Genomic DNA, 288,358 nt, shown 5'->3' with positions numbered 1-288,358 from the left:
GTAAGAAGACAAGAAAGTAATTTTCAGTCCCTTCTGCAGCTCAGCAGTCATAAGCCTTCCATTAGTTCTTGTTATAAAGAGATGATGAATTAATTAGGTTTTGCCCAGGGCATGTCACTTTAATTAAATATCTATTCAAACTAGGAAAACAGGAAAATGGTTTATTTTCTTTCCTAATTCCTCAGCAAGAGCTGAGTATTTTCTTACATCATCTCAAAGAATAACAAACAGTTCTTATTAGGACTGAAGTCTGAAATCCTTAATGAGGCACAGAAATTAAATCAAAGCACAGACTTGTATAATACACAGTTTACAAAAATTAGTCACATGTTAGATTGACAAACTACCAGCTTGTTTAAATGCTCTGTATGTTATATTGGACATGAAATGAAATCCCCCACAGTACTTGAAATACCACAGTGCTTTCTGCGAGCCTTCACTTGCAGAATTGCGTAGTGATTGGTGCCATAGAAATGCTTCCAGGAGGATCTGACCTGCTTCAAAATAGCAACAAGACAGACTGCCAGGTAGAAGCAGAGTTCATATTGCTGGGATATGACTCAGCTGGATTGTTCCTATTGACCTTGGCTATAAATACAGAAGCTGTGGAAGGATCCCTTTCACATCCAGATCATTAGGTGCTTGAACTAGCCCCCTAAAGTAAGTGCCAGAGCTCCCCACCTAGAGCACAGAGAATGAGGTAGGTGTCCTCAAAGGTCTTCAGAGGAAGAGGAGTCTGCCTGTCCACACCTGCCTTAATCGGCACTGACGGCAGGCAGAGGTAATATCCCTCTGGAGATCCTCAGATTAAAATATTACTTGACCTTTGGGGCTTTTTGAATCTCTTCGCAAGAGTACTTTGGTACAATCTCTGTTTGGCGTACAGAGAACAGTGTCTCTGCACAAGTGGCCTGCCTGAAAAGGCTGTTCCTGCCTCCGTTGCTCTACCTACCTTGAGATACTGCTAAACATCCAGAAGTTACCTGTGGGGAGCAGAGAGGAAGGTGTCTGTTCAGAGGAACATAATTACAACTAAGGCAATATGTGCACAAGGTACTCAAAAGCCAGACTGCTTCACGAGCTGATCATAGGTTTTTATTTTGTAAACTAGAAAGACTACTTTGTTCTTCTTCGGTTTCACATAGCACCTTGTGTAATGGAGCCAGGAATCCTACAGGGACATCCACATGAGGTAAGTGATGAAGTCCTAAACCTGAACTTGCACAACTCTTCACTTTTAACAGCTTCCCGCTGGCAGGAACATGCAAAAACTTTAAAGAGAAAATAAACGTGCTTTCTAGGTGTTCTGTTCTCGTGGCAGGGAGGGGGGAAAGAAAGAACAGGCATAAATATAAAAAATGACAGTCACTGGTTAGAATAAAGTTCTTCAATGAAAGCTGAAAAGGGCCTGTCCAAGGAGGCTGGTTACAATGTGTGATTAAATGCATCTTTTCATACTTTGCTTTTGTTCTTGTGTTCTGACATCACTCATTTGGCCCTAGCCATTCATGCCTTTCAAAAGGCAGTTTCATTATTTGTGTTTACTCGTGAGCAAGGGGACTTCAGTAAACTCATGAGAAAAGAAACTAAGGTAGTAACTTGAACCTTTTGGATCACGTAATCAAATCTGTTCTTGCAAGCTGTGCGTGAAAAAGACTGGCAGCTCAAGGCTTATGACGAAGATTAATTCATTTCGCCACAACACATCAACCACTGACATTTTTCCCATGCATTTATCAGTAGGGAAGCTGCACAAAATCTTGTTTTTTGTCAGTCTTATTAAACTAGCTAACAAAGAAGGTCATTTGTTAGCAATGCAGATGAGCTCTGAAACACTCCATCTCTTTCACCAGTCATTGCAATGTTGTGAATTTGTGCAGGAAGTTTCCTCCTGAGGAATTTCAGATATATAAGAATGTTTTCAACAGTGCTAACCATACGCTATTGTACAAAGAGAAAAGCTAGCAATGCCATTTCTCTCATGAATTTATTGTATAAAGACATTATAGGTGTGTTTGATGCATGTAATGGTACAAGGTCACACCTCCACTGTTAATTATGTCTGGCTCCGCTGGGATAGAGCATAGGAGCCCAGCCTGCACCTAGCTAGCAAGTAAATCAGGGCTAACCTATTTTTTTATCGCTTTCAGCTTTCTCCGCTTTCTCTGACCCTCTGGCTTCCCAGGTCAGTAAGCAAGAAATCAGTCTCATTCCTCAGCACTGCTCTCATCTCTCTGACTCCACGACTAACTGGTCTTCCAGCAAGACCCTTCTGCTATTCTTCACCCTTATTCTCTCAACTACATACCACAAAGCTTCAGTAATCAAGAACAATTCAATGACACCTCAACAGCATTGCATATATCTTCAGTTAAATGAAGGAGAACAACTGAGAGTAATGCACGTGTAGGACATGTTTTTGAGCTCTGCCCAGGTAGGGACAAGGTGGAGTTTTCTCAGGAGAGGTTTGGATCCTGCTAGAGGGTCCTTGAGAGGAGCATGGGGACTTTCTTGGGGGCACCTGGGAGAGGAGGGCTTGTGACCTGTCCTTCAGGCAGCAAACTAGGGAGGATGCACAGGTTGGCAGAGGCACCAGGGATATTCCAAAGCAGAAAAGGTTAGAAACTAATAAAAAAACCTACAGAGTTCCTGGGATCACAGTAGGAACTCAAACCTACATGGCTTTGTCCATAACACCTCGGCTGCCATTTCCAGTGTATGCCAGAGGACAAATAAAATGATTTTCTAAGTAGGTGGGTAACTCCTCTCTGAAGCTGATTGCAGTGTTTGGTGCTGAGTATCACCCTGTGAGTTCACCTTGCTGTGCAGAACAGCCTTTCTGGGTTTGCATTCAACTGATGTCCTGTCATGCTGGCCAGGTCCTTTCTGCTTCAGGAAAGAGAGGATTCGCCCACCTACTTACAAAATCATTGTATTTGTCCTCTGGTGTACACTGAAAATCACAGCCAAGGTGTTTTGGGCAAAGCCACGTAGGCATGAATTCCCACTGTCATCCCAGGTAGGCACATTATCTCTTGTAACTCTAGTGAAGTATTGCATCTGCATGCTTGTATGCTACCAAGAGATTTTGGAAAGCAACACTCCACAATGTATACATAAATGTTAATTAATCTTTTTCCACATCTGTACTTTGTTCCTGTTTTTATGCTAGTAGGTGATCAAGTCAGTGAAACCCCAACAAGGTACAGTAAAAAAGAGTATGTGGGCTCTTGAAATGGAGCTGGCTCTGAATCAAAAAAGAGAAAGCAACTTCATTTGAATCACTTTTATTATTGAACCTTGGCAGATGTGGTGAGAAAAGGGTGAATTGCATCTTGGAAGGTTTTGGGTTTCAAATCTGAGAGATAAAAAAAGTGCAGCATTGTCTTACGTGGAGTCTCTTGCATTCTTTTTTGTTCTAGAAGCAACATCCTTTGGAAACATGTGTCTTGGCCATGATTCAATGCAAGGAATTGTATAGTTAAGGATGTAATTGTGCCTTCTGAAAAAGTTACAGGGAAGAGGAAAGAATATTACTTTTCTCTTTTGATTAGAATGTCTGTCTTTAAAATTATCTACTACCTATAATGAAAAATTCCTCATACAGAATAGCACAATAGCCCCCGAGATAATAGTGCTCACCTCTTAGGTTAATCAAACCAGGAATGCCCCCCACTGAATGAGAGATGGCAGAAGCATGCGTAGGATTTTGTCAGTTATTTGCAGAAGTGACAGGGTCATATACTTGAACATGACCTCATTACGTAGATGTCTTAGGATTATGATAAGAGATAGATTGCCTGCTAGAAACAACATAATACATCAAAACTCCTTTTTCTACTGGGCACTGTTCGTGACTACATACAATCAAAGCTGCTTCTTCCCACCAGGTTTGTAAGAATCCTGCAGTTCAGATGTACAATTTGTAAAGTGTAAGGGATCCAGAATCAAATCAGCTACCTGTTTTCAACACAGTTACTATCTATACCTGTACTGGTAAGACACAGTTGAATCTCCATTTGCAATCCACCTCTGAACACTCTGTGTGGGAGTCAACCAAACAAAAGACCTGACATAACCTGCAGCATTTTATCTCTAGTAACTCGGAGGATAGGAGTTTTACGGTAGAGATGTGCAAAATTTTCAAAAGCAAGTAGTTATCACAGATGTCTCAATTCTTTGTGTCCAATTTGAGACATTTCTTACAGCTATGATGTGAACATTTTGCTTTAAAAGCAGGTCACAGGCAGGAAACCTAACCCGTGAAGTGGAAATAGCTGCTGAATGGCAGTTGTTAATTTTTGCTGTTGTGCATGCTTGACCACACATGCAGAGGAGATGACCAATCTCAACAGTAGCAAAGAATTGGTTTTGAAGAATGACCAGTGAAGGAAAAGATTAAGAATAAGCTAAACCATGTCTAATATGAAATCGATGTTGACCACGCATTGAAAAGGAGGCTGAACTAAAGACCTCCTGAAGTCTGTTCCAGCCTGCATCATCTATGATCCTGTGCACCATTCCTGGTGATACGTCTGCCCAGCTCACATGGCTACAAGGCACAGGATAAGGACATTCACCTCAAATCAGCTCAGAGCAGCAACTCTCGCTAGGCACAGGGCTTGCCAGTGCACTTCTGTGCAAATGGAGAACTGGAGGGGAAATGGATGAGGCCAATTAAGCCAGGCTCAGAAAGGATCTAGAGCTCTCGGCACACAGGACATATCTCCAAGGGTTGGGTCAACTTGCAGCATGAATGCCCTGACTGACAAAAGGGTCAAGGTAGATATGGGAGAGAAGAGAGGCATGGGAGGGAAGGAAGACTGCCCTAGACAGTGCTTCAAACTCTGACACTTTTAACCTTTAGGTTTCCTTGAGGAGCACAAGTGCTTTGTCTTAATACGGCACTGCTTAGTGACCTGCAGTACTGAGCTTCCTGAAGAGAAGAGTGAATTGCATTTTAGTAACAACCAGCTTTTAAAAGATAAAATAATAAAGCTACTTTTATTTGGACACAAGCCATCTCCCTGAACAAAAAAGATGATTCCACAGAATTGGTATGGCTTTACTATGAGCTTCATGCTGCTCTTCTACTTCAAACTCCATTATACTTGTTTAAGTTTGATCCACTGGAGAGTAAATATGTATTTTATGTGAGATGGAAATTAAAGTAATATTCTTAAACAACAAAGTAGCTTCTGATTTGGTTTCAGGCAATCTGAGAAGGATGAACCCTTCCGTGAATACTGCTGGTGAGAAACCTTTCAAAATTAAATAACGGAAAACAATCTATCTGGTCTGGCGCTCATACGCCATAGGTGGCCTGAGGAAAACTGTTGTAGTCTTCTCTTGGAAATACTTCTATAGAGATATCTTGGACCAGCCAGACTAGTTTTAAAAAATCAAACTTTGAATAATTTCTCTTATTTTAGTAAATCTGTCTTTGTGTCTGAGCTATAAAAGATGGATGCATCATGTCTCTGCTATGTCAGGGAATGCAGAAAGGACTGCCTGAAACCTGAATGAGCAGGTTTCAGGAAGGATGGAAACTGTCTGAGGCTGGGACCCACCAAGAAGTGCAGGTGCCCTGCACGTGCAAAGTGAAGCACTGATCTGCAATCCTGAGGGCCTCCACAAAAAAAATATGTTCAAAATGAATCACAGATTAGAAAAATCTTAAGAAAAACTTCTGAGATGTCATAAAATGTATGCATGCCAGTTACTAAAGTATTATTTTTCTTCATGTCATTAAAACATTGAGAAGAAAACCAAGGAAGCCAAACTGTGTTGAGTGGTTGCCAGTAGCAGCTGTATTGCTCCAGAGCAGGGAAACAAGTGTGCACCTCTACAGTTGTCTCTCCTATCCCATCTTGAGGAATGGAGCTACTGCCAGCAACTAGAAATGTAGAGGGTGTTGCAGGGTCATCTCAAGAAGAAAGCTGTGGTGGAAAAGGTGTTAGACTTGCAAAAAGTTTGAGGAATACTAGTTTAGACTATCAAACTCATTTGGATGCATACTTAGAAGTAGCAATTCATGCATCAACCAGTATGATTTGTCACCACAGGCAACAGACAAAGTTGAAAAAGGTCTTAGATCTTGTGTTTTCTTAGCTGCCTTGCTCACTGTTCTTCTGGATTATTATGTTAGGAAAGTCCCTTTTAAAGTGTGGGGTGCCTAGACAGTCCAATCTGCCCATGAACTGGTCTGAGAGCAATCAGAGGTCACTGGTTGCTAGTGAAGTGGACACCCAATGAGGAGACTCTTTTCTGATACCTTTTTCCAGCACCTTTTTAAAAAGATGTTGATTCCAGAATGGTACCTGACATCCCAGTGTAGGTCTGACTGGTCAGGCAGTGGTAGTGACATGTCCCAGTTTGCTGGTGACATCAAGGGGCAGGTCCCGTTCTCATCCCACCCTGTTACTCTTGTAACCTTAAAAAAAAAAAGCATTAAAAATAGAAATAAAACTTGTAAGTTCTAAAGTAATTAGACTATCTTGGTGTGTACTGCAGAGCAACATTTCAAAATTACAGCAGTTTGTAAAGGCCGGGGCATAGGACCTTGTGGACTCTTCCACCCCACCCTTAATCAGGGTCAAACCTTTACACCTGGCTGCAATAATATCTGTCTTTTTTTTTTTTTCTTTTCCTTAATGACAGGAAGCAGTCCGTTTCTTCCTCCCCTCTTAAGCAGTGTTTCAAAGCAAATTGTCACCTGGTGCAGCTTTATAGAGCAGCAATTTTAGTGAGGAGTTTTACAACAGATGGAAACCATGAGCTTTTTCCCCTTTTCATTTCCTTAGTTGGAGAGTCAAGACTTGCTGTAAAACACAAAGAAAACAGTAATTCAGTAGGATTTAGCCTTGTGCCATCATGGCGACTGGGAAAAGGAAAGAGCAACAAAAGTCACCAAGGTCAAGAAATACACAGTGTGTTCATAAAGGAAACTAAAACCTCTGAACAGTTCTAAGGGAAAAAATCTTACAGATGTGGGTGGGTCCAAAAAAACCAAAGACATATGGGGTAACTTGTCAGTCTGTTCGTGGCTGTAAGAACACAGACAAAGTCAACACGAAGTAAATAAACCCGGAAACTGGTTTCAGGATACACTTCATTTCTTCAAGCCTCATTGCTGCCCCAAGGGAGAACAGCCAGGGGACATACAGCAGTGTCCTGGGGAAGTTGTGACAAATGACACAGCAAAGGAAGCCCTGTGCAGGCTGCATTTTACCCATCCTGTTCACCTGCTAGTATTTAATCACAAAATTTTATCGTTGGGGTTTTTCTGCCTTAGGACACTCACCTCACTCACTGCATACATACCCTGGAAGGCCTGCAGCCTATGAACAGCGAGTCAATGTATTGTTCTCTTCTTGTTGCTCAGAGCTCACCCCTTGACACACAGCGCAATATTTAAGCCCTGCTCTGACCACCAAGATGTTTGTATGGACCCATCATTGCCACGTTGATCTCTTTAAAGCCCCTTTGTGTCAAGAAAGCATTTTCTCATTTCACAGGTGGGAGGAGAAGCCACAAGACAAGACACTGGGGGACATCGCAAATTCCATGTCCTCAGGCTGGGAGACCCAGAGTTGGATCTTTGAGTGGCTGGCACTAAATAACACTTTACATGCACAGTCCAAAAAACCATCTCCCACTGACCAGTTTCAGCTCTTCGCATGCAGGCTCTGGGTCACAGTTCAGCTATCCAGAAAATAAGGAGCATGTGAGCAGGAAGATGCTCTTCTGAAAAACATTCACGTGTTGCATCTACGGCAGCAGCAGGGTCAGGAGGCAGCTCTCCAAGGAAGTACTGAGGTTGCTGCTGTGTGCTCCCTGCTTTGGCCATTGCACATCAGCCAACGTCTCCTGTAAAATGCAGTTTATAGATGTGTCTTTATGAGCTTTTCAGGAAGCATTGCAGAGATTTCGTCTTCAAGTTTTATATGTGAAATCCTGGAAAATACGTATAAACCATTCCCAGCTGACATTCAGTGAATGCGAATATAGAGTTCCCTGGTACGATAAACATTTATTGCACAGATAAAAATGGGGAAACACTTCTAATATTTGGAAAACATGGGAATAATTGGGAATAATTCTACCTGGGTTCCTCACATAGCATTAGCCTCAGCCACTGTTACACAAACAGGTAGTTTGAGCATAGCACCCGTATTTCTTTTCTTTGGCAGACAAATATAAGCATCCTCTGTTTTTCAGTGGTGACTGCTCAGTTCTTGCACTGAGACCATGTCCCCTGAACTGTTTAGAGATGGAAAGGATCTTAATGTCTATCCTGGAGACACTTCAAAGGCCTCTCAGCACACACACATTTGGCATCTCTGTGTCCAGTAGTTTCTCAGTGCTTTACTTACAAGGAACGTGGCAAGTGGTTACACTTCTACAGTAACCCAAAATTTTAGTCTTGCCTTGGCAACTGCAGGACAGTGGAGGCTTTGCCTGGACCTCAGTGTAGTTTTAAGCTGTGCAGATATCCTGGGATTTGCATGCTTTAGTAGATCACTTATTTCTTCATCCATTTGTGTGAATAATACATGAGTGAAAGACACTTGAGGTTCATTGTGCCATAATGAAAATACGTCCATTATAGCTTGCTGGTTGATTCTTGAATCTCAGCCTGGCAACCCAAACAAACAAGGTAAGCATTGGAAAAACAAAACCAGAGCTTATCAATTGGCATTCCTCCACTGCCTGCCTCCCCAGACCAGTACTGACATTTGTGATTATTGCTGCAAGTCTCTTTCAACACCCTCATCTCGAGTTACTATGTAGACTTTCGAATGCTTTCAGAGATGCCTTATTATTCACCGAATTAATTACTAAATAACATCCTCAAATGCCATTGTATGAACTTTGCATCTAAAAGCATCTATTTATTCAGTCCAACAGCCCACTTGAGTACATAACATTGCCTCTCTTCCCATGTTTGCAACAAAAGAGACACAGGAGAGTTACCTCGAACTGTCAGCCTTGGATTTCCATGGCTGCTGTAAAGTCCTAATGTGAAAACAGGGAGTTGTATAATTCATGACCATGAGCTGTCTCCATTTGGAATTTTCTCAGACAACAATGCAAAAGGCAAAGCTGTTGCTGTTGCAAAAGCCTCATCTCGGGCTGGATGCAGAAGGTGCAGATCTCCCTCAGCCCCCTAACAAAGCCGTGCTGAGGAATGAACTAACACACAGAAGCCAAGAGTACTCATGTTCTTCAATGAGGCACCTGCACCATGGGAATGAGAAGTATCACTCTGAGTTACAAGTCAGTGAGCCCGCACAGCACACTGGAAACTAAACATGGTTTTATAATCCTTTTGAGTTGTTGTTGCGTAATATGTCTCTGTTTTGAAGGCATGCTCATGCAAATGATTTCAAGCACAAGATGCTGAGAAGCCCTGGACACTACATCAGTGTTATTAGCTACATTCATCTTACCTTTCAATAGCAAATTTTCGGCCTGTGTAAGTGCTCAAAGCAAGCCAGCATACGGTGTATGCTGCACCACCACTTCCTTGTATTACCCACAGTCAGGTTGTTGCTTTTCAGGCAAATATTCTTGACAGGGGATGTGGCTAGTGCTCTCTACTCAGAGGGAGCTCAGTACTTGGAGAAGACAAGAGCTGCCCTTTACATGGGAGCCTTGCAAGCCTGAACAACCAGCAAAGGGCACAGCAGCTGCAAATGCACGAGAACCTCCCAGCTCCTCCTCCTTCCTGACCCCAGCAGGTTCCTGCATCAGGGTCAGTGCCTCCAAGCAGCTGTCAGCAGTATCTTCCTTCTGTGCAAGGGTCCAGCTTGCAGTCATGCAAGGCAACAGCTCCTGCTCAGACCCATGGCAGCTCCTGAGCCAAACCCCCATTCCAGCATTGTACCCTGTACTATGTTCCATGGCTTAGTTATCCTGTCCTATTCCTTTGGACAGACAGCCCTGAGGTTTTAGGTTAAACATCCTGTTGGATGTACAGGTTGAGGAAGGTCTGTACTTGGCTGAGAACACAGGACAGAGGAGATTGCCTGAAGGCACCTTCTGTCTCCTGTTATCACAGGTCTCCATCTCCTGAAATATCCTTATATATCAGGATATTTCAGTTGCAACATCATCATAATGCAGCCTTCAGAGCCAGCCTTTTCCATGGGGTAAACGGCTAGCGTTGTGTGGATTTTTTTTTTTAGTTATTGTTGACTGCAAGTTTTTAGCGAAAATGAGAAAGGGACAACATAGGTTCCAGCCTTTTCAGGTTAAAGAGGACTTAGAGGTTTTCAGGTTAAAGAGGTCTCTTATTTCCTGAGCAAGGACTCAAAAAAATTAATAAGAAGTATCCAATCTTTTCTTACACCCACTCTTCTAAAGAGAAGAGGAGAAGACCCCAACTTACGCATATCAAAGAGCAGGTAGACAGGAATACCTCCAGTTCTTTTTCATTTCCCCACTCAGACTGATGAAGGATGCTAATCCTGCTTTGAGGCACCCAGGTCTCCCTTCTTCACTAGTTATGTGTCACTCAGCCTTGTGAATTCCCCTCTTGGAGACAGCAGCTCTCTTCTGGGTACTGCAGCACTTTGATATCACACTGAGAGTCCGCTTTTCACACCTTTCTTCAAACAGCCATGGATTTTTATTTTTGATGCTAAAGATGCTTCTGACTTGAAGTATGCTGGCAAGGTCTACCAAATTTCATGCTACAGGGATGCCAGTACAGAAGATAAAAATTCATGAAGTGGCTGAGAACAAGACAAGACTCTGCTTTAAAAGGAAATAAAGAAGCTGATTTAGAAGAATACCCTTAGTTCTCCTGGGTGAGTGGGTTCTTGCTGCATTTTTTTTTAAATGCAGATTTAAAATGCAGATTAGACATTATTTCCAGCTGTCAGGAAAATAATATTGTAAATGCAAAGACCATTCTGGACATGAATGGGGCAGGTGGCAGAAGGAGATAGAGGAAGGAAGAAAGGGAGAAAAAGTTGAAAAGTAGAGGTGAACATGATGTCTTCTTGTCCATACGCAGAAGGCTCTGTGCGTAAGCACTCACGTGGACGTGTATTGCAGCAAATACAAAGAGCCTTTGTCCAGCTCTGGCAAATCCAGCATCTGATGCAGTCTCACCCCTAAAACCATCCAAACCTGCTGGAGTCTCCACAGCACCTTTGTACTTCTCCACAGACACAAATGGCCCATAATCTAGCCCCAGTGGAGAGAGCAGATTGAAAGCAGAACAGTATTGAAAAAGCCTCTCTTCACCTTGCAGCCTGGATAGGGTGTAGGGAAGGGTCTCCACTGTGCCCAGGGCTCTTTGGGTGCCATCATAGTTCCTTGGCTGCACTGATAAGAGCAGCAGCTTCCCAAATGCACAGGCAGCTGGGTGGGGGAAAGCCGATCCCAACAACAGTATTTCTCCTTTTCCAGTTTCACCCACCACAAGTGCCGGGGATCTTTCCCCCCAGCCATCTCTTCCCCAGCAGGTTCAGCACTGACCCAGAGACTCAGCATGCTTGTCTTTCAAAACACTTATATTTTAATAGTAAGGCATCAGATTATTTCATGCACTATTAAGGGAGTGATTTTCTTCTTCTCTCCTGCTGTCAAACCTAGATGGTATCTGGAAAAACTCAGAGGAATGAATGAAGGTTCACATACAAGAAAATATCAGGGTTCATAGGGAGATACAGCAATCTGAATGAGTTTGGGTGGTGCTTTTCTACAGAGACTGAGCTACCCGGTCCCTTCTTCCCCTAAGCAGAGGGATTTAGAAAGAAGGTGGCTTTGCTAGTTTGACTGCATCTCTGCACCTTGCACCAGGCAAGGCACTAAGTTTGAGCAACAAGGTAGAGTTAAACATTGTCAGCAGCAGCAGCTTTTCCTCAAGGTCTACCCATTCCTGTATCAACAATAATATTGTTTAATAAATGTAGCAATTAAGCAAGGAAGCACCTAATATGCTCATTTGATCTCCCTTTCTCCCTTGTGCTGTGTTGCAGCAATAGCTGGAAGTTTCCAAATAATTCCTTCCTTATGCCTTCCTTCTTAATAATGCTGTCTGTGGGCCAGTTTCAGTTTTCATTAATTTCCTTTCTTTCTCCATGGGAAGTTACCTTCTCACTGCCTCTTTCCAAAGCATGCTTTGGGTTATTGTGCCCATAATTTCATTCTGTGCTAGTTCTTTCGGACCATAATGCACGGTCCCCTTGGAATGGAAGAGCTGTAGCTCTTTGAACCATCTTATCTAGCTATTGCTTGGCTTGGCTGCACTTAAAGAAAAAACTAACCCGAGGGAGCACACAGACTTGGAGTCCTAACCTCATGCCATGTAGTGTTTCATTGCATTATTCATAAATAACGACCTCCTGCAGCGCGGTCAGGAGCAGAGCTGTACAGATAACCTGGGATGTGCCACAATGACGTAGCGAGGCTTCAGCACCAAGAACCTTAGAAAAACCTTTAAGAGGTGAATTGGCACTTTGCTGATGGACAAAACTGATGGTGGGGAGATAGTGGGAGTTCTAGGAAATCAGATTAACAGGAAAGCTGATGAACTAGAATTAATTAATTTAACTGTATAGGAATTTGATCTCCCATGTTTGACTACTTTTTTCTTTCCCAGAAAATAGGTATTTCTTATTTATTTTATGAATTGTGAATCTTTCACCACGTGAGTGAAAATTACATTGACTTTATATACAGGACCCCAGAAACCCAGTATGCCATGAAACTCTAGCAAAGTAGGGTAGAAATCCTCCAGTAACACTAAGCACATTAAAAATGTAGCTATTACTGAATAAAACATGAAAATGAATAATGTAGTCTGAACAGTATTCCTTGTGTTATTAACTTGATGGTAAGTTTAATTAACTTAATGCTGCCCTAAATTTTAATTTTCCTTCTGCTGCAGAATCTCGGGCTAGAAACACCAAAGAACTTTACAGAAGTTTTAGAGAAACCACTGGGTATTGGTGTGGGTGGTGAAGAGGGGACAGCTGGAGTTGCTGGGGATGCAAGGCACGGGCAACTGTGGGAGGGTGGAGTGAAAACTTTGGTACGTGGATCTTCCAAAATCACCAGTAATTAAACAACATGCAAGGCTAATGGTAGGGGGGCAAAAACCCACATCATTTCTTTCTTCCACCAGCTGGGGTAAGCTGAGGTATACTGGGAGGATATGGAGTGCCCCGTGAGCTGTGCTTAAGGAGGGTTGCCAGCTGACACGTCTGTCATTGGAGTCACATAATGATTACTGTTTCAATGAAAATTTACATTTCCGAGCCCAGTTCGGTGGCTGACTCATCTCAAAGTCCATGAAGCTGACAGGTGTCAGCAGGCAGCATGAAGGGCAATTTTTATGAGGAGAATCTCCAAAAGAAAGCATGCTCTAGCAGCAAGGATTATCATTAATAAAATGGTCCCTTCCCAGTTGCTTGGATATCAGTGCCCCGCTGACGTGGCCTCCAAGCTCTCCGCAATGTCATGATCTGACAGGTTTTATCTCCTAGACAATTTGCCCACAGGACTGCAATCATCATTCTGCAGCTGGCCCCGGTGTCTTTGTGTATTTACAGCCAGTCACTGAAGATCTGCTGCAGAGAAGCTTTTTCACTCACTCTCCAGGCAATGGGATGCATCCCAGCAGGAGACATTTAGGAAATTACCTTTTATGTATGTATTTATTTGGCAGTGCCCCGGGTATAGCAGGCTAGAACTAGTCGACTCTTACACAAAGGGCAAGAGCCCGACTGCCTTGAAGCCAGGGAGGTCCAAGGTGGCCCAAGGGCTGTCAGTCACAGACAAAAAGGCACCTCAGGAGAGGAGGGACCAAGGTAAATGCAGAGTTATTCTGCACACTAGTTATTCTAGCAGCTAGATCTTGTATGGTTCAGTAAATCTGGGTACACAAAATACATTTCTATGCATCTTCAAATTTTTCTTGGATTTTCTGTTGCATGAAGGAGAAACAGTTTGCTGTATCACAGACCTGCTTTCTAGCAAACTTTCTCCATTTCATCAAAGTTTTCATTGGTAAATTAAGTAGCTGTGCTGCTGGCCAGCTGCCAAGCAGCTCTTTTCATTTGCATCTACAAAACAGGATCCTCCTAAACAGGAGCTGTCACTGACAGCCGAGAAATTACTTTTGTCTAGAAAACAGTACATTTGGCTCTTTGACGAACTAACCTTTTGCCCCTGTTTTCCACGCCAGTGGAGCACAGTTCCAGCATCCTTACACACATCTGCCTCAGTGGGTTTTGATTCCCAGCCTTCATTCTTGCAGCATCACAGCACAGATCCTTGGTCCCCACCTGACAGATGGTGCACCACTGTCTCCCAGGCCCTCCCAAGACTGGGGCTGCACTGTGAAGGAGAAAAAGCCACCCCAATCCTCTCCCTGTTCCCCTCCATCATGGTATATACCTCTCTGAGACAGAGAAGGCCTGGCAAGAAGTCACTTAGCCCTAGATGGACGCTACTTCCATGAGGCTAGGCAGGGGTCCTCACACTTTTTAACCAGGGGGCCGGCGCGCGGATGCAGTGGCAGGCAGCCATCTGCGGCTGCTTGGTTTCCCCCCCAACCCCCGGCGGGGGGGTCTGTAAATACCGGGGGCCGGACTGAGGACCCTGGGGGGCTGTATCTGGCCCGCGGGCTGTAGTTTGAGGACCCCTGGGCTAGAGGGTACCATGATGCCTGGTCTGAGCCAGAAACTAGTGATAAACCAGTCACATTTCCTTCTATCAGGTATGCCTGACAGCTTGTGCAGTAATAGAAAACATAAGGTTGAGAGCTTAGAGAAGTTTCACTTTGCTATTTCCACCTTGCCTTCTCAGGGACAGAAGAACCTTTCAGCTCTTAGTGGATTAATGATTGTTCATAACCTTATTGAGAACCTAAGAGGACACCTGATCTGCCACAGGAACATAAGTGTTTCCCACATGGAGAAGGCATGACTTTTGCCATGGGTTAAAGATCCATCAGAAGTGGGGGTGAAAGGGGAACCTGGGAAAGATTTAAATCCAAAGGGGCTTCCATGAAGACCTTGAAGAAGGGTTTAAATATTAGCATATTTAATCAGTTTGAGAGTGAAGAGTGAACTGGGCAAGCAATCATGGCCAAGGAGACACAATCTTAGAATAGATCAGCAAAATGAAGTTTTCTTTTGTTTTCCTAACATATTGTTATAAACCTGTATGACAGACTTCCCTGGTTTAGGTCATTAACTAGCTCCTTTTATTTGCTTTAACTAAAACCTGGTTTGGCTTCTGGGGGATTTAATTCCATTTCCACCAGCAGAGAGAATGGCCTTTTGAGAGTGATCGTGTAAAGCCCCTGAGGTCTCTCCCAAGCATCCAAGGGCACCACATTATGTCTCCACCTAGGTGGATGATCCACAGGGATTACCTCTGCTTCTGGTATTTGGTGTTCCCTACGCCCAGTAAGGACCAGACATTTCTTCAGCAATTGCGTGTTGTTCACAGTGAAACCAAGAAGGCGCAAAGGGTCTACCTGTGAAAGGTAGTTGCCTACCCAAATATGCTGCCAGGCAGTAGTAGCTTCTGAAATCCAAGAGTCATTAAGCCTAATGCCGACAGTATCTCCTCTCATCAGTAGAGACAGGCGCCTCCTAAGCGCAAACTTAGGACAGGGGCCTGACCTGGGAAATCTCGGGCCCCTTTAGAAAACATGGAGGGAGGCTGCTGCTCCCCTTGATCAAGCCCAGCTTTCCCCTCTGATTATCAAGAGAACCAGAAACTGGCCTACTGCCACTGAAATTAGCTTTTCATCCATTCCTTCTCTCAGTATGACGTCTACCTGCAGGTATAGACAGCTGTACAAACTACAGTTCTGTGCAAAAAGCCATAACATCTTGAAAGCAGATTTGAAAAACCTGTAACGAATATATTCTAACTCATTAACATTTAGGCTTACTACAGTATTAACTCCAGCATAAGCAAGAGAACATTGAGGCACATCTTTGCTTTATGTATTTCACAGAATCATAGAATGGTTTGGGTTAGAAGGGACCTGAAAAATCATCTAGTTCCAACCACCTTCCACCACACCAGGTTGTTCAAAGCCCCATCCAGCCTGGCCTAGAACACGGTCAGGGATGGGGCATCCACAGCTTCTCTGGGCAACCTGTGCCAGTGTCTCACCACCCTCACAGGAAAGAATTTCTTCCTAATGCTTAATCTAATCTAAACTACCCTCTCCTGGTTTAAAACCATTCCCCCTTGTCCTATCACTAGATGGCAAGGTGCCATTGTAAAAAGTCCCTCTCCAGCTTCCTTGTAGTCCCCCTTCAGGCACTGGCAGGCTGATATAAGGTCTCCCCGGAGCCTTCTCTAGCCTGAACAACCCCAACCCTCTCCACCTGTCTTCACCGGAGAGGTGCTCCAACCCTCTGATCATCTTTATGGCCCTCCTCTGGGCTCGCTCCAACAGGTCCATGTTCTTCTTATGTTGAGGACCCCAGAGCTGGACACAGTTCTCCAGGTGGGGTCTCACCAGAGTGGAGCAGAGGGGGAGAATCACCTCCCTCGGCCCGCTGGCCACGCTTCTTTTGACGCAGCCCAGGGTTCGGTTGGCTTTCTGGGCTGCAAGGGCACATGGCCGGGTCATGTTGAGCTTTTCAAATGCTTCTATTTGCAGAGTCATAATAGCATTGGTCTTCCTTAAAACAAATGACTGTCACTTCTGCCCAAGTTTATTCTTTTCGTTCAGTTCCTTTTCCTAGAGGCTGGTGGAGATTTTTTTCTCCTCACTGCTTTTACAGGAAGGTGAATAGCTCCCTCAAGTGCCCCGTTCAGTCCCTCATCTGATGGAAAGGTAGAGCTGACATCTCCCTTGGGAATCCCTCGATCTGTTCTGCAATTCCAACCGCTTCTTATGACCCAGCAGCTGGAGTATGAATCAAAAACATAGCCCAGGAGAGCAATTACTGTCCAAGCTGCACCCTCTCCCTCCCTCCTGTTTAAGTGCAATAAAAATGAGGAAAATATTCATCCAAAAATCTGGAAGTTTAAAGAAGAAGAGTAGGTCTCTAAATAGGCAAAAATCCCCAAAGAATATGCTTTAAATTATTATTTAATTTCAATTACTTTTTCTATGCCTCATTTTGGAAGTTTTTATTCTGTGAAAAGTGACATTACAGACATCAGTGGTGTGAGAATCCCGTACTTCATACTAACCTTTTTTGGTCCAGTAGGAAACTGGCAAAATAGATATGGCAAATAAATACTGCTAAAAAAAGCAAGCCATTTTCTCATTGGAAAAGTATTCTTCATTTCAAGCTGAATTTACCAGCATGTCAATAACTCTTTTTCACAGACACCCCTTTCACCAAACAACCCTAGAGGTTGCTCAGGGCTATGACCTGGCAAGTTTTGAATACCTCCAAGGCTGGAGATTCTACAGCCTCTCTGGGCAACCTGTGCCAGAGTTTGACTACCCTCCTTTGTAAAGAAAAGTCTTATGCTTGAAGAGAATTTGCTGTGTTTCAGTTTGTGCCCATTGCCTCTTGTCCTGTCCTGCCTAGGCACCATGAGATGAGCCTGGCTCCTTCTTCTTCACTCTTCCTATCAGGCATTCATCCACACGGATTAGACCCTTGAGTCTTCTCTTCTCCAGCATGAAGAGTCCCAGCTATCTGTCTCTTTCAATGACAGATACTCCGGTCCATCGTTTTCATGGCCTTGCACTGGACTCACTACAGTAAGCCTACATCTGCCTTGTACTGAGGAGAGTCCAGCACTGGATGTGGCACTCCAGATCTGCCTCACCAGTGCTGAACAGAGGGGAAAGATCCCTCGACCTGCTGTTGATCCTCTGCCTAATGCAGCTAAAACACCAGGAAGACGCTGGTCTTTGCTGCAAGGGCACATTGCTAGCTCATGGCCAGGTTTGCTGTCCAACAGAAGCCCCAGAGCCTTTTCTGCAGAGCTGCTTTCCAGTCAGTCTTCCTCCCAGTGTGTACTGGAGAACGGGGCTGTTCCTCCCCAGGTGCAGGACTTCACATTTCACATCGCTGAACTTCATGAGGTTCCTGTCAGCCCCTTTCTCCAGCCTGTAGAGACCCCTCTGGATGGTACCACAACCATCTCATGTATCAATTGCTCCTCTCAGCTTTTGGACTGTTAGCTGATAGAAAATAATGTCATGTTCTCCCTGCTCTTTTGCCTGCATGCAACAAGCCCACGCTCTGCTGCCAGGCACGCTGCTTGAACACGGGAAAACTGAGCCCAGCAGCCATGCTGTCCGGAGGGGTATGTGGCCACGGAGAGGTGGCAGCGGAGGCAGAGTGCCAGGGCAGAGCCAGAAGCCCTCAGACAAGGTCACAGCTTCCCACAGTGAAGGACAGCAGAGCAACACAAGCCGGGAAAGTGGGAAAGACTTCCATAAAACTTTTGATAATGCAACTCAAATATGATACAGCTAAGCCCAAGGGTCATCCAGCTGCAGCTGCAGTCCCCTCTCTCCATTTTTTCAGTATTATTCTGTTTTTACATCACAATGGTTCTCTCTCCCGTTAAATCCTCTTTAATTAGGGAGTGCAGACTGGGGTTTTGAGAGCAGCAGTCTCAGGGGACTTGAAGAAATTTGATTTCTGCTGTCAAAGAGACTAAAAATTTGAGGAAGGCAATGGGCTTCCCTGCCAGGTAGGAACCAACGAAGCGTTTTTGAACAAGGAGGGATGTGTTTCAGGGAAGAAGTGAGATCTAATGTACGTCTGTTCTAGCAAACCAGATCAAGCTGAGGACCCCTGACTGCCCACCCTGATTACTTTTTAGATCACTGCCTTTCTGTTTTGGACTGCTCTAACCAGCTTTCCCCATGACATATCTGCCCTGGAGAAAAACAGCCCGAAGAAGGGTTAATGTGGCCATATCCCTGACTTTTAATTATGAGCACAGACATAACTATGGAGGCCAAGCTGTCTTCAGCAATGCCAGTTCTTGGAAAACAAAGCTAGTCCAGAAAACACTAAACACAGCTTCATCAGGAGGCTTTTCAGGAGCTTCTCAACCCCAGACCATGAAGACCCACCTGTGCTACAGGCTTCGTCTGGAGGATAGACACACATCCACCCCCACAGCTAAGAACATTCCCCACATCCCATAAAGAAGGGAGCTAAGGAACAGTGGGGGATTGCATCACCACCAGCAGCAAGAAAATGGTTTCTCACTGCAATTAAACACGGAAAAACAGGGCTGAAGGGAATCTGGTGAGGTCTAACCTGCCTCCCCCTCTACCCTGTTCCTACAGGCCTCTACAGGGAAGACTCAGCAGCGCCTCAGGGCAAGGACTGCAAAGCACTGGAAGGACACTCTCCCTAGTGTCTAACCACAACCAGAGAGGTTACTGTTCAAGCCTGGAGTTCCTCATCCTATCTGCCTCAAACACGGAGAACAGGTTATTCCTTAAACCTTTTCCTTTTGTAACCTTTTGTAATGTTTGTCAGCCCTCAGCCACCTCTTCTCTAACACAGCTTCAGTGTTTCTCTCTCTCCTCCAAGGTCAGGCCTTCCAGACCTCAGATCACTGACGGTGGCCTCCTCCTTACTCTCTTCAACCAAACTACATGTTTCCATGTATGCTGAAAACTGCCTGTCTTACTCCATTAAAGATACCAAGTTGAGCAATTTTCCTCTTTATTCACCCCTTTAAAATGTATTACTTTTTCACAATAGTCACAGAATCACAGAATGGTTCCGGTTGGAAGGGACCTTAAAGACCATCTAGTTCCAACCACCCCGCCATGGGCAGGGACACCTTAGCTATCTTCCTTTCCATCTTTTCAGCAACTGCTGTCTGGCCACTGGTTCCCTGATGTTTGTTACCACAGTTCAGACTCACATTTTGTCTCTCACATTTCATCCTGTAAATTAATTTTGTTCTTGTCTTCCAGTGCACACATTGCCTCTCCTAGCTTTATGCCATCCACACATTTAAGGAGCACATTCTCCCATCACAAATGCCATTAAGGAAAACACCAGCTAAGAGTCAGATCCAGGACAGACCACAGCATGACCTCACAGCCAGGGTCCTCCCACACTGCAGCAAACCGCTGTTCCCTGACTGTGGGCCTGCCTGGCTGCTAATGGTTTCAGCAAACCAAGCTCTCTGCCTTGCACAGTAAAACATTGCGTTGGACAGTGCCAGAGCCCTCGCAAGCAGACCAATGCCCAGTCTTGGAGCAACAGTCAGCTTGGAAGACAAAATCTTCAGTGTTATGGCCAAGCATGATATCATAAGGCATGGGATATCCTTTTGGTCAGTTGGGGTCAGCTGTCCCAGCTGTGTCCCCTCCCAACCTCTTGCTTATCCCCAGCTGCTCACTGGGGGATGCTGAGTGGGAAACAGAGAGCCTTGACACTGTGCGAGCACTGCCCAGCAACTGTCAGAACATTGATGTGTTATCAACGCTCTTCTAATCACAAATCCAAAGCACAGCACTATATGGACAGCTCTGAAGAAAGTTAACTCCAGCCCAGCCCGCTATGTGTTAGTAACAGGAACATTAGATTAAAAACTCCTTTGCAGAAAACAATAAATTAGGTACTACCTAAGGACATATATACAAGGATTCCTTAACCAGCAAATGATGCTATGGTTCAGAAAGTGGGATTATGTCATTACTTGTACTAGACTTCATGTATGAAAGCACTGCTTGACAGACAGCTGGGGGGGGGAAACAATCAATTAGCAAAGCAACACGGTAGATGTGTATAGGCAAGCTGCCAAGAAGCGGTGGAGAAGTCAAAGGAAAAGGAGTAAAGGAGAGCAGTCAGCTTTAAACACAGAAAATGCAGCTAAGCTGCTCCAGATGCAAGGAACTAATGCCAGAAAATCATAATACATGGTTAAAAAGTCAGGGGACAGAAAGGTTTTTCTTGTTTTCCTTTTTTAAAGAAGGGTAATATCAAGCTGTCAGGAAGTCTCTGACAGACAGCTGCGCTGTACTGGCATTAGTTTCCTTCCAAGAACACCAAGGACAGGAGCTGCTTTCAATCCATTTTCTTTGAAATGCGTTTGCTCCAAGTGATTTGGTGTTTCAAGGACCCCGTCTGATAACAAGTCATGGCCACAATTGCTCTTGAAGGAAAGGAAATGGCAGGTATCAGAGGTAATCATGTCTGATCACTGCAGACACTGGTCATGGCGCTGCTCTGAACTGCGACAGATGTGCCATGGCAATGACAGGTCAAGGACATGCCTGGAAGGTAAAGGGTACATTAGCCTCGTTACAGCAATGAGGGCGCCATCCAGTATCCCACAGCTGCAGGTTTTACCTGATGTATGTTCTTTTCTTCTTTTTTTTGTCCCTTCTAATGTGAGGACAGCACCACAAGCTTTTTAGGATCGTAAACAGGAATGCTGCATCTTGCTTACCTTTGGGAACATGGTAAATTAAAAGAGAATATAAGGAAAACACAGGAAGCATACTTGCTATTCCCCTGAAAAAGTTAGATGGTTAGCTCAGAGAAAACAGGAAAGCAGCTAGCGAAGTCTGAAATTTGCTGCTGAAGACTGCCAGCTAGGAAGCAGCTTTGGTCCCTCCATCATCAGCCAGCTTTGCAAGGACCATGAATGTTGTCTACCTGCTCTGCCACAGCGAGCCACAACATCAGCTCACATTCCACACCTGGTGTGGCTCCTTTAGGTGAAAGGACTTGGCATTGCCTAGCATAGGAAAGGTCAGAAGGGTGGAAAAAGAAGAGGAAAGAGCCTTCTTACTGCTAGGCTCATAGCACTGAGGACCCCCAGGTTCTGGTTCTGTCCCTCAGGTTATGGTATTATTTTTCAATGAACACAACTCCATTCTCTCTACAGCCTGAACTTAAGCGCCGAGTGCATGGCTTGCTCCCAAAGCTACCAACAGCGCTGCTGACCCAGACCTTCTGCGAGCAGCACTTAAAACAGGAAATAAAAGTTAGCAGTAGCAGAGAGATGCACAGCACAGCCACAGTACATCACCTCTTCCTCTTAGGTGGTGCTCAAAACGGTGCTCAAAACAAGAGGCAATACTGGTTCTTTCCCCCAACCAATACACCTTTTCTGTTTAAATGGGCCATGAATAATGAGAACACTTACCATTTATACCATATACACACACATATAAAACTACTGGCATGCTCTCTCAGCATCTGGATGAATTACAAAAAGAATACAAATGGTAGTATCATGGTATATACAGTCAAGTCTTTTATTCAGGTTGTGCCCACTCAGATCTTTCTCATTTCCCTCCACGTTGCCCCTCACCATCTGCAGAAATCAGCCACCATTATGAAGGACAGGACAGGGGAAGATTTGAAGCAGCAGCAGAAGCTACAGCAGGAGACAGAAACTGTGGGAAACAGGGACACAGACAAGGCTGCTCACAGTGGGTTTGAACTTCAATGCACATGGAGACAAAACAAGATCATTTTAGTCTGGAGCATGACACAAGCTCAGAAGAAAGTGAGAGGGGACAGGGGAATCAAAACCAAACCAAATTTACTTAATTCCCCTTAAGGAAACTGAATTACTAGAAAAGGTGGAGAGTCTAATACACAGCACCTCAGGCTCTCTTCCTGCACTTTGACTTTCTGCTTTCCTACAGCCAAGGAGCTAATTACAGCCTGTGAAACCAAAGAGCATTCCAGAAACTGTATGCCCTGCAGACACAGAAAGACCACAGCTCTGTATTAGGAATAAACTATCTCCGTCATTGTGTATCTACTGCTCACACACCATTCCCTCTGTCACTATAGACATCTGTAGAGTTCCTGGTATTTTAACACATGAAATTTGGAATCAGGAAAAAAACCACACAAACACTTGTCAAGAAGTCCATTCTCAGTAAGGTCTGTCTTTTAGATTTTATTTTTGTGAGCAAAAAATGTTTACTGGCCTCCTATCGCTCACCACACCCCAGTGACTTTACTCCTCTGTTCTTCATGGGAAAACACACCTGACTGCCTCATCGTTCCCTGCTTACAGGAGCATGTTGCCCATAGTTGTAAACGGGAGAGGAAGAAAGCTACAAACCAAGCAGTTGAACACCTGTGTGTATAAGCCCTTCATTAGGTTTCTTACACTTTAATACACACTTGAAGAAAACCTTTCATTACATTTTAAGGACTGCTTAATTATGACATACCATCTTACAAAACTATTTCAATTAACTAAAAAAAAAAAAAAAGTAGTTTAGTTTGCAGGGTATTTCAGCTATTCACCTCCAATATAAATAAATGCACCTGAGATGTGCTAAAGCTCACCTGCAGAACAGGAACTCCAGGGCACCGCCACCGCCAGCTCTGAGTGGTTCTGCCTCAGTTGTGTCTACCTCTGACTAACAATACTCCAAACCCCAAATCGCTGCTGACTGGGAGAATATATTTGTGAGATGTCATTATTACATATCCAGATCTAATGCCTTTCCCAGGCATGCCCTACAAGGTGAACATTTTACCTGACCCATGCAGTTGGTCCACATCATGCAGAAAAGCAGTAACTGAGTATCAGTGGTATTTACAGTTCATACTAAAAAGTTGTGCCAGCAAGTACACGCCAAGGCTGCCGATGTCTATCCAGGCTGGCTGGAACAGCAATGCTTCAAACTGTAATAGTATCAAACCCTTCTCTTTCTTTCTCAGGTGCTTGGTACTTCAGCTGACTGCCACGTAACTTGCTGGCAAGAACAGGTAGCTGGTGTCTCCTCCCTTCCCTTGGGTCCAGTCTCTGTTCCCAGGGGGGTCGAGCTGGGCTTTCTCTCTTCCCTACCTCCCCTCAAAAGATGAAAACCTTATGGCACATTCTTCATGGAACACTGGCAGTACAGAAGTTTTCTTACATTGCAGCTTCCCATGATTGGGATACAGCAGTTATTAAAGATACCATCTGCTGCGACAGTCTGTCAGGCAAAGAGGTCAATCGGGCAGACTGACATCACGACTTAGAAGCAAACCTTGGTACACCAAGACACAGGTTCCCCACCTCAGAGTAGCAGCAATTCACTACCCTCTGCCTACAGTCCCTACACAGCTCAAAGGTGAGCTGTTGCTTCATGCACATCCTACATCGACCTTCTCATTTGTTCGTATCAGCTTGACATTTGAGCTCAAATATTTGTTTTAAAATAGTACTATTAGATTGCAACTAAGCCTCCATTAAATCCAGGGTTACTCTTTCACCTGCACAAGGTAAGAAGCTAGCTAGCTACTTGAAGATTAGCAGTTTCATGAAACTGGAGTTTCTCTCCTTGCTGCAGGGTGTTCTTCAGTGGGTCATTCTAAAGGCCTTCCCTACACTTAACGCATTAGACCTATTAATAATCTGAAATACAGCTTTTTTCCCAGCTCTTTGAGAGCTTCCTTTTTTACTTTTCTTTCAAACTGTTCAACATTACAATTCTAGCATAAGAACTGTTTTAACCATATCTGAGTATGTCCACCAATAGTACCTATACTAATACTGTTTAGAATCTTGTAGGTCAATTATTTCACTGAAGTATCACAGTAGAAAGTGGTTTGATACATTAAATAGAAACTGGTTCAGTAGATAACCTTAAGAAAAATAAAATAAGACTTAACCTTTTTCTAATACTTACGGAATAAGATTCACCCTTCACGTCCAGAGCTGTCTTCAAGCACGCTGGCTGCAACGCGTCACAAGCCTAACACTTGAGGTAGCTGTGGAACTTGGGAACAACTGATTTCTGAATGTCAAGGTTTCCAGTGGTTACGCTCTTCTTACACAGAGGCATTTGCTTTTAAGGCATCTCGAAACAGTTACAGTAGTCTGCATTGGTAACTTGTTGCCTTTTATGCAGTTGTTATCTAATACAAGCTCCTTTTACTGACATTAAAATTCCTGCTCCTTTGAAGCTCTTCTTCGTAAGGAGTTGTTTATACATTTTTTCATGTTCTGTTTACTTTGTTTACCTTTGGCTGTATAGACTAATTTTCTTAAGTTTCCATTCTTACACATCTTTGACTATTAATATTGCAATACAGTATCGATAACGAGATTGTTTGTAAGGCTTTAAGTAGATTCAGATAGTTCCTGTATCAGCTTTGGGCCTTTAAATTATGAACTACACATACAATGAATTAACGTGTTTTGGTGGCAACATACTTTGATTTAGGTGAAACAGTCTGCAGAACAATTAAAAGATACACATAATTAAAAGGTCCCTAGTAACAGGGACTAGGTAATAGCACTCCGGTACCTTGATAATTAAAGCAATCTCCACATGCCTACTTAGTTCCAAGATCCTTAACACAAATCAGTCAATCACTAATTCTGTTTCTTCATCAAGTGAAATAAAAAGAAATAATGTTTCCAGACCCCTAGTCTTTGGAAAGGGGGATGTCTGCCACCTTTATATGCCATCCTGGTCACAGTCCTTCATATTACTGTTCACACTCCTCCCAGGCCTCCCACCCTATCTGCGACACCATATTCAGTCCCTTACACACTGCTGTTTCCAAAAGGAAATTCAAGTTTTTCTAATAAGGAAGTATTTGGATTACAAAATGGTAAGCTTTGTTGAAGTAACTTAAAGCAACTATCTTCCACTCTACAGACTGTTATTTTAGCATTGAGTGATTTCGTACATTCTGAACACTCTGGTCAGGAAATTGTACACAGCCACCTTCCTATCCCACGCCTATTCTCCATCCTTTGTTAAAGGAATACTAAAGGCTTTAGGATTACCCTAACGGCAAAACACTGCTTTCTGTCAAGTCTTATTACTTGTGAATATGTTGCTGAGAATGTTCATATTTTCCATTCCTCTCAAAGACAGAAATGACGTTGCCTTGGCTCCCTCTCCCCTACTCAACTACATTTAACAGTTCAAGGCAGGGGATAAGGAAATTCTGAACTAGCACCAGGATCTAGCTTTGTCTCAACTCTAGTCCAATATTTGTACTAAAAAAAAAAAATAAAAATCTACATTTGTCATTTTTAAGTCACTTTAGACTTACTGTTTCTCCCTCTGATTTAGAAAGTATTAGGTCAGTACATTTAGGCACGTTTAAAAAAATTACCTCCTTATGAACCTGGAACATTAGCATTCCACACAGCTTTTAAAAACAAAAAAAATAAGGCTAGAAGCAAACCCACATACTAGAAATTAATTACATTCTCTAAATTATTCAATGCTTAACAGATATATTCAAACTAGTTATCTCTGCAAATCCATTCAAGGTCGTTGAATAAAAGCAATTCCAAGCATACCCACAAGCCCAATTTAGCATGCTGGATCAACAGCATGCAGTAGTCAGCTGTGAGAGACCAACCAGGATCGAAAACAATCCCGTTCAAATTGAGTGAGTTTAATATATGCTGATTTTCTTTAGTAACACCAAAAAACTATTTAACAACATGATTAATTTAAACTTTCCTCATTTATCACTAACTACCTCAAAACTGCACATGATTAACTAAGTTTCCCCACACTTCTACATAATCCTTTTAAGTCCTTAGTTCATTATTTCCCATTTTGAAATTCCACTGTAGAAAAGTCTTCATCACTTCCTGATAAAACTATGCTATCATTAGCCAAGAAAACAGCATTTTAAACAAAAAAAAAACACCCTACAAAACACAATCAAAAAAAGAGTAGCAGCAACATTGTTTAGAAACTAAGTGGTAAATGGATCATAATCCAAGTTCTATGTAATGCCAAAATCAATGGCATTGTAAGGTGACAAAAATTAATGGTTGATACTAGGTTTGTAAAGAGAAGCAGCATTTCCTCAAAAAGCAACATTTTCCTGTGTATTTGTTTGTGCAGAGATCAGTTCTGGCCACTTTAGTAGTATGCCATATGCATGCTATCTGCCCAAGCTTTTCTATGCAGAGTGAGCTCACAAGATTTTAATCATGCAATGCAACTCAAAGAGGAAAAAATTAATATATGTGCTATTGTAAATTTACTCCTAAAAAGCTTTTAGCTTGCTATCTCAAATCATGGTTTAATCCACGAGTATATGCAATTTATCAAAATGGTGACATATAAAGAAAAAGACAGTAGAAGCTTTGGGAGACATTTTATTAATGTATTCTTTTATTAGCAATGTACAATAGACATTTTAATTCTCTATGTATTCTGTCTCCTTGAAGTTTGGTAAATGCTTGTTCATATATAAAACTACACAATGCCTTTTTTGTAAGGACCAGAAATTGTGAAAATCTAAGTGCTACAGTATATTTTGTAGTGATTAAACATGTTGTCCAGAAGAGTTACCAGCCACTTCAGTGAGGAACTTCTAAAAATGTTTCTGATCAAGTTCAAATGCACCTGTTCATAAATAACGATTGGTTTGCTCATGTCCATTACACTGCTAAGTACAACTGTCTCCAATATAAAATACCGTTTCAATACATTTCTCCATATGGACAACTAGATAATCTAGTCATATTTACTTTTAACCAAGGCTAATACAAATTTACAATAAAGTAACTTCAGAACTTATTCAGAAAAATTATTTTTCAACCAGAAGCTTTACTTTGGACAAGGCAGAAGTATATTGCAAGTGACATTCTGCAGCAGAAGCTGGAGGCTTGAGAACAACTAAGGACTAAATATCAGCAATACAGACTTTTACAAGAACTCTGACCATTCTGAATGTTAACATTAAAGACCAGGTATTTCAGTTTGTGCGCCTGTCAAACAATCATAACCTCTGCACATAAAAAGATGAAAAATATCCCACAGAACACAGTATTTCAGAGAACATGTTATACATTGGCATGACACTTCTCAGATCAAATGGGCAACTGAAATTTAACATCCACCTGTGCTTGTTTTGCTAAGGTTACTATTTCAGAGAGTTTCACCACCTGAAAAAAAAAAAAAACCAAAAAATAAAAACTTAATTTCAAAACAATCCTAACCTGAGTGAGCTGGACCAATCTTTTTAAACAAAGTAGAATCAGAAAATCATTAGCAAGATCTTAAAAGGGCAAGGGGTGGGGGGGAATTGTTACTTAGTCCAAGTGCATCTTAATTGTTTTTAAATGAAAGATCAGTCAAGTCTTTTAGAAAACTTCTCACACAGTTACACAATGTCTGGTTCTCATTTACAACTAAATATCTTGATAAAATGTTAGTAGTTTTAAACTTCATGACACTTTTTTTCTTGGGAGGTGCTGGGGTACCCACTCACAAGAGGTTCTATATCTCCAGAAGCTATTTCTCCTCTGAATTTTTGTTGCAAGCACCTCTGGATCTTATTTTGATACCTTATGGAGCCTCAGCTTCTCTTGCATAACAACTCAGAACTGCTACGAATTATTTCCTGCTTTGAATCAAATGTTGTAACTGACTTTCGGAAAAAAAGATTCAGAACCCTAACTTCCCCTATGACACAAAATCCACCAGATGCCCTCTAATTTTTTGCAGATGAAAGTTTTTCATCTTCACTGTTATCTACACTAAATTTTCATCTTCAGTAAAATACTAGTTATCTAGAACTATTTACAGACATCTCTTGAATATTTAGGTAGAAAAAAATACTTTAACATAACAAGTTTATAAATGCTCAGTTCATTACTCTGATCTATCCTCATCCATTTGTTTATCTCATTCATAGTATCATCTTACATAAATCTGTTCAAGGACAACCTAATCTACCTAAGGACAACATACAAAAACAACTATAACCCATTCAAAGAGTGCTTCTACAGATACAGACAATTTAAGATTATAAAACTAATTTTAACTCCATTCGCATGGCTCCATGATTCAGCTGAGAACTTCAGATTCAGCAGCAGCTTTAAAAGATGCGTTACGTAGATGCAAGACAGCTTAAAGACCCACACATACTGCTAGGGAAGATTTCCATTGACCTAACCAATGCTTGATCAGCCTAGCAGGAGTTAATACTATTCCTGAGAACAGAGGGCCATAAAGTCAAGCTAAGCAAGTTCCTCCTCTAGGCAAGCCACAGCTGCTTCTACAGCTTCAACCCCAGGAAACAAAGCAAAAGAAAAAAACACCACCCAAACACAAACCACCTGTCTGAACATCTAATTACTTCATGAGGCAACAGGATAATCAACTATGCTTGGTTTTAATCATGCACACTGAAATACAGTGGTCTATCAAAGGAAGTGTTAAATTGAGGTAGTTCAAAAATGCAGTGTATTTTCTTCCAGTTAATAAAGCTAAGCTCTTAGTCATGCCCCTACCAAGCAGAGTGACTGATTCTGTCCTTTGCCTGGATTTTTTGGTGTTTTTTAACCTGCCTTTTGGTGGGGCATGGGGGTAGACAAACAAAAAAAGAAGTCCCAAACACAGAAATTTCTGGAGTATAATAGCTTCTGACTACATAGTTCTCCTTATAAAATATGCACTTACTCATTTATAAAACATTTGCTTCAGGCCCTGATAGTAACTGGCACTGTGATTTATCCTAAGCTACCTTTAGTTGAATGAACAGAGTTTCAACTCTTCAATATTCTGCAACAGATGCTATGTTCTGAAAAGAATATTCAGAGCCAGCTATCTTACCATTTTTGCAGCTTCATCCAAGTCATCACACGCAAGGATTTTGAGGCCACTAGCTGTTATTAAAGCCTTGGCATCATCAACTCGTGTACCTTAAGAAACAGAGAAAATGCCGCTCTTATTGACCTACTACCAGAGTAATTCTCATATTTTCTAGGAAGCCTGTTCCAAAAGTAAATTAGCAAATAAATTTAAAGACAACAACTTTAGTAGTTATAAAAGCAAGAGATCTCTTTTTATTAACTTGCCAATCCTCACCAACTAAATTCAAGGTTTGCCTTACTTTTCCCCACGGCCTTCATCCTACAGGCAACTTGCTATGCAACACAAGCTCAAGAACATTTGTCAGTATGGACAGAAATATATTTAACATGTACTGAAGCACACTCACCTTGCAACCGAACCACAATTGGTATTTTTAGGTCCAAATCCTTTACTGCCATAACGATACCTTGTGCTATCACATCACATCGCATAATGCCACCAAATATATTTACCAGAATAGCCAGTACCTACAGAATCAACAATATTCTTGTTAAAAACAGCCAGAAGCACATCAAACAAAAGCACCACTCAGCCTTTCAGCGTAAGAAAAAAATCAAGCTCCATAAATGTAATAAGGGACTCTGTGAAATACAGTTCTAGAGAACACCAGTCACAGAAGTACAGTTCTATAAAGTCACATACAACAAAACAGTTACTTCAGGAAAACAGTACTGCAAAAATGCCTGTCCCAGGAAACTTGCACACTGTCCTTCAATTCAGCACAAGTTGCAGACAATTGCCATTTCTCCTACTCAGTGTGTATTCTGTGTAGCTACTTGGAAAGACACACACCCATCTTCTGTACAAAGCCAACAATGTATCTTATTTCAGAATATTCTGAACACGATGAATAGAGAGCTGTTTGAGTTTCTTCAAGCAAATCAAACAGACGAAACTTCAGTAATTTAATCACTTAATTTGTCAACTGTTTATCTTTCCTTTTACAACATTGCTCCGGCAAAGGTACCTCCCACACTAGTACGTCCACATACTGAAGAAGTCATGCTAAAGAACACAAAATTTTACAAAACTCATACACAAGACACTGTTTATACAGTTTACTTAAAAGCTAGCATGCTTAGAGGTAAGCTATCTGAAATATATTTTAATCAGGAGCACTACGCCTGAGGTTAAGGGGAAGTCTTTTCCTACTCAAGTGGTGGCAGGAGGGGTAAAAAGATCACAGTCAATAGTGAAACATGAAATAAAGTAGGAGCAAAAATAGGTAGACAGCCTTGGAGGGCAGAATAAACTTAAAAAGACAAAACATTAATGTGCAACTGGTTAATTAACAGTAGCTCGGTTTTCATTATCTTGCAATTAGACTAGCTCATCTGTGTGGCATCGTTCTTGCTCCTGCTACTAATGGGTAGCAGCAACTTAGGCTGGCACCCCAGCAGGCTGTTCCAAACAACCCCCAAACTGAGCCCATCATGCCAGTCAGAGTGCAGTCCATGACACCAGTGAGCTGTACCACTGTTTGAATTTCAGCACCAGGAATCCCAGCTACAGTCACTGTTTTTTGATAAAAGCATGTGCAGCTGAAGGAAGGCAAAAAAGGAAAGAATATATTAATAAGTCTGTTTGACACCTACCATCAGCAGAAAATTGGCATTGGAAAAGCCTGTCCCAGATCAACAGCCCCTAGATTCTTCCTTGATTCGTCTTCTCTTCTCTCTGTAATTCAGGCGCTCTGTGCCTGTGTCCCTCACTTTTCACATTCTTTCGGCAAAGCGAGGGAAGACAGAAAGTCTTATGAGGAGCAGCTGAGGGAACTGGGGCTGTTTAGTCTGGAGAAAAGGAGGCTCAGGGAGACCTTATCCCTCTCTACAGCTGCCTGACAGGAGGGTGTAGGCAGGTGGGGGTCGGTCTTTTCCCAAGTAACAAGTGACAGGACAACAAGAAATGGTCTCAAGGTGTGCCAGGGGAGGTTTAGACTGGAGATTAGGAAAAATATCTTTACTGAAAGAATCGTCAAGCATTGGAACAGGTGGTCCAGGGAAGTGGTGGAATCTTCATCCCCGGAAATTTTTTAAAAGACATGTAGATGTGGTCCTTACGGACAAGTGGTGGACTTGGCAGTCTTAGGTTAACAGTTGGACTTGATCTTAAAGGTCTTTTCCAACCTATATGATTCTATGATTATAACACATTCTTGGACTGTGGTAGACTCTGCATTTGTTAACAAAAATGTCTCCAAGATTTTTCTGAACTCCTCTGTAACATCACTCATCATTTGTTTCTGGCCCTCTCCAAAGATGAGCAAGTGGTGCATGAAATTCTGGTGCAAAAGCGGCATACCATTACCAGATCCTGCAAGTCACTCCCACCTTTTGCAGTTACATCTTCTTCATATTTTTTGTTCTTTAAAAAGTCCAAAACTCCCCATCAAGCTCCCACTAGGGTAAACAAACACCTCTACATAGACCATCAATCCGGTCCTTACGTTGTCATTCTAGCATGGTAAAGCTCCTCCTCTAGTTTCAACCAATTTGTTATTTTAATAATATTCAAACACTTCTGATAAACTTTGGCTAGCATGAAACATAAATCCTTTCCAAGCCCAAGGTTCTTTTACCTTACATTACATATAATGAGTACCTTAGAAACTTGGTTGTGCACAGCACAGTGAATATTCATTTCTACAACTCTATGCACAAAACACCCAGTCAAAAAAAAAAAAAAAAAAAAAAAAAAAAAACAACAAACCACCAAACACAAAACCCATCTGAACACTGATTTCTGACTCAAAGATTTCTGGAAAGATGAAAACAAACAAATTCAAAGCTGTAACTAACTGGAGGATGCAAAACTGCCTACTCAGTACACAGCCAAAGAACCTATTTTTAAATAAGGAGGGAAAAAAATGAAACAGGTTTTCAGGCTACCTTCATTTGCACCAGGATTAAGCTAATATCTCCATTTTCTTCTCTTTTTAATTCTATGCTCATAAAAACACATTTTCTGAAGAACATGCACGAAGCACTGTCTTTCAAATCGCAGCACATTTTACCACTGTGTAGGACCTTGGTATGCCAACTCTTCCCTCACCTTTTTATCAGAGGTAATAAGCTTAAAGGCTTCTGTCACTTGCTGCACTGTAGCACCACCACCAACATCAAGGAAGTTTGCTGGAGTTCCGCCGTGAAGTTTAATTATATCCATTGTGGCCATAGCTAAGCCAGCACCATTGACTATGTAAGAATAAAGATAACATTTAGGAATTCAGTTTATAAATCCACTAGGCCATTTAAAATTCATTAAATTAAACATACCTAAGCAGCCTATGTTTCCATCCAATCCTATATAGTTGAGATCTGCTTTTGCAGCATCCCTGTCTCTTTGATCTTCTTGTGTCCAATCCTGCATATCAAAGATCTTCTTCTGACGATAGGCTGAATTACTGTCAAAGTTTATTTTAGCATCCATACACATCACTGAAAGAAAAAAAAATCATTTCATATTAGAATAATAGCTCAACTGCTACATGAATATGTGAGAAGTACGTTAAGTCAAACTTGGCAGCTATCTCAGGCAGTCCAAAGTTTTGCTGAAAAGACACACCTAGCACTGCATGTAAATACAAGATTCTCTCCAGTTTACCCACACAATGTTAAGTCCCTTTAACTGCACTAAAAGGGAAGATAATTGTATTTCTTGAGACACTCTAAGAACAAAGCAGCTTACAACGAGCTGTTTGATAAATCTGGGCAAATTTTGCTTCAGTAATTAGCATAAAATTAATCTCTACAGAAGGGCTCTGGTTTGGGTTTTTTTAATCCCTCTTAGTTTTCTGCTTTTAGATTATATATATATAGTGTGTGCGTGCATGCATTTAAGCACAGAAACACACTGAAAAAATGTTCGAGTTGGAAGAAAAGGTGTCAGAAGAATACACACAAAAGTTTCACTTAGATATCACTGCTGACATCCAAACCCTAGAGTATTCTTTACCTCAGAACTAAGTTGCTGTCTGTACAAAGGTAAGGCTTCATTTCTACCCCTCGCTACAGATGATATAAAAATGACAAGGTACGGGAAACAGATGTGAGAGATTGCTCCATACTGTTCATTTAAGCAGTATCATTCAAAAATAATATTAATAAAAGAACAGTAACAGTAGAGTAACGGTAAGCTTTGACAAAGGAGCTACATTCACGCTTAAGTTTAACACTGTTGTACTTGAAATCAAGTACAAATATTCTCCACAGATGTATTCTTTGGTGAGAGGGCAACTGGCTGTGATTGAATATTAACTCACTATTCTGCAACTGGATATGCTAAAAACCTGATAACCATCCAGATATTACTTAAAGCACCTATAGTCTTTCAATACATCAAACATCAAACTCAATCAGTCATTCTGATGCCTGAGTAGCAAAGGCAGAATTCTAGAAGATGCTGCTCCTCTGGTTATCTTTTCAGTACCAACTCTGAATACACAAGATGGGTCAAGTTTCAACTCATGGATTCTGCAAAGACCCAGTTTCCAGAAATACCTTATCCTGGGTAGCCAAACACTCAAGAGTAGAAGATGTGTTCTTACTAAATAAATCGAAAAGTTTAAAAAGGAAGCTATTTAAAGTTAAGATCCTACTTAGCAATTAAGAGCAGGTATCTACTATGCCTAGATTCTCAAATTTATATGCTTTATTAAACTCTGTTTTCAACATACCACATTAACGCTAAGAATTCTTACTGTATACAGCTGAAGTTTTAGCAGTGTGAAGCAACTAAGATTTACAAAAAAATCAGGTTGTTACATGAAGAATATGAAGAAGAAACATTACCAACTCCTGATGCATCTTCAACCATAGGATTTATTTCTATCATAGTAGCATCATATTTCAGGAAGAGATTATATAATTTGACCATATTTTCAGCTGCTTCATCCACCAAATTAGGAGGAAATCCCATTTTTTGGGCAAGCTGAAAGTAAAAAATTGTTTATCTGTTAACTGATGTTCAGGGTTTGATTTATTTACAAATTAGGAATTTCACAGCTCAGCAATTATTTCAGCATCAACTGAATTTATAAACGCAGCACCTCCCCTGTCCTCCTAGGAAAAATGTAACTCTTCCATTTCAAACGATTGTTTTCAATATAAAACACCGCATTTATCCTAAAAATGAGCTAGTAAAAAGTCATTACCCCATGCCTTCACAAAGCTGTATAAAAGCTAGATAAAGCACTGCCATGCACAGTTGGAATTACATTGACTATCACCTGCAAATACTTAAATATCTAGTTCAAAACTATTTCAAAATGTCAAAAGGGTTTAAGACAACTCAGCGGGTTGAATACATGCACACTTAACAAAATTTAGAAACAACCCTCCCATCCTCAGTAATGTGTACTTTTCCACATTAACAATTACCCTAACAGCTTGCTCCTTTTTTATGCCTTCTACTATATCAATGGGTTCCTTAATTATCGCATCAGGATTCTCTGCAGCAACATCTTCAATATTAACACCACCCTGAGAACTGCCTATCAGCACAGGACCCTAGAACAAAAAGAAAAAAAAAAAGCATAAGTAATTTTAATACCACACAATTGAAACTTAGTTTTTCCCATAATATACCTCACAGAAGTAAAATCTTATTGTTAGTTGGAATTTTTTTTATTTGGGCATTTTACTTGTATGCTCCGAGGAGAACGTTACTATTTATTCAATAAATCTATATAAAACCTTATAGTAATACTTTCCAAATTTTAAGGTGTACCTTAGGTCCAATTTCTTTTAACAAGTAAAATTTTCCTTTGAATACACTGTAGCAACAGATCAATTAACACAGACATATTATTAAAATTTGATAGAAAGATTTAACTTAGCAGCCACATGCATTTTATTTTCTAGGTTGTCACCAGAAAAAGAACAGCCTTATCTCCCTTTCTTCTCCGCTCACCCTTACACAAACACACATCGAATGCCAGACACTCGTTTATTCATTCTGCCATGCTTCAACTCCAAGGACAAACCTAGATCTGCAGAACCTAGTGACAAATTACTGCATACTCCTGTTCAGTAGAATCACAACAACTACAGCCATCAGGGAAAGCAAGTCACAGAGTCCTGACAAAACATCACCCATTTATTCAATAAAAGAAATTAAGAAACCAGAATTGGTAACATTTGCTGCAGAGATTAAAAAAAAAAAAAAAAAGCAGCTATCTCAACAAAAGCACCAGGGACTCACTACCATGGAACCTACAAATCTGTCTCCAAGGACTCGCTACCACGGAACCTAAAAATCTCTCTCCATAGGAACAGTCTTCCAGTTTACAGTAAAGACATACTCACTTGTATCGTCTCAACCTACCTTCCCTTATCACCACCTGGTGCATGGATCATGATAGCTGGTGTACTAAGGTAGCCTTTCATATCAACACAGGTCTTAAACATTAAACAGCCTTATAACTGTTGACGACTAATTACAGAAAGCATGACACCGGTTCAAAGAACACGCTTAACCACAGCACTTCCTTCCCACCACCATCCTTCCAAATGGAAACATAGATGGCAAATTATCCTATATCTAATAGCAAGGTTCAACACAATGAACGTTTCTGGATATTCATATCCTGAACAGTCAGAAAGCTAAAAACACATTAGAAAAATAAGTGAACCATTTTGCTTAAAATTTAAGTGGTCTTGCCCCCATTGGTGAGTAACATCCAAGACAGCAAGTTCCACTTTCAATTATTTTGCACACTTCCCCCCCTTAAAGGAAGAGGTTTGCAACAACATCAGAAACGCACACTGTATGCTGTTCAGCCTTCACACCGATGCGGCATTTCCTCACCATAAGCATCCTAGACAAGTTAAAGCAATTACAAGCACATCTAAAAACATGACTTAAAGTCAGCAGTAAAAGCAAAGCACATCCCTATCAAAAGACAATAATCCACACAGTTATGCTCCATATACACTAATAAGATTTATTTTATTATTTTTTTTTACACAAGAGCAAGAGCAAGTCAGGAAAATATGTTTCCCTTCTTTATCTAATTTGCTTAAAGCAGCTACAGTAAATTCCATAAGGATGCTTTCTTATTGATACCACAATTTTAAGCATATAAAATCTAGCCATTTACAGTATTTTAATGCCACCTTGTGGTAAACCTGGGGTGCATACTGTAACACTTGGATCTTCCCTGCTCTATAATACAGTACAACAGAATGTAGATGCCCCAGTCACATAATTGTACTAAAACCCAAAACAACTGATACCTTCACATCAAAAAGAATGCTACAGAGGGAAGAGTAAGGAAAAAATACAGTATTTCACTCCTAATTTTGCAAGGGAAAAATAGAAGTGTAAGACTAGCTTACTCATTCCTCCACATAAAATTATTTCATACTCATGCCAGAGATACTCCTCTAATTACCAAGAACAGTGCCTCTGCAAACTCTTAAGCATCTGGACAGACCAAACTCAGGTTTTGTTGAGCTTCAGGAAAAAAGTTCCAAGATCTGCTTTACTCTGTTTCTGTTGAAATTATTTAGCAATTCACAGTCTGTGCTCCATAATAGAATACTACTCTGTCAGAAAACACACTGACACATTTAAGTAACTGGGTTTGAAACGTAGCCTAAAATCTATATATCCACACATACAGAATGTACAAACTGGAGACACTTTGGCTTTCAGCCTCCCAAAAGCTCTCAAGACAGATCTCTAGGCCTAAACTTTCTTACCAGTTCCTGCAGAGTATTGGCATAAGAAAGCTACCAGCACTCTCAAAACTAAGGGACACACCTGTGCACCTCTAGGAACTGTCACACATTGGAGAAAAGGAATGTTTTATTTATCCAAGACCACTGGCTCTTCCAAAAGACTTTCACTTATCTTGTTCCTGACACTCTTAAATGGTGTGTACATGTACATGCACACACATAGCTGTATTTTTAAACTAAATTCTAGTATGAGCATCTGGTAGATAAGTGCAAACTAAAACCAAAATGAAAACAACTCCCTCATTCCACCCATCTCCCCTTCCGCCATATGACCCTGAACTTCAGTTGGGGCTATCAATACTCATTTGTTATTCCTTAAGCTGTAGCACTACATCTTTAAAGCATTTAAACACTAAGGCACTCATAGTCAGAGATACTAGGAAACAAAATTTAGCTCATGCATGTTTCTGATTTTCAAAGTTACCAGTACAGTAAACAGTTCTGTTGTTTTGGTTGGTTTTTTTTTTTTTTTAATTCAGCTATAACAAGTTAATTAGTTTACTTCTATTTCTGATATTACTCACTTGAAAAGACCTTTCCATTGTTATTGCAAAATAGTATTCTCTCCTGGGATATCTGCGCTCACAGATAAATACTTGATTGCATATCCTGCCCTTTTCTCCTGTCTGCTTGGTAAACAACTTCTTTCCAATCATTTTGGAGGAGATATCTTTTGCTTCTTCTGGACTAGAATAAAAGAAGCTCAGAATGTAACAAAGAAACTGCTGGAAAAACAGAAGTAGCATAAAATAAAATCTTATCTCATTTTTGTTATTTTAAGGTTAATAATTAAAACACTGATTTTAAACTAAGCAGTAAGTTAAAATCAGAATGTTTTTCCACTCAGATACTTAGAAACAACTTACGAAAAAACTATTTTCACTCCTCCTTTGAGGCCACCTTCAAATGTTCCTTTTCCTCTACCACCAGCTAAAACCTGTGCTTTAACCACAAGATCCTTTGAACCTAGAATGAAAGAAAACCCAAAATTTGTCATCTGCGACTACTAAAATGAATTGCTCCAGGCAGAATAATAAAGGCTGGTTTCATTTTATCCCTCCTCCTCTGCCCCCACCCACCCAACACCCACCCCCCAATTCAAAACACAAATATGTGAATACAAAACTGTAATGTAACTCACAGAGCTTATTCCAAGAGTCACAAACCATCCACAAAGCACAGCTTAGGCTGTTCTGTGAACAAACCTTGGTGAGTTAGCATCCGAAAGTGTTGACACTTTGAGTGTTTTGATTTTTAGCATGTGTTTGAATCACAAATGATTAAGCACCCAGTAAGAAATGGTATCTCAAAGACTATTAACAAGATGAAACTGAATATGTGACATACTATAATTAAATATTTTCCTCAATCAAGTACAAATACCCCATATGTGTAACCACTATCTTCTCAGCAATGATATGTAACTAAGGCACTTACCCAAGCCAACTTGCAGGTCCGCTACAGTTTCCATTCAACAGAGCACTGAGCATATGCTTGAGTGCTTTGCAGAAGTCAGAGACCTAAGCAAATCCACTATTTTTCCCACAGTACGCAAAGTAAGCCCTTTAGTTGGCTTTAACTGTTTAAAAATCTTTTACAAAATATTCTTCCAGGTAGGGGAGAATGTGCATTTGGGTTTAAAAAGTAAAGTACGAAAATATAATCAAAATCAACTGCAATATTCTGAAGTGTCATTAAAAGAGAAAAAGCAAAGAGAAAAGTTAAAGTCATTTAAGGTGATAAAGGAAGAAAAACAAAGCCCTGAGTTGTTATTCAAGTTCAATTACACTGAACACACTGCAGAGAACAAATGGACTGCAAGATGTTAAGAGCTGCCCCATTCACATTTGTGTGGCACATCCCATCTTTTCTCATGCTACCATTAGCTGAGCTACTCTGGTCTTTCTGAGCAAAGAAAGAAGTTGCTGTTCTCTTAGATGTGAAAAGGCAACCATGGAAAAGCCTAAGAAAAATTACAGTACTCAAGAAAAACTAGCTGCTATGCATACTGAAAAAGATTATGGAAGAAACAAAAAAGTTGTGTTGATTCCTTTTTTGACCTGTATCCTGCCTGGTCAGATAAAATTAACTTGCATAACATCACAAGCTAGGGTGGCTATAAGCAAAGGGAATGCTCAAGTTACTACTCCCAACTAGCTGCTTGTAGATTTTACTTCTTGACTGTCTACTAACAACAGATCTCTGAAATCACAACTGATATGAAATTCTTTGGCACAAGAAGCATGAAGGTTATAAAATTCAATATATTTTGATTTACTATAGTCTATTATCTAATTCAGTTCCTGAAGATAACTTTTTTATAGCTATTAAGTGCTAGCGAACAAGTAAGTTAACATGCTTTATAGAAGCCACACAAAACAAGACTTAAGTTTTATGCAATTACTTTAAGTACAAAGCTTGCTTTAGATAACACTAAGCCTCAGGTATGATTAAGATTATAAATAGTAGCTTCATGGAGAAATGAAGCCACATACTCAAACATGCAAGCTTAAAAATAAAATTCCATCAATTTGAATACAATTTACTTTGTACATACATACAACCACAAAATTTGGAGGAGCGTGACTTCTTGGTATTAGCATAAAAGATAGGAAAATACTTTCTTTTCTGTGAAGAGATTAAAAAAAAACCAAACAACCAAACCAAAAAAGAAACCCACGTAAACAAAACACCACACACACTCCCTTGCTCACAGAGGATCCCACCCGGGCTCCTTTACAAGGATCTGGACTCAAATATTTAAGATTTAAAATACAACAGCATTATTTTACTATTTTGAGCTTTCCACATAAGTTTTATATTTGACAGATTCAGAACTGATATACTTAGTAATAAAGACTAAAAGATTTAACTTGCAGTCCACTAGGAAGTTCAGAAAAGAGGGTCCTATTTCTTTCCTACACTAAGTCCAGAAGGCAAAAGCTGCTTCTGTAGAGAAGCTTTCAGGAAAGCCATAAAGTTCACCCACTGGCACCTTCTTTGTAGTGCTCCTCCTAGCACTAAAGACCAGAATCTGAACAAGTCAGAATCTGATGCCGACTAAAGCTCTAGTACAATCTCAGCTGGAACATTACATTTAGCTTTGGACGTGATGATAAATGTAATTTTCAATGGGAAAGACTGGTTACTTATGATGATCACTGAAATGAAGAGCTTCTCTTACAAGAGCTTGGTACTACTTTAAATCTATCAAAGGAGAATGATGCAAGAACATGATTATGGTCTTTAGCCACCATACCTGGTGAGGGACATAGCAAGAACACACAACTACACGTGCATCGTATATTCAGTTTCCTGCTCTACACCAGCCAAAACCAAAAGCCACCTATCAAGGGAAGTCAATTTTAGAAAGGATGCTGGGGAGAAATGAGGGATATGAACTGCAGAAAACAGCCAAGCTAACAATCTCCCTGAATAGCATGCTATTTTGTGATGACCGTGAGAGACAGAATATTGGGCTAGATGAAACACTGCCCTGATCACATAGGATATTTCTCAAGAATGTAATTGCATGATCACACTTTGGCAACATATAAAAACACCCGGAAGAAAAGTGTGTGAGAAACAACTTTAAACTTCCTGCAGTCAGTTTTGGCTATAACAAAGTTGTCATGGACTATCCCTTATGCAACAGAGTGCAACAATCATGGCATTAAATGAGCAGGACAAACGATTTGCAATTTATTTTCCTACAGCACTGCAAGCTAACTAGCTGCTTGACTGCATAAACACAAAACACTTCAAGGGTTATTTGACCAGCTATGTTTACAAGCAATTAAGCTGCACAGATGTACCTGAAACAAACATGTCCTGAGAAAACCTTAACTCATGCAGAAAATTTATTGTTCAATAAACCCTTTTTCCTACAGCTCTTATTTAAAGTGACCCTAAAATCAGAGGATAGAAATGTTTGGTCACACACCTCACCTGCAGTGTTACAGCTGCAGCACTATCACACAACCTGACACAGCAGAGACAGTAACCCAAGAAAAAATTTGGAAACCAGCAGATAACATAGTTTTCTACTGGGTGTCAACAGTTGTGCCCTTCTGGTGTACTCACACTGCTTTGAAATACTGCTAGGTTTTTGTTTCAATGAGCAGGTATCCACGTACAAAGTTAGACAGCTTATACCAGTCAACACTACACCACAGCAACAGTCCTGTCCTGCCTCCTGTTCCCTGTTTTTCACTCCAGTCTTCTTTCTTGTGCCAGCATAAACATTTGTACAATCATGCCTTGAAGCATATCAGAAAAGTGACTCCACTGAAGGCAAAAACCTTTTGCAAGCCCGTGCACCGTGTGACAAGCACACACACAGGGATACTGAAGTGAGCAGGACAGAAAGCAGGAAATCTTTCAGCAGCCATAAAGCCCTAACAGGGCACTGGAACAAAATAACAAACATTTAGGACAGCTCTCATGTCTCAGGCAAGCAAGCCACAGACCAATGCACAAAACTCAGAACAAGTATTTGTTAAGGCCTGCACTTCCATATTAATGGCAGTTAGCACTAAAAGCAAAACAGCCTGAAAACAATCAGAACACATGTAGAAAATTAAGAGCAGATACCAATGAAAACAGGTGCCTGAAATCAGCAGAACACTGAGTTAGTATCTATCTGTTCAGGACAAGAAAAATTATACAATACTAACACCTTCAACAATGGTTTATTAACTAGACAGCAGAAGAGTCATTCAGTCAGGAAACAGCCCAATCTTTATTTCTAGAAAAACTGATACTTATTCATTGGAACAAACAATTTTTGATTCCATAACTTAAGCTTTCAAACTGGGAGAAAGGTCTCTTTCTGCTTGCATGCACGCATTGGTCTACATCAAATACAACCTTATGATAAGCTTATTAAAAGGCAAGAAGGCTTTTTGTTCTGTTCTATCTTGGAAGTTTTCTGTACAAGTAGGTAGTCTGATGACTAGGGGCAGACAAACTTTATTAAAATGTTCTGTTTTACAAGTTTCCATTCCAACTTTTGTCAAATCATTTCAATTGCCAATTCTCTACTCAGTATTGACTGTAGTAGCACTACTGCTTTCCACATACTAAAAACACCTTCTCGGTAACTATGCAAGCCTAATGTGTTCTGACAAAACAGACAACAATAAAAAGCAGTGATAGGTTAGTTACACAAGTGCCAATCAAGTTCTTAACTACCTTAACTACTTAACTGCAAACTTACCCTGGGAGAGAGACAGAGACGCATAACTTTTGCCTCAGTTACTCTGTATTTACAAGATTTTAATACCAGGAAGAACATCTCACCATTTATAAGGGAAACCATTTTTTTTTCTTGTTGCACAGATATAATAAAAACTCTTAAGTTTAAGCAAAATAGTTGTCTTTACTGGAATTAGGGAGGGAAAAGATGGGCTTGTAACTAACAGCATATTATCAACAGAAGTCTCAACATAAAGAGTATGCCGACTCTGCCAATACTTGAGAGTATACCATCTGCTTTTTGTTAATAAGTATAGTTATTTAGAATTTAACTTCAAAATTACATTTTTTTCGGCATTTGAAACTGTTAGAAGAATCACTGCATGCAAATCAGAAGTATGACTACTGAAATAATCACGTGCCAGGAATCTGCATACTTTCACTGAAAAGACCATGACAGTCAGGATGCTGATAAGAAAATAGCAAACAAGATGTTTCACTACTACAAATACTTCCTGACATTGATCAGCTGCATCAAGTTTTTCATCAACTCACAACAGAGATTTCGTTTTGGCAATAGCTTAAGTTAAGTGATTAAAATACAGTGGTCAGAATGTGAATGTGCTGGTTAGACGAATTATTTAATTAGTGAATTATTATCAACAGTATGCTTTGATATTAGAACTTCAGAGGAGTGAAGTCCTAGAGAAGAAAGCAAAGGTTGAAGAAAAATGTAAGCTTCAGATGCCAAAAAAGAAGCGTTCACCAGAATTCAAGTCAGCATTTGGTTTCTAGACTACTACTGCTGGTTATCTAGAGATTTTGACCAGGTAAGCAGGAACATAATCAGAAAAAGAACTACTTAACACTGACCACTACAGCAGTTGTGTTTGTTTTTTTTAAACACCTGGGAGATTTCTGCACAAGGTTGCCACCTTAGATCATCATCCATGTCCTACCTACAGCATCTGAGCAAACACTGGAGCTTCAGACTCTACAGATAACCTAAAAGACATCACTCAACATAGTCAAGCAGGTAATTTACAGAGAAAACTGATAATGGCAAAACAGCCACAAAGTATTAGGAACAAAAAAGCTAGATGGGAGCTTTCAGTGTGACACAGAACAAAGGAAAAAAAGACTTAATCAGACTACCGAGGAAGGCGTGGCATACACTAAGGAGAAAACCACCCCAAACTTTTCTGCCTGAAACACCTATTCTTTTGAAGAGCTACTGAAGAAAAAGCTAGTACTTTACCTAAGAAAATCACTGCACACATTGTACTAAACTTTGGTTTCTGACTAAATCAAGCATAAGATCAATCAATCTATTTATAAATCTATCCAGGTTTATATATTTTACTTTTCTTAACAGATACAGGTTGTATGTTTGAGCAGTAGGCAGAAAAATGAAACAGTAACATTGAAAAGAACTTAAAAGGTCTGAAGAGATACATCTATTAATCACGAAACTGTCTGCAGGAATACAGCCAATCCAATTACTTGAGTCATACCATAGAAAGCATATCAAAAAAGATCATTCCTTATAAACCACAATGATAAGGAAATAGACTAAATCTTTTAAACTTCTTAAACCACAGACTCCATTGCTTTCAGTCTTCTTGCAAGAACTCTGGTGTAAAAAGGTAAAATGTTACACACTCAGATTCTCAATAGTTCCTATTCCGTACAGCTTTTTATTTTACCAAAATTTGACTGTCTGCCACGAGCGTAAAGCTGTGGGATGCACTGTATTAAAATCCTACAGAACTACGGGAGCAGAAGAGCTGCTTCAAGATATTAAACATTTCAGAAGTCTTACCTCTCAAATAATCATGAATGGAAATATATGCTATGAAAGAAAAGCAGACTTTTCTACAGACACACAGTATGTCACTCCCTTCCACACAACTAACAGAAGGAAGTGTCAGGAAGCTTCGAAACTGCAGTTACAGCAATACATACACTTTCATAGGTGCTGTCTCAACAAACAGCAATACTATACATTTCAAAGAGTGTATTCTGCTAAGCTATCTGCTATCATATTGATGAAGCATCTGTTCTTCAAGAAACAGTCTTTAGGTTCATTAGTCATGTTCTTGATAACAAGTATCAACCTCTCAATCAGCACCAGTCACAGTGCTAACTGGAATGTACACATAGGCTAAGAGTAAACCATAAACTTAGAGGCAACCAAGAGATCCTGCTGCCTCTTACCAATGCTGTGAAACAGAATTACTCAGCTCACTTGTTCAAAGTTTAAGTGAAATGCTCACGTAAAATATGAAAAGCCACAGATTGCAAAGCCCACAAATATCTGAAAAGACTTTTTTTTTTTTTTAAATCAGTGAAGTCTTTAAAGACTTCATCAGATGCAAGTCTTCTCAGCTCCGAGTAGCAAAAGTGAGAACTAGAGGTCTTGAATGGAGGCAGTGAACTACTGGAGGAAAAGCAAGCAAGCAGTGACACTTACATGAGGTCTAAACATACTCCCAGGGACTAAATCACTGTAGGAGTTATGTTAAAAGCATAATAGTTTCATGAACCAGTATGTAGTAACAATTTACTTGAAATGAGATGGAGGGTTCTTTATAGGGAAAAGTTGCTTGTGATGAGAATAGTCATGGGGATTTATTACTTAACAGGCAGACAAACATGAAAAGAAAAAGCTATAGGCAAACCGATGTTGTAATAATTACAACAGCCAACTTCCCATGGCACAACAGAAGAGACTTTAAAAAGCAGAAGCAAAACAATAATCACTTGCAGAATCCAGCCTGAACAGAAATCTGAGTTGAAAACAGCACTTTAAGAAATCTGATAGCTGCAGCAGAAATCACATTTAAAAAAAAAAAATTCAGTTTTTTTTTTCCTTAAGAGTCCAGATAAATGTAATAGGGAAGAAAACAATGCAAGCTCAAATACTGTACTTCACATGGGGTAAACAATATGCGCTTTTTGTAACACTTCAGCCTTTAAAAGAAAAAGTACTTAGTACAAGAAAGACTGGGGGAAGGGGAAGCAACCTTTCTAGCTTCCAGACCTCATCTAACTTTAGACCTCAAGATAAGCATAACTACAAACGAAATTCTAACAAATTTCATTATTTTGTTATTTAAAGAATATTTAGTGCACTGTTCTAAACAGGCTCCATGACAAACTGCAACATTCATATGCCTCACCTTGATTTTACCACACACTAGTTACCTAGCAGTGATAACAATCCTCAGTATGGTTAAGCTTTGGCTTTGTTCATATAACAGGGTTACACTGATTTAGCTACAGCCACAGCTAAATTATGATAATCTCTGTTAATGAGAAGGTTGTATTTGTTATACATTGAGATAAAAAGTTACCCATTCCTAAATGAAATTAGGTATTTGCAAAAGGAAAGAATTCCAATGCCAAACTCAAGTTTACAGAGAGCAGGTTTCTGACTAAAGGTTATCAGGAGTATGTGAATCAGCACTAGGGAGACAGAGCAAGCAATATTTCCAACTATCTCTGTAGCGGTTTAGACAAACATTTGAAAAACCAGTTTAACACATAAAAGGAAGCAAAGGATAAACTGGTATCTACTGGCAGCAGCTCTTACACAACAAAAATAAACAATGAACAGGTGGACAAAAAAAGTGAGACCTTTTTCATTCTGCTAGAGATTTGGCTTGTTTGGTTTGGATTGAAGTACATACTAAATGAAAACTATAGAGGAGAAACTGCTACAATAACAAAAAAATCCAAAACACTGGAGCAAAGGATAATATGCCACCATTCAGAATGAGTTCTGAACAACGTTCGAGCAATGTCTCAAGAACTCAAGCTCCTTTAGTGCATTCTCCTTTTGAGATGAGAAAGGGAAGACTTCTGAAGTACCAAAGAAAGCCACAGCATCAGATGCACACCAGCTTCAACAGAGTACATGTCTGACAGCCAGAAGCCCCAAATTCTTTTATTCTAGCTTACTAAAGGTTGCTGACTCACACATTTCACAACTTCATTTTTCTGACCCCCAAGAAATTGCACAGGGTTACATGGTCCAAATAAAAGGCATACGTATGACAGCTATATAAACTGCTATAAACCAGCAGACATACCTACTTTGCTATAGGACTCCCCTCTGAGCAAAGTGTTTAAGCACCAGGCAAAGGAGATTGGTTGCTTTTTCATCAACAAGCCAGGAATTTAGCATATAACTACAAGGCAAAGTTCCCCCCTCCTGCATTTGTATCTTCTGTTCTATATGAAATCTTTGACTACAGAAGCTTTACCTGCCACCAACACTGAAGCTGTTCATACAAGATTTCCTCTAACCTTGCTTTCGAGCAAAAAGAAATCCAGAATATGCGCAGAGTAGAGTCTATTACTCATCTCAAAGAAGTTCAGGTAGTTGTATTAGTCTGGGCTAATACAATTTATACCTGTCCCTTTCCTTCTAACCCAGACTCACAAGTTACAGGAAAAGTATCTGCAATATCTGGGATACAGGGATGACGATGCTTGAAATATACCTTCACATCCAGTGGGGAAGGGCTTGATCCTATGTTAAAGGAATTTCAAGGACACAGTTTAGTTTCACAAACAAGTCTCAACACACAACCAAGAGTGTCTTTAAAATTAGGTCACTTCACTGATTTCACCGCGTGCTTGTGCACTGGGTAACCTTAAGCATTAGAAAACTTCACATTGAGAAAAAGTAAACACTCAAATCTGCAAGAAAGTTGCATCACAGGAAAGGCTCTCTTAAAGAGCAGGTATGTTCAGAACACCAATAAATGTCTTACCAGGAAAGACAGAACAAGTAGTTACACCTTGTATCAATCCCATGCTTATATTGTATATGTTTTCTTTAATATTATACCTATTTCTTTTGCTATTTTGTAAGCTTCGTCTGGTGTCCTGGCAACCAGTCCGTGTGGAACAGAAATGCCAGCCTCCTGCAACAGTCCCATACTCATGTATTCATGTAGTGACAGCCTCCTCTGCTGCTGTTTTTGCACCTGGAATCCATGATTATTGAGTATTCCTGGACTTCCACCAAGTACCTGAAGGAAAAGAACAGAAAATAAAAAGAACAAAGAACGTGACTGTGATGTGAAAAAATACCTTCTCTGTTTAGGTTAAAAAAAAAAAAAGCCTACCTATTAAACAAATACAGTTTAGTGTACCAATCCAAACACCTGAACACATAATCCTACACTTGTGCATTACCTTTCCACATTAGTTACTCGTGTCAGGTCTAGAATGGGGTTTTGTGAGGTTTTATTGGGGCAGCAGGAAATTGCTGGTGAAGCTGCTAGCACTGACAAGGGCTGGCAGGGTTAAAACACCCTTGAGTATTTGGTTAGCATTTAAGTACTTTAAGGAATGTATCTGTAGGGAAAAGAACCTTGAGGACATTTGGAAGCACAAGAGACAGAGAAAAGCTCACAGAATAGGTTTCTTCAAAAGTTTTGGTAGATTGCCTCTGTCTATCAAACTAAAAAACTAAGACCTGGGGAGGAGGGGTAGCAGAGTTAGACCACCTTCACTGGCTGTACCTGGTGAATTTAATTTGCTACAGAACAGACTACTTAGTCTTCATATGACTATCATGAAACAGAAGAAAACTAGCTATGACTTGTTTCAAACATCTACACTGAATCAGAGGGTTGCCAAATGTGCAAAATAACATTTCAAATGCCAAGTAAAATATAACATGCCTAATATCCGATACAAGAAGTTCCAGTGTGGAATGAGTCTTAATTTCACCTGCCGAACTGACATACAGAACTCCACAAATTTCTGATATGTATTTTGTATAAAGAGAAAAACTGATTTTGATTATAAAACACCAGTAGTACTACTACAGGAGTAATGACTTTTTAAAAAGAACATATACTCATGGACTTTAAGACAAGACAGACTTCCAAAGGGTACCTTGTAAAGTAACTGTATTTCATAACAAGAAAACTATTAACATACGTAAAAAATATTTGCTGCAGTTTTCACATTTCATGATATAGGAACAAGACCTTAATTTTATACACATACGGAACAGCAAACCTACTGAATTCAGCCAATCCATGAACATAAACTAGCACTGAGAGATTCAAAGCAAAAAGACTACAAACCAAACTTAGATACAGGCAAAACTCTGCATTTATTTTTACTTTTTCAGCATGTACCATGGGCACAAGTACCACAAAAATCAGTCTGCATCTGGAAGTTTCACACAGACAGGATTTTTAAGGTTTTGTTTCATTTAAAATCAAGTCAGAACGCAGATGACACAAGAGCTTTACCAGGGCACTTCAAGCTAACTGAGAGAACCTATTTAACCTCCAAGGGATTCCTTCTGCAAGCAGGAGGCCCCCCTCCTTGGCATGAAACCCCAGCGAGCCGCGCTGACGGCTGCGGCTCCTGGCACCGTGACGGCCGGGCCCGGCAGGGTAACACGAGAGGGGGACGGCGGCGACCGCGACCTTCCCCCGGGCGTGGAAGGAGAGGCAAGGCGCACGGAGGGCCTGCACCTCCAGGCTCCCCGGCTCTGCTGCCTGTACCGCTTTCCGGGGGGTCTGCAACCGAAAACAAGCCCGCACGCCGAAAAGGCGTTCAGGGAAAACAGGAGCGGAGGCTGGGAGATGAGCTGACCGGCACGGCCCGACCCCCCGTACGAGTGAGGTGACGGCGGAGATGGGAGCGCTGGGATTTCCAAGCAAGTCAGGGGAGGGGGGTGTGAAAAGGAAGGAAAAGAGGACCACGCCGGGAAGACAAGCAAGAGCAGCAGCGGGGCGGGGGGGGGGGGCGGGGGGCGGAAACTGTACACCACAGGCGAGCACCCGGCTGCCCGCCCCGCCGCCGCGACAGGGCAGGGCAGGACGGCGGCGGGCCGGCAGGGGACAGCCGCTCCTCCGTCGCCGCTTCGCAAGGAGCGACCCCGACGCCAGCCGGCACGGCACGGCCCTGCCCGCTCCGGCCCGCCCCGCTCCGCTCCCGAGCTGCCGCTACCTTCGCCGTGGCGGTGCCCAGCGCGGCGCGGATGCCGTTGCCCCTCAGCCCGGCCGACGCTCGGCTGCAGATCATGGAGGCCGCCATGGCTGAGCCCCTTCGCCCTCCGCCGCCCCTCCCAGCGCGCAGGCGCCGCCACCGAGCCGGGGCGGGCGGGGCAGAGGGGACGGGGCGGGGCAGGAAGCGCTCGCGCGACTCCTCTCCCTCAGCGACTGGCGCCCGCGGGACGGGGGGAGGGGCGGCTCTATGGTCTCCCAGGGCCCCGCCCAACGCGCCCATCGGCCGCGCTGGAGCTGACCGCCTTCCCAGCCTCTCGGTTTTCAACTATTTTGTTCTAAATAAAACAACGTTTGTTTTCTGCAGGGACCCTAAAAATGGCCGTAACCCACTCGCTGCCGTCCCACACAGGCCGGCCTCGGCTGGCGCCGTGTGCGTCAGGCACGAGGAGCAGGCCCCAGCTCCCTCCCGCCGCCCCCCTCAGCCCAGTGCTGCTTCAAAATGGAAAAATTGCGAATATCTTTACTGTGAGGAATTATTTTTTTTTTTTCGTATTTCGGGGTGTCTCCGTGCAACAACTCAAACATGTCCGTTATCAAACTGAAGACCCTGTATTTCTAGGCACCCGTTTTGCAGACCCCCTTCACCGCCCCCCAAGCAGGCTCCCCCCGCCATGACAGGAGAGCCCTTGGGCCTCACAGCCCAGAACTGCGCCTCCGCCTTTGTGCTTTAGTACCTGTGCATTTACCGTGGTGGCCTTGCATCACGTCACTAACGAACCAGGGGACAGACATCTCTGCAGAAACCAGTGAACGGGCCTTGTGACTCACAAGCAGGTGAAGCTTTTTCCTTTCAAAGGAGACAGTAATTAGGAAAAGATTAGTGGCCTGGGAAAACAGAACGGGAAATGTCCTCTACCCATAATGAGGAAAAATGCAGTTATTTCCACATACCATGAACATCACAGCTAGATCTGATTTGAAGGAAAGCCATGCTAGAGCTGTTACCCTCCTGAGTTTTGTAACAAATTACTGCATAATTAATAACCAGATAAGCTGCATTTTTTGTGTTCTGAAACGGAAAGTGCACTTACAGCTATGATACTGCATAGCTTCTCCTTGGGTGAATATTGCAAAAGAGAGAGTAACTAGCCATGGTTCAGTTATTTTGCTTCTGGTCCTCTGCTGTCCTAGTGTTATTGTCACCTGTGAGCACTGCAGCGAGCTCAGCAGTGCACTTCCCTCTGCACCTCTTACATCCAGACATGCAATGCAGGAGTACATGTCACCGAACCTGTAAGCAGCTGCAAAATTTTGATAGTCCATCCAAATTTTTCCACCACAGGTGACAGAAAGGCTTCCTTCTGCCAATGGGAAAGAAAACAAAAAAAGGCACTTACACTTTGTGCTCTTCCTCTCCTATGCATGCACACTGGCTCTGCGCTACTCACCCTGCCTGCAGCTCTGTCCCAGGACAGTACTTGTACACACTTACACAAACTTCAGGAAATGTTACTGTAACTCTTGAGAGACTCTCCAAAATGACCTCCCCCCTGGAAAGGGGCAAAAAAGGGCATGCAACAAAGTTTACAAAGACAATGTAAGGAAGCTTGGCAGAACTTAGAACCTTAAGCTTAAAAGCCCTAAGCTACTATTCAGAAACAAGTACTGGCTGCGAGTCAGGAAGGAACTTACATCCTGACTCAGTTGCTCACTACTGCAAGAAAGATGGACAAATCTCTGAGCTTATAATTCATCCTTGCCGTAGCAAAGAGCTGTAAGACATTCAGAGTACAACTACTATTGTATTTTCTTCTCACTACACATGACTTCTCCTTCCCGTTTGAAGATGCAGGTTTTTACCTTATACATCAAAAGAAGAAATGTTACATATACAAGACATATTACAAATGGTCTTGCAATATTGGCAGCTGCTGCCATTGTCTCTAGTCTGATACACAGCTATACGGAGAGCTTTAATTGTTTGGATGTTGCGTTGTCCCATTTCCTTCTCGGCTGTGAGAATTCATCCAGCTGTGATGCGCTGTAAAAACGCACGGATTTCTGTCTGTCTGATCACCAGTGCCACCATCTGGCTCAGACTGTCAGTACAGTCGGCAGTTAATGCAACACAAACCTGAAAAAACATCAGTTCTTGGAAATGACACATTCACCTGTTTTTGCTTTCTTAGAGAAAAAGGAAAAGACAACAATCTCAGCTAAACCCAGGCAAATTCCTAGTGGGCCCGGTTAAACTAACTCAGGTTTGCATACTCTCAGCCTAGCTCAATCCCTGACCTACACTAGGGGAGACTGCAAGGAAAGGGGAATGCGCCGTAGCATTCTGATAGATATCCAGATATTTTGCTTAATCTCCAGAAAATTCTAGATACAGGTTCCTTCCTATTCGAAGTTTAAAACAGTGAGATTTCTTGCTGAAGTCAGAGTAAGCTTTTTAACAAGGATCAAGGCCCTCTCTGAAGCTGTACTTAAAGCTATAAAGAAGGAGGAAAAAGGTACATTGCAAATGAGGTAGAAGGAGCAAAGATGTTTTAACAGACAGATAGCTGTTTGAGGCCAAATAAAGCATCCCAGAAGGCTCAAGCATTGTAAAATAGATATGAATTTGCTTTATTACATAGTTACCACATCTACCTAGTGACAATGGTACAACCCAATTTGTTTCCCAGCCCTTGTAAGCTCCACTGGTTGCTGTTTAAGTCGAAAAACATTAGGACAGAGAGTCTTGCCAAGAAGGACATCTGAGCAGAGAAAGCCAAAGCCTCTGCCAAGGTCATGAGTTTAGAGGGCAGAAAAAATTCAAGAAAAAAAGAAGAGATTTAGCAGGTGCTTAAAAAGCATCCCAGTACCTGTGAGGAAAACTTCACTGAGCTTTCTAGAACACTTTTAGTTGAAGACAGGAGGGAGGAGCTCACTGTTTCAGTATGGTAGGTGAGTAAACCGGTTCAACTGCTGGACCAGCCAAGGTCAGAGCAAAGAATCTGACTTGAAGCAAAGTAAGAATAATCCTTCAGTGGTGTCTACATTGCTTTACATAGCATGTCTTGCAGCCAGTGAATTCTCTCTGCATTGCTTGTCTGCAGAAGTACCATTGTGATTAACTCTGGACAAACTGCAGGCTGCTAAGCAAACACTCCGGAGCACCTAATAACATGAAACTATTCACTGCACCCATTTTCAATATGAGCAGGTTATTCCATCTGTCCTGATGACTGTCATACAGAAAAGGCAATCCAGGGTCCTTGCCTGAAGGTGCTCCAGTGTCCCTCCTTCAAGGACTCTGACATCTTCACCTGTCCTTGCAACAGGCATTTAATGTACACGCTGCCAGGTCTGGATGGCTGCAGTTTTCTGCAGGGGACAGTACGAACATTAAGCACCAGCTCACCATCTCTCTTAATACAAGAAGTGGGAAACACGAGGGAAGGCTGGCAGGTGAAAGGTCCAACGTACACAAAAGGATTTTGTTTGCAAAAGTCATTTTTCACATAGCTAAGCTGTGGAGCACCTTGCCATAGATGCTGCAAATGGTGGAAGTTTACATGGGCTCAAGAGGAGTCTTGGTAGGTTTAAAAAAGAAGAGAAATGAGAAGAGGGTTAGTAAATACACAGAAGCCACCTCTGCCTTGAGAAGTCACTGAGCCACAGATGGCTGTAGAAGAGTAGTTGAAAGCCCTGCCATGATTTCTTGCTGATTATATTCCAGACATCCACTCTGGATCACCAAGTACTGATTTTTGTCCTGAGCTAATGGATACTTTTATATTCTTCTGTCTCGGTCTGTGCTGGGATTGAACACACCCAGAAGTTTCATAGAAGCTGGAGCATAATACATCTTTGGCAGCCTATGAATTGCCCAAGGTCACATAAAATATTAATGGCAGAGCTACAAATAAAACAGAAATGTCTCACCACCTACACTCATTCTGATGACTCAGTCTTGTCTGTACACAGCAGAGCAAAGAAATAATTAACAAGCAATGAAGACAGTAGAACTCTCAACACAGTACAGCTCAAATTTGTCCTACTGCTCTTGCATATGCTCACCATTATTCTCTATGAAGTGTTGTGAAGACAGTGACCACTTTTGGGCTGACAGCACATCCTGATGACAAACAGTACTCTTAATGGAACCAGATATGAATGATAATTCCATCACTGAAATACAAAAGAATATTCGGGTATTAAAAAACTACAGGAGTTTATGATAGTCAGTGAAAGTTACAGGAATCAACGTTTTGTTTTTTTTTCCTCAGCCAGGCCTTTTCTGAAGTATGATATTAAAAGCAAGGGTTTTCTGTTCTATGGTAAGAAACTACATAATGTAGAAAAACTCACAGGTCTCAAATTCTGATATGAAAAGGTAGTGAAAAAAAATTGTTTGGAGTTCAATGTGAAGCCAGGATGGTGGAGAATGATGCAGACCATAAATTTATAATCAAGGTAGGGTCAGGGCATATGCAAAGGTAAAGTAGGCTAACTTCTTCAAAATTTCCTTTCTGTTATTTGAAAACTCTTTTCTTAAGTAGAAGGATCATTTGTGGAAATTCCAGTATTTCAGCTGTGGGTGAGCAGTCTTTATTTCTTTTCCTTACTCATATTCTCCATATAAGTATTCTCCATAGCTTTGTTGTTGGTCACTCCATCAAACCACTAATTACCTTGACAGACAGGCCAGTGGCACACTGGGAGTAATGTGAACCCTTGCCTACATTTTATCCACAGATTTCCTAATGAAGATGCTTTCCAGCAGTATACTATTTGACAGCTGTGGGAAAAACAAGACCAAGTTTAGAGGCAAAGCCTGGAAAGGAAGTCAGGCCACATGGGACCTAACCAGTGACCTCACCACATCAACCCATCTTTCTTTTCCTCCACTTCCCAATAAGTTCAGGCAGGCAGATCAAATTAATTTCTCCTCCTGCAGTGAAACTTGGATAAGCATTGCAGCACTGAACCATGAAGCTGGTCTTTAGCATCATAATGCACTGACTACGTCTTTAGGTCTGAATCCCATCTAAGTTCTGAAAACTCAGATCTGAGGTACATAGCTCAGGGTCAACATTCAACAGCTCACTGTTCACGCTAAAGTAAACTGTCTATTTGTAGGTAAGAATCAGTGCAAGACATTACTACAGAAGACCTGCACAAGTTCTAAAACCAAAAGGTATTACTTCTTATGGTTTCGGGGTCTTTTTTGAAAAGAGTTGAGCAAAACCTGTTTTCTCCCCCATCTTCTTTCATTTTTCTTTATTACTATTAAAATGAATTTTGTGGATTTCAGGAAATTCCAGATGGAGACTTACAAGATTTCAAATCTTTTATAAACTGAAGGGAAAACAAAAATTATTTGACAAGCAATTAATCTAAATTATGAGTATGAAAGCATATTTGCAATTGCAAAAAACTAATATCAAGGAAATTAAGTGAAAAGATCTCAAATATAAGAAGGCAAACTAAAGCAGAATAGATGTATTGTCAAAAATCTAGAGATCACAAGAGTTGTTTGCCACATATAGAAGAGGGCAAAAAAGCATGGATTTAGGGATCAAAAGACAACACATTTTTACATGGGGTAGTGTATCTTGGCTTAAGAAATTGCATGACAAGCTACTGAATAGAAAATAACTCCTGTCGGCTACTCTGTGATGTTTTACACAAGGAATATATAAAATATTCAGACATATCTTGCAAAAATCTGAGTTATCTTAAGTTATGTGAGAGCAAAGAGCAAAGTCCATTTTACTGTTGTAGAACCAGACTCTACTGGAGAATCCTGTTTTATCTAAAATCTCGAAAGCACTTATTGCACAATACCCTAGTAGAAGATAGATCTACCAACTTCATGCAAGACTCCGCTTATAAATGTGGCAGCATTTATTCCTGCTGAATCAGGACAATTTAGTGATGGAATCTAAATGGAAAAGACAGCCCCAAAAAATTGCATTTGGTTTCTCTCCTGTTTTGTCTAAAGCAGCTACTCTATACATTCAGACACCATATAGAAAAAAACCAACAAATTAAATGTGTAGGTAAGATTTGCATTAGCACTTTCAAGTGTAAAGCTTTATATCCTTATTATTATGTGTCTCTCTAGTGCCACTTCATATGTTTCTAAGATAGCAAGCCTGAAGAGAAAAAAAGGAAAAATATCAATCATACTGTCCCATAGGAGGAAGCAGTAGATTACCAGCCTCTCCTAATTACCACCTTTCCTAATGTTAGAAGTGGCATAGCTAGCTGGAGTGGTGCTTCGCTATATTTACCTAGTCAGTGCAGAACCACAGCTGCATAAAGCAGGGTGGCCATCCTCATGCAAAAGGCTCTGAGACATGACTAAACTAAAGCCGAGTATCATTAAAACAGCCCAGCAGAGAAAGGGGACAAGAGCTCCTGCCATACAGCATCCTACTGTAGTAAAAAGGCAGGATTTTCACCCTGCCTCTGTCTTCACCGGAGAGGTGCTCCAACCCTCTGATCATCTTTATGGCCCTCCTCTGGGCTCGCTCCAACAGGTCCATGTTCTTCTTATGTTGAGGACCCCAGAGCTGGACACAGTTCTCCAGGTGGGGTCTCACCAGAGTGGAGCAGAGGGGGAGAATCACCTCCCTCGACCCGCTGGCCACGCTTCTTTTGACGCAGCCCAGGGTTCGGTTGGCTTTCTGGGCTGCAAGGGCACATGGCCGGGTCATGTTGAGCTTTTCAAATGCTTCTATTTGCAGAGTCATAATAGCATTGGTCTTCCTTAAAACAAATGACTGTCACTTCTGCCCAAGTTTATTCTTTTCGTTCAGTTCCTTTTCCTAGAGGCTGGTGGAGATTTTTTTCTCCTCACTGCTTTTACAGGAAGGTGAATAGCTCCCTCAAGTGCCCCGTTCAGTCCCTCATCTGATGGAAAGGTAGAGCTGACATCTCCCTTGGGAATCCCTCGATCTGTTCTGCAATTCCAACCGCTTCTTATGACCCAGCAGCTGGAGTATGAATCAAAAACATAGCCCAGGAGAGCAATTACCGTCCAAGTTGCATCCTCTCCCTCCCGTTTAAGTGCAATAAAAATTGATTTAATGGAAGCATGAGGTGTCACAGAAATATTTCTGCTAAAATTCATGTGAGGAAACAGTTAACAATGTTGAATTTTATTTTTTCAGTATTAGGGTTCAGGATAACTACCAGCTGCTTGAATGTAAGCAAGGGAAAAACCATATATCTTCCAAGCTCACATTTCACTCAGCCTGCTGGCAGGACTTTGAAGCCATGCACTGCTGTCACATTCTACTCAGCTTCTGAATGCCAGCTTTGATATGTGAAAGATTTAACATAATCCTTACATCTTCCAGCTCATACTTCTGCTAAGCAAATGTGAATATGTAGTAAATTCCACAGCCAGGGAACTGCATGCATGAGATTCTCAGAAAGATGTTTTCTGGCTGTGTAGCTGCTTTTCAAGCAGCTTCTGTACACTGTGTGCTTTTCTGACCTGCTTTCTCTCTGTGTAGGCTGTGGAATGGCTGTGTAGTCATTTCAATCTGACATAAATCTGGCCTGTCACTAACATGGTTAGTCCCATCATTCTTGATCCCAGCTGCTCATACTTGCTGCCTCCCTTGTGCCAATTCAATAGCTTGTGTACCTGAGCTGTAAATCGTAGCAGGGAAACCAATCCTGCTGAAAAAATCATCTTTCCTCCCAGTTTGCAGTTAGGTTTGGCTTCATGCTATGTCTAATCTGATCTAAATCTGTCCCATCCTCTCCCTGTGCTGCCCACAGCACACTAGGAAAAGATCTCATTAAAAATAATTTTTTTTGAGGCAGAGCCGTTTGCTCATCCAGTTCACTGCACAGCCACTTGAATAACAGTGCCAGCAAAATGAACAAGTGCTTGGGCCTGAAAAGTGCTTGCCTCTCTTTCAATAGCAGCCTGGATGCATGCTGGTTCAAACACACTGTTTTAGCCGCTTATTTCACAAAAATACTTTGTCAGATGAAGTATTAATAAACAAGTTTATAAGAGCACATAAAGCATAACCTTGCAAGCTTTTCAACATACTACCATAGTAGAAGATGCATTTTTACCTTCTCATTCTTGGCTTACTCTCATCTTCAGCGGATGTCTGTTCACTATCAAACTCAGAAATAGTGGCCTACATTTACTTCATAACCTGTGCAAAATCCAACTGCACACCCATGTCCTAAATAAATCCTAAAGCAAAACTGATGAGAACAGATTCAGCCAACAAAGTATGGTTTATTTTCACACAGTATTCTTTGTTAATGACTGCAAATGTAAGATGAAAAAATTGAACCAATACATCAGAATAAAAGCAGATTTCAAAACAAGCAGATATCAAAAGATACAACAAAAATTATTTTAAATTCCTGAAAAGGAATAATACTTTGCATCCTTGTATGAAATAGGATGGTAGCGAAAAAGGGTAAATCTTAGCCTACTGACAAGTATTACAGATGATTATGAAAAATACGAGAAAAAATTATATGCTACGTAATTAACTTCATATAATGTAAGAAATTGTATCCTGCTACCATTCTAACAACATAACAACTGTATAAATATTAAAATAAAGTGGGCCACCCTCACCCTCAGACTTGTTTGTAAATGCTGTTTGGTATAAGGTACAGGAAAATGGTGTACACAGAAAGCAGAATTTTTCATTGTTCAGATAAACAGCCTTGTGGTGTTTTAATATATTGTACCAGAATGAGCTTAGTGGGTGAGGACGAGTCTTTGATAAGACTTCTGTAAGATCACTGTCATATTAAATTGTAAATACAGAAGTGACATAACTGACTGCTGTTTAATGTGGAGATTAGGTTACTCCAGCTGTACTGGAGGGCAGATACACATGAATAAGCTTGGTTTACAGGAAGTCAGGTAGCTGGGCAGTATGTCCAAGACTCTATTTTTTTGTTTACTAATGTCAGTAATTCAGGGTGTGGGCTGACATTACAGCTACACAGCACAGCCAACTACCAGCAAAGGGCAGCATTGCTTCCAGCACGCCCAGCCACACACTCCTGATGTTGCCTTCATGCCACTGGGACTCATCTGACACTGCACAAGTTCAGGCAATTAAACCTCAGAAAACTATCACATAAAAAGCAGTGATTAATCTTCACACAATTTGGCCCTATGACCTTCACAAGTAAATAAAAACATCTGTAGCCAAATATTTTGTAAGGTTTCAAAATCTTGCAAAGGAATAATAGTTTGTATCTGTGTTGTGATTAATAGGCTAGAGAAGGGAAAAATCTAACAAACTTTACAGTTGTTTAAAAGGAACATGAATTTTTGTACCTTATGTTCTATATAATCGTATATCTGTAATTAAAAAAAGTGAAAATGAAAATGAATGTTTACTAGCAGGAATGTTGATGTGTTCCTTTATCAGTCAGGAGCTGCCATTCTGCCAGTGGGGCTCTGCTTCGCCAAGTTTGTAGTTTCTTTTTAATAATTCCCAAGTGCCTCTCCAGAGCCGGGCCGCCCCCGCTGGCACCGCGGGCTCACCTACGGGCCGCTCGTAAGTGCCAAACAAACCTGCAGGCAGAGACAGGCGGGCACCGCGGCCAAGGGACTGCGCCCCACCGGCTCCGCGTCAGGCGCGCCGCGCTCGCACAAACGCCTTTTCAGCGCCGAGTGCCCCGGCCAGGCCCGAACAGCGCCCCCGCCGCCGCCCGCCCCCGCGCCCCGCCCCACCCGCCGGCGGCGCGCGTGCGTACCTCGCGCGCCCTAGCACCCTCCCCGCCCCCCGGGCAGCGGCCTCCCGAACCCAGGCCGCGGCCCCGCTAGCCCAGCCGCCCCCGCCCGCTGCCGCCCTGCCGGGCCGGGCCGGGCCGGGCCGAGCCGAGCCGGGAGGAGCCTTCCGTAGCGCCCGCGGCTGTCATGGGTGAGACGGCGCAGCCCCCGCGGCCCGGGATCGGCGTAGGGGTCGTGGTCACCAGCCCCGCGCACCCCAACTGCGTCCTCCTGGGCAAGAGGAAGGGCGCGGTGGGGGCCGGCACCTACCAGCTCCCCGGAGGCCACCTGGAGTTCGGGTAGGACCCCCGACCCTCCCCCTGGCCGCGGGCCCCGGGGCCGCGCAGGCCGGCGCCGCGGAGAGCCGTCTGCCCGCCCCCTCCCCTGAGGCGGCCCCGCCTTGCCCCGCCCGCAGGGAGAGCCTGGCCGAGTGCGCCGCGCGGGAGACGCTGGAGGAGGCGGCGCTGCGGCTGCGCAACGTGCGCTTCGCCTCCGCCGTCAACTCGGTGTGCGCCGCCGCGCGCTACCACTACGTCACTGTCCTCATGAAGGGCGAGGCGGAGCCGGGGGCGGAGCCGCGCAACCGCGAGCCCGAGAAGAACGAGGGTGAGGGGGCGCGTCCGAACGGTGGCTTGAGCACGTCTATAGCTTAATTTATTTTATATCGGCCTCTGCCTGCGCGGGCTTTGAGGTAACGAGGTGAGGGGTGGCCGCGGGTCTGAGGGAACGCGCGTGTCCCGCAGGGTCGGGACTAAGGGGAGGAAAGAAACATTAGAAAACAACTGCGTGTGCCCCAGAGAATGTGAATTCGCGTTGGTAGCTTATGCACGATCCACCCAGACTTGCAGAGGCAGGATTGTGACGTGATTAATCTTATGCTCGGGCTTTATCTTTTGTTTGGTTGGGTTTTTTTACCTTACAGGTTGGGAATGGGTTAAATGGGATGAATTTCCTCCAGCGGATCAGCTCTTCTGGGCCCTGCGCTGTCTGAGGGAGCAAGGTTACAATCCCTTTTCGGAAGAGCTCGATCATCTGAAGGGGTACACTGGAAGTCACCAACTGACGTAACAAACCCAAGGACAGACCTGCTTTTTTGAGTGAATGAGGAAAGCATGTACTGTGCTCACTTTGCCCATGTGAAAATGTTACCCTTCCCAAAGCCAAAATGTTTCAGTGCTCTTACTGTGTTTCACATGACAGTTGTCTCTCATTCCACAGCTATTTCTAGCTCTAGTGGTTAACAGTTGATGTTTTCTTTTATAGAAAACTCATAGTGTTTTATCTGGTTAACCTTTACATGGATGAATAGCCCTTCGGATGTCAGAACTACTCAGAGAAGCTTACTCACTTGGAAACAGTTCCAGCACCAAGCCCAAGAGAAACTTGATTTCCTTAAACTACTGTCTTGCTTTCTGTGTAAAACTACTTTGTATACCATGCTGCTTTTCTGTAATTATAAATCCTGGGCCAAGTTTTAAACTTAGCCTTGACTCATAGCTTCAGTTAAGGCACTGTCATGAACAAAAGTCACATTTTACAAACACCTCATTCTCCTGCAGACAGTAGTATATACTTGAAAATCAGGGCATGGTAAACATGAAAAGCTTGTGGTGGCTTGTTGCAAGGAATGAAAAATCCTGAACCATTCCTGCCACCCCCTTTCATAGCAAAGTTCTCTCTGCTGCCACAGTTACATTCAGATTTATCTACAGAAGTGTTTCAGATCTCTGCAGTTGATCTGAATGCCTGATCGTGTTACTGAACTTGTAATAGTTTAATGGAAAGGTGCCTATAGTGTTCTACTAGGCTGACACAAATAGCATTGTACAAACTAACCTCATGTATAGGTGTAGCTCTATGGCACAGGTGTACTTTTTGGCTGAAGAGGGCTGCCAGTATTAAAACAGCACAGACGGGTGTAATTCTGTATGGCTACTGGGATTGGATAGCATTGTCAGGTGACTAAATGATTGAATTGGTAGCGAATGAAATCATGGTACACACAAAGATACATACAAAACCAATGAGTTGGGGGGGGGTTCAATTTTTCTAGAATCTGTAACCAAATTTGATTCTTATCCAGATGTAGTCATTAGGACATCAATTAATTTTACGATGTGGCTTTTAAAAAACCACCAATTGGCTCTTTTTTTCCCCTCTTCAGAGTTCTTCTAAAACACAGGTTTTGCCTGTTTCATCTAGATATACCCCTTGAACAAAATATTCTGAGAGAACTTAAATTTCTTTTGAATAAAACATAAGCACAATATTGAAAGATTAAAATTGTCTGAAATTATGAATTGAATTGTCAGTTCTTCAAAGAAATGAGCTTGAAGAATTTAAAGCTCTTCTTTACTTGGCACATACATTTTCTTAAATGGAGATGGCTTTTATTTGCTGAGAAGCAGAGTGAAGCGAGTTAGAAGGATGGTACTGATGATAGCAAGCCTCCTGTTTAGAATTTGAAGTATTAACTACACACAATTTCCCTTAGGACAGATACTCTTTCTCTGAAGCGAAGAAAGATGATAACGCTATAAAGCAGCTTTGAAATGGGAACCATCACTGAAAATTCTTTTACTACTGTATCTTTGTAAAAAGCTTATTTTTTCTATTCAAAAGTGGAGATTTTCTTCCTGAAAGCAACTTTATGTACACAAAGTTATTCCATTCAGCTGTCAACAAAGAGGCTGTAGGAAGAGTTGACAAATGTCCTGCCCGTCTGTTCCAAATAGTAACGAAAAAAAACATTAAAATATTTTAATGCAATTTTAGAAAGCATCTAGCTCATGATGGGAAAACATGGGTCACTGTAAAATGGTTTGTCATGCACTAAATTCTTGGTTTCCATTAATGGTTTTAGTTGTTCTGTCTGTTGTAAATACACAAGTAGTTACTGAAATGAGGACACAAACAGTATCTCCATATGTCAGGGTTTCTGTGTGCTTTCTGAGTGGACTCTTGATGATTACAGTGCATTACTGCAATCAGCTGTCAGCAATCCCTAAATTAAATAACTTGTTCTGTATGTGTCATGCATTTATACTTCCTCTCCCCACCCAAAAATTTGATTCTCTGTAGTTCTTGGCTGCTAAGACAGTCCTTTCAACTCAATGTTACATTTACTTTGATTTTAGTACTTGTGTATATAATAGATTTTCCTATTTAACAGATCTAAGCCACTAACAGAACACGCAATTAAAAATTTGTCATTTGTTAAACTGCTTTTAATAGAATTCATTTAAAATGGCATTATAGTTATCCAGCATTGAGAAAAATACTCCTGAACAGCATATAGTTTGGAGCACTGATACAAAGAAACTGATTAGGGTGCATCTTGCACCTAGCATCTGATTTTCTGCTAAGAGAACAGCAGGCAGAGACGACATCTTATGTAATGCATTGGTCCCATTAATAGACTAACAAACAATCCAGAAAAAGAACTGGTCATTGCTTCTGTTCACTGTTACTTATGTCTGGAAACCATCACTCACCTCCACTATATTTCAGTTAGTGTATCACATGATACAGCCATGCAAGAGTTTTGGCTAGACTGTACATTACACTTTCCATGACTCTTAATTAATTATCTCCATTTGTATTTCATTCCAAGAAAAGAACATCCTTATAAATGAGAAGACGAAAGAGACTAGCGAGCTGTGGCTGTGTGCTAAGATGTGTTGAGAGGGGCATTTAGGGAAGAAAATACTAATCCCACAGTAAAAAGCATTAACTGCATTTTGCAATATTGTGTATGATTCTGATTGCACATGTTTAAGAAAAAACAATGTGAACTAGAACAGGGGTAGCCAAGGTTAACTAGGATGATTGAGACAGGGCAGGCATATTGGAATTAACATGAATTAAAGAGGAAATACAGTTCTCTATAAAGACAGTTGGGGTAAACACCAAAGAAAAAGATGATACTGAATAAAGGTTAAAATATATATGTATATGAATAACTTTAGTAAAATTTCACCTCTGTTTTGCAGTCTAAGTCTAAAAATACTTCCAAAAGGAACAGCCGAGACAAAACCAAATTCCACATTTCTATTAAAACAAAAAACACTGCCCTGTATTGCGTGATTGAACCTGACCGAAGTCCTTTTCATTTCAATATCCTTATGGGATTTGTACATATGTTGGTCATATGTGGTAGCATTACTACAGCAATACTTGAAAGATTGTCTGAGCAAATGAGGAAGTACCTGATTTATCAGGTATTTCCTATAAGGAATCTACAAAACGGAACAGTGAAGAGAATTGTGATCTCTGCTTCAGGAAGCCTCATTGCAAGGCAGAAACCTGTAACCGTCCACATTAGTTTTCTGATTTGATCAGAGGGTTACTTAAGACAAAAATGGCTGTCATAAAATGACTCCTTAAGCAAAACAGAACAAGGGAAGGAAAGCCAAGCGAAGTGCCTTTGGAAAGATGAAAGAATATTGTAGCTGAGGCAAGAAATACAACTGCTGAAGTAAACAGATTAGTAGGTTCAAAGAACTGAAAAAATTATAGAGGACAAGAATAAAGACTGTGAGCACTTTGAACTAAAAGGAGCTGAACTTGCAGCATGCCCCAAAGCTTGTCAGCCCCAGCATCCCAGGATGTTTAACCAAAGTATTTGGTGAAGCCTTGCGAATGGGCACTTTACATCACTGCCTCAGGATCTGCCCAGTTATGTGTCTACCTGATAAAGCTTGGTTGAAAAGGAATACTTTCAGTTCCTGACTCCTCACCTGCTTCCAATACTGACTTGGGATCTTGCAAAGGGGAAAATGGAACACAAACTTCTGAAATTCAATCAGAATTCAGCCACATACTGGGATAAAATGTGCTAAGTATTGAAGTTACACAGTAACTCACCTAAGATTTAAGTCTGCAAAATGAAACGTGAAGTTACATCAAAGCTGAGTTTATTTATGACAAATCATTCATGATATATTACAATAATTACAAACTTTTTTTTTTTTACACTTTATTGCCATATTTTTGTTCTCGGCACACAGATGACCAAAAACATTGATTTAGCCGGTAACAAAAAAAGGATATTAAAATTACAAATTTCACATCTCATTTCTGTGTCATAGAAAAGGCTATCAGCAAAAGAGTGAAGTGACTAACAAACATACAAGGGGATTCCCCTTACACCTCTTTTCCCAGGAACATTTTTCATCTAATGTATAGTAAATATATATATACACACATCTCTTTCAAACATACACATTCACACATTTACATAATCACGGGAAATTTGACATCTCTCCTCCAGCAGAAAGCCTCCTTTTACTTGAACATCTAATGGAAAAAAATTCTGAAGTCCAGATTTTAAGTTAGTCACCCTATTTCTGAGCCAGCTGGTACCTTCTCCCTACACATGGGCCACCAGCTTTACAAAATGATATAGCCGTTTCCAATGAACAGCATCCAACCCACCTTCACCACAGGAAAGGTCTACTAGGGATACTGTCCCTCTTGTACCTAGTCTGAGTCACTGCTGCTACTTGAGGAGTCTGTTGACATAACTTCTACATCATCTTCATTCTCTTTATTGTGTCCTGGAGGCTCCAACATGAAATCATTACTATGATTAGGAGGTAGCATGTTCATTGACATATCACTTGACTGCCAAGGATACTGAGGAGCAAGCACATCTGGAAAAAAGGGGCATAATCAAACTATCAGCTTCATACATCAACAAATTCAACAAGACAGCTCAACCAGAACTCCAATTTAAAATTAAATCTTAAAATCCTTCCTTAATTTTGGACAGATGAAAGCCTCCAGTAACAGCTGGAAAAATCTCATGAAGGAGCCATTCTATCCCTTTAAAAGCCTACTCTGCAAGAGACACCCACTTACAGAGTGTCTGTAAGTTCAAAACAGGATATATTTATACAGAGCTTTTCACCTTCAAAGCACAGTTTTAACTGACTGAACATTCACGACGACTGTCAGTAATGAAAATGGTCACCCTATCAGGATGCAAAAATAGCTTAAAACATTAGATCAAGAAAAGTACTTAAGGTAGACCATATAAATTCAGAGTAAAAGGTTTTATCCAAATTTGACTGAAACACCTTGGTTATCGGCAAACAGTACATAAAGTGCAAAGGAGAAGTGTCCTACTACAAAACCAGGGGCACGGACAGATACCCGAGGGTTGGGAATGCCCCACTGTGCCCCAGGCCAGGCCAGCCCGTTGCCTCTGACTTCTCTGAGCATTCACTGTTTCTCCTACTTCCAAAACCATCCCATACCGTACTTCCTACCAACCTACCCTCCACCCACAACACTTCCGAGTCCCTCCCTTCCTTCCTTACCTGGAAAACAGCTCCCATTTCAAAGCTGCAGTACACATCTATATGCTATTTCTGCTCCCTTCCTTTTAATTTATGCTCCTGCTGCTTTAGTTCTTCTCCACTTATTACCAGGCACTGTAGATCAGTCCATCCCAAAGAAACCAGCCGTCTCCCACTTACAGCAAGCATTAAAAGCCCACCCACGTGGGACTTTGAGCACAGAAAGCGGGCACTGTCTAAGCAGGGGGTCATATATGGTAGACTTACTCTCTCGCTCAGGTGCTGCCTAACTCGGAAGCACAAAGACTACACACACAGGGCAGCTTCTGATCTTCGAGTCTGGAGACACCCGAGATTCCACATATGAACTACAGCCACAGTCCCCTAATACCAGAAGCATTACCTAGGCGTACAAATCCAACCCACCAGCAAACATGAGAACATAACGCAGCCTTCATGCCAGTTCTGTGCCCCACTTTAGGAAGACCAACAGCAGTACCAAGCGGTCTCATCCCAGCTGTGGTGAAGCTAACCAACTTTATTTGAACCAGCTGAGACTCTAAACCAGTGTTTTACATCCTGTGACCATGACTCAATACTGGAACCAGTCCACTATTAAACTAGGCTGAATGTGTGTGCTAAGCAGGCTCAGAGTTTTGAGGCTATAATGCAGCGCAGTGGCTACCTTGCAGACTCGGTAAGGACTCAGTAACTGGACATCTCTCTGCACAAGTCTCTAAAAGGACTAAATCCCACAATTAACATTCTCAGAACATGCCTCCACACACCAACAGATTCAGGATCCCTACACAAAACACTGGGGCAGCCTCTACTGTCTTTTAAATGAAGTTTTGGTGTTTCCCTCTTACTTGACAGTCCAATAATTACAGAATTACCCTGACATAGGAGACCCAGATTCAATTAACAACTTTACTTGAGGAGTTTAAAATCCCACACTTTCCAGCTTCTCAAGGCAAAGTCCTAAACAGTGGGCTTTCAGTTCTTACAGAGACAGCACTCAAAAGTAAAAGAAGCTAGACTGCATCCCCTAAGGCAGAGGAGCCAGCCAAAACGGGCTCTACTTATGCAAATAAATGCTCAAACTCCATGAGGAAGCCACAACCTTCACGTCTCTGACCGTACTCCAAAAGAACAGTAAAGATACGTGGGCCCACGCTCAGCATTCCCCTGATAGGTTGCTTTGGACAGATGTCAGGGTCCCACTCCTACCCAGCTTACTGGCCCATTTTATCCAAGGCCAGAGATTTAGAAAGCGGTATGATGCAGAACCTCAAGTCACTTCCTAAGAGGTGACAATAGGATTAGACAGATGATCAGATCCAAGTTTACAATTTCTCCAGTGAAGTTACAATACAGGGTTTTTTAATAGATTCAGTATAATTTTTGAACACAAGCTTTCTGTAACACCTGCAAGTGGCTTAACGGACAGGTAAGAACTGTTACAGGCCTCCTATAAATCCAAACTGAGAATTTTTCCACATTTTAGTCTAACCATGGTAGACTAATACTGCACAAGTACAGAACCACTGAATTCTTGATTCAGTTACTACAATTTACTACCAAATTCTATTTCAGCATGAGTGAATGAATCCCATTAAAGTCAACGGAAGCACCCATTTCACTAAGCAAATTAACAGATTAAAGCTCAGTTCCTACACTCAAGGTACTACCTCACCAGTTGTCCCTGCAATGCCTCTTCAATCCAGAACTAATCAGTCTTGCTATACAGAGTGTAGACTTAAAGAAACGTAGGGGATGACAATAAACCTCTTTTCTTCCAAATACAGCTTTCACAATTCCATACTTTCTGTCATCACTACTAAGAAAAGATTGCTTTGAAAATGCTTCTTTCTAACATGATTTGTTATCACTTACTTTACAGCAATTCAAAATAACTGAAGGGTAAAGAAGTGAGTTTTGTTTATATAGATATAGTTGTAGTGTCTGCAGCACGATTTAGCATAAAATTTCTAATTGTTAACTTTATTTACTAGATCTTCACTGCTCAGGAACAATATTAGCCGTAATTTTCATTATTTTAACTCTGATTTGCCTTTGCTAAGGGAAATGTGTAATTGCTGTGACTGTACAAGGAAGAAAGAAAAGCAAAATAAAACTGAATTTCTTTTACCTGGCAGTCTACCTGCTGCAAGTGCATCCCCTGGTAAGTGTCCATTAACTCCATTGGTGGACGGATTGTTCATCTGACCCAAGAGCCCACTCCTCATTTCCAGATCTGTAGGATATGGCCTACGTGGGTCCCCTTTAAGAAGAAAAGCAAAAGGATGTGTTTATATATTTACTTGTCTTGCAGACATCAATTTTTTCTTCAGTGCCTAGCTTCCTGACCAAACAAAACCCAAAATGAAACATACTCTGATTGCTTGGATCAGCAATGAGCATCACACCTGTTTTGTTAAAATCCAAACCTGTGTCTTCCACTTAAGACCTTCTTTGTTCATTCAAACTTGGCATAAAAAGCACATTAAAAGTAATCAAAACAAAACCAACCTCACATTTAGAAGATATCTTTGCTTTCCCTGCTACTTCACAGCTAAACAGCAAGGGCAGAGATTAGAAAAAAAACACATTCCCATTTTGGACAAGGAGGATAGTTCCCAAAACTGAAACCTGACAAAACGAAAGCCTTGCTTCTGACTCCACTGATTACTAACATCCTCTGAAGAAAATATTATAAGGGGCAGGAGGGAAAACAATCAAGCACATGGAAAAGACTTCAACATACTTGGTTCTAACTTACAACTGGGGCCAACGTTCAGAGGAAAAAAGCGAACAAAGGAGAGCAGAGGAGGCCAGTCAATTAATGGAAGCATGCAGTTTCATATCCTTTTGAAGACGTACAGGACTTTTATATCCATTTTTGTTGAAAATATTAGATAGAACAGCTGAAAACAATGTTACTCTAATAAACCCCAGTGTTTTTCACTGTATAAGCATCCTAAGACCAGATACTGACCATGCTTTATTATTAGAAATAAAAAAAGTTTAAAAATCTGTTGTCATAAACATGGTAAGTTACCTGGTACCCACGTCAGAGGGGCACAAACAGCATTGCTAGCACTGATCCTATGGGCATATTTAATTATTTCTTCAGAGGAAATGGCACCTGGAAGAATGGAAGAAAAGTTACCATATTGTCAGGAGACTGCATCATTATATTATTTCAGAAGACTGCACACTAATATCTAAAAGATTGGGAATGTATTTTTGTATTTGAAGCATGCTCTTAACGTTTGACAATGACTGCTTGGAGGATTCTTAGACTATGTAAGCGTGAGCTTCAGTGAACTGATTTTACAGCCACGTCAGCAGTTTTTCAACCTTGTGAAAAAACCAAATCAGTCTCCTAAGCAGCGTACTTGACAAGCGCAATTTGCAAGAAAACTTCAGGACCTGCTCTATTATGGAATTTTCCATAGTAAAGAAATGTGTTTGTCTAGTAAATGTAGAGCATACAGGTAGCAGCCCTTCTAAATATATGCCTGTATTACAGTAAAGAGAAATTTTACATATTTCTTGATTTTTCTAGAAGAAATATACAAAATGTTAAGACACTATAAAAAAACACCAAGAAAAGGCCTCCTACAGGAAAAGAAAAAAGTCAGTTTCACTTGATAGGCAGGAATTGCTACAAATACAAACCAGAGTCACCAGCTAGCCAGTCTTTCAAATACAATGGATATGCATACCAACATTGTCTCCCTTTCCTCAGTAACCTCCTGAGGTGATTTGATGAGATACTTAAGTTAACCAGATACACTATTATCAGTCCAAGAAGAGTACTGAAATGCTTTAAATTTAATATTAAAGATATGCTTACCACAAAAAATAATAAATTCCTGCCTTTATTGAGTTATAGGTTCATAATGAAACAGAAATTTGTTTACACATAAAGCATCCAAAAATCTGTGATGATAATTAAAAACCAAACCAAAAAACAACCCTAACTTCAGCTCACTTGCAACATTCTTTACAACTGCATTTATGTAGTATGTGCAATCATGGATACTCACCTTTTCTTGCTTTTTCAATTGATTTCAGCTTTTCCTTTGCTTGATAAACAGCTGTTGCCTAGTTGTAAAAAAACCCCAACAAATTAAACCAAATCTTCAATGCATCTTTAACTTGTAAATTTCTACATAAAGTCAGTTCTGTGAATAATTTTTTGCATTTACTTGCATTTTAAGAGAGACACTATTCAGTGAACATTTTCAAAATACACAAAGTAGGTTTGGAAGAAAATTAGCATTATAAAACAAAACTGAATAGCATGATAACAGTATTTGATTACTGGAAAAAAAAAACAAATGCTAAGCTCTTATGAAGTTTTAAATATTTGTATCTTCGCAACTTAACACACCACTTCCTCCAGAACAACCACAAGTAGATGCTCAAAAGCAAACACATCATTGTGAACTTACCAGTATATGCTCTGCTTCTTTTAGTTGTTTCTGCAGCTGCTGAATATCATTATCCCTCTTTTCTACTACCTTTTCTAAAAGCTGCATTTCATGATGGATTTTCCCCTGATCAACCGCCAACTTCATTAGTTCTTGAAACTCACCATCTCTCTGAATCAGCAGTTCCAGGATCTATTGAACAAGAGTTTTGTAGAACTTAATTTAGCTAGAGTAACAACACACCCGCAATTGTGCTGCAAAGGACAGCAACTGACATCCACTGGAGTATTTCTGTTTGCACAAAAAATTAAAATTTCTTCCTCAGTTTGCAGAAACAGCCTATGAATCATACAACTAATAAACAAACAAAAAACCCAACATGAGGACCAAGAATGCCTTTGTAATGCAGCCAAAATCCCATCATCACCACTAGTCTGAGTATAGACAAGGACAAAGAAAGAAAAAAAAGGGGAAAAAATTACAAATAAAGCGTTGTGCTTACCCACAGAAATACAGTTTAGAAAGTCAGCTTACCTGGCTTTCCTCTCCTGGTTGTGGAAGCTTCTGGTTTCTAGAAATTGCCAAAATTTCAATCAGTTCCCTGAAAGGAAAACTCTGTGTTTGCATAATTTTCTACAGCATTATTTGTAAACCACATCAAGTCACCCCAAAATTGTCTGAGTACTGATATAATTACAAAGGTATCCATGGACTTGAGTATTTTATAGTACAGTGTTGGCATGGATTTCTCAACTAAGAGTAATTCCTTGAATAAGTCTCACAATTGGAGAATGTTTTCTTCTTGGTGCTCAAGAAGTGTTCATGTATTTCTACTCATGAAATGCGCTAAGTTCCTGCCAAAATATATAAGACATAAGCAGAAGCTGAGAGAAGAAACAGCACAATGAAACGCATTCATACCCTACTTCTACTGCCTTTGCTTGTTGTAAAAGGGCATGAAAGTTGTCTTCACTTTTTTACTTCTCTATTTTCCCAACAGAACTAGTTTCATACACAATGAAATCTATCCTTTCAAACACCTAGAGTCTGTTGTGAAACTACTTTTACAACAAGTATTTCCACATATTATACTAGTTGCATATCAAACACAGAAAAATACCGATAAAACTAATAATATTCTGGTGCCAGTTTAGAAGTACTTATCAAACAAACCTCTTGATCACACTTCCAGGTACCCATTTACTTTGCCACCACTCTGAAAAGTCACGAAGAACCCCAGGGGGGACTCGCTAAGCAACAAGACCACAATGCAAAAAGGTGTTTTCTGTAAATTCAGCTTATTTGGCTTCTAAGGCTATGGCAGCTCAATGCCATGAATGAATAACTGTCTATCTGAAGACATCATCCTTGGAAGAGTACTGATTCTTTGCTTCGTCCAGTGCAAGGAGCTCAGTGGGATGTAGGACTAATACAGCAGTGGGACCAGAACCTTAAAATGAAAGCAGGTACTCTTTCAAAATGTCAGAAAAAAACCCTCACCCGTGAAGCTCTAAATAGCATCTCAGTCTATGTCTCTTGGTCACTCCCAAACACTAAACTGATTTAAAACTATTAGAGGATAAAGAAACTTGTCATTATCACTAAAGCTTTATTCCGCCTGAAGAACGCTGAGCAGTAGCAAATAAAATCTGTTGTAAGAATGTCAACTACCACTACCAAGGTGGATGTCATGGAGGGTTTTAACTGTCCTGCGTTAGCCAGGTATTGCACAGACACAAAACTATAAGAAGGCTATAGATCAGACACATTGCTTAATTTCTGTCCCTACCACCAGCCCAGTGTCACGACTGTGAAAGGCCTAGCTCCTCAGTGCTGCGGCGCATTGCTGCTCAACAGGAAGATTCACTAAGTGTTTCTGAGGGTGGCTCTGCATCCACAATGGTAGAATATGAGTTCCAAGATTTAAAAATAAGTTTAAATAAAGAGCAAGTTTTTTGGTTTTTTTTTTAAATACACAGCAACCCATATGTCGCAATAAAATCTAAGACTGAAAACAAAACCTAACCAGAAACAAGAGCAACTGACCAATATATCTTCCTTGTCCTACCAGTGGTAATCGCACAGTGCCCAGGCACACCGGTAGTACGGGGTTTTCCCTCTGGAAAAGTTTTCCTAAGCTTCTGCTCTCCTCAATAGGAGGAAAGTAATTAGGAACGCCTTCAACTGCGCTGCCAGCTGTGCCTCCACAACATGGTGGGCAACTTGGATGAAGGTTATCAGCCCAGCTTTAAGAGCATGGACTCAGTACCCGAGCACTCGCACCGCTCCCGGCGAGCCCCGCAGCCTGCTCGGAGCGGGCGTAACGCTCATACGGGCAGCGACCGGCACGGCGTAGGCCACGCAACACCACCTCCGAATTTCTGACTTAAGCATAATTTTTAGTGACTAATAAAAAGCCTAAAACCGGGGGTGCGGGTGCATTTCACGGGAAACGCAGGCGCCAGCCACGGAAGGCGAGTGGAAGAACAAGGAAGCCCTCCCGCTCTGCGAGCGGGGAATAAAGCGCCGCCGATGCCCCCCCTCCGCGGGGAGAGCGCCGGGCCGGGCCCAGCCCCCGCGCAACCCGCAGGGGAGCAGGAAAACGCGGGTGCACGGGCCAGGCCGCAGCCCACCGGGGCTCGGCTCAGTTCCACACCGCCCCCGGGGCCCCCGCTCCTCCCGCCGCCCCCGCCGGAGGCTCCGCGCTCGCACAGCGCCGAGCGCCCTCACCCCGCCCGCGGCGCCCCGCCGCCGCCCCCTCGGGCGCGCCCATTCGGGCACCGGGTGCGGAAAGCAGAGCGCGGTACCTGGCCAAGAGCTCGAGATCCTCCAGCGCCGCCAGGAGCCGGTCCCGGGTGCTGCTCCGCTCCCCGCCTCCCCCAGCCGCCGCCGCCGCCGCCATCACAGCGCCAGGCGCGGAATCCAGTGCGACCCACGTCCCGGCGGCGGCGCCAGGCCCGCGCGGGCGGGTGTCCAGCAGCGCCCCCGGCGGCGGAGGAGCGAGCTGCAGCGGCCTGGCGGCGGGGCACATGCGCAGGGCGGCCCGGCCCCCGGGGGGCGGCCCCTCCCTTCCCCGCCCTCCAGTGGGGCGCGCGGCGCGGCGGGGCGGGGCGGGCGGCGGTAACGGCTCCCGTGAGGCGGGCGAGGGGCCGGCGGCCGCGGGGGAGGAGCGGCGGGGGACGCCGAGGGGCCGTGGGTGTGAGGGGAAAAGAGGTCACGTCTGCCTCGGCGTGGCCAGATGCGGTGTTTGTCACCGCCCGCTCCTGCAGCCGGGTCGTTACGCAAGGGTCGGCGCTTGTTGCCCTTCTGAACGCGTTCCCAGCCCCCGGGTTTCCACAAAAGAGCCTCTAAACGAGACGCAGATGTACGCTACAGATACAGGAAACGAAGTGCAGGGAAAGGGCTCGCGACTAAATCACGTCGCATGTTTGTTAACACATATTTTGTGTGTCCTGATGTCCAGAAATCCCTTAGGCGCTTTTTATCAGATGCAGGATGAAACAGTGGTTTACTAACGGCTGAAGAATGTTAGGTGTCTGATACTGGTAGCAAAAAACCCGGGCTTCAAATGAGGCAGAGCCGAGAGCTTTCACCGGGCTGTGAGGTGGGGTGGCCGTGACCTGCCTCAGCCGCCCGCTCCCTGTTCCAGACCCTGCCCGTGGAGGCTGAAAGCGGCTTTGCATCCATTGGAGGTGTCTGCACGTGATTATCAGGGCAGGTTACAAGGTGCAAATCCTGCCCCAGATCCTACCAGCAGTTGAGCTATAATTAAAAAGTAGTGCTTGGGTTTTTTTAAGTGTTCCTGCACGTGGAACACTTGTCCTTACAGCTGGTGCTGTAAGCGGGCCTCTGCCTCTGGGTGGGGTCACAGTGAAGCCAGTGGAATTTTTTATATTTATGAAAGTTTCAGTAACGTGAAGAAACTGAGAGAGAAGCCAGGGTGGAGGGCAGATGAGGGAGCACGGAGTGAAAGTTAATCTGGGGCCAGGGTTTATAACCGGGGCAGGCACTCCCACAGAAGAGCAGGGAGTCCCCAGATCCCAGGCCCTTCTGTCGACAGGCAGCTGCAAAACCTGCCAGCAAACAGCAATTCTTTTCTCTCCTGATTAGAGAAAGCACTAGATGAATGATGACATCCCTGACTGTTCTGGTATTTACTCTGCTTATCTCTTTACCTTCCGCAGTATGTCCCTGAGAAATTTACGCTTATTAAAATTAAAAAAAAAAAGGCAAGAAATTAAATAGTCAGTGATTCTTTGAATTGTAGTTTAAATAAGCGATTCAGCATTGTGAGATTTGTGATAAAGCAATGAGATCTGGCAACCCTGAGAAGATAACTCTGCCAACGGGAGTTATTTAAAATTAATTTACAACATACAACAACCCTCAGTGTTCTGATTGTAGAGAGTTTGAGAATTCTCTTTAAACTACATAGCAGATAAAATCTCATCAAATAGTTCTGCCCTTTAAATAACTTTTGCTTGCTTTTTTTCCCCCGCTACGTTTCCCTGATTTTGTTCAAGAAAAGACGTAATCAGCGATGCTGTCTGGTTGTGCATCCAGTTCACTGATTTGTTAGTGTTTGTATGGGTGCAATAACAGAAAGAAATAGCAACTCTGAAAACAAAGCAATCCTTCTGCTAAATCATTTTCTTCCTCATATTCATTGTGACATCTGAATTATTTAGACCTGAAGTACTTCTGATATAATTCAGGGCCTTAATACTAGTTTCACTAGACCTAAAAGCTTGTGGTGTTAATAGGACACCCAAACTCGACCGGCCACTGCGTGTATGTTGGTCACAGGAGCTTCCTGTAGGCTGATCTTTCCCTCTCCATGTGCCCAGGAGCCTGTTCCCTCCCTTCCTTTTGACAGCAATACTACTCCCACCCAATCAGGCCAATACCACTGGAGCAGCTGCCCTTCTCTCCCCACTTCTCAAACTGCTGCCCCTCTTCCAGGCAACATGGACATCTATCTGCTTTCTACTGCCCAGTCCTCCCCTGTCCTTGCCCTGGGGCTGCAGCAGTGGCTGGGAAGTGCAGGTCCATAGGCAGAGACTTACTTGTGCTCCTGCATCTATGTGGGTGGAGGACAGGGTGAGACTAGAAGCATCAGGGAATGTGTGCTTGTGCCAAGACACAGAAAGTCATTCAGACTATGTCAGAGGGGCCATCTCCTTCAAGACAAAGGGAAAGGCTCAGTGACATGGGCTCATGCCCCAAACTTGCCCCGTGGGCCCAATGCTTTAAGACTGAGTGGATAATTTGCTGAATAGACTTCTGAAACACTCCCATACAAAACAACAGAGCCTCTGTTTCCCCAGTCTTCGTTCCTCTATTCCCTCAGTTCTTCAGTACCTCTGGTGTTGTCTCCCTAGTGTAAACTTTTTTCACAGTTGTGTTGGTTTTGAGCCAGATCTGCTTTCAAGCCCATGCCCCTCCTCAATAACCAAGAATTCTCCATTTTTTTTCAGTAGTCTGAGAACATTTCAGGTTGTGTAGTCATGAACGTATCTTTCTGTCCACAATGAGACTATTAGACATTTCAGAGCTCTCTCATTTCAGATTGTCTTTTCAATGGTATACTGAATGTATTGCTAGGAAGCTGTTAGCACAAGTAAAAATAGCTTATTTTATCCTGTTCAGTTAAGTCTTGTCTCTTCCAGAGTGGGCCTTTAAGTGATAATCTGCAGAGCAAACTGATTCCTGTAGACAGATCCATGAACAGCTGAGCTGATGTAATAGTTCACCAACACTGAGAAGCTGAGATGTTGCTGACTCCTTGTCTCCCAACCACAGATTTTCACCCTCTCTTAGCTCCTCTGTGGTGTTTGCCATATGCTTCCCTGAGCCTTTTCAACTCAATAACAAGACTGAGTAATATTTAATTTGGGAGGGGATGTTTATTTCCTTCTGGGTTAGTGAGTGAAACCTAACCTCATCGTATGGAACCATGCCTTGACAGTGCATTTTTATGTTACAACTAGTTTAGTATGACTGTGGGCTAGTACTGAAAAGTGCAGTCTTCTCCAGCTCTCTGTGGCCATGTATTCCATCTTGTTGCCCCTTACATGAGGTCCAGTGACTATGAGACTACAGAATGAATCGGCTGAGCAAACAAGTTCAACAGAAAACCATTATTTTTCTGGTGGATTTGTTTTCTGTCAGATGAGCTCGTTGCAGCAGTTGGCTTCAGGGCTAGCCATTGCTAGGTCACTAGACACAAAGGGGATATGTGGCCAGGGGAGGGAATGAAGCATGCTACTCTTATTCCTAGTTAAGTGAAATTCAGGCCTAGGATTCCTCTGGTGCAAAGCCTTTTCTTCCAGTATGCCATTGTGATTTCTTAACTCCTGGTGTTCCTACATTACTTTTCATGAGCTAGAGGATCACTTTAGATCTTGGAAGTTGAGCTGTGGAGAATCTCATCTAGGAGTCCCAGAGCAGATAGGTGTTTCAGTTTCAGCCTGTACCTTTTCCAGGCTACACTGCTTTTCAGCTGTCTTGTTTATATGTTCCAGACACTAAACATCAAGTGTTTAGTTGGTAAGTGTTTGGTATACCACACCTTAATAACAGAAAACATTGACTACAGAAGATACGTAACTCCTGAAAGCTCTCACGTGTCTGACCACGTATAATAAAACATTGCAAACAGTGCAAAGGTGCAAAAAGTGCAAAAAAAAGGCAGGAGGATAAGCAAGGAGAGGAAGCAGGGAAAAGGACAGAGTAAATACTCATTTAAAATTCCCCTAGATAGTGTAAAAATAAAATCCTTTCAAATATCAACTAAAATAAGAATCAAACATCTTGAGCACTGCTTGGAAGGATGCCACAGCTGTACTTTGTCCTGTGGAGAGGAGAATAATCACCCCTTATTTTTCAAGCCATCTTTACACCATTAATATTTTCAAATGCCTCTGATAAATCATCCATTTCTTATTTCTATTTAAAAAGAAAGCTTTATTTCCCTGCTCGCTTATGTTGGATAGCGATTTTAGACCAATGAGATGAGAAAGGAGAGAAAAGGTGTTTTCGCTTAGCTGGTGTAATTCTAGAATAGGTTAAAGACAAGGTAAAAATAGATAATACTATGAGCCAAAGCTTATTTTTTTTGTGGAAGGAGTGTGAAACACTAGTACATATGGCCAAAACCAGAGTGTGGTACACCATTCCAGACTGTTCCAGCACAAAATTAGCTCTGCTTTGAGCTATATTAAACCTGAGTTACACTTATTTCTGCTGTTATAAATTTGGGCACAGAACCCTCAAGACAGGAAGTCACCCAGGCAGAAAGCAGTTGTGGCTTTCAGTCTGCTCGAGGGCTTGTTGGGACCAGAGCTGCCTATGGAGTAGGAGGTGTTGAGTAGGAGAGAGAATCAAAACTAGCCCCAGATAGTGAGGGGAGGTGGGGGGTGGCGTGAAGAATGTCCTTTGAAAAGGGAAAGTTTGTTTGACAGCTTGGCCACTAGAGATACTTGCAATCCTGCCAAGTGTTCCCAGGAATAAAGGAAAATTTGGGAGCAATTAAATATGAGATCTTTTCCCTCACCAAGCTAAAAGTTAACACTGACTACTTCATGAAATAAAACATCCAATTAGGGATAATGAGACTCCTGAGGTCACCCCCCAACACATATTAATTTTGAGTCTTCATTAAGTTAAACTTGTTTATTTGGAAAAAAAGCCCTATTTTCCTTGCGGCTCCTGCTGTAACCTGTTTACCAAACACTACTGGGACACCCACACAAGCTTCTATAGAAGCCAGGCTGAACTTCAGAGTTGTTTACTTCCCCTCACAGAAAATCCAAGGGCAGTGATGACAGCAGCAGTCCCTGCTCTCCTGTATGCTGAATTCCAGCTAGGCACATCGGAATTGTAATTCGCTTAGGACGAATCCCTTCCCACACTTCCCTCATCCTTTTATTGCACCCCATTGCCGGCTAAAGATATAGCTGTCATCTCTTCCCATTTAGACTAGGTCACCTGTCTTTTAAGTGGGTGAGTTCATCTTCTGATCTCCAAAATGCCACTCAGATCTTCACCTGCCTCACAGTAATGCAGCTTCCAGACAGGTTTTCAAATACCTGCAACTGACATCAACTTCTGCCCATGAGATTCAGAAAGAGCAGAACACCAGCCAGAAACAGAGGTGGCTGGCTTAAATTAGCTGTGAGGACTGAGTTCTAAGATGAAGATATAAAGGAAGATTTATTTAGGAACCTACAGGAGCAGAAGTGAAAAAAGCGGTTTCTCTCCTAGCAGTTGGAGATGGATAGAGGTAAAACTCCTTGCGAAAGATGAGTCTTGGGAGAAGTGGGGCAGGCTTTTATTGGCAGCTGGGAAAGCAGTATGATAAACTATTCCAAAAGCAATTAAAGAATGTCTTGTGCTCAGCAGCCAAGTAGGATCCCATGGGAGATTCTAAAATCTTACAGACTACTAACAATGCTAGTTCCATGTGAAATGAGGGGCGAGTTCATAGCTATTAAGCTTGGGAAAGCCTATTAAGATCAGTAGTAGCCTGTCCTGTGTGAAGCAGGCCTGACAACTACATGCATGCATCTCTACTTCAGGATTGTGCCGTTTGTTTGGACATTAATAGATCATGCAGAAGCAAACCCTGCTTTTCATTTAAGTGCTGGTAGATTTATGATGTCTGTAGATGAGTTGTTCAAGGGTTGGTGGTGGGGCCAAGTGAGGAGTTATTTCCGTAGTTTTGATCATCCATAAACATAGATACTGAAAGCACATTGAACAGCCATTCTTCATTAGTGACTTAGGTGGATGCTTTCAGGTGGCCAAGAGAGGCCTTTAGAGTCACCTCATCTGCTTCCAAAGTGGATGAAGCCATTCAGCAACATCGTCAGTACAGAATCAGAGACAGCAGCTCAAATTCACACCAAACCTCCCTCCAGTAGGTAAATCCTAACTACAGTTCATGTTTACGTGAGTCGTATTTCCTCTTTAGCTCAAACTGCAACATAGTATTGACATGAGATCATTCAAAGCCATGCAGTCGTATCATGCCACCTTGTACTAGATAGGTGGCAGTCAATAAAAATAATCTGCCAAGAGTTCATATGTATCACTGATATTCAGGGCATTTTGAAATTATTCTGGGTGTTTTGCCTGTTAATCTAAGCTTTTTTGTGCCAGGAATTGTCTCTTGTGCCTTGTAAGGACACAGAATGTTGCTCAGATGCAAGCTGCTTGTCAGAATTTCATACGTTATATATATGGCAACACTAGCATGGGAAAATGCTTCATTAAGAGCCGCTTTGTAGGCATGAACTTGGGCACATAAAGCATATATATGCAAAATGCACTGTGGAATACAGAATATGAAAAGCAACCAGCACAATCTGTCACGTTTTTACAGACCCTGACAACTGTCATTACAGGAAAATAATTTACATGTTGTTTCTCTTAACCTCACCAAATTCCTTTCATAATCCCTCACCTGCCCTGCCCCCACCCCAGTAAGAGATATAGTCATTACAATAGGAGGAAAGGTGGCCAGGCTGGGATCGCACATAATGCTTGTCCCCAGGTGCTTCATAAATCACACATTTAGATTATCTGGTAATAAAGTTGGCAATGAAAAGGATGTTGTAGCAGTGAGTTATAGGCATTTGCAGGTAGTGTGGCAAGGAGTTCACCCCAGGGAACCCTCTTACTCAGTCGTCTGCTGCTTCCTCACAGTATCTCTTGTGCTTCTAATTCTCCCTTGCCTCTGGTTGCTCAGGGCCTGAATCATATACCTTGAAATAAGAGTCACCCTCGTATCCAAATTCAAGCCTCAAAGACACATGAACAATTAAGATACGTCAAGAAATTAAGGTTCACATTTGCCAAGGGTTGACCTTGTGAAGTGCCGAGCTTTTTTGCCCTCAGTTCAATAGCATGCCTATCCCTGTGTTTAGCTTTAAGCTTTGGACTCTTGCTTGCAATTAAGCACATGTTTAAGCTGTTTGGTAGATTGTGGCCTGAGTATGTAGTACCTGGCAGATTCCAGTCTTGCAGAACAGAGTACTTGGGGACACATTTGTGCTAGGGCTGCACAAATACATTTATTCTAGATGCTGATAACTCTGCCAAGTGGTTCTATACACCTTGCCTTCCAAGCCGTGACATTTTGTCCTGTAAAATACAGTATAGTTCTACTGTTCCTGGAACATTTCCACAAGCATGGAATTGCGTCCAGCATGGATGCAGACAGGATGCTTACGGAATTGTGGGCAGTTGTATGGACTGACTGGGTTGCTGCTGATGCGACCATTCCCCTGTCACAGGAGAATATCCTTCCATTCACCCAACAGCTCAAACTCCCTACATGACCAGTATAGATTATATGTTAGTGCTGGAGATGGCACTATACTGTACACTCCCTGACAGCACTGACTATACTTTTCTGTTAGGTGCAGCTGCAAGTGAAATCAGAGACTCTCATGGGGTATGCCTAAACTCCAGAACCCAGGAGTGACTCCATGGTTGTCCCAAGTCCAGACACATGCCTCTGGTATGTCAGGGTGAGCCTTGGGTGTGCACCAACCTTTCCTTTTGCCTTACCCACTTCTTCCCACCTTCGTTTTATGGGAAGTAAACTCAGGCTAAAAGACAACCGTGACACATTCTTCCAGACCCCCAAGCAGGGAACATACTGTCAAGTATTCCAGACCTGCATTCTGCATGTAGCCACATGCCCTGTGTTGTTTTAGGGACTTAAGGCCTTCTCTGTTAACTCACACCACCTGTCTTGCAATATGGTTTTTAAAATTTATTTTTCATGAAACATAGGTATTTCATAAACAAGCTTGCTTTTGTCTCTGTGAAAAGGTTATCCTATCCCACTGGGATTTCTGCTTCTCTCAGGCTATCAGATGCCTCGCAAAAGTGTCCATGGTTCATTAGGGACCCACATAAAACTCCTGTCTTATGAATTCACACACACACCTTTGGTCTGTCATTTTCCTAGGCAAAGTTGTCTCTGTCTCACCAAAACACACAACCCAGGTACCAAGGTGTGGCCTCACAAGAGAGGACCATGCTAGACTCCGCAGAGATCAGATCCTGACTCCATAACTCTCCTTTTCACCTAGCTCCTCTTCGTGGTCTGAACATAGGTGTCAAGGAAACAAAAAATGCAGAATTTGAAGGAGGGAATAGATCTTTTATAAATAGTAGCCTAATGCTACAGGATTTTGTAAACAAGAGGAGGACTCAAAGCAAGTTTTTAAGATTATTTATGCAAGGAAATAATATAGAAATTCTGTTCTGACATAGGTAGTGAGAAAAAAGATTTCAGATTTGATAAATTCCACTCTTTAAAATCTTTAAACCTTAAAACTTTTGCAAAGAGATTTTAGTTTTTCTTTTTTACATGGTTTTAGTGTCTGTTTGTTGTAGTCCTCATACAAGTATTTGCTGTTAATCCCATGTGCCCAATTACCTCAAGGCTTGTTTTTATCAAAACAGAATGCTGTGATTTGTTTCAACATCTGAACATCAGAGGTAAGTTAGCTGGGGGAGCTGTGCAATGACCCTAGTTTCAGACTGACCTCTGGCAATCCTACTTCCTGGTGGAATAACAACATTAGATGTTCACTTCCAAACACCTGACATGCACTAACTTTCCAGAACTAACAGTATGTAGGAAGGGAATCTAAGACTCATTCAAACCCTGTTGCCTCTATCTTTTGGAGAGATGACAAACTTCTATTAAAAAAAGGAGAACTGAAACAAGTCCTTTCCAATTTGAAGTTTCACACATTTACAGGAATATGCTAACTGAAGTTTGCTGAAAATAAAATGGAAAGTGATGCGGAAGCTAAAGTAACTTCACGTGCTATATCCAAAGCCAGACTGTGAATGGATTTCTTGAAATACCAGATTTTAACTGTAAAAGACCTGTCAGAATGCATCACATGTGAACACAGAAAGACATTGCAGACTGCAGGGAGATTAATATCTTTGATGAGAAAACCAACCCAACTGGCATGCAGAGGAACGCTTGAAGCCTTCTTTGTTATGGCTACAGTAAAATTCCGCATCTATTTTCCTAGAATAACAAAGCATTCATTCTCTCTCCTGTTTGGAGCTGTTGGGCATTTACAGAGTGTTATTAGCAACTGTACAAATGTCTTGTGTTTTGAAAAATCAAAGGAATTAGTGAGTAAGGAGAATGAATACCTTCACTATAGCCCTTACCCTGGATTTGCTTATGCGTTTTGCTTCAAGGAGTCACTAGATAAAAATATGTAATCTATGCTGGAATCAAGGTCTGGCGCCCAAGATCTCTATCTCTCAGGGGAGCACTTCTATAATTAAGGTACAGAGTTGGGTTTCTTATTATTGCTTGTGCTTTTCCTGCCTTTGTGATTCTTCAGTGCTTTTTTGTTCGGTGGTCTCTACTGTGGGAGGGAAGACTCATGCAGCTTAGTCTTCTAGCTCCAGCAGAAGCAGCTGCCCTTTGAGAAGAAGGGAGCTGCAGGTTTGAACACCATCCCTCTGAGGAAAACCCTGATCTCTTTTTATTTGGGTGGATATACAAACCATTACATATTTCTCCGTGGAGGCCATTTTTCAGCAGGACACTTTTGTTCCCCAAGGCAGAAGCTAGTTACTTAAATCTAGAAGTGAATGAAAGGAAGGAGGTCTCAAAATATGTTCCAGTCTCACACATGCAGAAGTCTAAATCTGAGAAAAGGAAGACTCTCAGCTCTCCTTTGCCTTCTCATTTCCCACTGGCTGGTTTCAACAGATGCTGCTCTCCCTTATTCAGAGGTTTTGTTGCTATGAAGAGGATGCACTGCTGCCTAACTCCCTCTCTTCATGGAAGGGGACAGAGATGCCTAAATCAAGGTCATGAATTACAGTCCTTGAGTACCTGCCTAGAGTCAAAATACTCAGCCTAAATCCCTTGTGATCTTCCCCTTTTGTTCCTAGTGCCTAAGCTTGAAAGTATGCCTACGATGCATGTTAAAAAACTAAAAGGTTGTTAAAAAGGCAAAGTGTCTATCTTTCCTTTGTTTACGCCTTCAGCTAAATGTTTGTACCCCTTCCCTTGCATGAGATGGACTTGTGCTGTGGTCCGATTCAGAAAACAGATTCTTGAGGAAGCAAACCACTTTCTGACAGGTTAGATTGTAGCTGGATTAGCTCCCTGAGCTTGGTTTGTCTTCTGGTTCCACTGGCACCAATGCCATGCAAGACATGAGGCCAAAACATGCGGGAAAGGGAGAAATGTGAGTGAGGAGGGAAAGGAACCAGGCAGCAGTAGCCCAAATTTAGAGCAGCTTATGCTGTGCTGGAATCATACTCCAGGGTACAGTTTGGGCTGTTATCAGCCCAGTGGGTTGCCATCATCCATACCTCCTGTAAAATAAATCTGTTTGAACTGCACACTGAGTCCCAAAATAGATTAAATATCACCCACTGTAGGGTTTTGTGATTCAAAAAAAAAAAAAAAAAAAAAGACTTGGCAATGAGCAGGCCCAAGGGTGGGGTTTCATGTGATGCTGAATGCAATTTAACAGCTTGCTGCTGCTGAAAGAGGGTTGCTCTTCTTTTTTTCTCCTGCATTTCCTCCCCCACAGGCACATGCCTCTAATGCTTGCCTTGCACCAACTCCAGCGTTCATCTTGCACTTAGTTTGAGTGGGTCAGTTTGTCTTGCTAACCACATCAGAAAACAAAGCCAGCAAAAAAGTGAGTGGTCCACTGGGCTTAGGAGCTGAATCAGCTTTCTTGATCACCTGGCTTGGTCGGATGAGCATCGCACAGAGCAATCCAGGGAAAGGCCGGTAGGCCCAGCTGGGAGAAGGAGGGTGTGGAGGGAGGTGGGAGTAGGATCACAGCTGGCTGGCAACACCAAGCTGCTAGGTTGGCTCACTTTCCTGCCAAATTGCAGCCCTGCTCTTCTCGGACTTTGCTATCCAAAGCACATTATTAAATGCATGCAATTTCTGTGGCAGAACACTGCCAAACTTCTACTGCTACACATTATGGACCAAATGAATTTCCAGATCCTTGTAGATTCAAGAACTCTTGCTGGCAACTTGGGCAAGTTGTGGAACAGTGCTGCAATGTGCTTCCCCTCCGGGAAATTCTGTTTACTAAGGGAGCAATCTAATTATGTGCTTGAAGCTTTTGGAGAATGTGTATCACCAGCCCCCTGGAGGGGAGCTGCAGTAATCCAGATGCTAGGCTACAATAGTAGGAAATGCTGCGATGAAGCCTGCATGCAGTAGGGAAGAATGACACTTACATGACAAAATACCTACTTGAGAACTTCCTCTCTTTGAGCAGCAGTCTAGGGCTTCCTTTGTTAAGAGGAGTTGATGTTTTGTTTGCTGTCAGGTCACAGTTTTTACAGGCAGCTGTCATAATGGGCATAGCCTCTCTCTGCTAGTATTTCTAAACCAAGAGATTCCCAGATCTGTTTCATAGGTCACAGTTCTGGCCCTTCCCTGTTCTCCAAACAAAACTGATTTCAGTTGACCAAGAGTCAAGCAGGAAGGAGAGCTCTTTTGCCCCTCCGAAAACAGGATCCAGTTTGAGTGATTACGATCTACAAAGTCATCCACATTCCTTGGACAGAAAAACAATTGACTCTGTCCCTGAATCCCAGACACCCAGGCAACAGAATCCACTCAGAGCAGCTGAGACCCACAGTGACTTGGTAGAAGCTGTGGTGGAGACATGGGAACTTTTCTTCCCCTCCCACACAATGAACAACATGAGCTTTCCAACATCCTTTACACTGAAGACAATTTGCTTCAGTGAAAATTCCTCTGTGTGGTATATACACCGAGTTCCTACCAACAGCATCTGTTGTTGCTGAGCTATTGTTGAGTATGTAATGGAGCCATAGGAACCCCGGACTGCAGATTATTCCTTACAAAATCATTCAATTTCTGTGGGTTTATGCAGCCAAGATCTGGAAAAAGGATGTGTGCACTTTCTGACAGGATTTGGGAAGTGCATGTGTTTCAGTAACATGGCCAGGGATTTCTGAAGAGGAGGTGTCCCGGGTTTCTTGATAGGGGCAAAGGAAGCAGATCTGTCATCGGTGATGCAGCAAAGCATCCATGTTTTCATTCAGGAAGGTGGTTGCATTTTCTGGTTTTCCACACTTAGGCCACAGTGTACGTGGTCTTTGCACCCCATTTCAGGATGTGGTTGTGCAAAGGATGATTTGTTGTGGCTGCATTCAGTGCTTGGTGTGGAGCCTGCCTTCTGACAACACGCTTGCCTTAGGCTTGCAGCATGAGTCTTCAGATATGCTTAGCATTAAAATGTGGTTAACTCGGTTTCTAGCCCAGCTGAACTTTTCTAATCAAGGAAGACATTGTGCAGCAAAATCAGACTTCTGTGTTTATTTATTTCTAGCTTCTATGGAAATTACAATGATGCAGTCATGCTCAGAGCATGTGTGTGCTCCTGTGTGTCTGTCTGTCTGTCTGCCCTTTGCAAATAACTCCTAGCCACTCTGAGCCAAGTTTCACTTAAAGCTAGCAGCTTCAGACATACTGAGTCCCTACATGTTTCATGAAAGCAGGCAACTGAATATAGCAGAGGGAAAGCCTACAGCCTTATATGGAAGAAAATGTATACCATCGACCCAAGCCATGTTAGGCATGAAAGAATCTACACAGGAGAGCAATATTCTATGTCCCACCCTCATGAAAAGTTTTAATCAGAGGTAGCATCACCAAAGGATCCCACCATCAGATGAGAATGAGTTGGAAACCAGGTTTCATATGGTTTCATATGTGGTTTCATATGTGGCATATGGAAATACTTGATTACTTGGGAGAGTAAAAAATAAATACTAATTTTGTCTCCCACTCTTGCCTGCTCCCTTGCTTTGCTTCCTTTGCTGCAGGCGTGTAATATAGAACCAGATCCCGTGTGACCAGGAAGTGAGGGTTGATAACTATGCACAGAAGACTTAATTTTAAGAGAATGTTCATGCAACTTATCCTTTGAATTTGAGCAAGGAATATTTTACTTCCCATGGTCTTGTACATCTTTCCCTTAACCCCACATTGGTTAGATCTTAGCAGGCCACTGCATGTTTATGAAGTTAATCTCTGAAATGATAAAATATAGTATCCCCATAGGTGAATTAAAAGGCTTTATTGGAGAGAAACACAATAAAACTGTGCTAGCTTTAAAATTCTGGTAGGCTTCTAGCTACTTTCAACAATCCATACATCTCCTATCTTGTGGTGAGTGCTTTACCTTCCCAAAACTGAATCATTCATACTATCAATTTTCTAAATCAGGACATAGTGAATTACTAACAAAAATATAATATAAATTTCAGTTGCCAAAAGAAATAAAGTAAATGTTATAATGTGCATTTTTGGTGGCTTTTACTGTCTCTCTTTGTCTCAGCCACAGTATGTCAAACCCTTAAGTATGCAAGTAACTCTATGCATGTAAATAACCACCAGATCTTCACAAGTATTTGGAGGTCTGTGGCTTCACAGAACAAATACATGTGAGCATGCAGAGACCGATGTTGTAATAATTGCTAATCATATTGTAGTTTTACATATATAGTGCAACATACTAGCCCTGTACCTTCATTAGTACGAGTTATTCTGTTGACATCAGCACGTTTATTCATGTTAGACAAATGCACTGTCCTCTCTATACCGGTGAAGTACACAGTGAATGTCCCCTGGAACGAGAATTTGAACATCCAGACTATTAAACTGGAAGAGGAATCTCTGGCAAGCGATCTTGCCAGAAAGATCTTACGACACTTGACCTAGGGTGTGCAGCCCTTGCCCACGCAGCTCCTAGCTGTGTGGTAATCAGTCGGGGACCATTCACAGCAAGCGATTTGGAAGCAGCCACCCTGTTTTGGGAGATAAGAGATTTCTGCAAAATAGGTAGTCACAGCGAGCCTCGGTGGGATCATGAGCAGATTTCATTTACTAGCATAGGCACAGACTTAGTATCTTGCAGTTGCTAACATGGATACAGCTAATTTGAATTTGTGAATATAGAAAGAATCTTCTTTAAAGTCTGACTAATTGTTTGCTACTTTGGCTTATCCATTTTGTTCTTTCAAAGATGGTTTTAACATCGGTTCCTCCTTCACCTTGGAGGCCTAGCTGTCAGCATTTCCTGTTTCCACAGCTCACCCTTAAACGAAGGTAGACTCCCTATGCTCCCCTAAGTAGCAGTGATGTCAGACAGTATTGCAGAAACAATGCAGAGCCGGAGAGAAAGGCCTGAACTCATCTTTGGCAGATTTAAAAGCCTGTCATCTCTCAATGCAAGAACAAGCCTGTGTAAGAGAGGATTAGCTCAGAGTGCATTTTACATTAAAATTCAAACACTGTCATAGGAAAAAGATGTTTTTCTTAAGTTTTTTCCCCCCAAAGGAAAACATTCCAGAGCATATACTTTGTTTATTGTTTATTCTGCTTGTGGTAAAAGTCTGTGGAGGAAAAGTGAAAAATAATAAAATACTGTTTAAGCAGGGCAAAAGATGAGTAATTAAAAAGCCAAAATATGCTTTTTATTAGTCATAGATGTATATTAGTCAACAGTTTTAAACATGCTAAAACCTGCTGAGTAATCCTCAATTACTTTTCATTCCCTTTCTTTATTGCTATTTTTTTATATTGTCAAAGCATCTAGAGGCCCAGTCCTGGCTGAGGACTAGGGTCCTCATTTTGTTCACACCAAGGATTTACATTTGATAGGTTTATCTTTCTTTCAAAATGTTTGTTCAACTATGGTTATTACTCAAATGATGCAATACTATGAATATATACTTATGATTACCATAGACAGATGGTCTTGAATCAGTTCACTGTGTTTTGTTGTTTTAATAAATTACACACTTTAACTAAGAGAAATCTCAGCCAGACATTTACCTATCATTTTTCTGATGGCTTCCTTTGCCCTTTTAATTGTAACTGCAGCCATTTCACATTTAGTTGTGCAGAATATCTATATTAACACAACCTTTCATTGGTAATTTTGAAGCTACCTGCAAATCAAGTGCTTACAGACAAACAATTATTCTCTTAGTGCACTTGTTTGATCATGAAAAGAGCTGGTGTCAGCATTCCTTGCTTTGCTGTAAAGTATTATCCCTGTTTTACAGAGGAGGGCAGTAGGAAACACAGTTTAATCCCTAATTTTTGAAAGTTCTTATCAGGCAACTTGTACCCTCTGGGTGTGTCTAAAATTGTGGGACCTGAGACTTTTCAGTTCCCAAAATGTACCCTGACCACATTGTAACTGCATATGGGGATAAGGTTCTGATGTACAGTTTCTTCCCCTTTCCTGCATCCTGGTTTCCACTGGTTTCCTGGAAGGAAATTCAGGTGTATGGGGAAAGAAGGCTCTACAGAGTGCTCCAACTGGTCTCCGTCTGGACAGGCAAAGGATCACAAGAGTGAGCACAGGGAAGGGGAAGGACAGAGGAGGGACACACTCTGAAACCCGTACATAGTACCCCACACATTGCCTGTCACCTATTATAGTAGATATGTAGGGTGAAAAACTTCCATTAGCGTTGGGGTCTGGGTCAAGGAACTTCCTGGCAAATATAGAACCAGGGTACTTTTTAAAAAAAAAAAAATTCAGTGTTTTTGTCTTATTCCAGAACCATTCTTTCCTTCATTTCTGTTTGTTTGCCACCACAGAACTACTCTGGATACGATGGTATTACAAATTCATATTACAGTTGCAAAATAATACTCTGTGCAATTTAATCTCTCCTTTTTAGAAAGCAACTTGTGATAGTAAATCTGAGAAACCAACAGATTTCCTTCCTATGATCAGTTAATCTATAACCTCTCTCTACAGCCACATTTTCCCTGTCCCTGATACTCACCTATAGATCACGGTTTTTTTCAATTTGTATTTCTGTTATTACTCTTCATCTATGAGAAGTATTTCAGTTTCCCTGCAGCAGACTGGCATTTTTTTCTGGGATGTTTCAAGGGAAGCTGATTTACATCAGGAAATTCCTTCAAGGTGATCCATCCGGGGCAGTGAAAAAGTTTGCATACTCTGTATGTGCTGTGTAGGCATACTTTGTTATTTATTTTGTACTTCACACATCACTTTTGGCGCACAAGCATCTCCCCATCATGACCAGTCTTTGCCCTTTTCATGGTAAGTGGGCAACAAACATGTGGTTACCAATTGTGGCATCCCAAGAAAACTGGAGGGAAGAGTCCATCCAAGCTTAATCAATAGTTGGAGACTAAAGGGGGTCCCATGGGTCAAGGCTGGCTTCCAGCTCTGAGAAGTGCTAAGGGACAGAACCAGCCCCCTTCTTTGCCTGGAGATATTGTGAAAGGACTGCTCAGAATGTCCTTCCTTCCTGCACAAGGTTAAATTTTTTTCTGAGTACAAAACCTGTTTATTTTCTGCCATGTCCCAAGTTGGAAATGCAAAACGCTTCATTTACCACAGAGCCACTCAGCATCAAGTCAATGGGTACCATGCAAGAACTTGAAGTGGATTGAATAAAAGCAATTCCAGCAGGGAATTTACTAACACATCCTACTTTTTTGACTGACACTACCCAGATTCAGAGCTAAATATGTGCCTGGTCACAAGACAGGCAAAACACTGCATTTCTGCAAAGGTCCATTTCCCTCTCCCCATCCAGCCTTGATCTCAGCCACAGAGGAAAAAAATGGGATCGCTTCAAAGTGGGGCGTAGTGTGTACTTGCAATACGCTGCCACATTTCCAACCAGCCCATGGCATGGCTCTCATTACATAGCAGATGTGGCTTTTCTTCTTTCTCTCTCCTCCCACCTCCCTCCATCCAACCTCTTTTTTGATCATCAGTTCAACTGATTAGGCCAACAAAAAGCTAGTTCAGGTGTTCTTCAAAGAAGCTACAACAGCCATAACAAATGTATGCACTGAATCTGCTAATGCTGTGGCTCAGTTAGACAGAGGTCTCCGTGCTTTCTGCCCTCACATCTTTCTCCTGGGAAGGGAGAAACATCAGTAAGCTTGTCATCTTACACTATCCCTCAGGTACTTCATTACACTCTTCAAAAAATCCTTTTTGAGAAGAGCTGACAACAGTGTGTAGACTGTCATGCAAGTCTGTCATGATGCCTGCGTTGTTGTCCTGTCTGGTTTGTCTGTTCTAGTCTGTTGTCTCCAGTTTAAAGCTTAACTGCTCAGTCCTGAGACTTAGGGACCTTCTGTTTTGTGTCTGTACAACACATAGCACTGTGGTATCCTGTGTACATTGTTTCATGTTTCTAAAAATGCATGCACTCTGATTGATCCCAATTGCTCTTCTCCACTTCTAATGTTTAATCATATTTTGTGTAATCCTACTCCCACTGCCTAAATGAGTATGAAATTTTACTCAGAGCAGCAAAAACATAGAATCATTTAGGTTGGAAAAGATCATTAGGATCATTAAGTCCAACCATTAACCCAGCACTGCCAAGTCCACCACTAAACCATGTCCCTAAGCACCACATCTATGCATTTTTAAATACCTCCAGGGATGGTGACTCTATCGTGTCCCTGGGCAGCCTGTTCCAATGCTTGACCACCCTTGCAGTGAAGATATTTTTCCTAATATCCAGTCTAAACCTCCCCTGGCACAACTTGAGGCCGTTTCCTCTTGCCCTGTCACTTGTTACCTGGGAGAACAGACCGACCCCCACCTGCCTACACCCCCCTGTCAGGCAGCTGTAGAGAGCGATAAGGTCTCCCTGAGCCTCCTCCTCTCCAGGCCGAACAGCCCCAGTTCCCTCAGCCGCTCCTCACCAGACTTGTGCTCCAGACCCTTCACCAGCTCCGCTGTCCGTCTCTGGACACGCTCCAGCACCTCAGTGTCTGTCTTGCAGTGAGGGGCCCAACACTGAACACAGGATTCGAGGTGCGGCCTCACCAGTGCCCAGTACAGGGGACAATCACTGCCCTGGTCCTGCTGGCCACACTGTTCCTGGTACCAGCCAGGATGCTACTGGCCCTCCTGGCCACCTGGGCACACTGCTGGCTCCTGTCCAGCCGGCTCTTGACCAGCACCCCAGGGCCTTTCCCACCGGGCAGCTTCCCAGCCGCTCTGCCCCCAGCCTGTAGCGCTGCCTGGGGTTGCTGTGACCCCATGCAGGACCCGACACTTCTCCTTGTGGAACCTCATACAATTGGCATCAGCCCATCGGTCCAGCCTGTCCAGATCCCTCTGCAGAGCCTTCCTGCCCCCAAGCAGATCAACACTCCCACCCAGTTTGGTGTCATCTGCCAGCTTACTGAGGGTGCACTCGATCCTCTCATCCAGATCATTGATAAAGATATTAAATAGAACTGGCACCAACACAGAACCCTGGGGAGCACCACCTGTGACCGGCCACCAGCTGGATGTGACTCCATTCACTAGCAGGGGTGGGGAACAAAAACTATTTCCTTGGCTTCTCATTAATTTTTAGGGCTATACTGTGTCTCCTCAAGGGCTGCTACCAGGATTTTTGTGCCCTAGGCCTATGAAAGTGCTACAGCCACACTGTAAAAGGCCACTCAAACCTGCCACCACTAAAGATTTCTGCTACTTCACCCCCAAATGGGCAGCCTCTGCCTGTAGCACATACAGGTAGCAAAAGTTCCCAGCCAGATCTGCCTTCCCTGTATCTCTTTCCAAGCATGAATCAGCCAGTTTGAGATGGTACTGGGAGCACAGTCTTGCTCCTGCGCTGGTGCTTCCCGAGGCAGACATGAATCTGTTAGATGAAGTCAGTTGTTACAACCACAGTGTTAAAAAAAGATCCTGTGTCGCTGAGTATTTGGTGGTTGCTCTGTGGTGGAGAGAAAGCTGTCTGAAGCTGTGTAGTTCAGGATGTGTTTTAGTAACAGTGCAAGTATATACCTAAACTTAATATGTTAGACTAGAAAAATATATGAACTGTTGTGTGACAGTAATGCAAAAGAATCTTGAAAAGATACTAACATCTCTACATTGTCAGAGAGACAAAACCGGGGCATACTGGAGTATGGATAGACAGGCCATATGTGCAGGGTTACTAGTGTGGTGGAGTACTGAGAAATTGCTCCCTTCAAACTGTCTTTTCAGCATCTGTTCGTTCTGTTGTCATGTGAATGCACCCTGATAGTGCTGGACAGACTGAACACAACTTGCCATAGCTCATAAAAAATTTCTGTTCAGGCTATGAGCATGTGCTGCCCTAGCAGAGCACATCCTTGCTTACCCTTCTCCAAAGTGACACATGGCTCCTCGGAGGAGATGGACAGCCAGGAGGCAAGTTCATGTTCATGGTGGCTGTGGAAGTGGCTAGGGTTAACTGTCCTGCATGAGGGTCTGTCTGGAACTGTTCCCACCCCAGTGACTGAAAAGCCTTTTGAAGACAGCAGGTCTCTGTCCCCAGTCACCTTAAGGAAATGTGGGGGAATTTACGACAAAGCAAAGGGCCCTCAGAGGAGCCAATTCCTGGAAACATCCAGCTGGACTGGAACCCTGATTTGTCTTGCCTCACTCTATGAATCTGTAAGATGTGTTCCTTATAAAGCCACCTTTCACACTGCACACAAAAACCCTTTCTATGTGACACCTCCCATTTCAGTTTCAGGGTTCCCTCAGTCCCATGTTTCATACCTAAGACATCACATGGTCATTATGTTACCACCTGGCTGGTAGCTCAGTGTCCCTCTTTACCTGCTCTCTACATAAAAAGTACCATGATCACCCCTACCTCCCACCCTCCACAGAGACACACACACCACCGTACCCCAATTTTTCTGCTAGGATCTCAGTTCTCTTCCCACGCCAAAGGCTCTCTGTCCATACCATTTTCCCTTGCCATTTACCCTCCTGTGCAGTGCAAGGATTTTGTCTTCCTCTCATTTTCCTACTCAGAGCTCAGATGACCCTAATTTCCTTACGCTAAGGACTTCATGTTCTTTCTTTCTGTGCTAAGGACTTTTTTTTCTTTTAATTCAGGCTCCTTTCACCTCCTTACCTCCCTACCTCCAGGGCTGGGTTCATACCCATTCCCCCCACTATTGTTATGGGGTTTTTTTCTGTCTGGGAGGGGAATTAATCAAAGTGTGGGTGAGTCCCAGCTGTATTCAAAGGACAAACAAGAAGATGGATGGGCACTGTTATCTTGGAAGCTGTTAATGGAATTTTAGTTCACTATACACTTACACAAAAGTGCCTGAGACTATAGTTTTGATAAATATGTTTTATCAGGGAAAAGCTCTGTGCCCTCTTAATTTTTTTTCTTCCTTCTTCATTATTAACTATTTACTAAAATCAAGGGACTTTTTCCCACTTGTGCCAAGAATACTCCCTGAAACTTGAGCAATAAATGGAAACTGTGTTCAGAAGTTGCTGCTTTAGAGAAGACAAAGGTAGTATGAGGCTGAGTGCAGGGCTCACAAATCAGCCCATAACTTGTACAGAACAGGGGAGAAAACACAGACTCCAGAAAATATGGTAATGTGATTTATTCAAAGATGTTTTCACAGTGAAGAACATCTCTTTAGGCCTCCTAAACCAAAACAAGGCAATAACCCCCATGCATACTGAAAAAAGCATGATATGCCAAAACATGTCTACCCATTTTTCTTAATAAAATACTTATCACTTTCTTCTTAATTTGGGTTTTAAACTAGCATGAAAATTGTCTTAATCTCTGCACTACCAGTCTCATTCAACTGGCTATTTCTCTTGATCTTTTTCCTCTGGTTTATTTATTTTTGGCTCCTCCATAATTCCTGGTTCATATTTATTTGTTTTTGTTCTTGTTTTTCAAATATGGGACCTGCTTCTATTGTCTTTACTCAGGCAATGCTTTATTGAAAGCAAATGGCAGTCTTACTGGGCAAAAGGCAACGGAAATGATCCATGGTTTTCCTATTAGGATCTTGCTTCTGTGGCAAGCTGCATGCTGGTAGAAATAATCACCAATATACAAGTAACCTCAGATTTCATTTCAGACGACCAGTTAAATACTATGTTTCCACTTACAATCTATGTAATGAATTTATGAATGGTTTCCACTCAGAAGGGGCCGGAAGTCTCTCTGAATCTTGGCGTTTCCTTATAAATTACCATGACCTTTATTTTTCCTGCATAATTTATCTCCCTAGTGCAGAGTCTGAGCCATCCTGAATAAGTAGGTAGTCACCTTGCCGCCGCTTGTTTCACCCTGCGTTAGTGCAGTCAATGCACTAACAATGCACTAACAATGTTGGATACAGAGAAGTTCATAGCAACAGACCACAGGGATTTCCTGAGACAGTGGGAAATACTTCTTACATTTCTTTCAGCTTCTTCAGTGTTTCATCCTCATAATCATATCACTACCCCACTAATAAGCCTCAAAAATATAAGGGAAACTCAATTTGTTAGCTTTAAATAATCCTGAAGAGAAAAATGTAGGGGACAGATTGCATGGTACTATTTTTTTTGTCTCTATAATCAGGCAGAAGATGAGGCTTGATGTAGTAAATATCTTTCCACAAATCCATTCAGGATTTGAGAAGGTGGTCTTTTAGTAAATTTTCCTGAAGGAACTTTTAAAACAGGCCAGATAATTAATAATTTAATTATTACCAGATACCTAACTCTCTTTGGCTCAGGGACAATACTTAACAAGCAGTATGCTGCAGCCCACTCCAAATTCTGCTGTTGTTACAACACATGGTTTACACCCTCCCTTCCCTTCCCTTCCCTTTCCTTCCCTTCCCTTCCCTTCCCTTCTCCTTTTCTCACCTCATTGTGAGCAATACTGAGAAGTCTGGCTGGGCTGTATGATGTGAACAAGCCACAGACAGGGGACACATGCTTATTGCTCTGCTTTACTAGAATTACCATATCATGAAGGAAACTTCCTTCATGCCAAGCATTCCTGGGGAATCTTTCCTTGTTCTTATTAAGCCAGGTGATCTTATTGAACTTACAGATGGTTTTTAAAATATATAAAATGGGGTGGGCTATTTTACAAGTCTGTAAATTGAGTAGAAAGTTAACTAAATGTCCAAGCATCTTAAAAACTTACCTCAAATGCAAGTAGGGATACCTCTGACAACTGCCATGGGACAACTGGTGGATCACATCCTCTGTTACCAGTATTCTCCTGCAGCCCCTCTTAATTCATGTTGCTGCTCTTTCTGTCTTCCAGGACGCTCTGCCTATGAGGAAGACAGAAAAAGAACTGATGAACACAGAGATCTCAGCATCTGGCCCATTCACTCCGTGCCCCCCGCCCCCCATCTTCATTACCAGGCTGACAATGTCAGTTGTTCCAACATTTGAGTGAGGTTTGTATTACATATAAAGCAAAGTGACTGCGCTGCTGCCTGCGAGGAGTCCTGTCACTGCTCCTTCCCTCCCCTTCCTTCCCCACCAGTGAGCTCTGGCTGCTGCCCTGGAGGCAGCTCTAGGGACTGTGCAGCTGAATGGTGCGTGGCTCAGAGCTGGGCCGGTGCAAGCTCATCGACCAAGCAAATGCAGTAATAAAAAAAAAAAAAGAAGCATTTTACTCTCGGGTCCAGTTTATCTAGGACCACACCAAGGCCTGACTTACAGGAAGCAATGGGGGTGCCACTATAGCAGAAGACATGCACAGTTGTCTGAAATTTACTTTCAGGTGATGCTTTAAACAGGCACCGCTGGGTGCAGCCTCTGACTCGTGATGTTCTGATGTTCCTGATGTTCTGAAAGGTTTGTCTTAGGTGTGGCTGAGCAGCAAGCAAAGAAATTAACCCTTCAGCACAAGACATCAAATTTGCTGTCTCTGAGCAGTGTTGTGAGCCAAACACATTGAAACCTGTTTAAACAGGACCAAGCCTTTCAGGCTTTCTGTTGTGTAACTCATGCAACTTTGCAGAAGTTTTATCCGAAAAAGCACAAGTTGCTAGGTAGAACTAATCTTACAGTATCAGGCTGGAAAGGTCAGTTCCTTAGTTTTTTGCCAAATGCTGGTAAGCATAGAAGAGATTTGAAAATCAACAAAGCCAACAGAAGCTTTAGGGAAGGGAAAAAAAAAAACCCAAACCAACCTTGACTAAAAGAAATTTTGATAAATTTGATAACTGAGAATTTTGTTCCAATCCCACACCACTGACATTCCACCCCCCTGCTTGCTTCAAACCCCCAAAGGAACAGCAAGGATGCTATTTGAATGGCTTGTACCACAAGAGTGCCTAAGGGTACCAGGCTAGCTAGCGGCTGTCAGAAAGCACTGTGCTCACACTCACACACAGGGTCTATAAAAAGACAATCGCAGGCCCAGAAGAGCCATGAGAACATAGCCAAATACAGCAAATGGGGGGCAAAGGGGTGAAAACAAGGGTGCAGAGCAATGATAAAATGATTTGGACTAGTGACATGAGCAGCCTATCACTTCACCTCAGCAAGAGCTCTCATCTTATCTGCACATCGGCGCACAGGAGTTGGTATCCCGAGTCCCAGGGCTGCAGAGGAACAGTAGAAGTAGGGTCTCACAGTGTGTGGGTCCATCCAGCAGACTCAGTGCTTCAAGTGTGGCTTCGTCTTCTTGTTTGTATTGTCTGCCCCAAGCAAGAGCAATGCTATAGCATTAAGTGCAAATATGTGAGATCCTAGTGATCTGGCTGGGAAGTATGAGATAAGGGCAACCTCACAAATGTGTGGTGACCCAGCTGCCACAGATGTGATTCTTCTGTTGGCCTATGATCACACAAAACTTTAGCAATATTATGGGGTTTGATGGACAGGACAGCTATTTCCATGTGACCCAGAGCCAAAGAAAGTCTGCACCAGTAATGATCTGTAGGACCTGCCATAAAATCTAATGACCAATATGGACAGGGCCAGGTGCCAGCCAGGGAAAGCCTGGAAGGCCAGGTGAGGAAGTCTGCATTTGATGCATCAGGAGACAAAGAACACGTACGAAAAACTCCTGAAGCCTAAACACAGATTTGAGACTATGACTCTCCATGCTAGGATAGATTGTAATGGAGCAAGCTGGATTAATCTCTAACCTCCTAAAGCAGGTGTCCTGGGGTAAATTAACCACCTGCACCCAACAGATCTGGCAGTCTTGGGTGCTAATGGACAAAGCAAAAAGGAGTGATAATAGCAGCTCAATAAAGCCTAAAAAACAAAAGATATTTGCAGCGTGTATTTGATGTGTAAAAAATGGGAAAACAGCATTTATTGGGCCAGTAAGGACAAGGTGGCAGCTGCTAGGATACTAGAGAACAAGGGCCTGCACATATTTTTTATTTCTGTGAACGGAAATGAGGAATGGAAAAGAGCTTAAGGGAAAAGAGAGTGAGCCTTCAAAGTTATTCTGTGCCCTTAGCTTCCCTGAGAATTTTTTCTTTCTGTATCTGATTTAGATTATAAAATCCCTGGGGCGGCAATAGTCTTTAATTTGAGTCTTCTTCACCACTGGTGAAGAATCATTGGTGCTTAATGAGCAAATAAAATGTTGATAAATTAATATAAAGGTTGCCGTTCTGTAGTCTGGCACTTAATAGAACACACCTACTTAGAAGTGAAGTAAAAGCATTTGTATTGAACCTGAGCACAGGATCAGCTTTAAGAGAAGAGCGTGAGAGTCCTTCCACTGCCTTCAAAAGAGGGAGGATCTGGCTCATGTTGCAAACAATTCTTTGAAACTAAAGAGTGTGCAGCTGGGTACTGTACACACAGGTACGTTTCTGCATACTGCATACGGTAATTTCCCACCAGACAAACTACAGACCCAGTCAGGCAAGCTGCTGTGTCTTGGTGGACCCTGGGGTTCCACGTGGGTGCAGAAGCTGGCCATGCAAAGCAGCTTGCTGGATTATGGCATAATTCATTGCTGTGGTGCCACTTACGCACTCTAATGGGCTTTATTCACAGCAGGGATGACTGAGGTGCCGGGAGGCACAAGCCAAGTTGAAATAGATTCGTCAAGCTTATTTCATGCTTTGTTGTAGTGGCTACATTTTAGACAGATTGTGTAAATTATGTTATTTTTAAGATTTAGCTTACAATACTGCCTAGAGACTAATGAAAATTGGGGATTCTGCTGAAATGGTTGGGTCCCAAAATGTGTGAGAACACCGACAGTCTGCAATCCCAACTGCAAGCTAAAGAATGGCAAAAATTTATGTACCATTTAGTTTGCCAACTTCAGCAGGCTCAGGGATATTAATATAGAGGCTGATTAACAGACTCAGATGCCTTTTGATATGTTTTCTTTTCTACTCTATCCAATTTACAACAGTAAGTGTCATCTTTTCACTTCTGCTTTAGCCATCAGGAATTTATGTTGTTTGAGTTGTTACAGGAAAGGTAGATTTGGAGGTAGTAGCAGATTTAACTTGGGACAAAGCTAAAAAAATGCTGCCATGGCCATATTCCGCCATCTAACCAAAACAAACTATCTGGAAAAAATTTCCAAGCTCAACGCATCAAGCAATGGCAAAAAAAATTCCTTTTGCTGATCAACTGCCATTCCTAGTGCAGGGTTTTGTCACTGGAATTATACAGGTAAAAGTACTAGTCTTACCTGTGTACTAACATGTCTAAGATTAAGTCAACTTTTAGTACAAGTTCTTGCAAATTAATTCAGGGATTGCGCAAAAGGGACAGTGTGACAACAAGCTTTTTGTGGGCCATTTGGGTAAGAATCTGGTAGATGAGACTTCTTTCAGGTGGAGCTGAGGGGGCTGTGCGGAGAAGGGGAGGCGGAAGGCAGAACAGGGCAGAGAGGAACAGCCAACCATGGTGTGAAAAGCCTTGAAACAGTGTAAATAGATATCAACTTCCAGCTAAGAAAGGAAGCTGAAGAAATGTCTGTCACAGACACAATTTGTGCTTGTCTCCTCCCTCCCCCTGCCCCAAGAAATGAGAATGATATACAGCTAGAGAGAGATAGACAGATAGGTATAGACATAAAACTGGGAAGAGTGGTTGAGGGAAAAGTAAGACACACCATATCAAAATGTCATGCAGTTAACAAAAAACAAGGATTAGAAGAAACAATTAAAAAATACCATGACACCATATGGAACTTTCCACGTTCAGTTGCATTTAAAAGCTTTATGAAAGAAACGTTAAAAACAACTACATTCTTGTCACCTCAGAATAGTGTCCTCTGTTGGAAGACAGTATCATTATTTAAACCCCCTGCAGTTTTACGTGTTTGAATTCACAGATTGTCTAGTACAGGCGTTAGAAAATTGTGATCCCGGTATAAGAGACAGCATGTAGGCTGATCTTGAATTGTAGATGGGCAAGCAGAGGTACAGCTTGGAGGATCATGGCATTTTAAAAGAAGCATCAGAAAGAGAAAGTGACTCCCAGTTCTGATGGATATAATAGCTATTTTCCACTCAGGGTAAACAAGGAATCAATGAGATGCCCCCTTTTTAGTGTCAGCTGAAACAATGGAAAACGTCTGCCCAAGGACACAAACACACAGATCTAAACAGCATAGGTCATCTGCTCATAGCGGAGGGTCCCGATATCCGATAAACGATGGGGCAGGGGCCTGGAAGAAACGAAGCCTTGTACATGAGACAGAAGGGCCAGAAATGTGAGGGAGAATGAGAAAATTGTCCAGATATAAACTGAGATGCACCTACTTGTCTGAGAAAAAAACAAGGCTGTGGTTTTGAGAGATGTGATGGGCTGATTTGATACTTGTATCTATACAGAAGTGGGGAGGACTTCCCCCCGATTTCCCCCCTCCTCCCCATACCTGCCTTTGCAAGCCCACTGTTTATACTGGTGCTGGTCCTTATATCTCTGTGAACTGACATAAATCACCAGCCCAGCAGAAAACTAACCCAGAAAAACTTAAATACACATGGGTGATACATGTGGTACAGGCACTGGGTAGGATTACTAGTGGAAGGAGAGGAGTACAAAGAGTGAGACGAGTGGAAAGTTGAAAGGCAAGAGGAGGAAGAAGACGAAGCAGTATTTCCTTTTGGAGGACGACAGCTATCCAGTTGGCTCAGCTGCCGGTGAAACCACAGCCTGAAAGCAAGCCTGTAGAAGCAAAGCACAGTTTGAAAGCAAGCCGAGAGGTTCTCCTGGTGCTTCTTATTCTGTTCTCTAATAGAAAGAACCCCAAATATCCTAAATTCTTGCTAATCAAAAGGTCTGAACTGGCAACACCATAAGGGTGCTGCTCTAATAGAGCTGCAGTAAGCCGCCATGATTTGTAAATATGATTCAAGAAGCAGACAGAGTATATCTGATCTGGAAAGATAAGAGTGTGTGCTTCCCAGGGAAAGAGTTAGATATACTTTGACACAGATAATAAAATGGCATGCCTTAGCCTTGACTGTCTTTTGCATATCCACCTTTCTGTGAGGAATATCTGAAGATGTCATTAAGGAGAACAAAGCAAAGCAAAACTTTACTGCAGCTTTTGCATGCTAAATATTGTCCTGAATACACAATGCACCTGCACAGATTCCCATTGAAATAGGAGCAGAGGTGTCGCCCATTGCTTTTCTCAATCCAGGAATGGGACAATAAAGTACCACATACAACAAAAAAAAAAAAAAAAAAGAAAAGGAAAAAAAAAGAAAAGAAAAAAAGAAGCCATAGTAGTAGCCTCAGAAACTGTAGTTTATGGTAGCCTTATTGAAGTACTTAATGGTTTTCAAGTAGAATGCTCAAATACTTTTAACGAAAGTTCCTACTAAAGCAAAACCTCCAGGATCATACCAAATATGGTCAGAAAGTGCCTAGTGAAATCTCCATTTCTGTCTTCCTTGGCACCAATGACTTACTATACTTCAGTGAAATATCTGCAAATGATTCAGTTAACTTCTGATGAATTTTAAGGTAGTTAGACTAAATTCTTGGAATACCTGGGGCAATTTGCAGTCTTTGGTGCAAGCTGTACCATCACCTGTTTTGAGATCATGTAAAATTATCATGGTTTGCTTTGTGGACTTATATCTTTACCAGAAAAAAAATATCCTTTACTTATCCATAGATCTCCGGGTGAAAATACTTTAGGAGGAAAGCATGAATCAGGTTGTTAGCTTTTCTGCCAGTCATTTTAGGTCAACAATTTTAAAGGACACAGATGACCAAGCACACAGCATAAGGACAATTCAGTCATGGTGCCATCTGATACCTTAGAGGGAAAGACCAGATTTTGCCAAAGTCAGCAGAAGAGCACCCGCCGAGCTCAAGGACTGCATTATGCTTGCCAGGTTATCTTACTGAGAGCGACAAAAAAGTTACCCTGCCAAGCTCTTGCCAGGAAATCGACTCTGTCCAGTTGAGTCACCAAAATGAAATCCTCGGAGCAGGCTATAACCGCATCCACAACTCAACTGTGTGCGTCGCAGTTTTACTGAGGAGCACCCTACTCGGCATGGTGCGTTGGGTTCACTTGACTTCTTACACCCACTGTGTCGGAGAGGAAGGGGGCAGGTCACGCCTCCACTGCCCCAGAACTCCTTGTTAAGCCCAAAGGGTTTAAGAGCTGGTGGACTTCACCTTCAGGCTAACTCTATAGGATTTTGGGGATTTTCTTCCTGACTGTAGTGCCCACAAATCTTCTTGTAACAAAACCTATATTAAAACGGCAACGCCAGAAATGCCGATGCTGCACCGAGTGAACCAAACCGCACAGCGCCAGCCTCAGACCCCCGGGGAAGGTGGCACCCCCATGCCCGGCTGCAACCGAGAGCAGGCCCTGCGGCCCGTCAGCCCGCCGCCGAGCCTGGGGGGGACGCGGGCCTGCCCCCCCGGCCTCACCGAGGAGCCGGGCCCGGGGCTGAGGGGGCCGGGCCCCCGCGGGGCTCCCCGCCGAGGCCAGGGCACGGGCACTGGGCCGCTGCAGGCAACGCCGCTCGAGGGCACGGCCAGGCAGCGGCGGCCCGGCGGTCCCCGCGGGGCGCGCAGCCCCGGGCGGCCGGGCGGGGAGCTGCGGGGGGCGGCAGCCCAGCCACCGGCCCCCCTACCGCGCCGGGGCGGGGCGGGCGGAGGGCGAGGCCCCGCCGCCCCCGCCTCCCCCCTTCCCGCCCGCCCTGTCAGGCGCCGCCTCCTCCTCTCCTCCGCCGCTGACAAGGGGCCGGGGGCGGCAGTCGCGGCGAGGCGGCAGCGGCGGGGCGGCAGGGCAGGAGGGAGCGCTCGAAGCTCCGCCGGTTCGGGCTCCTTCTCGTCCTCCTTCTCCTGCGTGCGGGGTGTCGGGTGAGCGGCCATGGTGAAGGTGTCGTTCAACTCCGCGTTGGCGCAGAAGGAGGCGGCGAAGAAGGAGGAGGAGAACAGCCAGGTGCTGATCCTGCCGCCGGACGCCAAGGTGAGGGCGGCGGGGGACCGAGCCGCAGGGGCTGGCCCGGCTGCGCGGCGGCGGCGGGAGCTGCGTTCCGCTCCGCTCGGTTCCGCTGCGCTCCGCTGGGCGGCTCGGCGCTGCCGAGGGGAGGGACGCGCGCTGGGGACGATTTTATTCTTTATGTGCCTCCCCCCCTGCGGCGATGAACCGCGGGCGGGCCAGCAGGGAAAGCTGCGCCGCGGCGTGCCCCGCCGCCCCTCTCGGCTCACGCTTCTAAAATGGCTGACAGGAGAACGAGCTTTATTAAAGCTCCGCTTCTCCCTACTTCGGGGATTTTTTTGGTGGTTTGCTTTTTTTGGGGTTTTTTTTTGGGTTTTTTGGGGGGGGGGTTTAGCCCGACAGCGCTTGGACCGCGTCCAGCTCGGCTTTTAGGGCGCTTTCCTCTCCTTTGAGGCGTCCCGTCCAGACCCGCCGAGCCGCGGCGAGCGGTGGGGGCCGGCCCGGCGAGGGGCTGCCCCGCCGGCCCACCGCGGTTGGGCGGGGGCGCGGGGCCGGGCCGGCGGCGCCGAGCCCGGCCGCCCACCCGGCCCCGCAGCCGGTGCCCGGCCGCTGCCTGGGGGGAGAGGCGGGGACGGCCCGTCGGCGCGCCCGGCTCGGGCGCGGAAGTTGTGTGGCGGGGAGGCGGCGGGGCGCGTCTGCTCCCCGTTCCGCCGTTAGTCCCCGCGGCTGAGTGCGGCGGGCGAGCTGGGGAACGCCAGAGGCTTCAGGGCAGAGAGCGCTTGGCGAGGGTGAAGTCGGAGGTGGGCTTGGCCGTGCCTGTGCCGCAGCGTGTTTGCGGAGCCTGGTGGTTGTCTGTGACGGCGAACTTCGCCTGGAAAACTTGGGCTGGTTTAAATAAAGAAACAAAGAGCTGCGCCCCCGCCCCCGAAACGGCACCCAAAGTCCAGTCGTCGTCGCCTTCCCTCCGCGCCTCGGAACAGCAACGGCTTTTAAAGTTTCTGAAGTGCAAAACCGCCCAGAATGTAAAGTTCTTTGGTTGTGATTTCTGTGCTCCCATAATCAAACCAGTTTTTAATTAAGAGTACCGTAATTTGCTCTAAGCTCTTGGAAAAGAGAATGAAAACTTGAAAAATGGCCAGCTGCACATAAACAGCATGCCTTGCTGTTTTCAGTTGTTTTCACAATCTTTTGTGCATCAGGCTCCTGAATTACCTGACTGGATCTGCAAAAGAGGTAGTGTTAATTAATTTCCTAAATCTTTGTGATTAACTTCTGCATGGGAAGACAATAGCTGTTGAGTTTTTTGGCATGAAATTGTGCCCTGGTGCAGGTTTTCCTCTGATTGTGATGGGGCCAGGTTCTTCACCTGCACAATCCGCTGTCCTTTCAAAGCTAAGGGGGGAACCACAAGATGTTTTCTAGTGATATATTCCTGGCACAGCAGGTGGTTAAATTTCATGCTTCTACTGGTGGTATGGCACTTTACAAAGCTGGGGGCAAAGCTTTTCAGTTCTTAGAACGGTGTGCCACAATAAATGAGATGGTATCATTACTCAAATTGCTTGCAATTACGGGAAATCCGTTAGGTGATCTGTGTGCCTAACTGTTCCTAGTGGGAGTGCCCTTCTCCTGAAGGTAATGGATTCCCTGAGCCCAGCTTGAGCTTTGGAGTTTCTTCCTGACCCTAGTTTTGGTGATTGGTTTGACATTGAGCACGTCAGCAAGACACAGACTACAAGTTCCAGAAAATGGGGTTTTCATACTACCTTGGAATCCAGATCTGCCCTGGATGATGTTTGTTTCCAGATAGCCTACCAATTTTGGCTTGTGTTCCAACTGCTAAACAAACAAAATACATCTGGCTAATTGTACACTGGGGAGCAAATCCTCCTGACCCTGTCCAGATACTAATGGAAGTGTGTTGTTCCACTGTGATTTCCTTAACACAGAGCTGTAAATTCTTGCAGCTGAGGGTAAGATACAGGATCTGCCTTAACTTTGCCCTGGTACTGCTTTCCTTGCCTAGCAGTGGGACTTGCAGACGTTTATTAAGCAGGTCAAAAGGTGGTCTGGTCTCACAGTAGCTACTTCTAAGTTCTTGCACTGTTATCAGGGGATGAACATGCATGAACAAGGCTTAAAACAGTCCTAAAATAGCATGCTAGGAGCGGATGCTCTGTACAGATGAAAATTCCAAAAGCAAATGACTGCTCTTAAGGGACATCGAGCCTTTGACGTTCTCTTTGACACATTTCCGTCTTTTTTTTCAGCAGAACTGCAGACCTTTACCTACCAGTGTGCAGAATTCTCTTGAATAAGCTTTTTTCCAGCTTGCGTGTTTTAGAGTGTAAATAAAAGCAGATCTGAGTACAGTAGCGTCATCTGTAGTTTAGTAGAAAAGGCTATGCAATCTGTGCAGGATTGACAATACTGAAACAGCTCATGTCATGTAGCTGCAGAGGTATTTGAACCTCTGAGTCTGGGAATTTATTCTTAGATCTCAGACAAAAAAAAAATGGAACTGAGGGCCATTGTAAAATACACCTTTGAGAGAAGTGCAAGATATGCCTTTTGACCTTTGCCCTCTTTAATGCAAATGCATTAGAAACAAATCTTTTCCCATCCCTCCACAAGGAACTTCTACTGCCTATGCAGTTCATCGGAGGGAAGGGGAAAAATAAACCACATCTAACAAATGTATGAGCCATGTCACTTCATTGCTGGAAAACCCTGAGCCTCAGGTGAGGTTTGAAGGCAATATGAGGATGTATATAGAAGAGTGAATTCCCCTTTCCAGTATCTTTACCAACATTGTATCTGTAGGACAATAAATAGATCTGGATCACAAGTGTGAATTTGAAAAAATATTACAACATCTTATGATGAAAGTCCTGGGAGGCATTCTGGACTGAAGTAAAGGGAAAACTTTAAGAATGGAAGAGGATAGGCAGAATTGCACATTCAGAATTTTATCATCAATCACTTCCAAAGATTTGAGCAAGAGATATTAATTAATAAAGCCCAATACTCTGAAGCATCCAGAAAACAGATTTGTGGAATGAGCTTTTGGACTAGTCCTTTGAACAGCCTCGTTCTGCTGCTTTTCCCAGCACAGTGTTATGAAGACTGCTACTCTGTCTGCCATCGTGGGATTACTGTCAAGCAGATAATCTTCCTAGGGCTTATTAAACAGTGTTTGCGGCCAAAATATGCTGATGATGTGCCACATAAATACTCTGGTCTCAAGCAAAATTTGCCCAGTAACCTCTGATGCAGACACCAATAGGAAATTAATTGGGGAAGGGAGGAGAGGAACATGGGAGAAGAGTACAGGATGTATCAGGGGAACAAGAGCTTAATAAAGCTTTTGCAAAAGGCAATGGTCTTATGCATTGGAGTATGCTACTTAAAAAGGAGTTTAAAAATCAAGAGTGCTAATCCTATCTCAGCATAAATCACCTGTCAGTATTATTGTGTGTTGTGAAACTGGCTTCATACTGTAGGCAGCCATTACAACTCTGCTGCTGCTGTTGGGGTGATACTTCTGTGCCTTAAGTCTTGGCCAAAATACAGAATACTCTTAGTGAAGTATCTTAGTGAAGTATCAGGCAGCATTTAATTTTCCACTTTGCTCATTGTCAGTACAATAGGGTGTTTTATGACCCAGTTTCCCAACAAACAAACCATGTATGGTATTTTAACATTTCTTCCTACAATAGATCTTTGGAGAGCCAAAGATGGTTCTGAGCATAGTTGAAGTTTCCAGACATTTTGCAGAGTCCATTCAATAGATTTAAGTCCTCCCCCAAGCTCTTTGGGCACTCAGTAACTCTCAGGCAGTTGCTCCCTTCTGCTGGGGTAGATGGCAACCTTTTTTTTTTCTTTTTTTTTTTTTCTTGAGGTGCTCAATTCGGCGCATACTTGCCAAATACAGCTTTGCGTGCAGAAGCTGTGGATTCACACGTATGTATCATATCTGACCTTTGGGTCTGCAGAGAGTTCAATGTGAAAGTGTAAGTGTTAAGAATTCTGAAAGCAGCAGCTTTCTGTGTTTATTCCTTATGAGAACATTATTACTCTGCACTCTAATCTTACTTTTTTTCAGTTTAGGTTAATCTTTTCTAAAGCATACTAAAATAGGCACTTGTATCAAAGAGTAAGATGGTCCACTTAGGAAATACTGTTGAGCAACTGATGAGCACTATTTTTCAATGTGGAAGAATCCTTAGATTTTGTGTAATTGACCTTAGATATTTCTAATATGAAGGTATTATGTTTACAGTTGCTATACTCTGTATGTGTGTAAAAATATGTAAATACTATATAACATGTGTGCTATATATGTTAGTATACACACTAATAAATCGTGACTTTTTTATTGTTTTGCTGTCAGGGAAGCAGCCTTTCTCACCTCATGGGATATGTCTGCAGATGGAGGCTTTGGGGTTGTTTGGTTTGGTTTTGGTTTCTTTTTTTCTTGGAGGAGCTTCCTTATTCCCTTTATAGCCTTCCTCCACTCAGATTTTCTATAGGCCTTTCATCTGTTGCCGTTGGGGAAGGAGCAGTCTTTGCATTTTCCTGTATTTTCTGTCATGCAAGTGGGTCATTAAACCAGCCAGCTTCTGCTGTCTGTCAGGGGATTCTGGATTAAGGCATGATTGTTTAAAAGAGGACCAGAAGTAAAAAAAAAAATCGTAGCAAACTTAATTCTCTCTCCCTTCTCCTCCCTGACTTTCGCTGAGATTTTAATGCAAAGCCACCAAACCTCAAATGAAAACCCTCCAGTTTCAGAAACAAAGGGTACCCAGGATTCTGTTACTTACTGGGCTTTATGGGTACCTGCAAGCATAAATTCAGGGAAACAAAGCTTATGTAAAGAAGATCTGTGGCAGGTGTTGATGAAGAATTCTTCCTAAGAAAAGAAGCCTTGTGGCTGATGTCACCCCCTGCATCCTTTTACATGGTGAATCTGTGCTACTGGCCAAGTAGTGCAGCTTCCTGAAAATAAGATGGCTGTGGTCTTGAGGCATTTGGCTCCTAAAGCTATTCCATAGAGGTTACTGGTAATTGAGAGGACAATGCTAAAACCCCAAGATCTTTAAAAATTTGTGGTACTCTTCTGAGAATCTCTTACTATTTTGAAGCGAGTTTTGGAATTAGAAAATCCAAAAAGCGATCTGGAAGAGCTTGTGTCATCCTCATCCCCCCAGTGATGGAAATGAACTTGTGGGACAGAGGAGTTCTGTCAGTGATCCCTATCTCATTTCCTTTTCTGTTTCTCATCGCTTCCCAACCTGAATAACAAATACAAAACTTTGGTTGGGAAATACAGCCATTTCACAGAAGAATAATATTTCAAACAGGATGCATTCTACCAGACCTTTGTAATAACTGCTTTGTCAGTTGTTTGTATCATTTGTGGTTTTGGCTGACTGAGCAAGAGCTGGTGTCTGTACATTACAGCTTATATGAATTCAGTGCAGGGATGAACACAGAGACAATGCAAATACTTTATGCAGTTCTAAATAGTTTGTTTTTTCAAATTAACGAATTTATTTGGCTGAGGCTCCTTGCCCTAAAAAATGTATTTGGAGAATTTTTTGTTTTCCTCAACATTGTCATGTGGAAAACTCTGTAATTAGTTGAAGCTATATACAGTGCAATATCTGGAAAAACTGTCCTGTGCTGTAATGTATAGTTAATGCCATAAATACTTCTCTTGTGTTCACTCCTGTCTTTCTGCGCTACAGTACTCTTCTTTCTGATAAGCTTCAAGAAACTAGTTTGGATATTAACATTGCGTAGTGGTCTGAAGAATACTACTTAAACAGAGGCTGTTGGAACCAAAATTTCTGTTCAGTGGGAAAAGTTAAATTAATTCATTTCTGAAGATGTGGATCAAGATGAAATGCTGAACTTTACAGGAGAGACAAACATTTGAAAGAAAATGTTCCCGGAATCACCAATATTTTCAAGGGAAATGGTTTAGACTCCTTCCATTATAATGAATATTTAATCCAACACATGAATGTCTATTTCCAGAAAAGTTTAATTTCAAAATACAATGTGTATATAGGGTTTTTTCCCTGTTAAGTATTGTAATGAAATGTTTACATTTGCAAATGTAATCTTAACAGTTGTTTTTTTATAGACTCAAATAAATTTTCTCTGTTATTTGGGTGTTTCTTTCCATTTTTTTATCAGCAATTTAACAAGTTTTGATGCTAATGGTTATTTGAGGGGAGGTATAAGAAGGGTAAGCATACTTGCCTCCAGTAATGTTTTCAGCTAACTCTTCTGCAGTTGCAGTTTTGGAATATTTGTCAGCATTATACATATTTTCTATCCAGTAGCCACTAGCTACAGGCACCACAGAGCTTACATACAAAGAAAATAGTTCTTTCTGTGACTCTCAGGAAATATCTTCGAAAGCAAACACTGAATTTTTAAGTCCTATTAATTTTAAATGTTCTTTATTTTGTGCTTCCAAAACCATAACTACAGCTGGGATAAGTAGTGGTGTGTTCTGTTACTTATTGCATAAGTTCCTTTTTTTATTCCCTGCCACCCCCCGGCTATGATTGACAAAGGTTAGCATTATCTGTTTTTAGTCTCCTGATCCATATGAATTATACAACATTCATTTTCTTACTATTTATGTGCTGCTTTTTATCCTCAGTGGAAATTACTTTGAATCTACAGATGAAAAGCATGCTAATTTATAAAACTCAGATATCTGTCCTAATTTTACAGATGTGGTAAACCAAAGGAATGAGATAATTAATAAGATTGAGCTCTGCAATAAAGTCAGAAATGGTTTTGCAGCAGACATCACGTGGCCTAGGGTTTGGACCACAATGGACGTACAGAGAGACAGTAGCTCCTGAGCGATCCATGCGTCATTTACAAGCAAGGGTCCTTTGTGCAACTGCCGTACGACATTGACCATGAAAAAAAAGTCAAGTAACATTTGCCCAACAGTTATTATAGAGGTCGTGGAAAAAATAAGTAGATGCTTTGCTTGTCCTTTCTGTAGTGTCTGTGTGTGTACACAAGTATATTTATAAAGTTTATATATTATTAAGTATATAGTATTTTTATATATATACACAGAAAAATAAAACCCACAGGCATTTTAAGAGTAGAGTTCCTTGAATGCAAACCCTTGGATAATTTGTGTTTGTCTTCCTCCTCGGGTTCAGTAAACTCCTGCTTTTGATGGCAGCTTTCTGCTGTTTTGAGGGTAGAATGAGGCAATGGAATGGCTGGCAAAAAAGCACACGGAGATCATACCTGGGAAGGGGCTATATCTGTCAGGTGGATCTTGCGTGGTTGCTGAATCACAAAGATTTATTTATTTATTTATTTTAAAAGATACCATCTACGTAAAAAACCCTTGCATTTACATGTTTGAAAACGCAGTACCCTTTGCAGAGCGGGAGGCTGAACATGACTTTCCAAGGCTGCCGCACAATGCGGTGAGTTGTCTTGCCTGAGGTTTTTGGGAAGCTCTCTTGCTGAGGTGTTTGAACACTGGCCAGCATCTGTGTCTCTGCAGGGTGTGATGCTTCCAGGTGCTGGGTAGTGGAGTGCGTCCACTTCAGGCTTTGAATAGTCTAATTGCAGTGAAACCGTTTAGATTGTTCCAACAGTTCCTTTAGAAAGAGAGCGTAATTAAATGTGAGCCTTTCAAGGTCAGCTCTTCTGTGCTGATACTCCTAAGTGCTACAATTAAATGCTATTCTGTATTTGCATGCAGAATGGCTCCCACTTGGGGAGCTCTGCTTGCTGTATAGGTACCACGCATCTTAATTCACTGATATATGTATTAGTAAGGTGTGTTGGTTTGAGGGCAGAACTGCCATTCAGAGGAACCCCGACAGGCTACAGGAAGGGACTGAACAAAACCTTGTGAGTTTCAGAAATAAAAAATGCAAAGTCATGGACCTGGAGCAGACTCATGCCCTCCATCAGGACAGCATGCGGACTACCTGGCTGGGAAACTGCTCTGCTTGAGGAAGACCCAGGGCTCCTGATGGACAGTCAGCTGGGTGCTAGTCACTGGTATTGCTGAAGGCTGAGAGCTTTCCAATCCAAAAACTGACATTGACAAACTGGTGTGAGTCCAGTAGGGGCCACTGCGATGGTTGGGGGTGACAGCATATGTGAGGCCAAGGGCATGGGGCTTGTTCAGCCTGGAGATGAAGTGGCTTGTGAGTAGACTTCACAGCAGCCTCCTGGCACCTGGGGAGGGGACTGAAAAAGCAGTGGCCATAAATTGAAAAAGGAGACCTTCTAACTGAGTGTAAGCAAAATACTTGTCAGTATGAGGAGAACTGAACACTGAGCAGGTTACCCATAGAAGCTTTGAAGTGTCAGTCCTTGGAGGTTTTAAAAACTTGACTGGACAAGAGCCCTGAGCGACCTGGACAGGCTTCAGAGTCCACTTTCCTTTTGAGCAAGAGGCTGGAGTAGAGACCTCCCCAGTGGTTTCTGTGATGCTAGACTCTGCTCTTGAGAGAAACTGAGACACGACGTTTGTAACTTGCTTGAGATGACATACCATCTGTGGCTGAACTGGGAATAGAGTTATTAAATTCTGAGGCTCAGTGGTGCATATGTGCATGCTAATGAGATCTCTTGGGTGAAAGAGCCAACACCGCTTGGGAAAATAGCCTTGAGAGAAATCTAGGTTAAATTCACATAGCGTTCCATCATATTGATGTCTGAGATTCAGGCGGGAAAAAAAGCAGAGAAATTTCAGACATAAGCGAGCAGGATAAGGAAGAGACAGGAACTGGAACGATCAAGGTCAAAAAGATAATTTAGTATTGATCCATTTTAAGTGGAATAGGAACCTTCTAGGTTCCTGTTTTCAAACATTGATCTAATTCAGGATAAAGTCGAGAGGCATATTGCATTTAAAGTTACAGATTGATTTAGTGTAGGTTTTATAAGTATGGTAGAATGCAAGTTGATTATAAATCAAAGAATGCAGCTGGAGAAAAGGATTTATTTTGGCAATGTGTAAAAAATGAAGCATTTTTCAAAACTGGACAGTTTAATGAAATGCCGTGTTTAAGGTGCTGTAACCATAAAGGGTGTAGCGATTTTGTTTTCTAAAATCAGAATGCATTCTGAAAAACATCCCATATAACCTCTTAGGTTTGCAGTTTCTTGTTTTTAAAAAATAAATAACCCTCTGGCACCTTTTGCCAGATATCTGTGCAAGCTTTCATCTGTGTGTTTTGGTCTATGACTTGGAAAGTGTTGCACCAGAACACTTCTCTCTTCTTAAAATACTTGAGAAAAATAGGCGTGGAATGCAGAACAAGTTTCCATCATTCTAATTTATGAAAATTACAGGTAAACTCATCAATGTTTATGTATCATAAAAAAATCTGGCTTCCACCACCTTTTCACTAGCCAAGCTTACGAAAACTTTTTGTATTTGTTACAGTACAGTGACAATTGCAGATTTCTGTGGCTGTTAGAGGCACAAGAACTTCTGAATTCAGCATCTGGGCATTTAAAGACAACACTTCTTCCAAGTGTTGTAGGTTTTCTTGACGTTTCATTTTGGGGGCAAGGGGCCAGTGGGGGAGAAGGCAGAAGAATCATAAAGCCCCAAAAGAAGTAAAGCATGTATGGAGCTTTTTTACTTGTCTAGTAGAGACCCAGTGCTCCTGGGGTTTTGTTTTTTAAATGAAGCAAGTGGTTAGGCTTGTTAACCCTCTGCCTGTTGTAGTATCAGCGTTACTTAAAAAACGTCTTTGTGTATCACAGAACGGCTGTGATCGGAAGGGACCTCTGGAGGCCACCTGGGCCACCCCCCTGCTCAAGCAGGGCCAGCTAGAGCTGGTTCCCAGGACTCTGTCCAGACAGCTTTTGAATATCTCCAAGGATGGAGACTCCACAGTCTCCCTTGGACAACCTGTGCCAGTGCTTGGTCACACAGTAAAAAAGTATTTCCTCACATTCAGAAAGCATATAAGAGGGTAATAAGATCTTGTGCTAATTGCTACACAGAAAGGAAGGCAGTCCTTGGCCCTGAGTGTTTACAGTGAAAATGCAGGACAAGAGACACGGGAGTGCTGGCTGGTGGGCAGGATAAAGCACTTCTGTGGCCACAGCCCAGCTCATCTTCCTAAGAACGTAGGACACTGATACGGTTTATCTTGTAGCAGTAATGAAGGGAGGAAATGGAAATAAGGTGTGCCTGGTACTCTGGCATGTGGCGGAGACCAGAGAACTCTGCTTTGGGATGGGGAGAAGTACAGGGGGCATAGACACAGGGCAGGAAGGAAATTACAGCAAGACCTGAAACCACCGGGCTTGGTGGTGAGCGAAGGGAGTTGGTGGGTCTTGGAACTGAGCAGAGAAAAGAGGAACGATTTGGGGAACACAGTTTGAAGAAAACTGGTAATGTATCATCCGTGGGTTAGTTGTACAATTGCTGTACACAGCCTGGGATGAGGATATAGCCAAAAGCTGTGAGTGTGAATCACCTGAAGAGAGTCCTTGCCTGGTCTGCGAAGACAGAACTTTCAGGCCATTTAAATAAGTATGTTTGGTTTGTGGGTTGTTTGTTTGGTTTTTTGTTTCCCCCCACTTTCTTGTCCCATGTAAGACCAAAGCTAACAAAACCAATACTGCTCCCAGTTTCAACCAAAGCAGCAGACTAAACAGAGTTCTTTTCCTTCTTTACCCATCCTCTTTAATTGTTGGCTGCTAACAAGTTTCGTAATCTCTTGCCTCTGAAGTTGAAGGCAGCGTTTAGGTAAATCGGGATTACTCACATCAGTAAAGAGTTGCAGGATTACTTTTCCAAGATGCACTTCTTTTATTGTCCCACTAGCGTGTAGCTCTGTAAACACTGATTCATATCCTTTACATTCACTTTATAGTTGTAATCTTTCTTGACTTCCTGCAGAGAAGTGGAACTCTTCATGTTCCATCACGTTTCTCTCTAGTTTTTCCTGCCTCCCTTTTCTCACCTGTTTTCTAATTTGTTTTTCACCCTTTGCCTCCATCTTTCCCAATACTTGCAGCTGCTGTCCTACCTGCTAGCACAGATGCCCTTTTAAAGATGATCTTGACCTGGCTGTTTATATTGATGTTTTTATTCCATGATGGTTATGATGTTTGAACCATGACATGCATAATTTGACAGACACCTCATTTTTTAATAAAACACCCCGGTTATTTGGTGAAAGGTAGCATTCAACTAATATCAGAATGACCTTGGATTTTGGAAAGCTCTTGGAATGTATTTCTTTTCCCTGCTGGATTTCCTAGTGCTGTACAACAGACTTTGTATTTACAATATTATTTTATTGAACACACACAGATACTAGAAATGCAGGAAGAGGTTAATAGTACCAGCTGCCTAACAGATAATTCTAATTAATGAATCTCCTTGGTTATCCAGGCTACGTGACTACAGCAGGCAACCAGAACTGAGGTCTGGTTTTCATGATATTCTGTAGGCAGAGAGCCTTTGGCCAGATGGACAAGTCCCTGTCCGTCTTGACAGAAGAGGAACTGGCAGTACTGTCACAGAAGGGTTGCAGTGTTCAGATATCAACTGCACGTAAACAACCATAGCCTGTTTCCAGGCTTCATCATCTGAGTAGAAAAAGTACGTCACTCCTTGTGATAAGCGAAAAATCTCTGAAGCATCTATTGTATATAGAGTCTGTTTTTCCAACTAGCAAGTTAAAAGATCATTGTACTTAAAACTTAAATTTAATTTTATTAGGAAGCGTAAAATTGCTGCTTGAGGGGCAGATCAGTATGATGGCCTTCCAGATTCACAGCATCTGCTAAGTGAGGAGTCTTGCAAAAGCCTGACTTAATTTCCCATCTGCAACAAGTAATAAATAGAACACCCGGCTTGGAGCAGTCTTCAGGCAGGAATACCACGGGAGGAATGCAGAGCTCTTTCTAAAATAAGTTCATTTTAAATTCACTGTCTTTTAGGAGGGTTTTCTACAGATGTCAGATTTACAAGTCAGAGGAGGCAAGCCTGACCAACAAAATTCAGTTTATGCAGCCATTGGTCAGTACTTTAGTTGAAGACTTTTTAGCCTCCCTCATTAAAAAGCACTTTAAGGGAATCATCAGTAACTTCCCTTCTCCCCATTCCACTAATTAAAGCTGCAGTTGGTCAACATTTGCCTTTAGGAAGCTCAAGTCTGCCCCAGTGCATTCTGTCCAATGCATTCTGTCCATCCATGTGAGCTAAAGCACCTCGGAAGAAAACTGTTCTGAACAGCTTCCAGCCAGTTCTACCCACATTAATTGTAAGCTTTTATATGCGCGTGTGTATATATATTAGATGTTACTCTCAGATGCATAATTATGGATGGCTTGTGTCGTATGCTGCAGACATTTTTAGTAATATTTATAATGCTCAGTAACACTCTGCATCTGGTTTCTCTGTGAATCAAGGACTGTGTGTTGGTTCTGAAAGACTTTCCCTCCTCTCAAAATTATTTTTATTGCTGTCGTTACCTATTTTTAAATTTGGGCCATTATCTTTTGAATACTGATGGTGATAGAATATTCTGGACTCCCCACAGCATGTCCACCGTATCTGGTTAGGTGATTCTTACCTAATTGATCCATATGATTATTTTTTTTAGTCATATAATTGATGTGTCCTTAATTTCTGCAAAGGAACAAGGTCTGATAATCTTCTCACCCATTTTAGTATGAGCTAGACATATGCCTTGTAAGTTTTTAGACTTGCTTTACTTTTAAAATGCTAAAGCAATTATATTCCACTATGTACAAAAAGCCACAAGGGGAAAATCTAAGTAATTACCAAGTCTAATTATACACATTTGTGGCTCAGTATTGGAGCTTAACAGAAGAATTTTGTGAGATTACCCCAAACATGAATTTGGTCCTTCTGACATTTCAGCATTTATTAAAAAAAAAAAAAAAAAAAAAAGTAGCATTAAAATTGAACTGAAAAGCGCAAGAGAATATATGGCTAGTACCCACTGATAACTGCTAATGTTTGCAGATTTGGGGATGTGTGTGGGTGTGTGTGGGTGTGTGTTAACTTTTTTTTTTTCTTTTGATTCACTCCAGAACAGTTAATGTTAGTTGTCATAAATATGTTCATGTGAAGATCTCTCTGTAGTTGAAAGGTGCTTTGGTAAATAGTTTGTGTTATTTGTCCACCTCCAAAGTGTTTCATGATTCCGGTAACAAGACAGAGTGCAGCTTTACGTTAGCTGCTGTGGTCACTGATGAAGGAATCTTTACTGAAAGCTACAGTTATCTTTTAACTTCTTTGTGAGAAGATGACAGTTTTGAAGCTTGCCAATCTCAAATAATAGAGAATTTAATACTTCTCATTTTCTGTCTGCAGGAAGATTGTTCCTGCGGAGCTTGAAACTATTCGGGTTGGGAAGTTCTGAACCATTTAATTTTAACACTGTAGGATGTAGTGTACAAGTGGCAGAGAGATGCTTCTGTTTCATGTCTTGTCCATAGGAAACAGGCTAATCAAATGTTTTCCAATTAGAACAATCATCTCATCAAGGGAAACAAGCCAGTATTGGGCTTACATCCAGTTCCTCCTAAGGCATTTTGCATCAGAGGAGATTAGTTCTGTGGCATCATCTTAAGGTTGAGGATTCACCAGGGAGTTGAAGTACATGGGGCAGGGATGAAGCAGAAGAGGGGAAAGAAAAGGACCAGAACAGCAATGATTAATTATTACTGTTTACAGAAGTAGAGAGGCGTATTTGTAGAGGTCAGTCTTCACTTCAAGTGTATGATGCTTTCTGTTGTCAGACACTTCTGGCAGTGGAAAGCTGACCTAGAGAAATATTAGTGAGGCTGCAGTCTCATGTTGTGCTCTGGCTTCAGAAGCCAGCGCTGCTATCAGGGAACAAACTGGGGTCGAAACTATGTGGGGAAAGGTGCTAATTCAGCACTGTCCCTCTTAGTGGGGATCCACTTTCACTTCAAGTTTTTTCTTTCAGAACATGAGTCACCTGGAAGGAGGCCGAGTGTCCATTGCACTTTCTTCTCTTGCAGTGCAGAGGGTCAAATTTATATAGCGAGGGATGAATTACTCTTTTGGGTCAATTCAGCCCAAAAACTAAGCTGTCATGACAACAATACAAAAGCTTAGCAAGCTTAGCCACAGCACAGCTACTAATAAGAGTGTAATTTAGCTTTAGTAGGTTATTCATAATATTTTAATTTAAGGTGGTTTTAAAATGCTTGATAATGTACTTAGTTTTCAGATTCAGAAGATGACATCAATTCAGTGTTCTCCTTCAACAGCATAAAATGTGTTCAGGGTTACCTAATGCTTGTGTACTGAGGTGTAGAACTTCCATGCACTCTCCTAAGCAAGAGGCTAAACTGGGTTGGAACTCTTGCTCTAAATTTGGTGTGCTGTTTTCAGAAGGCTGTGGACAAATCAATGCAACAGGCAACTACAAATACAAAATAGCTTAACATGCCACTGCTAGGGATGCCTTCAGAAATAGCGGTAAAGGACGAGAGAGTTGTATTAAACTTGTTGTGTAGATCTGTCATCTCGTATATCAAAGCAAAATTATTTGGGGTGGAATACTGATAAACCTGTCCTTCAGGTTCCCCCTAACATGGTAAAAGTTACTTTCCTTTTTCTGATTATTTTTGTGGCCTATGCAAAATTAATTTGACATTAATTCCCATTTCCAGGTAGGTGTTCACACTGGTCTGTGCCTTCTGCGCCATTTCCCAGATGCATGTTTTGTTAGTCTTTCTGAATTTACAAAATGATATAAAAATGGAAGAGGCAGTTATTCCACTAATGGATAATTCTGCTTAGAGTGAAAAAAGGTGGGGGTGTGGGGGGTGGTGAATAAAAGCAGCACTGGGAAAGAATAAAGATACTCTTTATATTCTTCACTAGGGAGTATTTTGGCATTGTATCCTGGAGCCAGTCTGCTATCTGTTTTTCTGCCATTAACTTACAACAGTTTTAATGACAGCTATTTAAAAAGTTTCAGTCGGGTGTCCTTTATGCTTTGAAATATCTAGGGAAATAGTTACCTAATGATACAGGGCAACATAAAAATAAAAATCCTTGTTTTACCTGGTTTAGATTTATAATTGAGGTGATTTATAGAAGAATCCACAGTGAATCTTAACCTGACCTGAAAGTTAATTAGATTACCATGGGTATTATGTCCTATTTGCAAACAGCCAGGTTAAAAACCACACAGCTAGTAATCCTGTAATTCTTTACGCTGAATTCCTTAAATAATTAGTAGTGTAAAAAATTTTAACAGCTGTTACTTGTCTTGTCAGTCCACAGCAATTGTTTTCTAGCCACGCTCACTTTGCCTTGTAATGTATCCCAGAAAAGTTGGTTGGAAGGGGCCTCTAGAAGTCACCTGGTCCAGCATCCCTTTAGAAACAGGGATGCTTGCCAAAACAAGATCACCCATGGCTTTGTCTAGTTGAGTCTTGAAAACCTCCAAAGATGGAGATTTTACAATCTGATCTACTGTGGTAGTTTGCACGCTAATGTAAAACAAAATCTGTGGAGTATCTTCAGTTTGACTCTAAATATTTCTGAATCGGATTTTGGCAGCTGTTGCCTGGCAAAGAAGCTGCATTGCCACTTCTGCGTGAAAGATAATTGCAGTGTACTGTAAAGGTGGGTTTCGCATAGCTCAATTTTAGCTACATATGAATTTACCTGGTTTGTTAACCACGGAATTTCCCTCGATAATCCGTGAAAAAAAAGTAAGTCCCTCCAAAAGACTGCTTGTCCCTCTCAGGGGTGGTTGGGATGAGTCGCTCTGGGGAAGCTCCTCTTTATCCCCACCATTTGCAGGGAGGGGCCCCTTTCCATTTGGTGTCAGATTTGCTTAGATGGCTTCGGTCAGATGAGGGGGAATCCCTTCCCCGAGGGGCCCAGGCAGTGTGGGGACTACACCCACTACTTTGTTCAAGTGGGAAATCACCCTAATTAACAAATATGGCAAAAGCCTCACATAGGCAGAACATTCACTGACAGCCATAGTTATCAGTGCCTTCTCACACGTGCTTCCCTCATGCCTTCCTCCGTTTTCTGGTTTGGGTTTTTTTGTTTATTTGGCCATAATGATTTTGCCCTGGTCATCGTTCTACCCTGTTGGCTTTTTGGTTGCAAAGGAGCAATGAATTGCTTTGTCTTTATTTTAACTCTTGTATTTTCCCAGGATTATCATGGCTTGGAAGAGGGTGACTCAGTGATAAGGTTTACTTTGTTTTTGGTCGTGGGTTTTGGGTTTTTTTTTTTCGGATGTAAGTTATGCAAACACTTGGGGGAAGAAAGAGCATTGTAATGTGGCTGATAGAGGAAAGATTTTGCAAGCAGCAGTTCATTGCTTAGGATGCCTGTGGGGACTGCATGGTTATGCAAACTAGTTCCCCAAAGGGGAAACATCCTGTCATTCCTTTAGCTTAACCAAACAGCAGATAGAGGCATGGCCAATGCTGGTTTAGAACAGAAAGCTACCTTAACAACAACTTAAAAAGCACTTTTTTCATTCCCAGTCATATTATTCCGCAAGCAAAGAGGTGGTAAAGTCTCTTTCGTCCTGATGAAAACATAGAAAAGGTTATACTTTGCTGCTCTTATTACCTTTGATCTGTTGTTGGTTCTTCAAGTTCACTTAAATTGCATATACAAAGATTATTTTTTATCTGACCTTTCTGAATTGACTTCCTTGCTCTGCTGTTGTTGCATGGAGGTTGCCTGAGAATGGATATTTTTCTGTCTGCAATCTGTAAAGTGGTTCACTGTGTGTTATTAGGTGTCTTGGGAGATTTTTCTCTTCCTTGAGGCTGCTGATTTTGTTGGTGACAATAGCATTAAAAGTGAATGTTGGTACAAGTCTTCGTAAACCTCAAGTTGAACAGATCTTTTTTAAACTTTACCAAATAAAATAAGTTTCCAACCAATTGTGATAAAGTGCATATAGCTTTTTCTGATGGATGCAGTGTTTGTACTTGCTGGGCCTGAAGCATTTGCTGTCATACGTGTCTTGAGAACAGTGTGTTGAAGGTCTTTCTCTGGTGCATTGCAGGACCCTGAGGATGCTGTGCCTGTTGGGCAGAGGAGGGCCTGGTGCTGGTGCATGTGCTTTGGATTGGCCTTTATGCTGGCTGGTGTGATCCTGGGTGGTGCCTATCTGTACAAATATTTTGCATTCCAGGTAAGTCAAATACATTTTGTTATAGGATGGTTGTATTTTTCTCTGTTATGCCTTACATTCAGAAGAGGAGCAACAGACTAAACCAGATAGTCTTTCTACTCCCCCCCCCAACACACACACCAAAAAAAAAAAAAAAGTTCAGCTTTTCTAAAGGCAAAGTGATGGCCTGCTCTGAAGTTACCTATTAGCAGGTGAGGGCAGGAGCAAAGCTGGCAAAGAAAAGCACTTTTGAAAACCTTACTTTGCAGAGAAAGGATTATATCTAAATAGGACTTGGGTTTAGGAACTCCAGTGGTGTCCCAGATTTTCACCTGCTCTCTCTCCTGTTTCAAAGTGCTGCATATTGGAAGTGCATTAACCCCTCCAAAGCTTCCTTGTTTGATCCCGGATTTCCTGGACGCATGCGGATGCATGCGGTACTGCTCATGCACAGGAAAGGGACTGCCTGTTACAGCAGTGCTTTGGCTCTCCTTCCCGACTTCCATAGGGATAAGAAATACAGGCCCTGCAGGGGACTTGGGAAAGCACAGTCAAGGTAGTTAAACATGCTCTGTCAAGTCTAATCCATGCTGACAAGATTAGACCTCTGAGAAAATGTATTTTCAGTCTTGAACAAATGGCACTGCTGCAAGAGGAGCCCTGTGAAGGCAGTGGTGCCAGGGAAGTGGAGCATTTACCTGAAACATGGGAGATCTCAGTTAAATATTGTCTTCCTCAGGGTGAATTGTCACTGGGCAGCACTGGATGTGCTGAGCTGTCACCCAGATGGCGTAAGCACACCCTCCCTCCTTCAGAAACTGCTGGGGTTACAAGATTCATGGGGTCAGAAAGGGAGAGTATAAGCAAAACATAAATCCCTCTAGCCCACTGGTTATTGCACTTACTTATAAGACAGAAGTTCTGTGTTCTTGTCCCTGCTACCAGGATTATTATTTTTCTCCATTTTAGTAGCTGCTGATGTGGAAGGCAAAGTGAGACATGAGAAATTCTAGCTGAACTTGCAGTTTATAGTCTCGTTGGCTATCATGTTAACATAATTTACAGGGGAGCACTGGTGCTGCAAACGATGCTTAAACAGCATGTATCTTGGTGGATTTAACGAGATGAGAGTAGCTGAAGGCCTGCTGTGTTACTAATGCATGTTTCAGCTGTGCTTAGAACCATGGTGCTCCACCTTTCACATGCCATCCACCTGAAAGTGCCATTTAATTCAAACCTGTGGTATTTGTTTATGAGTCAGATCTGGGTTGAAGGAAACGTTCAGGAGTTGAGCTAATATTGCACTGAAGACATGTTTTCAATGCAAAACTTCAAATTAATGGTATGTGCATATGCATATGTGTAAGCTGCATGTTTCTAAAACTGTCAGGCCTATAAATTTGGTTTATGACTTCCTATCTATGACACAGAACTGTACTTCACATGTCACATAGGTAACTTGCCATGTGTACTGTGACAGAAGGACACAAATTGGTTGGTTTAATTTCTTTTTATTACCTTTTGGGGTTTAAAACTGGTAAAAATTAGAAACTAATGTTCAAAACTTCTGAAGCATTGCAAAACTAAGCAGCTTCACAGAATAATTGAGGTTGGAAGAAGACTCTTGAAGTCATCACTTCACTGCTGCAAGGAGGACCAAATTTAGAGTTAGACTTGCTTTTTAAAGGTCAATTGGATGACCGGTTTCTATGTTTTAAATTGTAATTATTGACTGCAGTTAAATAATATTTTATAATTAATCATAATTAAATTATAATATATTAAATAATAATATGCATGCATATAGATGTAGGAACTTCATTGTCTTTCTAAAAGAAAAATACAGTGTGTCACAGATAATGGATGCAAAATAGAAGACTAGATTTTAAGATCCGGCTTTTGGAATCCTGTTTTCTTTGAATTAAAGGGAAGGACTCCCTCTGGGTTCAATACAATCAAGGTTTTACTCATGGTCCTGTTGTAGATAGCAACTGGCTCCTACTTTGGTGTATGAATCAAATTAGAAGGAAAACATTTAATCTAGTCTGACAAGTTTTTCGTCTCCACAGTGCTTTGAGAATATTAAACTCCTAGGCGACTGATGTTTTTCTTGCCTGGTTGTTTACTTTTTTTAGCAGGGTGGCGTGTATTTCTGTGGAATAAAGTACATTGAAGATGGCTTAAGTTTACCTGAGCCTGGGGCAGAGGCTCAGAGTGCTCGCTACCACACGATTGAGCAAAATATTCAGATCCTGGAGGAGGAAGATGTTGAGTTTATCAGTGTGCCAGTCCCCGAGTTTGCTGATAGCGATCCTGCTGATATCGTCCATGACTTCCACCGGGTAAGAAATATTTCTGAAAAAGTTGGAAGCATTTAAAACTTGAAAAATGTTCCCCCTCAGTCATGCTGCTAAATGTACTCCTTAATTATTGTGGTGGGGGAAAGCAGAGGGTGGAGGAGGCAGCAGAAATGTTTTGATCAGCAGCAAGCAGTTATTAACTGGGCATACAAAGTACAGCATTATAGAGTCGTCATGAGGTAGTATGTAAATCACCATTTGCAAACGCAGTTCTGGATTTAGAAAGGGAGAAATCTTAGAGGTATTTCCTTTCCTTAGTATGGGGAAGTAAAGAAAATAAAATTCTTGCTGTGCTAAGTCCACTGAGCCAGAGTTTGACCAGTTGTTACGGTGTTGAGGAAAGTTTGGAAAGGGCTGTCATAGCTTTGACCTCAGCTGGAAGGGATTGGTTGTGTCTGACACCACTGGGTGTGTTGAAGCACCCCCAGAGGTGCTGTCCTAGCGTGGCTCAAAAACCCCAAAGCAGCAGCAGAAAGGGAAGGAAGTGACCGGCTGACTGACCATGGAAGAGAGCTGGTTTGCCAGATGCTGTAGGAAGCCTACCTGAAGCTCATTTTATCTTGTGCACGACTCCTGTGTTCCTAAAGGCACTGAACTAGGGTATCAAAGCATTTTTAGTAGTTTCTTCCTTTTTTGTAGAAAACTTGATAAGAATCAATGGTAATGAATTTTTGCTAAGGCAGTTGACAGGCCTACATCTCTTGGTATTAACGACAGCCGTAAAACAATTAGAAGCCCTTCTTTTCTGTATCAGCCTGATGGAAGCTGTCTGATAGCGATGAAATGTTCTACAGCTGGTTTTCAGAAAGCTAAATTTCTGTGAATGTTTGAAGACTTCACTGAACAGCTTTTTTAAGCAAGGCTGGAAAAGAAGAATAGGGAAGCATCCTATTTTTTTTATGCAAGCTTCAGTTTAAAGTTTTCCAGGCAAAATGAGTGCTATCTATCAAATATTCATAACCAGATTTGGAGGAAAACATTGCTTGCTCAAGCTATGTAATTTAAAAATATTCCTGAATATTTTTAGGGAGCTTCTGTTAAGAGTTAAGAGCAAAGAGTCTGAAGAGTGAAAACCAGAGAAAAAAAAAAGCAGTATCTTAAGAAGTGGACAGGAACAATATAATATTACAAATTTACTTTTTGATTTAATGGGTTAAAGGCTTTGCTCTAAAGGTCAGTGTGAGGATAATTTGCCATAGGCTCAGCACTTACTTCCATGTAATGAGATTAGTTGCACTGATGGTTGCTGTCCTGGTACTATTTTGACTGTTGGGTTCTTGATGCTCAGTGTTTCATATATGTCCGCAGCCTTAGAGCTTTCAGCAGCTTGAGATAATGTCTTCTTTAGCAAGAACAGATGCAGTAAAACACAGCTCACTGAACAGAGTCATAGGATTCATCAGGATAATTCCCTGTGCTTTTATGTCTCTGTTTTTATCACATCATGACAAATATTGCAGTTCAGGTACTATAAAGATAATAATTCAGCTATGAATAATCGTTAACACTTCAAGTCAGTAATATTTTTGAAAATAAAAGGATTTTTATTGCATTATGTGTAACAGTCTTTTTTTTCTTTCTATATTTTGTTCTTACCAGCAGCATTTCCCCTTTACACAACAATAAAAGTGTGGAGATTAGAGCAAGGCTTTTGCTCTGTTGTTTCAAAACGCAGGCACTAGGAATAAATGAATACTGTACTGGATTCCGTAACAGTTCAGATACACCTTTGTAATTTCATTACTATAGTGTATTTGAGGTACTCATTGCCTGCTGCCTTGTGGGAAAAAAAAAAAAAAAAAAAGATTTAAACTCGTCAAGACTGCCATTTGTTTCTGCATTTACCTACTCTCAAAATTGCAGTTTGTTGGACAGACTTTATAGGGAACAAAACAATAATCTGAAGAACAACATGAGGCAATAGCAGTTAGCAAAGTCTGTGTGTGAATTTTGGGATGTTCATGTAATTTTGATTAAAATATTTCCTCAACAGAGGCTCACTGCCTATCTTGACCTTAGCCTGGATAAGTGCTATGTGATTCCTCTGAACACTTCAGTTGTTATGCCACCAAAAAATTTCCTGGAGCTGCTCATCAACATCAAGGTATGGTTAAATCATAAGTAATTTGTTCTTAAGACAGAGAAAAAGGAGATATTTTTTTTTTCTGCACACACACACCCCCGCCCCTGAACTGTACCTTTCACACAAGGTGCACGTGTTAGAAAATTAACTAATCACTAGAGATCTTTGCAAAGCAAGGAAAAAAGTCTATAACCTTAGTTAATGAACTACAATCATGAAGGAGTTATTAATTCAGAGGAAGGTAAACCTGATTTTATTCTTCAATGCTACAAATTTGGCTGACAAAATTGCGTAAATGTGGTGTACTTAGACTCTTTGATAGTAGTCTGTGTGGTTTTTAATTTATAACGCATTGTGACTGAAGTTTCCATAAAGCATATATGCGCTGGACTCTTAGGCTGGTTAGCTGAGAGGCTTGAAGTAGATATACTGGGAAATTGTTTTGACACGGGCATTGTCTAAAAGCATAGGTCCCTAGCGTTGGCCCCCACTTCATACTGTTCCCGTGGCTTGAGGGTAGTGTACGTGAGGTGTCTTGGATCTGCGCTGTGTGCTCAGGCAAATCAGATGTGGCACTAGGTATGATGGACTCGCACTGCATGAGTTCCTGAGGCTTCCAGCAGCCTTAAGATGGATCTTCCTGTTTCTTGGGAGGTTTTGTAGGAGTGATCAGGATTTGGATTGTATGATTAGTGAGGGCCATTTAAGCAAGAGGGTTTTTAGTATAGCCAGATTCCTGGTTCTGCAAGAACCAGACCTTTAGAACAAGGTTTGTTGTCCTTAAAAACAAGAACTGTGGAAAGGACTGAGGTACCACAATCGCTGAAGAACCAAACACGAATTTGCAGTATGATGTTCTGGGAGCTCCTAATCACTTCCCAGCAGAGTGTGATAATTGAACACTACTGCTGGGCTTGTGGTGCTGGTGCTGGCTGGCTTGTTGCCACCACAGGGACATGCTGTTCTGTTAGTAGTAGTAACTGGGTGAAACATAATGGCCTGTGAAATTGAGGAGGCCCAAGCAGATAATCTAATGGGGTCTCTTACTAATTTAGTATGAATCATCCTTTTTTTTTTTTTTAAACTTACATATGTGTGCAGATTTGAATAGTATTTACCTTGTTTTTCAGCCCTCTGGTTTCTTTCCAGAACAGCAAAACACTCCAGGTGGGGAAGAGAGCTAATAAGCTAACTTGTGTGTAAGATTTGGGGGGAGAGTTTTAAATTTTATTTTACTGGGCTTTTGTAACTTTGGAATTGTTTATAACATCTTGGGTTTGAATCTTTCAAACAAGGCTTTGAAATTAGGACTCCAGGAACCATTTTAGCCATTTCTGAGTGGTTTGTGTATATAAATAAATTCCATGTGAAAAATGCCTTCACAAGTAAGGCCTCTGCTGCTTTTTTGCTGCCGGTTTTGAGATGAGATTTTGCTGCCTGTTTTGAGATTTAACCACACTTTAATTTCCTGTACATGAGGATGACGTGGTAACTCTCTGTAACACACAGTGACCCCCTATTTTTTTACTTTGTGTATGCAGTTTTGTTTCCATTTTTAGTTCACACAAATTGCAGTATTAAAATCTGTTAATTTCCTGGTTTGTCATTAGTACTAAATCAAATATGCTTGTGGATTGCAAGTAAGAGGGATAACCAGGCATCATGCATTTAATTGAAAATCTGTGCAAAAGCAAACTGTTTTGATCATTGTCCCCAGCAGTGAGTGCCCTAATTTTGTGAGACATCTGTTTAATTCTTATTGTATTAACAAAAACTGGTGGGCGTTTGATGTCTCACAAAATCAGGCTAAATGTTTTGTAACTGAAATTTGGGGAACTATTCTGCAGATGCATAAAGTGAGTAAATTTCTGTTCACTGTCCTGCAGTCACATTGGTTGCACAAGGAAGAAAAATGCATGAATTAAAGGACTTGTTTCATTCAAATGAGCTCTGAAAACATGCAGAGGACATTTTATGCAAATGAAGGTGCTCTGACCTCTTTTTTTTTTAAAAAAAAAGAACCACATTTCTGTGTATTGATGCAGTTTGGTTGAATGTGCAGACAGTGAAAGGCCTCCTTTCCTTGGGAAATGAGGCTGAAAACCCAGGTTTATCTGTTCATCCACCTTGTTCCCATTGTTGAGCCAACTGGTTGATTTTAACCGCATCTGATGCACAGGATGTCTCAAAGGTGACGGATGGTATTTGTGGCTGTGCTGGGTCCCAGTGCTGGGTCCCCGTGCTGGGTAAATGCTCGTGTAGCAGGTGGGTAGAGGTGGTTCCTGCACTGAGCTCCCTTTCCTTTGGTACCCTCAGGGAGGGCTGAGAAGGCCAGGTCCACAGGATGGTCTGGGAGATCCTGGGAGGTCCTGTGGTTTGGAGAGCAGGAGCCCAGGAGTGTCCTTGCAGGCTGCTCTAAGTCCTCGGTACCACTGCCCACCCTGCCGGTGCCCTGCACTGCTGCGTTTCTTTGGGGCTCCCTCAGGGAACCCTCCTGAAATTGAAGAGACTAGGGGTTAAGATACAGTAATTTACAATGATTTAATTAGCAAGTAACGAATGGGATAATTCGGGAGTGTGAAGTCTTCCAAGCTGTCATTTAAAGAAAAAAAAAAAAAATTACTGTTGTTTTCCTCGTAGTATGCGCTGAAGAAAATTTTCATAATCTAAAGTGAATTTTATATGATCCTTTCTTTACTGAAAAGAATAGCATTTAATCAGCTTCTTCTCAACATGTTGCTTGGACTGAAAAGATAGTCTTGTTTTGCAATGGAAATTTCAAGTGGTTATTGTCAACAAAAAAATACAGCAATCTTTCACTGAAGAAGCTGAATTTGTTTCCATAATAAGTGATCATTTTACTTTTAGAAAGCAAGCAACACCTTCTCTACTGCCATAAATTAGAATCACACTACAGGATTTCTTAAATTAAGTGATATTTTTTTAAAGTTGATGATTATTTACCAGTGCCAGTATTAGGAAATTGGCTGATAGCTAAGAATGTGCATCTTCAGCTGTGTATGGTGAGGTGTGTACGGAGACGGATTGCTCCATCATTTCAGCTGTGGCAAAATAACCCTGAAGGGACTAGAAAAGGCTTGGGAAGCCTTTGCATGTCGTCATGGCTTTTCACTTTTTCAGTGTATTGCCTTAACGCTGGTATACCACTATGGCTCTCTAATACCTTTCCGTATAAACAGTTGTGGGAGCCGACATAATAGCTAGGTAGTCTTGTCTTGCATTTGGCTTGAGAGCTGTGAATATGCTCAAGGTTTCCCAAACCCTGTGGACTGCGACTGGAGTACACTGCAGCTGGCGTGCTTCATCAGCCAGGGTGTCTCCATGTAGAACGTGTTTATGCTAACTCCTATTCGGGAATAGTTCCCACTGAGATCTGTTGGGCTGTTAATTAAGTGAGAAGTTTGGATGTTAAGTGCAGGACTTACCCATGACAGTGGGTGCTCCTGGGAGATAAACCTTTCTTCTCTGATGAAGATTGACGTTACTGTAGCAGGAGGGCAGTAGGCACAGGCATCAGCGAAAGTTTTATGACCTTTTTGAAGATCATCATTACATATTTCTGTAGTGCAGTGCAGTCATGTTTGCACATTTAGAAGAAAATTCTGTAGGTAATACATATTTTGAAAAAAATCAAAGAAAACATGTCACAGCCATGTTCAAGAAACACATTGCAAAGTATTTCGTGTCTACTTAAGACTATGAAGAGATGGCTTTTGACAGAGCTGTTACATTTTTGTTCAACAGGCTGGAACATACTTGCCTCAGTCCTATTTGATTCATGAACAGATGATTGTTACTGATCGTATTGAAAACGTGGATCAGCTGGGATTCTTTATTTACCGCCTCTGCCGTGGCAAGGAAACCTATAAACTACAGCGCAAAGAGGCCATGAAAGGTAAATGTTCCTCCTGCGATCTTTTGTGTTGGCAGAAATTTCAGTGCCACTCGAGTTCAATAAATAGGCTTGATTGTGTTGAAAGGAATGACTCTTATTAAAGCCAGCATTGCTTATTGCAGTAACCAGCTCTGTGGGCTTAAGTACATCTGATATTTTCTGTGTAGGTATGGAAATACGTCTTTTTATTGTGCAAAAGTGCTCAAGGGCCCAGTGAGCTAGGAGCTGCTAGAATGTGTGTGTATGCATGGGTTTGTTTTCTGGGGTTCAGGCTTTCGTTGATGCTTTGCTTTAATCTTGTTTCTTGATCCACCCCAAAACCAAAAAAACCTTTAATATATGAGAAGCCATAGCCTTGTAGTCCAAGTACAGAATTGCAGGTTCTTCTTGTCATTAAAGGAATCTATAAATCGTTCCACGTCTTGCTATTTGCATCACTGAAATGTGAGTAAGAGTTGTGTTTGCAGGAGAATTGTAGTGCTTGTTCCTCCTTCATGGAAAATGTTTGAAAAACATAATTTGGAGGAATCTTGACAAGCTATTAAATACTGCCTTAAAATTTTCACTCAGACTTATTTAAATAAATTAAAAACTCTGTGATGTGATGCACACTGAAGCAGTTTAATTGCTTTAGTCATATTGTTGGAGCTGACTGCTTGGGAAAATATGGAAAATAAGTACATTTTATAAAAATAATTTAGAAAAATGTTTAAAAAGTAAAACATCCTAATAGCAAAATCCAATTCAACATTCAGTATGCTGATCCTGTGGTAATAAAGGATGACCATAGGCTGGCAGTGAGCATTAGTTTAGCTAAAATTGGGTTAAATTCTGTCTTTCTGCAAATCCAAGGTGGTGGTGTTTAAATACTTCTAGTCCACTCATTTTGCCTGTAGCGTTTATTCCTTTGCTGTTCCTTCTTTCACGTCCCCACAGGCATTTTTACAGATACACAGAGAGGGAGATTGGGCACTGATCTGGGTTAAGACTGGCCAGTGGGGGGGTGTGCGGCAGGTTGGTTTTAACTGAACTAACACTGCAGTTTGGTTCACCACACCTTCAGGGTCATTGCCTGCTTATTGACTTCCTATGTTTGAATGTGTGCCCGTGTGTGTTTCCTCTGAGAGGGGGATCAGAGAGGGCAGTAGTTCTGATTTTGGGTGACATCTTACTATTATGTCTGTGATGCACCTCATCACTTCTTCTGTTTACCCTCCATTGCTCTTTACTACTACAGGAATTCAGAAGCGTGAAGCCGTTAATTGCCGAAAGATTCGACACTTTGAGAACAGGTTTGCTATGGAAACAGTCATCTGTGAACAGTAATGAGGAATATTACTGTTACAGGAGACTTAAAAACTACAGTATGACCCCACCCTTTGTATTGTGTGCAGTGATTATTTTTTAAAATCTTCTTTTATGTAAGTAGTGGACAGGGCTTTATTGCTGAACATGTTCCATACTTTTCATCTCATGATACATGTAAAATCAGTATGTTTTAGTTTTTTCCTTATTTTCAGGTGTGGTGTTCTTCTTATATTTGAATAGCAATTGTATAAAGACTTAGTTGCTAGTGCATTTCATGTGATGAATCTTGAATACTAGGAAGAAGAGAAAGTCTTCAAAATATCCACCAGTTTTTAATTAAGTAAAATTGAAAAGAATTATTAATGTACAAATGGACTGCAAGAGCTACTTCTAACTGTAATATTACCTGCTATATAGTTTGTTACAGCGTATAGACAAACCTGTATTTGACTCTCCCTAAGTGCAATTTGTTTTGGTTTTAAAATACTGTCATATTTACCTTTTTAAGATTGATTTCTGACTTGATGTTTTAAAATGGCAAGTGTTTGCTGTAACAATCTTTTAGAAAATTAAGAAGTAACTTATGTTACTAACTTGTATATAATCCATGTATGTGCAATGGAAAATAAACCTTATAAACCTGTTTGTCTAAAACTCTTGTGTTTTCTTTTGCTGTTACCCAGGGTGGGTTTTTTAGAGGAGTGGACTAGGATTAAATTTAAAGTCAAAATCAATGCTTCTTGCTTGCAGTGTGATCTTGAAAAGTGAGAAGATTAAAACAGAATAGGTGATGACTGAGAAACGAAATACGAGCAGAGAAGCGTGTGTTTTCTGTTTGTTTCTCATTTAAAGGCAATATTCTGCTGCTTGCTTAAATTCCGGGTTGGTATTTCCACAATAATTAGAATTAGACTGTAGATTCAGAGCTTACTTAATATATTGTTAATATCTGATATCCCTGTCCTGGGTATTTGTCAAATGGTGTACATAATCTAGAGCATGCCATGATTCAGGCTGACCCAGCTGAGAGCTGGGAGTGTTCACTGCAAGCAGGACGTTGCATTTCCCTTTGTTCAGCTTCATGGTGTTCCTGTCAGTATGTCCGATTGAGCTTGGCCAGTTCATCAGGAGCTAGCTCAAATATCGCTAATACTGTTCTTTATTGTGCCATTTACACTTAAAACTGCTATTCTTAAAGCAAGTTTGGGGTTTTTTTCATAGGATTGGGATTTTTATAATGGCAGCTTTTGTTGGGGAGAGTGTAGGGTAAGTTGTATCATAGTACCTGCTGTTTTGAAGCTGGTTGCAAGAAAAATTATGGGAGAGAAAAGAAGGGAGTAGCACTCAAAACCAAGGCTGGAAAATCTCCAAAATCCACTTCTAAGCCTCCATGATAGGGGAACTGACTTGTCTTTCTGATCAAATTTTGAGCATAGATTCATCAGGAAAGTAGGAACGTTTAATAGACTATTTGCATATTTGTTTGCAAACCCCCCCCCTACCGTTTAAAGCAATTTTAAAATAATATGCACCATAGGTGTCCAAATCTTTTGTCTTGGATTAATTCAGTCAAGAGGTTTTGGACTAATCTTATTTTTCATCTTTTAAAGGATCTTTTCTTAATATAGTGGGAGGATGCTTTACTGGTTTTGGAGCTATTATACAATTTTAAACATGCTATCATCCAGCTTCCTGCTATTGTGAATGTCTGGATCGAGATAAAATAATTTGTTTTAAAGGAAGTTTCTTAAATACACAAGACATGAGATTTTTTTTCTCCATCAGCATTTGGCTTAGTTTGCAGTTTAGTCTTAGTGTGGGTGCATTATATATAAAATGAAAAGTCTAATTGTTATTTTCCAAAGGCCAGACTTCTTTAATCCATTCTTTGATGGTGCATGGCAGTCATGGATATCAAATAAAACCTCACGTAGGTACAAGTTAGATGCTCATATATAATTTATACTTACATAGCTACACTTCACTATACATGTAAGCAAGCTGGCAAATCCACTGGGAAAACTTCAGCTACAGACATTCAGGATGTTGCAATTGTGTGCATATGTCAAGACAGGGTTACTGGTGCATTCTATGGAGCCCTGTATGACATGAGATTCATGCTGAAGTACTTTATGTTTTCTGCCTTTTGATGAGCGTACTGTTGCTGCTTTCTGTAAGTGAAACATGAAACAAATTTTTATGTAAGCCTTGCATCATCTTTAACTTGTTTTCAAAATAGAACTCAGTAGGAAACTTTGTGACCTGTGGTGTGGCCTGTAACAGAGACACCAGCAAACGAGGCTGCTGAAGAGGTGGTGGGGCAGGGGAGGAATAGATCTGTTCTTACAGGCAGGAGGTTTATTTGATCATGCTGCATGCTTGTGTCCCTAATAACTTCTGAGCCTGTCGGATGGTAGAGGGAAATTTATTTCTATCAGTAGTGTGAAAATAAGCATGGGGAAGGAGGGAGAAACTTGTGTGCATGGAGGGAAAGCTCCCAGCATGTGCTCACATCTTATTAAACACCAGGCAGTTTGTATGGGAAGAAGACGTAAAACACCCTGAGTGCAGGAAAAGCTCTCGTTGGAACTTCTGCCCTCTTAGACGAAGTCGAAGCATAGGACACAAATCCATGGAAAAAACTAGCTCTAGGAGCTGCTTGGGCTTTTTTCCTTTTTTTATTTTTTATATATATAAAAAAAGTGTAATAAACAAACATAGCTATGCTATACTGAAGAAAGCCACGTTTCTAGCCCAATGAATTCCAGAAAAGGGTTAGTATAAAAATTACCTCGCTGGACAATTATCTTTGCAAATATTTCTAAAACTCCTTGTAAGAAAGAAAATCAATCCTAATGCTGGGACACATGTTGTCACTGAAGCAGCAAAATCATAGTGCCGCTATCCTATGCTACTGTATTTATTTGGTGGAGGGGGCTGTGTTACTCTCATGGGTCCCAAGCAGCCTCTGATGTTCAGTGGGTCTTCACACATGTATGGCTGATGTGGTCAGTCATGTGTATGATCTGGGCTTGCAAAGCACAATAAAAGCTCTGAGTCTTCCCTCCTTCTGTAGTTGAAGTCTTGCAGCTTTAGTAAAGAGCCACAGGGCGAGTTTTGGCTTGAAGAATATACTGAAGGCTTGCAAGACAGAAAACGCAAGAGTTAGGTTATCTGGCGCAACGCTGTCCTCCAGAAAGGTGGGTGCACGCTTTTGTTTATATGAATTGGGTGGGAGGATGGAAGTCTTGACGTGTCTGTGCTAGCAGAAGCTTGTGGTTTGGAAATACTAGCAGAGCTGTACTTTCACTGTCATTGCTTGTTCTGGTTGTAGGAGAACATTTTACTATTATGGAAGGAGCAACATAGAAAAGCCTATAGTGCTGTTGTCATACTATTGAGTTTTTCTGGAGTACTATAGACAAATGTTTTCACTTAATAAGAATATTTCACTGCCATGGCTTGGTAAAAAATGTAATCTCTTTGGTGCACTCCTAAAAAGAAAAAAACAACATCACAGGTTGGTTTAGTTCAGAGAAATGTGTATGTCTGTTCACTGCAGGCTACGGTTGCTAATTTTCAATTGGTTTTCAGGTTGTTGGTTAAGATTAATTTGATTTCTGAGAGCTGCTTCCAGTAGAGCATATTCTGCTTCTGGTGGGCTTAGGAAATCTTGGAAGAGGAGTCATGGGAAACATCCTCACTGGGGAGACCGCCAGCAGCAGGACAGGGTGTTGCCTGTGCCGGTGCACACTTTCTCAAGCAGCGAGAGGAAGCAGAACCTGGGACTGAGCAGGACGGGAAGGGAGGGATCACAATGGGGTCATTAATGTGACTCTGTAATTGCAACCAACAAGAGGGTTGTGGTTTGTTTGTTGACCTTTATTTCATTAACAGCTGGCAGTACCAACCGAAATGAACTGCCCTGCAGAGGGGGCACAGGATGTCCTGCACACCCCAGGGGCAGAATGTATCTGGGGTTAGAAGCGCTTTGCCTGCTGGGGACACGCAGGACTACCTGCCTGACAGAGCACATGGTGTATTGCTGCTGTGCATGCAAAGGTATGTTTTATACTCATGTTTGGAAACTTTCCATAAGCAAGGAAAGCTGTAACAGGAATGATTAGGTTTTTCTGCTGTAATTACACTTGCACCAGGGCTTCACCTGATGAATTGCATCAGCCAGGGATTTTATTTTTTAGTACCCTGGTCCTTAGTGCTAGCACAGCTCTGTACAATAGACATGACTCCAACAGCCATTTTCATTTACAAAGAACATGCAATGTGTAAGGTCCTTACACAGTTATAAGTAGTTCAGTTTTTCTATGAACAGGTAAATAGGCTTATCTGAGTAAAAAGAGGAAAAAAATGACAAGTCTAAAAACTTCAATCAGCAGAAACCTCTCTAAACTCATCTCAGAGGGAGAGAACTAGAAGTATCCCTGCAATGGCCTGGGTTGAAGTTTTGCATATAGGCGTCATATGTGCAAGCGTTTCTCCATCCAGCAGCAATAGTCACAGTGTCCTTTTAGATCCCACTAGCAATTTGGTCAAACACTATTGATAAAGATTCCTGCCTTAAATTCATCACTGCAGTATCTCAGATTCCAGCAGTTCACTACGTAATGTTCTAAGAAGAGCATATCACAGGTGCATATAAACGTGGAATGAAAATACCCTTTATTAATAATGTTTGTGTGTGTATATATAATATATATCTAGGCTTTGAACTGTTAGGGGAGGCAATATCTAAGAAATACCTCTGTTTAGCAAGAAATGGATTGAACTTTTAGAAATGGTTTTTATCCTTCATATTTTGAACAAGGTCTTTATGTAGGATACTAGGGGCCAGGCTGACCAACAAGGGGTGCAACCAGCCAGCTTTGCCCCATCACACCCATAAACCATTTCCAGTTTCAAAGGCAGAGCTGATGCCAGTGCAATCGCAAGGCAGTGTTACCAGCGGAGTTCACAGAATCATAGAGCATGGCGGCAGGTGGAAAAGGCCTCGTTCAAACCATGGCCTTGGTGTCCCTGAGGCACTCCTGAAGGGACACTGTCACTTAAGTCCATCTGTTGCTCTAGGTGGTACTCTAGGGAAGTTGTTCTTAAGGCCTGGGGCCTGTAGGGCGGCAGCCAGACAAGAGCTGCCCCACAGGGCATGGGGCAGGTCCATCACCACTTTACTCCTGTTAGCACTTGTGCTGGGGCTTTGAGAGGGACAGGTGGGCTCTAGATGACACTGATAGCAGGGGGCTGATGGCTGCTGCATGGTGCAAGGGATGTCCGCGCACAGAAGAGGCTGGCCAGGAGAGCTTACACCCTCTCCCTGGTTAATCCTGCCTGTTACAAGCAGGGAAATGAGGGGTGATTCAGGCAGATGTTTTTACAGTCCAGGAATTTTACAGCCTGTGGGCTTTATTCAAGCTGCAGTACTTGGACTAATATCCAGAAGCTCCCAATTTAGCGGTTTTAGTGCCTACATTTCTGTCATCCATCTCCAGAACTGATTTTCTTATAATTGCAACTTAAGTGGTAGAGGTCTGTGATAATGTAGAAATAAGCAGCTAGTCTTGAGGTCTTAATAAATAAAGTTTTCCCTGCATCACAAATATTTCATTTTTATGAAGACTAAAAAAGTAGCAAGCTTCTATCATATCTGAGCAGTAAAAGTAAAAATAAAAAGGCTTAGTTTCATTTGCAGTGAAAGCATGACTTCTATTCCCACTTGCAATTACCAAGAAACTATAGCAACAGTTTTAAGTGGGAAAAATTAAGATAATAAAATTACTTAAGACTGTGTAACAGCTGGAAACAATGAGTCAGGACTGTTTGACTGGGCAATGTTTCACAAATTACCATCTGTCTATGACCTACACTTTAAAAGCTGTTGCAGCAAGATGTTTAGAATATTGTCAGATCAGATGAGAAATAATCATTAATACTATATTTAACTTTGCAGTGTTTCTTTTTTTTTCCCCAGTAGAAGCTGCTTTTCTTCTTTCCTTTGTCATTTTATTCCAAAAGCCCAAAGGCTCCATTTAAAAGAAAAACATTTTTGAATACAGGATTAAAACATTCAAATCAGTGTATCTAACAAGGGGGGAGAAAAACAGCGTAGCAATTTACATATGGTTTTAGACATGCATGTGCCTTTCTTTGGAAGTACATACATACATTTTAAGTCTCACTACAGTTTAGGTGTAGGTAGTTACTACATGTGAGGCTCTGGGACAGAGGATTCAAGGTTATTTGAGCTCGATTCATCTGCTGCCTCCCTTCTTCTCCCTCCAGTTGTAATTTGAAGCATTCTGAGATTGTTTTGGTTATACCTGCTTATGGAGGGGGGAGCCCGAAATACCTTGCTTGATGAAAAAAGGTGCCTAAAATTTGACTTGAGAAGGTGCTTGGCCGACTAACTATTTTAGAAAATTAGTATTTACACTGAGGCTGGTTGTCAACTGTTTCAAAGGATATGATGTTCCCTAAGCATTAATGCACAGGGTGTTGTAAGAGCAACACAAATTCTCTGCCTATCATTTGGTTAATCTAGGGCCTGGCTCTAAAAGCATGTTAAAGCAGCTGTGAGGGAAGATATCCTGGAGGGTGTGTTCCCTTCTTGCTGACAGCTGGGAGGGTCTCCGCTGGCTGTGACCATTTTCTGAGATGCTTTGCTCTCATTTTAAATTCATCTGTGCTCTTTCAGCCAGTTGGAAGGAGATGGCAATGGACTCATCTGTGGTTTAGGGTTTTAGCTCACTTTTCCAAGCTGGTAGAACTGCCTCGTTGTCTGTGGTTCAGCTATAGATTACATGTATTTCTAGACTCCAAACCTTTCACAGAATCTGGTATTATCTGATTACAAGAATTATTTAAATGTGCTTAGAAGAAGGGTAAAGTTACTGTCACAGTTTTACTAGAATCATAATAAGGAATGTCTAATCCCACTACAGTCTACAACTCAGACATTTAATTTGGAGTTGATGTGCTTTGATTTGCCTCAGAAATCCCATTTGTTGTCCTCACTTTACTGTAGTTGCTTTAATTCTAATTATGAACCAGAAAAATACTGTTTCCTATTTTAAATTAAGTTAATGAATATAAAGGAAAAGCCTGAACAAATGAATAAAGTGTGTGAATCTTTAAATACTAACGAATTTTTATTGTATGCCATAGTTGTACTCACATTGTTTTTTAAAATCTGAAGCTTTGACAGCAACCTCACTAAAACTAGTTGCTTTACAGACGAAAGAAAAATACGTGCATGTAGGAAGAGTCCTTACATACAAATATTTTTGCTTCTTCCAAGAAGTTGTAATCATAAAAATATGAAATTAAATGTGCTCGCTTGCAGCAGCGATCTGCCTTCTAAACATGGACTGCAGACGTCTGCAACTGCAGACGGCAGAGTAGATTTTTAAGATCTGTGAATTGGGGCATTGGGGATTTGAATCTCATTGGCTTAAAATCCAGAAGATGCCCAAAGCCTGGAGATTTTTTTACATTAAATGTAATTGCAATGCACAGCGTTAAAAGTTACATTTTATTTAGGACTTGGATGAATTTCAGGGTGAGAGATGGTTATAAAGGATTTGAAATTTCTGTCCTGCTCTACACCCATCCGGTTACTTATTTCTAATGCACGGGCTCTGGTTCTTCCCACGTTACAGAAGAGATGTTACCGGCTGCCTCCAGCTTGCTGAGCACCTGAAATACCCGCCATAGCCGGATTGTCGTCCCTGGGGTGACCGAAGGGCCCTGAAGGGCCTGCCCCGCCGCGGGGGCAACTGCTCGTTTTGCGAGGAGGCGGCGCCCAGCACCTCACCACGACGTCCCTGCTCCCTCGGTCACCTGTCACCTGCGGCAGTCAGATGCCATCGCTCCTGCTGCCTTTTCAGCCGTGAGTCACCCCAGCCGCGGAACCCAGCCTGGGAGGGCGAGAAGCCCCAACCCCGGGACCGGTACCCACCCGCCCCGCCGCTCCCTCAGGGGCCCGGCCCGGCCCCGCCCGCCGCCGCCGCCCTCGAGCCGCGCCCTCACTCCAGGTCGCCCATCCGCCCGAAGCGGAGCGGGCTCCTATTGGCTAGCGCGGAGAAAGGCGCGCGTTCATTGGCTGAGCCGGCTGGCGCGGGCAGCTTCTCTTTCCGGGTGCCGAGGGGGCGCGGTCGCGGCTCCTCGCCGGCGGGTGAGGCGGGGGAGCGGCAGCCGGGCCGGAAGTGACGGCGCAGCGGTGACGCAGTTTTCCCGCGGTTTGGGCGGCGGGCAGGGGAGCGGTAGCCGGCGGCCCGTCGTTACTGCCGCCCGCGGCGGGCGCTTGAACGGCGGGGCCCGACGGCCGCGGGCCGCCATGCCGCCCAAGTCCCCCCGCAGGGCGGGCGCCGCCAGGAGCCAGCGCGCCAGCCCCGACGGCGGCTCCGCGCCGCCCGCCGCCCCCCGGTGAGCTAGGCGGGCCGCGGCGGGCCGGGCAGGCGGCGGGCCCGGGGTGCTGCCGGGGCTCCCCGCCCCCGGGGGTCCGCGCTGTGCCTCCCCCCCGGGCTCCTCAGCGGGGGCGGCCGGGGCGCCCCCCGGCAGCTGGCGCGGCCGCGCGGGGCTGCGGGCCGGTGTGGGGCCGGAGTGCCGCTGGTGACGGGTTTTGCTCTCGCTAGGCTGGAGGTCGGCGAGGCGGACTTCGTCGCGCTCTGCGATGCGCTGAAGGTGTCGGAGGGCGCGAGGGAGAAGGCGTGGCGGACCTACGAGAGCCTGTCGGCTGCGGACGGCGCCCCGGTGAGTACCGCCGTGTAACTCGTCCCGCTTGTCGCGTCTGGCCTGTGCCCCCTCAGCGAGCTGTGACCCGGCCGGGCTGGGGGACGAGTGCCTCGCAGCCAGGGCTCCTGTGGCATGGCTTTGTTTTTTCCAAGGGCGGTTAGGCTGATGTTGGATGGTGCCGTGCACGTATCTGTATAAACTGGTTTCTATACATCTCCCTTTTAATATTTTCCCTTAAAGGTCTGGACTCTAGAATTCTTGTAGGTTACTACTAAATGACAGTAGACGTCACCACCATGTGATCGGCAAATTCTTCGACCCGCAAGTTATTTCAGATATGTCTGAGTCACTTTCTACAGGTCATCTCATCGTCTCTTTCTGTGTATTTCTTCTTCCTTTTTTATGAGGCTGCAGAAGGGGTCTGGAGAAGGCTATTGCAGAGAAAGGGATGTTTGTATGCTAAACTGTTGTTTTTTTTTTTTCTTTCTACTACATAATGTTAATCTGTACGTACTTACTGTCGCGGTATTTCCGTTCAAAGTTAGTCATTGGGCATGTGTAAACAGATTAAAGTGTTATGCCCTTTCCTGATTCCCCGCCCCCCCTTCTTCTCAGTGTATTAGTGCTGACTCAGAGAACAGCTACAATAGAATTAAATCATGACCAAAGCTTTGTTATACAGAACTGAATTAGATTTAAAATACTTAGCTGGGGTAGTGTTTGCGCTGGGTGGTCCAGCATCCATGTATTTGTTGCGACCTCTGCTTATTCTTCTGCAACTTGAGCTGACCTGCCACAGCTATGCTGTCACTAGGAATACCTTATTGTCTGTGGTTTTTAAACCGCAGTGTGGGTATACCAGCTCTTGGGGCATTTGGGTTTCACAATGCAATACAGTAGCAGTGTGGGAGGGAGACTGTGTACAGCTCTTTCAGTAACAGGTACATTTCTGACCATGGATGTTCCCAGAGAACATTTACTTAAAAGCATAGTCAAGCTCCTCTGTATGAACTAAATTAGAAGTTTTCAGTTCTATTGAGTGAAAAAAACAAGGCAGGTTGTTGGTGTAATTCTGCAAGCTTCACTTGCAGGCGGAATTTTGTTTTTACTGATCATTACCTAGTGGTGACCAAGCAAGACAGAGGACATTTGAAACCCTTCCTTTCAGCATCTGAAGATGACCTCCTTTACCTATTCAAACGTGGCAATGACTAGATAGTCATTATGACATATAGCTAATATGTATTGTCTTGCAGTTGAAATGCAATTTCATTTTTCTATTTCAACTATGCTAAGAGCCTTTCAGCGTATAGGAAAAAATCTGTGTTACGTTGTGGTTCAAGGCCTTTTCCTCAAACTTTCTAAAGTGTCAGCAAAGTGTTGAAATGACAAAGCTGGCAAGCATGTGTTTCCCTGGGGACCTGGCAGGCATAGGAGTTGCTGCTTTAGCTGAGACCAGTGCAGGCTTCCCTTGAGTGTTGGTGAGTCAAGTAAATTAACAGCCTGATTAAGTGCTGCTTCTCTTTCAGAGTCAAGCTGTTATCACCGGGAGCCCAGCTCCTCAGGGTGACACTCTGGTTCATGTTGCAGGGACTCATGAGAGGAGGCTGTGTTTAAATACCTACTCCTTTCTCCCCTCTGGTAAAGGTATTGTGTTGGAGGGGCTGTCCCAGTGTTTGTCCTGCAAGCACCAGCTGTATGTGTTTAAATCAACATGGTTCAGTGCTAACCTGTTCACCTCTGAACTGGAACAGAGGCTGATTATGCAGCAACTTTCTGTTCTCAAGCAACAAGGGAAATAGCAGGACGCCAGCTGTCCAAATACCTACAAGATCATGTCTGTGTTCCTCAAGTCAAACCAGCTACAGGGTTAGCTTAAATCAACAGACTGCTGATGGAATAGAGGTGGCATCTAATGATCCCACTCTCAAGCCGTTTACAGAGCATAAAGACCTGAAATCTTACTTTACCTGGTGCACTGGCCTTGTTCTTTGTGGTTGATCTCCGAGTTGCGTTTGCCAAGCCTCTGAGGATGTGGAGGAGACTTGCAGTGCTAAGTAGGAAGTGGTGTGGCCCAGACATTAGGTGCAGTGGTAACTGGCAGAGAATCAGGGTGCAGATGTGGGCTTAGACCTAGTCTGAACGCCTGCTGTATCCTTGTTCAATGAATATTTAGTGACTTAAAGTGAAAACATCTGTTAGTACTTTTTGGGTCACTTAGGGTACACGTAATCATGTGCAAAGAGACTTTGCAAGCAAGGTATATGTAGCTTGCAAGTATAAAGCAATTGTTTTTGGCACACATACGCAAAAGATTGTTAGAGTGTAGTAACTTATCAGCCTAAGTGTGCCTGCACTTCAGTCAGACACCTAAAAGTCTTTGCTGGCCAGGTGGGCATCAGTCAGGAGAAGAAAGGTTGGTGTCTGCTGCTCCCTGGAATGAATCCTCTGTGCCAACACCCGCTGAAGCCACTGGTGCCGCTGGAACTGGCTGACTCGCTGTCTTTTTTTCCTTCAGGATGTCACATCTTTCCACATGGATAGTTTTTCTTTTGTGTCTTGGAGTTGCTGATGATCCTACTTCTCGCTGAAATATCTTTCTTACTTTGCATAGCTCTGCATTGTAGCTTTTCTTACTGTGCTCTCAACTTACCTGTTTCTGCAGCAGTTTGGGTTGAGGATAATACAGCTACACCTTATCACAGCTGGGACTTGAATCCTTAAAACAGCTGAACCCCTGTGAGAGGTGTAGAGGAGGAGAAAGGTGACAGGAGAGAGATGGCTACGCAGTCTTTCTGGAAAATGAGGCTGACTTGTAGTTGGAAAAACTAGACCTGCAGAGAGAGATTGTTTAAAACAATACAACTATCTGTTAAATATGGTGGTGTTTCCCTTTGTAGCTGTAGAACATAAAGCTTCCCTCTGTGACAGCGAGAGTTTAATGACACACTTCTACAATAAAATAAAATCTCTTGGATAAAACCCCAAATGCTAGTTCCAGAAATGTCATACTGAATCAGTGCTGTTGGTGTATGGTATGAAGGAAGGTATCTGATGCATGATTGGGAAGGTGTTTTATTTTTAAATCTGGTGAACTCCTGCACAAGTTTATTGTAACCCTGGAAGTGTACATATAAATAAGAGCTTTTACATTAATGTTGTACAGAGACTTTTGTTCTTTCTCTCATTTCTTTTTTTTACCAAACCAAGCTACCTAGTTAAACAAAATGTTTTCTTAAAGTTGCAGTTCTTACTGTCTTAATTTCAAAACTGTTGCATACTGACAGTTGTTGGCTTAACAGCTGGCTCTGATGCTTGCTGCTGTTGTACTTTTATTTTTTTTACAACTGTCCTGAAATCTGTATTATGAATCAATAGTGCCTGTAAACTCTAGATGGAGTGAATAGATTCAGAGGAATTACTAGTGTACTTTGAGCAACATGTGATTGTTAGAGTAAAAGACTAGGAGAGGTCCAGGAAGCCATACTAATACTGCTAGGAAAAAGTTCAGGGCATTTGTTACGTTCTGCTACTGTTTGTTTTGGTTAAGAACAGCAAAAGGAGAATCTGAAGTAGCATGTTGGGTGATGTAAGCAGGAAAAAGAAACGTGAGTGAATTGTTGTTTAATACATTGGAAAGAACCAACATGAGGAACATATGACATGGCGACTAAATTGGAACCAAACTTCTGCAAACAAAATTGAAGTGGTTTAGGAAATTGATAGAAATTAGTCTGCCAAGGACCTTGAGGCGTAGGGTCTGGTGTGCTTCAGCCTCCTCAGTGCAGCTTGCTGTAGCATGTGGTGTGTGGGCAGGAGCTTCCTTTTGTTGTTTGCTCTTCATAGCAGTGTTCGGGAAGTGTGGCCCGCTGTTGTCCTGCTGCTGCTCAGCTGTTCAGACTCATGAATTCCTGAGTCACTTTTATTAAGTGTCTGTCTAACCCACTATTAAAAAATTCTGATAATGAAAGATGTGCAGTCTGCATAGTTAGGCCTTCCTAGTTTAACTTCCTTTGCTCATGAATTTTTTCCCTAAGTACTACACTCATCTGTTTCTGTGTTGTAATTCAAGCCAGTGGCGATTATTCTGTACCCTGTGGCTGTGAGGAAGTTATTGCTCCCTTCCCCCCACCCCCCCTGAAAGACTAGCATCTGAAGATGTTTCTGTCATCTTTCCTTCTTTCTAATTGCTCATCTTAAATTCTGAAGTTCTCTCTAACTGGTGACTTACACTGGTATGCAAATGCTGTAGAGTGTTTGATTTGCACAAGAGTTGAAGTATGGTCTTAGTGAAGAAAACTTAAAAGATGAACTGTAGTTTAAGTGGAGGAATGAAATAATTAGTTCCTAATGCTCTGTATAGACCAAAAAGTTTGTGATCAGCAGGTCAAATGTTCCCAATCCATAAAATTTCACATTTAAGTTAAATCAGTTCCTTTTGGTTGTAGTTTCTTATGAAAAATAAACCACTGTAGCTGGTAAACCACCTATCCTCATGTTAAAAGACACGCAGAGGCTTCTGGCTTTTGGCAAAAGCATGAAATGCATAGGAATTGTCTTTTTCCACTGAAGCTTTGGATGGATGACCAAAATTACATGTATTTTAGGATCCTCTGTTATTAAAGAAAGAGCTACTGAAAGTCCCAAAGAAAACATAAATCATCACCGTGGCCTCTTGCTGGTCATACTCAGTATCTTCGAAGCAGATGTATTGCCTGTATGTGTTGTGCCCTTGTGCTTTAAAAGCATAACTAACTGGCCTACAGGGTTTTTTTATTCATCTTCTGCCTGTCCTGGGGAAAGACTGATGTACCCTCCAATCCTGCTACATGAAGAAAAGTGTAATGGGAAGTTTTCATATTGGAAGAACTAGTTTCATTGGTTCAAAACTTTCTGTTGACTTCCATTAGTTAGTATTATATTTGAATTTGATTTAAACTGCTGCAAACAAATAGTAATCTTCCATTCTAGACAATGTTCAATAGAAAATTTAAATCCATACTTGCTGAAAAGTGGAGGATCTAACTGTCTTTACGCAGAACTTCATATGTGTAGGTGGTGCATACAGTGTTCACTTTCAGAATTTTTTACTAAGATTTTTTTCATGCTAGTTTTAATTCTGATCAGTTTTCTGTCGTGAATGCTTCTTGATTCTTTTTTCCTGCCATCTTTCCTGCCCTGTAATCATAAACATACCTGTGAATGTTTCTTGTATCCTCTAGCTAGTTCTCTATATTGATAGGGACGTGGTAGCTGAGGTTTCAGTAAGTCAGCAAGTTCCACACCTTCCCCTTCAAAAGTTCGTTTTTTAGTATTTATAGTGTGACATCCTCTATCCCATTTAATTCAAGTGCGGATCTGTGTTTGCTGTTTCTCATGTACATTTCTCTTGACTTTCATTTACGCATCGTCATTTCAAGTTCCTATTCCTGGATCACTTTTGCAGGCTGACATCAAAACTGTTATCAGTGTTGGCAGAATAATAAACATCTTTAACTGCAGATTAGAACTGAGACTTCCTGTGCCCATCTCATCATGAGTGGTTTAGCACTGGAGAACTTCTTGAAGGAGAGAACGGAAGTTACTTCTCTCAGTGCCTTTAACACCCTGCCTCTTCTTTCCAGACGTTGTTGCAAGAATCCCAATTCACAATAGTTCAATTTGAGCATTTTAAGCCTGTGACTCCTGCAGGTTGTTTTCACTAGATTTAGGCAAACTGGCGATCTGATGGATTAAATAGTAGTAATAGTAAGTCCAGAATGAGAAACAAATACTTCGAAAGAGTTTGTAAGAGATCTTTTCCTACAGAAAACTATACTGATTCAACAGAACTGAGCTACATTGCCCAAAGTTATAGCATTGGTTCCCCAGAATCTGAAATAAAAACTATGTAGACTACTAGGTACTAAATAATATTTGAGTTAGTGATTGGTAGGCTTTGATTTGAAATAAGGTCACTGGAAGTCATCTTAACTGAAACTGACTGACAGTCAAGGGCAAATGTTGAACAATTGTCCTGCCAGTTTTCTGTAGCAGTGCTTTATCAACAAAGATCTTGAGTCAAGCTGTGGTCAAGAGAAAAACCCTCAGAAATGCATTTCTGGCTGTGAGTTTGTCTTACGTCCATTCCCATGCCCTCAAGTCCATCTGGGGTGGATTTTTTGACTATTAAAAACTATTAATTTGTGTCTCAGAATTGGCTCCCCTGTAGTTATGACACTGGCAAAATAGTTGAGTGGAGTGATGCTGCTGCATTTTTGTTCTGTGGTCAGCTTTAACTCCTTTTGTAGGAAAGAACTTGAGAAATGTCTGTGAGCTTTGGGAGGGAAAGGATATGAAGAGAATACTCAGGAAGACTTCCTTACCTCTTCTCCCTTTCTACCCCATGATGTTTATGGTTTGTATATTAAAAATCACTGAAATCCTCATGCACAGGTATGGGCAGATAATCTTGTTTCCTGAGTAACGTGCAGTTCACCTGCATCTTTGGATGTTTTAATCAGCAGTAGCTGATGGGATAGTCCCAGTCTGGTGTTTTTTCATGCTTTCCTCGCTGCCTCAGCTGATGTTAAGCAGCAGGCAGGCTTAGGCGTGGCTTACCTTTTCTTTGCTACTAGAAAAAAAAATTAATCTGTTTATCCTGGGTTCTGTGTAATTTATTTTTTTTTTGTTAGGCCAGCAGTCATTCAGCATCTTCTGTCTGGTTGAGAAGGTGCCCAAAGCATCCTGTAACGCCAGCAGTCGGTATGGGAGTAGACCCAATACGAGTTTGGTTTGCTGTACGCTGTAATGGTTTGAATCTAGTAACAGGCTGCCTCTGGGGCTGCGGTCTTGTTTAATGGTAGAAACAAATGAGGTGTTACCCCCGACCATACTGGATAAGGAGTTTAAAGATTGTTCTTGCAAAACCAGACCTCACTCTTACCAAATAAATCATTGCTATAGCCTTCAAGCATTCATCTTCCAGGGTAGAGCTAAGCTGCCTAGCAGAGATAGGCTTGTTTGAACAGGCAGCAAACCAGGAACAGTTTCACTGCTTCCTAGCACTCTGTCCTTCTGCCCTATGAGATGATTTACAGAGCGGCGTCATGGTCCGAGTTTGCAGGAGCACGAAGTGAAGGAAACTTATTTATTAAACAAGGTCAACCGACTCCAATGGCAGTGGTGTTCTTGGTAAGCAAGTAGTTGTCCTCCTTCTCAGTAGGTCATTACTTAGCTTCAACACTCAACGCTTTTTATATTATGTCACAGATACACTAATGCAGGAAGACAAGACATCCTCATCCTACAGAACGTTTTTTTGTTCTTGCGTGCCTGGTAGCTTGTTGTACCTGTCAGCAAAGGATTGTTGAGACTGGCTGAGACTGCGGGAGTGCATTTCTTAGCAAAGTTTTTCTTCGGTGCAAAGACCCCTCGAGAGCAATATTTTTGCCTCATCTTTAGGTTGCTGGTGGTATGTGATGGTACATAAACAAAGAGACAGTGACTTTGATATTAATATCCATTCCTTTATGTATTATCAAATGCATCTGTCTGTTAATAGCTTCTTTCAAAATCGTTTTCTGTTGTACAACGTGTTGGAATGCAGGAAGAAAGTAGTAACTTAAATAACAGTCAGTTACCATGTTGTTGAAGGTGGCTCGTTACTTTAGCATTGAAGCCTGTACTATAACTCATCAATTGCACAAATCGATAAAACTACATTCTCTGGAGGAGGCCCCAGCCAGTCTTCATGGATGTATAAACAGTGGTCCCAAGAAAGAAGCAGAACAATTGAGGAAAAATATAACTGTTGTTGACGGTGTTAGTAGAATTGTTGTGTCATTTATGGGCATGGCAAGCTATTTGTTACAGTTACACCTCTGAGTAAGTGAGGACATGATCAGGTGCTGAAGAGCAGAGCCTTTCAGGTTAGTTTTGGAAGACCCCGTAAGATGGAGGGAGCCAGGTCTGGTGAAGTCTTATTCTTGTTTTGGGCGTATTTTCTAGTCACCTGGCCCCTGTGGCTTGCAGGGGTGTTGTCTAGGGGGCAGCTAGGTGGAGCAATCGGGGAAAGGATTAAAAAAAGCAGGCCAGGGAGTGAGCTAAGGCTAAGCAGCATAGAAAAGCATAGAAGTTTGGTATTTCAGCTTGTTCATTTCTGGGGGTCTGTTTCAGCCGCACCCTCTAACAGATGTCACATCTGACCTATTGCTGCTGAAGGACATACTCAAGTGCCGCTCCTCTGCCGTAGTGCTGTGGGCCTGGGTGGTGTTGGAGGTTTCTTTACAAGGATGCCAAATGTCCGAAGAATATTTTATGAGTTTTCTGTTCTAGGAGTCTTGCAGGGCTGCACCCACACCTAGTCTGTCTCCAAAATAGCTTTCTTTCTGAAACCTGTGATATACCTGCTTAAGATTTTAATTCCGTGCTTCTGCAAAACGTCGCGTTCTAGAGGATTTCTGTTGAGATGCTGTTTTCTTGGAAGGGTACTGGAATCAGAACTGATGCCAAGTGACCAGCTTGTGAACCATCAAGAGTGATCTCCCTGTGGGTGGCACGCCTGTCACTGCGGGGTGGCTTTTCTTTGTGAAGGATGGTCGGTGACAGCCTGTACTTCTAAGCAGTGGAAGACAGACCTTAAGTGCGGATGTATGGTAGGAAAATGCCTGAAGGTGCTTGTTACTATCAGGCTTTACTAAGCAAAGAGACTTACTAAACAAAGAGATTGGTTTGTGGTTCAGCTGTGATAAGTGGTTGAGACCTAGCTGGAGAAGGAAGTGTGTGAGTACGTATTGCCTGCCCTTGTAATGATTTTGGTTTTCTTTCTTATGGCTTCTCTCCCGATTCCTCAACCGTCAGTGTCTTATATGGTCAAATATAGTGACTTAAAAAACAGTCATGGTTTCTGCTTTGCATAAACATTTAGTGGAACCAAAGCTTCTATTTCAAAGTTTTGCTGAATTGTATGGGTAAAATTGATCTTGTACTCTAGGAATAAGTGTTGAAGTGCTTGGTCTTTCATCTGTAATGTGAAACTTTTAATGGTTTACAGTTATCAAATAATTGCCTATTACAGTCAAGTGTTGGCTTGAGGGTGTTCTGTTTTACCGTTTCTAATCCTGTTTGGACAAATGATTGCTTTCCAAATATTACCCACTTTTATTGCATAATAAAAATAAAACCTGTTTTCTCTTTTTCTAAAAGGCTTATAACAAAAAGAAAAAGGAAACATGGGGAGTCTGTATCTTTATTGTAGCAATTGACCTGGATGAAATGACATTCACTTTCACAGAGCTTTTGAAAAGTATAAGCATAAGGTAAGTGAATTTATATATACAGAGAATGTTTTTAAAGCATTGTAAATCTTTGTGCATAACAGGTTAGTTGATTATAAAGTGAAGGTTACTTATTGGAATTCTGAATTCTTCGATAAACTAGTGAGTCTTGCTGTCATGTTTTAGTTGAGGGAGCAATGGTACTTGGCTTGATTCAACCATGATTGGCTTTGATTGCATCACACGGCTGATTATTGTTCTTGTTTAACCTAAAGTCTTCATCAATTGAACTTGGTGTAAATTACACTTAAAATATTTTCCTTTCTTTCCCTGTATCAAGATTTCCTGTAAAAACCTTTTTTCCAACATCAGGCTTAGGCTAAATCAAGAAGTGGGGAAAAAACCACACCTTTACTCTTTAGTTTTCCAGCATGCTGCTCTTTTTCAAACATTTTAATACCACTCTAACTTTCATACTTTTGTACATGCTTTTTGCTAGGGGATTGTTACTGTTACATTGTACATTCACTAAGTTCATAATACAGAAATTAAGATTATAGGACAGTATCTGCTTTTAAGGTAAATTTAGGCAGCAACAGCAATAGGCATACCTTGTGTTTAGATTTATCTAAGAAAAGAATTCCCGTGCTGTCTGCCTGATAACTCTGCCGTGTGTCAAAAGCATGTGCAGGAGGCAGAGCTTTTTGATGCTCTAGGGTAGGGGGCTAAGGCAGAATGCTGGGCACATCATGGCAGTAGCCCCAGACTTGGGCCAGAATATTCTTTTCCTGGAAGTCATCTGTTACGATTAGATTTCTCCATACCTCTTCTGCCTTGCACAATCTCAGCACAGTGGTCAGGTCCTGTGTTTAGACTTCATCTCTTCCTTGACTGACTTGGAACTGCAGGGATGAAATCCAATTGCATTTGTGCAGCAACAATCAGCATGTTCCACCTGAGTACAGACCAACTTGTGCTGCAAACTGAAAGAGATTTTTTTTCCCTTAGGGTTTCAGAGAGTTAAGCTGTTACTCTGATTTTGATTCTAGCAATACTCAGTTGTTTGTTAGCCCTGGGCTTTTCGTCAGCTATAAAGCCAAACTGGCAGAGATTTCTACCAATTTTCTTATCCTCTAGAGTCACCCAGATATATTGGAAAGATTTTTCATTCCACAGTAAAAGAATTCCTAAATCGACTTCTGAACTGGTTTTATATTCTGTTTTTTAATCTGACAAAGATCCAAAAATCTCTCAGAATACTATATTGAACATATTTGATAGCTTCCTCATTAATTTTTAGCAATCTGCTCATTTTGGTTATGAACATAACAATAAGATGCTTTCTTGATGGCCATAATATTACATGGATGAGTAGGGAAAACTTTGGTCCCCTGTGTAATGGTATTTCTAAAGGGTAGAGATGCCCTTGCACCCAGTATCTGTTGCAAGGCTTGAAATTCCATATAATTCAATGCATTCATCTCAGTTTTCATTCCCAGGTGTCTCTTTAATGTGGATGGAGACAAGGTTCATGTTCTTAGAATAGTAAGGACATTTCTAAAGCAGAACTTTTAGGTAGAAAAGGAATTGAGATGTCTGTGTTGGATATTTGTAGTTTTGCTGGCAGGGCAAGGAAGAAAGATGTGTCTAGTTAGCAAATTCTGATTGCCAAGGATAATATCTGTGCTTGCCAAGAAAATTATCTTTCGGTCTAGAGCCCATATCGCAAGATGCCTCTGCCACCTAGTTACCAGTGTTCCTACATCTGGAAAACGTAAAGGTGGGGCTCAAGGTAAACGTTTAGTGTTTCCCAGCCGCTGCTAGCTGTAGGAAGAAGATGCTGGAGTCTAGTGAAGTAAGGCAGTGGGTTTGGTTTTTTTGAAGAGCTGTTTCAGAATACTCTTTCTCAGAGTTATAATAATCTGTCATCTTTTTCCTTTTTTTTTTTCACCAGTGTATGCACATTTTTTCAGTTTCTGAAAGAGGTGGATGTTAACATGGATACTGTAAGCACTAAAGTTGATAGCACTGTATCAAGGCTGAAAAAGAAATATGATGTATTACTTGCACTATACCACAAGTTTGAAAGGTAGTATATGTTTTTCATTTTGAAATTATGAATTCTTTATGGCTGTCAACATTTAAGTATTTAGATTTTTCAAACTGTATATTAGAAGAGCCCATTTAAACTGTGCACTAATATTTACAGAATAGTGAAATGGAACTGTTTACATATGTTGAATAAATATATCTTACATTTTACTCCGTAACTATTACAGTGCTTTGTTAAACAATCTCCTTGTTGCAGTACAAACAATAGTAAGAGTAGCGTGACAAGTGATTGCTAGTCCCTTCATTAATCTTTTCACAGATATAAAGAGGATTGGTTTACTATCTAATACTGTGTATAATAGACTTTACATTTCCACTTGCCCACCCCTCCCTAAATCTCAATCCAGAAGTTTCTTTCTAAGGAGCTTTGGAAAGAAAAAAAGCACAAATAAGATGGGTCTTCTCTCAGATCTGGAACTGAAGGCTGTTTCTTCAAGTGTCTAGGGGTGTTGCAGAGCCTGCTCTATTAGTAGTTCGCACTTGTAATCAAGGTAAACCTTCCCAAGTATTTTCGCTGACTGTACCATGAAAATCGAGGGGCATTCTCTTTGTACAGAATCAATTGAATGTACTTCTGTCAGACTGCTAAGAGCTTTCTGTGTGTAACTGAAAATCAGGAGATTCTCAAATGCATATTTTTTGAGTTGATGTTACTCTAAGGTGATAGGTTGCTGCACTGTATGTCCTTTTACAGGCTAATATGTGCTAGCACAGATGCATATTGGCCAGATCTGATATCCTCTGAGGCAGTTTTTAATCAGTCTCAAATTCTCAGTAGCATATACCAGTAGATAACTGTTTCATATTATGAAACATTGAAGCATTATTCCATGATGCTTGTATTACTTGATGCCATTGCTTCAGAATGCTGTGGTGGTATTTTTCACCTACAGGACTGCCTCGCAAACCACAAAAGACTCTCCTATGTCCCTTAAGTTACCCTTGAAAGCAGGTCACCTCTTGATAATTTGTAGAATCAAGGCATAAATGTGATAGAACTTTCATTTGTCTGTTCAAAGTCTAATCAGTCATACTTAGTATTATCCTGGGTAATGTTTATATCTCTATTTTTGTGAAGTTTGTAGTTGCCCTAAAGCTATGAAGTTCTATGAAAGTTGTAAATAATTTGGTTTTACTAATTGCAAGTCCTTCTGTGCTGTAATAGTGTCATTGCGATTTACACAGGCACATTTTTGAGTTTTGTCCCTCCTCTAGCTCTTTTTCACTTGCTTACTTTTTTTCAAACTTGAATTGCAGTAACAATTTTCTTCAAACAGGATTTGAAAGATTTTTTCCCCTGCTTTGTTTTTGAATAAACTGAATTTATTTCTTGAAATTGCAGGTACCTAGAATAATTAAGAAGCAACATTACACCACAAGGTTTGCAGTGACACTGCAGAAATAGTACAGATTTTAAAATACTGTTTTATAGAATGTTCCATGCAGCTGTAGCACTATTGTGCTGTGTTTTACAAGCCACTGAGTAACAATGTACATATGAATCTTGTCTTTCTGGAAGAAAACAGTAACAAACTTTATTATACCAAATTAAGATTGTTTCGCTTTTTAAGCTTTGACCTAAACACACAAGCAACAGCATTAGTTCAGCTCTGGCAGGGCTGTAGTTGGTCTTTTGTTAATCTGTTCATCAAGAGTCAGCATTTTTTTAAAGTTAGAATAATGTTTTTTTGAACTGGCGTATTTTTTGCTACATTGAAGTCAAAGATACTGCATAGTTTGCTTTCTGAAAGGTGTTTAAAAATAAGATTTTTTTTTTTTTAATTTTCTAGGACTTGTGGCCTTATTTATTTGGAACAACCTAGTAGTGAGTAAGTTTGAGTTTCTCTTTGAGCGTTTGTCAAGATGTAAAATGTGTCAGCATTTTATCTTTTACATTAAGATTGACTGAAGTCATAGTATGTCGTATGTTTAATTGGGGTTTAGTGTGGACTTTGAATTTCAGTGAGATGATGAGGGTGGCAGAAATGAGATATATATTTGATCGCTTCCTCCATGAAGGATCGCCACCCAGTGGCAGGTGTCTCAGCATGGTGGAAAGGAACATTTGGAGAGTGAGCTTCCTAATCACGGCAGCAAATGAGTGGATGAAAAGGTGCCTTAGCAACTCCCAAATGAGCTTGAATTCATGCTGTGACTGGAGAATAGGGCATTAGTCAAAGGCATAAGAGAGAAAACAACTTGTAACTGTTAAGTGAATTACCTGCATTCACTTTATTTTCCAAGGACAATATAGATATTTCCTGATTCTTGAATAGCTTTACAGAGACTTACATAATTACATAGGGAATGGAGTGAGATTATTAATAAACCTAACTATATGGGACATGTTACACGTTGTCTTAAGTTGTTCCATAGACTGAAGCATGTTTTTATTACATTATTATTACAGAACTGTTAATGCAAAGTCTTTATTTCTGTGTGTCTACAGGATTTCGGCTGAACTCAGTTCGGTATTAGTCCTAAAAAATTACTGGATTACTTTTTTGCTGGCAAAAGGTGAGTTCTGATTAAAAGATAGTTATTTTAATAAATACTGTTGAGGTGGTTTTATGGGTTTGTTTTAAATGTCCAGTATGAAACTAGCATCGTTCCTGGACTGTTTTGATTGTGTGGCTTTTGTAACTACTTAGTTAATATTTTCTTTTTTTAAATGTAATCTGGCTATTCTTTTCACTGGTAGTACTTCCTGCATGTAAATATATAGATATTGTTCAGCTTGCCAAGATTTCTTTTTTTTTTTTTTTTTTTACTTTAAAGGTTGGTATTCTGTATTTTAGTGTATTCTGTGATGCTTTATAGTCTGCCAGTATTTTAATAATGGGTGATTACCTGAAAAGACTGGCAGATTTTTTTTAAAATAGGCTTTATATATATCATATATAAAATCTATAAATAAAATACAAAATACTAAGTCCCTGAGATTATTCTTTGAATGCTACAATTCTTCCTTGAGAAGCAGAAGTTCCACTTAAAGCTGAGTGATGAAACAATTGTATTAGTCCTTGGAGTCCTGTCTCATTGCACTACTGCAAGAAGAACTGAATTGTGTATCATAATTGCTACTTACTCCAGATCTGTTATCAGTGAAGTGTACACATCTCTGCCATCAAAACTGGTCTTGGATCAGCTGAGTTTTTGTGGAGCTTTTTTCACTGGAATTCTCCAAGCATAAGCATAAAACAAAACCCACAAAACTTTTCTAGCCTGCCTTTTCATTGAGAGTGAGGGAAGCTAAAATTTACCAGCAAATAGTTGAAGTCACAGGAGAGCTTGAATGATGCTTGCTCATTCTGATAGGAAATAAATACAAAACCTGCATGTGTAAATAGAGCACAGTGTAGTGGTCTGTAGCTGTTTGGAATCACTACATGGATCTTCTCTGGCTGCTGTTCATAATTTGGGAACAGCTGGAATAACGTAGTTTAAAAAGTGCTCTTCATGCTCATATTTTTGTGACTTTTAAGTAATTTCATATAAATTTGACAGGCTGAGCATGTAGTGTGAGAGCACGTTTTGAATTTCTTTTCACTATATACCAGCAGCTCCTCCTTTCTGAACACAAAGCTAATGGAAGACCACAAAAACGAAGGTGAGGAAGAATTGCACAGAAATAAGATGTACATGTAGGTAAAATAGTCTACACAGTTACTCCACTATAGTAAAATGCAAAGGAAATCAGGAAGGAGGGCTGAGAGGTAAGAATTCTTTGCACAGTATATTTATATATATGGTATATCTAAAGCAACAAACCTCTTGGGCACCATGTGATTTAAAATGAATAGCCTTTAAAGAACACTGGCATCCTGTGTGATGCTTTGTGAATTCTGATTGTAGTGTTTTATTAAGTCGACTTATTTTATTTTTTCAAAATTACTTTTAAGTCAAACATCTTACAGAGGTTTTCTTTACCTTTTTAAATGTTTGCAGGTAAAGTGTTGCAAGTGGAAGATGACCTGGTGATTTCTTTCCAGTTGTTGCTGTGTGTCTTAGATTATTTTATCAAACTGTCACCTCCTGCTATGCTCAAGGAACCATACAGTAAGGATTTTAGTTCCGTATTCTCTAAAGTAGAAAGTAAATTGGTTAAATTTCTATTAGAGTCATGCTGCCATTCATAATTAACATAATAAAACTTCTTAAGCTTATTAAAAGGGGCTTAGTTCAACTTAATTTAATCCAGGTTCACGATTACCTATCTGAAAGTGGCAGTGTATGTCGTATAATTTTTTTTTTCTATTGCTGCTATCCATTTGCTATGTCCTTTGCCCATACAAGTTGTTCAGGGGCTTGTTAAAACAGTGGTTTTACTTTGGTAAACGAATTCAGCTTCTGAATTGATGATGAACAAGAACTATTATTGAGGTTTGCTTTGAGTTACGAAAGGAAGAGATAGTGCTATGACTCTGTTACTGCATTGGCGTATAACAATATGATGACAACAGAAAAGTACAAGATACTGAACTATACAGACATTTAAAACAAATACACGCTGGATAGAAAACCTAATTGCAGTGGTAGCTCAAAATAAAATGGTAGAGATAAAATGTAGATAGCTTAGCTTTTATTACATCCCCTTTGTTCTTAACTAGTATCTCTATTTTAAGTAAAAAAATATATAATGGGTCTTCACTATAGAAACTTCTGTTCCGCAGTAATTTTTTGTACATTCAGTTTTTATACATAATACCTGGAAAAGCTCCCTAAAAAGGTAGAGAAAGTAAGCGTTTATGGTAACTTTTAAAGATAGGATTCTATTGCTGTTGAATATTTTCTTCTGCAAGCTGTGGAATCAATATACTGAAGTATTTGGAGACACAGTGTGTAGAAAACAGGTTTTTTTTATACTATTTTTTTATCCTCTGATGGGTTTGGATGTGGTGCTCAGAGTTCAAGGAGTGTCTGGACAATGCTCTTAGTCATGTGATTTAGTTTTAGTAGTCCTGTGAGGAGCAGGTAGTTGGACTTGATGATCCTTATGGGTCCCTTCCAACTTGAGATATTCTATGATCCTAGGATTTATAGCCTAAATCTACTTGCTTTATTTCTTTTGTTTCACAAATAAATATCCACTTGGGTTATAACGTCATAGAAGATGGAATTTAAAGAATATAGTAATGAGTACATGTTTTGGAGGATATTTATCTGACATAGTAATTATTTGTTGCAAGTAAGAACAAATAACCTCACTTTTAATCTAATACCAATACAAATAAAGGGTGGGAGAGGATGGGCTTTTGGCAAGCAAGTGCCTGCCTTCCTCCTGTATCATTCTGAATTTAAATTTGTCCTTCATAGCAGGACAAGCATATGCTACTGCTTATTTCATATGTTATAAAGCAGGTCTTTTTCTAAGAACACTGAACTGAAACTACCGGGTTTTGAACTCTGTTTTTAAAGGTTTTTTTTAGTGAAACTGTGAAGACTACGAGCTCATTATTGGAAAAAGTTTGGGTTTATGCATTGTATTACTGTATTTTGAAAAGAAATGCTACCACTTCAGACTGAATTGCAAACGTGGGTATCACATCACTGTCATAGATGTAAAACATTTGATTTCTAACTTAAAGCTGTGTGATATGTGCAGGTGCTGCGTAAACTGTCGAACAGCACTTCATTCTTTTAGCAAACAACACAATGTATTGTTCAAGCCCACGTGACCAAGAGGCTTCACATTGTGGTGAATGATGTCAAGCTTTATAATCTGACTAAGGCTGAGGGGATTAAAATGCAACCACTCGAGCAGTGTAGTTTGTCAGACTTTTTCAGAACAGTTATCAAATACAAATGAGGTTACAGATGAGAACAGCCTGCTGGTTCGAGTGTCAGTTTTAAACCAACAACGTTTAATGATCTTAACATATGTTATTAATATCATTCATGTTTCAAGCTGACGATACTGAAGCCATCTACTTTGAGCTTAACAAAATGGAATCTTTTTACCTCATTGAATTAAGGTTTTTCAGTATCTTCTTCAAGGTGAACTTACTTGTTCCTGCTTGTTTGCCTGGGGGTATTTGGAGAAAGGAAAAATCCCCTGCAGGACTGTATTGCAGGCTCCCACCAGCACTTAAGGCCTGCATTGACTTTATTAACCTTCAGACACGTAAAGTGAAGTTACTCTTTCAGCTCCTTGTTTTACACTTCCATAAAAATAGAAATAATACTCATCTGTGACAAGACAAGGCTTTCCTGGCTCTGCGAAACAGATGCTGCTTATTCAAAGCTACTTTAAAAGCCATGCTATTGCATTCCGTGTTGGATAGCTTTTTAAAAACAAAATGTCCAAATACTGATACAGGATTTTAAAAATTAGATTTATTTTTGTGTAGGTTTTCTGTAATGAGGGTTTCTTACCCAGCTGAACAGATGAAAAAGGAAATACTTAAGAAGAGGACCTGAAAAATCATATAAAATTTTAAATTTTTAGGTTTAAAAATTTAAATATCTTCTTTCTTAAGATGGCTCTAACTTTGTGATGGGTTCTAACAATTTTTCCAGAGTCTGCTGTGACTGCAGTGACTGTTAATGGTTCAGCTCGAACTCCAAGAAGAGGTCAGAACAGGAGTACACGGACTTCAAAGCAAATTGATACCGATACAAAAGTTATTGAAGTCCTTTGTAAAGAGCATGATTGCAATTTAGATGAGGTAAGCCTGTGTTTTAGAATCTGTTTGATCTTGCTGCTAAACCCCATCTGGAATATGCATTTATTTCAGTGGTCTTCTTAAATCTCAATACTTGTGCCTGCTTAATTGTTCTGTCATCCTTGCATTCAGTAGCAAAGGTATTCTACCATTCTGTAATTTCTCTAGTAGGTAGTTTAGAAAAAAACCCAAACCAAACAAACAACACACTCCACACCACCCCCAAACAAGCCCTTTGGTATGGGTGATAACTTTGCTAGGGAAAATGAACTGTGAAGAATGCAGTACAATTTTATAGGCTGATCACAGTGTGTGGCATGTGGATGCAGGGCTGCTCTGATGGGGTTTTGCAGCTGCATCCCGTGATGAGAAAATGTACACAAGCACATTGCTTCTGTGTGGGATCTTAAAGATCTCATTCCCCTTTCCCTTCACTGATAAACATATTTCTGTGTGAAAAGGACTGATTTTTTTTGAATATCCAAACAGATGATGGAAGCAGAAATACAAGAGGGCTGGGAAGAATGCAGTTTTTTCCAAGTTTAGTCATTTAATGTTCCAACGATGGATTATGCTCTGCATGCTTACATATCACTATGTTTTGGATATATAAACAATTTCACTTGTACTTTATTGAAAACAAACCACAGTGTATTACAAAAATGTATAGTTTAGTTTCTTGATTCAAAGACATGAAAGTAATGTATGCATGACTGCCTTATAAATTGCTAATGTTATGTTTTTTCTTCTTTTAGGTCAAAAACGTGTATTTCACAAGCTTTATTCCTTTCTTGAATTCTGTGGGTATTGTAGCTGCAAATGGACTACCAGAGGTAATTGGAGGAATTTAAGACAGTTCAACAACGGTTTTTACTTCATGCTAAATCCTTTAAGATTCCCCTTACGCATCGATGAAGTTCTAATAGGTTCTCCTAAAATCATCTAGAAACAGACATTGTTTTTCAGGAATGTGTCTTAGCAGGGATTCCAGTATTCATGGAGTATATTTAGCTTTCACATTTGAATTTTATTAAATTAATTTCCTGAGGCTGAACCAGTGCTTTTGCTCAAAGCGAAACACGACATAAGAGTTACATATCCACAATCTCGGTGAGGCCATTAGTCTAAAATTATTACAATATCAGGTGTCTGAAGTCAGTCAATAAATATATATAGCCTTAAATTACACAACTTAATTTAAATTATAATTGAGACATGTTACTGTAGTCATTTTGGAGAGATACCCAAAAATTAGGCTCAGTTTCACAGCTGGCAGAGTTTGGACTGCTGTGTTCGTGCAGAATTACTTTCATCTGAGTTACAGCCTGGCTGCAGCAGACTACCTCTGTGCAGTGGCATGCAAGAGTGTACCTTAGTAGGTAACTTCTTGCAATATATTTACGTTAATCATTCCTAAAAGAGTAGGTTTAGCTGTCTGTTGCCAATAGATGCGTTAACCTGAAAATAAGCAGTTCTGAAGCTTATCGGACTGAAGGTCTGCAAGGTTCAGCCCAGTATATATTCTGTTCGGTTTCATAGTGTGTTGGGTGGGGGACAAAATACGAGACCTGCTAAAGATCTTAATCCCTTCCAAAATTAATTTCAGGATATCAGTAGTCTGTTTAAACTTTTTCGTTTATGGGTATAGCTAGGAAGCCCTGTGTGAACTTCTAAGCAAAGGTCATTATGCAGCTTAATCTCAGATTGAGTGTTCTCATCCAAGGCTGCTCAATTTAAGCATAGTATCAAAATTAGCAGTCTAAGACTCTGCTGATGAGAAATCTATAAAATGTTGCATTTGAAGAAAAATCCAGTCATATGATCCTTGCTTCTGAAAGTTCAGTGCCTGAGGGGATGTTCTAAAACAAAGCAGAAAGTTACAGCTATTTTTCAGAGGTAGCCAGTTCATGTATGTAATTCAGCTACCCTTCAATCATAGCTGAGCTCATCAGTACAATAGCTAGTAGTATGGGACACTGAAATTTACTTTCATTGTCATAAAAAACTACTGAGCTTTTGCTAAATTTTTACGTTTCTAAAGTCAGAAAAGCTTTTGAGGCTTAATGTTAGTATTTCATTTGTTTTTACTGTTAGTATTTCATTTGTTTTCACAATGTGTTTGATGGTAAGGCTTTATAAACTGATGAATAGATTGATTCAGCACTCTTGTTTTTGGCTGAAGGTTTCTTCCCAGTTAGCCTGATACAGCCATTTTGTCTGAGCTGCTGTTTTTTGCAGTGAGAATCTGAATTTTCTAGAAATCCATGAAATACTGAAATATTCTGGACAAAAAGAATGCATAAACCATTAGGAAGATAATGAAAAGATGATAAACTTTTTAAATAAAAAAAGATAGTGATAATAGGAATTGAAAGATAATCTTTGATTTCATAGTCCTGATCTCAAGGTTTTAACTCTGGGATCAGTTTGGAGCAAATTTATTTAGCAGTGGTAAGAGAGGATAAGGAGCGAAGCTGTGTAGGAGGTATTTGCAGCTTGCTCTTTCTTGGGAGTGGGAGGGACTAATTTGGGTTCATATGCACTGTTGCCTGTTTTTCTAGCAGGAATTTGCCAGAGCACAGCATCATTTAGCACGTTTAAGGGCATAGGAAACAGATAATTGAGGTGATTGCTTACTTCTGCAGGAGCACAGCAGCACATTTGAAGTGGAGGCTAGTATCTGGCCCTGATAAAAATTTTCCAGACTTGTAGTTAATGTTAGTCACTCAAAATAAAAATATAAAAAAATCCACAACCAAAACCCAACAAACTTTTCCATGCAAAATCAAGTCATATCAATATGGATCTAATCAACTGACTTTTAACAGTAACGTTAAAAATGACAATGTGGATATGAAATAATGGTCTATGTTTTTGTAGTCATAGGCATGTCTCAAGAGCTACACCAGTACAGATATTAATATGACATGAGGAAAATTCTTAAACTCGGAACAAGGGTTGAATTCGGGTCTTGGCCTTCATCTCCAAACTAGCAGAGACAGGGATCGAGCCAGTTGTCCAACAGCTGTTCTAAGAACAATCGTTTTACATTTCCTGCTGCTGGAGACACCCCTTCTTTCTGGAACGAGAGATATAAAAGCCTGGAAGTGTTAGTTTGATTTGCAAGTCTGTTTCTCCCACTCTAGCTGTTTTTAGCTCTTTTACAGTGTCAAGACCTACATTTCTTCAGAAAAAAAAATCTCATGATCATGGATTGTTTTCTCTTATAAAAGATTATCTTTGTGTGTGGGAACAATAATTTTCCTCTGGGTGTGTTTCAGCTGCTGTTAAAAAGTGGCTTTGTGAGCTCCAAGGTAATTAATTCTCTTACCATTTCAGCATGGTATTAATGAGGTAGGACTAGCTTACATTATTCAGGAAATTGTCAAACTTGTTCCTATAAAATAAAGTGTTGTGTGGTTTGTTTTTTTTTCCTCCCAATGTTCTTTGAGGTTGAGGTTATCTCAAAACAATATAACGAGCTGTATCTCAAAAACAAAGACATAGATGCAAGATTATTTCTGGATCACGATGAAACTCTACAGCCTGATGTCATAGCATGGTAATATTTCCATTTACTGCTTTCATTTTATAATAGAAAATGTGAACTTGCATTGTTTTCTGCCTCCTCATGTTATAAATGCGGATCTCTCTGTCCTGTTGACCTCTAATGTTTATAGTTCAGGAAGGTATTTGTGGCATTGCCGGCATTACTTTATATTATCCTTAAATAATTAGAAAATATATGACTGTGACTCAACTTAGAATGCTTTGGAAGCTCTGCTTTAATTCTTACTCTGTGCAAACCCCATTTGTCCAGGGGAAACTGAGGAATCGTGAGGAGGAGGCAGAGGCCATGTCATGTCAGTTGGCTAGATGTGCCTGAGACAGTGTTACGGCTCTGAGGCCAGCTGCCGTGGAATAGCTTGCTTACGTCCTCCCTGCCTAAAAGATTCTCCTGCCTAAAACCACGTGGTGACATTAGGAAGCTGCCCACTGGGAGTGGCCCTCAGCCCATTCTGACTTCTGACCTGTACCCATGAGTTATTTGGGTGATGGTAGCCTGCACGGGACATAAGTGTGCCGTTGATGGTTTAGCCAGAGCGAACGGTCCTGTGCGCTGGCACGCTGCCTGGTGTTGCTTGGTAATATGGGAACCATGGACCTGCTGAGCCGCAAAAATGGCCAGAGGGCTGGGGCGCCTCTCCGGTGGAGACAGGCTGAGAGCTGGGCTTGTTCAGCCTGGAGAAGAGAAGGCTTTGGGGAGACCTGGTTGTGGCCTTTCAGCTCTTAAAGGGGGCCTATAAGAAAGATGGGGACAGGCGTTTTGGCACATCCTGTTGCAGTCGGACAAGGGTTGTAATGGTTTTAAACTAAAAAAGGGTAGATTTAGATTAGATATCAAGAAGACTTCTTTTTACAGTGAGGGTGGTGAAACACTGGTACAGGTTGTCCAGAGAGGTGGTAGATGCCTCATTCCTGGAAACATTCAAGGTCAGGCTGGACGGGGCTCTGAGCAACCTCATCTAGCTGGAGATGTCCTTGCTCATTGTGGGGCTGGGAGGGTGGGGGGTTGAACTAGATGACCTTTAAAGATCCCTTCCAACCAAAGCTATTCTCTTGTTCTGTTTGATTATTTTTTTTTCATCATTCACTGAAATTCCAGTGGTTCCTGACAATTCAGCATTTTTGTAACTTGATGTGAGTCTGTGACTTTATACTAGAAAAATACATTCATTACAATTGGATTAAAATGGAGCTAATACTAGCTGTAAATAGAAATTAGGCTGTTTATAAATAGAATTCTAGAGGGGGGAAAAAAAAAGTTGGAAAGGAACTTTGGAGGTCATCTAGTCCAACATCTTAATCAAAGCAGGTCTACTTGGGTTTTTAAATTACATTGTTCTAACAGCTGGAGTGGTTGGGCATGTAGCTCTTCTAACAATCTGTTCCACAGTTTTCAGATTACAAGTCTTTATAGAAAACATACTTCTTTTGAATTACATTAGTTCTTCATAAGTTTATTTTCCATTTCTGTAGCTCACAGTTGGAGAGGACACCACTAAAAAACAATCCAGATGAGGAACTTAATCTTATACTTCCACAGACTCCTGTTCGGTATGAGTTTTTCTTTTAAAAGCTGTGTTCTTTTGTTTAATATCCTAACTAGAAATATTCCTCTTTAGAGCAGTTATTTTAACTTTAAAGCAATTGACTTTGGGGATTCTTTTCTTTCATAAAACAGACCGTAGTCCTGGTCACTAATGATCACTGAGCATGTACTGAGGGGGTGCTGAATGCCCTCAGCTCCTATTGAAGTTGGAAAACAGAAAGCTTTTTATTGAGTTGTTGAAGAAGTGCAAGATGTCTGTAAAATAGATTACTGTATTTGTTCTTGTGAGAATGCAACTTCATACTTCTATGGTAGTAGTTTTGTTTGTTATACATCCACCTTCCTTTCCAATTTCCACTCTAGCTCTGTATCTTCTGGCTTCCTTCCCTGGTACCAAATTGTATATGCACACACATTTCTTCTGCCATGATCTTTTTCTTAGTATTGTTTTTTCTGTATGGGAAGATTAACATTTCAGAGTACCACCATACTTTGGTCTCTTGGGAAAATGAACAGATGTGGTAGAAATGTGGTATTAATTGGAGATTGATCTACAGTCAAATGCAGAAGAACTGCAAGCTTGAATTCAGTTAACAAAGGAAAGGAGATTTGCATGGAACATTTTTCCCTTGTGCCACACAGTTGAGTTTTTTGACAAAATCGGTATGTTTTTGCATGATGGCGCTTGGAAATTCCTGGATGCTCAAGAACGATCCAACTGTGTTACTGAAATGCCGTGTGCTCTGTGGACAAACAGTAAGCATCTGCACAGGCAGTCATTCTTAAGGTATCGGGTTTAATAAAATCAGACAGTGAAGTTCTTGTTCCGTGGTTGCTGTATAAATACCTTTCATTTTAGCGTGCTGTGGAGGTGACAGAAGTTAAGATATTATTACTTCAGTTTTCTCCAATGAGTAAAATTTTTGTTTTTATTAAAAATGCTTCTACAGCGTTTATATGCTTGTAGAAGAATGGATTGGGCACTGGGCTTGTGTATCTGCTATACATCTACCAAATGCCGTCTGTGGAAACTGTTTTCTAGCCAACAGAGCAGCAAGGTTCTGAAAAACTGCTTCTTAAAAAAAAGACATGCAGCTGAAGAGATATATTGATCAGTATATGGAAGAACTTTTAATGACCTGTGACTGTGAAAGGCTTTATTTGATTGCCTTAGTAGTCCCTTTTGGTCATATGCTTCAAATCTTTAACTGTCAGTGATGCTTTTTTACCCATAAAGGCAAGTTTGCCTTTCAGTTCCCAGATTGAATGTGCACTATCAGGAACTAGACTATGTACAACATGCAGTCTGTATAACAAGAAGGCCATTGACAACAAACCCCATTTTTGACAAATACGGGTAACTATTGACACATTTCAATTATACTGGAATTAAAGCCCTCTAATGCTGAGAAAGAAGCATGATTGAAGTTCTTGACATGGAAGTCTTACTAAAAAAGCTGGGGAGTACCAAGTTTCTGCATTGCTAAAAATTTGAAATGTGCTAAACCAACTTTGTTCTTGAGAGGAAGTCTAGTGAGATACTTAGATTCTCTCCATCTGCACTTGGGCTGTTCTCTTGAGTTTTCCAAAACTGATGACTTTTAGAGACGGTTCGTGTGAAGACTTACTCACCAGCAGTGACTTGGGCTGTAGAAACTGTTTTTCACAAAGCCACAGCAGTGTCACTAGATGGCAGTAAACCTTTGATCACCGGCGTGGAGTGAAAAGTGTATCGTTAACTCGCTGTGCATTAGAACTCCTTATAGGTTGTGTTGAAAACAGCATACTTACTACTTTGAATCTTCTTATACTGTCTTCTTTCTGGACTTAGACGCTTGGGCTGTGCTCTAAAGCCCGCTGAAATTGTTGAGAATCTAGTACTTTTCATCAGTGGATTTGTATCTGGTTGTTTATAGAGAATCATATAGTTTGGAAAAGACCTTTAAGATAATTACGTCCAACTGTTGACCCAGGACTGCCAAATCCACCACTAAACCATGTCCCTAGGTGCCACATGTGTGCATTTTTTAAAACACTTCTGGGGATGGGGATTCTGTCACATTCCCTGGGCAGCCTGTTCCACTGCTTGACCACCCTTGCAGTGAAGAAATTTTTCCTAATACCCGATCTAAACCTCCTCTGGTGCAACTTGAGGCCATTTCCTCTTGTCCTATTATTTTTTATCTGAGAGGAAAGACCGACCCCTACCTACCTACACCCTCCTTTCAGGTAGTTGCAGAGAGCGATAAGGTCTCCCCAGAGCCTCCTCCTCTCCAGGCCGAACAGCCCCAGTTCCCTCAGCCGCTCCTCACCAGACTTGTGCTCCAGACCCTTCACCAGCTCCGTTGCCCGTCTCTGGACATGCTCCAGCACCTCTGTTCCTCCTGATTTGATAGTAAATAGCAAAGGCAGAACAATACATGATATCCTCAGAAGCTGGATATGTGGGCTGTTTAGATGCTAGCTCATGTGTCTGTTTATCCCGTATGATGAGGGCATTACTGTTCTTATTTTCCCACATATGGATAGTTCAGTCACCTCCTGGATAATTCATGCTATTGGAGAAGAGGCCATGTTCTGTTATCTTAACATAATGATCCCGAAAGTCATGAAAAATGTTTGTCGTTAGTATTTCAGTCATAGAACAGAAACTGAAAAATGCTTTCTTCAGAGAGGTACCCACTCACCCTAAAAAGGCATTTAACTTTGTGCAATAAAACCCAGCATCCTATGCACTTGTCTTCAACGTATTCTTATTTCTTTAAATTATTACAGCTTTTCTGAAATACTACTGTTACTTTGGGTTAGCTTTAGTTTTCTACATTAAGATGTTGGATATGGATCAATGGTTATTACTTGTGGCTCTGAATCTGGTTTTAGCAAGAAAATTCTAGGCATTAAGTAGAGATAGAAACACTTTTGATGTCATTGGGTTTTTTTGTTTGATTGGTTATTTTGTACTTGTAAAGTATTGCTAATAAGTTCATATATGGAGGCATACCTCAATACTTGATGTTCTTCTGGACCTGAAACTTGAGTGTTTGGGGGACTGATGGAATCTATACACCAGAATAGGCAAATCAGTGTTTTGCATCTCAGACCCATGCCATTCTTGACTGATGAGTGATTTTGGAACATCACTTGCAGCAATGAAGACCAGAATGAGGTTCAGGCTTTAGCCCATGGCAAGGCTTTCACTTCACCAGAGACAGGCTTATGTCTTCAGGGGAAAATGATAAAGGGAACAAACAAGGACATAGAATCATAGAATAGTTTGGGTTGGAAGGGACCTTTAAACGTCACCTAGCCCAGCTCCCCTGCAATGAGCAGGGACCTCTCCAGCTAGATGAGGTTGCTCAGAGCCCCGTCCAACCTGATCTTGAATGCTTCCAGGGATGGGGCATCTACCACCTCTTTAGGCAACCTATTCTCGTGTTTCACCACCCTCATCGCAAAACAAGTCTTCCTTATATCTAGTCTATATCTACCCTTTTTTAGTTTAAAACCATTACCCCTTGTCTTATCACAACGGGTCCTGCTAAAATGCTTGTTCTCATCTTTCTTATGAACTCCCTTTACATACCAAAAGGCTGCAATGAGGTCTTCTCCTGAACCTTCTCTTCTCCAGGCTCAATAAGCCCAGCTCTCTCAGCCTGTTTTCACAGCAGGGGTGCTCCAGCCCTCTGATCACCTTCGTGGCCCCCCTCTGAGCTTACTCCAACAGGTCCACGTTCTCCTTATGCTGGGGGCTCCAGAGCTGGAGGCAGTACTGCAGGTGGGGTCTCACAAGAGCAGAGCAGAGGGGGAGGATGACCTCCCTCAACCTCCTGGTCATGCTTTTTTGACACAGCCCAGGATAGTGTTGGCTTTCTGGGCTGTGAGCGCACATTGCCAGCTCGTGTCCAGTTTTTTGTCTGCCAGCAGCCCCAAGTCCTTCTCTGCAGGGCTGCTCTCAATCCCTTCATCCCCCAGCCTGTATTGATATGGGGGGTTGCCCTGACCCAGGTGCAGGACTTTGTACTCATGAGGTTCCCACGGGCCCACTTCCTGAGCTTGTCCCAGTCCCTCTGGATGGCATCCTGTCCCTCAGGCGTGTCAACCACACCACTCAGCTTGGCTTTGTCTGCAAACTTGCTGAGGGTGCACTTGATCCCACTGTGTCACTGATGAAGGTATTAAACAGTACTGATCCCAATACAGACCCCTGAGGGATACCACTTGTCACCAGTCTCCATCTGGACATTGAGCTGTTGACTGCTACCCTCTGGGTGGAGCCATCCAACCCATTCCTCGTTCGCTGAACAGTCCCTCCATTAAATCCATAGCTCCAATTATGTTGTGTGAGAGTGTGTCAAAGGCCTTACAGAAGTCCAGATAGACAACATCTGTTGCTCTTCCCTTGTCTAATAATGTCACTCTATCATAGAAGGCCGGTAGACTGATCAGGCAGGAGTTGTCCTTGGTGAAGCCGTGCTGGCTGTTTTGAATCGCCTCCCTGTCCTCCGTGTGCTTTAGCATAGTTTCTAGGAGGATCTGTGCCATGATCTTCCCAGGCGCAGAGGTGAGACTGACAGGTCAGTATTTTCTTGTGGCTGTCATATTTTACTTACATCTTACTTATCACACTTGTGAACAGGTGACTTGAAACATAAAAGCTGTCTTCATTTACTAGTCTTGCGTCTTATCTTTCTACAAAAGCCAAAGCGTTTTCTTTTTGTTGGGAGTTGCTGGATTTAACTGAATATTTTCACGTAGGATTGCAGTTCCACCATTTTACTGCTTTTAAAACTGCTTGTTTGTGTTTATTACTTAATTTACATTCTTTTGGTTATTTACTTATGGGCTGTAATCATTCAAATAATTAAATTATTAGATAAATTAGATTATTAGAATTCACAATGGTTAACAAAGTACAACAGTTTTTTCCCAGCAGGTTGTTTGATAACTGGGGCAAGAACTAAAATAATATTTTTTTTCTTTTGTAGAATTGCTGTTCAATTTCTGGAAAACTGTCATGCCAACATTAATGTTTATTATGCATTTTATGCATTGTATTTTTCCAGAGCTGCAATGAATAACATTCAACAATTGATTATGATTTTAAACTCAGCAACTGATAAACCATCGGATACTCTCATCATGTACTTCAATGTAAGTGACTAGAAGGAAGATTTGTGAAAGATTCTTGGAATTATCACACAAGTAGAATATACATCTGTAGATCTGTTGCACATGTTTTGGGAAACTCCTTTACTAACAACTGTTTTTTGAAGAGGTACATTTTAACTGGGATGGTTTAAATGCGATTATTTTAGAAAGCACTTCTAACTGATGCATACTAGAACCTTAAAAGTTCTTAAATAATTTTTGTTACTGCACTAAATATTAAGATTTATTTGTGTATGTATCAGGTGGAAAAAGAAGGGAATATAAAACAGAGACAACAAAGAGAAGGAGCATGTACTCACAGGATTTCATGTCTACATGCAGCAACTTAAGCATATTTCTAAATTTAAAGACATTAACATCAATGTTACTGTAAGCTGTTCGCATATTAGCTGGGTTAGTTGCAGCTGGTTGCATGTGAGACATGAAGTTGTAGTTACTGGAAATTGTTGAATGTGTATAATGATTCTCTTTCTTTAAATACTCCTATGTATGAAGAGAGATGCTACAAAGTGAAGCAGGACTCATATGATGAAATCATTAAAATGTTTTTGAAGTAAAATGTTCTTTCTTTGCCTTTCCTTCCTCTGTCCTCCTTTCTGTACTCCATAGAATTGCACAGTGAATCCTAAGGATAGTGTCCTCAAAAGAGTGGAAAGTCTTGACCGCATTTTCAAAAAGAAATTTGCTGAAGCAGTTGGACAGGGATGTGCTGAAATTGGCTCACAGGTAACTAGCACTTTGGTTGAGTGTTACTCATTTGGCCTCTGTTGATACTAGCTAATGTGAGATCTGACTTACGGACTGTCCTTCTTCAGCACAGATCAATAATGGTAGAAAGTAACAATATTGTATTCAACCATGGGAATGGAGTGGCATTTTTTTCTAAAGCACTGTAAAGATAATATTCAACAAATTATTCTTCATATATAAGGAACAATAGGAACTGGGTGGAAATATGTGGGAAATACATTAATGAAGAATGGGAAAATGGGCACAATACATTTAGTGAAACGTATTTGCATTTGTTAAGGTAACATCCTAGAACTGCAGAAGGTGACTCACTTCCTTATGAAATCAGTGGGCCAGCTGTGCTTCCAGCAAGGACTTTGGAAAACAAATCCAACCACATTTGTACTTGACAGTATCCTGTCTGTCAGCCTTGCTTTTTATCTTGTTAGCTGTGAATCAACATAAACACTTGATTAAGTCTTCATGTGGTTGAGAGTCACAAACCTTAGTAGCCTTTGAAGCCTCTCCAGTGCTTTTGGCAAATGGAACTGGGGACAATGACTTCTTTGTTGTGGTTCTTCCAAAAAATGGAAATGTTCTGAGTTGTTAAAACGTGAGAGTCTGCGTATTGTAGTCTGTTAAAATTTCTTGTAATGTTCTTCAATTTCTTCTTTTTTTAACAGAGGTACAAGCTTGGAGTACGTCTGTATTACAGAGTAATGGAGTCTATGCTAAAGTCGGTAAGTTTAGTACTGGTAGCTTAGTACTGTCACTGTATTTACAAATACAAAGAATATTCACAAGTTTGGTTTATTTCAGGAGGAAGAGCGCCTTTCAGTGCAGAATTTCAGGTATGTGCCCCTAATTGTTAATGAAGTCTTCTATTTTAGTGTTAGGACAAGTATTAATAACTTTCTTTCTCCTTAGCAAACTTCTGAATGATAACATCTTCCACACATCTCTTCTGGCGTGTGCTGTTGAGGTTGTCATGGCGACATATGGTAGTAAGTTGAATCTAAAGTCCTAAATAGCATTGTTTTTTATTGATAATTATTGCCATTTTTTCTAACACATGAAGTAAACAGCAAAAAATAAAAAAGTGCTTGCTGAAAGTTCTGAACTAGCAGTGATTCAATAAATACAAAAAAGAAAAAACGTCAGAAGTGAAAGAATGTAGCACTCCTGACAATTTTAGTCTGTTTTCCTTGCAGGAAATGCTTCACAAAGTGATGGTACCAGTGCTGAAACAGACTTGTCTTTCCCGTGGATACTCGATGTATTTGATTTAAAAGCTTTTGACTTCTACAAGGTGATTGAAAGCTTTATTAGAGCGGAGCCAAGCCTAACAAGGGAAATGATAAAGCATCTAGAACACTGTGAACATCGAATTATGGAGTCGCTTGCGTGGCAATCTGTAAGTAATGTTTTAAACTAGTATTTGTCCTTATACAGTGAGCACATCTAGAAAAAGGAAGTCACGCCTAACTCTGTCAAATAAGTTGTGGTCTTGCTGAGATTTATTTCTAGCAAAATAAGTTACAAGAGCAAAACAAGCTTAGTTTTGGCATGTCTTCAGGTTTTGGAAAAAAGGAGTACATAAGAGGAAGAAGGTGACATAGCTCTGCTGATTTATGTGATTGTAAGCCAACATCATCTTACTAGTCTGGCCTGAATCATAAGGGTAATACCCTTAAACGGTATTTCGGTGTCAAAGACAAGGCAATAAATTCTGTGCTTTTATTTGTAAGTTAATTTTTATCCAGTTGCTATTCCCACTTGGCAATAGGGCCTTAGTTCTATGCATCTGATATGTTTGTTAATAGTGCTTTAAAATATTGATTCGCATTGTCCTTTGTGCTTCAGTCACTTCGGTATTTTTGGATACCATTAAAATAAAATGCTGGCAGTTGGCATGTTTTTTAGGCTGGATCTTAATAAATCAAACATTGTTTCTTTGAACTGTGTGTTACATATAAGCCGAAAGTAGGCTATTTACGGCACAAAACAGGAGGCTATCAAGACAGGTAAGTTTGACCAGAGAGACATAAAGAAACTGTTTAAGAGCCTATCCCATATCAGTTCTGGGAAGTTTAAAAAACATGGTGTGCTGTAGCTGATGGGTAGTTTAATTGTGAAGCAAGTTTTTCTTTTCAGGATAATCTGTGTTTGGTTTGTGTATGACTTCAGAGTGAAAAATTTAGTTTTCTAGTATGGGTGATACTCTACCAGGCTGTGGGGTTATACTTCTGGATTCAAGGAGGATTGTTGTGCCTGAGCAGTGAGTGCCCCATCCATGTTCAGCATGCTGACTCAGGGTTGTATGACAGCAATTGCCATGCTTCAAGCTGAGTTTAGTGGACCAGCTTGTACCAGCCAGCTCTTGCCACTGGATTTTCCTTGTGGACAAAGTCAGTCGGCACATGTGGCGCTCTGAATATGCCGTGTTACAAGTGACTTTTCCACTGGGGGACCCAAGGCGTGTGTATCCAGCTCTATGCTCATTACCACAACACTGTAATGTGCCCCAGGGTTTCTGGTGCAGTGCTATAGCAGCTGTACCAGAGTGTAAATTTTTCCCTTTATAATGCTTTTGCATGTTTGTGTGTTGTCTTGGGAAATGCACATGGTCTTTCCATTGCTGTATTAATTTCTTCATGATTTTGCCATTCTTTGAATAGTACCACTAAAAGCACGCAAGAGCTTACAGAAACAGGGAAAGTAAGGCAGTATTTCAAGAGGCAGGCAATATTTTAAGAAGCTTGCAGGCCTATAAAAAGTGCTTATTTGAGAGTTGTAACACTCAGAGGACAAAAGACAGAGGTACAGATTCCAAAGTTTGACTCTACAAGCAAAAAGTGGCGCCTGGTACCTTCTGCAAACCAGTTTGAAGTCAGCTTACTGATCAGCAATAAGCGATATCTACCAGTTTCCACCCAGTAATTCAAGCACTGCATGCAGATAACCTGATTTGGGTTTGGGCTTTCAGACTGGAAAATCCAAAGCTTTGCATTTTCAAAAAATACGGGCGTAGTTGCAGGCTTTTGTGAAATAAATTGTAACATCATCAACAAGCACAGGATTATTTTCTGTTTTCTGAGTGCTCTGTTTGAATGCATTTTACTGTGTTGAATCTATCTTCTTGAGTTTCCAGAGGTATGTTTGGTACTGTTTTGGGGTGGCTGATATAGCTGATTTGAGTGTTAATAGAATAGTTCAGGTGGAAGGGACCTAGAACAACCATCTCGTGCCACTGAGGTATGTGGAGTGGAGCGCAGTGGAGGGGATAAAAAGAAACGTGCAGTACAGCTATCCAAGGGCCTTTCTGCTTCATTGACCTGTGCTTCATGTCTCACCTTGATGTCCCCAGGTGCAGGACAGCGTTCAGTCTCCTGCTGCCAGGGGTTTGTCAGCGGTGGGCAACAGCTGAGGGACAGCTACAGGCAGCTGGAGCCTGTGTGCGGGCACCCTGTGATTCTGCACTGGCCTCCGTTGCCTCCAGCTGGCCGTAAGGGAAAAGCTGTGAGGTGTAAGCAGCAGATTGCATAGCGGTGGCTCAGGAGACGACAAGTAGTGGGACATTATCTATGTTCAGATGTCTTGCAGGGACTGTGGGCCACTGCAGTGAAAGACCCAAGGCCCGTACGTTATAAGGCTGCATGTAGAAATATAAAGCCCTGAGTCCTCTAGTACAGAAAATCCCCCCGTGCCTCCCATCTAAATATTGGCTGGTTTAGTCTGAAAAGTGTAAGTTATTAGCAACAGGAGAAAAATGCTTCCAGGGCTGACTTGCAAGGCTGTTGAGGTCAGATGTCCCAGACAGGTTTAGATAGCGAAGGAAGGAGTGGTGTTTACCGTATTCTTTTGCAGTTCATTACCTGCATATTGTCTCCACGTAATGGTGTCCAAGATTTACGTAGTGTCTGCTTAATTTCTAATTCCCTGAAGAAGGGGCACGCAATTAGAGAAGTGTTCATACCAGGAGTAGCTCATACTAGTATATCTCTCTTACCTGCAAACACTCAATAAAGGAGGAGAGGAAAGCCAGATGACTTCTGCTTAGTCATGAAGAGTATCTCACCATAAGTGATTGCTTTGGGTTAATCTTAAACTACTTGATAATCCAAAACAGATGGAATCTCAAGAAGGTTCAAGTTTCCTAATACAGTTAGAGAATGTATTTTTTTTGAAAAGTGTTAAAATGTAGGGAATTGAAAAATATGGCATGAGTAAAGCTTATGCAAAAAAGAAATTCTAGCTTGGTAAATAAGAATAAAAACCTTTGAAAAAATGTTTGTTTATAAATATTTGCATAATGCAACTTGGTTTCCTCCAGTTATTTGCCATGTTTTTTTGTTTTGTTCTTACCTTCCCCCACAGGTAGTACATTTCATTACAGGGCTTGTCTGCTCTTTGGAAAGTCAGGCCTGTATTTATCCAGTCTTTCCTCGTTCTCCTGACTGCTCTAGGAATCAGGATTTCAGTATGATATTTAAAGGAACTGAGCAATTGAATACAGAATAGCTTGAATTTATTTTAGTTTTACTTGTCACAGAGCTTTTGTGAGGAAAACTGCCTTGCATAAGTTCTCTGAAGAAAAGAATCTTAAATGCATCTGACCTTTATTTGACTTTGGAGGCTGTATTGAATGAATGTGAAGGATTCTGTTTCTTAGTACCTGAAGATAATATATCACTCCTTTGCTAGTCGTTGTGAATACATTTATTGCTTTTGCATAGCTAGCTGATTTAGTCATCTGTGCTTGAAGAGGAAGATGAAACTTTTCTAGGTCATCCTTTCTTTTAACAAAAAAAGCATAAGCACGCAAAATAAAGGGTGGAAAAAAGTTGAAGGTTCCTCTCAATAATTCTTAGTTTTGAAAAGGGGCAAGTGTTCATACTGAGTAAATCATGTGGAAAGTACTTCCTTTTCCTTAAATCTTTATTGTTGAACCCTGAAGGGAGAAGCGCCGTTTATCCACTCAAATATTATTTACCAGTGAGGTTATGGTGCTTCCAGATGCAGATTATGTGGAGATCAGTTCAGAATATGTTAATAATACTACATAGTTTTTATTAACAGAATAGAAATATACTGTATAATATTCTTTTTCTACTGTAGAACATTTGTGCTTCATCTCACTGCAGTATTTTGGGCACTATTTTAATTTCACAACTTTATTTAAAGGGAACTGAAATTATTTTAGACTCAAAGATGTCTATAGCCTTTGCTTAATTTTTAGCATAGTTGTATAAATAAGATATAAACTTTGGCATGGTTAAAATCTGTTTCCAGGAAGTGGTGGAGTCACCATCTTGGGAAGTATTTAAAAGATGCGTAGATGTGGTGCTTAGGGAAACGATTTAGTAGTGGACTTGGCAGTGTTAGGTTAACAACTGGACTCAATTTTAAAAGGTCCTTTCCACAGAATCTAAATGATTCTGTGATTCTACAAAAGAGATAGTTACCAGCCAGCCTGGGATTCATGCTCAGTCTTTTCCATAGTTCTGTCAAACTGGTCTCTCTTGTGGCAAGCCAAAAAAGTAATTGTTTTGAATATCAAATTTGAAAATCAAATGAATTTGAGTTGTTTTGAAGGTTGTGTGAACAAATTCCGGGATCTGAACTTCCCTTAGAGAAAGCCCTGTCAACTGCCATGTCATGTATTTGACTAAAGTGTTGCTGCTTACTGGAGTATGTTGAGAAGAAACAAGGAAGAGCAAGGTTTTCAGCTTAAGCAAATCAGATACAAAGTCTATCAACTTTCGTGGTCTATTTTAAGAGTGATATAGCTGTAATATCTGAAATGCATTTGTTTCTGGGAACAGCATGACTTAGGTTTGGTGGATTTTTTGCTGGCTCATTTAAGAAAGCAAACACCTATGGAGTATCCGCCTTTGCTATTTGTGTCTGCAAAGCAACCCCAGTTCTGTTTCCCCTCCTCTCATGAGCTTGCATTCTGCTCATAAGCTGTGAATGGGGAGGAACAAGCAAAGTATTAGATTTCTTTCATAATGCTGCATAGAGAATATGCTTCCTGCAAATGCCTTTTCACATGTACAGTAGGTGAAAGAGTGGGGAGCGTACACGTTCTAAATCCTCCCATTAGGCATACTTAAAATAGTTTGGGCCGTGCTACAAAATACCACTTCTGCAAGCCAGCCTTTGGTGGGATGTCAGAGAAGAGGTGTGTGAAGCCCTTCTGCTTTGTCAAGCTTCAGCTGCCCAATACTGAAGTAATGAAAGGGTCTTGTTCTGCTTCACGGGAGTTGCAGACCAAATGCAACCTTGTCCAAAGATGAGGCAGTACATGCCAGCCCTGTATGGCAGGTTAGAGAAAGCACAGCCACACTTTCCTGGTTAGCTCTGCAGAGGGTAAAAAGCTCCATTGTTAACTTGTTAACTCATCCAAATGAGTGCCAGGAGTCCAAGGGATATTAATTCCTCTTTGGACTGCAGTTTTCAAAGGTTGTGTGGTAGCTTTTGCTGTTAACAGGGATGAGAGGCAGCTGCACCAATTTCCACAACCCCCACAACAGCCCAGAACAGAATGGGGAGTTGCACTGTGGTGGGCTATAAAGGAGTAATTCACAGTCTGATTTGCTCAGTTAGCTACAACTGTGGTTTTTTGGTGTTTGTTTATGTGTGAGGGACAAACAGATATTGAACCAAAGTAATGATTGCACTACAGCTGTTGACGCTGTAGCCTTATTTGATTGTATTGCTCTTTAACACTTGCTATCCTAATCAGTATTTGTATTTTTCAAAGGAGAAAGAAACACCAGTATTGATTTCTGTTGCGATTTAGAGTTGTAGTGTGGTTTGGAGTGTTAATGACTGATGCAAGATAAAGATGGCTCTACAAGGCTACCTCTCTTAATGGTTAAAATTTGATTAGTAGACAAGCGTGCTTTGCTTTATTCATAACTTCTTCCCTGTAGCATTGCCTAAACTGTGCTTCATAATGCTTCTCCTTTATCAGCTCCCTCTTCTCTGTGGGTTTTTTTTTGTCAATTAAACATCTGCAGTGAAATCTACAGTACTGTTTCATCACGTGTCGAATTAACATGACTCAGGGTTTGCAACAAGTATTTGTCGACTAACTATGCAGTTAATATTTATACTCAGATACCTCATCCCACACCAAAGACTTCTGTTGGTTTTAAATTATGCAGGTCATTGTGGCAGAAATGCCTTTCTGAGGAAAATCATGTATTCCCAAAGAATACATTTTATTGCATAAATATGACAAACTCACTGAGCTGGATTAACAGCAGACCTATTTTGATTGTGCAGCAGGGAGAAAAATATTAAACAGGTATGTTTAAGTTGGACTTGGCAGTGTTAGGTTTATGGTTGGACTTGATGATCTTAAATTTAGATTTCTAATCTAAATGATTCTATGATTTGCTTAAAAAGTGTTAGACAAATCCAGGTCAGTCTAAAGCTGTAAGAAGTTACAGGTAAGCAAGTACTCCTTAGTGCTTTGGTGTGGTACAAGCTTAACTATGCAGTCTCCTGGTCTTTGATTGTACAAGGACACAATGGAGCTCACCATACTCAAGTGCTTAGTGCCCATTTTCTCACATGCAGTGTACGATTTTAAATGAGGTTTCTGTGCTCCTTGTAAGGAGGAATTAAGCATCTAGGAATGGGAGTTGATGTATTTTCCTGTGGTATGTATCCTTCTCAGTAGTGTTTTCTGTTGTTTATGTCTGAAGTCCTACACCTCTCCTGGAGGGTAGGTGTCTATATGCAATTTGAAGTCTTGTCTTTGATTTCGATGTCTTAAGTCATTTCCTTTAAATCTGGACGAAGTAGGAATGGTGATGCCATCAACATTTTATACAGTGGGGTACTGGATAAATACTTTACTGTTGTATTAAAAGAATGACGCTAAAACCTTGTTGAAGGACCGGGTATCGGGACTGCATCTGTTCTACTGGCCTCTAAGGGACAATAGTTCAGGCTTGAGTATTGCCCCACCATCATCAGTGGTGTTCTGTTGGTAACGTGTTCCCTGGCATGTTTTGGCATGTGTCAGCAGTCCTCTGGACAAGGCCTAGGCAAAATTTGGGGCATGATGCAGCTCAGGGACTATTTTCAACTGCTGGCATGGATTAGAAGTTGAGAACGTTCAGCTGTGTGGGTGCAAGCTGTGCTTTGCTGCTTGGCCTCAAGGCCTTGGGACCGGCCGTGGCTTGTTGTGTTACCAGCTACAGATGTAGTTGTGGGTTCAGCCACGAGTGACTTCAGCGCTGGCAAATGAGTCACACGTTCCTTTACTGTCTTTGCTGTAGGCTCCAGGAGCTGTATGTGTTTCTGCACAGCAGCCGGTTTCTCTTTGAATGGCTAGTGTATGTCAGACATACTCTTTTCATACCTACTACATTTGGCTTTCCTTAGATATGGGAATACCTAATTTGTGAATGGGGGACAGCCTTAGGCACAAAAAAACGCTCAGCTTATCCAGAATGGTATTTGCAAACACGGTCACTGGCAGAATAAGAACTACATAGGGGACTTCACCGGTGTAAAGACAGGCAGCTCAGGAATTGCAGGCATCGGATTGCTCTTGCAGACATCACTTATGTCCTGTGATCTTCTGGATTTTAGGCACCTAGTATCTGGTCTCAGCATGGAGGTTGCTGTGGACCAAGATTTTTAATGTGGAATTTTATAGGGTTTTTCATACAGGGGAAAAAGTGTGCTAAGGGTCACCGAACTATGCCATTTCACATGCTTGCCATGCTCCTTTCAAAGAAGGAGTGTTAGGATGGTGCAGCTTTAACCTTAAAGGAGGAACCGAGAATTGATTTGAGGTTTTCTGTCTGTACATACTAAATATATTTCTGCTTGCATTGTGAGTGTGTTCCAGAAGCGTGTGTGATGAGAGGGAGGTCACTGCTACCACTGCTGCTTGGCGTGATAGTGCTAAAGGATCACACTGGTTCTGCTGTGTGTGCTCTTTTTTTTTTTTTTTTTTTTTTTTTTTTTTTTTTTTTTAGGTCATGAATTAGCTCTGACACTTCAGTTGCCACAGCTGTGGCTGGTAAGCCTTCTGTGATTTTTGCCTTTATCATACAAGGCACATTCTTAGAAGTCTGTAAGATGGTTGCCTTTTGGGTATTTGTGAATACACCATATAATACCATATAAATACAAACATATTTATGTATGTTTATATGCTTTTTTAGTTTGAGCATATATAGACACACACACTTTTTCAATAAATGCATAAATAAAATACATGAGTGTTTCTCCCATGCCCTTGTACTCCTGAAGAGTTTCCTTTTATGAAAATCATGCTGTGCTTTTTGAAGCTTGAAACTTTTATCTGAATGATAATCTTCGCTGTCTGCACCATCACTTTGAAAATCTTCCCTGCCACTCCTATTTATCGTGAGGATGACTCAAGCTGTTTTTCAGGCTTGGGTGTTACAATCCAAGCAAATCCTCTAGGCTGCTGGAAGAGAAACCAGAACACGTAAAGCTGAGGTCCTGTGTTTCCTGCTTTTGTCTGTGTTGGCAATGTATTCACTTCTTGGTAGGCACGCACTAAGTGTACAAAACACTCGCTAGGGTTGTAAGGTATTGGCTGTGTTAGCACAGTATTAATGGATTTATCTGTTGCAGGTAGACCCAAGTCAGCCCAACCCTTAAGATGCTATTTTGGTTCAAGTACAAACACGACTGAAGGGATTACCTAAGGCACAGCAACTATGTGGAGTTTTCATTCTGTGAAATTTGGATGCCGATTTTGATTAAGGATTTAAGTTTTCCTCTACTTCATCTACTGCTTTAAAGTAGAGTTTCTCTTAGTAGGGGAATGTGAGTCCTGCATTGTTGGACTTCTATAAAATAGGTATTTAGGCTCCCTCTATACTTGAAACAGCTGTACTTCCAATAAGCAATTAATTCTATTTAATTTGTTATTATGTATTTTACAGTGTGATGATTCGCTTTTTCAAGATACCTCTCTCCACTGACTGTAGAGAGCATCTGTCTCAATGACAAAACTAAACTAGATGTATAATGTTTGTGAGTTAAGGTTAGTAGAAGTGAATCGTATGATTAATATTAGTTTTCATAACGATGTTTCCCCCTTCCTTTCAGCATTAAGGGGACATTAGCAAGAGGAAGTTAATTACACCTTGCTTTGCTTTAGGTGGTTACTGGTGCTATGTGTTTCACTTACAGTCACTGTTGTGGTTTCTGTTTATGTAGAGGTCTCGTACTGTTACCAGCATGGCTACAGAAGCTGAGGATGTGTCATGATCTCTCTGGCCATGGATGTACAGCTGTAAATGGGGATCTGGATTTTAGAGCTTGTGCTCAGTGGAGCTTCCAGCTTTGTTGGTGTAGTGTGAAGATATCGTGCCTGTGTCTACATTGGTCCCAAGTACAAAGTTAGCCACAGAAATAAGACTTGTTTAACGTGATATACTTTTTTTTTAGTCCTTTTTTTCTTAAGTTTGCCCTAATTATTAGTAACATTTTAACAAAACCCAGTGAAATAGTGTTTTGTGAATGCCTGGTTTTCAGGTTTTTGTTATATTGTCCAATGTTTTGTTGGTCATACCACAGTGGGATGGGATTATGCTCTCTTAAGTTTGCAGTTTTTTAAATCATTGTAGTGAAGCAAAACTGGTGAAATTACTAGAATGGAGTTTTGTTTTGTTTTGTTTGGAGTTAGTTTTGATCTTGCTTATTTTGTCTGAGCCACAGTCCCAAATAACTGTCGTAAGCTTTTATTGCTCTTTCTATCCTTATTGCTGTGTTATTTGACCCATTCTGTAGTTAAGTTTTCTGTGGAAGAAGGAATTGGCTTCTGTTAGGAAGCAAAGTAGGTGCCAAACAAATAGTCTAATGTGGAGGTTTTTTTGCAGCTATATGCTCAGTTTTCAAGCTCTTAAGGGTTTAACAGTATCTTGTCAAACTCAAAACTGCCAAATTATATGTCCTTGGCAGTGGGTTTTTGTCTCTCTGCTCCATTTTCTCTGAGTTACTGCATGCATAAATGCATGGGGTTTGGTTTGTTTTGGTTTCTTACTATTTTTTTTTGTAGCCTAAATAAGTGCTTTTGTGCCTGCTTTTATACTGTATAAATGTACAGTATTTCAGTTATATGTTCGTATCACTGAATAAATGTCTTACTCCGGTAATAAAAAGTCCTTGTCAGGGATGAGAATCTTCCTGTTTACAACTGTTGAGTAGCCATAGTGTTCACAGTCCTCCAGAAAGTGAATCCCTCTAGGTTTTGTTGAAGCTCTTCCTTTGGGTTGGGTTTGCTTGTCAGAATGGGTTAGATGCAGACAGGTAGGTGCCTGTGGTACGGCTGAGTGCTGTGCCACTAACGCCTGGATCTGTGTGCATCGTGTTCACCTGAACCCCTGAGCAGAGACTTTGGGGCCACCCAGTTAGTCTGAACTTGGCTTAGTTAAGTACCTGAACTGTCATCGCCCTGTCCTTCCCATTTGGGAGTTAGCCTGCCCAGAACAGAGCCTGTGCTTGGCATGCTCTGTCTGTGCCTGTTGCACCTTCCAGCAGCTTAGAGGAACTCACAGATCTTGTCTGCTAGTTGGGAGTGGTTTTGTTTTGGTTTGGTTTTTTTTGCACTTACCCACCCACAGGAGCATGTGAAACACAATGTGAGTGTGCAGTATATATGGGAAGGTTTCTTTCACACCTGAGAAGTGTTAAAAAACTTCAGTAAGGGAGTAGACAAAGAGGTTTGTTTTTTTTTATTTTTTTGAAAGGTGTTTTTGTTGGGGCTGAAAAGGCAGATATTTCAGTACTTGCTATACCATCCGTATTCTCAGTTTCATGTATTGCTATATACTTAACAAATTTCTCCATTAAGAAATACCTGCAACGCTGTGGGTACTTTTTGCATTACTTCATAAAAGCATCAGTTTTATTCTAGATACTTTCAACTTTAGTCAAGTGTAGTTCTTGTTGCTGTGATGAATAGTAAATTTTTTGCAATGCAGTATTGCTTCTTAGTGGCCAGGAGCATCTTCAGTTTTTATTACATTAATATCTGCTTTTAGAAAGTACTTACCAGGATGAACTTCCAAAAATTAGTAGATCTAATGTTGCATAATTTTACAGAAGGGTGAAGACTTGCAACTAATGTGTACAATTGACTTCCTTTCATAAAGCAGCAATTTTTGCAGAATTCATTTGAAAAGCAGAAGAGTTTTCATGCGAGATAAGCTTGATAATATTCCCAAGATAACAGCATTAATCTTGCATACCTCCTATTACTAGCATTGTTATTTAAGATTAAGGCAGCAATTCAGTGTTTGAAAAAAGGGGGGTTAGGGCAAATCTTAAAGCTATGTGTGCGGAAAAGTGTTCTTTTATCTCTTCAGGAAAAGACAGGAACTTCTTGTTAGAGGCTGGCCTTTGCTTGTGCTTAAACTGTAGAAAACTTACCCCTTCTTAGTGCAGGACAGCTTTTAGTTTTGTTATAACTGGAGTGAACAAGACTGCTTGTTAAATTAGGAATAATAATTTAAAATCTAAATGCTTAGTTCTGGAATTTTTAGTTTTCCAACAGTGTGGTAAGACCAGATTATATGTGCAGTGTTCTTTTCATTTGTTTTAATTTTGTGGTAAGTTCAGTTTTCTTACAGGAAAAACTGGGCTTACTTTTTAAGTAGTTGTGTAACAGGAACTGGATGGGGGGGAGGTGAAAAATGTGAAAGGCTTCAGTGTCAAAGCAGGATTAGAACAGACTTCTCCATCCAGCTTCTTGCAGAAGTATTAGACTGTGCAAGTATATCTTTCTGAATTTGTATTCATTTTAAATGAGCTCTACTGAATATGTTTGAAAATGTGCTAATTCAGTGTTTGTCAATTGCATTTATACAATGTTTTTCAGCACTCTGATAATCGGATAACAAATGCAGCCCAGACATTTGCAACTTCTAGATGTAGAATTTTTCTTGTTTGCATTTTGTCTTAGCTCTTGAAATGTATCCTCTTTCATTTGTCAGTGATGCTCAAATACCAGTAACCCTGAGGTATAAATGGTAATGGTCTAGCAACAAAGGGAACTTGTCAGGATTTACGAGTCTACCCAGGTACAAGAACCTTACAGTATTACATTTACTGCTGGAAAAATATGAAAAATCACTCTTCATTGATAAAACTCTTAGAAAATAAAAGAATAAGTAATTCTAGAGGATACTATGCTCAAGTAGAATTTTCAAAGTTACCGATCTCAAAGTGAACCTTGCTGGGTTTGTTGCAATTTTAGCTGAATTCTTTATGTAATTCTGAAAATGTCATCTTTGGCAAAGATGCTGGTTGAAATTACAAATTAAAATCACTTTCTCATTGGCAAGGGGTGGTGGAAGACACTATAATCATGAGTGATATGGAAAGGCTGAGTGTCAATCAAGTGTTACTTGCCTCTTCCAAAAGAAATGAAGATGGAGCAATGAAACTAGTGGATTTGAAACAGGAGGTTTTGTTTTATTTTTTTCGTTTTGCTTCCCACACACACACATGCAATGTGAACTTTTTACTGCAGAATACTGTGGATGTTAAAAAGTTTACGTGCATTCAAAGGGAGACGGGACAAGCTCACAGAAGAAAAATTTTAGTGTTGCCGAAATCACACACACATCTGACAAAGAAAGTCCTGAGATACAGCTGAAGTGGGACAGCACTTGGACAGGAGAAAGCCCTGTATGCTCTCCTGCTGTTATCTTCTTCCCCAGGCATCCAGCCTTGGCCACTGTTGGAGGCAGGATTGTAGATTAGCTGAATGTTTGGAATCTGATCCAGTAAAACCATTCATATCTTTTACCTGATCTCGGGAGCTCTCTTTCAGTCTTTGCATTCCTATGACTGAGGTTACTTTCTTAAGAAATTGAAGTTTGGAGGCCGATTTCAGTTAAGGGTTTCACCTGCCTGAAGTGCAATTCAAACCTGTGTGGTTTTTTTTAAGCACTTTTAGATGAAAAATATAGAAGATATATTTGACCTAGTATTGGTATTTCTTTAAATGTCAAGTCATGTATACTGAATGAAACAAACTTTGACTTGCGTTCTGTTCCTGAGAAAGCCAGAAATTAAAATTTCAAGTCGAACATAAAAACTATAAAACGGGAAATCTTTTGCTTTTAAAGTAATGGTATGTTGAGGTAAATCAGAGATGGTGATAGAAAGTTGGTTTCTTTTTCCTTGTCTTTTGAAAGTGCTGGTTAATTATGTAGTTATCAATGGCTGCCTATCCTGCTTTAGATGAGAAAAATGCTTAGAATCAACTACATTTCCACTGCTTTTATTTTTATGGTAAGTGTACAGTATCTGCACTCTGTAGATGAAGAAACCAGACTACAAAGAACAAATTCGTAACTAAAACTGAACTCCTAACCCCCTCTGCATAGGCATATGAGTAAAAATAATGTACTTTTAGGGAAGTACTGGATGCAACAATTCACATGCTCAGGAGCTCTGATAATATAAGCCTTTTTTATTTGAGATGCCTGGACACGACTTAGGAGCATATCCCCTCATCTAAATTTAAATGTTGGCATAAGCTCGTACCAGAGAGACAGAAGAGTTGATACTAACGGCAGGAGCAGAGCGAAAGGAGTGCAACTGTTCAGGAATGTTCCAGTGAAAGCATTGCTTCATCCACAGCTCTCCAGGATAATCCTGCTGCAGAACCAGAAAAGGTGGAGAAAACCTTGTCCAGTCCTGAATAGCTGGTAGCTTGGCTTTATAGTGGCTTGTTGTGGGAGGTACAGGTTCGCTCCCCCTCTTCTGAATCAGTCTGATCAGGAATTTCTCAAGTAATGGTCAGATTCTCTAAATTACAGATGTTGCTTTTTTGGCTGTGTTCTTTTTTGCTGGGGCTTTTTTTTGTTTTGTTTTTTGTTTTTCCTTTTGTGGAAAGAGTGAAGTATGTTTAATAATTAAAAATACGAAGCTTCCTCAAACAGTTTCAAGGTATCAAGCTGTTAACTGGTTGGAAAGCTATTGCACTGAGTAGCTTCTGCTTTTTGCAGTAGTGTAGTGCAACAGTCCTAGAGAGCGAGCGCCAAGCAGAAAGAGCTACTCTCCATGCTTCCCCAGGCTCTTTGAGCTAATACACCAAGGAAAGCCTAGTTTAAAAGGGGGTACCCATACATGTGACTATCTGCTTGTTCTACTTTTAAGCCAGTGATTATTTTTCATTTTTCTGGAGTTTTGTAATCTCAGAAGGAGTAGCTTCTGTTTACCAGGGTGAAGCTCCGGGGTGCTTGCTGCCGTAATACAGAGGTGTTGCTGAACAAGTTGTCACTCAGACAAGTAACAGCTTTGATAAGCTTGGGAAGAGTAGTAGCCTAGAAAGAGCCCAGCAGTGACATGAAGAACTTTTAGTCTCAAAGTCTTTAGAGGGAGTCTTCTATTAAACAGGCTTTTTAGAGATAGATGCATTGAGATGTCAGAGATGAGTGCCTGGCTTTTGAACTTTGGAATTGTCAGTGACGTAGGATTTGTCAGTGGCATACGGAAAATGTAAAGAGTTTCTATTCATGCTGAGAGTTTCATGTGTTTTTCTGAAGTCTGATATGAATCAGAAGAGTTTAGGATGCCCAGCTTAGATAACTGTCTATTTTCAGATACAATGCAGACACTGACTACTATCCTTGTAGCTTAAGCTCATGCTATTTGAATTTCCTTTCATAGGTTGTGTGCATAAAAATTTAGCATGCTGTTAAATTTAAAATCCAGTTGGCATTAGTTTCTAGCAGTCTTTGAGTAACTCAGGTTTCCTGTAGTAGTAAGCAGTGTACAGTTGATTTATAACAATTAAGCAAAAGCTTTGCAAACTTTGAAACTCACAGGTAACATGCCATGTATTCTGACAGCACAATATGCATTTCCTCCAACATTGATTCATGCTTCTGTATGCTGCTCTGAAGTAAAAATGCCTCAGTGCTCTATCTGTGTTGCAGATGACTACTTTAAATCCAAAGTGCAAATTAATTTTTAACTCCATTTTCATTCTTGACTCACTCCATTGTTTTTGAGGAGGAAAAAACCAACACTGCTTACTTTTACCCTTTAAATATTTATTTTATTTTGCTGTAATGTTAATTTTGAGGAAAATGTACACAGTGTTCTAATAGCTGGGAAACATACATAGCAGGACGTTTTAAAGCACTTTTCTCTATATATTCTGGTTTGTAACAGTAATGTACGTAGATTGTTCCTTTTACATGGCTTTGACTTTTCCAAGTGTCTTGATTGATTTTGCCACCACATAGCCCCAGGTAGTTTATTTTTAATACCTTATAAAGTTTGCAAGAAAATAGCATTTGAAATTTTCAATGCTCATGTTAAAAATGTTTCTAGGACACAAAGACTTGAGAGGAAGTTTCATTCTAAAAATTACCATGTCTTTAATTTGTTTATGGGACATAAAAGAGTTTCCTAGAATTAATTGGGTTGATACAGATGCTCATTGATAGTTAGCGAAGGTCACGTTTTTCTAAGAAACTACCACTTTGAGATTGAATTCCCTTATTTGGAGGATGTTATTTTGCTCAGAAGTTGTGCTAAGTCGAAGAGCTTCTCACAAAAGAGTTTAATAAAGTGTTACTGTACCTAAAGCACTAACTTCAGTCATCAAAGGTTATTTGGTTATAATTACACAGACATCTGAGACAGAGGTGAGAAGAAAAACCAGTTTGTCTGAGTTGTTTGCAGATGCCCTCAACTACCAGAAGATTTAATTGCTTTATGGGGGCCAGGCTTGTGCAGAGAAAATGTATTTTATCAGATAAACCTGGGAGAAATGAAGTTGTGTAGCCCAGTCATCAAAGCCTCATATGAACGTAATAGTTCCTAAGAAGGAAGCTGCAAGGAGAAAAGACAGGAGGGAAGGGTAAGACAGAGGAAACTCCGGAGCAGGCACAGTAGCTGAGGCGGTATGAACGAAGTGGTGCTGTTTTCCTCAGCAGCTGGAACCTGCAGTGTAAACCAGGTAGTTTCACCCCCATCCTCAGTAACTTGGAAACAGACATCATTATTACAAATTAGCAGTTGTTTTAACTTTAGAAAAAAAACCCACCTACTTTTTCATCTATGTTTGATTTGATAGACAGTCTTTAGACTTTGGTTAATCTATTCCAACCCCGAAAGTTCATTTTTAACATACAACCTGTCAGAAAAGACATTTGACATAAATTCTTAAAACACTTTTTCTGTGTACTGTTATGCCTGACACTTTTACACTCATAAACTTTTCTGATGTGAAGGAAGCGTAACATTTACATATCAGAACATATTTCCACGGCTGAAGAAATGTGCAGGCTTCTAATTCCAGTTTAGTCCCAGTAGTCTTTTAATACAGTTTATATTGTAGAGTCACTGTCAAATATTTTCATCTTTATGGTCTGAAGGCTGTGTTGAATGAAGTTTTCAGAAACTGGCCTTTCAGAGAATCTGATGTCCCGTGGCCTAGTGGTCCGGTTCTTTTTTATGGAATTTTGAATTGTATCTGATGTAAAATAGTAGACTATAGGGTCAAAACAGCAGTTTGAAACGGCAATGCACAGAGTGACGGGGTACATAGTCCTGACTGCAGTTACCACTGAACAGTTAATCCAGGTCTGTGTTCTCATAAGGGAGTAAAGTATTAAGGTAATGTTATAAGGCACAAAGCAGAAGCAGAATATCACCAAATGGACAAAAATCATTTTGAGTACCTTTTTCTTGCTTAATTTATTCCGACTTAATGTAAGAGGTTTATTCAAAGTCCGTAAGACCATGGTGGAGCAGGTCACGTTCAAGATGAGTGGAATAAAAAACCCAACTATTTCAATGAAGATAACAATTCGAGATAGGTAGGTTTTCCATGTGTCCTCTGAAAAGTTTTCAAAACATGTTCTTTGTTCAGTATTATTGCGGCGGTTTGTAGACTGGAAAAAGCTTGCTGGTGTGCTGCCTGCTAACACTGTTATCCATACTGCAGCGCAGACAATTTTTGCATTCCTTTTGGTTCGGAGAGTCTTAGATCGAAAAGGGTGTACTATAGCCAAAAAGCGATCTACACTTATGCAAGTCAGAAATAAAATGCTCCCGTACATATTTGTATAAAAGAGGGTGACAGAAATCTTGCAAAGAATGTCTCCAAAAGGCCAGTTTCTCGCTACAAAGTAATAAATCCTGAAGGGTAATGTAAACACAAAAAGCAGATCTGATATTGCTAAATTCAGCATGTAAGTTGTAGTTTCATTTCGCACTTTTAAAGTACAAATAAAAATGTAGATAGCAACACAGTTTGCTATGAGGCCAAGAACAAACACCATACTAAAGATACATCCATATAAAGTATATTTAAAGGAGTCCTCAGTGGAGCAATTAGAGCTTACCATTATAATGGTATATTTAAAAAGTCCTGTGATTTGGAGGTTTCTCTAGTATTTTTATCGCAACTTTTTTTAAATTCCAGAAGAACTTGCAGATGTATTTGAACCCTGTGCTTTAGTAAGTTTGTTGCAGGGTAAAGCTTCAGAGGAGAAACATAATCTCTGTGGCAGGGGAGTACATCTCCAGCAGTGATCACCAGGAGGTCGCTCCTCTCTTCCCAGTGGTGTTTGTAATCACATAGCCAGGCTTCAAAAGTCAAAACCCATATAATTTGTGGCAGATGAGGTCATCCCAAAGCTTGCTTAGCTCCCTTTGCTCCCTCAGTTCGATGAAGCTGTTGTAGAACTTTCTGCCTTGTTCACGGCTGCGGATCATGGTGTTGGAGTTTTGTCGGTGGGGTACGGATGCTTCGGATGCTTTAGAAAACGCTCTCCCCGATGCCACGCAGGGTCGGCACTTGGGTTTCTCCCTCAGCCTTCTTTCTGTGAAACGAGCTTTTTGGCTGCTCCGAGCGCTGGCTGGCTGGCCGGCCGGCCCCACGGGGTGGGAAGCAAGCTGCTTGTGAGGGCAGAAATTAAATTCCAGAGCGTGTTTGTTCCTGCAGAGCACGGCCCCGGCGTCCCGCGCCCCTGCAGCCTCTCGCCAGCCCGGCTCCTTCTGGGGAGGAGAGGAGAGAGCTCAGGCAATTTGTAGCGTGACATCACGGGAGGAAGAGGATGGGCTGGCTGAAGGATGGTTTCAGTTCAGTTTGTTTGCCTTGCCCGGTCTGATAGCGTGTCTGCTGGGGCTGTACCTTGCAGGCTGCAGGCAGTCACCAGCAGAGCGCTGCTGCTGCAGCCTCCTGTTAACTCTTTCCGAACTCCCTGGAAGGGCCTTGTCGGCAGTGCTGGAGTCCAAAAACTTCATCACAAAAATCTTTTTTCTTCAGTTGTGAGGAGACTTTCCAGTGTCTGAAATTCCCCTTTGGCTTTGGAGATAGTAGTGTCATTTTACATATTATGTGGGACTGAACTAACGTTAAGTTTTTTGACAGATACCTTTGCTCACAATGCAGAACATTTTATTCACCAGCAATCAGCTGAGTGGTTCTATCTCAATTCCCTCAGTTACACCTCAGGAGGGACAAAATAACATTGATAGGTAATTAAATAAATTTGCAAAATAATTGCTGAAAGAGAGAAGCATAAATATTATGAACCTGTGGGTTGCTTTTGGATGTTCCCAGGACTGAGATGCGTTGCAGTGGGAGGAGAAAATTTTAACTCGTTCCATATTAGAAAGCATATTCCAGGGTGTACTTCTAATCAGAAAGATGGTTCTTTTTTTTAAAAAAAAATCTTCAAATTGTTTTTGTTAAATTTTGTGGTAAAAAAAGTATTTTCTTCAATAGGTAAGCACAGAATTATTATACCAAAATAAATACTGTGCTATGCAGTTGTTTCTCGTGATTTAAAGGGGGCCAATTACTGCACATATACAAACTACTCCCATTGGTCACTGATTAATGAAACAAAATGATGTTGCAACTAATTAAATTAAATAAATATAAAAAAAGAAGCTCTTATTGCCTTTAGGGGCAGATACAAGATAAATCTTTGTTTAGACAGATTCATTTATTTAACAACAGCTTGGGTAGACTCACTTCTGGCATCAAAACCAGTCTATTTCTAAGTCTTAGAATAACAAATCTCTTCGTATCTGACTGGGTGGCATGGTTCTTTTGAACTAGATTTTAATCAGTTGTACCTAAGCAAGGCTCTGGGCAAAACCTTTCTAGTCTGCTGTAAAGAAGAGTAAATAATAGCTCTTCACACGTTTTTGGTGTAGTTTCTTAGTGTAAGGTATGTCAGACAAAAATCAGAAACATGCAGAAGTGGGTCTTGCTTATTTTATTTCAAGTTTTCTTGGTTTCTTCTGTGAATCTCTTTTCACCTTAATTTTGTGGTGAAATCAAGCAGCTTCACTTCAGTAGGCTAGAACCACAAGAAAACTTTTTGACTGTTTCTGAAATTCATGCTCAACTGTGAAGTGTAGTGCATTTTCCACTTGAAGGCAACAAGAAATGAAAATGTGAGCATGGCAGAGTCTCTTGTGTGTCCAGCTTAACTTGTACCTTAGCATCAAGTTGCCTTACCTGGCTTTCATCAGAAAAGCAGTCATAACATGTGGTTAACTTCTGTGTCTATTCCCGGCAGCCTTGCATGATAAAAGGGGTTTTCCTGCAAGAGTCCTTGAGTTCTGCATTGCACTGTCGAGCTCTGAGCTCTGTTTTCCTGCTCCAGCTTCGTTTGCACAGGAAAATTGTGTGGGGCAGGCTCAGTTACTGGAGTGAAAATCCCTGAAGTACAGAAATTTGACATTGCATGTCAAAACCTCAATCAATAATTCACCTTTAGAGAGTGAAACTAATGGAAGTGTGTCTCTCATATTCTTTAGTACTTGAATTTCCATTTGGGCAAAGGTGTGGGTGCATAGAGACAGAGCAGGGATGTCTGACCAGGGACGCTGTCCATTTTACCACGGTAAATGTGCTTTAGAGCAATTGTAAAGGTGTGTCCTCAGCCTTCATTTTGTCCGTTAGAACCCCTGCCTTGCTGTGGCCCTGTTGTTGCTCCTGTTACGAACTTAGGCACTACTTGGAGCTGTATTTTAGGGGCTTGGGTATTTGCTTGTATTGCCTTTAGGACCTTCTTTTGCCCCTGCAGCTTTTTGGTGCAGAACGGTACATGCACTTTACAGTAAGCGAAGAACCAAGTGATATTTGTGTACTTCCAGAAATAGCATTGAACTGCAGGGTTTTTCCAGATGCAGAAGAAAATTTGAAAACTGCAAGTTGACAGGTTTTTACTTTGTATCGCGTTTCAGTGAGGGGGTATATGTCTGAGCAGGCAGTCTGAGTCATTTTAGTGCGAAAGCGTGAATGGCAAAGGTGAACTGCATACCCGTTTTCTTGAATTTGATGTGCCTGAATGTTATCGAGCAGTGTTTTAATTTGTGTGAACCGCTCAGAGTTGAAGAACCTGCGTTAGTGCACCGCGAGCCGTGGGAGCTGAGAGCAGCCTCCCTTCTGGCCGGGCTCCTGCGTGGGTAGAGAGGAAACCTCATCGCATGCTTTCCTTTCGTGGGATCATCTTTCAAGATGTTGGGTTCTGTGCTGTCAGATTTGGGAAAGCCGTTGGTAAGCCCCAACACTGTAAAAAGTTAAAAGAAGAGGAAGAATTGACGTGATAATGACCTTGCTTATGCTCCTTCACCACCAGCAGATTTTCCTTTGTGATGAGGAGGGGCTGTAGGCAGGAGGAAGCAGCTGCAGGGAGGGACCTGTACACTGAGGGTTGTTTTTTCTCCAAAGGAAACAAAGCTGCCACTGCAGGGAAATGCTGTGTTAAGTCTGTCTGCCTTTCTCCATCAGAGACGGGAATGAGTTAGGATCTGTCATTTGTTGCTAGTGCTAAATGAGCAAAGACTGTATCAACAGGTTTCTTGTGGCTCCTGGGCTCCTTAAAGCTGAGAGCTGATGAGATGCTTGAAATCATCTTTCACTTCAGCAGCGAACAGATTTTGTACACTCCTTCAGTCAGTTCCCACTTAATTCTGCTTGTATTAATTTAGATATCCAGGTTTAGATATCTAGGACTCTTTACACCCTTGAGTGATCTTGGATTTGTGTGGCAAACCTATTCCTGCATTGAACAGGGGGTCAGGAGGAAAAGTCCTTACAACTCTCACAGTGTGCTAATAAAGCAGCTGTAGGATGCTCTGCCAACCCACAGCTGCTGCTTTCTCCTACCCCTCAATGCCACAGAGTTACAGAGCTGGGTACTTGCTGTCACCTAGGACACTGGGGCAGGGTCCCTTAAATTCCGAAGTCCAAGTTGAGTGCTGACGAAATATTTCCACTGAAACAACACAAGTACTGGAAGGCTTTCCAAACCTTTGGAGTTATTTTGGCCAGTGTTTTGTGTTCCTCTGGCACTACCCTAGTCTTCAGTGCTGGAATCAAACAGAATTGTAATCAAAGGTGAAATGAATTTTGAACTTGTTCTTTCGTACTGCATTTAGTCTGGCACTGATGATACTACTAAAAGCTCTTACTTTAGAGGAAAAAGCCAACTTCAACATTAATAACATAATAAATTCTTACAATGCTTCCAAAGCCAGAGTATGCACTGTTAAAAGAAGGTTGTCAAATGCGCAGAACACTGTATATAACTCCGTTATTCTATAACTAATATTACTGCTTTTAGAAGCATGGCTATCATGGTACAGGCATTTGTTCTTGCTCCGGTTAAGCAAGCTTAGGCAAAAGAGCTCAACAAGTGCTACTGTTTCAGTAAGACAAATCCTGTCAGGACAATGTTTTCTTTGCACTAAATGTTATTACTTATTCAACCATTTTCATGAGTTTTAGCATTTTTAGTCTGTTTACTGGAGTTTCTCTTTGAGCATGTGTATGTACAGGAAGGAATTTATTATGGTTGAGAAGTAGGGCTGCGAGTCAGGAAGTTGTTTCTGGCTGCGCCACAGATTTTCTGTTCCAATCCTGGCAAAGTTTTCTATGACTTTGTGCTTTTAGCTTCCCTTCATGTAAGAGGTTGTTCACTTCCTCACCGGGGTGTGAGGCCACCTTAAATGTTAAATATAGGTTGAAGTCGTGGATGGAGAACCCTTTATTAAATAGGATATTGAGATAATTACAGTGGCTAGTGAATGCCATAAAAATGTAGGAAGATTAACACTTTGTATTTTTAGATTAGATTCTTGCCAAGCAAAAGGACCCTATTGAGAGACTTCATTTAATTCAACTCCGTAAGTCTATGGGGGAAGTAGGTGCAGAGAAAACAGAGCTGGGAACTTTGACCCTCTCAGCTACCTTCCAGGCACTGCCTTGCAGACACTCGTCAGTCACTGCGAGACTGCCCCTGGTAAGCGGCTTCCTGCCCTCTTAAAAAGGAGCGATGGTGTCCACTTACAGAGACAGTGTGAAGTAGTTAATGCACTGAAATTCTCTTTTTTTTTTTCCCCCCCCTTTAAAAGTTTCCAGCGTAGTAGGCAAGTCTTTAAATGAGCATTTTTAGACTTAGAGTGAATGGACTATTTTTATTTAGCCAGACTAATCCTGCAGAGCTATTGCATAGCCAGTTAAAGACTCCTCCGTATCAGGAAACTTGTTAATTTAATGCAAATAAAGATACATCTACAAATTGTAAGTAAAAGTTAAAAGGAAACTGTAAATATTTTCTGCTGAAAGTTTGACTGACCTAGAACCAGTCTTCCTGAGTAGTTTTTGTTTTACTAGCTATGTTTTAATACACAGCTGCCAAAAATCTTTCAAATATTAAAAAGTAATTAAAAAAGCCAAAAGCAAGAGAATCTAAAGTATTTGGGCTCTGAGTCTGTTAGGTTCTCTTAAGTCAAAATAGTTTCTCTATGTGTGTAATTGCTTAAAAAGGTAAAAGGGAGCTCAAAAGAAAATGAGAGGTCTTAATTCCTGTGCGTTTGAAATGCTTCTCTCTTCTCTTTATAATAGTTTCAATTTCCTTTATAGGAAACACAGCTGCTCCTCTCCTGCTTACTGCTCCTCTCCTGCTTGCAGGAAGAGGAAAAAATTTCTCTCCTTTTGTATAAATTCAGGCTGCTAGGGCCTTACACACACACACACACACACCCCCCCATAGCCTTGGATTCATGGAGGGAAGGGGTTTTAAACCCCACATACATTTATAGCAAAGGTATTTTATTTTTGCAGTCTCTCTAACTTGAAAACAATGGATTGCTTTGGTTCTTTGTCCTATTCACTGCACATATTATTAAGAACAATCATACTTTAAGAAATGCTACTTTTAGTCAAATTCTAGTTCTGAAACACATCTTCACAGTATTTGTGGTATGTTTGTGTGAGTAAGCAGTTTCTTTGAACTTGAATTAGTTCTATGAAGTCCCTTCATTGGTGTTTCCTATACTGTCCTTTATATACTTAGTATTACAAAGAGAAGTGGACTACAGACAATATGTTTTTACTTAAGGAATGCCATGTAAAAGCTGATATAGGTAGAAAGGAAAACCAAGATGTATTGGTGAATAATTTTCAAGCAACTAAGAGCCAAGTAAGTATATTCTGTTGCTTTCCTAGCTGGAACCCTCTCCTGTGAAGGGGAATTTCAGATCTGAAGTGCTGCTGTTGGGACTGTGTTCAGTTATCTCAGTATCCCTTAGCATAATATAATCCTTCAGCATACTTACAAGTCTACTTGAGGCTTTCTGAATACTCTGTAATTTACAGGACAAGTTCTTAAGAAAATGAGAAGATGGGAGAATCTTTAAAAATACTACTAATTTGACATTCTTTTTCTGCTTTCATTTTGATTTTGCACAAAAGTTTTTTTTGAAGCAGGGTTTTGGGAAAAGCTTTCCATGCACAGTGATGGAGAAAAGTGCAGAACTGTGTCCTGGAGTTTGTCATCCAAGTTCTGAAGATATTTTTAGAATATTTCATTTCAGAAAGTATTATATGTTCCCTCTGCTTACATTTTAGAGCTTGTTCTTGGCATTATTTGGTTTGTTGACCACAGTAGTTGAGACAGAGATTAAAAATATGGGATTCATTTTTTAAAGCACAATAGTTGCAAGTTTGAAAGTAGTTTTTGTTATAGCACAAACAGAAATGTGCGGTTTCTAATGGTAAAAGCAGCTTTGTGATCTCAAAGGTCCAGTTAATGCTAATGAACATGTTAGGTTTACCTGGAATTATGTAAAGGGTATCATGGAATATGCAGATTGGTTGTTTACATTGTAAATACACATGAGCAGTTACAGCAGTGTTTTAGGCCGCTAACAGATGACTGATAAATATTTGCATGAAGGTTCTTGAGTTACGTTTTTTATGTAACTTCTGGAAAGTCCCAGCAGCAGGTTTTGCTTACATTCTCAAATGTTTTGATGTGCAAAGTAAATTTTTCTGAGAACATGATTATAAAGGTATCCAGAGGGAGCAAGCAAGAATTGGGTAAGATGTTACCGCCACTTGTTATCTGATACATTTTAAAATGGTGACCCTCACCTCGCTCTAATATATGCAACAAGAACAGGTAAGAAATGCCACACCTACTTACCCCTCCCTGCAGCCTCAACTTTTAAATTCTTCATTTTCTGTAGTTATGAACAGCGTGTGTGTATGTGCGTTAGGGGTTGCTGATTTAAGCCTCTGACCCTTTATACCAGGGGTCCTCACACTTTTTAACCAGGGGGCCGGCGCGTGGATGCAGTGGCAGGCAGCCATCTGCGGCTGCTTGGTTTCCCCCCCCAACCCCCGGCGGGGGGGTCTGTAAATACTGGGGGCCAGATTGAGGACCCTGGGGGGCTGTATCCAGCCCACGGGCCGTAGTTTGAGGACCCCTGCTTTATACAGTCTCACTTCAAGGGAGAAATTAGTTTGGACAAAGGACAAAATCACCATTTCCATTGCATCTTTGGAGTAATTTGATGAGGCCACTTGGCAAGATAAGGAGCTCATGAAAGGTGATCAAAAATGGTTCTGCTGCTGTGTAGTGCAGTATTTCTCAGAGGCCCTAGAATATGAATAGGTAGGTGTTGTACAGAGGTTTGTTCGGGACGGTGACATGGAGAGTTGGCAGTTTTTAACAGCTATCCAGATACGTCCTGAGGTGCTGTTCAGAGTTGTGCTTTATAGATTAATTCAGGAAAGCTTTGTGCTCTGCAGTGTATTCCCTTGGAGAAGAGGCAGCATGGCATTGAGCATTAGAAGTGCATGTTAGGCATCAGATGATTATGACATGTAAGTCTAGTTGATCTTAGAGTAGGCTTGTTAAGAGGTTGGATAACATGGAGTCTTTTTGAGCTTTAATGGATTGAGTAGTTTAAAAGGGATGGGCTAAAAAGCAAAGTAAATGATCATAAAATGAAAAGCTTGAGAAATGGACATTGATATTGTTCAGAGGAAAGAAAAATGGAAAAAGGATCAATAAATAATCTCAGCAACATGATTTTCAATGGATAGGAATAGGATGAAGGGAATTCCTAGAATGTCAGGTAGGAAGAGAGGTGCCTTAACTAGAACGAAATACCTGAGTTCCTGAACTCTCACATGGATTTTTTTCAAACTTTTTGGATAAAGTTTATTCAATTACTCTGCAAACATGATTGAAATAATGGCAGTATTTGAAATTTCTCTCCACCTTATATGCAGGACATAAGTTAAATGGCTTTCCCTAACATTGTGGCAAATCTGGCTATACCCAAGCTTATACTTTCTAAGTTAAAGGATTAGAAATTAAAAGTTTAATTGGACTTGGCAGAAGTTTGCCAAATGTTCCTTGACTAAACATTCTTATTCAAAATACTCTGCAAGTGCAAAACATGACTGTTTCAGAAAAAGAAAGAAATCTGCTGCTGTAGTAAGCAAATACTAGGAATGATAGGAAAAAAATGGAAGAAGCGTCATGAATTATTTTAGAGCTATTCCAAACATACAGGATGAAACAGGTCAGGGGACAGAACTTGTAGAAATACATTTATAATTTGTTTAGTTCTAAGGCAATTACTTTTCAGTTTTCAGGTCTTTAAGTTTTTGCCCAAGATACATTCTCTGGCCAATACTGAGGTAGGCTGGTTCCATGTCAGGATCACTGGTCTTTATCCACATAGCTCTTGAGGATGTATTTCACTTCCATGCCAAATTACTTGCAACCACCACATCAAGTGCTTGCAACCTCTTGCAGTTTTGGCTGAATGGAGGCCCCTCACTTTCTAAGAGAAGATTTTAACCTCTACTTGTCAAGCACAGCAGAAAGCCCACAGTCCCATTCCTAGTCCCTTTTTTATAAAGGATAACATTATGAAGCTATTGAAAGAATTTACCGTAGTCATTCAATAAGATTTATATGAATTCATATATTTTAAAACCCCAAACCTATGGTATTAATTTGGTTTCCTTCACAAAACTGCAATGTAAGAAGTTAGGGGGGAAAAAAAGGTTTCATACAAGTTTTTCAAGCTGGTAAGCTAATTAGTGTAGATAAATACTGACATGAAAATGCTTGTCAAGAGAGAACTGCTGCCAAAAAGCAGAACTTGGACTTGATTAATGTGAAGAACTATAATGTTCTAAATGTGTAAGTCAGCAAATAACCTCTTTAAATTCTGTATTGTAAGATCACTTCAATGATTATTTAGCATATCATTTACAAATACTTCAGCTTAGTTCCCCCACCCCAACTTCTTTTTCCTTCTAGCCTTTATCCTGGTTTTATGAAACAAATTCAATACTTTATGAACATTTTTTTATTACATTGTTGACCACATTTAGCAGTTGTATTTTTAGTGTGGCAATCAGTTAATACCTAGAATGTAAGAAAGGAAATGTCAAAACTTTGGAGGAGGGACAAAGGACATGCTTCTTGTGATATTTTAGAATTTTCTGCTGAAATCTTGGAAGGAGTGGAGTGAGGCTCTTAAACGCAAAAGACATAGTGTACATTAGAAAAGGAAAAGCCATTTTTACATCAACTGAGTTCTGCAGAGGTCTGAAGGCTGGTTGAAAGAACATTTTCACAAATGAGCCATTTTCACTTGAATCTGTGAATAATCTTACTGGAAGTGTTTGGGAGACGTTAGTTTGACCCTGGCAGGAGAGGGGATGCTGGAACCCACACTCACCTTCTGAGCAAGTGCTGTCATTATGAGAGATCCTCATCCTTTTGCTGGAAGAGTGAGTCCTCTGAAACAAGGTGTTTAGCACCAGAAGGCGGCACTACATTGGGAACAGAAGCTTTCCACTGCAGTTCCCAGTGAGCTGCCATGCAGCACAGTTTGGCTCCTCCAGGTACTTGCAGTGGTGGTCTTGCAGTGAGATCCAGGTTGTGGCATGCACACCCCTCACTCAGGCTTCTGGGTTTTGTCACATTTTTTCAGCTGCTGTGTGTGGTGATTTAGTGGTTCAGTGGTATAGATGGAAAAAGTTAACTTTCGGCTATGCAAGTTCTTCGAATCTGAGGTTCTGATACGGTTTTTATGATTGACAATTTAAACATAGGCTGTTGCCCAAAGTAATCCTACTGTCATCCCTTCAGGCCTCTCTCTGCTTCTTCCCTTGTGCTGTGTGCATATACATACGTGCTCAGCTGAATGAGGAGAACTCTGGTTTGAAACTAACCATAACAAATTCGTAACTGCCACAGTCATAGCTGTGCTGACACTGAAGCAGGGGATGAAGTAGGAAGTGCAGTTGTGTAACTCGGAGAAGCTGCAGTGCACTTAAACTGATGTAAGCCCAACTGTGAAACTGAGCTGTAAGTGTTGTGGGCAGAATGTTCAACTTTGAGGCTTTCAAATCTTTGTTTTTTTGATTCTTGGCCAGACGTTAACTTAGTGTTGGTTTTGTGAGGTTTAAAAGCCTCTGCTAAGCTCAAGAGTGAGATCTATGCTTCTGGTCTACTACCCTCTAATCTATTTTCATGTAAATGGTTTGAAATAGTGATATTTATAACATAAACAGGTATGCATAGGTCTTTTTTATTAATTTTTCCACAAAGGAGGATAAAAATGAGCAGTAATACAGACAATACTGTGCATGGTCATGCTTTCCTATTTGAGATGAATAGGGATGATAAAGGATGACAGCAAGGCAAATACCTGATCTGAATTCAATTGAACGTGCTGTAAATTTTCTTACTGATGTCAGGATTATGAGTGTTTAGGGCCAACTGTCTTCAGTATTGGTATTGGTTTCCATTTTCCTTATCATGTCACAGTCTAAGGACTCATTTCAACTAATCTAGAGAGTTAGAAAATCACAGTCAAATATGCTACAGGCGCCTCACATCACCTGCAGTTAAAACAGACAGAACAGAGTCAGGTAGCAGAGAGATAAATTCAGGTTCTTTGAGATTGTCATTTTTGGGTCTAACTTCAGAAGTGCATTAATTTGCAGCCTTTGGTTTTATTAGAAGTGAATGGTAAAACCTGTCTTGTTTTTGCTGTGGATTAGGTATTAATTTATATGCTTCAGATTAGCCATAGAGGATCCCCACTGAATGACAAATGAGGGACTCATTAGATAATTAAGTTAAAAAAAAAAAAAAAGGAAGAGAAGCCTACATAGGAGAAGTCCTACTGATGGATTGTTGCATCTGAGTTGAGGTGCCTTGTACAAGCTTTTCTTAAACAGGAACGTTTATATGTAAGGCGTCTGTCTGCTGTTTTGCTGTACTTGTGGGCGCACACTGGACTGTAATACTTTGTGTATTTACTTTGGTTTCTATGTGAGTTTTATATCAGTATATTTGTAGTGAAGTCAGTGGAGATGCCCATAACAGATACCACACTAACCAAAAGCAGAAACGGGCATTTTCTCTACAGTGAAAGTGAAGACAGCAGAGTGAAATTGCCAAAAGTGAAAACCAAAGGAGCTCCTTTAAATTTGACATTTATTTCCATGTGTTCTTTGTCTTCCTCTGAGATATCAAATCTAGAGTGTATAGATACATACAACTTAAATGTATGTACCTCAGTCAGTGTGATTTTTTTTTTTTTTTTTAAGTGAACCCTTTGTTTCTGTTCCCCAGCCTTTCTTTGAAATTATTTTCAGTTTCTGGTGGGAGGGAGAACAGTGTTTGGAGATCTGTATAACTGGGATTGGAAACTGTTTATTTAATCCGTCTGAACATGCTGTGCATCAGCACTCTTCTTCCTGCACAGACCTGTCAATCACAATGCGCTTTTAGTTGCTTTTGCTGTGGCTGTGCTAGCTGTGCTCAAGGCCGTAGGTGTAGCTCAAGCCTTCATGCCTGTAAGAGGCAGGTTTTACTCCACACCTACACAGTCTAAGCATGCTAAGCTGCAGTTACTGCACGGTGTGCTGATGGCGGGAAGTGGTCACAGCAGAAAGTATGTGCAAGGTGGGTTTGGAAGAAATGGCTAAGCTGCTTGGTTCAGGTTTGTTTTTCTAGTGCAAATAGTAGGAGAAGCTGTAAAATTCAACAGGCTTCAAATTGCATCATTCTCTATGTAATGTGTGACCTTTACACACTCTGGAGTTTGAGAGCTGAAGGAAAACGTTCTGGGGGGCTTTTATGAGCCTGGCCATTTAAAATTCCTTGGAGGGAGAGGAAAGCTTCCAGGTCATCCCAACCTTCCTGCATTTGCTCAAGTCATAGGAAATAAACAGTACCAAGGTTGACATGATTGTGTGAACTTCAGTAAAAGTGTTCAAACGTTTCAATTAAATCATGCACGATGTTAGTTCATGGCATGATCAAGTTTTAAAATTAGTATGACGCCTTTTAAAACACCGATCAGTGATCTTCTACTTTGAAATCACTAAAAGAGATACTGCAACTTGATTGTAGGACTAGCAGAAAGGGTTTGAAATGCTTTTTGTCAGAAATCATACTGCCAACATGTAAGGTTTCTGTAGTAATAATTTTCAGTGAAATTTCTTCCAAAAAAGCCAGCTGATTTTTTTTTTTAAACAACTTTAGAAGCTAATTTAATTTTCCTTAAATTTCAGGAAGTAAAACTAGGAGCAAAAGACTTCAGTTTCCTCAAAGTAGGATGTAAAACATAGTGGTTTCATCAGAAACATTGAAACTGTGGTTTTGCCCTGTTTACTAACTACTCAGAGTTTCTCACAATAAACTCTCTGTTTATTGAATAAAAATTCATTGAATAAAATGTTTATGAATAAAAATTCAGAGAGCTTGAATAGAAAAGCACTTTGTTAGTGAAGGGTTTTGCAATTGTGGAAACAGCAGGATATTTGTAATTTAATGAGATAAAGAGAAACACAGGTTTTGATAATTTTGTAATTCAATGTACTTTGTCAGCTAAGTCAGTTTTACTGCTTTGTTGATAGGTGCTCTTAGTATTGCCTAATGTCACTGATTTATTGCTTCAGGGAGTGTCACATACATTCCTTTCTGTACGTGTTGCTGTTTTTCATTATAGGCCAATAGAAAGATAAGCAGTCAAGGAGTAAGTGTTGCACAGAGGAAGGAGACAGCAGAGGCCACGCAAATTTCTTGGTTTTCATAAACACATCTGCTCTCTACACTCAGGAGTATCTAGGCATCAAAAGCGTTCTCAAAATTTTGAGATTTTTTATGATATGTTACTTTTAAGATATGCTGCTATTTTAATTTTGCAGTTATAAAAGGAAGGTTAGCTTCCTCATCATCCTCCTAAAGACCCAAGACCCTCACGCCCGAGTCTCAGCAAGGTTAAAACCTTGCTTTTAGGTCCCCAGCTGGGCACGTGCTCCTTGACCAGCATGGCTTTTGCCAGGCCCTTCTGAGGCAGCTGGTTGCCCTCGTGGGTCTTACAAGGAGCCTCCAAACCCAGTTCTGGCTTCAGGTGCCAGAAGGGGTGGGCAGAGGGGCTGCAGATGGGAAGGCTGGATGCTGAGTATGGTTCCTTCATTGCTTGTGTGTGTAGCACAAGGCCTTCCCATGGGGAGGGAAGGTTTTGCATCGGTGCTATTCAGAGGTGACGTGGGGGATATGGTGGGTGGTATTTCAGAACACACACACACACACACACCCACCACCTCCCCCATGATCTTTGTCTTTTGTAACTGTTGATTTTAAAACTTGAAGCAGATTAACTTGCCTTCCTAGATCCCTGTGAAGTTATCTAGATAAAAGTGCACTGAGTTTTAAATGCAAATTTTTGTCTTTTCCCTGGGCATCAGCAGGATGTAATTTGCTTTTGTACTTCAGCACTCAGACACTTGTGTTCACAAACACATTTTCTCTAAAGTTACTTACGTTTACATTCTAGTCCTGTAGTTATGTAATTCAGACAGCTTAAAAAAAACCCCCAAAACAACCTCAGTCTAATTTTTAACAAGCTTGAAGGAAGCTAAACATGAGAAGGTTAAGTTGGCAACAAAAATTTTATGGTACTGCCACCTGACTGTGCTGCAGCGCCCTATCTGTTATTTGTTAGTCAGATAACTCAGAATGATGGTGTGCCGTTATTTGCAACCATGCTTTCTGCTATTCCCTAAACTGCCGAGGTGAATGCAAGTAGCGCATTTTATACAATGTAGTGGCCAGCGATTGTCCTCTGTGACATCCAGTAGTCAGACATTTCGTATTAGGCTGTTTTATTTACATATAAAAGCATTTAGGCTTGACCTTATGCTGTAAACTAGAAACAAAGTGTTGTAAAGCACTGTATAAATCAATAATTTCCTGCATCTCCTTTTCTGAATACCTAAGGGGGAAATGTTCTGCCTTTCAGCATATTTTGCAGAGCCTGAGCTAGTCTTTACTGATCAGTCTTCAAAAAAGATTTTTGTGTATGGACATGAGAAAAGGCACTGAAAATCATGTCTTATAGTATTCTCCGAAAAATAATACTGGCTTTATTTGGGCAAGTATTAGCACAACCTTCTTGCAGATGTTGCTGAGGTCCAAGTGACCATAGCTGTAGCTAGTTTACCAGGTAAATGTACTCAGATCTTGTATAAATTGTTCAGATTTTCTTCCCCTTTTTATTTTTTTTTGCCCTTCTTTGCTAGTTCAGCTACATCTTTTGTTGTTAGAAAAAAATTGAAGCAGATATATTACATTGTGTTAGGGTTTCTTCAGTCTTTTTTAAAGATCCTAGAGTAGCTCCATGGATACTCCACGTGTTTTAGAGTAAGATACTTCTGACTTTTATCATTAACTAAGGGACACGCATATGTTTGACATAATTAGTTAGATTTTTTCCATCTCAGATCTATGAAAAGCCAGTGCTGACATACTAATTTGAGAGCTGTTTGTGGCACGGTTGTACAAATTTACAGTTTGTAGTGAAGGAAGCCGACTAATGCTGTAAATCAGTGAAATTGCCCTCAAGGAGCGGGGTGGCATGAGCACTGTAATAGCTACCTCAGAACTAGCTGCAACACTTCGAGACGAAACAGTAGGAACAACAGTCAGGAAATGTTCAAATACTAGATTTGTAAAATTACTAAGAAATAAGTATGAAATTGGTGTAACATCAAAAAATACTGATACCAGTGTCTTCCAAGTTTTTGTTTCAGATCTGTTCAGAAAGGATATTGAAAAGTGTGGGGTATTTTGAGTGATTTTTATACTGTTCTGTATCACGCTGTCAAAATGCAGTTATTGATTGTGAGATTGGGAAGAATGTATTTTTAATGAAGACTACACAATAGCCCAAGTGGGTTTTTTAATCATCTTTTGTTAATGTGATCTCCAGTGCACTACTCCTTACCTCTCTTATATTTTGTCTGATCATGAAATAACTGCTTGTAAGGCAGAAGTGTTTAACTGAAGACATCTTGTTAAATTCTGTCAACTGAGCACTCAGCAGCCACTTTTAGAAAACATTTCAATCTGAAGAAAATCACACATGACGAAGAGAAGAAAGAAAAAACTAAAGTTGTGACAAAACTATCAGTGTGACAACATCTTGGGCATGAACCCATGCCATAAAAGAGTTTTGATCTAAATTTGAGCCAATATTTCTGTGACTACCTTTACGGAATATCTCAAGCTGTTACCTTGGTTTATACCTAGTATTTGCTGAAGGGAGACAAACCTGGCAGTCATCATGCTGCGCTCAGCTTTCAATGCAGAAACATATGCAGAGCTTCTAAGTCCACTGTATAAAACAGTTTTCATGCTCATGTTGCCATATTTTGTTATGAAACATGGCATATTAGTTTTGGAATTCCAATTTCTTTGTCCTGTTTTTAAGATTATATGAAGCACATTGCAAGATATTGATAGTCTTTTTGCTTTTAAATATCGTGGTCTGTTCTTAATGGTTTCAGGACATGTACCGTCCCCTAGCTAATATTACTTTATCTGGAGAATTGGTCTTTTTGCACATGTAGCTCATCCACATCCTCTTTAGATTGTCAGTTGGTTTCCTTTTCTGTTCATAGTATGTTTACTCCTTGGTCATGTTGGTAAAAGATACCATCCTGCTCTTTCAGAAACTGCTGCCTACAAAGTTTCCTGGCACACTTGCCGCTTTTAGCTGGATTAGGAGGGGTGGTGGTGGTATGTTGTACCTAAATTTGTCCAGCTAATGAGAAACTGGATAGAACGTGAGACTTGAAACTGAATTACTGGCTGTCCTGTTTCAGCTGGGCTGTGGTTTAACCCAGCAGGCAGCGAAGGACCACACAGCTGCTCACTCATCCCACCCTGCCCTGCCGTGGGATGGGGAGAGAACTGGGAGGGGGGGGAATGTAAAATTCATGGGTTGAGATAAAGATGGTTTAATAGGACAGAAAAGGAAGGGAAAATAGTAATGATAAAAGAATTTGAATATACAAAGTAAATGACGCACAATGCGGTTTCCCACCACCCGCTGACCGATGCCCAGCCAGTTCCCGAGCAGCAGCCCCCGGCCAGCTTTGCCCCTGGTTTATATGCTGAGCATGGCACCGTATGGTATGGAATAGCCCTTGGGCCAGTCCCGGCAGGACAGGGTGTTAAAAGTAATCTTTACAGTGCAGCCGGGGAGAATGCTTTTGTCTAATTATTTTTATCTAATTCTTTATTGTTATTGTTGTTGGTATTATTTTCCCTTCCTTTTCTGTGCTATTAAATTGTCTTTTATCTCAACCCATGAATTTTACTGTTTGGTGGGTTTTTTTTTTTTCCAATTCTTTCCCCATCCCACTGGGAGGAGGTGGAATAAGTGAACGGCTGTGTGGTGTTAACTGTCTGCAGGGTTAAACCACGACACTGGCTTTAACCAAGTATCTCAGAGGCACTTCGTTGTTGTCATGTCTGCACTTGTACTTTGAAAGATAGTTCCTGGAACTGCCCTTCATTGTTCTTCTGGGAGCCAAGGCTCTGTAAGTCAATTAGAAATGAAACTTCTAGAAAGCTTGATGTGATACCGTGGCAATCTGTTTGATTGTTACAACAGCCATTACAGAAATACTTTTTACTGAGATAGGCATTTTGTGACCCCAGAGTTCTTCTGAAGAAAGTAAGTGCTTGAGTGCTGTTTTGTGCCTGAGTGTAATTTTTCATCTGTGGAAATAACTACAGAAGTGGTTTTTCTTAATACTGTGTAATGTCAGTTAACGTAATAGTTCTCCAAAGCATCTCTTCTCTAATTCCTGTACGAAAAAGTCTTCACACTTTCTAATGTTTTCCTAGTTGAAGGTTGTTGGTGTAATTCTCAACCTCAAAACATTTGGCAGGACATTGTGTTGCTGACTGATGGAGTATCATTTCTGACAGTTAAATGATTCACATTGGGTAGGTTTTAGTTTACATATTGTATGTGATTTCTTGCGTGGAAAGGGGGGAAAACTAGTATCAGCTCGGTTTGTTTTTGAGACCTTTGGCTTTCACCCAAAAGTCTTGAGAAGTAAACTTTGTCCAAGAATTAGTCACGCTGAAGCCTGGTTACACTGGGAAGCTAGGTAATAAACATGTTAATTACTTCAGATATAGATTATTTCGGTAGCACCACTGCTAGTGCAGACCACAGATCCATCTGGAAGAGGCTTGTAGCAATTGCTTTGGGGAAAAAAACATGTGGAGGACAAGCCTACTATGCTATTTTCTTGGATAATGTTCAGCAAACAATACACAGTAAGGGTTTTTGTATTCTGTAGTGCTTTGTGGACCTACATGTGCAGTTTTATTTAAAGGCGAAGTGGATTTTCCACATTCACATTTTGTAGTGGTTACTTCCACAGCTGAACACTTGAGCTGTACAATAAAGTAGTTGGTTTTGGCTATTGCTTGATAATTTCGTTTGGTGACTCTAATAATCCATGGGCTACTATACTGGCATAATGATAACTGTTTTATTATTTTTCTGTTAATTCTTTAAGCTTTGGCCTTTGAGTGTTGAGTTGGTGTTTTCAGAATTACACGTACTCACCCTGAAAAAAATTTTTTTTTTTTTAATAATGGCAACATTACAGCCCTTTTTTAAAATGTAAAGTTAAGGTCATTTCCCCCTCTTCATTGTTTTTGCTTTTATCATCACTGACACTTACAGCTATTTTATCATTCTCATCTGGTCACTGAAAATCATGAGTTCTTATTGTAGTGTGTTTGTTTTTCCTAAAAATAATTTTGTGCTTCTAGCACTTTTGTCTTCCCTGCCTCACCAGATTTTCCTGTCATTTGTGAATGTTAAACAGCAGCAGTCCCAGCAGAGAGCATGAGACTTCACTCATAACTTCTCTCCACTGTGAAAATTGATCATTTATTCGTACTTTCAATAGCTGTCATTTAGCCAGTAACTGCATTGGCATCTGCCCTGTGGCAGCACTTACTTTAAAGAGCCTTACCTGAACGACCCTGTCAGAGCCTCAGATCTGAAGATCTTCTGCAGGATCACCCCATTCAAAGGTGCATTGACTGCTTTAGGGGAGAAACCTGGGAATTTGCAAGGCATGTCTTCTTTCTCTGCCCTGGTACTGCCACTGAAAGGTGGTGTCTGATGTTACACTCCAGCAGCTCGTTCCTGTCTTGTCATTTGACAAAACGCAAACAGTTGCGTCGCCAAAGGTGAACTGGGTAGGGGAGCTGCTCTGAATGTAAAACTAAGGACTCCCCTGCCAAATGTGTTTACATAAAACAACAAAAAACCTCCAACTAAATAAAAACAGCAACAAAACATCAGGTCCCTTGGCCAGGTGTCAGAGCGTGCTGACAGAAGAGGGACTGGGGATGTTGGGGAGGAGGGAGAGCAGGCGCAGGTAGATGGAGACGTTTGGGACTGTCTCTTGGTGGATGACTGGCTTGTACTGACTCAGAGTATTTGTGTAATTAAGGCTTTAATGTGCTGAATATTAACTCTTCAGTTACTTAGCAAGAAAAGGAAATTTTCTTTATAAAAAGCGCTGTAAGTTGTGTGAGTCTTGAGCAGATGAACTACTGAAGTGGTGCAAGAGCCAGCTGCAAGCCATGTAGTAGCAGTCCTCTCAGGGTCATCCCGAGTAGTTTAAACAAAACAGTTGAATCAAAATGTAGTTCCGCTTGTTGACGCCTTTTGAAAACTCCTTTTTAGAACTTTAACTTTAAAAAGTTAGTCTCACAGACTTGGCAAATAGGAGCAGTCCTGGTGACCATGGTTTATTTTGCTCTTCAATATTCAGCTGGTGATTAGTTTGCAGAGCTACAAAGCAGTAACTGTGTCAGTAGTTTCCCTATTTGCAGAGCGTTATCATCAGTCTGTTATAATTTTTAACATACCGATAGTGTTAGTCACTGTCAACACAGAAGGTCTGTCATCTTTACGGTTAAAATTTAAAAACTGAAGAAAAAAAAATTGAAGTTGATGAAACCCCCAGGTTGTCTTAAATTTGTTTCACTTTTAAATTTATCTCAACTTTGTTGCTGCTGTTTTTTAAAAGCAGCTATCACTCCAGATCTCTCTCTGTGCCTGTCAGCTGTTTATCTTGCTCTGATATGCTGCTTGAGTTGTTTGTTTTTTTTTTCATCTGTCCCCACACCTTCCCATAATATCGAGGGAAAACACATGTGGTGGGTTTTCAGAAGTTTGATGGCTGTTTTCACATACATCCTTCTCCATTGCTAGGAAGCATATTTTGATGATGCCTCTGTATGCTGCAGTGAGGTGGCCCTGTGGACCTTTGCTGAGAGACCGGGTAAAACATAGAGGATTGGTTAATGAAAAACCATCTGGTGACGAGCAGTTTTGGGGGTGGAGGGGCTGAAAATTGTGGTATTAATTATTCTGAAATAATGTATAAAATTTATCAAGATTTTCCAGGTCTCTCCAGAGGCTTTTGAGGAAGACTAAATTATTGCAAAATGGTAAAGAGAATGGATTTGCAGCATCATTTAAAGCAACACACTTTTAAGGTGTGTACCCAGGTTGTGGTGACCTGGCTTTCCTTCTCTGACTGGACAGATTTGAACTCCTTTTTGCATTAGGCCTTCAGACAGCTTTTCATAAGAAATCTCGGTTTCTCCCATTAGAGATGCTTCATTTCATATTAATAAGTATCTATATTCACTAGAGACTGCCTGAATTGGTTCCATGTTTCCACAACAGGTCCTGTGTGCCAGACCAGGAGCTGTTACTCTTTTTCTGGTGCGATAATTATTTTTTTTTTTAAATTTTAGAAGAAACTGGAATGTAAAGAGAACTGAACTTGAAAATTCCGAACAGACTTGAGGCTAGGGCATCTGCTTTCAGGTCAGCTGCTCACGTGCTTTGCGTCAAGGACTTCAGATAAACACATTTGTGTTATTTTGATGTGTATCAGTATGTGCTTGTCACTTCCTCTGTAGCTTCTGACTTTCTAAGCCTCTTGTGTGAGGAGGAAAAGCCTGTCAAAATATTGCTGTCAAATGACCAGAACTAATTAAGTCAGTGTTTCTTTTCTGCCTTTTTTTCTCCCTCTGGATACTACACGTTTAGGTAAAAGGAGATCCTCACAAAGCTTGATGACAGTATTACTTGATCTTAAATGCTGGAGATGAGTAAAATAGGAATAGGATTTGTGTTAAACATGTATTTGCTCTAAGGAGTTAAAAGCAGATCTGTCACTATTCTCATATGAATTATATCATTAACACTGAAGTTGTTAATGTTTTTCTTCATAAATTTGGTAAGAACAAGCCCCAGTAGGAGCATAATTTATATATCACAACTCTTATGTATGAAATTAAAACATGGTTCTTAATCTTACTGTTTTTTCATGGTAAATACTATTTAAATGTAGACTGTGAAATATATTTTGTTTTGGCAGGCCTAAATTATTTCAGAATTCTGAATACTAATTGTCACTTGAAGCTTTCAAAAATACAATTGCAAGAAAAAGTCAACTTTCTGAGCATGCATTCTGTCATGGGAAAAGGGGTGGAAATATCTTGTGCCGATCCAGTCCTTGTGCTTCCATGCCAAAGGTGTCAATGCTAAATAGGCGTTGTTTTGCCTTGCAAAATCACAACCATCCTTTAGCATATTATCAAGAAGAACACTTCTTAATGTCATGTATTGTATTGACTGAATCAGTAATTTGAGGTGGTGTTAATTATTTAAAACAAAAACCCACAGAAATGAACAACCCCCAGAACAACCCCAAGGGAGCGTGGCAGTGAGATACATACATCGTTTAGTGATAAACACTGCATTAAAATTCATTGTGGACAAATAACTAAAACCTGAAAATTGATTAGGGAATCATTACAAAGATTAGAAACATAAACCAATAGAAAACAAAGACAAAAGCAGTTTTAAAAACTATGAACTGCTAATTAGCACTGCCCAGAGTAAAGCTGCTCCGGGACTGCCTTTGTAGTCAGTGGGATACACCCAAACCCCAGGGTGGCTGTTCCCTGTATTCAGGGGGTTTTGTCTTTTGTTTAACGTTTTCATGGAAGCCAAAGTCCAGTTAAACATGTTGTTGGGACAGAGCTGGTGTAAAGATCAGGAAGCTGGGAGGCACATGTGTGTCCTGTAGTTTCACCATCGCCAAATAAGTGTTAGCCAACAAGAAATTCTGCCTGTTCTGGCCATGGAAGGAGCTTTCAGACTGGGAAAAACCACTGCAGGCGCGCGCGATGTTGGTGTTGCTGCAGAGGAGCACCCTGCAGCTCACTTAATGAAATTCCGCTTATTTCATGGGAGTTTAGCGTTGTAGAGTTACAGTAAGTCCCGAGTAGTGTGAGAGAGACTTGAGTCAAATTTCAGTCTTACTCTTCATTCTGATGCCAGTGGCTGTTTGACCCTGAGAAATTTTAGGCCTTAATTGCTTTCTCCCTTTTTGCACTAATAAAATGGGGCTTCTCTAGGCGTCACAGGGAGGTCTCAAGTGAAAAGCAGCATTTCACTTAATCAGTAAAATTTATTTTGTGTCTGCATCTAGAAACATTAATCACTTACTGAGAATTAAATTCAAGTAAAACCTGCAAAACTCCTTTCATATGATAGGAATGCATTGGAGAGGACCTGAAGTGCGGCTTAAAAGCTTTGAAAAGCAATATGCAATTTGTAAAAGATGGTGTGCATAATGCTGCTTTAGAAATGAGTTACTGAGAAACATTCCTGTTTGATAAAGCTGGACCCGGGTGTTAAAGTTCTTCTGTGACTATTAGAGGACTGATAGTTGTCTGGTTAATGATATTGTATTTTGCTCATTCGAGTGAGAGGTAGATTGTTGAATACCAAATAGTGGGATGGAAGCTGAACAGACTTTGCTGTGATAAGCTTGAAAACTCCTTGCAAGTTGCAGAATGTGCTTCAGATTCACTAAATAGAAGTCTTTTTCATGTTTAAGTATAAAGAAAGGAGGCAAGGATGTGAATGAAACCATCAGGTTTGCAAGGTAGGGGGTAAATGCATTTGAGAAAACTTGTCTCTGTGTATTTCTGCGTTATGGCATCCTCATTTCTTTGTGAGGCACCATTCTCCTCAGTGTAACACCTGCTTCTCCAACTGCGTGCCTGTGTATTTGCAAAGCTACCAGTGGGAGTGATAGGGGTCTCTGGGGAAAGAGCACGGAGTGCTTCATCTAAAGTCCTTTCAGGTGTAATGTGGAAATTGTGATCGGCAAAACACCCACCTTCAATTTCACCAGGTTGGAAAACTAAATAACCTTTTCCTGCCCGTGGAACCACAGCACTAACAAAGTTCCTGCAGTCAGGTTAGGCGACGTGACCATGGTTTGCCCAAGGGCATGGGTTCAGTTGGTGCCTTCCAGCATCCCACCATTGCCAATGCTGGCTGGTCTGCGCTACTGGGGGCCAGCTGGATAACAACACCCCATTTATCTTACCACATTTTTAACCACAGTGTCAATTAGTATTTCTGGGAGCCAAAAAAGATGTATTGGACTCTATGTCTGGCTACTTCGTGTCTATAAGTAGGTGTTTCTACACAAGGAATAGCCTTTTGCTAACTGTAGTTCATCTAACGGATGGAAAGCAGCAGTAGGTTTCCTAAATTGTTGCAGGGTAAAGTTTTGCACGCCGGTCAGCTGACTGAACAGCTTGTGGTAGCTAAACGTGGGACATCTCGTACTCCCCGTTTTCTGCTCTTTCCTGCTTTGCTCCCAACTTCCATGGTGTTGCTGCCCTGTGTTAATGCTTGTTCTGGCTCCGCTTGTGATGCTCTGCAGAGCTGGCTTAAATCTCGTTTTACTTTCTATGATATCTTTCTGCTGGTTTAGTGCATCAGATTACTTATGTGGAGGTCGACTAATTTCCAGGCTGGCAAGTAGAAGAGGAGGAGTGGAAATGATGCAAAGGTAGGCAGGTCCCTTCCGTAGGTAGCAAGCTGCTGTGCCCCCTCATCTTATCTAATGAAATCACACTCTGGGTAGTGAAAATTGGAGCAGGGTTGAGAGGACCAGGAACTGCTGGTTTCAAACGGTAACTTCAAAAATATAACTTCTGCTTCTTTCTTGACCTTTCATTCCCCTTTATCAACCCCTTTTCCTATTACTAATGCTTCATTAGAAACAATACTTTCCCAATCATTAATAGCTAAAATGTGAACTGAATGAATTAGGATTCACTCTTAGTCAGGGAATCAAGTGGTGTTTCAGCAACCAATTAGCGAATGCTCTAGGAAAGAAGCTTCGGTTCTTCAGAGCATAGTGAAATGCTGATGGGAATAATAAAAAGGAAGAGGCCAAGTGGCCGGAAGAATGAGAAATGGAGACGGTCTTGTCTGCATTTCCAGCAAGGGCAGCACTGAAAGAAACAAGTGAGAAGTGCAGGCACTGCTAAGTACAGGGAAAGATGATGCAAACCAGCTCAAGAGCTAATCTGGTTGAGAGATGATGGAGAAATAACTGTGTGGTTATGAGTCATTAACTATTTTTTTTCTATTATAGAAGATATAGCTCCAGTATTGCCAAAATAGTAATTTAAAAATTGCACAGTGTGAAAGATTTTAAATCTCATATCTCTCTCATCTTGTTGCTGTGAATTTTTAGTTGATGCACTTCAGAGAAAAGTTGTTCTTGTTTTAGAAATACGTGTAAATGAGGAAAGCCTTAATGCTAGTTTTAATTCTAGTAAATCTTGTCTACTTTTACTAGGCCTTTTCTTACTGCCTTAGCCTGGTGATGCAGGTCGCTTTACATGTGTGCTCTGCTGTTTATCATTGTAGCTATGGATTTGTCATCTGTGCTATCATATTTTAATTAGTAACATGCATTTGTAGGATCAAATAGACCTTGTACAATTGGACGATGCTTTATGTACAAAGTGCTGAGCTGATTGATTTTACTGCTGTGTTTTGGAGGATCATCTGGAGGAAAATGCTGAATGTCTGGTTTTGCTCACCTCATTCCCAGTCTTACGGATACTGCTTTCCCCCTGAAAATGCGGGTATTTGCTAACGAAGTGTTCTTGTGTTGCTTCTGGAGTACTGATGCTGCGTGGTTAGAAGGCAACATTGTGCTCAAGGATGAGTTGCCTGTATAAAGAAAACAAAAAAACCCAGAAGCCAGCAACTCTGACTTCTCAAAATTAATTATAAATATGGTGCCAAAATATTTTCCCATGCACTCTTGCTGTGTCAGCATAATTCCGTTTTGTACGTGACGCGTAAGCAGCAAAAGCCCGAGATCTTGTTTCTGCAAGCGTGCTCTTTATTACTAACATCAGCAGTAGTACTAACGTTGCTTCAGCCAGAAGCTTCTCCATTCCGCTTACATCCTCTCTGCATCTGCATCTTAGTAGGGTCACACTTGTTCCAGCTGCCTTGCCTAAAGTACTGATAATTGACCTAAAATCAAAATGTTTTTTTTTTGTGTTTGGGCGTGAGGGCAGACACTTAAATGTATTCAAACAGACTGTAACTCTTGGCAGAGATAGATCTAGAACATGATACTGCAGAGACTGAAATAGTCCCAGGTGCAGTTAGATGAGTTATGACCATGGTTCGTATGTCATTGTATGTAAAATATTGGGTAGATGTTGTAGGAGAAATGGATTGACACTAGGTATAGCAGGAACTTTCAGTCACCAGCAGGTTGGTTGGGGTTTTGGGGTTTTGTTTTTTTTGTGTGCGTATGTGTGTATTTCAGTTTCTTTTTGAAATATGACTATTTATGTATTGTCTTGTATTGTTTGCTTTTCTTTTCAGGAATGGCTATTTAATAGGGAGTAATGAGAGACTCTAGAACACAACTGTGTCTCAACAGTTAGTCTGTATCTAATGAAGTGCTGTTGAAATAGAAATCGTTTGGTGTATTTAAAATGTAGATTAGAATTTTAATTTGTTAAGAGTTTGTCAGACAGTTTAATTTTTTCTGGCAAAATGTGAGTGTTCTGAAGTATTTCAAAGCATTAATCTTCTGTTTAGGCTCATATTTTGGGGGTTGTTTTTAGAGAAGGAACAAAATCCATACAATGTCGTTGTCTGTTCTCAGTACAATGTACTGTTACTGTCATTTTTCTAGGGGTCACCTCTGTTTGATCTAATCAAGCAGTCAAAAGAACGAGAAGGCCAAACTGACCAGCCTGAGCCCACTTCCACTCTTAATCTGCCTCTCCAACATAATCACACCGCAGCAGACCTGTGAGTGCTATGCATGCTTGAGGTCTGGTAAAATGTGAAGTTAATATCACCCTTAATCATTAAATCCACTTGTATTCTGTTTTTGTACTTGTTAAGCTTGGTGCTTAGGTTATGTTGAACTGTTGTATTTGCTGCTGCTTGTTACACATGTACATTTCACTAAATCAAATTCTGAAATATTTTTTTCCAAGCCCTATCAAACTTGTAATTGCAAATTGTTGCCTTTCTTGCCTAGGAATAAGTAAGTCCCTATATCAGGTATTTAATCAAGAACCTGAATGTTTAATTCCTGATAAGGGAATAGCAGGTTACAGTAGAAATTAATTTCTTCTTATGGGGGAAGAGGGAAGAGTTCCTGCAAGTACTATTCATAGACAATTGTTCCTTTAACCTGTGATGTTAAATGCTTAATGTATGTTGAATCTCCAGCTATCTTTCTCCTGTGAGATCTCCTAAGAAGAAAGCATCTGGACCTCCTTTAAGTGCTACTTCCACTCCAGATGCTCCACCAGGTGTGACCCCCCAAACACAGAAACCACAGAAATCTACCTCCCTCTCTCTGTTCTACAAAAAAGGTTTGTTGCTTCTGTACCTGCTGAAGTTATGAAGTTCTCTCTTGTTAGAGATTCTTTTTGGGTTTTGGAGCTCAGTATTTCTTAAGAGATTATTGTAGAATCTGTAGTAAACACAATGCAAACCCTCAGCTGCCTCTGGAAGAAACAGTAAAACAGTGCCAGCAAGTTAATGCGTACACTCTACACACTGCAAGTTCAAACTGAAAACTAACTTACTGATTGTAAGAATAGCCATGTGGGCTCAGGTGGAGAGTTCTTCTGTTATAGCATCCTTTTTCCAGCAGTGATCATAAATAGACCTCATGGGAAGCTTAAGAATTGGGCAAGCATATGTGGTGCTTCCCCTGAATCTTTCCCGAGCTCTGACTTTCTCCAACTCAGGGTTTTTCCTGGGCATTTTGCGACGTGTCTGCTTAGTAACTCTCAGTAGATTCATGTTCCAAATGCTTCCTCAGACTCTTTTGGAATCAACGTAGATAAATATGTGCAGTATCGTTTGGTGTGGGCTTTGTGGGTCCGCTGGCTGTTGTATGAAGAATCTTTCTCATTTGTTTTGAACCTGGCTTTTACTACCTTCATTTGATGGCTTATAGTTTTTGTATTGGGAGATGGTTCACGTCCAGCTGCTGTCCATCCTTCATCATGTTCCTTTTATTTTGTTTACCCCTATTATTACAATTCGGTTTGGTATTTTTTCTGTTTCTGAAGTGTATCTACTGGCGTATCTACGACTGCGTACCCTGTTCTTTCGGCTTCTCTCTGAACATCCTGACCTGGAACCCTTGATCTGGACCCTCTTCCAGCACACACTGCAGAATGAGTATGAGCTTATGAGAGACAGGCACTTGGACCAGGTAACATTAACAAAAACGTTTTAAAAAGTTTAAAAAGACTCTCCTGAACAAAATGTTCCTTATGTGTTTGTTAGCCATTAGAAGTTGTCTTCTGAGTTTTTATCTCTGTATTGATCACTCAAAGGAAAAACTAATTTAGAGTGAAGTCTGTCATCTCAGGTTTTTTAAAGTACTGGCAGTTACTTATTTTGGGATCTTCAAACACCATTTACAGCTATTTTCAGAATAGTGAAGACACACCAAATCTTCTAATAATTTACGTAAGAAAATACTGATTTTCTTTGGGAAGACAACATGTGTGGCTGATAAATGTATTGCTATTCTACCCTAAAACGGCAACGTGTGAGATGAGTTCGAGACGATATTACCAGCTCAAATTAGTTGATTGTCATATAGAAATGGAGTGAACAGTAGTTGTATTCTGGAAGTTCTTACGAAGTTACCTTGCATGCTAGTTTCTAGAGCACAGCCAGTAGTAGAAAGCTCATCAATTGATTTCTTGACTTGAAATGAAGAAGCTGAATTAATTTTCTGCATTTCTAGTTGTCTTGTCTTGTTTCTTTAATAGATCATGATGTGTTCCATGTATGGCATATGCAAAGTAAAGAATGTAGATCTTAGATTTAAAATAATAGTTTCGGCATACAAGGAGCTCCCCAACACAAATCAAGAGGTATGGAAATTGTTTAACATTATCCCTCCATAAAAATGTAATAAACTCGTTATTTCTCTGTCTAAACCAAACCAAACCAAACTACACTTGACCATACAAAAGAAAACTTCTGCTTCACTGCATCTCTGTTTTGTGGAGGAGGAAACTGGCTCTAATACTAAATGTGTCTTTAAACATCTCGCACAAATAGTTTGGTAACTTTCCTCAGAAAGTAGACTTCATTCCACCTTTTTACTTTAAGATACTAAATAATGGTTTATGATTCTATTTGGAGACTAGATGAAAGGCTTGGGTCTAGAGCCAACAGGATTTTCAAAAGCAACCCAAGTTTCTTTAAGAGTTACCTACTTCCATGGAGCATTAAGGGGAGAGAAGCAGATAACTTTCTGTACCAGCTTTCAATAGAAATGTGGTTGGATATCAAATAGACATGTAAGGTTATATATCAAATAGGTGTTCCAGTCTTAATTCTAACATTAAGAAGTTCCTTTCTTTGTTAAGGGCCTTACTGTACTTAAACTTTTGCACAAAACAGTGATTAAATCAACAGAAAAAAAGCTCACCAAACAGTTAACTGAACCGTGGGCATCCTTTTAGTAACAGAATTTCTTATAGTGTGTTTGTGCACCTTGGCTGAACTCCAGACTTTTGTCTCCAAATGTGTAAAGAATTATTTTAGCCACAGCAGTTCAGTAATGATTTTTTTTAGCCTTCCAAGGCATGCAGAGTAGGGAAGCCTTTTTTTGACAGTTGTGTGTGTGGAAGTAAATGGAGCTTGAATCTGGAAAATGTTGATAAAGTACTGATGAACTGTTTGCACTAAGGGGCTGTGCCAGTTAATTAAGTATATTTTTCTGCTGCTGTTCATACACACTAGGAAAAAACCCAACAATTTAGAACAGTTCTAAATAGTAGTTAAAATGGCTCGCATACAATACACGTGCCATTTTAGCTGTTATCTAACACAGACTTCATGAATGGCTTTATGAGTTTGTCAAATGTAATTTTTTTTTATCTTTTTTTTAAATCTGTGTATGATTTTCTCACCCTATGTAGACTTTCAAACGTGTTCTTATCAGGGAAGAAAAGTATGACTCCATTATAGTCTTCTACAACTTAGTGTTTATGCAGAAGCTGAAAACAAACATATTGCAGTATGCCTCCAACAGGGTAAGCTGTTAGCTGTGTTCCGTATTCATTATTTAATAGACTAGGAATATAGAGACAGTAAAACCTTGTGATTATTTTATTACTTTTATAGCCTCCCACTCTGTCACCTATCCCACACATTCCTCGGAGCCCTTACCAGTTTTCCAACTCGCCTCGGCGTGTCCCTGCTGGCAATAACATCTACATCTCGCCCTTGAAGAGCCCATACAAATTCTCTGATGGGTTTCAGTCGCCCACAAAGATGACTCCAAGGTCTAGGTAGGTTGTTGACAGGCATTTCTTTGAGTAAATTAAAGGTATTTAGGGGATTTTAGTGGAAGCAAAAAGAAATCCACACAGTCTAGTTTGCCAGTGGTCTGTGGTGGTTAAATCTTTTCTGGTTAAAAGTTTGTGTCCTGTATTTGGAATCTTTATTCATATTTGAGCACTTCTCTGTTTCAGTTTAGTCAGTGTGCTCAAGGAGTTTTTCTTTTTTTTTTTTCTTTTTTTTTTTTCCTTTTCTTTTTTTTTGAATAGTCACATCCAAGAGGGGTTTTCTGACCTAGGTGCTTAAATGTTGTTGGCTTTGACTCTGGATCACACTCCTGAAAAACATAGATGAGCTTTGTACACTTGTTTAAAGAGAACATACTTTTTTGGAACAAAATGGTCCAGAGCATTTAGTTGACTGCGCAGAACATTTCAAACTGCTGGTTGCTAGTTCTTAGCAGGCGAGGATGACAGCAAATGTGCCAGTTTCCAGCGGACTTTTCAAACTAGGATCAAGTGAGTCCCATTGCACCTGGCCCACTGTGTACAAAAGTTAAAATATTATTTTATTTTTTATATTGAAGTCCCACACGGTTTTGATGAGCAAACACTTAAAGGTAAAGATGAGAGGATGATTATCTGGGTACCCAGCACTGAAGTGTCTTCCTGCTGATAAGAGACGGACTGCGAGTGCCTCTGATTCTATCAAGCCACAGTTTCTTTTCTGTCTATATGGTACGGCTGATTTGGTGATTCAGCATTCACTGGCCTGAATAGAAACGTAAATGCTCCCAACACAACAAAGCGTAGTGTGGGTTTGCACTGTTAATGCAGAGAGGGAGGAAGACTGTGTTAACTTTGATAAGCTGTGCAAATCAGTGGATGCTTCTGTCATTGTTAAATGTAGCTTAATCTTAAACATTTCTCTTCTTCATTTGGCAGAATTTTGGTGTCAATTGGTGAATCATTTGGGGTGAGTTTTAACATTTTTAATGTCTGGTCTTGAATGCATGTAACTTTCGGAGGAATGGGAGAGCTTGCTGACACCTGTAGAACTGGCCAGTGAGTGCCTCTAAATTAATGTATTGTTTTATGGAATCTGCACGCACAAAGATTACAGGGGTGTTCTGTTAACTCCTTTCAAAAAAATATGTAGACTTCACTTTTAATATGTTTTGCATTTTATTTTAGTTGTTTTGACAGAAAATAGAGTTCTTAAGCCACAGAGTTTTAGGACTCCTAATTTTTTTAGTGGATAATCTGGAAAGTTTGAGCAGTTTCAGGATCTATAGGAAATTCTTTCCTTATTTTCTTGTCATTTCAGACTTCTGAAAAGTTTCAAAAAATAAACCAGATGGTATGCAACAGTGACTGCCAGCTAAAACGCAGCGCAGAAGTAAGTGCTGCTCCTAAGCCACTGAAGAGGCTGCGCTTTGATATAGAAGGACAAGACGAAGCAGATGGAAGGTGAGAAATTGTTCTTGGCTTTTCACTGATCTTACATATATTTGGTTCTCGGGGCCTTCAACTTTTTCCTGACATCCTAACTTCTGTTCATTTGTGAACTTCAGTAAATACGTTACGTGAGGGATGGTAGCATAATGCTTCTCAATTAGATGCTTTGGTCTCAGAAGCAAGGATGATTTTCAGTGCTTATATATCCAGCATCCCAGTGTTACAGCTGAGCGCTTAACCATCTTGTTGTCTTTAGTCAGTCTTTTAAAAATCAAAAACCAAATCTAAGACATGAGAAATCAGCAACTCTTGAATTTTGTGTGGATGAAAAAAGAGTTTGCATCTTTGTAAGAGGCGATAGCACTGAATTGAACTAACCTTGATTTAAAGTTAGGTTATGAGAATAAAAAGGTTTTAACTTCTGCTTAATCATATGCTTTCTGTCTGCAGCAAACACCTACCCCAGGAATCCAAGTTCCAACAAAAGCTTGCAGAAATGAGTGAGTACTATTTTTTTCATTATCTGCACAGCAGTGAGTGCCTTGCATAAAGCAGTTTGTGCTCACTCAGATAAAAACATCCCTCACCACTGATGTCATTTTGGTAATTTGCTTAGTTCTTTGTACTTGTTCCATTTAATCTTGAGAAAGCAGATTATAAAATGGAAATCCTCAGAAGCCTTTTTGAGGATGTTAAATGGCACAGCAGCACAGACAATGCTGTATTACATGTGAATAAGAAAATGAGCATGACACATTCTTCCTAAACGCTGGAATTCTTGAAATGGAATTCAGTGCATGCCAAGGCTTTCCATTTGTTGTCATGACAGACCCTTAGCTGAGAGCTCACAGGTAGAAATCAGTGGAAATTGCAGCAGCATTTAGTGGGCCGTAACACCTTTTCAGGCGATTATGGCATAGTAAAGGAAAATTATATACACAGGAAAATTGTACGTAATTGTGTGTGTTGCTTTGCTGTCTTTTATACTAAAATGCCTGAGACTGCTTTTTCTTCTACTGTGGATCAGCATTTCTTTCAGATTTTATAGGATCACTTTTCTGTTTCTCAAACGAAACTCAATTGTGGCTCATGAAAGGCAAACCAGCCCCATTCCCACTTCTGAGTTGCATTTTCCACTCCTGAGAAGGAACACGCTTGGTCTGACCAGGCATTCTCACTCGCTGGTGGAATCTGAGCTCTGTAGCTGAGCAGAGTTGCTCATTAAAAATTCTTACTTAGCAATTGTTTGCTCATCAAGATAGGTATAAGTACGGATCCAGGCACGCGTTGTTTGTTTTAGGGTAGGGGAGATGTTTCAGTGTTTACTCGTGGCAGAGGTCAGGAGGAGGGGGTGTTCTGTCACATGTCCTGTTGTGTTAGTGTGGGGAAAGGGCATTTCCTGGGCAGGTGGGCTCTGGGATGCAGGGACTGCTCAGCCCGCGGCATCTGCCTGGGCTGAGCCCACGAGATCCCTACGTGATGCAGTCCATCTGCCCACCTTGAGGGTGAAAACAGACCAAGTGAGGGTACGGAAGCAGTGACAACTTGAGTGAACAGGTGGAATGAATTTCTTAAGATGTGTGAGACTGAACAAGAATTGCTGAAGCAACTCAGAATTATGTGTTTATTTTAAAATGAGGATTTTTTTTTATTTAAATGGTGTACTTCTATTCCTCGCGCCATTACAAATTTTTACAATAATCACATTCAAAGTAATTCTGAAGAAAGTATTTCTTTTTTGTTTGTTTTGTGGTTTTTTTTGTTTATTTGGTTTTTTTTTTGTTTTTTTTTTTAGCATCTACTCGAACAAGAATGCAAAAACAGAAACTGAATGATGGAAATGATACCTCAGCCAGTGAAGAAAAGTGAGATTCTTCTCAGGACCAGGGGCTGCACTGCAGGCCCTCTAAGATTTTGTTTTACAGCCGCTATTAATGGAATTGCTTTTTTAGTTGCTTTTTATGCTGAACTGCTAGTTGAAAGCATTTGGACTTTTAAAATTTTTAAATGGTTTTCATGATACTTTGCCTTATGATGTAGCATATATACAATGTAAGCCACTGAATTTAATTTATATTTTTTTTGAGGATTTAAAAAACAGACTTGGAAGGTGTCTTAGTTTCCTATTGCAACATTACTGATTTAGGCCAATTCAGTCTACGTGGATTGAATTTGTCTGTCTAAAGACAAGATGTTAGCTAGAATGATTTGAAATGCACTAATTTTGTTTCTTAGATTTCATTTCTAGATTTTCATTACTTGCAAACTTTGAAAACGAGGGGCCAGATACTGCAAAGATTTCTGTCTCTGTATATAATTAGCGCATCAAATTCCCACTACCTTAAACTGCATAGGAGTCGTAGGCCTCGTGGAGTCAGGGCCTCACATGACAAGTACAGCCTGAATTCAAAGTGAACTCATAATGTAGTCATACTACTGAAACCAATACTTAGCGTCCTGTAGTTTTCCTTCCCCAGCTCTCACCCCAGTGGCCTTTTAGAGGGCCACTGTCCATCAGCTTGAATTTCATGGAATATGAATCCCACAGAGAATCTTTCCAGAAGCCGAAGCTTCTTCTCATGTGCAGAGTACCTTATGTGCACTTTCTTATCTTTGAAGATCTCAATTATTTTAAAAGACAAAAGAAAGAACCCCAACCCTAAATCCCACCTCGTACGCGCAAGATTTCAAAATTCTATTTATGCAGAATGGTCTTGATTTCTTCCAATTTTCACCTAACTGCTGTAGCCGATCCAAACACCTTGAGGAACAGGCACCAAACCTCTTTCCTGTAGCTGAAAGCTGGGTGGCTCCAGTTGGGTTCCAGGTAAGAGTAGCCTGGTCTGTAAAAGCACAGGGCCTTTCCCATTGGCCTTACTGCAGCGTCTGCACAAAAGCTGAACTTGATGAGCTCACACTAGGAAAAATCAGTCTGCCTTATTTTACTGAAAAGGCAGAGTTTAAATAGGCAACTTGTGAACTCTTGGCGACTAGCAAAAAAAACCAAACCCCAAACCCTTTTCATCTTACGTATTTCTAAGTTACTGATTCCAGATACTGGAATTTTTCTTGCAAAGGCAAGTGTTTACAAAATAGCCTGTTAAGGAAAGCACATGTTTTACTTCCAGTGGATTAAAACATAAATAAACAAATTTAGTCTTGCTTTAAAATTACACATTTTTATGAATTTTAGCTTATGCAGCTACTTAAAACAGTTATAGTAGAAGAGCATGCCATTTATTCATTACACAAACATTTTAAAACGAAGTCTTCTCTGGGTAGCTTATTTAGAAATTGTTTAGCTGATCCTAGAATACTCACAGTAGTACATTTTAAAGACCATGTCTTGTGTTGAATGGGAGCTAATCCTAGAGCTACTAAAATATCGACAAGCAGCACACTTGATTTGTCAGTGAATTTTAAAATAAAAATATTTTTTTAGTCTCTGTATGGCTTCAACTTTCCTCCTGCAACATGTACAGAAGTGTTAAGAGTACCTTGTTTTATTTTTTCACTTTTTGCAGAGTTTTACAGACAGAATATATGTTAACATTAAGGTACACTGACCATAAGCTCTGTTACAGCAGTTGAAGTTCTTCCATGATCCTTTAGCTACAGGGGTGACATTACGGAGTCTAGTACCTAAACAAGATTTATTATTTTACTGTGACAATGTATTTTTTTTTTTTTGTTCAAACAGATGGAAGGCTTTACAACAAACGTATGATAATGTTTTATACAACTAATCAGTTTCCTTTCAAGGTAAATAAAATAGCTTTAAAAAGATTTATAGTTGGTAGTAGTTTTCTTTTATTAGAGAGAAGGTGACGTCATATGGTAATGAGGTCCTTCTGTCATACTTCCACCAGGATTCAGCAGCTTGGTACAAGCAGAGGTCACTCCATCTCCAGTAATTCCCTCTTGGTGCAGAGGTCCAGGTTGGGCTTGCAGTTACCTTCAGGAGTGTCCATAGGACATTCTGGAAATGTTGTTCTCACCAGGGCTTTTGTTTCAGGGTCACCACTGGTAATGCTTCTGGCTGATGCAGGCCCCTATCATGGTCTGGGTCGCTGGCACAGCCCTCGTGGAGGCGCATCAGGCAGTCCCGCAGAGAAGCTGGTGCCTGCATTTAGAAGTGTTCCCATCATTTCGCCACCCTGCTTTTCATAATAAGGTATTACGCAAGTGCTGGTCCAGAGAGGCTGTAGTAAATAGCGAGTTCCTCACAGGTACCTGAACAGATGCAGGGAATGTGTAAACTGCGTCTTTTGAAGTGCACGAGTGGCTGGAGGAAGATAACCTGTGTCAAATGTGAAACAGCTGAAGATGATGATGGCTGTGTTTGCTTCAGAAACAATTATTGGTGTTTTGAGGATGGTTTTAGTAATTAAGTCACAAGGGCATTAATTTCTTTGAAAGGTGGAAATACACTTATGCAAATTCTCCAGCTTTTTTTTTTTTTTGTCTCAGTTTTCATTCTGCATACAAATGCTTTATCTGGTGGCAGTTACTTCCTCAAGAACACAAATAGTCTTCAGACTATCTCTCTGAAATATGTTTTATCTCTCTTTTCCCCCCACGCTACTAAGCAGTCAATTCTGTTTACAAGCATCACTTACTGAAAAGGAAGGAAAAAACTTCCACTCGTACTTTTTATATATTACAGCATTTTTATTAATGGTCTGTTAAAACCAGGCAAGTTTATAAAGAAACAGGAAATGAAAACATAGTTTTATGTTCAGGTTGTAAACGTTCTACATCATTAGGCAATAGCCAATGAGTCCTGTCTCTATGGAGTAAGTAAATGCTTTGTCTTATGAGGAAAACCCCACAGAAATTGTTCAGATCATATACACCCAGCAGTTTACATAGTTATCAGGCATTGTAACAGAACTCTAGGGGTAGGTACTAGATGACAATACAATGCTGGCTCTTAGCTTCAGTAACTTAAGAGAAGCTTTAAATGACCCTATTCCTGTAATTTCTTTTTCTTTCAAATGCCATTTGATTCAGAAAGTTACCCACCTGGTTCCCTTTCTGCAAAGTGGAACGTCCCTCTGTTTAAACCCCAGATGAGTTTACACTTGACATTATTTTCACTTTTTAATGAATACCTTTTTGTCTGTGATGTCCTAGAACAGAGTTACACATACTTAAATACTTTTAAGTGTTTAACCTGCAAGATCCACAAACTTAAGTTTGTTGCAGACCATCTCACAATGGTAAAATGCATGCCTAATTTCTTCTAAAATGTCCTGCGATCAGGTTTCAAGCACATATTTATATACAGGTATCCACATTTAACCACCTAAGCCAGTATGTTTTTTTTTAAACATTGACCTTTAAGTGCCAAGGAAAGTGCATGCAATGAAAGTTTAAAAAATTAAATAAATAAGTGCCTCTATGAACGTAATACTATCACATCCAGGTCAGATGATACATATAGCATGAATAAAAGCCAGCACTGACACAGGGGATCTTTAGAACCACCCTCATTCAGTCCAGAGAAGCTTTTTCCTCAACATTACAGGCTTTGTCAATTACTCTGAAATTGCACAGTAGGTTGGAAATTATGAACAGGAAAGAAATGAATTGGGGGGGGGGGGAAAAAAGGGCACCATTGGTTATATGAAGTCAAAAATGCCTTGCTAAGAAAGCATGCCATTTTGACTACAGTAGTTGTTGAATTACTGTGTTAGGAACTTGAGGCAGCTTAGAAGAGCTGTATCACTCCCCAGCACTATCACTCTGTGGAGCAGTGTCTCCAGGGAGCCAGGCTCTTCATTGAGCAGAGAACATTTTTGATCAGATAGCGAGTTTAAAACGATTATTTCACATTGACAGTTTTGGATTGGTTCTTTAAGTAAAGCAACAGAAAGAGTTGGAGAGACCTTTTATAGTACATTGCTTGGGAGGGCCGGCGTGACCGCAAGGCTGTTACGCATGGCACGGGTGCCCAGCTGGCTCCATTTCCTAGCAAGGCTGGCTGCGTGCCAGCGCAGCGCCGTGCACGTGGGGCAGGATCCAGTACGAGCCGCTACCCAGAGGCTGGGCTTTGGCAGTACACCCTCTAAGTGCGCTGCTGGGGCTAAGAAAATGCTGGCAGGTGAACCTGGTAGCTTTTGTGCCCAGAGCCGAAAGAAGCAGAGTTCACTCCAGTCATCCCTGGCTTAACCAAAGCATCTGGAATTACCCAGCCTTGGCTTACATAGAAGTACGGGTGTCTGTGCTTTCAGTGTGATTACTGCTGGGCTGTATCATACAGGGTTTGCAGGCAAGTCATGCCCTACCCTGATACTGCGTTACTGTCTACATTAACGTCTCTGTGTGCCAGCGTCGTGCTTTTCAACACAAACGTATCAAAACCGATCTCAGGCCCCAGCGAAGCTGTGGTTTTGATGAAACTGCATTATGTACTGGAAAGTTTTTGACCAGTTCTGTTTGAATACAAAATACTGACACAGCTGCTGAAGTATGGACTTGTGCTGCTGGAGGAAGTGGTACTAATCACCGAGGGGGTGGCAGGACACACTTGTTAGAAGTAGATGATCCAGTTTATTTCTAGTGAGAGTCTGCGGCACATCTCAAAGAGAAGTAATTTTTTAACCACAGCATTTCCAAAATAATTTGCTTATGGCCCTCTTCCTAAGCAAATTCTGCTCCCTGCATGCCTCACCCTTCCACTCACACTGCAGGGACTGATGTGAAGAGAGGCACTACCTACTAATTCTCACCTTGTTCTCTGAGAATGTGCTTCTCTTCCTTCTCCTTAAGGAACAGGATTGTTTGAGAAATGATCCTCCAGTATAAAAAAGGACAGTTATTTCTACTTTAGAAATGAGGCCGCAGTCATTTACGGGAATTCGAAAAGACATTTTGAGGATTAAAAGAAAAAGTATCGAAGAATTCTGTAGCGTGGCAAGGATCTGAAGGAAGGTCGCATGACTAACTATATTAGTGTACTGAGCCTGGTCATCCAGCTTCTTGCCACCTCCATTGTAAAATACTACAAAGGGCACTTAAAGCCACTTCACCCAGTCAAAATTTTTAAAAAAGTAGTAATTTCTCAGGGTTAATTCAACGCCTATTAGAAAATTCAAGTAAGTGCTTCATGAGCTCAGCATATTCTGCAATGGGGCAAACCTCCCTCCGTGCCACGCTAGGTGTGGCTTCACCATAACAGAGTCGGTCAGAAATTAGTCTACTCTACCTCAGCCATCTGGTGCCCTCAATGATCAGTGATGAGAGCGACGTGTCTGGACGGCAACTCCTCTCACCTCAAACAGGCCTGCCTCATGGCACTGACCGAAGAACTTGAAACAATGCATTTGGACAAGGTGTCCTTATTGCCTTGTGAAAAAGACTGAGTGTCACTCTTGGATTTAATTGTAAGACCCATTTTACCACTTCAGAACTATCTTTTTCTCCATTTATCTTAAGATGATCTATCCGAGGATCGATAGTAAGACAGGAATTAACAAACTTCAAGTGGAACTTCCCTTCCCTTGAGATTTTCTTTGGGCTTCATTTTGTCGGTAACAAGCGACCAGATGGTTCTCTCAGTACCAAAACACATAGCACAATAATTCAAGTCCAGAAAAAATACTGTGAATGCTTCCTGGCCCACTGGGGTGCCAGGGAACATGCTTCATGTAATGGAAAGTAAGAATCTTTTCATTCTGTCTAGAACAATGGACATAAGCACCAGGAATGCAAAAACGTAATATCCAGTTGAAACACTTAATGGCTGATGTATTTACTCTCCAAATAAACACCAAGACATGTTCTCTTACTAATCAGAAAGCCTCTCATCCTAAAGAATTTATATTACTTTATCATATGTTCAGAAAACCAAGTTTGTATCTTCATTGGATGATAAACCAGGCAAAAAGAAGCCCACTGGCATATTAACTTAGTTTGGTGATAGAAGTATACTAAGGAAGTTTCAGCAGCACACAGGTCACTCTCCCATAAAATCCAAATGCAGATTGTTTAAAAAAAAAAAAAAAAAAAGAAAAAACCCAAAAGCTTCAAAACAGACAGAGAAGATAATGATAGCTTAGATTACTTGACCAAGTGCAAAAGTCTTGTTACTGCATTAGACTCCTGCTGTTAAATTCTGACTGTTGGCAATGAACTCCCACCGTACACCTATGCTGTAGCCATCCTTACAGAACCTATATGTTAGTGGACTTTTACGCATTTCCTAAGCTGATGGACACAGTCTGTCTTTCCAAACCTTTGCACATTCTGACCATGGATAAGCTCTCCAAAGGACAAGTATTTCTAGGACGGAAGAGGACATGCTCTGCAGCTTGGTGGTAGTCAGACTTCAGTTTCTGAATGCTCCCACTCTGCTTGCTTTGCTAATGAAGTTTTTCAGGAGGTCATGGTCCATTTCTGCAAAGCCTTGAGTTTGTGTGACAACAGTTAAATGGTTTATACAAAATCTGAAGCAGAATTCTTCCAAGTCCTAGGAACAAATGGAGTTAACTTGTAATATGAATGACTGGTAGGAAACTTACTATTTTTACTTTTCTGTTTCACATCTGTCATTTAATTAGCAGAGAGTATACCAGATTGTTCACATTACCAATCCCCTTCAGATCACAAATAATGACGAAATTTGTTAGTACAAACTATTCAATAAACCACCTCGGGGGGGGGGGGGGGGGGGGAGAGTAGCAGCCATCTAAATCAACTATATGACTCCATCACATTTACTGAGCTCGTTAGAAAAGTTATTAGTATAAGTGAACCCATCAACTTTCCCAACATACAACCACTAGCGCATCAGTAACTCTTTCCTTTTCCTTCCTGCACTGAATTCAGTAGTGGTCTTGTAAAAAACAGCAGATATCCTAGTATTGCTGAAAATAAAAGCAAAACATGATGTAATATTGCGTGATGCTTGCTGAACACAAACTGGATGTGGGGATACGTGTGTCTTCTGTGGCAAACCTAGGAATTGTGTCCCCCTGTCTAGGAACTGGGAATCCAAAATAGCAAAAATGATTCTGTCTTGTCCCAGTCTTGCTATAACAGGATGTTCACATGTTCAGCATAGGATAGGTACAAGCCGTTAAGCCGTACAACCATGACTTCACACAGCCAATTCTGCCCACTCGCATTCCTCACAACAGCGGCAATCCTTCCCTCCATGCACTGGGTCAATCCCCTGTAGCCGGTTCTTATGCAACAGCTTGCTGTTAAAGGAAAATTAATTACTTTCTGCAGCAAGCAGAGCTGGAGCCAGCAGCAAGACAAATCTCAATTGGCAGTATGATGCATGATATATAAACTCTTCAAGGGTTACAGTAGAAAGAGGTCTCTCATTCCACACCAGTTTCATTCTATGTTAACTACGTAAACATTGCAGCCAGGGATTAATAATAGAAAGCAATTTAGCAGAATAGCTTTACATTTCCCTTTGAAACCTTTTCCTTAGATTGAATGTTTCAAGTCTATTGCCCCTGTCAAGATGCAGCTAAAGCTTTAAGAGAGGCCAAGCAGCATAAAATATCCTTTAAAAAGAAATAAGATAGCAACAATGCATAGAAGTACATTGTATCTCTCATCAAAATACTGGAAAAGCAAGAAAAGGAATGAGAATAGAAGAAGAAATAAAAATTGTAGACTATCAAAGACAGTGACAGCTTAAGTTTCAGCAGACCTCTGAAATGCTACTGCCAGAACCTGGGTTGTTTTACAGTCAATGTGTAAATTTTTACACTAAAAATGAATAGCAGCTGCCTTTTCTGGTACTGATCTATGAAGAGAACCATAGATACCATAAAATCCTGGTCACTAATTTTGCAGTTTCAAGAAATACTGGCTTTTAATTCTGTTACATGGAAGATGATCAATCTAAAATTTTAAAGCATATTTGTGATACACACTACAGCAAATGACTTGTAGCAGCAACTCTTTGTATTTTCTGAGGATAGGACAAAATATTTTCAAGAATTTTTAGTCCTAACATGCATATAGCAGCTAAGTCAGTCTTCAGTTTATTTGATATGTTAATGGCAGATGACACAGCACTATAATCTTTCATTTCCAGTTTTCACATTTAATGACAAAAAAAACAACCCAATTCTGTCTTTTCAAACTTCCAGAATACTAGGCCTCTTTCATAATCTTTCTTTGAACAGTTTTCTACCAAAGTGCTGATATACTGCACGTGGTTCTCAAACAGATTTCTGCTGTATTAATGTAGTATGCTAAAAGATCCAGGCTTACTTCACAATTCCTTAGACAGAGACTGTGCTGCGTTTTCTCTGAAGCAGTTCTACGATACCCCTTCCCGAGCTGTGGGTGAAGGGAGGAGGGCAACAATGCAGCCCTGAGTTTGGCACACGCTGTGCCTGGGACAGTTGAACCAATCCATCATCTGATGACAGTGTTAAAATGTTGCATGTTTTGAAATAATACTAGGTATACAGAGTAAACACTGAATCATAGAAGGAAGAGGAGGGTAACGTATGTTTAGTCATCTAGCCAAACCCTTTAATGGTATTTCAGCCATATAAACTCTAGTACTTTGTCCAGGCTAGTTTTACTATTTCACAATACACCTAAATGTATCTTTAACTGCTCTTTAATTACTTCACCTGACACAGGGCAACTAAAGGTACTTCTGCTTTGAAGATGTTCAAAACTGTTGAAAAGCTTGTAAGAGGAGAAACTCCAGAGTAAACTTCTAATGAAAATTTCTGCTGTTAGGAGAATAAAATCATTGGGTCTTCCCTGATACGCTCGGCTTCTACCACTACAACACATTGAAAGTACTATTCCTCTTTGCCTCAACTGTTCATGCCTTCCATTACTGATACCGTGGTTACAACTGCCTTAAAACTGGCAGCTGATAATCTCATCTACTGATGTAACGATACCTTCTCTTTCAGTTCACAAAAGTCACTGACTTCTGTCCTCCTCTCTGCAGTTCCTACACAAATTCATCTCATTAAGTACACGGCCTCCACACAGCACAGACTACTGCAACTTTAACTCAGTTTTGTTTCAGTCCCTTCTTTCCACTTTCATCCTGTACCTGGAACCGTTTATCAATCCATTGTATTACACTTCTAGCCTCTCCTCCTTTAAAACTTCATCCTACGTTTCATGGCCAGGCAAAAGAAAAAAACAAGTATTTTTAAAAAACATTGTTACCAACTACATATTTTGGCTTTTCTAATAGGTAATCTTCTGTTTGGCTATGTTAGTTTTATTCTTGTAAAGCAGAAGAAATCTTGAACAGAAAGATGAGGATTTCTCAAGTAAGATGCTCAGTTATAACAACAGCTACTAAGTTTCAAATACATATGCAGATTTCTTGAATAATAAAACCCACCACATCATTATTTCCACAATCAGTATAGCACTAAGAAGTTGAAAAAAGCAAACTTTAAGGTATTTGTCTGTTTACAAAAAAACCACTTGCAGTACTACTGGTAACAGGTAGAGTGCTAGTGAAATTTTCCAGACCCAAGGGCATACCAGATGACAGGATATAGGGAGAGGAATAACAATAGGTAATTTGTTGTATGTCAGTATGATTCATTGTAAACAACATGGGAAAAGTGGATTTTTTTTTTTTTTTTTTTTTTAATATAAGCACAAGCCTAAATAGGAAGGGACTTTACAGGGCAATTCTCCCACTGCCTGTGTAAAGGGGGGTACCAGAATGACTGTACCAGACAAAATGATCAGGTGGAGAACTCCGGAAATGAACGGGCAACGCAAAATCCAAAGGTGGAGAACTAAACGGCGATGATAAATTTGCATGCCATGCTGAACTGTGCCAGATGACAAGGCAGGAAGCAGATTAAGAGTCCCGACTCACAGGTGCAAGCCAAAAGGTCAGGAAGAAAACACTAGTAGCTGCAATTTTTTATAGCTTAAAGAAGGGAAAACAAACATCTGAGAAGCCAGAACAGGAAATTGCGGTAATCATGCCTCATCAGTCAAATGCAGTTACGTTTATATTAAACAGTTTAATTTCTCAGAAAACAACTGTTTGTCTGAAGAGAAGTCCTCCTTACCTGAGCTTCATACTTGACAGCGGCGGAAAGAAGAGCAATGGCATTCTCTTCACAAATGCCTTGTTTGATCGTTTGCTGGCAAAGCTTTTTCAACCTGTTTTCTCTATACAGTGTTGCCAAATCCAGCAGTCCTGTGAAAATTCACACAGCTTTAACTATCCTGGCGCAAAACATACCAATTTCTTTTCAAATTGATCAATTACCTTATTGTTTTAGGCTGAATTAATCAAAGACCTGTTCTATTTTTTTTCTCTCTAGATGATGTGTACATTTTTAAAGGTCCTCAAAAGACATATCAGTAAGGGACCCTTTTATTACCATGCAGGTGTTCCGTCATCTTGTTCACTGTATAGGATCTCATTCTAGGTGTCAGTGACTAACATCCTCTTAAATTCATGCGGGGAACAGCTCCCTTTTCAATCATGATCAAATCACCATAGCAACTCAAACAGAAAAGTTTTAGGATGGCATTATTGCCTTTTTAAGGAAAAAAAAAAATAGTCCTTAATATGAGAAACAGGGAGTTTTTTGAACACTTTTCATCTTTGACTTTACTGCATCGCCACAACTCATTCTGCTTGAGCATGTTTCCTGCTACTGCATTCCTTCTTCCTGTCACTGCTAAACTCAAGATTTAAGTGCTAATAAAATGAAAATTAACAAGCCGTGCTTTCCTCATTCTGTTACAATACACAAATTGAACTTTTCAGAAACAGTAACCTGGAGTTATTTCCATTTATAGCAAATACCTATTGCATCTTCAGGAGGCAGCCTAATGTTGTCTGTATACAGGTATTCCAGGAAGGCTCGGTAAACAGGATAAGAAAATTCACTCATTTCTATAATTTCATCATCATTATTCAATATGGAACGAAAACGTTCACACCTACAAAACAAGAACAAAGACTGTATACTGTAAAGAGTTAAGCTTGAAAGATGAGTTGCACCAAGAATTTGGTAAAAGAATAATCATCAGTCAGTCATAACAGGCCAAATACAAACCCATAAACTCTAGTTACCCGATTTCTTGGTTTGAACACGTTCATTTCCTTAAGCCTTATAAGGCTTTTAAGCCTTATACATATATATAAAATTCAGATTTTACCTTTATTTCTGTTACTGATGTTTTATGTTAGGCTCCATTTCTCCTTACAGTATTTTTAAAGGATGGTCCATGTGTTTTTGATGTAATTTTCTTAAATATATTCTACTTTAACTATGAATTCTATTACCTGGCTCCCAACAGATAAAGTTCACAGTTAATCTAGACAATTCTCACATTTCAACATGCTTTCCCCAACATGATCTAGTGAGGAAAGAAATTATTATTATTTTAGGTAGCATTTATTCCAGTGCCAGAGTCCATACACAATTTAGCATTAGATTTAATCATTATACTCGAGGATTAAAATATTTAAAGCAAAGACACTCTCACCCAGATCTTTTATCAGCTTTTTCTTGTAAGTCTGAATACTTCTGTGACAGACAAGGTACAGACAAGAAAAAAGCACTGCCTTTGATAGCTGTACTCTGCAACTTACAGTTCACATTAACTTACAAGTCATTGTAACTTACTGCTCCCTAAAAAACCCCACTGTAATATTTGCATTTTTTTCAAATTTTTTGCTGATGTAAATGAACATCGTCATCTCAGATAACTTTTCCTACAACAGCTACAATGTAATTGGACTCTTTTATACTGCACTACTTACTTTCTAACTCTCCCACCACGTCAGAATTCGCTTTTCTTTTACTAAAACTTTTATGTAAAAGGTAGGTTGCTTTCCTTTTAATGTCTCTGGGACAAGTCTATGCCATAAAGACAGCATAACTTAAATACAAGTGAAAAACAATTATTTGTTTTATTAAACTTCTTCACATTTGCTTTTACTGGTTAAAGATTTTTTCTTAGTATTTTATTTTGTTATTAAAATAAATAAATTTCAAGTCAAATGAATAAAGAATTTAAAAGTTATTATCTAGCTTCCACCACATCTTTACCACATTCTGGATTTGGAAGAGGGAGACTAAACCCATTGCTTTGTTTCCCAGAGCCTCATGTTAAATAGTGGTGACTGTGCTATCCATCCAGCTGTGGAACAGACCTTGGGAACAATCTGTTGCGCCAGTGCCGCCACACAAAAGCAAAAAGTCAGAGAGAAGGTGGTAAACATTGCTCCCTTAAAAGTAAGTAAATAACTAAAAATCAGCTGGTACTCATCCTTCAGTTTGCAAAGTACCTTGGAGTGACTTATCCTTTGGAGTGCCTCTCTCCCTTCTATTTCTGAGCAGAGACAGAGCAGACACCTAAATCTGGCTGGCTAAATGCAGAGCAGACAAATCCCATGGACATACTCTTACATATCTGCTTCTGCAGGCAGTATGTTGCTGGGGCAGCCTCTTACTGAGCTGGGTGTTGCCCTGCCATTTCACCACCATCACAAGCAAATACTACCAACAATATGATCTAGTTAAACAGTAGGCATAGAACAAGATGGAAAAAAAGTCTTCGTAAAGTAATGACTCTGTAATGAAAAGGAACTTTTACCAGCACTGCATGGATGACAACGCTCTGGAACAGGCTGAATGCTGCAAAATACCATTTTAAAAACATTATCCGCTGATAGTTGCGTCATGAGACTACAAGGCTTAAAGGAAATATTAATTTTACAGATTGTGCCCGATGCTTTATTATCCCTGCATGTTATTTTGATAATGCCATACATTTAAATCCATTTCAGAATTAGACACATTTGCTTCCCAGAATGCCATATAACCTGAGAAAAGCAGAACAAGAAAAAAGAAATAAGGAAAAGGTACAAATAGTTTGATTATCAGGAAAAAGAACTTCAGAAACATTTTGGGGATACACAAGATTTGAAGTGGTATCTGATGAAGGACACGTGGTGTTCCAAACAAAGAGGTAGACTATAAGCTAGAGTGTAATATACAAGCAATGAAACCAGAGAAGAAAATAGTAATACAGGTAACTAGAGTAGTAAGAAAAGAGCAGAAAAGACCAAAAAAAGGGAGGCAAGAATTAAAAAGAAATGTTAATTTTATGCGGTAATATACAAGAAATCACCAATGGAACTCAGGAACAAAAGTAGGAAGACAAAAGTGATGATGAGCAGGATGAGATAGCCAAGTATTCTGTGAAAGAAAATAGCAAAAGTTATTCTAACAATGAGGAGGGTGGAACAGAAGCAGTTAGCAAGTCAGAAGAGATCTAAAGCAGTGTCTCTAGAATATCCTAGTAGAAACTGTGCCAGCAATAACAAACTAATCTCTGCATGTTAATAACAATGCGATTACTCTGTAGAACTGCATATGTCAAATCTCACTGTAAAGTGTTAAACTGCAAAAAGCTGTAAAGTCAAAATGAGAAGCCAGCTTAAAATTCAAAGTCATTGTTAAGAAGGTTTAAACCAAGTAGGCGACAAAAAAGGAAAAACAAATACAATCTGAAGAGCATCTGTAGAAATTGCTGAAACAACTGAAGGGTCCTGTGAAAGGAAAGAAAGGCAAAAATGAACACAAACCCTTCAAATCATCCTAGTGGAGGAACCCAAACATGTAAAGGAGGAAAAACTGATTCAACTGGGAAGGCAGCAGAAAGAAATGAGCCTTTTCCTCAGCAGGAAAAGGTTTTTAGAAATCAGGGTCAAGACTGTTCAGGTGGCATGAAGGAAGATACATGTCAGATGGAGCAAAGTGATGAAAAGGCTGGTAGTAGCCAGCATGTTTGGTAAGTCCAAGCAGCAAGGAAATGAAGAAGAAAAGAGTAACAACGAAGAACAGCAGGTAGCAGGTAAACCCCTTGGCTGAGGGAGAAGGAAGTTTGTAAGAATAAGTCAAAAATTTTGAGCAGTAATGACTCAGGACAGTGGAGTACACTGTACAGTTTAGTTTATATTTAACTCTACAGTTTGTTTCTTACCTAATTTTGAGAAGAACTTTATGAACATGAATGTATTTTCCATCCACTAGAACCTTCAGGTCTGCAGTTTCAGGGTTGTCAAATTCCTTCTTTAATGACTGGGCTACTGTTAGATGGTCATCAGGCTCTAGAAAAGGGGAATTAATAGTCATACAGGTATCTCTCATGATAACATCCTGGGTATCTGTCAGCAATTAACACTCTTAATAAATACGACATCTCTTTAATAAAGACTAGTAAAAAAACAACTCAGCAGACAATGTGTTCAGTATGAAACCCCAGAAAAGCAAATAAATGGCAGCTTTCTTCAGTCCTTACTAGTTTCCTACTCCAAACAAATACTGCTACTAAAAAAAAAAGTAAGTCCCATTCCTCTGATCTATATAAGGCCAGGAAAAAAATGAACAGTCTCAGAAGTTTAATGCTGCACCTGATAGCAAATGCCATCAGTCATTACTGGGTAAATTAATCTAAATGCAAAGTGTTAATTATAAGATACCCAAAAAGTCAATTAAAAAAAACAAACCACAATACAATTTTCTAAAATACTCCCATGAGAAGACAGTATCTTACAGCATAAATAAAGCTATTACATAACCAACATATTGGTTGCAGTGAAACTGCCCAGCACAATAACCCTAAAAGTAAATATCAACAGTTACATGTCTATTCAAAAAGCGTTTTCCATAGACTTATGGTGTTAGAAGCACTATGTGAATGTCTGCATATTCATGTTTGTCATATGTATGTATATCCTACGTTGCACTTGACACTTGCCATTATAAAGTTACTAGACAGCCTTGAAAAGTCATCCGTCGTCTGCATAAAAGTTTTTTAAATCCTGAACTGTTTCCAAATCTCCCATCATATTTGGTAACCTCAGAGAACTACCTTCTTTAATATTACTAAAGTTAAACCGCCCAAACCTCATTCTGAACCGAGAAAACATTTTGTCTTCTGACCATATAAATACACATTAGTGGTTTATACAAATTTTGTGGGTCAGTAATAAGACTTCCTCTACAGCAAATTACATAAATGCTAGGTCCTGTAACCTACCAAGCTAGAAATAAGAGTAGTATTCTGCTGGAAATGGAAAAACCTTCACCACAAGCTCTACAAAAAACCTCAACAAACACAGTTTGATATTGTTACACTTTGTTTAGCATGGTATTTTTCATTTCATTTAGATGTTGTCAATTATGTTCAGGTATACACAATTAGGGCAATAATCATCAAAGTATCTTGATGTTGAAAGGAGTTGGGGGGTGGAGAAACCCAATGTAATGATAAAAAATCCTTCTGAAACAATGACACTGTAAAAGACTGACTGTTCTTATTTTGTACAGTGCGGTTTATTTACTCAGACCTCTGCTATCCAAGTAAGTTATAATTTTAGCCACCAATGCAAAGCTGAAGCTCTTCTTCAAAGTTAACTGGCAATTCAGATGTCCACCAATACACGTTTCCAGATGACTTCTACAGCCAGCAGAGTTAAACTGGATATAGTGGGGTTCAGTTATGAAATTCTCAAGAGAGAATGATAGCTGTTTTTATTTGTTACAGCAGTGAAGAAGGGACCAGAGGAAGGAAACGAAGAGGCAGTTTACACTGACAAGGCACAAAGCCAAGAAAAATCCTTAGCACCCGGTACTAAGAATTGTAATAGAAATGTTAGAACTGCCACAAACAGAACGAATGTGAATGCATAGATGGGGAAGTGCCAGACAGACAGAAGGGCTGTAAGTGTGACAGATGTCCACAGCACCTAGTTCACCAGATGTTAAGATCCCAGGATGCAGCTGCCTGATGATTCTAACCACATGTAGATCAGGAGACAAACATCAGTGAGTCAGTCTTGACGCCTTGCCAAGGTGGGACAGGATGAAGAGACTAGTCACTCTCAGCCCCTAGAGCGTGCAAAAAGGCACATCTGAAACCAGCAGAGAGTCACCTAACTAAAATGAATCCAGAAGACATGATGAGGGCCTGACAGCCAGCATCCTTTGTCCTGTGTCATCACAAGGAACTCTGCTCAGACCACCTGAACACATTTTTCAGTGCCAGGATGCTGGACAAACCACTTGGCACATATCAGAACGTGGGTATGAAAGTGCATCTGAAATGAGTTTTGTTTAAAAATAAAATAACGTTTTCCTCCTGTAAGGATTCACCTTGTGCTTTGGTACAATGTTGCTACAGTGTTGCAACATTATTTCCAAAGGGACCAAGAAGTCAAGGTCAAAAAAAACAAAAACAAAAGGAGCTACTACAGTCAAAAACAAGTCCCAAGATGTGAAGCAGTGCAGGGAGGCAGAGTGCATTATTCACAGTGACAATGAAGGTGAGGATAAAAGATGGGCTGGGAAATAGTCATAAATGTAGTCTTAACCATGTGGTGTTGAACTGAGTGAATATCTATGAGTATTAATGAGCAATATGCTTATTATAATAAATGGTTTACCTGGAATCTTCAGCACAAAGGTGGTAATTACATGAATGAGCATATATAATAACACTCAGGATTCTTAGCTAACCTAGCATTTCTGACCTAAAATAGCATTTGTAGAAGATAAGAAAAGGTGAATTTGCAGAAAGGAGTACTGAAAAACTGTAACACAGTCTGTCACACTTAAGCAGTTATCTCCTCTGTCAGGAACGAAATAAGGAATGATGTGGTTTTTGCTTCCCGTCTTCCTCCACTCTCCTTTGAAAAATTCCTTAATACTCTGCACTAAACTGAGAACAAGAGGCAAGAGAAAAAGTAGAAAGGAAATTCTTATAGTATGAAGTACTATTTTAACAGGGCAAGAAGAAATGGAAGCTGAATAACCCCAGAACCCTGCTAATGTATGTAGGATACATGTAACTGAATTTGTTATTAAGCTACATATACTAATAATGTCCCATTTCCTTCATAAAAATACCCAGTTCTTATGGAAGAAAATTCTGAATAATATACTACAGATACTCTTATGTGGAACTGACAACAACACACACATATTTACATGGAATGAACAACCTCATTGCCTGAGATTTTAATGCAGTAACACAATTTACATCTGATCTAGTAGTAGGCAAATATTAGGAATATTAAGAATTTCCACAGTTATCAAACATATATCTTACAGTTCTGAACAAGACACCCTAGAAAGCACAAGTGCCTCAACCTATGTGGGTCTTCAGACTGTGCCCTAAAACATGAATTCTGGTGAAGCAGTTTCCTGACAACAGGATTCTCCATTTAATTGTCTAGTCTCTCAAAGATGAAATACAAATACTATTAACAGAATTTCCTTACCTTGGTATCCAGAAAACACCAAGGGAGGAAACAAGTGTTCTACAATGGTCAGACAAAAGCATACAGCAACACAAAAGCTATTGCAAAGGCAGTACAGAAGTGGAATAGAAGCATGATGGACTCAGTACAGCTCAAACTACAAATTACAAGTTGCTTCATTCCAGCATTTAGCATAGGCTCCCAGATGATACCTACAAACAACCCCAAGAATCTCACCTTTGATTAGGTCAGCAAAGCCAGTAACTTAAGTAGCAACCCATACAGAATTGAATTTGAGGCTGAGGAATGAGCTCTCCATTAGTGCTATATACTTAACACTTTTTAGTCAAGACCAGCAAGACAAACCTTAATGTTAATCAAATATCCGAGATCCAGCAACCTGTCTCTTCAGAAGTGCAGGTCATGATCACTTGTGATGAGACTAAGTGCCTGTGGCCAGTTCTGAACACGGGAATTTGGCTCCCTCATTTCTCAGTTGTCTACTAAAGGGCATCAAGGAAAGCTGCAGGGTTCCTAAATGTTCTGCATGGCTCCCTCAAGTCTCCCAATTTAAACTCAGTTTCTCCACCCATGGCCACTTCACAGCAACATTCAGTGGTTATACAAAAAAAGAAACCTCCCCAAACCCAAGGCATTTCCCCACAGAAATGAACTACATCAATAAAACAATTGTTTAGCACTGCCATCAGGCCTTCGCAATTTTTACAATTCCATATTGCCAATTACACATATGTAACTTATGATTATGCTTCCCAGTGTATATTTTTGCAAGAAATTAAGATTAGACTTCCAATACACGCAACTGTTTTATGTACTAATGATTCTATTTAGAAGATGTCAGAACAAAAAAAAAATACTTTTAAGCTCACCTACTGACAGCAGACGCCACATAACTGCAGGAGTAGCAAAGCAAGCAAACACATCATCAGTGCAGGCAAAGTGAGTGAGGTGGGGAAGGATCACTGACTGCCCACGGCATTGGCCCCACATGTACACCTGGCCGCTCTGGGTCTTGGCAGCTGATGTGTGAGCAGAGTGGCAGGCCGCAATCTCTGTAACTCTGAATTTACAAGCAAACAAAGAAAAAGGCAAGTCACTCTCAGAAGTGAAGCTCACTACCTCCTGTCTTCCTCTGTTGCAAAACAGTTGTAAGCATGCATTTCCAATTGCAAGAATGTTTTCTTATCATACGTAGCAAAATTAAAAGGGCTATCAATGTTCCTTCAAGTGGCACGTGCTCAACGTTTCTCAATGAAAAAGCATCTTGGGAGTGGTAAGACACTGTTGCAGCAGAGCACTGTATCTGCTGCAGCACATGCTCTAATGAGCCCCTTAGCTCCCTCAAACACAGCTGAGTTTCAAGACTCTGAACGTCCTTGGTGGTGCTAAGCAGTGAGGTGAGTGGCTGCATTAAGCTGTAGAGAACAGGAACTTGGAGAAGATGGAAGAGGAAATGAGGAGACATTTAAAAAAAAAAAAGGGAATTTGCATTTTGGCTTATAATTGAAAGTTAATGAAAAACTTTTTCCTGCTTGCTTATCGGTAACAGTTATAAACCAACAATTTAAACATACTTTTAATTAAAAGAATGTAATTATTCACACAATTACTATTACTGATGTTTAACAGACTTTCATTTTGAAAATAAAAAATCAGAACCAAACAGCACTAAAAGCTGTTTCTAAGTGTATTTCAGCTACGTTAGGCTATCTTGCTAATCCAAAAGTTCATTTAGGATTTCAAAACTTACACCGTGTACAACATTACACAATCCACTGTTTTACAGCATGAACTACTGCTTGTTTACTTGTTTCCCCAGCTGTCTGGGGAAAACGGCTGGGAAGCAACTTGCTTAAAGCTGTACGTACAAATCTTGCAGGCTGTAGTGAGTGTAATATTCTCACCGACACCAGGAATACATATTCTGGCCAACAAAAGGGAAAGTCACAACAACATTAAAACCTGTATTAAAATATGGTAACATTTTAACTGCAGCCAAAATTCTGGAAAAAAAAAAATCAGCTACATTTTAAGCAAAAGCACAAACACACAAAGAAATCAAAACCTTAAAAACAGGTCATGTCTCATCACCGGAGTGAGTTACCTCTTACAGTACTGTACACAGAGATAAGTTTAAGAGGAATATCTCACTTTTCTTATCATTCACAACAGAAAGCCAAAATCAAGACCTTAGTAGTAAGGAACAGATTCAAATTTCTGGCCACATATATACACAGCTTTACATTAGCAATAGAAATAACCACCCACTAACCATCAAGGCCTTACTGGAAAATATTTAACTTCTGAAAAATCTAAGCTTAATTTTCAGGCAACAATACCAAGAACTCTCTTTTTCTCCTGGGTTATGAGCTGGACTTAACAGCAGAAATAACACAAATTCCAGGTGTCCAATTTTACTTTTTCTGTGTGTACTTCTTGTGGAAAGTAGCATACTAAAAGTCAATTTATATTCAGAAACAATAAAGCTTTTATCGTTGACTTCAAACAATGAAACTACACCACTGAAGAGAAACTGCAATTAAGGCCTATAAAGTACGGTGTGAGACGAAGCAGAAAATAGCACATTCAGGCTCAGAACATTCAGTTTCTCTTTCACAAGGGTGGTTATATGGGGCAGATTCAAGCACTTTCACTGAAAATTCCATTCACATTTAGCAGAAGAACTACTACAAAAAATTATAGGCCATTTCTTCCAAAAAACAGATTAAAAATGCCATAATTTTTCTGTAGCTCTTCTGAGAGTATGACAACTAATGTCTGACTGCAAGACTGTAAGCATTACCTGTCCTTATCCACCATAACTGTTGTAGGATAAGACTGGTTACTTTTATTCCCAGTACCTAACTGGCCATATGAATTGGCTCCCCAGGCATATATCTGACCTTCATCTGTTAGCACTAATGTATGTGCATAGCCACAGGCAACCTATAAGGAATAATAAAAAGAACAATCTCATTTTTATGTAACAGTAAGTTAATACATAACAGATAGTTACATGTTATGCTATACATTAATGTTATTGATTCTATATCAGTGTAAAAATTAAAAATAATTACAAATAGAGAAACATTCATTAAAAAGGGAAGCAAAGCAGATGAGGTGACTTTGAGGAAAAAAGGTACCAGTGAGGAACCCTGCCAGATCATCTCAAGAGTACAGCAAAGGAATAGCTAGAAATCGAGGAAGAAAGAAAACTATATGACAAATATGAACAGCATGCAGAAAGAGGCAGACAGTCTTGTATTGACCTTGCTCTATGGGCAACTGCTCCACATGAATAGCTTACAGGCCTGTAAAAACAGGTGAGGTCTCCCTGTCTGCTCCTCTACTCCCTGACTGCCAGCCACCCAGAACTGTCCGCTCCCTGTGCCAGCTCCAGTGGACCCTCTGCTGAGATGAGTTACATCATTGGAAGAAAACTCTCCACAGCTGAGCCTGAGGACCACCAGTGCCCACACAAGGTGATCAACAGGAGCAGCCAGTCATGAAAGAGGGAAGAAATGAAACTCTCCATCTTGATGGCAGTACACAACTGTCAGCTCATACCTTCTTGTGGAAACCCACTCGGTCCTGCTGAGCTGCCTCCTCAGGCACCCCACACAAGGTTGCTTGAATATTCACTTTACGACCTATATATGCAGCACATGCTGCACATACAGATAACACAATGGCAAAATTACCAGCAACACTCTTGCTCTGCATGAATTAATATAACATTATAGCTAGATGGCTATCAATTCACATTATATGAAGATGTGTGCTAGTTTTGAACAATCTGTAAAGCAGATATACTGTAAGTACATGTAGTCCACTGACATCCATGAAGCATATGATGTGCTTAGATGAGATAAATCCTGAAGTTATTCACTGATTGGAGGTATACAACTTGGTATTAATCAGTATCAAGCAAATGAAGTGGATAGAAATAGGATCCAAGTCAAACCTACCCGTGCACTCACTCTCTAAACAGGACAATAAATACAGGGGAAAAATAATATTCCCTTTATTATGTTACTCTCCAACACCGACTGTTACCAGCAAAGCTACTGTTTGTATGAACTGAATGTAAAACTATCATTAAATGAGTTTATTTTAAAAGATTTATAAAATCCAAGACTTCCCCTAAATCCAAAGTCTATAAATCCAAAGTTCAAATTAGTCCTGTAAATTTTCACCCGGTTACAAACCCTATGTTTTCTAGCAGAATGTGTCATTTTCCTGACAGTATCCTCTATTTTGGATAAATCAATTAAAAACTGAACTGAAAAGTTCTACAGTTACTTTAAATATTTCTTATCAGTCAAAACAGGTTATCAGTTCGCTAGTTACACTGTAGGCAGGCTATTTGGTAAAGTGTAATAACCACCCAAGATCAAGACTAACCATAGAATCATACCAACTGTTGACCAAAAGCAGTTGGAGACAATTTCTTCAGACTCCAAATACAACTTAGTCACTGTGGCTGGACTGCAATTCTAAAAGTGATACTCAGTCTGCCAGAAAGACAAAATGCTAAACTGCAGCATTTTCCCAGAAAAGACAACGGGGGTTAAATGAAGAATGGGGTTAACAAAGGCTTTCTTATTAACTAAAATAAATAAAAAAAAAAAACCAAACAAACAAAACCCCTGTTAAGTTTCACAGGAGAAAAAAAAAGACCTAACATTTCTAATGGCCTCATCCTCTTTCAGTAAAATCCTGACCTCATTGAAGCCAATGGCAAAATTCCCACTGAACTCCACAGGGCCACAGCTCCTCCCCTACTGACAAGAGGTCCATTTTAAGATACATGTTTTTATTCTGATTAATGGCCCTTTAAATAAAGACCTGTTTCCTTTAACTTTAGAATATGCCTTAGCATATTTTCTCATAAAAGGTTTGACATGGAGCATCACACACATACCCGCTGTACACGAATGCCTTGCAAAGCTGCTATTCGGCATGGTGTTGGCTGATTGCCACTGCTGCCCAGCCCAAGCTGGCCATTGCCATTGTAACCCCAGACATAGACCTGAAAAACAGAAACAAGGAGTTTAACTGCTTGCTACTATCTACTCCTTTTGAAAGCAATGTAACTATTTCAGAGTTACAATGATAATTTTCCTTAATACTTTCCATCCCCACACCTCTAGGATCTGTACTACATACGTAGATACACAAAAAACCATATATACAAACATACCTATATATATACACATACATATGTGCATGTTGTTCTGTACTGCAAATTGTGAATGCTGTTTCTGTTTAAAATACCAACTGCATGCTCATCTAAAATTCTAAACTTTCATATTCGTGTTGCTTTTTAAGAGTTAGATTATGTAAGACTACAACATTTTAATAAGAAGAGTATAAAATAAGTGATTCATGTGGCTGTTTCCCAGCACAGAGCAAATTCAGCATGAATACTCTTTTTCAAAGAGCTAATTTCTCATTCAAAAATCCTCTAACAGAAAAGAAAACACACCAAACCAAATATAAACTGGAAGCTATGAACAACAGTTTGATTGAGCAGGCTGTTGATAGCTTTACGCTGAACATAAATTATCAGGCTTCAGTACTTCCCTTTCTTAAGTGACATATGTTCTACTGTAGTCAATAGCTACTTAGGTCTAAACTGAAATGCTTGGAGTAATGGAGCTAGAGAGGATGTAGGCTGCCCAAAATCTTCAGTTTACATGAACTAAACCAAGAACACAACAACCTCTTTGTATCTTTGCAACGATAAAGTACTAGAGGGATTCAAAGGGTACTGCAGCAGAACAAATATATGCAATGTACTTTTATTTTCTGCTTTCTCTTGACAAAGTGTGCATATGAGCACTGAAAATTAAAATAGCATTCAGATTATTCTCACACTCTTGACACTTAATATTCTAGTTTCTGTTTGAATATTCACTTCGCTACCTATGTATTTTATGTTTCTATGAATGCTAAAGACAGCAGTAGGATGACTTATTAATCGGCACTTTCATTTTTGCTAGAATATAATACCAGCTCTAAAAATCAGTAAGTTTCTGATACAAATGTAACTATTTTTACATATGAGAACATGAAGCTAGCATGAAATGGAAAGTATACATATATAGATTTGATGTGATTTAATCCCCAAATTTATAAAACTCTCCTGACCTTCACAATGCTATTTTTACCTCAGAATTGTATTTTCAAGTAAACCTGAAATTTGATACTTGAATTCCTTCAACTCAAAGCCAACTTCAATAGCTGATAAATAGAAACAGCTGCTGAATTTTATGAGTAATCTCATAAACCAAAAAGCCCTAAACCAAATTTTAGTGAATAATTTTCCCTGTTTCACTCTACCTCCTTTCTAAAGGAGAAACCATAATCAGCATGGATAGGAAGATGTGCTTAAATATGTCAGAATGTGCAGGACTATTCATGACAAGGGGTTTTACAAGCAGTATAAGCAGGTAGATTTGAGGGAGTCTGAAATGGTACACTTCCTTTTTGAGTAGTAGCTCATTACTGACAGATCTGAAATAATCTACATCAAATAAAATTAAGTCAGAAAATACACTTAAAATTTCTTACCTCTCCATTTTCCACCACAGCCATAGAGCACATCTGTCCACAAGCTATATTAACTACTATTTTATTTTGTAGACAGTTGGTAACTCTTCGAGGAATTGGTTGATTAGCTGTTGAACCAGATCCAACTTGCCCTGAGTTATTATAACCCCATGTGTATACCTGGTGTAAGAGAATTGTCATAAAAGAATGCTACATAATATACAGTTCAAAATACATATGTAAGAGAGGAAAAAAGTTATATGCATAAAAAAACATTTTGAGTTCAAGCGGATTTATCCTTTTGAAGATCTAGGAAGAAATGCAGGTTTACAGTTTAATTGTTTCTTTCAAAAATATGCAACTCAATTTTATATAACTATACCATTCTTTTCTGTTCCTCCAATTAAAGGTATGAGGCAACATGACAGCTACGTTTATGCTGGAAGAGTCCATTGCTAGTTTTCTAGAACCCGAATAGCTAACTGGACACAAATGGCACTTTGAAGTAAATGACAGAAAACTTTTTACTTTGGTGGGCAGAACTCCTTAGATGAATGTGATTTATATTATTGTCAGCTTTAATGCCATTAAAGCATCTACAGTATAGTATAGCATAGGAAGGAACTACCTGCCCTCTGTAAAGAAATTATAATTGATTATTCCAAGCAGATGTGTTACAAAAATCAATGTTCTGCATGCACTTCAAAGCAGCTAGACCTTAACAGGTTTTCCATTTTTATCAAACATCTGTGTTGCATCAGCACTGCAGGGCTAGCAAGAAGCAAGGTCTAATGTTCTAGGTACACAATAGTTTCCTGTTTCTCACACACATGAATTTCATGAAGAGAAGGAGGAAAAAAAAAAAAAAAAAAGATTAATTCCAGCTATTCTCACCTCTCCATCAGATGTTAACACCATAGAATGATGAGAGCCACAGGCAACTTCAATGACTTTCTTGTTCACCAGGTTAGTAGAGACTTGACAGGGGATGAAACCATGATTTGTTGTGCCATTGCCCAGCTGACTATAAGCATTATGACCCCACGTATACACTTCTCCTTCTAAAATAAAATTTTCCCAATTGAAAAGTCAAATTCAATAACAATATACATATTTAAGCGTGTATGTGTGTATATATATATGCGCGCCCTTTGATGCTCAAGTGCATTGACTTGCTAATGCTACCTTTGCATAGCATGGACCACAAATCCCAAAGGATAGTATCACCATAATCTTAGTAAAGGAAATCATGTAGTTAAAAGAAAGGAGATAGTGCAATACAGAAGAGAAAAGGATGAAATGACAGTCAAGTGTCCCCATTTCAATTTCTTTGTTACTGACGATCAATCACAATTTCTTGTCTACATGTTGGCACTGTTTCCCGCTTTGGAAAATTCAAATAACAAGCTTCCCTCCTTGACAATATGCACGAGGATGCTTGTGAGAAAAAAATCCTATTACGTATTAATAAACATAACATTATTTACTTGTTATTCAAATGTACTATTCACGTCCTTTATTGTGAGAAACATGCTAGTAAAATTAGGAATGCGAGAAATGTCTGACTGGGTTAGACCAACGGTCCTCCTAATGCAAAATTCTGTCTCCAACTGGCAATAGAAAAAAGCTGCTGTTCAAGAGAAACATAAGCCTGGTCACTTTTTGTAGTTCCCAAGCATTTACAATCACTAGAGTACAGATATTACCAGGTACTTCTGGTTCTGTTGTTATCCATGAAGCTAACACCTTTTCGTACTCACTTTCACCCGTTTTAAATCAAGTGTCCTCTAGTCACAGTTGTGCAGGATGATGAATAGCTGTCCTGAACTCATCTTGTCTATTATGAGCATTATCTTAATTTTCTAAACCTAAATCATACAATTATTGTATGAGAGCTAGGTTTGACATACAAATCCATCCAATTTCTAAGGAGATTACCAGGATCTCCTTATCCTGAAGAAGGATTCCCTCAGAACTACAAAGTGTGCATCTGTATCAAGATCTATAATTGTGGTTAGATGAGGTTATCCGCATTAAAGTGCTCCTGGGTTGGGACCACAGACGGTAAGGCTAGCTGGAACTGCATGCTCAGAAGGTACATGAGCATGGAGCTGAGTGAAATTGACGTTTCACAGCAAAACATGCTACATTAAGCCAGTATTTCTGGTCTACAGTAACAGGTTAGATTAATTACTTTATCCTGTCAAAAGCAAACAACCTTCCCTTCCTTCCCAACGTGAGAATATAAATTTCAGTAAACAAGTGAAACAGCCACATAGAAATATACAATATAAACTGGAAATTATAGTAATTAACACAAGAATTGTGAAATACATAATGCCTGTCTGAAAGGTGGGTTAAAAAAGGCTGTGCTGAATGGAAGTTATTCATGTGAATGGCGTTACAAGTAAAAATCCTCAAGGACTAGTCCTGGACCTGTTCTTTCGCAGTACTTTATTATCTGGGTAAGGAGTACGAGCGTCAGTGAGATCTGCCAGCAACAAAGCTCAGAAGAATGTAGATAGATATATAAAAAGCATTCAGAATGGCCCACCCTGAAGACTGGAGAAAACAGTGGAATGTAATTGAATATAAAGAACAGTCACACATTTATAATTTCTCTCACCTACCCTTCATCATCTAATTTAGACTACTCAAAAAGATTTATTCTCATTAATGGAGAAAGAGACAAATGTTAACATCATCAGACTAACAGAATCTCACTGGGAACACAGTATTAGTCATTTGTCTTCGAAAATAATGTGCTTAATTATGAACAGAAGGGCCACTAGCATGATGTGGATAACGGTGTGTCAATAAGACAAGTGAAAACAAAAGGCTGAGAGGTGATATAACTGGTCTTTTAGGCACATCCAAAAGGAGGTACAGGAGGGAAAAGATACATTTTAGCAAAAGGACAACATCGGCACAAGAACATAGGGGGATAACATAGCCACTGATGCATTTCAAAAGCAATCAAAAGTTCCAAACTGCAAAGTAAAAATTAAAACCTTCCCAAAGTGGCAACAAGATTAAAGGAGAGCCTGAAAAACTTTTGAAAAGAACTAGCTATAACAGAACTAGCTGACACATCACATTCACCAATGAAAATATGTTGGACTTGATAGCCCAGAACGTCTATCCCAATTCTCTCATATTACCAGCACAGACCTTTCACACCTGCTGGATTAAGTAAAGTGGATTATCTGGAAAAGCAATATTCAGATCATACTTTACCTTCTGTAGCAAGAACAACATGTGGGCCACTTCCATAACTCAGACAGGCTATCTTTTTGCCACACAGAGTATCTAACCTCCTTGGTTCAATAGTGCTCTGCATGTCACCTGTTCCCAAACACCCACTGCAGTTCATGCCAAGCACAAAAACCTGTTATAAAAGAACCACAGAATCATAATTTAGATTGGAATAGAGGACCTTCTCTAAAGGTCAACTAAACCAACCCCCAGCTCCACAAAGGTCTAACGAGATTAGTTGACTCAAGGCTATGTCCAGTAGAGTCTTGAATACCTCCAAGGAAAAAGATCTCACAACCCCTCCAGGATTTAGCCACTCACAGTAATTTTTTTTTCCCTAATGCTGACTCAGCCTCTTCTCCTGTCACTATGCACCTTGAAGAAATGTCTAACACCACCTTCTCTTTATGCTCTGACTGTGGTAGGAAGCCATTTATTTGAATTGAAAATATTTTAGTAGCAATCAAAACAATCAGACATTTTTGCATGCAACTTTTTTTAGATATACTATCATAGTACTGGCTTTCAGAATAACTTGATACATAAATGACTAAATATGTCATGTTCGTACACATTCTTGGACAATTACCTCATCATTTTCAGTTGCATACAACACTTCATTACCAGCATTGCCAAACACACAGGCTTGACGAATTAACTTGAGCTCTTCTTGGGAACAGAGAGAAAAAATGGGCCATTTCCCAACATCCAGCATCTTCAGGGCTGACAATAATGTTGCCTCCAAGACCTGATATTATGAAAAATTATATAAAATACCTAAACAGTAAGAAATGTATACCTTTGCACAGTAAAAAGGAAAAAAAATTCTACTTTTTCAACCACAAACCAGTGTTTTAATTCTAGAAGGGAAGCCATTAAAATAAACTATATCCTGATCCAGAAAAAAAGTATCTATATGCATGGAGAAAAGTACCTTATAAGATTAAATGGTGAGGTTGTATTTTCACTGCATTCATACAACTTAACTGCTAGTTTACAGAATTCAATGTACAGGATTCTAACATAAACTGTAAGGCATACATTCAAAACTTGAAATTAATTTGTCTTTTTCTCCAATACTAAAATTCCCGTTAAAAGATGAAACCATAAAAAATCTGCCCAAGGATACACGTATCTTTGAGAAATATACACTTTCTTTTTTTAACATTGAAAATGGAAACCTGAGAAAACTTGAGAAACTTTTTCCTTTCTCCTTTACTTCTGAAATTTACTTGTGTTTCAACAATTCTTGAATCTTTGGGAACTTCCTAAGAATATCTGCATTTTATGTAAGTAGCCATATAATTAAAAAAAAAGATAATTGAACATTTTCCAGCTTATCCAAGCACAAATTACAAGTTTATAGTTAAAGAGAAAGAATAATAAGTCTCTCCAGACATTAAAACTAGTCAAGCTAACGTCTGGATCTTATGCAACATTTCTACCGCTTTATTATACACAAATCAGAAAAATGTTGCAGTACCAAAATTTAATGGCAAATTTTGCACAGAGCATGCATCAAATTTTTTTTACTGAAATTAAAATGGCTCTGAATGTGAAAGAAAAGCGGCATTACTTGCCAGATCAGAAGGTAAGTAAGAACAGCTTTTGCCTATCACAGGCATTATGTAGCCTACCATGTAACGTTCCTGGTTTACTTCTAGCAAGTACCAGACTTGCAAAATGATCTGTTACAGAACCTTATTTTTTCTACCTCTGACTGAAACAAAGATGCAAATAAATTCTAATTTGGAGTCTGAAGCATGTTATGCTGGTCAGAAGAGTATTGCTTTTTTGATTAGTATCACTTAATACAAAAAAGTACACAGAAACATAGATAACATTTGAAACTACAGTGGTAAACCCTGAATTAATCCTGAACTAAAATCGTTAAACAAATATCTGTTAATCACACATTCCTTCATAATGTATTTCTGAGAAAGGGCAAGAAGCGTTGGTCATCTTCACTAAAGTTGTGGGTTTGATCACACCAGTTCTTTCCCCACCTCCTCACACCAAGTAACTGAGCAATTTCTGCCAGATTTGTAAGTGGAAGGAAAGTAAGATTCTGCTAACACCACCTATTTGGCAGTAGGCAGCTGGATAATCAGACATGTATGTTATTTGATAAGTCAGTAAGCAATTAGGTCCAAGCTATCCTAGCAAATGCTGTCCTTCATGACACCACAGGGTTATAAGAGACAAAGGACACGAATCCACATGGAATCAGGCTTCATTCATCTGCTGTTTGCAGCACAATTTGTTTTATGTCAGAAGGTTAGCATTAATTCTATGGAGGATTTTAAAAATATAACAATGAATGCTGAAAGCATCACTGATCACTCTTTCAATTGCACCAACAAAACTGCATCCTGCTTTTGCTCAAGACTGACGAAGCCTGAGGTTCAAAACCACAATCAGTGTGTCCTTCAGTTATACAGATTCCCTTACTGAAATAATATATTAGTTTCTTTAATATAAGGGCTCTAAATTCTGAGTGTACAGTAGGTCAGAACCCATTCATCTTAAATAGAATAGGTTTTTCCTGTAACTTCCTTCTACAAAGCACTCATATTCTACTTCTATATTAGCAGGCTAAAACCCCCCAAACTGTAACATTTCTTAACACTAAAATAATACACTGAAGGAAAAAAACCCAAACTACTATTATAAAAAGCACCCAAGGAAACACTTCTGATACTGACTTTTTTTAAACAAAAGAAATAAACATTATCACACCAAAGAATATCCATTAAATCCTGTCTGGAATTACCAGCAACAGTCAATGTAAGAGATATTCTCTCACCTTTCAAGATTTTCTCCATTATATATTGTCCCCAAAATATGAAAAACAGATTGAACTATCAGCCTGCCAATATTTATGTCTCATAAGTGATCAGTTCTCTCATTGCATTGCACAATGTCATGAAAGATAGACCAGAATCTGAGATTTCATACGGTCCATCTACCTATCCCAAATGTGTATCAGTTATGCCTTAAGGAATCTAAAACTTCTACAGTTCATTTGACCATTTGGAAGCTTGTTATTCAGTTATTTGTCACACAGACCACCTTAAAAGGCATCATCATTAAGCTCAACATCTGAATGATGTTTCATTAAGTTTTATACACAGAGTGTTTAAAGAAAATAAAAAGGAAAAACGGGAGGAAGTTTTTGCCACAAATTATGCTACAAAGTTATTCTAACAAGTTTATGGTTGTTGAAACATTAGGCTGGAAGATGTAACTTTGGAACTTTATGCTAAATTAAACTAGCTTTTTAAGCCAAATGAGCAATTCAACTTAATTAAAATGAATATAATGTTCTTCTAATATTCTGTGACTCATATAAGCAACATTTCATTTGCCAGTATCATTTTTCTACCTATAGCTTTAGTTTTCTGTTTATCTTAAGAGCTACTAGCAAATACTAAGGTACTGCAAAATGGAACCAAACTTCTTCCTTTTGAGTAGAGCAGTACAGAACTCTCAATACAAATTCACACGCTGACCTTAACACCGACTCCTTGAGGAGGAGGAGATTCATCCTCCATATGGATTTGTGCTTGTGTCCCCCTGCAGAGAAAGAGAGCTGGTTAAAATAACCATATCATAATGCTGCAACAACGCTAACAATACACAATATTAAGCCAGAACTATTTGCATCAATGAGGGAGAAAACAACACACACAAAGCTCACTTAACTTTGGTTTTATATTCAATGTACAGTGATCAGTTAGACTCTGCTCTTCTGTATTCTTACTTACATAAGAAATTTTGGACAAAACTTTTTTTTTTTAAAACAAGTAACAAAATTAATCAGTGCGATTGGAAAGGAAGAAGTTTCATTAAACACAATACTCCAATGTCTTTTTATTGCAGGAAGAATAAATTTAGAACCTTGCTGACATAATTTTTCAAGACGTTTCTTTCAGTGAAGAAAAGCACATGCGTCAGAGCTTTCCATTTCTGGCTTAAGCCTTCAAATGCCCTTATTCCAGTTCCATTCTGAGAAGCAATGTTAGAAAAACATTTGGGTCTTTTCAGGTTTACTTAAAATTGTTAAAATAATCACTCTGCTTCAGAAAATATTGCCAACCCTGCAAATGACTTGTATAATTTTTATGACATGCATTATCAATAGAAACAGATTTTCAGATCAGATGTTTCTTCACAAATAAAATATGCACGACTCTACTATCCTTAAATTAGTTCCTAACATAAAGCCATGCAACTCCATTTTCAGTAAACTGCAAAAATGAGTAAACAGCTCTGAAGCTGTGAAGCTTCTTTTACTCAACAAGTGAGAAAGTTGTACATAATAATTTTCTTTAAGGTACACTGGTTCAGCCAAGGTTAAAAATCTGTTTATGTTTCATGTAAAATTAAATGTCTGCAAAATTCTGACTACAGGCAGAATAACATCCAACAAACAAGAAGGTACCATTTTACTTAGTTACTTTTCAGAGGAATACCACAGTAAAAGAAGTATCAAATGTAGCTTTATAAAACTAACTTACTACTAAACATGCCTCTTATGTAAGACTTCATGTCTTAAGACCTAGGCCAAGAATATAGAATATGTGAAATTAATATGATTTAAATATTATAGATGTTAATTATTTTAAAAATAACTTAATTTACTGAATAAACAAAAATTTATTTATTTAAATAAATCCAAACAATTGCTGCAGCTAACTATACTGAACACGCACACTGTTAAGCTTATGTTTTAACAAAACCCACAAATCTACATACACACATGTATTTTATACACTTAGTCTGAGACATTACATGATAAATTCAGCTCACGTGTGGAAGTCCAGTACTCTCTTGTCCATGTTGACTTTGAGCTTAAGGCTTTCCAAACGGAAATAAATTGAAGCTAAGTTATATTCCCTTTTAACTAGGAAGGCTAACGGGGCCGATTCAGTTGCCCACACATTAGCACCTCCTGCTATCTGAGATGACCCTTGGGGAATCCCCAACACCAAATGGTGCTGGCAGATATGATACGCGACCTATAGGGTATCCATGCCATGCTGGAGCAGCAGCTAAGAACAACAAGGCACACAGCCATTTACCATGCTTTAGAACTTAATGGATATAGGGTAACAGTTAAGCTCTTGCTGTTAAGCAATTGGAATTTCTTATTTTCTTCAACATACTTTTTCAAACAACAAGAATGCAACCAGTTGATTTTGTGTACACTATCTCTATTTAAACTAGAAAAAACTCACCCAATTAAGGCCTGTGGCATGAGCACAGCCTGTCCAGAACTGTATTACTGAAGTTCCAAAACATTTAATTTCAAATACCTGAGGAGTCCTACTGTGAAACTGATTATCAAGGCTATCCAGTATTTTGCAGCATCAATTTCCAGCACTCACTAGCAATGCTGATATGTTACCCAGGGGTCCTAAAACTATGGCTCACGGGCAGGATATGGCCCCCAGGGTTCCTCAATCCGGCCCCGGTATTTACACACACACACCCCACCCCCACCCAGCCAGGGGTTGGGCGGGGGGGGGGGGGAACCAAGCAGCCGCAGATGACTGCCTGCCACTTCATCCATGCACCGGCCCCCTGGTGTTAAAAAGTTTTTGAGGACCCCTGTGTACCCACTTCTTGGCCATCCTTAGCCTAACTCAGCCCCCAAGAGAATAACTACTAACTGTGTATTTTCCAAATTAAATTAATGTAGAAATCTGTTATTTCCTTCCTCAAGCCACTGGATACATAACTGACACCCATGACTCTTCAAGTTCCAATATTTCAATCAATTGCTTCTGTTAGACAAAAGCATAATTGACTTTTAAAAAGCAGTTTATTTGTTAGCATAAAGATAGATAACATTATGATCTAACCATCTCAGGTACCTAACAAAAGGTTCTCCAGCCCACTACTTTTCAGAGTCCCACAGACATGCAGACAGTTCTGCCCTAAATTTTCAAGGCCAAAGATCACTTATACGTCATCACAATTCAGAAAGTTATAACAAGTTTTATCTTATATATAACTAAGAGAAAATTGTTGCAGCACTATCAGAACTAGCCAGCTGCAACAAGGCTTTTACCACCACATACCACGTTAACGTCAATAAGTAGTTCCCACACCTCGCCCGGGCACAGCCACCAATCCCCCACAGGGTTTCAACAGTTCATCTACTGTCCAGGTTGTTTCTTCATCCTCTTCAGGCCAGCCCACCCTGCTTCTTGCCTCTCCTACATCCAGGGCACTCTCTTTGCTTCCTCCAGGTCTCTCTTCATCCAGAGGTCTTCTTCCATACCCCTTATTGCTATTTAACTACTTAGCAGGAACCAGCGACAGCTGCACCTTATCCACATCAGCCAACCCACCGCCCCTGAAGCCAGCCCACAGCTGTGTAATATCAATGTTAATTAACCTGCCTTCATTTCTCTATAACTCCTCTACAATTCCCCTACAGAAAATCACCTTGCAACTCCATTCTTCAGGCTGTTATGCAAACATAGACACCTTATTTCTAAGCAGCCCTGTAGGAGTACATAGGATGGCTCAAATGACACCAATTTATTCTTCCATGCAAACTCGCGTATTCTAATAGAAGTACATACTGATTGCCACATATCTGCATCTGCAAAGGTGTTCTTTCTAAAAACCTGTAATTGATTTAAGAGTAAATATTCACCCTGGGATCCTGAAAATACAGACAGACACACAAAAAATAAAATCATTAAGCCTACAAATAATTCTTATCCGTATACCTTTAAAATACTAGTGATGGTTCATACCTGCCTACTCATAGGAATTTTGCCTCCATAAAATAAAAATTGTACACACAGAGTAAAGCAAAGAAAAAAACAGTATTTTAATCAAAAATTAAAAGATAAACCCTGTATATTTGAGTACTTCAGGTAGAGAAGAAAAACATACCCTAGCTATTTCAGACAAGTTATTGAGGTTCATCTACTAAATTTTATAATATGTGTATAATTGCTAAGAATTGCTAGCCACATTTTTCTTAAAAAAGTGTAATTCTTACTTTAGAAAGTAAAAAAGGTAAGCATGAAATATTTCTAATGTATTAAAACTTCATATATATTTTCACTAGCTGTGTTTCCAAAAAATTCTAAAGTACAGATCAAAGGAGAAAACTTCATTGTTGTAAATATCCATTTCTTGAGGAAGTGCACAGCATTTTAATACAAAAATATTTATATTAAACCTTCACAAATCTCTTGTCTGAAATCCAAGTACAATTAAGAATCTGGACAGCATACTCTGGCAGTCTGAGTTTAGGTCTTGGAATTTGAAAGTTCTGACCCTGGTTTCAGTCCAGCCATGACATGTCTCTGGGTAAGGCATATACGTATGCTTCTGCCGTACAGATAAGATTAAGGAACACAAATACTAGTTTTAATAGCCAAGTTCTATTAGCAGTATAAAACCATTTAATCCTAAATATTTAAAGAGGTTCACTGACTCATTCAAATATAAACATTCTCCTAGACACTCTCTCTCTAGGAACTTGGCAAGCAAACAAAAACCAGAACTCCACTTGGTATTTCCTCCCACTTAATTTGAGCATTTATGAATCTCATCTGCTGAATCAAAGGTCTGTCTGGAGCTTCTTCCCCAAGGAGTCTAACCACAGGCTTAGGAAAGGTTAGGAGGAAAAAAATCACGGAAAAAAGGAACCTAACCTTCTCTGATATTCTTGATTTCTCGGCAGTTCCCTAGCAGAGTAGTAATGAAATGATGCCAACTTGTCCAAGTGATCTAGCAAGAGAGGACAGACCAGTAATACTGTTAACAGTTAATACCTATTGAACAGGTCACACTCCCTTTCTAGGAAGACTATTTTCATAATTATCTTCCTTCTTCTTGTACAGTGAAATGTCACTATTCCATCCAGTGCTGAAAATAAATTGACAGAATTCAGCTCTTGTCATTCATTCTTCCATTGATGCAGCATTTTCCATTACCAAGAAATTGCAGACCTCGAGAAACAGTAAATGGTTGGTTGAAAAACTGTTAAAACTCCATCTAAAGCATAGTCTCCTCTCCCTCCCTTCTTGCTTTCTCACACCAGACTGTGACTTTTCTTCTGATGCAAGTTCCACTGGCTGCCTACTAATTGCAAGAGCAAATCTACATGCAGTTTAGAGGCTAGATCCAAGAAACTCTGACAGGCTGGAGTATTTACAGTCTGAAAGAGTGAATCCTTGACCTTGCAAGGTAGGTAACTGCTACAGAAATTTCTAATTGAAATTATCTGAGATAAAACAGCTTTATTGTCTCAATATCCAGAGACAAAACTTGAGTGAAAACATCCTGTCAGATGCCACCTCTCTTTTGCATGATATCCAGTTTCATTTGTTGGCTCCAGGGATGGACCTCAGCTGAAGTTTTCAGAGGTTCATCTATAGGCAGGATGCTGTAGTTGAGCTGCATGCTTGAAACCTATTCGCAAAGGCCTTTATTTCAGTAACATCATCAGCCTCAAAAGGAAATTGGCTGCCAAAAATGAAAGCAGTGAAGGATAAGATGCAAACAACACACAAAAGAAAACATGGGCACAAGAAAAGCAAGGAAGACAGTGAGAACACTGTGTCGTTACCCTTGCTTAGCACCATCCTTCAATACAGATTCAACATGTCTGCAATAAAGAGCAAATACAATCAGGGAAAAACATTTTGGAAGAAGTGAGAAGACAGGAAAGAAAACAGAGGGCATGATTTTTCAACTCTCCAACGGTTTAAAGGTAAGTGTTAGGGTCTGGTGCGAAATTTCTGCCCTAAGTGATAAAAATGCTTTGAAAAAATCATATGTAGATTCCTGGGACACCCTTCCCTCACCTCCAGAAAAACCAACCTTGGGGTTTTGGGTTAGCAAGACAAATTTGACTAATTTGATTTTAAAAAATCATAGTTGATGTTCTAAAAGTCCTATGAGTATAACACACTACTCATATTAAGTTTCTTTATTTCTCCAATTCTTATCCCAATTAGTTTTGTCCCCCTTAGAACTGCTGTCTATCATCATCATTGATGTAGAATGGCGTATTGTTCACCAGCAAGCAACAAGAATAGAAGTGACTGAAAAAAAAAATGCATCGTCACCCACCAGAGGAAAAATGTTCAAAGCAGCAGAAAAAAAAAAGATCTCAAATTCTTTTCTCATTCTACAAGCCCTTCAGTCACCCTGAAAAAATAATGTCAAAGCTTTGGCTATCCAACTACTTGACTGAAAAAACACAAAGATTTTGAATAATGTGACCAACAACTAATAAGGAAGAGAAACTACATAACAAACAACTAATGAAAGCCAGAAATACAAAGACCAGAAAATAGTAATGAAGTTTACACTAAAATTATGCCTCTAATAGACCTACTGAAATGTCAAGGTCAACAGCTAAAAAAGCCTGATAAAGAGGTGTCAATCAAAAAATATTTTCACTTAAAAATATTTATACCTCTTTCTACAAGTGCAAAAATACCTTTTGAAGGCAATCAAGTGTTTCGGATCATGGCAACAATGCAAGAACTACCTTCAATGCTGAAAAGCATTATAGGAGGCCGCTGGAGTCATTTTCACATAATTAGTAGTTTACTTCTGCAGTAAAAGAAAAAAATATAATGAGCATTATCACCAGACCTTTAAGTGTGTTAAAATAATCAAACATTTTGTTAGACAGTCTCTTGGGAACAGAATGTCATTCTTCTATCTACATCTAACCTAATGTGATCTAAATGTAACCTGAGATGCTGACAAAAAACATTTGTTCACATTTTTTAATGTGGCTGATCCAAGATTTTCAGAAAATTACCTTGAAAAGCTGTCTCTTTGCTGAATTGTTAGCCAAACTCTAAACACACTTCAGTTCCTGTAATCCATATATACACATAAACATACTAAACCACAACTGGAACAATCGTTAGCTCTTCTTTATTTTAAATGCTACATAAAATTTAATTTACCATATAAATGATTTGGCAGAATTGAAACTTGTACTTGTTCTTCATTTTGACCTTCTGACATGAGAGTTCAAGGAATCAGCTTTAGGGAAATAAAAGTATTCCAAAGATTTCCTTTTAGAAGAGCTTTTAAAAAGTGTTAATGTAACAGAGCAAAATAATTCAAAATAATGCAATAAATATGTGAAAGTAATAACTATTACATTTGTATAAACTTAAAGAATCTTAGTACAGAAAATATTAAAGCTTTAAGAATTTAAGAAACACTAACAGGCCATGAAATTGTTCAGGATAAACCATGTACAAGCTTTGCATATTAGGTGTCATTGCACCCGCATTTGGGAGCCTGACTGGACATCAGTTCAATGCCACAGGAAGAGCATGTCTGGAAAGACCCCTTCTGTTACCATGTAATCATAGTTACTATATTGCATTTAAGAGAAAAACAGCATGAGAATGCACGCATTTTGTTAAGCCCCCTCTCAAGAGATCTCACCTAGCCTAAATTGTTAGCAGTCTGCAGTTACCCGATCCAGCCAAACACTGAGCTGTCTAGCTGATGGATCTTTGACCTCACAATCTGCTCTAGCTGTTAAAGAAGAAATATTCAAGGTTCTACACTTCTAACACTGTCTTAGATGTCCAAGGAAGGTCATTGTAGCCTCATTTAGACTAAAAGCTTTAATTTATAAAATGTAACCTCTAAAACATTCTAAATCCTAATAACCCCCCCAGACATTACTAAACCACATGGCTTTCTTTTCTACATTCCTTGCCTGCTTCCATTTAGCATGGTCTTTCTGCACATTGGGGCCTTTGTCCATGATAAGGGCTCCTGCCTACAGCTAAAAGGGCTACACGTTGGGTCACCAAGAGAAGAGTTTTTTCAAGACAACGTCTAGCACGGTTCCAGCATGAATCTGGCTGTAGTTTATGCTTCCCTAGAACACTGGGCACGTGCGAGAGCACTTACCATGAACCCAAAATGCAGCACCTGGGCAGGTGGAGGATGGTGCAATCTTTCCCTGACACAAAGTCAGAATTCACCTACGTATATACATCAAATGCATATACATAAACACATACCTAATATGAAGATATACACACATAACAGGTATTACATACCTGGAGCTGAGAATTCTGATAGTTTAAATTTTTATAGTTATAGCTGTCTGCATAGAAAGATACAGAAGAGAGAACTACAACAGCAAATAGAATGTGTATATGAAAGAAAAGTTCACCCATTTCCTCTGTGACTAAATGACTGCACAACTGCCCATTTGGGTATGTATTTAACAGCCTTCCGATACTGGAACTGACCAATGTTAAGTGGCAAGACCATTGGATTAGACATAACACATAGAGGTTTCCCAATTCTTAAAAATTAATTAAGAGACAAAATGTTATTCTTTGTGGTGCAAGTTTAAGCATCTAGTATTAAATCTACCTGCTGCAGTAGCTTCCACCAAACTGCAACAGACCATATGCATCACGGTTATTTTACCTCAGCTTTACCACTCAGTGGTCTTACCACTATTCTTGTTTTCACTTACATGATTAAAGAAGCTTTAAAAAACAGCTGCCTATAACTAACCCAGAAATGTTTTTTGTCAATTTTTGGTTTACAGCTGCATTTTCTCTCATATTTTTCTTTGCTTACCCATCCTTTTCCTAGTCTTTATTCCCAGAATCCTTTTTGAGATGGGTAAAAGTTCTTTTCAAAAGACCTTTCTCATTTTTTTTGATATAAATTCCAAATAGATTCTACCTTTGGCATAAAACAGCGTCATACCTTCTCTGCTTCCAAGGCCCTCAGGACTCCAGTACAACTAACATCGCTGATTAATCCTCTTGATTTTTCAAAGTTAACCCTTCTAAAACTGGGAATTTCAAACCTGTCTCTGTTTAGTCCTCTAATTTATTCCTATTTCTTTAATCTAATTAAAAATGAGATCCAAGATCACAAGCTGACGAATAAACCGGCTCTCCTCAGAATTTTTCACAGTATCGACTGAAAACAAGTCTGAAGCAATTCAGTGCTTACTTGGCAAGCTTACAGCAGTTGTATGTAAGAACTCGATCTCTTTATGCCCTTCCCAAATGATGCTGTTACCTGTATCTAAGAAAGAAATCCACCTGTGACATAATCCCTGAGAGTACCTCTAAGTAAGCAATATCCTTATCCAAATACAACTCTTGTGGTCTACAGCAGACACCATCAAAAGCTCTTCAAATTTTGCTTTCTCTAAGCAACGATATGCTTCAGGGGTTTTTTATTCACACAATCTCTTCCTGTTACTTTACAGTCCATCACACCATTCACATCCTGTGTCATTCTGTCACATTTATTTCTCATGCCTGGACAGTATTAGCTCTCCTACCCCACATCCAGCAGGGTCATGATTTCTACATGTTTCCCTCACACCACGTCTACTTTCACATCCTTCAACATAAGCGCAGCCCACACGGCTCCCGATGGTGCACAGCCACCACTGCTGAGGATGCACGGCCACCACCGCCTGCACACCTTGCTCCACTCATAATCTCCAGTAAACTCTTTGCTGACTGTGCCCTCTCTTTTCATCACCAATGCTAGAAATTTCGCCTCCATGAGGAAATACAATGCAACCTTCCCATCTCCCACGCATGAACAACCCTTGGTGTCCCAAGTACTCTTTCTCATCCTTAAAGCTGTAACTGGCCACCCGGCCGAGCACACCGAAGGCACTGCCTGGCCCGCACACCTGCCGACAGGGCTCTCCCATGCGACGCAAATTTAACTCGCCGCCAGAAGCTGCAACCCCCGCGTTATCAGCCATTTATACACCAGGTGCCAGAGGAAGACGCCCCAGGCGAACGCAGCACGAGCAGAGCAGGCGACAGCGCCCTTCCCCGCCTATGGCCCCGGGCGGGGTGACCGAAGAGCAGCCTAAGGCCGGGCGGCCTCCTCGGCCTCGCCCCCACAGCGCAGGCCCCCCCGCGCAGGCTGCCGCAGGCCCCGGGCCCGGCACACCCGGCAGGCCGCCGGCGGCCCGGCCCGGCCCGGCCCGCCCCGCCCCGCCGCAGGGCCGCAGCCAACGCTGCCGGGCGCCGGCTGGGAAGCACCGCCCGCGCTCCCCGCCCCTTCCCCGTCAGCGGCTGGCGCGGGGCGGGAACGGGGGCCAGACCCCGCGCGACGGTCCGGCCGCCGCTCTCCTCAGCGGGGCGGCGGGCAGGGCTCCGCCAGCGCGCAGGGCGGGGGGCGGCGGCACCAGCGATCCCCTTCCTCGGCAGCTTACCTTCCCCGCGGGCCGCGGCTCGTCCTCCCCCCAGTGAGACAAGGGAAGGCGTCGCCGCGCATAGGCGCCTCCTCGGGCGGGAAGGGAGGGAGGGAGGGAGGAGGGAAGGGGGTTAGCGCCTCCCAGGGATCCACCTACTGCAGCGGCAGCTTGGGAAGCGGCCCGCCGGGCGCGGCGTAGGTAGGGCGGCTGGGCAGGCTGCCCCGCGAGGGCTGGCCCTGAGCGCCAGCCGCTTGCTGTCTGCCGGAGAGCGCTTCCCTGCTGCTGAGCTGAGGCGCAGGGGCCGCGGGAAGCCCTGCGTGCCTGCTCCGGCAGGGCCTTCCCCGCCTGGGCCTGGGGCTGCCCTGGGGAGCGCTGGGAGCCCCCGCCGCGTTACACCGAGCCGCGGCTGCGGCCTGGGCCTCAGCACCTGGGGCCGTAGCACAGCGAGAGGCGCGTGGTCGCAGGCGGCTGTCAGGGGAGTGTCAGTATTGCTCTGCTCTTCCGACGTGCAATATTCCCACCCCCCAAAGGAAGTGAGAGGATATAGGTATTTTTCTATTTCTGCTGAGATGTATGTTTAAAACTAAGTGGATAAGCCAAAGAGGATAGCCTTGAAAAGTTTACCTAAAACCAACAACCTGGCTGTTTCACTCGGTTATGGCTCTTACCTCGGGTGTGATAATACCCTGAAATCTTGCTCTGTGTGTTCAGTGACCTTTGCTTTGGTACCCAGTGACACAGGCTATTGCTGTGGGAACTGTATGCAGAAAGAAAGAGTTTGCTCTGGGGCTAGGGATCTAACTTTCTATTGAAAATTGAATTCCTTTATCACCTAGGGGAGCTCTCAGTTTTTCTTGTAGGAATGACAGCCTCATAAGGATGCTTTGATATTTTAAAGATTGATATACTTAGATACACAACTTTGGATGTCCAAAAATGAGACTTTGAATGTCCAAAAATGAGGCTTGTGTAAGTACCTAAAGTAGCAAGAACTTGTCCTTAAGTTACCGAAGGAGTATAGACAACATGGTCTCCATACTTGCTGTGTTATATGACAGTCATGCGATAGGCTACATGTGCCTTGCATCCTGTTCTTTAATGCATGAAGTGCCTGTATCGCTATACCAACTACCAATGCTCTTTCCTGATGTCCCTGATGCATGCATGTTCTCTGCCACTGACTGTGGTGGTCGGTGGAGTCACTATCTCCTTTTAAGTTTGTCCAGTATTTTTTGCACTTCAAAATGCATTCAACTTCCGGTGCATGCATCTGAATGCATTGTAATCTGCAAAGGGTGTACATTTTCTTTTTTGTTGGCTCAGTCACTTTGGTTCTTTCCAAGATAAAATGGAGAGTATTTTTTTGCTAGGAGTGGTTTCTTCATTCAAAAGAGGTATCCATAATGATTTGTATAGAGTGTGGGACAGAAGATGATGAATTTTTTTTTAGGGCACTGGGCTCAGTAAGGACTATATGTGGTGCCCAGTAGTTTTGTTTTCTCTTTATGCAGAATAAAGTGATCACTTTATAACACAAAGCAACTTACTGTCTGTTTCCATGTTTCTTTCTCAGTTTTCTGTTTTCTTGAACACAATACAGGAGGAAAAAACTTGCTGGATCTCAGATGCATGTGTAAATGTTAATAATACACCCAAAATTTTCGGTCAAGCAGATAGTGGTAACAAGACCCAGTGAAAGCTGAAGCTGTCCATTTTCAGACTGGCAGTAAAGCAAAGAGTAATTGTCCCCTAAAAAAAGTTTCATCTTGGGCTGTGAGCTGTTTATTGATTCTTCAGTGCACATTTTAAAACAGAATTGGACGTTTTTATAGAAGTTATGCTCTGTTTAACTCAAGGAAGTGCGTGTACTGCGTTAGACTGAAGGTCACACTTAGAGTCAGTGGAACAGATGGTGTATTTGACCCACTGAAACAAAGTACAGTTCAATACAATGAAGTCCTTAAATCTAGAAGCGATGGATGTAGACCTACAAGCAGAGAAACTGTGTTCTGGAACATTTAGATAAAGGACTGAGATCAGTGAACAACAACTGAAAGTGTAATGCCAGAGGATGTAGAAGTGAAAAAAGCTAATGTCATTCCTGAATGTACAAAGAGAGGACTCAACAGTAGTTTACAGGTAATTTGCCTCCAGTAATAAGTATTTTAAGCCAGCTAGTGGGACACTGGATATAATGCTACTATTCATTTTGATAGAGAAGTTGAAAATGGGGTAAGGCTGCATAAAGATGATGAATGGTTTGAAAATAAGTGATAGGTAAAGAGATTATTTGTTTAGTTTATTAAAAACAGCTTAAAGGTGATTACAGTTTATAAGTTCCTTACAATGAGTAAATATTAGGTATTGAGCAGCATTTTAATTTAAAGGAAAAAGCCATAACAAGAAGCAGTATAGAGAAATTAAAGCCACAGGAATTCAAATCAGAAATGGAGCTCAAATTTCTGACAGTTAAGATGGAAAATGGTCTCTATTTTTTATGCCTTCAAGTAAAAATCTGACCTAGTTATTTCTGCCTTTCCTTACATATGAGCTGTTCCACACCTGTCTTATTTGATTTCTTTCATCTGAGCTGTCTCCAGTTTGTTTTTCTTCTTTCCTAAATGTAATGCCAGATTTGTAACTCAACAACACTGAATGGAAGGGAATATGTGCCTCTCTCATCTTACAAACACTCTTGTGAGTACACACCAGGATTGTATTTTCCTTTTTTCCCACTAGCAATGTATTGTTGGCTGCTGCAGTTTGAGCTTCGTATCTCCTCTTAATTTACTTTTCGCTTGAATTTCTGCAGTTCCCTTTGGTCTTCAGAATAACTTGATTGAAGTTGACCAAATTTTCTTTTCTGATTAGCTAATGTTTATTTTGCTTTAATCTGGCAGGTTTATTTTGTACACTGCAAAAATATAAGTAGACATAAATAAGAATATAGCAAAAATCAAATGGTTGTAAATCAGTGAACTGGCTTACCAGTCCAAGCACCAAGGTACTCCACACAAGGTTTCAGTTGCTTCTCTTCAGTACTGTGTCTTCCATATGAAGTTGCTTATTTTTTTAATATCTAAGCACCAGCTCAGAACACCAGTGGTGTTTCAGGATGCAAGTTCTCCAAGCAGTTTTGCTTGCCTTCACAGCATGTGCATTCTCCAAGCCCACCAGGAGTCACTGGGCAGGTCTGTAGGCCAGCCTGAGCTGTCGTGAGTGCCATGGTGCAGTGGTCTGCAGACTCCCATGTGGGCTTTCGGAGATCATGCTCTTCTGTGACTACAAAACCAGAAGCAGCATAGAGCATGGCCATGTTCTCCAGGACTACAAAGAAAAGGAAGGGCTTAGACCAAGTAGTTCACGCAGGGAGAGATTTTGCTTCCAAACCCTTGGCTTATAGTAGTCAGTCTGCTACACCTTGGTATAATCATGATACCACAAGGAGAAGGATGGAGGGATTATTACTAAGGACCTAAGGAAGCCATAGAGAGTAAGCAGAGAGCGGATCAGGTTTTTTTAGAGACTCGGTAAAAGGGAGATATTGGAGGTACTAATATTTTTTGTTCAAAACATTGAAGAAAATTATCATCTGCAACATCTAAGTGGTAGCTCTGTATTTTTGGAAGTATCATCTCTTCCCACATGCAGACTGTCTTCCCAACAGTACCATCTAGAGCTGTCACCTGCCCCCAGCATGTTGAACTCATAGCAGTTTGATGCTCAAATTCTGGATGGAGCGTGCCAAGCATATTGTCTTGAATGCTGCCCCTGGCACCCATCCAGCTCTGTCAAATGTGGTTACAGACAGACTGAACTCACATTCATTCATAGATCTCCCTGCAGAATCTGAAGCATTGGGAAGGGTGTCTGTACTTCCTGGATGACAAGAAAGCTTTGGACTGGCATATCATTTCGGGGCTTGCTACAAAAATATGGGCTTTTGTAGTTCTCATTCAGTAATTACAATTTCTGTACCTGAGCTCAACTACTGTACTGGATAGAGGTGGCAGAGGTACAGACTTACTTTGCTAAATTTGGTCATAAAATAAAGGTGCTGTGTAAACTTCTTGTTGTGTTGTTTCTTAGCGAGTCTGTCAGCAGGAAGAAAGTGAGAAAGCTAGGAGTCCTTTCAGGTCAAAATAAAACCAGCTTCTGACCTCAGGAGCAGGGTTTCCATTACTTGTGTTGTGATTTTGGGTGATGACATTTCAGTTATGAACACCAGGGGAAACTGCTGTTGTCTGCAGAGTTATTAGACAGCACAAGACGACCATTGTGACCTTTGTGGAAGCAAATAATTTAAGTGGAAGGCAACTGTACGCTGATAAGGTTCTGTCAACAGACGTGAGATGGAGGAAGTTTAAGAGATTTAGGGTTGGGTTATACAAAGTTGTTAGAACTGAGCAGACACAGCAAGTAAAGGAGTGGGAAGTTGCCAAGAAGCAGATACTTTAAAGAGTTGTCATCTTCTGTTGGACAAAGGTCCAAAAAAGCAATGAAAATTTTGATGTGTTTTGAGGTTGGTACATTCCTGCTAGTAGAAAGCATCTTAGCAGATAAAGGCTAAGGACCCTCAGTTATACTGGTGGATTCATGAATTTCAAACTCGTGAAGTCTGGTTTTGTGTTCTGACCACATCCCTGCCTCATATCACCGGAAAGACTTGGGCATGAAGTACCTTATAGTCGCTATGGATCAATACCTCAAGTCATTCACTGTAATAAAACGCATACTGTGGTTAAGTAGCTTTATCTTGACAGTTTTGCCTTTTTAATATGTTTTTCTTCTCCCGCTGACCAAGATCCAAGCAATCCCTAAAATTCTAATTACATTTATCTTGGTGCTGCCCTGCTTTGTTCCTTGCTACTTTGCCTTGTTAATCTATGCTTTATTAATAGCCCCACTACCAGAAACATAAATAAAATTAGCAAGAACATTAGTAGTGTAAATTAGTAGTGCTAACCTTTCTTTGGTTATATTTGATTTTAACCTTCTAAGTGACAGAGTATGTGATTGATGGCTGCACCAGTCAATACAGAGGAGAGGAGGTATTTCCATAGCTTCTGATAATATGTAGGACATTTCACACGAGAATGTCTTTCATTATAGACACTCATAGCTGTGGATCTTACTCAAATAACAGAAAGGAAAAATTCATTGCCATATGTGGTGGTAACTTTTTTCACTGTAGTTAGCAATGGTTCTCTACTTGAATGTATTTAATAAAACACTGTAAAGTCTGTCATGGGTCCAGTCCTTTACAGTATTTGCATTAATGACCTGGATGATAGTCATTACATTTTTTGATTATATGAAGCTGGGAAGGACTGGCAGTGTACTGGAAGGCAGTCTAATTTTAGCTATCCCAGCAGCATCATGTCATCGCAAAAGTGATAACATCATACCGGGATTGTTTAGTAAGAGTATCTTAAGATAGAAAAGAAACATTGCCCTTTTCTTGGTTTTGAGAACATTTCAAAGAAATATTACCCCCGGGTATGTGAGCCCCGGAGAGCTGTGGAACAGCTGTGGAAAGTTGTGTTTCAAGAAAGTTGTAAGTAGTTCAAGGAAAGTAAAACTTAATAAACAAAACAGAGCTGAGGAAGGACTAAAGGAATAGGGCTCCTTAGAGTGAAGAGGAAAGGACTGAGGGGAAAGAACACTGTAGAGGATGAAAAATGCTATTGCAAAGAGGTACATGATCAGGAGAAAGATGGAAGTAAAAGAGATTCAGCTTTGGCAATAAGGAAAACTGCTCTCACAGAAATAGTAAGGAAGTTGGGAATAGATTTCTCAGTGAGGTTGTAGTTTCCATAATCTGAGTTTGTATATCAGTAATACATATACATATTTTAAATATATATAAATATATATTTAATATAAAATACATATTTTGTTGATCCTAATTCAGGTCATGGAAGTTGATTAGATGACATGTTGAGGTCCTTTCCACTTTTAGGATGCTATCATTATTTCCATTACACTCTGTAGTTAAAATAGGAACAAACAGCAGTTTCTAATCAAAGCAAAGTGTCTTTCATGTATTATTGATTAATAAAAAGTTGACTTCACAATATCCTAATTTTTCAAAATACACAGTTTTAGTGGCTGAATTCCCTTTAAAAATCCATTGAAGTTGACTTTTTTTTTTTAAATGGAGTTTTTTAAGAATGTAACGACAGACTACAAGTTAGTCTTCACACAGCTGATAGAGCAACAAGTGTAGAAGCGTATTTTGCTTCCATACTCAGTAATGTCTTATAGGTTGATCCTGTCAGATCTTTGTTTACATCAAAATGTCAGTTTTGTTGCAATTTTCTGATAATACCCATTATGCTTACAACAAATCAGGATTTTCCTGGTTTTGAAAGGTCATGGTTATGGAAATAGAATTCTTCATGTTTTTTGTTTTGAGTAAACATTTCAATAGATAATCCCTGGCTCCTCTTCCCCTTCAGTAAAGCTCTTTTGACATCTTCAATAGTACTGTTTATCAGTCTAATCCTTTTTGATCTTTTCGAGATATACTAACAGAAATAATGTTTCATTATCAATCTCAGTGAGAGAAGGAGCAGGGCTTCACTTCCTGAATGATTACATTGCTTAGACAATACATATGAAAATTTTGCATTAAATTATTTGTTCATTTTGAAGTTCAAACTTTAATGAATGCCCATGTAACTTCTGAAAGCAGTTTTCTTTTTAAGTTAATTCATACTGTGTACAAAGAACAAAACAGGTCAGAAACTAGAACTGTGACTATGACCATTTTCTATAAGTGCTGTTATTCCTTGCAAAGATGCTATTTCTAGCACCACAGACATTCTTTTTCCCACAAAAAAATGTTACAGGCAGGAAATGTTTTGGATAGCATAACAACATTTCCTGATAAACATTTTATCATAGCTTGATAACCATTTCCTGTTGGTAGGATTTGTTTTAGCTATTGACATTTTGTTGTCTTTCTTGCTATAATTAACATGCCACATGTGATCTGGCTAAGTGTGCTCATCCTGTTAAACAAAGGTTTCAGTGAGTCAGACATTTAGCTATAATGTGATGCAAGATTTTATATTGTCCATTTCCCTTCATTTAAACTTCGTCTGGAGCAATAAATGAAATAGCAATACACATGAAGCACTGAGAACTGGGAATTCCCAGAAAGGTGCAAGTTCCTCCATATTTCAAATAAAGCACTATTTGCAGTTGTCTCAGTGATTTCAATAAGGTTCTAAAATAGCTTTAGATGAGAAGGTGGGACTTCATGGTGGGTCTAATTAATTGTTCGATGCAAACTTGGACTTGAATTGACCTAGAAGAAATTTGGCAATTTCTAAAGAGCTTCAAAGCATTGTTCTTGCAAAGTAATATTAAAATGAGACTATATTCAAGAATTTTACTCTAGCAAAATGTCATGCTTTCAGTCAACAGAACCACTTTTGCCATTTTTGGAGTTACCTACTTTGGTGATAAGAGACAGGCAGTAAGTAAAACTTATGCACAGCTGATTCTAATTCTCATTCACACAAAGATCGAGGACATATTTGACTATACCTCTACTAAAGAGTAGGTGGCCAGGATGCAGCCTCTGGCCCTGAAGCCTAGAGGCATACCCTGACTCATTTCCAGATTATGTAGGGCTGTGTTTTCCATAAGGTCAGACCTTGGCCAACGACATTGCATAGCTCTTGACCCTGGAGCTCATCTGTGCTGTTTAACATCCTTTGGCCTTCAGACGTAATACTTATTGATGTCTGTGGGGTTTTTTTTCAGTTCATTGTGTTTGAAAGTGACTGTTTATTACCTTTTGTTTAAAAGTTTCAGCTCCACAGTCTTCTTCCCTGCAGTTTTTCAAGAAAAGTAAAATTAAGGCATGTTGCTGAAAGTGTGTAGTATTTGAGGGTGCAAAGCCTGCTGAGATAGCACTGAGGGAGTCTGTAGGGAGCAGACTTGGAGCAGTGTTGTCCATAGAGCCTAACGGAAACAGTGCTTGGTGTGCACTATCCCTGAACTGCCCTAGCTACCACAAGCCAAGTCTGCTGGGAAGTCAGCTAACAGGCAGTCTGGATGTTCAGAGGTCAAGTGTTCAGGCTGTATGTCCAGGTATGATGAGTTTGTGGGGTTTAAGGCTTTGTCTTAAGTTTTATTTTTGTTGGAACAGTCCAAGGAAAGAAGAATCTGGAGGTCAAGGCTTTAGGCAAAGACCTACATGCATAGGGATGAATTGAGGGAAAAAAAATGATTATTGGTGTATTGTGCATAGGTATATTTTGCATGCACATCCTGGTCATATCCTCAGAAAAATATCCAAGGAAACAGAATCTGAAACAGAGTGAAAGTTTTTTGTTTGGTTTTGTTTTGTTTTAAATTAGGCTGGAAGAGAGTGAATAAAGTATTCTTGCAAAAAGTTGATCCAAGTCATGCAACCCAGTGGTGACTATACAAGCTATTCAGACATCTGAAAGAAGGTGACATTGATGTAATCATCTGTGTCACTCACTGAGGATGTGTGTGAAAATGTTTGTGGAATAGAAAAATCCACTTGCATACTTGATTTATAATTCCAAAACAAAACAAAATTGGTTACACTGAATCTAGTAATGGCAAGGATAAAATAGATCAATTTTCCATTATTGGACATTATCAATAAATAATAAGAGAGGCAGTATGAAAGCTATCTATGGATAGTGTATCATATCCATTATCATCATCTGCTTTCTATAGGGCAGACACCTCAGAGACATTTCCTTTGCCCTAATGAATAAAGCAGTTTTAAGTTTCTAAACTTAAAATGTAAAAATTATGGTGGCATATATGTGATGAGGTGTAAAATTTTCACTAAATCGCCTTTAGTTCTGTAACTGTGTTACTGAAAGACAAAGTAAGTGCTAATTTTAGCCAAATGCTTTATCATTGGTCTTAGCTTTCTGGCAAGGAACATATAAAGCAACCTTAGATAATGACATTGATATCTCAGGTTTTGTGGGATTTATATTGCTTGACACAAATGTCTTAAAAACAGTATGCATTTTTTTTCACTGGCAGTAATTTGCAAGTCACTCTGTGGGCTGTGGAAAGCTAACAAAACCAAGCAATTGCTTTTAAATACATGTTAAAAAGACTGGTATGTATGATAGAAGCATCCATTTTATCAGAAGCCAAGAGCAATGTTATATTGTTTACATCACTACCAAAATGTGAACATGTAAAACTAATTGTCAGAAGAACATAAAACTGTGGGTTTTTTTTTAATTTAATTCACAGCATTAGCTCCTAAGAGTTCAAATAAAACGAGGTTTTCCCCTTGCAGTTCAACCCACAGAATTTCCCGTTACAAGATTCTGTAAGTGCTAAAAGTTTGCATGAACAAGTCAAAGGAGAGTGCTCAACTGAGATTGCTCAAGAGTCTCCAGCTGCAGAAGTCTCTGAGCTATGAACGTTTTGAAGGCTAGGATAATATTAAAGGAATGTTCATATTTACTTACCTGTTATTTTCTAACACTCTCTGCCAGGGAACAGATTTTGTTAGTGTTCAGGAGAATTGGTAAAACTTTGGCCTGACCCCTTCTGGCCCTTTTACCATTCTGTGTCCTTATATAGAGGATGTTTAATTATGCGTCTAGCTTTTGAGATAACACTGACATAGCACTTCTTACTCCTGTGAGGAAATGCTCAATGCTTTCTGGGATTGGGGTTTTTTTTTGTGTTTTGTTTTTAACGGAAACGTTGCTGTTTGTTGATGTGAGGACTATATTAAAGTCAAAGGAACTGAAGATTTTGGACTAGTATAGGAAAATGTGATGCAAGACTAGCTGGGCAGCCAGACATACCAAACCCACACTGAATCCAACATTGAACATGTTTTATATATACTGTAACGAAACATATAGAAATGAATAGCTTAAAAAAATGAAGGATATCATATAGTCTGTACAAATGTAAATTATTATATTGCCATCAGAAATGTTATAGTATTATACTATGTACACATTATAGAGTATGTGTACCATATATAGTTGTACACTGAATACGCTGCACTGATTTAGGGTATATCAGCTCTAAAGATGTGCCATACATGAGCGAAATAGATGGTCATCTTTATTAAACAACTTCCCAAAAAGTAAAACAAGAATTTGAAATGAAGGTAGATCAATTAAGCAACAAGTCTGGGTCTACTTGAGGAAGTGAACATCCCTAAATTATCTGTCTTTATTATCAACCTTAAGTTGTTTCATTCAGCTTCTTCATAGCCTTATTAACCTGCATTTTGAGAACACATGAAGAGGCGAAGAAAATTTACCTGCTGTATTACCTTTCTAATTTTGTATACCTTAACCATGTGCCTTGTTATGCACCTTCTGTGCATACTTTAAAACGTTTAGTTAATTCAAATAGTTCAATGTCAGCAGATGGCTGTCGAGTCCAATCTTTATACAGTATTTAGCATTCTGGAGGAAATGTGATATAGAAATAGAATTCATTATTGCTTTTAAACTCATGTTGTTTTCCCCAAAGGTTGTGTAACCATTAGTTCTCCACAATACCTGGGAAAAAAAAATAAACAAGTTGCTCGGGAGAAAAGCTGGAACTTAAACCAGAGTTCCTCAGACCAGCCGCAGACAATCTGTTTCTCAGCTTCATTTAGAATATTCCTGAAGGCTCAATCTTTTCCAGTGACAAGGGTGTCCTGGACCACCACAAGGTTTTCATGTTCTTTTTTATACACTGGGGAATAGTTCACACTGTACTTCACAGCATTTTCATGTTTCTGTAACTGCAAGTCAAGGTGTGCAATGGTTTCATCAATTACCCTGTCAGGTTCTCTTCCAATGGACAAAATGACAATTACTCCAAAACGCATGAGGGAAGCCCTGCCATTCAGGGGAGCATTTGCTATTGGGAGAGAAACTGGAAGAATAAAGAAGTTTTGCCAAAATGCTCATTTTGTCCTAAAGTCAAAACCCTTTAAGTAAAATTGATTTATTGAAGTGTAGATATGAATTGTGCCTTAGAATTCAGCAACGGAACAGAATAGTTCCTCTGAAATTCTTGATTTGCATGAAAAGTTAATTCCATCAATTTTTTAAAGTCTTCTTTTAACTTGTTTGTCTTTCAGGGTTATGTTTTTTTCTCTTTCATTACTGCTACGTATTTTATACACATGTTCTACCAGTATTTTTGTCCTTCTCTTTCACCCAGCCCCCTTCCTCTCAGTGTTGTGTGTCTTCCTTGACATTCTCACAGATGGGGTGAAATTGCTTTCAATCGAATCTGCCTACAGTCTAGTTGTTAAGTGCCCAAAGCAGGGCTCTGATCCTTCTGCTGTAATACAAAACCTATTTCTTAAAAGGAACAGATGAAGAAGTCCAGGAAGCACTTTTGATATGTAAATCACATTCTTCAGCAGAGTGCCTACCCAGACCTGTAATTAAGCACCAAGGACACCGTTACTATTTTTCAGATGTGGCTCCTCTTTGCTACTTCCTCTTGGTCTCAGCATCATGCACAAGCATGCTGTACGGTATAAACTTAAAGTCTGGGGCATGAACTCTCCACAACCAATGTTTAGGAATACAGGTCAATTCCTAATGACAGTCAATTCCACTTCTTTCAGTACCAGAGTCACACAGCTTTGTGTACATCTCAGCTTTATTGATGGCTAGTGGTGGTTCTCTTTAATGGTTTTGATAAAGGCAGAAGGGTCCCAACTGGTCCTGACTGTTCAAGAAATGTATCTGAATTGGGATCCTCTGGCAAAGTCTAATCACACACAGTTAAGTATCTCCTCAGTGCATTAGTAGCTGTTTATCTAAAATTTAGATCCTACAATGTTAGACATCCTCACTAAGAAATATTTCCTCTCCCTTCTTTTTCAAAACTGATGCAGGGACTAAACTACAAATGCACTGGGCAAAATCACAAGGATTTGAGATATGACCAAGAATAAAAAAGGCCTCCTGTGGAAGAGTTGTGTCTTAAATACAGACTGTTCAGTCTTCCCCTTTTTCTAACTTCGGAAGAGAGTTATCAACATCTAGCACACTGCTTGGTTATGTGGATGTTGGTTCTACATATTAATTTGTAAAGATGGCTAGCAAAGTAGGATAGTTTTGGGTAACGGATCCAATTAGCTTAGCACAGAAATCCGTAAGATCTTCTGGTGTAGGAAACGGAGACAGTGGATTGTTTGACATTGATAATGCGCAGCTGTGGCCTTGCTTTGACGATGTGCAGGCTGTGATCCTGCAGCAAAGAGGTAAATACTTTGAGGGAGTAGGAGAAGAAACCCGGGTGAGACAGAAACAAAGGAGGAATGTGAGCTCACCTGCTGAACATGAACAGCAGAGAGTAGCCTATAGTGAGCAGCGGCTGGCCACATGGGCAGTAGAGTTGGACCAATAATAAAGCTTTTAGCAGTGCCGTACAGCGTATGATCTTATACAAGCTGTAACTAACTAACAATAAATGTCTTTGCTTCACAACCCTTGCAAAGTCTGTGCCTCATACGCCACATTCTGAGTCTATGAGATTCAGAAGTTCACTTCATAGATGTGCATTCCGCTGACTCAGTTTTTAAAGGGCAAACTTGTGTCACTGCTCCATGCCCAAACCTTTCTTACCTGCAAGTCAGGTGTATCATCACTAAAGGTATTCTGTTCATGTGAAGGAGGACTTTAATGACAGAACAACCTTTTAGCCCACAGGTCATTAAATAATTTTAAGAGGGACAGACTGGGGAGCGCGGGGAATGGAACAACTTAAAAATATGTATATAAAAGCTAGCATGTGCAACCAGATGGTAGGACTCCAGCTGCCAGGCAGCTGGGGTGCACCACCATGGCATTGTGTTAGCCCTGAAGTTACTTAACCCCGTCCCTCCAGGAACATCAGGGCGCAGCTGGAGCACATCTTGATTTGCTCCTTCCTGCCAAGTCCCAGGGTCTGGGTGGATGAGCTGCAGCAGGATCAAGTGGAAAGAAATGCAAAGTTCTCCTTTGGAAGAAAGGGGATAAGCAATAGAGCTGTGCCCCACTCCAGCTGCTGTGCTCTAGTCACAGCCACCATGCTCTTCTGGCCTCCATCCTTGCAGGAGATGGAAAGGCTCACTTGGACAGTGGCCAGTAGCCAGAAATTGCTGGGGCTTCTTTGCGTATTCAGCTAGAGAAACTCTCTCATGACCAGCCCAGCAGTTCCCTCCTTATCCCCAGGCAAGTAGGAAGATGTTTTTTGCATCTCAATAACTTCTCAATGTGCACAAAGGTCTAGTTTCTCAAGGGCTTGACTGCATTTCCCAACCTGTATCCAAATGCCATTTCCAGATCTGTATGCCTGTGGGTCCAATGGCTCTCAGTGCACTGGCACCTAGGGCAAAGCCGATCCCAGCTAGCTAACTGTGTGCTAGCACCTGAGAGATGGTCTGCTTGTGAGCAGTATAGGGCAGCATAGGCTGGAGACCAATGTCAGAGCACCAGACTTTGTCCATCTTTGGTGTCCATTGCTACTTCCCTTTTGAGATGAGGTGGACCAAGCAAACCCAAAGAACCCCCAAAATGACCATCTGCAAGTGTGCAGAGCACACCAGTCTGTCTGTATCCCTATGAATGCTGGTCAGGATGAAAAAACTAATGAGAACCCAGGCCTTTCAACAGGGCGTTATCCAGCTGAGCTCATTCCCTCAGGATGCTCATGTCTGAGGCTGGGCAGTGGCTTTCTGGCAGTTTTCGTAACAATGGGGAAGCAGGAACCTACATTCCACCCAGGCCCCGGTTTCAGTACATTAGTCCTCTGAGGTTCTCAAAGTTAAGTGCTTGTTACTCTTTCCCATGCATCATTAATGGAAGCACTATAGTTTTATGTTTCTTCCTGCTATAGTTTAAGTAGCCAAGAGAATAAAACAGGATTATACCAGTGTTGCAGGCTTTGCTTAGTAAACAAAAAAAAATTATTAAGATGTCATCTATTTTTCTAGACAGATTTAAGGGAGCACATCAGTAATTAGAAAATAGAACCACCCTTAGCACATTTTCAAAAGATGTCTTGTTATGTTTTGGAAGACTGATTTATATACTGCTTATCCATAAAAATGCAACAACTGCCTCTCACACACCTTTCTAAAAAAAGCCACCACCTGAAACAGAAAAAAGGAGCATGCTGTTAATGGAGAAACACAGTAATGTTGCAAGCAGCCATTGGTATTGTCACTGTAATAAAGCTTGCACTGGAATTTCACAGAACAAGGATTGTGCACATTACAGTCATATAAACATGCTAAGTACAAAGTGTCTCTAAGTCATCAGTCCAACCTATGAGATGCTGAGTTGCCAGATAGCAGGTTCTGATCGCCTCACAGTTGTGACCCCACTGACATTTCAGGGGACATAGGTAGAATATACTTGAAGAATAAGTTTGTATAAAAGATGTATTTATGGTACCTGAGTCTCAAGGTTCAGAGGTGCACACCAAACCACAGTCTCTCAAAACCTTAAAAAACCCACTAAAGATCTCTTAAGTTTCTGCTGCAATCCTGAAGCTTAAAGCATTTCTGAAATCTCTCCCTGAACATTCACATTTCTCCCATCCCAGTGTAAGGCTGCTTATGCTTCCCATCTGCCCTGGCTGACAGCAGAGTCAGCGTTCCTCCAGGAAGGACCATGGACTGGTTTGTCTCTCTGCCATGTGATGTTTGCTTAGTAAACATCTAACTGAGATGGTTTGGAGAGGTCAGGCATAGCAGGGCTGGTTCATAGGACTGATAAACACCTTGAGAACACCGTGAGAAGGTAGGTGTGGTTTTCCCTGGACCATTTAGGCTGCCTCTGAAGACTTTCACAGGTTATTATGAACAGATAGTAAATCCAGCTCCAAGTTGGGTTTATGTTTGCTCTTGCAGAGCAGTGCTGACTAATGGGGTAGGATGCAGCTCCCCTCGCTATTTTGATGATGCTCACACTGGGCTCTAAAACGTCCTGCTACTTCTGTCTTTCTGCACCCATCATGTTTAATGCAGCTTTAAATCACCCCAGTGCTTACCAGGGTGCAATGCAAATGTGCTACTGAAGTTAAATGGGAGTACAAGCAACATAACTGAAGAATGAGGGTACTTAGGTTGAATACTGAAGCTTCTTTTGATACTTCGACTTTCAGACCACCAACAGGATTGTATAACCTGATTGCCAGCATTTTCAAGATTTAGTGACCAAGGAAGTCCTTCAAGACTTCCCTTCTGTGGTCATAGGATCACCTTACTTCATGCATGAGTGTGACATGTAGGGTGGCCGTTCGGCAGCTGCCATCCTTGCTCCAGTTTAGCATCCTACACACTGAACACTGATGTCATGGAAAGGCTGCAGTCAGGTCAGTAGAGCAACAGCGCTTAATGTGGCTCAATCTTATTTAAGCACCTTCCTTATCACCCTGACTAGTGTTATTCCTTCCAGACAGAGCCAGCCAGGGTGCTTCAGCCATGAAAATCAGCAATAACAATCAGGAGAAACTCAAAAGCCAGAAGTTGTCATAAGCAAGTTGCACTGAATAAACAGAAAACTTCAGCTTTACTTGGAACATGTAAACTGATGTCTCCTTGCTGCTTTTTTTCTCAGCTCTACCACAGTCTACTTTTCAGGTCTTCTTCTAAGCACCTCTGCAAAGGTTATCCCCAAAAAACCTTTAGGCCAGTGGAGACATGTACAGTTTTCCATAAAAGTGTAAAAGAAGGAATAATGAAGCCCATCTGCCTCTTCTACACTATAATGACAGCAAGTTAACCATAGAGGATAGTCCACATCTCTCAGTCCCCAGTAATCCTTCTTGGTAACTACCATTTTGTATCTGTCTTAAAGTCCCTTGTGTCCTTTCCCTTATGGAAAGTGTTGAGGGAAAAGGAACTTTGCCCTCTGGTTCAGTGCCTTGGTGTTGCCAGGACTCAAGTCTATGCAAACAAATGTTAAGCTCTTTAGGGCTAAGCAGTAATTATCCAGCTTTGCCAGCTGACTGGTTGACTTGCTGCCAGGGGACTGAAGCAAGGCCTGTGACTTCTAAGCGTATTGCCTGACAAGTGACAGAGCATGCAGCGGGGATAAGGGTACAGATTAGCACAGTTCAGTGAACAGAAAACCAAGCAAAACAGGGCTAAATGGGGTGTGGTCAAAATAGATATTTATTCATCTGGAAGCCATCTGGGCTTCTGGGTGCAAGCTTCATATTGTGAACACTGGGGTGGAACTATTCAAAATTTCTAGAGGAGTTTCTCCCAGCTCCAGTTTACCAAAAGTATTTCTTTTGTGCATTTTTGTCCCCTGCAGGGGCTTCATATGTAGAGAATTGTTCTTCAGAAGGTCTTTCTTTGGCTTTTACTCCTTCTCAGTGAATTTCTTTCTTTCTGAGGAGCTATAGTTACAATCCTATCTAACCCAGTTCTCTTCTATACTCTATCCAACCTCTGAGAAGAAAACTCTGACATTGTTTTCCTCCTTCCTCCTGGTTCTTTGTATCCAAATGACTGATCAAACCAGTAAGTTAACTGGAAAAAATCAGTTACAGTGAAGCAGAAAACCAAACTAATATTAGTTTGCCCTCGGAGATAATAAACCCAGGATGCAGCTGAACTTTTAGAGTCACAGTCTAAATTAAGGAAGTTTTAAATTATATTTGAAGCCTCAGTTTGCTCATTACTCTTCTTGAGTAACAGGAACCTTGATAGGATGGAGTTCTATGAAGCAAGATAATTAAGAATAAAATTATGAACGAAAAAGTACTGTTCAAATCATACTTTAATCTTCCCAGCAGATGCATGCTTTGCATCTACTCTAGGGGAAAATGTTTCAGAGACAGGTGAAAATTACATAAGCCAAAAAAAATATGGGTAGAAGTAAAGCTATGCGAAGAGCGCCAGGCTAAAAGTGAGTCTTTTCATAATGTGGGATACCAAGAGGAGTCTGGCTCGATTCCCAAAAGCAAGGGGCTTCACAGAAATACAGATATCTTCCCTTTTTAATGAATCTAAAAAAATCTGTCTTTCATGCTGTGAAAAGGGACTGGAACTTATAGTGATGTGAGCTGAGAGAAATGTCTGTGTTCCTCAGTGAGGCCAGATCCAGTCCCCACACAAGCAGGCATCATGGGTGGGAGCATCTTTCCTACCTTTAGGTATCTACAGGGTAGACATATACAATCATCCATGTATCCTTTATAAACAGTGGAGAATAATCATCGTTTTGAGGAGTGATTTATTTTATTTTAGATTTTTGCTGTAGGACAAGATGAAACAAATCCTGGTGATGTCCCTTTCTCTCTGTTGATTATGGTAGGAATTTAGGATGGTGACTGGCACAGAAATCCTTGTTTGATGGAGCAAATCCATCGCTGACTATTGGGCTTCATGGGCACATGGCTGCTTACAAAGCAACAGCAGGATAACCTGCTGAAATGTACTGAGCTACTGGGTAATTTTTTGATGATTATAACTTGAGGTTGTCCATTTGGAGGTGTATGTAGAAATACCATAATACTGTTGTGAACTACCCATGATACGTGATGTTTTCAGCTGATTTTCATCAGAGCAAATGACTTTCATTCACACTCAGTTCTTTTTTTACTCTGATTTGTACAAAGAATTAGAAATGTCTGATCTCTGGCTCTATCTGGAAAAGCTGAACACAGTCTTTGAGCACTTACATTTAAATGTAAATCAACAATTTTTCTGGACATTAAAATTACAATTAAGATATTAAACAACATAAGTAAAATAATCTTGATTTCTCTTTAGTGACATCAAAAATAAAAAAGACATTGGATATTATTAGTTTCATTATGTACTGGGTTACTTAAAATGCAGATTGCTTTCTGAATCCTTAAACCTGAAGGTCTAATTATTAGTATCGATTCTTGTTACTGACTAACTCTCTCTTTTCTGGTCATGCTAATAATAATCCTAGTGCTATTTCTCTCTGTTCCTATGTTGTTGGAGTTCCTCACTGTCTACATTTTCTGGTATTGGGGTGGACCGAATTATTTGCTGAGTAGCATCAACACAATCTTTCAATAAAGTGCTGCTGAACTTTGAAGGTTAACTGCCTTTTCCCTATTGTTCTTTTCTATATGTACGTACAATATTTTTAAACACAAAAACGTGGGGTTTTTTCCATAAATGGAGTTTAGCTATTTTTTTCAGACAGTTTCATGTATATTATAATTACTTCAGCCATCACAGTCTTTTATGTTTTGAACCACAAATTGTAAGGCAGATAGTTGTGTTTGGACTGATGGAAACCCAAACTGCAGTGAACCATGGCAGACAATTTGCTGTGTTCCTCTTGCTGAATGGGTTTCAGACCTCAAAACTTCCATCTTGTGGGTTAGAAGAGAGCCTAAGGCAAAATTAGAAGAAAGAGTTAGTGTGGATTAGTCTGTTTAGAATTGTGGAAAGATTTTGGAGAAAACTTCCTAATTCAATACCTCTTTGTGCTGGCAGTTTTATTTTCAGGGAGCGGCGGAATTGTGTCCCCCTCCTGCAATGTACAGCTGACATTGGCTTCTTACTGAAAATTAAAGCAGTTTACAGGCTAATTTTAGATGTGTTGAGAGTGAACCAAGGAATTAGGAAGTTGTTTCAATTTTGTTGTGAACCTGTGTTCTCTTAGGGATGTCAGGTTTGGTGAGCAAGAGAATCACACATTTATTAATTTATTTGTTCATAGCAAAATACATCAGATACAAGCTATTTCATCATCTCTGGTCTCACAGGCCCCCTGCCAGTGAAAAATAATTATAGAGGTTGTTTTAGATGGCATTTATGCCCAAGATGCTTAGTCACTTCAAATATAAAGGATATATGCTAAAAACACCCAGGACTCTTTATGCTTTTTTCCATCCCAAGGACAAAAAGTAGTCGTTAAGCCAGTTTAACAGTGCCATTAGGATTGATTTCTGATCGGATGACTGAAGGTCGAAAAGCAGATGCGGTGTTAGGAATCTGCCGTGTGGCTGTCCACCTTCTGCCTCTGTTGTCTTCCTTTATCAACACAGGTCAGCTCCAAAGCCCCCCGCAAGTCAAACAGCAGCAGCTATAACCAGACTTGCAGGGCATGCGATTACTGTGAGCAATTTCACTGACAGACCCTTTCCCTGCCAGAGATGCATCTATTAAGCTGTATGTGCCATAATGCAGGAAAAATATGGGTTGTTGGAAAGTATTACTGGACATTGTTTCCATATGTTTCTCCAAAGGACAAGATACTGCAATGTGTGAAAATATGATTAAGAACAAATACTGACTAGCTGCAGGCAAGAGTGATCGCAGAGGAAAGATTTATTTTGGCTGCTGCTGAGAGTTTTCCTCTTTCAATTTTTAATTGGCCCTAAAAATCAGACCAGATATGCTTGCTCTTTGAAGAAAAGGTTTTAAACTGGTGGTGATTCTCAGAAGCTCTGAAATCAATACCTGGTTTGAATTTATCAATATAGGGTATAAGAACACGAAGATAATTTTTTAGTGTTAAACTCCTCCAGGTAATCCAGGAGACGTAATGGTTTCTTCCTGCAAGACCATGAACCAACATAAAGAAAAATAAGACCATGGCTGTAATAGCCTTTCTGGCTTTTCTGTATTTCATACCATGATGTGTGAGTGATAAAGCTGTTTGTGCTGGTGAACAAACAGGCAGGAAGGGGTGGAAAGGCACATCTCATGGGTTCACACATCTAAGCAGCTGTGGCACCTAGGAGAAAAGAGGGAGCTCGTTGTGTCGCTGCAGTCAGGAGCAGCCCTGTTGACAGCAACCAATTCCTGTCCCTTTGACCCACGCTCCACCTGTGCTCTCAGCAGGTTATATAGGCACAATCAAAGCCCTTATTGTCATTTAGGTATAAGCTTTTGATATAGTGGCTCTTTATGCTAAACCTTTTGGGTAGTCAATGTCTATGTCTGAGCTAGCTGTGACATAGAGTCACTAGAGAGGGACAGTGGTGCTGGGGCATGATTCCTTTTTAATGTCTGAAGAAAGTCAGATATGCAGCCTTAGGCATGCCTGCTTACCTCCTTTTACTATAAAGTATATCATAAAGTAAAACGACACAGATTGTAAGCTATATACAATTTGGCACTAGCAGGAATTCTATTTCAGTAATAGTGCCACCTTACTACAAAATTATAAATTTTGATATTACTATAATAGTGTCTTCCAGTTTTCTTGGAATTCACATCAAGGTACTGTTTAGATGGGACTTACCAGTTTGAATTAAAAGGCACATTGAACATTTCCTGTGACCCTAACCAATGCTATATAAATGGAATCAAATCATGGATGTAATACATTCATTCTGAAATGACTGAAAACAAAAGAGCAGTGCCCACACTTAGAGGTACTGCAAAGGAAGAAATTACTGAGTTGGAGCAAAATGGTTTCAAAGTTTGACTTCTGGCCACAAACTAGCCAGTAATTAGACTGTGGAGACAAATTTTGACAGACCATGGATGGATGTAGATTTGGAAAATAAAGTAAAGGAAGGAGGCAGCCTTAATTTTACCAAAGCTTCAAGTGTATAATTAATTTGAGATTGTATTATAGATTGCCTTTAATTAATTACCTCTAGTTTGCAGAAGAGGCACAGTAGTGGTGACAGAGAATGTAATCTGATAATTCACATTGTGTTCCTGAAAGAGCACAAGACAGAGCCTAAGACAGGTTGTATGACACCGTGCATGTCGTGTTTGCTTTGTGAAAGATGGCCCGGTTTGCTCTACCATCTCTGGGTGTTGTCAGGTGTCAATAGCCATAACTTGTAACCCTCTTCACTTATATATGATGGGAGATGTTGGAAATGGGAACAAAATCATCGTTTGTAAAGTATCTTTTATTCCAGTGAAACTTGACCAGAATAGCTTAGTATAACATGGCTGTTTTCCTAAAATAACATTAGTAACTCAAAGGTTTAATTCAAATATTCATACTCATGTGTAAATCATTGCAGCAGCTAATCCCTTAGTAGAGAGGACTATAGAAGGAATGATGCTGTGTGCAATCCATGCCAAAGACAGTGAATAATTATATTCTATAAATAATACTTCCATATAGAATTCTGTATGTTCCAGATACGCTGTGATGTGGCTTTTCCACCCAGAGCTTCAGAAAAGGGGGAGGATGAGAAGTGGTACCTCATCGACGGCTCTGGCTAAAGGCATTTTGCTGTGAGGTGCTGCTGCAAACTGAACTTTCTGTGATTCTTGGGAAAGCTCTCTTTGAAGGTGCTCAACACCACATTTTAGAGATGTACTTTACATCCTTTCTGGAAACAGCCTATACTTGAATTAGGGGGCTCGTGTGTGACCTCTTTTTCAGTTGTACACAGGGAGTGTCTGGGTTGCCTTTAACACTGGTGCAGAACAGGGGGGAAGGGGCTGTCAAAGCCATGTCCCTTCCTTTCACACAACCTGAAGGAAAACTGGAAAATATATATATATATATATGTATAAAGCATACTGCGTTTTAAATAAGAGATTGCATGATCTAAAGCCTAACTCACAGGTTCATTAAGCATTTCTGAAGTTTAAGGAAATCCTGTATCCAGCCCAAACTGAACATGGAAAAGTAACAAAAAGAAAAAAGGCAAAGTCCATTACCAGTCTTTGATGACCATTTTGGCCAAGAAGGTAAGACTGATGTATTTAGGTCTAGCAATGGAGATACCCTGAATAAATGAGAGGTATCTGCGCATCTTGCACACCAAGCTGTGCTAAAAGAGCATGAAGGTTTTAGAATCAAGCTCTCAAAAGCTAGGAAATGCCAGAAAAAATTTACACTGACAACCTTAATTTTTCCCCTTTGTACAGGCACGTTAATGTACAGTCTTTAGCTATCTGTTCCCTGGCTATTTTTGCTCCAAAGAATTTCTGCCTTTAATCTGCACAAAAAGGAAGAGTGATGGCTGTTCAAGAGCTGCTCCTCAGAAGTTTTGTTTTAACCTGCTTCAGCCTTCAGCCTTTGGCCTAGTTTACTGGCCCTGGAATTAGGGGACAGCTGTCCAAAGATCCCTCTGGGGTCAGTGGAGAGACATTAGCATTCCTCAGGGTTTTCCAGTTCTGGAAGTGTTTCTTTCTCTCTTTTTGCTGCAGTGGGGAGCCTAAGGTGAATAAGTGCCTATATCGTGCACTTTAAGTGAGTATTTATTTAGGTGGAATAAAGCAGATCCATAAGCCTTGTTCTGCTCCTCTTCTCAAAACAATGTGTAATTTCCATATGTGATTTGCCATGATGCATGTTACTTCAGTGTCTGAATGCTTTGAAAATCATAACTTTTTTCCAAGATCCTCTGAAATGAGGGGATAACACAACTCTATTTTGTTTGTTGAAAGCTGAGACCCTGAGTAACATTAAAAAAAAATCTGCCAATTTTGATTTTGGTGTACTTTGCATTATACATGGATTAAGAGGGAACTGTCATTGCTGTTGGCTGTAGCTCTGTGTAGATACATGATCTCCAGATCAGCTTGCAGTACTCCAGACAAGCCCAGAAAAAGTGCACTTCATGAGCCCCTGTGAGTGGTCCAGTGCAGGCAACCAGCCAGGACCGCTCAGGATGCTCTCTCCTGGAAAGGGTGCAGTCTCCTTCTCTCAGCAGCATTCAGTCAGCTGAACTGCACAGCCATCTTCTCCTTCTCTTGCCTCGTTCATCAGTCTGGCTCACATTTTCTATTAGTCCAGGTGCTTCTGTTCCATGTCTCCCTTCCTCTTGATGCCCTTCAATTCCCCAGCTACCTCAGCCTGGGCTTTCATTCCCCTGAGACATATCAGGGACCTTCCCTTGCTCAGCTACCTCAGTGCAGTGGAAGGGTCTCCCAGAAATAGCTCCTTACAGGAATCTCCTTAAGGAAGGTGTCTTGGCAGTGAGTAACCATCTTGGCTTCTGTTTGAAGCTAAACTGAAAGGTAGCGCATCCAGCAAAACATAGGTCGGCTCCAGCACCGTGGTGGGACTCTGATTCAGATAAATCACGTTGCACTTGCAGTAGTTTTCTTGTAGCATTTTGGCTTTGCTTGTAGGTTTCCCCTCCAAAGAAAAGCCTGACTTCATTAAAATATTGGCCCTATGGTCTTTGTGTCATGCCATGAGTGCTATTACTTACACTTACCACAGGGAGAAAAATATTCCAGGCTTCAAAGTTCAGAGGTAGAATCAAATATGACTGCCAGCTTTTCTACATTCTAGGTTCTCCATATCAACATTTTGACTCAAGTCTGAATGTTCTGAAAATTCAGAGGTCATAAAGTTTGGAGTATGCTTTTGGATTTTAATTTAAACCCACTGCTCTTGAAATCAAACACACAGATTTCCATCTGATTAGACTGAGTTTGGACATAGTGCCAATAAACACTGTTATTTTATTTTAGCTAGGAATGATTTGGATCACTCACCCTAAGAAGATAACACTGAAGTCATAAGCTTAGTTAGACAGAAATCAAGAGGAAGAGTTAATGTTTACAATTGCTGAAATATACATATATATATATATAATACCACAAAGAGCAACTTCATATTAGTTTATTATGTTTTTCATGCTCACAACCTGCTTTTCTGGCCAGAAGAAGAGAAAGAATAGATGTGGAGGCAATGAGCTTGGGGTGCATTTCCAAAAGCATGCCTCTGTCTTTGCCTTTTAAATCCCAAATAGTCTAGTTTACAGTACATTTTGTTTACGTGTCCCACTGGTCAAGCATCAGTTCATTTATATCTGTGTCATTATAGCATTGCTATACCAAAATCTTGGAAGGTCCCAGTGACCTTACACGTATTTCATCAGAGCAGCCGGTGCAGCAGCCACCCCAACTCTCAAATGCATTATCACAGCTTCTGTATCACTCAGTGTCAAACGTTGTGATCTCTCTCTAAATCCATCCACACCGAGAAATCACTACATCACAAAACTTTCTTGCCTTTTATCTGGAAGATGCCTTCTTCTGTTCCAAAGGTAGCTCATCAATACTTCCCTTAGAAACATCTGCAGTAAGCTGTCAGCCGCCTTGCCCTCTCAAGCAGCACTGCGCCACAGTGATGACCAACTGACACAGCCTTATCAAGCTGGTGATGTGGCAACCACAGAGGCAGATGGGTCTTTCACACTTTCACTCAGCTTCACCCATATCACCAGTAAAACTAGCCCTGGTGTTTTTACCAGTTGACTCAATGAACCTATATGACCCTATATGACCTTGTTCAAGGCTTCTGCCCTGGGATTTGCTCACTCTCCCCATGAATGAATCAGGCGTGCAAATCACACATAAGCCCTCAGTTAAATAGGCATTTTAAACTCCCTGTTTAGGACATCATGTCTGGATGTTCTGGACTGGAACTGTAGATTTTAGAACTTTAACGTCCTATGTTTTCTTTTTCCATTTTTGAGTTAATTTTGGTGGAACAAATACTCTTACAGCAGCATGGATGCGCAGGCAGATTTTGAGCTCAAAAATGATGTCCTGTCTAGTTCCGTGGAAACACACTAAAGACTTTCTACCAAAGGTATGATATTTATTGACACAAGCACACAAAAGAAACAGAATCAAACCAAGAGTCATTTGAACCCAAGTGAACATAACATGGAGATTAACCTTAATTGAGATCCTTTCCTGAGAGAGGGCATCTGCTGAAGTCTCATGCCCTCATGTAGTTCTTTACAGTGGAAAGACAGGATGGTTTCTGTATTGAAGGTGGAGCTGAGAAGAGCAGTCAGTTATAGTCTTTAGCAAAACAACACCTGAAGGAGAAGAGAGGACTGCAGAATTAGAGATGTGTGTATAGAAACACAGCTCAGGTAGATAGTTTCAAGCCATGGCAGTTACAGATGGGGATTCCCAGCTAATATCTGGGATATCCCAGATAGCTGATCCTCTGGTTCCTAATGATCAGGCTAGTTTGAGCTATGCTGTGGCTCATCTGGTCTGATCTTTCTCCTGTATCACTCTATTAGCAGACAGGACAAGCTGCAGCTGTTGTATCTCCTTGTTGCACTAATGTCATGCAACATCTTCCTCCTAAGTGACGGGTAGAGACTCCAAGTGTCCAATATACACCTGAGTGGTGACTGTTGTGTCAAAATACAAGGTTTCATAATGTCCAAAATGTTCATGAACCCCACAGTACAATAAAGGTATTGTGAAGAGTTACTTCTCAACATGCCAGCCAGATCAATGCAGTCTCCCACTTTTGCTCTCCCATCTGGAAATGGTTTCTCATGTGCACTACATGTCTACTGCATGTGGCAAAGGAAGAAAACCCTCATCATTTTCCCTCCTCAAAGCATACCCCGCAACAAGCTACAGTCACACACCCCACTGTAATTCAGGGCGCTTCTGTCAGTCACCCTCGGTGCCTTGCTGTGGCCCTCCCAGAGACAGGGAAAGGGTGAGCAGCAGCTGCCTAAGTCGGTCCTGATCATCAGGGGACCTCATTCAGGGACTAGGTCATATGAAAAATATGAATAAAACCAGGATAAAACCACTTTTAAGTATTTTTAGTATCATCAAGGCTTGGAAAAGTGGAGAGCACTCTTCATTGAAATGTGTCTTTGCAATTCATAAAAATCCTGTATATGAGAAATGCCCTTTTACACTTTGTAAACTAGGCTGAGCTGCTTTTTATGCTCCACTGAACTTTTTTGGGGTGCATGTTTTATTCCTCTTCTAGATGGCGCCAGTGTCTCATTACTGAGACGACGCCTTTCTCTTCATAGCTCTTAGTTTCATAATTTTATTTTAACCACTGCTTGTGTAAAACCAATGAAATACTAAAAAAACAAGACCCGGGTTTGCATCCCTTTATGCTAACTCTTCTCAATTGCTATTATTCTTCACACAGTCTTAACTTTATGGTATGAGACGCTTTTTACAGATGTTTATTTTTTTCATGTCTTTTACACCTGTTTTATGCTTTATTACTGTTATATGGAACATGCCAGTTTACATGAAATGCAAAAGAAGATTATTAATTTTACTCTAATTTTTCTGTACTCCTGGGCCCTCAGGAAAGCAACCCTGTAGTAACAGACACTCTCTAAGAGCAGAGTAGAGCCTATGTGTACCAAGGCATCCCAGTTCATGTGTAAGGAAGAAATCAGGGATGCTGCTTCATTCACCTCCCTACAAAAGATGTTTTGTGGTGCTCTTTCACATGTAGCTGGTGCTGTTCAGTTTGTCTTCTATATGCCAGTGTAGGTTTTTTGTTTGTTTGTTTGTTTGTTTTAAATAAAATGCCTAATGTCAGTTGGTTCTTCCTACAGGACAAATGTCTCTCATTACAAAGAAATTACTTTTCCCACACTCCAGCTGTTTCAAGAGTAGTTGATGGCTTTTACTTTCAGATGCATCATGCAAAGACCCAATAAAAGGAGCTGTTAGGTGTAAAGAGCTGTTTTTTTAATAACACTTTTTATTACAATGGTATTGTTGCTTTGTCAAGTCTAGACCAACTTTTCTGTTGTTCTACCCACCCTGGCTAACCGATTTTTTGTTATATTGCTCTGCTAGTCAACATCCTTATCTGTCACAAGGTTTTCTACAGCATGAATCATGCAGAACCCCAAGGGCCCTCTGTGTAACTGGGATTTTCTAGCTTTTCAAGTGGGAATGCTGAAAGATGAAGGAGGATTTTGCAGCATACCTGAAAATTAATCACAGTTTTTATAATTTTGATTTCCTTCAGGATCTCACTGGCAACCTTGAACTGAAAACACCTGTCTGTGACTCCCTGTTTTGGTGACTCGCTGAGATTTGTTTCAGCAGCAAGCAGCTGCCTGGGTGGCAGGAGCTGAGTGGGTGTCTGTGCCCTGGACCTGAAGCTTTTCTGCCTGACTTCTAGGGTGGGTGTTGCTCTGTACCTTCAATATCTTAATACCACATTTTTGGTAGTGCTGAGGGTCTGCTATTTGCAGCCCTGCAGCCTGCATTTTACTCACAGCTCAGCAACCTCTCACCAAAGCTGTTGTGGCAGCATATTTCAGAGCTTCTGAAGCAGTGGTTTTCCCTTGTTAGTCTCATGCTTTTGTTATTTTTCATGCTCTTTTCATGGCGTTGCACCTTCAAACCCAGATACTGTTATGACAGTTTTTTCACAGGAAACAACTACCACTGGTGTGACACTGCCACATTATTTCCCCTCTTCCTTACCTTTAATTTTGTGAATTTTTAGTTTATGTTAAAGAAAACCAAAAAATAGTTTGTAATGAAGTAGATAGAAGTAATTTGAATACTCAGTAAATATTGTCCAATAATATACATGCAATGCTTGCACCTAATGGGCATATACCCGTCAGCACTAAGAGTCTCATGAATGGAAACAAGTAGTAGTAGGGTATTCAAGTGGGTTTCGATGACGTGTGTGTAGCTGTAGGGAAATAACACATTCATCATTGCTGCCACCTGATGCACTCAATAAGAGACTCAGAGAAAGATGCTCATCTGGGTCCCCATCACTGCTTTTTCTGGCCAGTCACTTGGAGAGTTTTTACTTCCCCCCTCGCTCTCTCCTGTGGTGTTTTTTTTTTCATTTTGTTTTGTTTCTTCCTAAGGTAACTTTCAGCATTAAATTGGATGTAAGCCATCAACTGCAGACCCTGCAAATAAAACTGCATGTGCACCTCTCTGAAGATCCTTTGTGCAACATGGGGAACCTACAGTCTTCTACCATCCTGCAGCAACACTGTGATGCCCCTAAAAATAGCCCACTTGCTCCCAATTGTATGTCATAACATGACTCCCTGGTCTCTCTTTTGACATATATTATATATAGAGAGAATACATATGTGTATAAAAGGTAGTTTTGAGTTCAAACTGAAAATGGCTTCATTGAGGAATTTTACTCCTTAAGCTACTTCAGTAAACAAAAGGTGCTGTTTTAATCCAAATGACTACAAAGTGTCATATAAGCCAGTCTACAGGTAACGACTTGCTTTCTTCCTTGAACAGGAACTGGTGGGGACTTTAGCAAACTCCGTACATATAAATCAAAGAATGCTCACACCCAGAACTCACACAGAATTCAGTAGATTACTGGAAAGGTTAAAAAAACCCTTAATCAAATAGCAAATGGCAAAATTATATGACAAATAGGCATCCAAAGAACTCATTAAGAGCTAGTGCAAGAACCAGCATGTCTGTAATTCTGCTCTCCCTATTCACTCAAGACCAAATCACTTTGCAAGAGGACTGACACCTCTTGGAGAAGTAATTCCAAGTCAGTTTTTAGGTATTTTTAGTGTTTTTATAACATGATCGCTCCTTTTTCCAAACACACAAGGGAGGAGTCTGACCTTTTCAAAGATGAACTGAAGCTTCACTATGAACAGATCTGTCTAACAGAGGCTTTGCCATCCTGTGGCTTGCATTACATGAAATCTGTTAAGAAAAGCTATTAAAGCCAGATATAAGAAGGGGAAAGAGGTTTGTGGCTAATGAATTATCCAATTTTATGTGAAATATTTAGGCTCATGGGCACTGTGGCTGCATGTGCAGGCATTCTGGCTGTATTTACACTGGTACCATGCTGCTGGCAGTACCCCGGACTGAACCCTGCCCCATCCCTGCTGTCCCAGTGCTGCCACACACCAGGGTGGCTGAGATCCCAGCTCCTTCTGTCAAGGACAAGCTTTCCCAGGCAGGACACAGCTGGCATATCTGGTCGTGCTCAGACCTTGCACCACCCTGCCAGAGCACGTCCTGCTTCAGTGCTGCTTCAGTGCCAAGGGATTCAAATTCATCTCACAACAGGTATGTGCCTGAAGAGCTTTTATGCTTGAGTAGCTGCTGTTCACAGCCACAGCCTGTCCTGGCTTGAATGTGTGTCATCACCCTTCCCGCATCTTGGCAGGAGCAGCCCAGATGGATAGACTGTCCTTTGGGGCACAGAGTATTGCAGCACACCATCAGATTTAGATGACACGTGGAGATAGAAAACCCAGACAAGGACAATCTTAACAAGAAACCCTGATTTTGCCCTGATGATTTCCACTTGTGTGTGGGTTGGGTGTACGGCTATCCAATGTCTCCTGCATATCCCACCTGGGCACACGGGGTAGCGTGCATCTCTCTTTGGAGGGGCACAGTGAGGTCTGTCGGGCCGTAGCCATCAAAGCTTCTCTTGACATTACCTGTCTCCTACTGAATTGCCCTGGGCTAGCTCCCCTTGTGTGCTCGCTGTCTGAGGATGCCAGGCTGCACACAGAGGCTTCTGTAGAGCTTTCTCAGGAGACTGCCTATGAGAGCTTTGCCTGCACCGTCTGTGAGTAAGGACAGCAGAGGTGTTAAGCCTGGCAGCAGAAGCAGAAATAAATGTGTGTGGCTTGACTACGTGTGCCTTGCATCCTGAGTCATTGTACTAGAGCTCCCAAATCCTGCCCTGCTCCTTCCTCACACCCAAGTATAAATCCCCAAGGATAGTCATCCCCCCTCTCCTGTAGCCTAGGCGAGTGGTCTGTAGTGTCTGGGGGTGCTCCCGAGTTGTGCTGCTTTTGTCTGAGGCTCATAAGCTCCTTCTGTGGAAGAAAGCGTCCAGGCCTTTACTCCATGTCAGAAGAAGTCATCAGTGTGCTGGTGATTTGGCTGTGAAGTTTGAGTTCTCTCTCCTCTGTGACAGCAGGAAGCCACCTCAGTGAAAAAAAAAAAGGATCTGGTGTGCTGAGGCACAATATGAGCTAATGGGGATGGATTACGCACTTTCCAGCACTAAGTTACGTATTAAAATTTTACTCAGAAGCTGTACCCACTTTTTATCAATTATGTTAGTAGATGCTGGACAAGAGGCACATGACTCTTAGATATAGCTTGGACTAAATTTACTTTCAAACATTGACATTATAAAGTTCTTCAGAAACTGCATGATGGTAACAATCCATTCTTAAAACCAAGAAAGAAGAAATATACAATGACAAGTGGAAACATGAAGGTTTGTATTCTTCATGTCAACATCTTTTCTGAGATAAAACCAAAACATGTAATAGCTGCTAGGATATAATGCACTTATTGACCAGGTCAGGAAAATTAGAGTTCTCAGGACTACCTGAGTAATCCAAAAATTGTTTTAGGCTGTCTGTTCTTTTCATCAGAATTAACTGCAGGTATCAATTCTTTTTTATTTCTGGTTCCTGTAGAGGGTGTTGAAGTACTTCTCAGTGCAGTCTCTGCATATGTTTATTTTGCTAGTTCACAAAACTGCAGATATACTAAAACACATCTCCTGAAATCATAACACTGCTTCTAGTTCTTTGCTCAAATCAGCA

General features: G+C 40.7%; 7 protein-coding genes and 1 long non-coding RNA gene across 27 annotated transcripts; 4 read left to right on the top strand and 4 right to left on the bottom strand.

Annotated features, from left to right (window-relative positions):
- Positions 1-27,019: 27,019 nt before the first annotated feature.
- On the bottom strand, positions 27,020-53,642 carry SUCLA2 (succinate-CoA ligase ADP-forming subunit beta). 2 transcript variants are annotated; one of them, XM_037378556.1, is made up of 12 exons: positions 53,532-53,642; positions 50,201-50,313; positions 47,339-47,522; positions 38,151-38,250; positions 37,809-37,971; positions 34,921-35,049; positions 34,333-34,471; positions 32,818-32,979; positions 32,594-32,736; positions 29,889-30,009; positions 29,501-29,589; positions 27,024-27,828 (listed from the first exon to the last, which is right to left on the bottom strand). In XM_037378556.1, exons 3-12 carry the CDS (start codon positions 47,433-47,435, stop codon positions 27,754-27,756), a joined length of 1,218 nt encoding a protein of 405 aa, XP_037234453.1. In that variant the 5' UTR covers positions 47,436-47,522; positions 50,201-50,313; positions 53,532-53,642; the 3' UTR covers positions 27,024-27,753. The 2 variants fall into 2 exon arrangements, with proteins under 2 accessions (XP_037234452.1, XP_037234453.1); XM_037378555.1 differs by lacking the exons at positions 50,201-50,313; positions 53,532-53,642 and adding an exon at positions 49,468-49,608 and having other exon boundaries at positions 27,020-27,828.
- A 5,598-nt stretch (positions 53,643-59,240) lies between these two features.
- On the top strand, positions 59,241-62,009 carry NUDT15 (nudix hydrolase 15). Its single transcript, XM_037378558.1, has 3 exons — positions 59,241-59,534; positions 59,651-59,841; positions 60,158-62,009. The coding sequence occupies exons 1-3, from the start codon at positions 59,383-59,385 to the stop codon at positions 60,301-60,303; spliced, it is 489 nt and encodes a 162-aa protein (XP_037234455.1). The 5' UTR covers positions 59,241-59,382; the 3' UTR covers positions 60,304-62,009.
- Positions 61,275-72,962, bottom strand: MED4 (mediator complex subunit 4). The gene is made up of 7 exons (XM_037378557.1): positions 72,787-72,962; positions 70,514-70,580; positions 70,001-70,171; positions 69,593-69,650; positions 68,599-68,685; positions 67,690-67,821; positions 61,275-64,889 (listed from the first exon to the last, which is right to left on the bottom strand). The coding sequence occupies exons 1-7, from the start codon at positions 72,879-72,881 to the stop codon at positions 64,717-64,719; spliced, it is 783 nt and encodes a 260-aa protein (XP_037234454.1). The 5' UTR covers positions 72,882-72,962; the 3' UTR covers positions 61,275-64,716.
- Positions 72,963-102,031: 29,069 nt separating this feature from the next.
- ITM2B (integral membrane protein 2B) lies at positions 102,032-129,772 on the top strand. The gene is made up of 6 exons (XM_037376965.1): positions 102,032-102,274; positions 119,344-119,472; positions 121,587-121,793; positions 123,805-123,915; positions 127,660-127,810; positions 129,048-129,772. Exons 1-6 carry the CDS (start codon positions 102,176-102,178, stop codon positions 129,134-129,136), a joined length of 786 nt encoding a protein of 261 aa, XP_037232862.1. The 5' UTR covers positions 102,032-102,175; the 3' UTR covers positions 129,137-129,772.
- Positions 129,773-137,353: 7,581 nt separating this feature from the next.
- Positions 137,354-219,569, top strand: RB1 (RB transcriptional corepressor 1). Of its 4 annotated transcripts, none has more exons than XM_037375918.1 (27): positions 137,355-137,554; positions 137,764-137,881; positions 147,050-147,162; positions 149,075-149,209; positions 151,023-151,061; positions 151,682-151,749; positions 153,181-153,291; positions 155,752-155,900; positions 156,653-156,730; positions 159,350-159,459; positions 160,938-161,015; positions 166,074-166,161; positions 166,789-166,905; positions 167,592-167,648; positions 167,752-167,759; positions 167,836-167,912; positions 168,120-168,322; positions 210,689-210,807; positions 211,237-211,382; positions 212,091-212,236; positions 212,805-212,909; positions 213,966-214,079; positions 214,171-214,337; positions 215,271-215,301; positions 215,653-215,795; positions 216,234-216,283; positions 217,579-219,569. In XM_037375918.1, the coding sequence occupies exons 1-27, from the start codon at positions 137,466-137,468 to the stop codon at positions 217,650-217,652; spliced, it is 2,733 nt and encodes a 910-aa protein (XP_037231815.1). In that variant the 5' UTR covers positions 137,355-137,465; the 3' UTR covers positions 217,653-219,569. The 4 variants fall into 4 exon arrangements, with proteins under 4 accessions (XP_037231817.1, XP_037231815.1, XP_037231814.1 ...); XM_037375917.1 differs by having other exon boundaries at positions 167,728-167,759; XM_037375919.1 differs by lacking the exon at positions 151,023-151,061 and having other exon boundaries at positions 167,728-167,759.
- LPAR6 (lysophosphatidic acid receptor 6) lies at positions 182,968-185,967 on the bottom strand. The gene has a single exon (XM_037375955.1). The coding sequence runs from the start codon at positions 185,289-185,291 to the stop codon at positions 184,269-184,271; it is 1,023 nt and encodes a 340-aa protein (XP_037231852.1). The 5' UTR covers positions 185,292-185,967; the 3' UTR covers positions 182,968-184,268.
- RCBTB2 (RCC1 and BTB domain containing protein 2) lies at positions 219,461-258,205 on the bottom strand. 16 transcript variants are annotated; one of them, XM_037375925.1, is made up of 16 exons: positions 255,811-257,821; positions 254,841-254,919; positions 254,360-254,475; positions 252,684-252,860; positions 248,391-248,454; positions 245,468-245,626; positions 244,861-245,011; positions 242,518-242,684; positions 241,645-241,803; positions 239,993-240,100; positions 237,872-238,014; positions 235,938-236,128; positions 231,768-231,894; positions 228,577-228,713; positions 227,828-227,958; positions 219,461-224,256 (listed from the first exon to the last, which is right to left on the bottom strand). In XM_037375925.1, the coding sequence occupies exons 4-16, from the start codon at positions 252,725-252,727 to the stop codon at positions 224,116-224,118; spliced, it is 1,722 nt and encodes a 573-aa protein (XP_037231822.1). In that variant the 5' UTR covers positions 252,728-252,860; positions 254,360-254,475; positions 254,841-254,919; positions 255,811-257,821; the 3' UTR covers positions 219,461-224,115. The 16 variants fall into 16 exon arrangements, with proteins under 16 accessions (XP_037231822.1, XP_037231820.1, XP_037231821.1 ...); XM_037375923.1 differs by lacking the exons at positions 254,841-254,919; positions 255,811-257,821 and adding an exon at positions 258,116-258,205; XM_037375924.1 differs by lacking the exons at positions 254,841-254,919; positions 255,811-257,821 and adding an exon at positions 258,116-258,205 and having other exon boundaries at positions 252,684-252,777.
- A 26,588-nt stretch (positions 258,206-284,793) lies between these two features.
- LOC119142715 lies at positions 284,794-285,914 on the top strand. Its single transcript, XR_005102394.1, has 2 exons — positions 284,794-284,944; positions 285,653-285,914. It is a non-coding gene; the product is annotated as an uncharacterized LOC119142715 (long non-coding RNA).
- Positions 285,915-288,358: the final 2,444 nt, after the last annotated feature.

Source organism: Falco rusticolus, chromosome 2 (assembly GCF_015220075.1).
Source record: "Falco rusticolus isolate bFalRus1 chromosome 2, bFalRus1.pri, whole genome shotgun sequence".
Classification (NCBI taxonomy): domain Eukaryota; kingdom Metazoa; phylum Chordata; class Aves; order Falconiformes; family Falconidae; genus Falco; species Falco rusticolus.
The sequence above is the reverse complement of the archived record's forward strand: the minus strand, read 5'-3'. Positions and strand labels throughout refer to the sequence as shown.

Bases quoted from the DNA above. Each gene is read 5' to 3' on its own strand.
- ITM2B (XM_037376965.1), top strand. From the start codon at position 102,176: ATGGTGAAGGTGTCGTTCAACTCCGCGTTGGCGCAGAAGGAGGCGGCG. The intron at 121,794-123,804 runs GTAAGAAATATT...TTTCCTCAACAG, and splicing joins TCGTCCATGACTTCCACCGG to AGGCTCACTGCCTATCTTGA. The intron at 123,916-127,659 runs GTATGGTTAAAT...TTTGTTCAACAG, and splicing joins AGCTGCTCATCAACATCAAG to GCTGGAACATACTTGCCTCA.
- LPAR6 (XM_037375955.1), bottom strand. From the start codon at position 185,291: ATGGTAAGCTCTAATTGCTCCACTGAGGACTCCTTTAAATATACTTTA.
- SUCLA2 (XM_037378555.1), bottom strand. From the start codon at position 49,554: ATGGCGGCCTCCATGATCTGCAGCCGAGCGTCGGCCGGGCTGAGGGGC. The intron at 32,980-34,332 runs GTAATGTTTCTT...TTTTTCTTTCAG, and splicing joins TGAAGATGCATCAGGAGTTG to TGATGTGTATGGATGCTAAA. The intron at 27,829-29,500 runs GTAAGATAGCTG...TTTTTTTTTCAG, and splicing joins TGGATGAAGCTGCAAAAATG to GTGGTGAAACTCTCTGAAAT.
- RCBTB2 (XM_037375921.1), bottom strand. From the start codon at position 258,177: ATGCGCGGCGACGCCTTCCCTTGTCTCACTGGGGGGAGGACGAGCCGC. The intron at 245,627-248,390 runs GTCAGCGTGTGA...TCATAATATCAG, and splicing joins CTCAAGGAGTCGGTGTTAAG to GTCTTGGAGGCAACATTATT. The intron at 245,012-245,467 runs GTAATTGTCCAA...CTTTTATAACAG, and splicing joins ATGCAACTGAAAATGATGAG to GTTTTTGTGCTTGGCATGAA.
- MED4 (XM_037378557.1), bottom strand. From the start codon at position 72,881: ATGGCGGCGGCGGCGGCGGCTGGGGGAGGCGGGGAGCGGAGCAGCACC. The intron at 68,686-69,592 runs GTGAGTATCCAT...CCATTCTTCCAG, and splicing joins AATTGAAAAAGCAAGAAAAG to GTGCCATTTCCTCTGAAGAA. The intron at 64,890-67,689 runs GTAAAAGAAATT...CCTTTTTTCCAG, and splicing joins TGCAGCAGGTAGACTGCCAG to ATGTGCTTGCTCCTCAGTAT.
- RB1 (XM_037375917.1), top strand. From the start codon at position 137,466: ATGCCGCCCAAGTCCCCCCGCAGGGCGGGCGCCGCCAGGAGCCAGCGC. The intron at 159,460-160,937 runs GTAATATTTCCA...CCATTTCTGTAG, and splicing joins CAGCCTGATGTCATAGCATG to CTCACAGTTGGAGAGGACAC. The intron at 166,906-167,591 runs GTAACTAGCACT...TTTTTTTAACAG, and splicing joins GTGCTGAAATTGGCTCACAG to AGGTACAAGCTTGGAGTACG.
- NUDT15 (XM_037378558.1), top strand. From the start codon at position 59,383: ATGGGTGAGACGGCGCAGCCCCCGCGGCCCGGGATCGGCGTAGGGGTC. The intron at 59,535-59,650 runs GTAGGACCCCCG...CCCCGCCCGCAG, and splicing joins GGAGGCCACCTGGAGTTCGG to GGAGAGCCTGGCCGAGTGCG. The intron at 59,842-60,157 runs GTGAGGGGGCGC...TTTACCTTACAG, and splicing joins CGAGCCCGAGAAGAACGAGG to GTTGGGAATGGGTTAAATGG.